At 34.6% G+C, this 254,403-nt stretch overlaps 43 protein-coding genes, 2 long non-coding RNA genes, 1 other non-coding gene and 2 pseudogenes across 67 annotated transcripts; 24 read left to right on the forward strand and 24 right to left on the reverse strand.

Annotated features, from left to right (window-relative positions):
- Nucleotides 1–4,029: 4,029 nt before the first annotated feature.
- Nucleotides 4,030–5,519, reverse strand: LOC106408197 (zinc-finger homeodomain protein 9). Its single transcript, XM_048762162.1, has one exon. It carries the CDS (start codon nt 5,284–5,286, stop codon nt 4,267–4,269), a length of 1,020 nt encoding a protein of 339 aa, XP_048618119.1. The 5' UTR covers nt 5,287–5,519; the 3' UTR covers nt 4,030–4,266.
- A 5,730-nt stretch (nt 5,520–11,249) lies between these two features.
- Nucleotides 11,250–19,205, forward strand: LOC106411334 (structural maintenance of chromosomes protein 4-like). Its single transcript, XM_013852082.3, has 28 exons — nt 11,250–11,561; nt 11,845–11,934; nt 12,045–12,146; nt 12,420–12,596; nt 12,678–12,808; nt 13,040–13,118; nt 13,195–13,352; nt 13,435–13,510; nt 13,601–13,729; nt 13,787–13,931; nt 14,103–14,233; nt 14,478–14,630; nt 14,706–14,895; nt 15,111–15,244; nt 15,568–15,726; nt 15,912–16,220; nt 16,319–16,495; nt 16,700–16,783; nt 16,859–17,068; nt 17,146–17,235; nt 17,326–17,447; nt 17,524–17,679; nt 17,767–17,874; nt 17,971–18,031; nt 18,250–18,384; nt 18,481–18,568; nt 18,657–18,729; nt 18,894–19,205. Exons 1-28 carry the CDS (start codon nt 11,412–11,414, stop codon nt 19,015–19,017), a joined length of 3,741 nt encoding a protein of 1,246 aa, XP_013707536.2. The 5' UTR covers nt 11,250–11,411; the 3' UTR covers nt 19,018–19,205.
- A 576-nt stretch (nt 19,206–19,781) lies between these two features.
- Nucleotides 19,782–21,079, reverse strand: LOC106407191 (protein AIG2 A-like). Its single transcript, XM_013848008.3, has 5 exons — nt 20,814–21,079; nt 20,658–20,730; nt 20,477–20,569; nt 20,308–20,391; nt 19,782–20,191 (listed from the first exon to the last, which is right to left on the reverse strand). The coding sequence occupies exons 1-5, from the start codon at nt 20,936–20,938 to the stop codon at nt 20,060–20,062; spliced, it is 507 nt and encodes a 168-aa protein (XP_013703462.1). The 5' UTR covers nt 20,939–21,079; the 3' UTR covers nt 19,782–20,059.
- Nucleotides 21,080–24,929: 3,850 nt separating this feature from the next.
- LOC106407105 (protein AIG2 A) lies at nt 24,930–26,464 on the reverse strand. 2 transcript variants are annotated; one of them, XM_022705376.2, is made up of 5 exons: nt 26,288–26,464; nt 26,124–26,196; nt 25,497–25,589; nt 25,324–25,422; nt 24,930–25,208 (listed from the first exon to the last, which is right to left on the reverse strand). In XM_022705376.2, the coding sequence occupies exons 1-4, from the start codon at nt 26,410–26,412 to the stop codon at nt 25,333–25,335; spliced, it is 381 nt and encodes a 126-aa protein (XP_022561097.1). In that variant the 5' UTR covers nt 26,413–26,464; the 3' UTR covers nt 24,930–25,208; nt 25,324–25,332. The 2 variants fall into 2 exon arrangements, with proteins under 2 accessions (XP_022561097.1, XP_013703353.1); XM_013847899.3 differs by having other exon boundaries at nt 25,339–25,422; nt 26,288–26,463.
- Nucleotides 26,465–26,670: 206 nt separating this feature from the next.
- LOC106407104 (protein AIG2 B-like) lies at nt 26,671–27,840 on the reverse strand. The gene is made up of 5 exons (XM_013847898.3): nt 27,602–27,840; nt 27,439–27,511; nt 27,268–27,360; nt 27,105–27,188; nt 26,671–26,980 (listed from the first exon to the last, which is right to left on the reverse strand). The coding sequence occupies exons 1-5, from the start codon at nt 27,724–27,726 to the stop codon at nt 26,849–26,851; spliced, it is 507 nt and encodes a 168-aa protein (XP_013703352.1). The 5' UTR covers nt 27,727–27,840; the 3' UTR covers nt 26,671–26,848.
- Nucleotides 27,841–30,430: 2,590 nt separating this feature from the next.
- On the reverse strand, nt 30,431–31,607 carry LOC106408979 (protein AIG2 C). Its single transcript, XM_013849672.3, has 5 exons — nt 31,353–31,607; nt 31,205–31,277; nt 31,044–31,136; nt 30,861–30,944; nt 30,431–30,774 (listed from the first exon to the last, which is right to left on the reverse strand). Exons 1-5 carry the CDS (start codon nt 31,472–31,474, stop codon nt 30,655–30,657), a joined length of 492 nt encoding a protein of 163 aa, XP_013705126.1. The 5' UTR covers nt 31,475–31,607; the 3' UTR covers nt 30,431–30,654.
- A 623-nt stretch (nt 31,608–32,230) lies between these two features.
- LOC106407585 (amino acid transporter AVT1I) lies at nt 32,231–34,377 on the reverse strand. 2 transcript variants are annotated; one of them, XM_013848459.3, is made up of 4 exons: nt 34,200–34,377; nt 33,643–33,742; nt 32,947–33,554; nt 32,231–32,851 (listed from the first exon to the last, which is right to left on the reverse strand). In XM_013848459.3, exons 2-4 carry the CDS (start codon nt 33,731–33,733, stop codon nt 32,333–32,335), a joined length of 1,218 nt encoding a protein of 405 aa, XP_013703913.1. In that variant the 5' UTR covers nt 33,734–33,742; nt 34,200–34,377; the 3' UTR covers nt 32,231–32,332. The 2 variants fall into 2 exon arrangements, with proteins under 2 accessions (XP_013703913.1, XP_022561373.1); XM_022705652.2 differs by lacking the exon at nt 34,200–34,377 and having other exon boundaries at nt 33,643–34,168.
- A 1,480-nt stretch (nt 34,378–35,857) lies between these two features.
- LOC106407001 (defective in cullin neddylation protein AAR3) lies at nt 35,858–38,210 on the reverse strand. 4 transcript variants are annotated; one of them, XM_013847775.3, is made up of 10 exons: nt 37,955–38,179; nt 37,655–37,853; nt 37,444–37,567; nt 37,286–37,337; nt 37,134–37,209; nt 36,956–37,038; nt 36,757–36,853; nt 36,624–36,669; nt 36,455–36,543; nt 35,858–36,358 (listed from the first exon to the last, which is right to left on the reverse strand). In XM_013847775.3, exons 3-10 carry the CDS (start codon nt 37,473–37,475, stop codon nt 36,099–36,101), a joined length of 735 nt encoding a protein of 244 aa, XP_013703229.1. In that variant the 5' UTR covers nt 37,476–37,567; nt 37,655–37,853; nt 37,955–38,179; the 3' UTR covers nt 35,858–36,098. The 4 variants fall into 4 exon arrangements, with proteins under 4 accessions (XP_013703229.1, XP_022563045.1, XP_013703230.1 ...); XM_022707324.2 differs by having other exon boundaries at nt 37,762–37,853; nt 37,955–38,174; XM_013847776.3 differs by having other exon boundaries at nt 37,655–37,761; nt 37,955–38,150.
- Nucleotides 38,211–43,200: 4,990 nt separating this feature from the next.
- LOC106407133 (probable calcium-binding protein CML45) lies at nt 43,201–43,988 on the forward strand. Its single transcript, XM_013847934.3, has one exon. The coding sequence runs from the start codon at nt 43,284–43,286 to the stop codon at nt 43,848–43,850; it is 567 nt and encodes a 188-aa protein (XP_013703388.2). The 5' UTR covers nt 43,201–43,283; the 3' UTR covers nt 43,851–43,988.
- A 137-nt stretch (nt 43,989–44,125) lies between these two features.
- On the forward strand, nt 44,126–45,840 carry LOC106407132 (lipoate-protein ligase LplJ). 4 transcript variants are annotated; one of them, XM_022707075.2, is made up of 5 exons: nt 44,126–44,370; nt 44,527–44,698; nt 44,778–45,016; nt 45,117–45,261; nt 45,351–45,617. In XM_022707075.2, exons 2-5 carry the CDS (start codon nt 44,535–44,537, stop codon nt 45,382–45,384), a joined length of 582 nt encoding a protein of 193 aa, XP_022562796.1. In that variant the 5' UTR covers nt 44,126–44,370; nt 44,527–44,534; the 3' UTR covers nt 45,385–45,617. The 4 variants fall into 4 exon arrangements, with proteins under 4 accessions (XP_022562796.1, XP_013703386.1, XP_048618120.1 ...); XM_013847932.3 differs by having other exon boundaries at nt 44,137–44,370; nt 45,117–45,265; nt 45,351–45,840; XM_013847933.3 differs by having other exon boundaries at nt 44,146–44,370; nt 44,601–44,698; nt 45,117–45,265; nt 45,351–45,840.
- A 3,620-nt stretch (nt 45,841–49,460) lies between these two features.
- LOC106407095 (expansin-A5-like) lies at nt 49,461–51,931 on the reverse strand. The gene is made up of 3 exons (XM_013847888.3): nt 51,669–51,931; nt 50,756–51,047; nt 49,461–50,013 (listed from the first exon to the last, which is right to left on the reverse strand). Exons 1-3 carry the CDS (start codon nt 51,832–51,834, stop codon nt 49,704–49,706), a joined length of 768 nt encoding a protein of 255 aa, XP_013703342.1. The 5' UTR covers nt 51,835–51,931; the 3' UTR covers nt 49,461–49,703.
- A 10,720-nt stretch (nt 51,932–62,651) lies between these two features.
- On the reverse strand, nt 62,652–63,367 carry LOC106409274. Its single transcript, XM_013849930.3, has one exon. The coding sequence runs from the start codon at nt 63,157–63,159 to the stop codon at nt 62,896–62,898; it is 264 nt and encodes an 87-aa protein (XP_013705384.1). The 5' UTR covers nt 63,160–63,367; the 3' UTR covers nt 62,652–62,895.
- An 18,116-nt stretch (nt 63,368–81,483) lies between these two features.
- LOC106407539 (NAC domain-containing protein 59-like) lies at nt 81,484–82,647 on the forward strand. The gene is made up of 3 exons (NM_001315958.1): nt 81,484–81,682; nt 81,777–82,054; nt 82,159–82,647. The coding sequence occupies exons 1-3, from the start codon at nt 81,484–81,486 to the stop codon at nt 82,645–82,647; spliced, it is 966 nt and encodes a 321-aa protein (NP_001302887.1).
- A 3,923-nt stretch (nt 82,648–86,570) lies between these two features.
- LOC106410820 (transmembrane emp24 domain-containing protein p24delta11-like) lies at nt 86,571–89,420 on the forward strand. The gene is made up of 4 exons (XM_013851434.3): nt 86,571–87,359; nt 87,508–87,717; nt 88,961–89,037; nt 89,206–89,420. Exons 1-4 carry the CDS (start codon nt 87,123–87,125, stop codon nt 89,348–89,350), a joined length of 669 nt encoding a protein of 222 aa, XP_013706888.1. The 5' UTR covers nt 86,571–87,122; the 3' UTR covers nt 89,351–89,420.
- Nucleotides 89,421–89,726: 306 nt separating this feature from the next.
- Nucleotides 89,727–91,271, reverse strand: LOC106408199 (uncharacterized protein At5g39570). The gene is made up of 2 exons (XM_013849013.3): nt 90,465–91,271; nt 89,727–90,255 (listed from the first exon to the last, which is right to left on the reverse strand). The coding sequence occupies exons 1-2, from the start codon at nt 90,936–90,938 to the stop codon at nt 89,914–89,916; spliced, it is 816 nt and encodes a 271-aa protein (XP_013704467.3). The 5' UTR covers nt 90,939–91,271; the 3' UTR covers nt 89,727–89,913.
- An 83-nt stretch (nt 91,272–91,354) lies between these two features.
- Nucleotides 91,355–93,380, forward strand: LOC106410819 (pectinesterase 31). The gene is made up of 6 exons (XM_013851433.3): nt 91,355–91,819; nt 91,895–91,999; nt 92,245–92,322; nt 92,551–92,738; nt 92,816–92,989; nt 93,088–93,380. The coding sequence occupies exons 1-6, from the start codon at nt 91,574–91,576 to the stop codon at nt 93,248–93,250; spliced, it is 954 nt and encodes a 317-aa protein (XP_013706887.1). The 5' UTR covers nt 91,355–91,573; the 3' UTR covers nt 93,251–93,380.
- Nucleotides 93,381–93,508: 128 nt separating this feature from the next.
- TRNAP-AGG lies at nt 93,509–93,580 on the forward strand. The gene has a single exon. It is a non-coding gene; the product is annotated as a tRNA-Pro (tRNA).
- Nucleotides 93,581–93,925: 345 nt separating this feature from the next.
- LOC106407342 (kxDL motif-containing protein 1) lies at nt 93,926–95,032 on the reverse strand. Of its 4 annotated transcripts, none has more exons than XM_048762165.1 (5): nt 94,602–94,934; nt 94,370–94,522; nt 94,163–94,292; nt 94,111–94,131; nt 93,926–94,057 (listed from the first exon to the last, which is right to left on the reverse strand). In XM_048762165.1, exons 1-3 carry the CDS (start codon nt 94,703–94,705, stop codon nt 94,190–94,192), a joined length of 360 nt encoding a protein of 119 aa, XP_048618122.1. In that variant the 5' UTR covers nt 94,706–94,934; the 3' UTR covers nt 93,926–94,057; nt 94,111–94,131; nt 94,163–94,189. The 4 variants fall into 4 exon arrangements, with proteins under 4 accessions (XP_048618122.1, XP_048618121.1, XP_013703649.1 ...); XM_048762164.1 differs by having other exon boundaries at nt 93,926–94,061; nt 94,115–94,131; nt 94,602–94,933; XM_013848195.3 differs by having other exon boundaries at nt 93,926–94,292; nt 94,602–94,727; nt 94,878–95,032.
- A 13,901-nt stretch (nt 95,033–108,933) lies between these two features.
- Nucleotides 108,934–110,390, reverse strand: LOC106408200. Its single transcript, XM_048764259.1, has 4 exons — nt 110,215–110,390; nt 109,739–110,099; nt 109,066–109,523; nt 108,934–108,952 (listed from the first exon to the last, which is right to left on the reverse strand). The coding sequence occupies exons 1-4, from the start codon at nt 110,388–110,390 to the stop codon at nt 108,934–108,936; spliced, it is 1,014 nt and encodes a 337-aa protein (XP_048620216.1).
- An 18,144-nt stretch (nt 110,391–128,534) lies between these two features.
- Nucleotides 128,535–131,703, reverse strand: LOC106411296 (SNF1-related protein kinase catalytic subunit alpha KIN11). The gene is made up of 11 exons (XM_013852038.3): nt 131,445–131,703; nt 131,036–131,237; nt 130,752–130,936; nt 130,488–130,670; nt 130,263–130,394; nt 129,986–130,171; nt 129,806–129,895; nt 129,632–129,715; nt 129,416–129,556; nt 129,078–129,308; nt 128,535–128,900 (listed from the first exon to the last, which is right to left on the reverse strand). Exons 2-11 carry the CDS (start codon nt 131,226–131,228, stop codon nt 128,787–128,789), a joined length of 1,539 nt encoding a protein of 512 aa, XP_013707492.2. The 5' UTR covers nt 131,229–131,237; nt 131,445–131,703; the 3' UTR covers nt 128,535–128,786.
- Nucleotides 131,704–136,423: 4,720 nt separating this feature from the next.
- LOC106410470 (transmembrane protein 230) lies at nt 136,424–137,805 on the reverse strand. 2 transcript variants are annotated; one of them, XM_013850971.3, is made up of 3 exons: nt 137,678–137,805; nt 137,101–137,382; nt 136,424–136,705 (listed from the first exon to the last, which is right to left on the reverse strand). In XM_013850971.3, the coding sequence occupies exons 2-3, from the start codon at nt 137,378–137,380 to the stop codon at nt 136,626–136,628; spliced, it is 360 nt and encodes a 119-aa protein (XP_013706425.1). In that variant the 5' UTR covers nt 137,381–137,382; nt 137,678–137,805; the 3' UTR covers nt 136,424–136,625. The 2 variants fall into 2 exon arrangements, with proteins under 2 accessions (XP_013706425.1, XP_048618125.1); XM_048762168.1 differs by having other exon boundaries at nt 137,630–137,741.
- Nucleotides 137,806–137,946: 141 nt separating this feature from the next.
- On the forward strand, nt 137,947–141,481 carry LOC106410469. 5 transcript variants are annotated; one of them, XM_048762166.1, is made up of 10 exons: nt 137,996–138,213; nt 138,295–138,338; nt 138,938–139,116; nt 139,242–139,325; nt 139,426–139,975; nt 140,059–140,221; nt 140,369–140,497; nt 140,577–140,771; nt 140,866–140,988; nt 141,101–141,481. In XM_048762166.1, the coding sequence occupies exons 3-10, from the start codon at nt 138,963–138,965 to the stop codon at nt 141,224–141,226; spliced, it is 1,524 nt and encodes a 507-aa protein (XP_048618123.1). In that variant the 5' UTR covers nt 137,996–138,213; nt 138,295–138,338; nt 138,938–138,962; the 3' UTR covers nt 141,227–141,481. The 5 variants fall into 5 exon arrangements, with proteins under 5 accessions (XP_013706424.1, XP_013706422.1, XP_013706423.1 ...); XM_013850970.3 differs by lacking the exon at nt 138,295–138,338 and having other exon boundaries at nt 137,947–138,213; XM_013850968.3 differs by lacking the exon at nt 138,295–138,338 and having other exon boundaries at nt 137,977–138,213; nt 139,423–139,975.
- Nucleotides 141,482–141,558: 77 nt separating this feature from the next.
- LOC106411222 lies at nt 141,559–143,647 on the reverse strand. Its single transcript, XM_013851936.3, has 7 exons — nt 143,218–143,647; nt 143,038–143,132; nt 142,806–142,926; nt 142,565–142,683; nt 142,308–142,494; nt 142,061–142,204; nt 141,559–141,983 (listed from the first exon to the last, which is right to left on the reverse strand). The coding sequence occupies exons 1-7, from the start codon at nt 143,458–143,460 to the stop codon at nt 141,693–141,695; spliced, it is 1,200 nt and encodes a 399-aa protein (XP_013707390.1). The 5' UTR covers nt 143,461–143,647; the 3' UTR covers nt 141,559–141,692.
- A 30-nt stretch (nt 143,648–143,677) lies between these two features.
- LOC106411235 (chorismate mutase 1, chloroplastic) lies at nt 143,678–145,581 on the reverse strand. The gene is made up of 6 exons (XM_013851950.3): nt 145,189–145,581; nt 144,865–145,090; nt 144,702–144,788; nt 144,465–144,608; nt 144,274–144,366; nt 143,678–144,201 (listed from the first exon to the last, which is right to left on the reverse strand). The coding sequence occupies exons 1-6, from the start codon at nt 145,353–145,355 to the stop codon at nt 143,947–143,949; spliced, it is 972 nt and encodes a 323-aa protein (XP_013707404.1). The 5' UTR covers nt 145,356–145,581; the 3' UTR covers nt 143,678–143,946.
- Nucleotides 145,582–146,031: 450 nt separating this feature from the next.
- On the forward strand, nt 146,032–147,041 carry LOC111207406. Its single transcript, XR_002659611.2, has 2 exons — nt 146,032–146,499; nt 146,594–147,041. It is a non-coding gene; the product is annotated as an uncharacterized LOC111207406 (long non-coding RNA).
- A 5,721-nt stretch (nt 147,042–152,762) lies between these two features.
- Nucleotides 152,763–154,919, forward strand: LOC106411085 (pentatricopeptide repeat-containing protein At3g29230). Its single transcript, XM_013851768.3, has one exon. It carries the CDS (start codon nt 152,951–152,953, stop codon nt 154,742–154,744), a length of 1,794 nt encoding a protein of 597 aa, XP_013707222.2. The 5' UTR covers nt 152,763–152,950; the 3' UTR covers nt 154,745–154,919.
- Nucleotides 154,920–155,902: 983 nt separating this feature from the next.
- Nucleotides 155,903–157,326, forward strand: LOC106410737 (UPF0301 protein TC_0483). The gene is made up of 2 exons (XM_013851322.3): nt 155,903–156,270; nt 156,393–157,326. The coding sequence occupies exons 1-2, from the start codon at nt 156,126–156,128 to the stop codon at nt 157,184–157,186; spliced, it is 939 nt and encodes a 312-aa protein (XP_013706776.2). The 5' UTR covers nt 155,903–156,125; the 3' UTR covers nt 157,187–157,326.
- Nucleotides 157,327–157,524: 198 nt separating this feature from the next.
- LOC106409926 (egg cell-secreted protein 1.4) lies at nt 157,525–158,233 on the forward strand. Its single transcript, XM_013850465.3, has one exon. The coding sequence runs from the start codon at nt 157,760–157,762 to the stop codon at nt 158,099–158,101; it is 342 nt and encodes a 113-aa protein (XP_013705919.1). The 5' UTR covers nt 157,525–157,759; the 3' UTR covers nt 158,102–158,233.
- Nucleotides 158,234–158,366: 133 nt separating this feature from the next.
- BNAC07G25710D lies at nt 158,367–159,874 on the forward strand. The gene is made up of 2 exons (XM_013848007.3): nt 158,367–158,522; nt 158,741–159,874. Exon 2 carries the CDS (start codon nt 158,848–158,850, stop codon nt 159,610–159,612), a length of 765 nt encoding a protein of 254 aa, XP_013703461.1. The 5' UTR covers nt 158,367–158,522; nt 158,741–158,847; the 3' UTR covers nt 159,613–159,874.
- A 692-nt stretch (nt 159,875–160,566) lies between these two features.
- LOC106410956 lies at nt 160,567–161,615 on the forward strand. The gene is made up of 2 exons (XM_022706156.2): nt 160,567–161,014; nt 161,094–161,615. Exons 1-2 carry the CDS (start codon nt 160,667–160,669, stop codon nt 161,349–161,351), a joined length of 606 nt encoding a protein of 201 aa, XP_022561877.1. The 5' UTR covers nt 160,567–160,666; the 3' UTR covers nt 161,352–161,615.
- LOC106408203 lies at nt 161,550–162,900 on the reverse strand (annotated as a pseudogene).
- On the forward strand, nt 162,891–165,559 carry LOC106410954 (pentatricopeptide repeat-containing protein At3g29290). 2 transcript variants are annotated; one of them, XM_013851591.3, is made up of 3 exons: nt 162,891–163,221; nt 163,344–164,877; nt 165,289–165,559. In XM_013851591.3, the coding sequence occupies exons 2-3, from the start codon at nt 163,366–163,368 to the stop codon at nt 165,451–165,453; spliced, it is 1,677 nt and encodes a 558-aa protein (XP_013707045.1). In that variant the 5' UTR covers nt 162,891–163,221; nt 163,344–163,365; the 3' UTR covers nt 165,454–165,559. The 2 variants fall into 2 exon arrangements, with proteins under 2 accessions (XP_013707045.1, XP_013707047.1); XM_013851593.3 differs by having other exon boundaries at nt 165,292–165,559.
- A 314-nt stretch (nt 165,560–165,873) lies between these two features.
- LOC106410955 (putative protein TPRXL) lies at nt 165,874–166,791 on the forward strand. Its single transcript, XM_013851594.3, has one exon. It carries the CDS (start codon nt 165,918–165,920, stop codon nt 166,587–166,589), a length of 672 nt encoding a protein of 223 aa, XP_013707048.1. The 5' UTR covers nt 165,874–165,917; the 3' UTR covers nt 166,590–166,791.
- A 2,512-nt stretch (nt 166,792–169,303) lies between these two features.
- On the forward strand, nt 169,304–171,158 carry LOC106408204 (annotated as a pseudogene).
- Nucleotides 171,159–171,483: 325 nt separating this feature from the next.
- LOC106410260 (alpha-glucan phosphorylase 1) lies at nt 171,484–176,177 on the forward strand. 4 transcript variants are annotated; one of them, XM_013850746.3, is made up of 15 exons: nt 171,484–171,779; nt 171,983–172,221; nt 172,306–172,407; nt 172,564–172,740; nt 172,851–173,126; nt 173,218–173,489; nt 173,575–173,692; nt 173,782–174,141; nt 174,222–174,374; nt 174,462–174,590; nt 174,725–174,961; nt 175,073–175,149; nt 175,327–175,513; nt 175,611–175,808; nt 175,914–176,177. In XM_013850746.3, the coding sequence occupies exons 1-15, from the start codon at nt 171,536–171,538 to the stop codon at nt 176,028–176,030; spliced, it is 2,886 nt and encodes a 961-aa protein (XP_013706200.1). In that variant the 5' UTR covers nt 171,484–171,535; the 3' UTR covers nt 176,031–176,177. The 4 variants fall into 4 exon arrangements, with proteins under 4 accessions (XP_013706200.1, XP_048618126.1, XP_013706202.1 ...); XM_048762169.1 differs by having other exon boundaries at nt 171,986–172,221; XM_013850748.2 differs by having other exon boundaries at nt 171,484–171,773.
- A 32-nt stretch (nt 176,178–176,209) lies between these two features.
- On the reverse strand, nt 176,210–177,873 carry LOC106410261. Its single transcript, XM_013850750.3, has 2 exons — nt 177,741–177,873; nt 176,210–177,583 (listed from the first exon to the last, which is right to left on the reverse strand). Exon 2 carries the CDS (start codon nt 177,484–177,486, stop codon nt 176,425–176,427), a length of 1,062 nt encoding a protein of 353 aa, XP_013706204.1. The 5' UTR covers nt 177,487–177,583; nt 177,741–177,873; the 3' UTR covers nt 176,210–176,424.
- A 96-nt stretch (nt 177,874–177,969) lies between these two features.
- Nucleotides 177,970–179,496, reverse strand: LOC106410262 (histidine-containing phosphotransfer protein 2). Its single transcript, XM_013850751.3, has 6 exons — nt 179,245–179,496; nt 178,889–179,019; nt 178,713–178,784; nt 178,549–178,620; nt 178,389–178,461; nt 177,970–178,284 (listed from the first exon to the last, which is right to left on the reverse strand). Exons 1-6 carry the CDS (start codon nt 179,308–179,310, stop codon nt 178,228–178,230), a joined length of 471 nt encoding a protein of 156 aa, XP_013706205.1. The 5' UTR covers nt 179,311–179,496; the 3' UTR covers nt 177,970–178,227.
- A 4,297-nt stretch (nt 179,497–183,793) lies between these two features.
- Nucleotides 183,794–184,906, reverse strand: LOC106378155. The gene has a single exon (XM_013818330.2). The coding sequence runs from the start codon at nt 184,904–184,906 to the stop codon at nt 183,794–183,796; it is 1,113 nt and encodes a 370-aa protein (XP_013673784.2).
- On the reverse strand, nt 184,587–186,289 carry LOC106409660 (UDP-glucose 6-dehydrogenase 2). The gene is given in 2 exon segments (XM_013850246.3): nt 184,587–185,716; nt 185,719–186,289. Coding segments are annotated over 2 exon segments (462 nt in total). The 5' UTR covers nt 185,785–186,289; the 3' UTR covers nt 184,587–185,320.
- A 3,892-nt stretch (nt 186,290–190,181) lies between these two features.
- LOC106410048 (expansin-A23-like) lies at nt 190,182–192,467 on the forward strand. The gene is made up of 2 exons (XM_013850555.3): nt 190,182–191,182; nt 191,716–192,467. The coding sequence occupies exons 1-2, from the start codon at nt 191,065–191,067 to the stop codon at nt 192,345–192,347; spliced, it is 750 nt and encodes a 249-aa protein (XP_013706009.2). The 5' UTR covers nt 190,182–191,064; the 3' UTR covers nt 192,348–192,467.
- A 477-nt stretch (nt 192,468–192,944) lies between these two features.
- On the reverse strand, nt 192,945–196,431 carry LOC106409862 (plant-specific TFIIB-related protein 2-like). Its single transcript, XM_013850413.3, has 4 exons — nt 196,005–196,431; nt 195,805–195,909; nt 193,537–194,487; nt 192,945–193,398 (listed from the first exon to the last, which is right to left on the reverse strand). The coding sequence occupies exons 3-4, from the start codon at nt 194,375–194,377 to the stop codon at nt 193,229–193,231; spliced, it is 1,011 nt and encodes a 336-aa protein (XP_013705867.2). The 5' UTR covers nt 194,378–194,487; nt 195,805–195,909; nt 196,005–196,431; the 3' UTR covers nt 192,945–193,228.
- Nucleotides 196,432–196,634: 203 nt separating this feature from the next.
- LOC106411381 (exocyst complex component EXO70E2-like) lies at nt 196,635–199,003 on the reverse strand. Its single transcript, XM_013852127.3, has one exon. It carries the CDS (start codon nt 198,620–198,622, stop codon nt 196,772–196,774), a length of 1,851 nt encoding a protein of 616 aa, XP_013707581.2. The 5' UTR covers nt 198,623–199,003; the 3' UTR covers nt 196,635–196,771.
- A 1,818-nt stretch (nt 199,004–200,821) lies between these two features.
- Nucleotides 200,822–202,396, reverse strand: LOC106407326 (ninja-family protein AFP3). Its single transcript, XM_013848167.3, has 2 exons — nt 201,576–202,396; nt 200,822–201,211 (listed from the first exon to the last, which is right to left on the reverse strand). Exons 1-2 carry the CDS (start codon nt 202,090–202,092, stop codon nt 200,931–200,933), a joined length of 798 nt encoding a protein of 265 aa, XP_013703621.2. The 5' UTR covers nt 202,093–202,396; the 3' UTR covers nt 200,822–200,930.
- Nucleotides 202,397–224,881: 22,485 nt separating this feature from the next.
- LOC106407496 (phenolic glucoside malonyltransferase 2-like) lies at nt 224,882–226,572 on the forward strand. Its single transcript, XM_013848368.3, has one exon. The coding sequence runs from the start codon at nt 225,134–225,136 to the stop codon at nt 226,502–226,504; it is 1,371 nt and encodes a 456-aa protein (XP_013703822.2). The 5' UTR covers nt 224,882–225,133; the 3' UTR covers nt 226,505–226,572.
- Nucleotides 226,573–229,918: 3,346 nt separating this feature from the next.
- LOC106409039 (putative methylesterase 11, chloroplastic) lies at nt 229,919–232,287 on the forward strand. Its single transcript, XM_013849728.3, has 4 exons — nt 229,919–230,507; nt 231,106–231,342; nt 231,436–231,579; nt 231,665–232,287. The coding sequence occupies exons 1-4, from the start codon at nt 230,139–230,141 to the stop codon at nt 232,073–232,075; spliced, it is 1,161 nt and encodes a 386-aa protein (XP_013705182.2). The 5' UTR covers nt 229,919–230,138; the 3' UTR covers nt 232,076–232,287.
- A 1,392-nt stretch (nt 232,288–233,679) lies between these two features.
- Nucleotides 233,680–234,365, forward strand: LOC106408995 (protein RALF-like 27). The gene has a single exon (XM_013849686.3). The coding sequence runs from the start codon at nt 233,854–233,856 to the stop codon at nt 234,199–234,201; it is 348 nt and encodes a 115-aa protein (XP_013705140.2). The 5' UTR covers nt 233,680–233,853; the 3' UTR covers nt 234,202–234,365.
- Nucleotides 234,366–244,772: 10,407 nt separating this feature from the next.
- LOC125589771 lies at nt 244,773–247,198 on the forward strand. The gene is made up of 3 exons (XR_007325932.1): nt 244,773–246,734; nt 246,840–246,934; nt 247,005–247,198. It is a non-coding gene; the product is annotated as an uncharacterized LOC125589771 (long non-coding RNA).
- A 195-nt stretch (nt 247,199–247,393) lies between these two features.
- On the forward strand, nt 247,394–248,629 carry LOC106409765. 2 transcript variants are annotated; one of them, XM_022705878.2, is made up of 5 exons: nt 247,394–247,486; nt 247,588–247,699; nt 247,780–247,941; nt 248,010–248,130; nt 248,229–248,629. In XM_022705878.2, exons 1-4 carry the CDS (start codon nt 247,425–247,427, stop codon nt 248,034–248,036), a joined length of 363 nt encoding a protein of 120 aa, XP_022561599.2. In that variant the 5' UTR covers nt 247,394–247,424; the 3' UTR covers nt 248,037–248,130; nt 248,229–248,629. The 2 variants fall into 2 exon arrangements, with proteins under 2 accessions (XP_022561599.2, XP_048618127.1); XM_048762170.1 differs by lacking the exon at nt 247,394–247,486 and having other exon boundaries at nt 247,505–247,699.
- Nucleotides 248,630–254,403: the final 5,774 nt, after the last annotated feature.

Below are 254,403 nucleotides of genomic sequence, written 5' to 3' on the forward strand. Positions count from 1 at the left end.
ATTTACGTGGAAATATAGCGACCTCCTTACGTGGAATATTTACGTGGTCTTTACGACAAAATGATGTACTTCGTCTTTACGACAAAATATTTTCTTCGCTAAGTTACGACGAATTGGCGAGGAAATATGTGTTACGACGGATGAGTAACGAGAAAACGTGTTTCCTCGTTAATTTCTCGTAAAGCCTCTTTTACGACGAACTCACGAGGAAAACCGCCCTCGTTAAGATTATGTTTTCTCGTAGTGTTCGATTTTCATATGCTATTTCTAATGTATCCATGTGACTAGCATCAAGTTTAAATTGTTGTTGTTCATTCATTTGTCCAGCATTATTCTATTTATAATAGGCGTGAACGTCTGAGTTTCAATTTAATTTAATTCGTCGTACGTATTGATCAGACCATGTATTAGTTTCATTGTAATTTTTAGGTAGAATCCATTATTAAATAATAAATAGATAAATGTTACCACAACAAAAAACGCACTTTGTGTTGTGTACCGCACCACAACGCAAGCTTATCTAGAGTAGGTGCGTTTTTATAGTAACTCGTATAAACAAAAAACTATTTTTGTTTTGTTTTTAGCCTGTGCGTTATTCAATCAATAACGCCCGCTTTTAAATTTTTTCATGATTGGTAACTACTCGTGGTTTTCTCCGTAGACCAAAATGTAGATGCAAAGATCAGATGGAAATACAGACGCAAGTATAACAGCAAATGGAACAGAGTCTTCAACAGAGAAATGTATGTGCAGATGAACAAGTAAAGATGAAGATTGCGACTTGAAGAATGGATTGCGGATCAAGGCGAAATTAATACGAAGACATCTTGGAGAGCAAGTTTGATTAAGAGATTCACTTTGGAAAAGGGAGATCTCACTATGGGAAATTTCTAAAAGACTTTGGAGAGGTTTTAGGGAACTTGCCTTATTTGGGTAGATAGTAAATATTGGGTAGATAGGCGTAGATAGCCGACTTGGTTGTATTGTATATATAGTCATACTCGACCTGTGGATTAGGGTTGTCGAGAGAATTGTATTCTTAGCATAAGAGTGGAGTTCGCTAAGCTTGTAAGCGAGTGAATAACACTAAGGGCTAAGGGATAGAGGTTCTAGAGATCTTGTATTCGATCTTATGACATGTGAGGCTAGAGGAGCAAGTCAAAAATGGTCTTGATCTTGTTCGAGTTCTGTTTAAAAAGAGACTTGTAAGTTTAATTTAAAAGAATACTAGTAATAACACATATCTTTGTAGAGATGTTCTTTGGTGTACTATGTGCTTTACTCTGTAAGTTAGTTCTTGCATTTACACAAAATACGCGCACCATTCATAACATAATATTCCTATAGATCGGAAATGTGAAAGATGAAACAGATGGTAATGGAATCTTCGCAGTGTATAAACAAATATTAATACTTAAATGTGTTTCAGCCACTACGATTGTTTTCGATGCTTTTACTTCTAATATGCAATTTTTAATTGTATCATATATATACATAATACACGGATGGAAATTCTCCCGATGATAAAGATAAGTTATGAATGTTAATTTTCACGAAACATAAAACGTGTTTAATTATCGTGTGCTGGATTAAAGTTGAAAAGAAATGAAACGCATTGGAGACAAATCTTGACGATACAAAAATAAGGTATAAGTGGTTTGAGAAAAAGGACCACATAAAAGTGAAATAATCTTTATTCCCAAAGAAATTTCCAAAAAAAACAAAAATCAAAAAAGCTAAATATTTCCTCGTTTAATACTCTTATCAATAATATTATTTATGTTAATGTCAACATATATATTATTATCGTCTAAATAGACCGATAATAAGACTCATTGTTTTTATAACTCTGTAATACAAAATTGTTAGGCTCATTGTAATGGTGCACCGCAATTTTACTGACTTGCATCAATAATTATATTATATTTGTATAATTTTACTTTTAATTTAGTTTATGTACCAGAATCGTTATGTACAATTTTTGATAAAGGAAAAGGCTAAGTACAATTAAGATGACTTTTCTATTTAATAGGTTGTTTTGTTTTTGTGTAATTACGTGGTCCTCTACTTGATGATTTTCAACTTAGAGGATGTTTTCTAGATAATGTTCATAGGTTCCATTGTATTTTTTTCATACACTAATAATTTATTTATAATATAAAGGAGTGGGAAAAGATACAAACGATTTGGTCTTTGATTCCACAAATCTCAACTTTCTCCGAATAAGCATTTTGCCAGTTTATGCTATCCCACTTCGTGCTTATTTTTTCTGCATCTAAAAATTAAAACTCCCGTTATCGAGACTTACGTGAAATTTAAATTTTGGTTCGAGAAAATTTACGTAGCATGTTGTTAAAATCTGAGGAAAAGAACCATTAAAAGAATATGTGTTGCATTTTATTTTATTGTAAGAAAAAAGTTGCGAGGATGGATGATGCTAAAAGAAGTTGATCACAGCTGCACATTTATTTCAAATCTACCACCATGCCAAAACTGTTAAAATATCGTCACACCTAGCACTTATATAAATTTTGATAAAACGAAAAATATAGTGAATAAGTTTATACCAAAAAAAAAGATAACTAATTGAAAATTCTCGTGAGATAAAAAAAATAACTTAAGATAAGAGAATTTTTTTTAATGTTTATCATAAATCGATCGGCAAGAGATTGATTGATTTTTTTACTCAATAGATAAGAGAATTGTTGGTTGTTCAAAAAAAAAAGATAAGAGAATTGTTGATTCTCATACAAGAGAATCTTACTAATTCATGCTTTATACACTTGCCCTTTGTTATTTATTCATTTTTAAAATTAATTATATAAAGAATTACTATAATATTTACAAGAAACTCTCCCATAATGATAATAAGAGAATTGTTGAATGTAAATCGCGTTTCATCAAAATGGTAAAACGTATAAACTATATACCTTATTGCATAGCAGCATCATTTCAGCATGGTTGGCACTTTCCAATCAAAGTCTATATCCCACTAAGATATAATTCTATAAATTAGGTCGACCTAGGTTATTATTGTTGTCATATATACCATGTATAATATACCAGACAGCGAACTTTTCCAAAAAAACTTGTATGATAAAATCAAATACGAAAAGGCACCATTTTATTTGCATTAGTTACGTCAGAAAAATTTAAATTGGAAGTGGTGCACTGTGCACATGGTACATGGCAGTTAGGGCCATAACCTCAGCCTGTGTTTAAAAGTCATGTCCCCACCACGAAAAAGAGATTCGTGACTTCACGAATTGAGTAAAATAATGGCAAAGTATTTTTATTGTTTCATTATTAATATCAACAAACCCCCTTTGGAGATAACACAATATTATAATCTAATTACATAGTTATGCTTGTTTTGTTTGGTAAGCCGACATGTGCTAATCACGACTAGTATCTAAATTGTCTCAAGTCCATCGCATAATCACGGCTGCATCTCTACGTTTCCCAAATGTAAAGTTATTTAAATTATTCGTAAAGTTAATGATTGCCTCCACGCCCTAAACCCCTATATAGAACTTTAATAATAATAGTTAGATCCCAATTATATATTACATGCCTTGTTTATCTTGTACTTTAAGAATAACGAAAACTTGAGCGTATATACCCAAAACGGATAGTGGGAATGTAAGCGACGAGAGGAAAATAGATTAATGAGGAAATTAAGCTTAGATTATCCAATGAATCTTGGGCTTCAATAAACAAAAGATGACTAATCATTGGAAATTAAAATAATATATAATAATTAATATTTAATACATTTAATTAAAAACTGTCTCTTTTCTCAAAGAATAAAGACAGATTTACGAAAAGGACACCTAGATCTTAGTTCGATCGCGTATTAAATTAAGCGACAAAGTACTTTGAAGATAAGAAGCCAAACAATATTACTTAATTTATTAAAAGTTGCATGCAATTATTAATTAGGGTTCATGTGATTTACCAAAAATCGATTTCTAGTATAGTTACTGAATCGGGTGATTAGTTAATATAAACTTCACTTGCATGAAAAGATCAAATGAACTCCTGAACGTGTTATATTATTACCTCCTTGAGACAAGTTCATGGTAATGTCGGAAAACAAACTAATAATAAAAAAAGAAACAAAAGAGCTAAAAAGGAGTTTAATTAATATTAATAAACGTATTAACGATGATAATAGCAGTGCTTCTTACTCTACGATCTAAGCTAAACAGAAGCTTAAGCTTCTTTATTGCTCTTTCCCTGCAAAACAAAAACAGTTTCTCATCTTCACGACGTAGACGACGACCCGTTAGCCGCAGCTCCGCCGCTATCACTCTCGAACCTCCCACCATCGCCGCCGTGCAGGTCGTGTTTTAAACCGTTTCCACCGTGAACGCCAACATCCACCGCGTTGTTATTATTATTATTATTATTATTAATATTCTCGCCGCCAGAAACAGCGACGCCGTTGTCGATCTTCTGGACGGTGGTGTCGCCGGAGAACGGCTGGTCGCGGCGGGTGTTGAAGGTGTTTTTGTTATTGTGCATCCAGACCTTGAGCACGCCTTTATCAACACCGACCTCGCGGCAGAAGTCGCGCACCTCGTCCTCGTCGCGCTTCTGAATCTTCCAGCCGATACGGTCGGCGAACTCGTGCATCTTGTCTTTCTGGGTTTGGCTGAACTTAGTCCTGAACCGCTTCCGGGAGCCTGGAGTATTGTGGTTGTGGTGGTGGTGAGTGGAGAGGTTGTTGGCCGCGAAGTTGAGATCTGAGAACGGTAAGCTGTTTCCGCCGGGTTTATTGTTACCGGAGAGAGCGAGGAGCATGTAAGAAGAGGAGATAGGCGGCGGAGAGGAGGAAGTAGGGCTGCGAGGGAGAGGAGGAGCCGGTGGGGGAGGGTGGTGACGGTGGTGAGGCTGGTACTCGATTGCGGCGGTAGTGGAGGATGGAGGGAGAGACGGTGGAGGCACGGCGGAAATGAGGGAAGAGTCATCGGGGTCACGGCGGTGGAAGTTACGGTGGCAACCGCAGGCGGCACACTTGAGGGAAGTTGGATCGGAAGGCGTGGAGGAAGGAGAAGGCATGAACTCGCCGCAACCGTCTAGCGCGTGACCTCCAATCGCGGCAGCGTGGTTCTTGAGGCATTCTTTGTATGTGACGGTGACTGTGTGGTGGTGGATGTGGTGGTGGCGTTTGATGATTCCGTTGCTGAAGGAGATCGGTTTAGCTGGTTGGATCCGGGTTGGTGTTTCGGATTCGGGTTCAGGAGATTTAGGAGTCATATCCATTGCTCCAACTTCAAGCATCGATGGCTTAATTATTTTCAAAGATAATCTTGAGAGAAAAGAAAACGAAAATTAGGGTTTGGGTTAAAGCTCAAAACAAAAGTTTGGTATTCAGAAACGAAGAGAGAGCTAATCAACTTTTGGAGATCATTTGATGGTTTTTATATTAAAATGTTAAAAATAACTTTTCGAAGAAGAAGAGGAAGATGTTATAAGATGATGGTGTGGTGAATGTTGCTAAGACGGAATAAAATAATTAATAGGATATATAAAAATTAATAAATATGAACAATAAATATTTATTATGTATTTAAAAGAAAAATTCAAAGGACAGGGGTTCGAGATTGATAATTTAACTATGGTTAGTTGAGTATGGTTAATGAGGAACTGGGGCCCAGAATGGAGAGTGGGGAAATATATGAGTAATAAATGTCTTAAACCTAAAGACAGTCCAGTTATTAATTTTTTTCATGCATTGTGACACTTCTTATTTAAACTCTCTTTTTACTCTCTTTTTCTTATTTTCTTACTATTTTTTCCTTCTGTAAAAACCTGTTTTTCTTACATTTCATGGATATTTGATTGATACAGATGTAACTAGCAACTTCGTTTGGAAAGTTTTAATCTTACTAAAATGATTACTGACGGAGATTATTGAAAATTAGTAAAAGCTTTTGTGTGCAGATACTAAAATGGCCATACATTTTTTTTTGTCATTGACTAGTTCTAATATGTTTGAATACAAATTGGTTAGCTTAGCGTATCTAGCTTAGAAATTGGAACGAATTTATAAACCCAAGCTTATGTGTATATATGTGAGGTTGAATTATGAAATCGCATGTTGTTTCTAAAGAAGCGTTTACAGTACCTCTGTTCTGGCTTTCCGATAACCCCTCAATTTAGTTCATTCACTGACCATCAGATTTTGATAAAATTGTGCGTTCATGTGACACTAAACCATACATTACATCCGATTATGTAAATTTATCTCTCTTTCTTCAAAGACTAATAATAAAAAAATGTATGTGTGTGTATACGGTTGCTTAAAATACGTTTGTTATTGACATTTTGCAGCCTTGCAGGAGAATAAAATGTATGTCACTGTTGTTGGGGATCTTAGGGACTGCCTATTATTTATTGTAACCTGTGTATAAAAATTATAGTATACCAAATAATAAATAGTAATACTATTTTCTGATAATATTTGCATAAAAATTATAGCAGAGAATACAACGAGGAATAAGTTTTTGTTATATATAATTAACCTATGAGGAAAACATTAAATAATTATCCTACTGCTTCTGATTTGTCTTTAATCCAAATATGAGGAAAAACTTGCAAGTTATTGTTTATATATTTGGAATATCTTTCGACGTGGAAAGAACAGGAAGATTGAGAGAATCTGATATGCATTTCGTGAGTTATAGTGTGTTTGTTTCCATGTATGTAATTAACTAGCTAGACCGTGATAATCTTTTGTATGCAGTATCTATAAAGTTTATGGGGTTTCAACTTACAATCGATTGGAATAATTTCACATGTCTCTTGTGTATATTATAGTTCACATTAATCACATCTCAGTTCGATGATGGTATGTAGATAACTCGATATTTAGATACGCGTATTAGATATCCTGATTCAACTTGTATCGATTTAGTTTACTGATTAACGTAGTTGATTAGGGCATTCATGTTTAAACATCAATCACATTTACGACACAATTATTCACGTCCTATTATTACAGCTAAACGACACTTGTTCCGGTCGTAACAAAGCAACTTTCCGAAACCGTACCTTGATTCCCACGAAGTCTTATTTCTTGACTAATCTACCCTCGAGAGATCAGCCATATTACGATCAACTCCAGAAACCGTGTTGGTACTGGGTAGGCTTTAACCTTCTCTGCGCTTCTTGTCACTAATCCACCAGACACGACCAAAGTTATTTTTGGGCTTGAAATGATGATGATTAATGGCAATAAATATGGTTAAATATGGCTTTCTTATTTTTAAATGCTTTTCAACAAAACTACGTAATCATAGTTAACACGCAAAGAATTAAGGCTGACACGTACTTGAATACTCCACATGTCAACCCAAGGTATCACTAGCATAGTTTAGAAGCTTGCCACGTTAAGTTAAACGCTCTCGGGAGAATCATCTTTCGAATAGTCAAGACTCGAAATTTCTTCAAGTTTGTCAACATTTTTAGCAAAGACTCGAAAAGTTAATATCTTTTCAATAATCTTTTAAGGAAATATAAGAAATTGCATAATCTTTCCTTCAAAGAAAAATATAAAATAAAACCGGGCTGATAAGCAATCAATTAATGCTATTACAGCTAACAAGTTGACCAACTGATGTATTTTAATTTATCAAAAAATTGTTTTTTTTTTCCACCAAGATTTTATTTGAAAAAAGAGCCAAGCCCGTAATATTACAATAGCCCAAGTTATGACCGGACCAACTTAAAAAACATAACAGGCATAAGCCCAAAAGGGGAGCCCTAGGCCCAATAGAAAGTGATGTCGGTCTTCTTCCTTTGCGAACCGCAACATCACCTCCGCCTCGCTCAACCCCGGAGAACCACCCACCGATTCACCGAAAACCACACCGGAGCTCTTCCACTCCATACCAACTTAACCACGACCGCCAAACTCTCGCATGTTTCTAAATCGGAGAGAATCAATCGAAACTTCGAGATCTCATCCACCATCGATCCACACAGACATCAAGGAGAAGGCTTCGCACAAACATCACCCCTTTCATCAGAGAGCTTCACTCGTCCTCCGACGAGGTCTCATCCACCGCGACCACACCGAGAACACTTAAATAAACCATAACAAGACAGTCTAAAAAAAACTAAATCCTAGAGCGAAACCAAGGAAACCAGAGTCGGCGACGCAAGGCACAAGACGCCTTCACCCCCCCGGAGTCGAAGCCGACAACGATGGAACTGTAGGAGCCTCCACGTTCCGGAAGCTTAGCCGGCGCCGCAAAGCTGAAGAAGCCTTCACAACCCGGAATCTTTGTCGGTGATGCTAGAGCTATGGGAGCCTCAACATCCCGGAGCAAACAGAACCTGAACTGAAGATCGATACTTCAAGCCGACGGCGTAAGACTGTGGTAGTCTTCACACCCCGGAAACTAGATCCGACGAAGGCGAAGTTGTAGAATCTTCCATTTCGTGGAGACAAAGGCCGGCGTCGGTAAAGCTGTCGAAGCCTCCACCTCCCAGAAGAGAAACCTAAATGAAGCGATCTACTTCACCGTACCATCGACACAATACGACCGCGTCTTCCCTCCAGAACCACCACGCATGGGGATTTGCCAGAGCTCGGACAAGGCGGAAGACCAGAGGAGGTGGAGAAGCGACCCAGGGGAGACGAGCTAAAGAGAAACGACGGGCCCCGGCGGCGGCACGCACACACACGCGCCGGCCGCTTGCCGGACCCGAAGTGAGATCTATTATCTCTCTGTTTTTTTTTTTATACAGGCTTTTGTTTAATGGGTACGAAATATCAAAAAAATGTTTAGTTTAAATTTTATGTTGGATAGATGATAAAGACGGAGCATAAAAACTAGTATCCTCTTTTATTTTCTTGGGCACAGAATCATGAATTGCATGGTTGGTCCATAATAAAGATAAAGTTTTGTTGGCTTTTTTATTTTTGCTTGCATAACCATGTGGTCCTAAAAACGCAAGAACTTATAATCAATGGTCTAATAGGAAAAGGAAAACCCTAACTAGCTTTACTGTAGACTTGTTGGTTGTATTCTTACGCTAACTAATGTTATTTTGCATAATCCCTTTCTTCTTTAAATCGAATAAAATCACTTATTTACACTCTAATAAAAGAATATTATAAAACACACAGATACATAAATCCCGTTTAAGTCGATTGTTAGTTTTTTTTCCACGTCAATAAATCATTTCGTCACTCAAATAATAGCTGGTCTGAGAAACCAAACAACCAACAAATAAAAAACTTATAGTAAATTTTTTTGCAGTCCTAGCTAAAGAATTGACAATAACGTTATGTCTAATTTTAAATTGTTAAATTATTGTAGCAGTGACTTAATTTCTTTTAGCTTAATCAAGAAGGTTAGCCACGCTTTGGTTCCCACTGTTGAGTTGATTGTTAGTTCATGGTGTTAGGATCCGTTCATAAAATTTTATGTTCCACTTCTCCTGATATTGCTAGTAAAACATTTCGTTTAATATAAACATTCAAGTTGGACCGGGGGGGGAAAGGTAAATGATGAAAATTTGAGAGATTAGTACAAAGTTTTAATGGGATCATATGTGGCAACTTTCTAAGAGCAAACCTATCACCCAAGAACTGGATTACAAAATCTTTAGTGGGTCCAATAATTGTTCACCACAAATTTCATATCTACTGTCAGTCTGTTACTGATTACAATTTCATATCTACTGTCGGCTGTTACTGATTATATATATGAGGGATTACTTGCATACTATTCTTATCTCAAGTTTATTTGATTTTTTTTTCACGACTGTATATAAAAGAAAGAGAGTCAAAATATGATTTTCTGTAACTCAGATCTGCAATGTTTGGAAAGAAAAACCGTACTAGACCTCAGTTTTTTTTGTTTCTCTTTGAAAATTGCTCTTCATTGAATCTCTAGTCACATCACACAACATTTCAGGATAATTAAACACAGCGAGTATCGGTAGTACTACTCAAAACGTGTTCATTCATTCGTTCGAATTGAGCTTTACCTGAAAATGACTTTTCAAATTGGTAAAGAAAAGAAATGAACTAATGTCAAGAGCCAGTATTCTTGTGTCACGAGCATATAATTAATTTAGGGGTCTGATTAATAATTTTAAGTTGGCAAATGGGTAAAACCTGAAATATGATAAAGTTAAGGGGTGGGATCTGATGAGTTGTTGGGAAGAACACATGCATGAGTTGTTTGGGGCTTTAAAACCACTTCTAATAATGGTCTGTTTTGTAGGGCACATCGTGTCCTCTATTAGGTGTAATCTAAACTCTTCCCATAGACAACTTGATCCACAATAACGATGTCCTAATATTTACTCCCCCATGATTCAAATGCAAATGCAAATGCAAATGTGAACTGCTCTCAGTGTGACTAATAATAGCGCACAAGAGTAATTCAATATGCCATTGATCTTAGACATTGTTCTTAGACGAAGAGTTTAGGACACTTTAAAATCTCAATGGGTCCGAATGTTTTTGGTGACTAGATTTTGCAAATCAGCAAGTCAGAGTGTCAATGATGTGTCTACAAGTATTAGATATCTCACTTTATCTGAATACCTAGACTAGATCTTGCCCCGCCATATTAAAATCCGACTAGTCCAAAGTTCTATGATTCAATATACACTTCCTTTGTTTATGCTGTTGGATGATCCCAAATCGGAACCCAAACTAATCTCAAGATCACATAGAAGATTTTGGGTCTTAATACCATCTAAAAATCCCACTAATCATTTCGAAATGACTGAAATTCTTCTTTTTTAAAATCTCGAGGTCAATCAACTGAATCACAGTGAACTAGTTCAACTGCTTTATTCATTTTTTCCCGACCATATTATGTTAAAAACTGAGGCAATATTGTTCCTTTTTATTCGCGGTTAAATGTTACAGTGATTCAGGTCTTATATTCAAACCTTTGCCTCAATTATTCGTCCACATATATATATATATATTTTTTATCAACAATTATTCGTCCATATATTTTCCAAAAATCCCATTGAATATATAAAAGTAGCTTTCCGCAAGGACGTGTATGTAATTTGCATAAACGTACGTGACGGTGCATCGCTCCTCATAGTGCGTTTAAGTTGGTACAAATAAAATAAGAGAGCCTATCTGGCCCAATATGGGCCCATTTACTTTTCCTTTTTATTGTCTATTCGAATTATTTAGTTTTCCCGCCTAAAATGTATTATACCCTTCTCCAAATCCCTAATAAAGCCTCGAAAACAAAAAATAATCAAATATTTAATTTCGTTTTTCAATTTCTTCGTCTCTCTCTCTCTCTCTCGCGAGTCACCGGAGGAAGCTGACTGAGTAGAGAAGCGAGTCCCGGTAGATTTATTTCCGTCTGGAAACAGGTGTCAACACACCGAGTTGACCGTAGAGTGGTGGGGAGATGGAGGAAGAAGAGCCAACGGGTGAGTTTCGCGGCGAGTCTCAGCCTGAGCAGAGGAAATCTGGAACTCCGAGGCTTTACATCAAAGAGCTTGTCATGAGGAACTTCAAATCATACGCTGGTGAACAACGCGTCGGACCTTTCCACAAGGTTAGCGTTTATTCGTTTTCCAAAATTGAGTGAAAAGTTAGGCTTTAGGGTTTCGATTAGATCGAATTGGAAGCTGATTAGGGTTGGGTTTTATTTGGGTTTCCTTGAATTTGAGTCTAGTCACCTCGTGAATTACATCATAGCCTCCGTTTCGAACTTCTGCCTTCCGGCTACTCTTGATTGCAGTTGCGAAGTACATGAATTTTATTTGAGCTTATATGTTGTGGATTCAAAAATTAGGGTTACTGAATATCATTTGTCTTGGACTGTCGTAAAAATTCAGAGTTTTTCTGCGGTGGTTGGACCTAATGGGAGTGGAAAGAGCAATGTGATAGATGCAATGCTCTTTGTATTTGGGAAACGAGCTAAGCAGGTGTGTACTCATTCCATTTTATTTTGTTGCTAGTGCTTGCTTTCGATGAGTATTTCTCTTTTTAAATCAGCTCTGTTTGAGTAACCTTATGTTTTTTTTTTTGCTATCAGATGCGGCTCAACAAAGTGTCTGAACTAATTCACAACTCAACCAATCACCAGAACTTGGACAGTGCTGGGGTTTCTGTACAGTTCGAAGAGATTATTGATAAGGTAACGTTGTTCACTGCTTTCCTTTCATCGGAGACCTTGTTATGAGCTATACTGGCTGCTGTCAAAACTTTTACTTAAGGCTGCATAATGTGTTAAATAGTTAACTCTTGATTTTTTTTTTTTTGGTTCAGAGCTTTCGTGGACTTTTCGTATTCTGTTTAAATCTAGCTCTTTAGGAGAAGTTCTGGAGTTAGACCGTTTATGTCTACGTATTTTTAATTGACTTTAGGGAAGTTTTCTGTTAACGTGCATTGATATTCTGAACTAACACAGGAAGATGGCTCCTACGAAACTGTTCCTGGAAGTGATTTCATGATTACCCGGGTTGCATTCCGAGATAATTCTTCCAAGTATTATATCAATGAAAGGTCGAGCAATTTCACTGAAGTTACCAAAAAGTTGAAGGGGAAGGGAGTAGATCTTGACAACAACCGTTTCTTGATTCTTCAGGTTATCACTTTTGAGAAACTGCCTATATATTGTTACATTTTCATGTGTCCCCTACTAATTTTTTTTCTTGAATGTTGACAGGGGGAGGTAGAGCAGATATCACTCATGAAGCCGAAAGCACAAGGTCCCCATGATGAAGGTTTTCTTGAATATCTCGAGGATATTATTGGAACGAATAAATACGTGGAGAAGATAGATGAATTAAATAAGGAGTAAGTGATCCATGCAATCTACAATTTATTTTAAATGACCAAATGATGAGTCCCCAAGAATTGCGTTTGGGGCGCAATTGCAAACTTTCCTGCTTTCTTCTTGTGGACTATGCATATTTGTTATTGGTGAATGGGTTCGTAAATCACAATTCACCAGGCGGAATAGATGTAAGTGGTTCCTGACTTGTTGGATGTTAATTTTATAATTAAAATTGCCTCTCTGAAATCTAGGCTTGAAACCCTCAATGAAAAGCGGTCTGGAGTTGTACAAATGGTGAAACTAGCAGAGAAAGAAAGGGACAATTTAGAGGTTCGTAGACGTCTCCCCTTCTTATATGTCACCTGGTTTGTTGTACTTGTTGTTGAAGTCTTTCTTTTTGGAACAGGGTGTGAAGGATGAAGCAGAGACTTACATGCTGAAAGAGCTATCTTATCTTAAATGGCAAGAAAAGGCTACAAAAATGGCACATGAAGATACTTTAGCTAAAATTACCGAACAGAAAGAGAGCTTGCAGAATTTGGAAAACAGTCTAAAGAATGATCGGTAAGTGCTAGTAAATTTTCTTTGAAATAGCAAAAAAAAATTGATGAAGTCATTTTTGACACATCGTATCATGCTGTTTCAGAGAGAAAATGGATGAGAGTAATAAGGAATTGAAGGAACTAGAGTCTGTGCATGAAAAACATAAGAAGACACAAGAGGTTTGTCTGAAATCCGGATGAGTTATGCGCTCATGCTTATGACTGACGTCCCTAAAATCATTTTGTTTTCTCTTCCGCTGCAATGACCAGGGTCTTGATAATGAACTTCGAGAGTGTAAGGAGAAGTTCAAAGAGTTTGAAAGGCAGGACGTAAAGCACAGGGAGGATTTGAAGCATGTGAAGCAAAAAATCAAGAAATTAGAGGATAAACTTCAAAAGGTTGGTTATAAAAGGATTTACTTGTTTATGTGGTACCTTACCTGTGTTTTTATGCAGGATTCATCCAAAATCAATGATTTGACAAAGGAGTGCGAGGACTCGAGAAATCTTATACCTAAACTTCAGGAAAATATACCAAAGCTGCAGGAGGTCCTGGTAGACGAGGAGAAGGCACTGGAGGAAATCAAAGAGAAAGCTAAAGGTGTGTTTTTCTTCTTATGCCCAATAATGATGACCTTTTTACCTAACCCTGGCAGCTTCTTTAACAACATTGCAGTTAAAAGGACTTGGAATTGGCAACCTGTTAAACAAAATAGTACCCATTATAATGATTAGCTAGTTCTGCTGAATATTTCTGTCAATTTTGTTACAGTTGAAACTGAAGGTTACCGGTCTGAGCTTACAAAAATTCGTGCTGAATTAGAACCTTGGGAAAAAGATCTAATTGTCCACAAGGGAAAGCTGGATGTTGCATCATCCGAAAGTGAGCTCTTGAGCAATAAGGTACCATTTAGTAATAACATTTGCTTCAAGTGAAGAACTTTTTCTTTTCTACATAAGTTGGCTCATCTTCAAAAGAATTTCCTGATTCTTTTAATTAGTTAACTCCATCAGGTTCGTTAAAGAATATTTTTACCATATTTAGATCTTTCTATGCTGGCTGGACCTGTTTTCTATCTGAAGATTTCAATATACTGTTGGATAGCAATTTTTGCATCCTTTGAACATCACTACTTTGTTATTCTAGCATGAAGCTGCTCTGAAGGCCTTCACAGATGCTCAGAAACAGCTCACTGATATATCAGGGAGGAAAGAAGAAAAATCTGCAGCAACTACTTCTATTAAAGCTGATATAGAGAAGAAGAAACTTGAAGCAACGGAAGCTCGAAAAGTCGAAGAGGTATGTACTTTCCTTAGGATTGTATTATTTGCAGATTGGGTTTTGAATTGAGATTATGCTTCTTGACTTCAACAGGAATCACATAGAGAACAAGAAACTCTTATTCCACAAGAGCAGGCAGCCAGAGAAAAAGTCGCTGAACTAAAGTCAGCTATGATTTCTGAGAGGAGTCAGGGTGATGTTTTGAAGGCAGTTTTACGAGCCAAGGAGAACAATCAAATTGAAGGAATATATGGAAGGATGGGGGACTTAGGTGCCATTGATGGTAACTATATTGATTTATATTCTAGTATAAACATTCCGCTGTCATTTGCTATTAGAGAATGTTATTTGCTCCCTGTAGGATGAGATGTGGAATTTTAGTTGAACTTTCTTGCATGTTAAATGGTTTTTAGATGTAAAGTCACAGTTCCATGTCTAGATGATATTAAATGTAATATAACAAAAGCTTTTAATCACTGACATTGGTTGTCCTTGCAGCAAAATACGATGTTGCCGTATCAACTGCTTGCGGTGGCCTTGATTACATTGTTGTGGAAACAACGTCTGCCGCTCAGGCATGTGTCGAGCTGCTGCGGAAGGGAAATCTTGGCGTTGCAACGTTTATGATATTGGTATTGCATACTAATTTCTGTATATATGCCTTCAATCTTTACCCAACTGGTGAATTTTATTTAAAATGCTAACTTACATCAGAAGAATAGTTGTAGAGAGATCTTTAGATCTGTAATATGAGTTGGTCTTAGTAAATTATTATATTTAGTTAGGACGTTACAAGTGTGTTATGGTGGATTTGAATCGGCATATCAAATGCAATATGCAGTGCTCTGAGTAAGTTCTTAAGGGGACCAGATCCAAAGCCTCATATTCTTACGCCTAGTAATTCCTCTTGCAAATAAATAATGAATATTCCTTGTAAAATGTTCGTTTTTTGCAGGAGAAACAAACCAATCATTTACAAAGATTGAAGGAGAGAGTGAAGACACCCGAGGATGTTCCACGCCTCTTTGATCTGATTAGAGTTAAGGATGAGAGGATGAAACTTGCATTCTACGCATCCTTGGGAAACACTGTTGTGGCAAAAGATCTTGATCAGGTATATTATGTTTGCTCATTAAGACTGGCTCAACAACAACATTTATTTACTGGCCTTAATACGGATGAATTCAGCTATGCTTAGCTAATTTAATGAAAAGAAGATGACTAATAACCTCAGAAAATACAAAGTTTCTATGGACCCCAACAACTGAACTATTAGATACAATTTGTTTTGGTTATCAGGCAACACGTATTGCATATGGTGGTAACAGAGAATTTCAAAGGGTCGTTACTCTTGACGGTGCTCTCTTTGAAAAATCTGGAACCATGAGTGGAGGTGGAGGCAAGCCACGTGGAGGAAGAATGGGAACCTCTATCCGAGCCACTGGTGTGTCTGGCGAAGTTGTTGCTAATGCTGAAAACGAGCTCTTCAAAATTGTTGACATGTTAAACCACATCCGTGAAAAGATTGGCAATGCGGTGAGACAATATCGGGCTGCAGAAAACGAAGTCTCTCGCCTCGAGATGGAGCTGGCGAAAAGCCAAAGGGAGGTATTGTCTCCTGTGATCTTATCAGTGTAGCCCTCCCTTGAAATATATGATCAGATTGTCTTAACTGCAATAAAACGTTACTTTCTTCCATCTAATAGATCGAAAGTCTCAACTCAGAGCATAATTACCTGGAGAAACAACTAGCTTCCCTGGAAGCTGCATCTCAGCCAAAGACAGATGAGATAGAGAGGCTTAAAGAGCTCAAGAAAATCATCTCCAAAGAAGAAAAAGAGATTGAAAAACTTGAGAAGGGTTCTAAACAGCTGAAGGAAAAAGTACGTAGCATTAGTTATTCTTTTTTATGTTTTGAAATGCGGCTAATCCTCCGTGTTCCTATCTTTTCATGGTCTAACTAGCCATGTTTAGAAAATCTTGAGTGCGTTGGACTTGGATCATTCAAATGCATAATCCATGGATTTGTTCCATCGTATTATTATTATTATCCTGTATCTAGAACTGAGTAGTGTTTCTTGTTTTAGGCTTTGGAGCTGCAAACCAGCATAGAGAACGCTGGTGGGGAAAATCTGAAAGGACAAAAGGCAAAGGTTGAGAAGATTCAAGCCGTAAGTTTTCTGCTCTTAGCTTGCTGTTAGTGAGCTCACTGTTGAGTGTTCCTAACTTATTTTGCACATGTTTAGGACATTGACAAAAGTAATACAGAGATCAATCGATGTAATGTTCAAATAGAAACACACCAGAAAATGATAAAGAAGTTAACAAAGGGGGTTGAAGACGGGACTCGAGAGAAAGAAAGGCTAGAGGGTGAGAAGGAAAAATTGCTGACGGTTTTCAAATCTATAGAACAGAAAGCATTTGCAATCCAAGAGAAGTATAAAGAAACACAGAAGGTTTTAACTGTCCTTCTCTCTTTTTATCTCCATACTATTTGGATAAGCGTCATAGAGCAGTCCTTTTTGTTGTGCAGTTGATTGATGAACATAAAGACGTGCTGACTGAAGCAAAATCCAATTTTGAGAAGCTGAAAAAGTCTGTGGATGAGTTGAAGGCATCTAGGGTAACAACAACCGAATCCTTTTCTTTCTTGCTGGTTGCAGCTGTGTCACTTAGGGTGCTTTTCATCATCTAATACCTAAGTCGTACACAGGTCGATGCAGAATTCAAAGTTCAAGATATGAAAAAGAAGTACAATGAATTAGAATTGAAAGAGAAGGGCTACAAGAAGAAACTCAACGACTTGCAGATTGCACTCACAAAGCATATGGAACAGTACGTATGCTGAACCCCCCTCCATCCATGATGTCTACCTCGTTTGCATCTCAAATTTGTCATTTCTCCATTGCAGAATTCAGAAAGATCTTGTTGATCCGGATAAGCTTCAAGCAACATTGATGGATAATAATTTGAACGAAGCTTGTGATCTAAAAAAGTCTCTTGAAATGGCTGCCGTACTGGAGGCTCAGCTGAAAGAGCTGAATCCAAATCTTGACTCAATCGCGGAGTAAGAATTTAGTTTGTTTTATATTGTGTAATCCAATCGGTAGATGTTTCACTAGCTTTCTTGATGGTTCGCTCTAATTACTTAAAGGTATCGGAGCAAAGTGGAACTTTACAATGGGCGGGTAGATGAACTTAACTCTGTAACCCAAGAACGTGATGACATAAGGAAGCAGCATGATGAATTGAGAAAGAGAAGGTATTCCCACTTCGAATTGTTCTGCGTATTAAATAATTTTTCCCTTTTGTTATTGGTCTCATGAAGCTAACTTGGATGACTATGAGTTGATTTCAGGTTGGATGAGTTTATGGCAGGATTTAACACAATATCGTTAAAACTGAAAGAAATGTATCAGGTTAGCTTCCTTTTGAACATTGTTGACAACTCCATAAGCTTGGCAAATAATATCCAGAAATGATGAGAAAACTTACAAGTCTATGAGTTATGATGTCTTTCTATGAATTCTGACTTGCTTTGCAAAGCTTACAGCTTGAGCTAAATCGTTTTTGCCTTAGCCTATCTTATACATCTTTATCTATATCCCTAATTAATTTTACAAATATGATGCTGCAGATGATCACTCTCGGAGGTGATGCAGAGCTCGAGCTTGTAGACTCGCTGGACCCTTTCTCAGAAGGTGTGGTTTTCAGTGTGAGACCTCCAAAGAAGAGCTGGAAGAACATTGCAAACTTGTCCGGTGGTGAAAAGGTCGTTGAGAAAACAGACATTCATATCTTAACACTTTATCTCACCAATCTGTCTCTCAACTCTTTTAAATGACTTCTCTCTATCCATTACTTACAGACACTGAGCTCACTCGCACTAGTCTTTGCACTCCATCACTACAAGCCTACACCGCTTTACGTCATGGACGAAATCGACGCCGCTCTCGGTAAGACTTCTATTCCTCAGTTGTAATATTATCTGCAAAACTTAGTTAATCCCTGAATAAGAGTTCGACTCCCTTTTTTTCTCACTAGATTTCAAGAACGTATCAATCGTTGGACACTACGTGAAGGACCGTACTAAAGATGCTCAGTTCATTATCATCAGGTCAGTTCAATCTCTTATTTTATTCCAACAGACATTAATGTTATGTATCAACTATTAAAGTGAAATGTTTTTTTTTGTAACTGGCTTTCATATTAAAATGCTGAAAAAAAGAAAATTATACAAACAAAGAGGTTTTTGAGATCTAATATATGAAAATGGTGCAGTCTGAGGAACAACATGTTTGAGCTAGCAGATAGATTGGTGGGAATCTACAAAACAGATAACTGCACAAAGAGCATTACTATCAACCCTGGAAGCTTTGCAGTTTCTCAGAAAACGCCTGCTTAAGTCTACCAAATGAACAACATCTCTACATGAACCACTTTTGTTGATTTTTGGTGTCTGCATGTATAAACAGGCTCATTGTATTGTAATGGTTTTCTACTGTTTAGTGACTTTCGCTTGAATATTTTCTTTTTGAATGATGGGATTAACATTATCCATGCTATTATATAATCTAAAGGATGTGTATATCAGGCCTACTTGTAGACCAATCTAATAATGGTCAAACCATTTGCATAATTATTGTGTTTTCTAAGAGCACAGATTTTTGGGATCGAGACCAGATGAGGATGACAAATACCATTAATCAGACAATTAGATGCGGGGCATACCAAGTACAAATTGTTTATTTTAAAAAGATTCTTAATAATAGCACAAGTGGCATTTTTTTATAACGTTGAAAAAGTTTGATGAATTTATTTTCCCGAATAAAATCAGCATCACCAAATTAAAGATAGGGAATAGAAGAATGCTCTATTTCATTTTTTTTTTTTTGCTTTTGTTGCTGAATTTATTATGCTGTGGTTTGCTTCTGCTTCTTTGAACAGATGGCTAGACTTTTCAAATAAACATGACAACCAAAAAATATACAATAAAGATACGGAGTTACGATATCACTGAAAAATTCGATTTTGATGTTATCAATGTTTTCTGAAACAAATCTTAAAAGCTGAAATAATTAAAACAAGAAAAAAATTATTGGATGGTTGAGTTGAATCTGTCATGTTCACCTCAATATTTTTCTAAAAAGGTTTTTGAATGATTGAATGTTTTTGTTGTCAACTAAATAATATTATTTGAACTTCTTAAAAACCTGCAAGTAAAAATGATACAAGCTGAATACTGGTAAAGATGATAACGACACACTTGCACACAACTCAATATACAAGCTGAATACTGGTAAAGATGATAACGACACACTTGCACACAACTCAATAATGTCAACAAACAGTAAAACCTCTTTGTGTTTATTCCCAAACTCACAAATTTTTTTATTTTATTTTGCAGCTACAGATAGATCAAAGATAGTGATTTCAACACACAGTCTTCAGGCCGCGGTAAGATCTTCTTCTACAAATTTGACAAACTCTTCCCTTGATCTCCCCTCTGGATTCTTCTTCCATTCAATGAACTTCTTGGAGGCCTCTATGAACTTCTCCATGTGAACCTTCTTCCATTCCTACCAAGTCACAATATCCACAATAAATGTTTGCGCCAAAAACCATTATGCAAGACTTAAAAAGACTAAATCAAGAAGTTAGGAGAAAAAACAAGAATAGTGTTAATGAAATGAACCTCGAAATCCCATTCTCCATACAAATGAGGATCATCCTTGTTAGCCCATACAAAGGTTTCCACTTGCATCTTCTCGGATGTTTCCTGTCATATAAAATGGAGTACTAAAGCTTCAATCTCATGATTATCATCAAAGATCATTATTAGTGACGGTGAAAATGAAACTTACAGTTAATACAACTTCAACAGTCTTCCTGACATACTCATCTCCTTCAATCATATCTAAATTCTCTAGCTGAGCATCTGTTAGTCCAGTTAGTATCTGCACCATTCTTCACCTTTTGAGATCAACAAGTTTGAGAAAGTTAATGAATAAAGAAACAAAGAGGACAGAGAGATTAAATCAAAACCTTTCCGTTGATAAGTCCGTTCTCAGAAGGAGAGATACACGGATGCAAACGCCCTTTGAGCCTATACAGATGACTGCCAAAAACAAAACAAAAAATCAAGAAATAAGATTTAATCAATCTCCAAGCAAAGAAGAGAGATGTAAAGAAAGACTTTACTAGCCCTGGAGTTGAGCGGAGATAGTCACAGGATCGCATTCGAGGATCAAGTTGACGACGGATGGTTCTTGGAAACTGCCGTAGACGAAGACATTGTGCGACGGAGACTGATTAGAACTAGTCATCGTTCTTGAATGGAATCTATGTGTGAGAGAGAGAGAGTTCGTGCTATCTTTCTTTATTTATTCCCTCCCTCTCTTTATCATCGTCAACATCACCTTGCGTAGTAGCGTAGAGTCTTTTGTTTCCGAGTATAATAATCAACAGGTGTTTGGCTGCCAATTATCGGCTTTAATAGAAAGGTTATGTAACATTTAATATCATTTGTTGACTTTTTTGTTGCTTTATCCTCTTAACAATGGTGTGGAGTCCTGTGAAATTTCCCGTCGGTGGAGAATTTGTGCAGTGTAATTACTAATGTAACACGTCCTGACGTCAGTGATGTCACTAGTACACAACGTAACACGGTGAGAACTGAGAAGAGTATAGTCAAAAGTTTTTGAAATGAATTGTTTTTTATGTTTATTATAACACAATATGTCACTTTTTTCTATCGACATACTTTTTTCCAACAGCTTTTTTCTTTCGTAACAAATTAGTTTACATGTAATTAACCAGCTGATCAACCAAACTATTATTTAAGCGGGAATTAACCTCTACCACACATCCCTTATCCAAATTGATGACTCAGATTAAATTTGGCTTTCTTGACAAGACTTATATATGTCTCTTTTCCTACCCATTAGATTTACTTTTACACTTAACGGCCTAGATCTACTATATTGGATAAAACCAAATTCATCATCTCAATTTTTTGTGTTTTTGCTCGGTTGTTCTGAAATCGAAACTTTAAGAAACTTTAATCATTCTTAACTTCATCTCTCGGATTACTGCTGCTTAACGTTCCAGATTAAGAAAATTTTATTAATTTTCTTATTCTTTTTAATTTCATCATCTTTTTCTTCTTAGTTGAGTTTTTTTTCGAAATTCAAGAAAATGACAAACCACTGCCTTTGATAATAGAGATGAGGACAGAGACGATGGCGACAAGGATGAAGACATCGAAGATGAGGTATGAATGTATGATTATAAGATAATATGTAACATGCACAAAAATTTGTCTGGCTCTTGAGATATCAACGGAGCCAAATAGAATAACTAGGAACCATACGGCGGTGCAAATGGTGACATGCCCGTGTATTCGTTTAGAGAGGTAGTGGTGGTAGTCTCTGTGGTAGCCTTTGTTCTTTTTTTTTTTTTTTTTTTTGCTTTATTAGCATTGGAGTGAAGATAGTTAGACCAGCTGCTTTCAAACTAATGACATAGCTGGTGATGGAACAATGACTTTGGTTGTTATTGCGCTAGGTCTCATGATGAAAGTGTAAAAATTTGTAATTTTGAATGTAGATATATGTCCTTGTGAATTATACAAATCATTGATTGGTTGGAATGTGATGTGTAAATTGGACGTCTGTTAAAAGTATTCATAAAAATTTCTGTAAGAAGTATTCAAGTAGATGTTTTGCAATCAGTGTACACATTGTTTTTTTTTAAACCGATGTACATGTTGAGCCAAGATCGTGTACACCTGGACATGTCTAACCAAGATCGTGTACATATCCACGTGGTTACTCAATATACTCATGTACACATTAGTGAAGACATTATTAACCGACGATGTTCATTACTTTGTGGAAAAGTTTGAGTGAACGCGGGTACATGGTTGATTAGAAACTGTGTACAATCAGTAGGCAGTGTACGTAAATGTATCCAGTGTACATGACGCATACTAATGAAGAAGTCCATGGGTACATGTACCGTTTAACAAATGACAAGGGGTGTGATGGCTAATGTAATGAACATATAATAGAATCGAAGAGTGGTTTCGTGGGAAATGGTTTACATTTGTTGTGTAGTATACATACTTGTGTACGTATATTTCTGTGTATCGGTGTACATGTATTTCTGTGTATTGGTGTACATGGTTATGTGTTAAACGGTGTACAATATAACCGATGTGTATTTCTGATTATGTGTACATAAATTTTGGGGACATATTAGTGAAGACATTACTAACTTGTTCATTAATTTGTGTACAAGTTTGGGTGTACTAGAGTACATGGTTGGTTAGAAACTGTGTACAATTAGTGTGAGGTGTATTTAAAATGGCAGGTTTTAACAGTGTACATATGGACAATGAACAATGTTTTAACTGTGTACATATAGACTATGTCTTAATAAGTGTACATGGGGACAAATTGGTACATATGGACATTGTTTTAACATTGTACATATGGACTATGGCTTAATGATTGTACATGGGGACATACCATAGAGTGTACATATGGACAACGTCAAACTACTTTTTTTATCCCTTTTTTGTTTCATCAGTCAAATATTAGAGCTTGTTTGCCCATATTCCCCTTCATGTATCAGAAAATTAGAGCTTGTTTGCCAACATTCCTTTTCATCTATCAAATATTAGATCCTTCTCGCTTCTATCTGATACAAAAAGAAGAGAAACCAAAATAAATAGAATCAACGTGCGGAATTTTTTTAAGCAAAAGAAAAGAGTAAGAAAAGAAAAATCTGAATCAAAGCAGATTCTTACAGGAGTTCATCGGGATAATAAAAAATCTATTGAACATCACTGCTTTCTCTGACACCAAGAAGAGAATGCTTACCAATAACCTTTATTCTCTCAATGTTCTTATATCTTATCATCAGCTTTCTCCTTCTCACGACACCTTTGTCTCATCGACATCTGTTCTGGAATAGATTTTTCCACCGTTCTTTCAGTAAAATCATCGTTCGTTCTCTGCTCCTATTGTAACGTCCTAAGAAACATACTCCTTTAAGAATAGAGTTTGCCCCCGTTCGTTCATTTCCCCCGTTTCTACTCTAAAAAGTTAAAAAAAAAAAAACCTAAGAAACATACTCTTTTAAGATCCAGAAAAAAAATACACCGTCAGAACACTCACTGTTGGCCTTTTCTTTCTCACGCCGGCTCCGTCTCCTCGACATCCTTCTCGGAACAACTATCTCACAATTTCTTTCGTCGGAATTCACCAACGTATCTCGTCTTCTTCGTCGACCTTTGAGTTTCTATTTCTTTCCTCGGTAAAAGTTACGAAAAAGTAATAGAAAATATAATTTTTACACGTCCATCTAATTAGATCTTATTTAAATCTTTTTTTGGGTTCACTGCTGATTTCCAAATTTCAAAAGAAGAACCAAATAAAACCCACCTAACTAAAACACAATCAACTGGTTACGTTTTTTAGAGGGTAAATTGATTCTTTTCACCTAAAAACTATCTAAGTAGCATAAACTGCTCTAGAATGTTATATAAACTGTCTCTGCCTCTGGATGTAAATGGTTCTTGTTTTTTCCGCTTCTATATTGTTGTAATAAATGTAGATAAATGAGATAATTACAGATAGAGATTGTGTCAGAGAGTCTTTGGATTTTGTGTTTAATAAAAATGTGGGCCTGCTTGTAGAGTTTCCATTGGCCACGTCAAATCTGTATATGACTTTTGTTCTTTTGGATACGGACCCAATCTGTTCTGAATAGTATGTGGCCCCAGCTAAAAGTAAAAGACAGAAAAAAAAGAAAGAGAAAAGGTGTGGGAAGAGTTGCACAAAAGAAAAAGGTGTGGGATGATAAATGATACTCCCTTGGTTTTTTAAAGATGAATGTTCTAGGATTTTCACACTTATTAAAAAACCATATTAAAACTTAGTTATTGATGCATAATTTTTTATAACTTTATATTTCTTATATTTTTAAACCAATAGTATTAAAAGAAATGTAATTAATATTTTTGAAACACACAATTTTTCATTATTAGTTGACAAAATATGCTTTGAAAACATGAAAAATACATCTTTTGGAAACAAAATATTTTTCTAGAACATCTATCTTAAAAAAATAGAGGGAGTAAATGATAAAGTGAAAACATTCTTATTTTTTTTTTTCTTAAACTGGATTTTCTTTCTTTTTTTTTCTACTACAATTTTAGATAGTTTAAGGGTATTTACCAGACCAGGTTGTTTTTTTTTTTTAGAAACAGACCAGGTTGATTTGCTGACTTCTTTTTTTTGGACAAAATGATTGATGACATATAATGATTAGAAATGATAAGATATTATGCAAGTCAATGTTCATGTAGTAGAACTTATAATCTTATTGCACATGAAGTGAGAGACCTTTTTATTTTGGAGTAAACGATTAGATATCAAGAAAAGGCAGACAAGGTCTTCACGCCACAGGAGGATCCTCGTGTACAAATTTCTCAAACTCTTCCCTTGTTTTGCCATCTGGATTCTTCTTCCATTCGATGAATTTCTTTGACGCCTCTATGAATTTATCCATGTGAAGCCGCTTCCATTCCTTACCAAATCAAGCCCACAAAAATGTTTTGCTAAAACCGTTAAGCAACCATAATACTTAAAAATATGACTATTTAGATTTTGATGATTAGTGGAAACTTGTGAGCTAATATTACATAATGGTTTCAAACCTCGAAATCCCATTCTCCATACATGTCTGGATCATCCTTGTTGGCCCAAATTAAAGCTTCCACTTCCATCTTCTCGGATGTCTCCTGTATTTATAACTGGTTTGAGCAATCTTTGGATCATTAATTATCATAGTAATGGTGATTAGAGAAATACTTACAGTTAATACAACCTCAACAGTCTTCCTCACGTATTCAGCTCCTTGAATCATATCTAAATTCTTCAACTGAGCTTCTGTTAATCCAGTTAGTACCTAAAATCTCAAAAATAACAGATTGGTTATGAGTGTATTTTAAACCGGAGACAAACAAGTGACAATGTTCATTAGTTCAGAAATTAAATACTCCATCAGTTTCATATTAATTATCATTTTGAACTTGTGCACACGGATTAAAGAAACAATTAATTTTGTATATTTTCTATATAAAAACACAATTAACTATACATCTAACCATATTTCAACCAATAGAAAAATAAATTACTGCATAAAATTAATAAATTTTGTATTGAAAATCGAAAACAATACTTATTTTGTAACGAAAAAATTTCTCTACAAAGACACTTGATACGACAGAGGAAGTATAAAACTACTTAAGCTTTTCTATTTATTTATAAAACTTCTTAAACACCAATAAAACAATTCCTTAAATACAAATAAAACAATTCAATGAATTGAATCTCACTATAGAAAAAAAGCAAATTCTTGTCAACTAGTAGAGATTATGAGCACAAGAATTTCGGTATCAAGAAAAAAATTAAAGAAGATAGAAAGAGATGAAATCAAGACCTTGCCGTTGACTAATCCAGACTCAAATGGAGCAATACAAGGATGCAAACGTCCTTTGAGTCGGTAAAGATGACTGCAAAGAAACAAGAAATCGGATCTGATCAGTCTCCACAAGGTCTAAGCAAAAAGAAAAGAGATGGGATAAGAAAAATAAAGAAAGGTACAAGCCATGGAGTTGAGCGGAGACGATGACAGGAGCGAACTCTAGGATCAAACTCACAACGGCTGGCTCCTGGAAACTGCCGTAGACGAAGACGTTGTACGATGGAGATTGTTCAGAAGTAGCCATCTTCTTTCCTCCGAACTTGTTTTGTTTCAGTTTGTAATCAAGTTGAGTTAGTACTCCCTATCTCTTCATATTTTAATAATATTTTAAACCAATCTCTATCAGTCATAGTCAAACCATTCGCATTTTTTCAGTCATAGTCAAACCATTCGCATTTTTTCTATTATTTTTCCAACTCGATATGACTTTTTGGGTTCAGATTAGATTTGTCTGAATGAAGACACAACTAATAAAGAGCACCTCCAAACTACACCAACGACATAATGCTTAAATCTCAAATACATTAAAAATGATCATACCACTCTTGTTTCATAAATGAATACAAATGCAATACAACATCTTATTAGTGTTCCTAACTCACAAAGCCTCTTATATAACTTTATTAGTGATGACACTCATTTATTTGGAATTAAAGATAAGATAAAGGGCGACAAGTTCTTCAAGCCACGGGAGGATCTTCTTCTACAAATTTGGCAAACTCTTCCCTTGATCTTCCATCTGGATTCTTCTTCCATTCGATGAACTTCTCTGACGCCTCTATGAACTTCTCCATGTGAAGCCGCTTCCATTCCTACCACGTCAAAAATATCCACACAAAGAGTTTGCAGCCAAAAACCATTAAACAACATAAACTTCAGACAGAGTTATTAGTTTTTAATGATTATGGAAATTGTGAGCGAGTGAATTGTTCAAACCTCGAAATCCCATTCTCCATACATGTCAGGATCATCCTTGTTAGCCCATATAAAGGCTTCCACTTGCATATTATCGGATGTGTCCTGTCATAAAATGGTGACTAATTAATAAAGACTTAAGCAATATTTCACGATCATTAGAGATGATGGAAGTGAAACTTACAGTTAATAAAACTTCAACAGTCTTCCTCATGTACTCATCTCCTTCAATCATATCTAAACTCTCTAGCTGAGCATCTGTTAATCCAGTTAGCACCTGCACAAAACCGTCAACCCTTTTTGAGATTTTGAGATCAAAAGAAAAAAATAAAAAGTTAATATAAGAAAAACATACCTTGCCGTCGATGACTCCGGTCTCAAGAGGAGCAATACAAGGATGCAAACGCCCTTTGAGTCTATACCTGTGACTGCAAAATCCCCAAAAAAAAATCGTATTTAATTAATCTCCAAAAAATCTAAGCAAAAGGAAGATGGGAGATGTGAAGTATAAGACGTACAAGCCATGGAGTTGAGCAGAGACGATGACAGGAGTGCATTCAAGAATCAAGCCCACGACGGCTGGTTCTTGAAAACTGCCATAAACAAAGACGTTGTGCGACGAGGATTGATCAGAACTACTCATCTTCTTTTTCCTTTGATAGTTATAGTTTGAGAATGTTCTTGAAAATGTGAGAAAGATAGTTTAGTAGTGCTCTGTTTTTATAACCTCGTATCGACGCCAACTTTCTTTGAATTTTTCTTCCTTATATGATATTAATAAATTAATAATGATAGTTGACCCTTTCTTTATGGAGTACTATTTAATTCTACCTCGTCAACAGTCCTCATTTTTTGTTTTTCATAAACAAGTGCATACTTGATACTTCTCTTGAACTTGATTATTTTGGAGTAATATATTGAGCAGACTCAAATTTTAATATGATACTAAATTATGACCCGCCTTTTTTTGCTTTAATTTTTTTTGAAAAATTTAATTTTTATATTTGTTTTTTAATCATATTTGTGTTTAATTTTAATTTAATATGATAAATAATTCTTTAAATAAATAAAATACATAGTTGAACATAACATTTATCAATAGGTCACAATACTGTTTTAATAGAGTAGATGAAAAAATAACATTCAAAATAATATCACTAAACTTCTATAGAATGAAACAAAAGAAAAATAATTTAAAACGCATCATGCTTATACCATAGTGGTTTCAGTTAGAGTTAGACAATTTTCTCAAATCTTTACGGTTAATTAAAAAATAAGAATCCAAAAAACCTGCAAACTCCTTGATTTAAAGAGACGGTTAACTATAACCCTAACTGGCTGTTTTAAACTTCCCCATCTAGATTTAACGTGTGATTTGGACCTCGTTGCTAGAACTCGACGGGTACAGTCCATACTCACAGGTTGTACTCTTGAGTTCCAAGTGCCATTTTCCTAAACTTCTTAATTTCATCATTGTATTGTATTGGCTCGAGTCTAATTAAGTCAATGCTCCCTCCATATGAGATGTATACATTGCTTTGACCCGGTCTCATCCATTAGTGAAGTTCTGATAGTGATATGTTTCCTTCTAAAGCATGCAGAATCTGCTTGTTTTTCACAAAAAAAATATTAAAATATATCCTTCAGACTATATTTTGCAACGTTAAAAAAAAAATTAATGGCTGACTCCTAGGAGAAGAGAAAGGATGAAGTAAGTTATAACTTGGCTCATGTGAGGTCTGTGGCGAGGGGGATGGCGGCGAACACGACATAGAATAACCACAATGTGAGCCATCTCCTCTCTGTCGTAAACTTATTCATATTTGTATTAGTTAAATCCTCAAGCCTTCTTCGTATATTATAATATTATATTAGTTTGATTATTTTTTTATTAAAAAAACAATAGACTATAATTAAAAGATATTGGAATATACTTCAAATATGAAAAATTTAAACATTTTATTTACAAATCTTAATGGTTTCTTTACAAAAATTTTAACATAACAAATTTTCAAATATTTGGCATTTGTTGTTGCGATTTGTACTCAAACAATGCAGTTAAAATTTTCAAATATTTTGCACTAATCTAGGAAGTTCAAACAAACATGGAAATATCCATTTTATATTTATTTTAATTATAATATAAGATTATATATATTGTCAGTGACATTGTCACTTTCTATATTATTAACTTTTTATAAAATGAATTTATTGGACCACTAAAGAGGAAAGGATTAAAGAACAAAATAATAATGGAGGAGAATATTTGAAAGTGCATAGGGTCACTTAAGGTTAGACGTGAAGAGTTTGTTGTCATATGATCGTATATTTTGTAAGAAGTGAAAAGTTTCTCGTCATAGTCACCAAGGTTAGAACATGAGTAAGATCGGGTATTATTTTTTAACAATAACAAAACTATATGGTTGCATATTTTGTAAAGAGGAGTAATTGCTGTAAATTTGATGAGTATTTGGTCATGCAAATTGTTTAGATAATTGATGAGTATAACGTATGGGTTAATTATGGTTAGTGTATTAGAAAAGAATAATGCTCAAACATGTTATATATTGTATTATATTGTATAAACAAATTATAAAGATTGTTATATTTGTTTCTGATGAAAAATGAATAGGTCCAAAACTTAAATGACAACTTTTTAAGTAGATAAAAAATAGAAGCCTAAAATAATAGTTTAGATATTCTATTTTGAACGATTAAAATAGCAAATTGATCTTTGAAGTAACGAAGCAAAATTTGACTAGATATGATTAATATGATGGTTGTCATTGCCGCCACACCTTATATTACTACAAACGTCGGCCCTCAGTTTTTTCTTCTTCTTTTGCAATACACTCATGCAAAATAAATAAATAAACCCTTGGTGTATGATTGTAGATTATTCTGGTACGAATGTACTTGCCTAGTTTGGTGGTGTATTTGATACTGACCATCAAATGTTCAAAATCTCTAAGAAGCAATAAGTACTCTCTTCATATCAAAAATGTAGTTTTAAATTTACCAAAAAAAGTTTTAAAGTTTTTTCGTTTAATAAAATTCAAAATTTTAGTGTATTGATTAGAAACAAAATCTATTAGATATTTTAATAAATGATAAAATAAAATTTTAAATATTTTTTTTTAACATATCTTCCCAACTTTTATGAAATGGACTTTTTATAAAACAGAAGAGTACTAGACAACTTTATTTCATCTCATTCTACTCCTCACCCTCTGCTTTTAATATGTAGTTTGAGATTGCGGGGATAGAGGTTTAATGTAGTTCAATAATCTTCAAACTCAAGCATTATCATTTGCATAAGAAGAAACTAATGCACACAATCCTAGCAATAAACTCTTAACTACAATACTTCATATCATTTGACGTATAAGTAAAACTCTTGGCAGACAAGATTCCATAGTAACACAAACAAATTCAAATAGAAGATCAATTTTAAGTTCTAGCAACACACAAAACACAAACATATTATATATTAGAAAAAAAAACACTCTTTACTTACTCTTCTTCTGCCAAATTGTAAACAACCACTTATGTCATAATTGTTGAAGAATCGTCAATCATCAGACAGTGATTTCACGATATCCTCTCTAGTCTTCCCATTTGGATTCTTGTTCCATTCCAACACTTCCCTAAACATCTCCACGAATTTATCCGCATGAATCATTCTCCATTCCTATACACACACGTACAATCCCAAAGTTAATTAAGTATCTGCCCAAAAACATTTCATTATCCATTAGCAAAAAAAAAAAATCTAACCTCATAATCCCATTCTCCATACATACTAGGATCATCTTTGTTAACCCAAACATAAGTTTCCACTTTCATCTTCTCCGAATTGTCCTGTATCATCACATCCTTCCAAATCTCAGAACAAATTAACACACCAAAATTTGCATTAGATTTGTGATCAGAGACAAAGATCTTGTCCCAAACACTTACCATCCTTACAACTTCAACTGTTACTCTCTCATACTCATTACCTTCAATCACATCGAATTTGTTTAGCTCAGCATCGGATACTCCCGTTATTACCTTCACCAACACAAAAATATTCAAATACAAAATACATATCAAAACAGAACACTGAGATAGATTCAAACCTTGCCGTTGACTTTTGCAGACTCAAAGGGGACAATACATGGATACGGACGTCCTTTGAGTTTATACTTGTGACTACAAAACAAAGCATATCATAGTTTAATCACATATCAGAAAAGAACTAGTCGGAGAGGAAGAAAGTGAACGTACTAGCCGTGGAGAAGGGCGGGAACGGTATCAGCGGGGCGGTCAAGGATCACGGCGGCGGCAGCTGGTTCAAGAATGCTGCCGTAAACGAATAAGTTATGAGACGGAACATCAGAGCCACTCATCTTCTTTCTCTGTTTTGATTGATTAGTGTCTGTTGTCTATTGTCCACTACTCAACTTTAAAAGGCAACTCCGACAGTAGCATCAACACCAAATTTTAGTGTTTTCTGATGTCATACATTATTCCTTTCTCTAACCATAACATTGAATTTTAAACTAAAAACATATACTCATTTAGTTTTAAAAATTTAATAATTTAATTATTTGTAATTCATAAATAATAATTTTGTTACCTTTAATTTTATTTTTTTTGGTTAGAGTTTGTAATTTGATGTGTGTATAATATATTAGTTACAATTAATATTTCATACTCTTAAAGTTTAAAAAAAATATAAAAGTAGATAAGATGTTTTCTTTTGTTACAATATGATTTAAATTATAATATTAATTAAAAAATATATTTAATTTTAGTTTTGTTAAAATAAAATGAAAATTTATAATAAATAATGTATTTATTTTTAATTAAAATATGAACTAAGTATTAAAACTAATTTAATTATATTATTAAATATAATATAATAAATATTATTTTAAAAATATTTGATGTAATGAATAGTAGTACCCGATTTTGGTTAACACCATTCACAAAAACACTAATTTTTGGTGAAATGATTTCATTTTTTTGGTATTTTAATAAAATTAAAATTACCTAAATTTGGTGTTTTGGTATCTCTCTGCAGCAACCTGCTTTCTGGTTAATGTCTTATTGTATTTAACCGACATCATTAGTGTATAGTGCATACTGCATAGATATATTAATACACATACAAAGTAAAGTATGTCATTATAAAACAAGATGTAGAAACATAAACATATAAATTGTTATAACATCTTTATTTGCTTTATAATCAATATAAAGTTTCAGACACTACCAACCATTTCTCGAATTGCAATGTAAGTTCCTAAAACACCAATGGGAACACTCATCACAACCATACCAAACAACATTACAGTCTCAAACCCAAGTTTCTTGAAATTTCCAGAGATCTTCAAGTAACATAGGCAAGGGAGAAGAATGGAAACCGTTACACTCAGTAATGCACCAACCAGAGACATCATATAGCCGAAGAAAGGAAGTGTCTCAGCGATGACCACACTACTTGCTATGAACAATGTACTTATCGAGAGATGCAAGTATGATTTCTTGGCGTACTTCTTAGGAAACCAATCTTTTATTGTGTTCACCGTTGGTGTGATCATCAATGCGTATTTGGCTATGGGGTTCACGAGGGTTGTGTATATAGCCACCTTTGAACTTGTCTTATGAATCGGAAGATTCAATGTGATTTGTGATAAAGTGTTAGATCCATACATTAAGTAGCCCAAAACCGCCATTGATGTGTAGCCAATGGTGCACAGTATAAAAGATATAAGTAGGACCTGCCAAAAAAAGGCGAATATTAACATTATTAGTATTCACTTTTAGAATATACCAAAGAAAAGATAAAGAACGTAACATTTATGTAATGACTTACATTGTTGAATTGATGTTTGCTTTTCATAGAAGAATACAAAGTGGGCAACACGGGATGCGCACCATAACAAAAAGCATACAAGCTCAGAGCAGTAGGGATCCCACTCCAGTTGATCAGCTTTCCACTTTGATGAAAGCCTATTCCATCAAATGCTCCGACCCAAGATATTGATCCAAGAGTCACGGCCGTAGCTAAAACTCCACTCATGGAAACATAAGACAAGACGCTTAAACTGTCCCACCATAGAGTTGGCATGATGACGAGAGCCACTGACGCCATGAACGATTGTTTCCCGTTCAATCTCACCCCCATCAGTTTGATGTTAAACCCCGGGAAAAGATTGTGAAGATTGTCGCCTTCAAGGATCAAGAAACCTGTGGTGACTAGGTAGAGTTCTAGATGCATGAAGACTGACACAATGATTCTTCCTGGTCTACCAAACGCGCGTTCTCCAATGTCTGGATACGTTTTGATGGTGCGATCAGCGTTCATACATTTTGTAATGAGTAAGGATGTGTAGAAGGCGGTTGCGGCGAGGAGTAAGAGAAGTGAAAGACTCAACCATCCTCCACGAGCTAGTGAATATGGTACGGATAGTATTCCAATTCCTAATACAATTCAAACTATCATCATTAGCAATACTAATTACTATGTTATGAGTAAGTATGTAAATGCATGGAAGCTAAAGAAACTAACCTGAAAGAGCATTGAGTGCGTTGAAGCAAGTCTTAAAGAGAGAGGAAGATCCGCCATCGTCAAGTTGTTTTTCGTGGTTATCTTCTTCCATTGCTAATAACTTCTCATAGAAAAGTAGAGAATGTGATTTTATTTTTGCAAACGTATGCAACAAAGTACCGATGATGCAGTGTATATATATGTTGTTAACTTTGTCTTCAACTTGTACAATTTGAACTTCTTTTAGAAATAGTGATAATATCTTTTTCGTGAAAATAATTGAAGATCTTCAAGAAAACAATTATATTAATCAATATGGGTGTGATCACCTAAAGCGAAAGGCATTGTGATGTCTGACTGTGAATGCAAATAGAATAAAGCAATCAATTACTTCAGAAATAATTTGTTGTTACCAAATATTCAAAGAAAATAGTTGTTGCGGCTATACATATGAATATTGTCTGATCATAATATCAAAATTTCAAGGAAGATTGTCATCTCTAACAAAGTATATAATAGAAACCCGTACATAAAATAATGAGAGATCACATAAACCATTCAAAAACCCTAAAACTTACCTGGAAAATAAATGGGAAATTAGACTTTCTCTGAATCTAAGGGGCTTAATCTCCAAAACAAATCTCCGAGCCTGAACAATGACACGAAATCAAGTATCCATATCTAAGCGGTGAGAACACGGAAAAGTAATGACACATGTGAAGGTAGAGGAAACTTGTTTAGGTGTTTAGGTTTATAGCCTTACAAGATAGGCATTCAATGCCAACTAATTAGATTTTAGTATTTTTCTCAAATCTAAAATACATTCTAAATTCTAGACGTTTAAACCGCTAACCTATGAAGTATATCTTTAATACAAGCCTAGAATTTTTCAACATTTTTTCCTCCGGATGAGTCACATCACTTTATGATTTTTATTCGAGTTGATAAATTTACCCACATTATCTAAATATCTAAACCACAATCTAAATTATACACGTTTAAACTTTAAACCTCTAACTAATCTTCAACCCTTGGCGTCTTATTTACATTGGGTGGTTTTTATTTTAATTGTTGTCAAAAAATTAAAATAATATTTAACCCAATTACGTTTTGTCTTTTATTAAACTACAAGAAAAGTTCCTTCTGATGTTATGTTCTTCAGGGAGGAAACACAGTAAAAAAAGTCTTCATGTGGCCGTAGAGCTGGAAATTTTAATCATTGCCCGCGGGTCCCGTCCCGTTTGACCCGCCGCGGGGCGGGTGCGGGTCGAACCATTTGAAATTTTTAAATCGCGGGTGCGGGTGCGGGTCGAGATTATTTTGAGCGGGGCGGGTGCGGGTCAGCCGAATTTGAATCGCGGGTACCCGCCAACCCGCAAATTAAAAAAAAAAAAATTTGAAAAAAAAACATTTTTCGTAAAATATATAAAAAACAATAAATATTTGTATAATTTTAATTATAAATATATTTTTTTAATAGTATTTTTTAAAAATAACTATTATATAAATAAAAAATAATTATTTTTAATTAAAATAATTATTATATAATTAGAAAATAATCATTTTTAATTAAAATAACTATTTTTAATATAATTAATATTACCCGCGGGTTTGGCGGGTTACCCGCGGGTTTGGCGGGTTACCCGCGGATTCTGGCGGGGCGAGTGCGGATATAAAAGTTTTTGTTTGCGGGTTATGCGGGTCGAGTTTTTGAATCGAAAAAATGATTCGACCCGCGGCGGAGCGGGGCGGGTCGGGGCGGGTTGACTCGCGAACCCAGCACTATGTGGCCGTAACTTCCCTTTTTCTCTCTTCTCAACGTGTTATGATTCTTAGGCAGTTTAATTCTTTCATTTATTCCCTAATTAATTATAAGGGTTGAACAAAGCCGTTAATTCATAAATTGAAGCACGAGTTAATATTAAGAAGATTTGACCTCTTTTAACGTGATTTATACGATTAGATTCATTCGGTTAGCTGCATTAAATCAAATGTGGTGTTATTTTACATACTTAACATATTTATATATTTTGATATAAAAAAAACATATTTATATTAACTAATTTGATGTTCATAGCGTGATGAATGCACTTGACAAGAGACTAACAAATGAAAAAAGACAATTAGTGAACTAGAGGTAGTATGATACATTATATGTTTAATCCTCATTTCGGAATTTTAATTAATTTGGGCTTAGTGTTATGCTAACTCTTTCTTTGCTAATAATGGTTTGTAGTAGCTAGTAATACTTATCATTATATTTTCTCAAGAAAATTCAACATTAAATAACACAGGGAACATAATAGTCTTTTTTGCTCTAAAACTCGAAAATGTAAAATGGAAACTCAGTGTATAAATCGATTGGGGAACAAATATGATATAGCTCACAACAAAATAAGAACTCACCGTTAACTTGAGACCTCTTTTTTGTTTTGTATATAATCATCTGTTGCTTATGTAGGATGGTTTCTTGCGTTTCACGGCTTATCACCAGTCGATAAAAGACTGGCAAACCCTTGCGAGAGACTTCGCTCAATCATACACTGCGAGTTGGATGAACATCTTGGGCTGTCCTCGGATCTGAATCGTTTCAAGTATGGAGACGAATAAGAGTATCGACTTTCAGATACTTCTTCATCATCATCTTCATCATCGTAGGCTTGGGATGTTTTTCTCTTTAAGCCTGGAACACTTCTTAAACCCGTGTGGTAGCGACTATCATCTTTATGATGCTTATCTAACAACATAAGCAGAAGAGGAAGAAGATAATAAGACTAATGTCAGGAAAATACAACAAAAACAAAATCTCTCAGGTTATAGAAACCAAACATACCTGAAAGAGGATCTTCATAGAGGCATGATTCAGATTCTGTGTCACCACAGTTACAGGACAAGCTAGTGTTCTTACTCGGTCCTAGAATACTGTGAATGAACAACAAAAAGATTAAGCTTTCATTGTTTACTGTGTAGTGTGTATAATGTGTTAAGTGTTGGTTCCGGACCTGTACATATGCTCAACAAACTCATCGATGAGGACAGGCCAAGCACCTGAGTGTAACAAAAAAAAACCAATAAGTTGAATCAACACACAAACAGATACACTTGTTTTGGTGAGAAATCTTATAAAATTTGTACCTTCGGAGTCATATCCTTCAAGATTCTCATGAACACAACGACTAAACGCCAAGACTTGTTGCCAGGTATCTTCTGAAATATTGTGCCGTTGATTTTTCTACAAGTTAAAACATCGCCTTCGTCTCGTTAGATAGACAAACAAACACAAGAAACTAACGTTTACACTAATAAGAAAAAAAAACAAGAAAGAGATGGGTACCTCGGTGAAGTCACACCAGCGGTTAAGTAATCTAAACCTCCCAGCCAAAACAAGTTTCCACGCGGTAATAGCTTTTGCTACAGCTGCACAATATTCAATCAAGAGGTACCTATCAGTATTGGCTGACATTGAGGGTATAACCAAAACGATTGGGTTGGAAAGGAGAAGAAGCTCTTACTTATACTCTTCTGTCCATTCTCACGGCACATAAAGAAAACAAAATCATAGAAGCGGGTAAACTCGGAGAAGTCCACCTATAAATAAAAGTCCACCAAAAGGTTAGAGATCACAGTGCAGTTAGTCAAGAAATGAGATTGTGAAAAAACTTGCCATTAAGTCCAGCCGTGACATCAACTTGAACAATTCATCAAAAATGGAGTTTCTATCATGGGATTGCAAAGGGAGAAATAAGCGAACGGATCAGCAGATATGTAAAAAGAACTGGTGCACTGAAGAATAGGAAGAACAAAAAGACGTTGAGCAATCACCTTGCCTGAAACTTGTTCTCGACTAGACTCATGAGGTGAGTTAACGCTTCTTTAGAATAACTAGTTCTTTGTGTTTCCTCGTTGTTTTTATTAATATTACATAAGACTTGACTTGATCGAATGTCTGCACAAGAATATCAAAGCCATGAGTCAAAGCTAGAAACTTTACACATCTCAGCTTTCAATAAATAAGCAAAGCTAGAAACTTTACACCATTCTCAACTTCAATAAGCAAAGCAGGAAGCTTCATACATATAATGTGTTATCAGCTTTTCCATCAACCGAAACCCCAAAACCATTGAGCTCAAAAGAATCAACCTTTATCCATAGCAATGTCAGAGGATTTGGGAACAGAACAACAACTCAGGATTCAAAGACAGAACACAGACCTCCAAGCAACCGAGCTAGAACTTAAGAACAATACTATATGTGTAAGATTTAAATATTTTTCAAATTGAAGGACAAACATGAACAGATCGAAGAAGAAGGAAGATAAAGGAAGAGACTTTACCACAAAATCTGCGATATATCTCGAATATATCGAGCCGACCCTGAACCGGCGAGGAACCCATGGATTCTTCTCTCTCGAGCTCGAAGCTTTCTCTGTTGGGAGATGGCGATCGAAACTCGAAAGGATCGTTTGAAACGAAATCGAGGGCAGCCCAGAAGAGTCGATGAGGGAAACCACACACAACCAGAAAATGGAAGAGCCAGAGAGAGGCACAAATCCCAAAAGCAGCATATACTTAAATTTTACAAAATACGAAAAAATGGAAATTTTATTTTATTTTTGAAACTCTTTAAAAGATCCTTCTATGGGTTTTAACCAGACCCAAACTCAGGCCCATTAATAAGTGACAAACTCGTTGTATGGGCTTCTTTATCTCCATCCTCTTTTCATTATTATACTTTAAGAGAAACCCAATCCAGAAAGGACGTATTGTTGACTGCTTTTTCTAGTGATCAACTACTATGCTACAAAAAGAACGTATTGTTGACTGCTTTTTCTAGAAATAGGAACTATAAAACCAATCCTTTACCAAATACTACATCTGTTCCTAAAAGACGCATGTTCTGGAAAAAAAAATTTGTTTCAAAAAGATACATTTTTTACTTTTTCAATGTATGATTTTATGAAAAATTGTAAGTTTCAAAAAAATTAATGGTATTTATTGAATTTCTATTGGCTAAAAATTATGAAAAATTGTTATTCACAAAAAAAACAAGATAAAAAAACAAAAATAGCACTAAATCAAGTTTATGTTCTCAAACTAGCACTCAAGGTCAAAAGTCACAAAAATAGCACTTAATGTTTTATCAAAAGTCACAAACTTAGGGTTTACAGTTAAAGGGTGGAGTTTAGGATTTAGGGTTTAGGGTTTAGGGTTTAGTGTTTGGGGTTTAGGGTTTAGATTTTAGGGTTTAGGGTTTAGGATTTAGGGTTTAGAGTTTAGGGTTTAGGGTTTAGAGTTTAGGGTTTAGGGTTTAGGATTTAGGGTTTAGGGTTTAGAGTTTAGGGTTTAGGGTTTAAAGTTTAGTGTTTAGGGTTTAGAGTTGAGAAATGAGTTTTTGGGGATAAGATTTCAAATTTTGAAAAATAAAAAAATTAAAATTTTCAAAGGATAAACTTAGAAATGTGCTATTTTGGTCATTTTAGTTTTTGAGTGCTATTTTTGTGATATAAACTTAGAAATGTGCTATTTTGGAGATTTGCCCAAAAAACAATGCATATTTAATGAGTTTTCTTAATATATGTGAAAAGTTTAGAATATGCATCTTTTAAAAACAGAGGGAGTATAATATATCACCAACGGCCAGGTCCGGAGTAAACGTGAAGGGTCGTGACCATTTCAATTGTATTTGTCATTATGGAAAAAAATTATACGAAGAAGAACAAAACTTAGGTTTACCCTAGGGATAAACCTGCAAATTCACCAACCCTTTATGAGCAATCAAATTGACATATAGATTATTAATTAAAAAATATTAAATCAAATAAAAAATAGCTACAAAATATAAAAACGTTAATTTTAACGACGCTAACGCTTTCATCTAAACCCTAAACCCTAAATCTTAAATTCTAAACTCTATACCCTAAATTCTAAACCCAAATCCAAACCCCTAAACCCAAACCCTATACCCTAAACCCTAATCTTAGACCCTATACCCAAATTATATACCTTAAACCCAAAAATAGACCATAAACCTAAACCCTATACCCTAAACCCAAGTCTTAGACCATAAACCCAAACCCTATAGCATCTAAGTTTGGGGTTTACCGTTTGGGTTTTAGGTCTAGGATTTGGGTTTACGGTATAGGTTTTGGGTTTAGGATTTACGGTTTGGGTTTAGGATTTACCGTTTGGACTTATGGTTAAGGTTTTGGGTTTAGGGTACATAATTTGGGTTTAAGATTTACGGTTTGGGTTTAGGGTCTAGGACTTGGGTTTAGGGTATAGAGTTTAAGTTTATAGTCTAGTTTTTGGGTTTAGGGTATATAATTTGGGTTTAGGGTCTAGGATTAGGGTTTAGGGTATAGGTTTTGGGTTTAGGGGTTTGGATTTGGGTTTAGAATTTAGGGTATAGGGTTTAGAATTTAAGATTTAGGGTTTAGGGTTTAGATGAAAGCGTTAGCGTCGTTAAAATTAACGTTTTTATTTTTTTGTAGCTATTTTTTATTTGATTTAATATTTTTTAATTAATAATCTATGTATCACTTTGATTAGTTCTAAAGGGTGGGGTGAATTTAATGGTTCACCTCAGGGTAAACCTAAGTTCTGTTCAATTCTAAACTCAATTCCAAACCCCTAAACTCAAACCCTATACCCTAAACCCTAATCTTAGACCCTAAACCCAAATTATATACCTTAAACCCAAAAATAAACTATAAACCTAAACCCAAGTCTTAGACCATAAACCCAAACCGTAAATCTTAACCCAAACCCTATAGCATCTAAGTTTGGGGTTTACCGTTTGGGTTTTAGGTCTAGGATTTGGGTTTACGGTACCGTTTGGACTTATGGTTAAGGTTTTGGGTTTAGGGTATATAATTTGGGTTTAAGATTTACGGTTTGGGTTTAGGGTCTAGGACTTGGGTTTAGGGTATAAAGTTTAGGTTTATAGTCTAGTTTTTGGGTTTAGGGTATATAATTTGGGTTTAGGGTCTAGGATTAGGGTTTCAGGTATAGGTTTTGAGTTTAGGGGTTTGAATTTGGGTTTAGAATTTAGGGTATAGGGATTAGAATTTAAGATTTAGGGTTTAGGGTTTAGCTGAAAACGTTAGCGTTGTTAAAATTAACGTTTTTATTTTTTGTAGCTATTTTTTATTTAATTTAATATTTTTTAATTAATAATCTATGTGTCACTTTCATGGGTCCTAAAGGGTGGAGTGAATTTATAGGTTCACCCAAGAAGGTGAACCTAAGTTATGTCTTATGAAGAATAAGGACACATACTTTCATTTGAACGTAAAACGTTATGTTTTTATTGCTTTATGATGGATGAAAATCTTTATGTATTTTTGTCAAGCTGGTTTCAGTTATGGCTGGCTTTAATGTCAATATTCATAGAAGAAGATCAGACTATGTATGCATCTATTTAGTTCTCTCCCTAGACAGCGTGAATCACTTGGACATACACTAAAGCGTGGAAGTAGATCGTGAATGAGAATAGTAGAGTTTAACATTCTCAAAAGAGAATTTATCTCATTAAGATCTTACTCTCTCTCCTCCTCTCGTTTCTCTCCCGACCTCGAGCAAACCCAAAAGCCATTTTAAGTCTTCTTCGGCGTCCGGCCGGCGCGGTCTCCTTCTCCCTGCATCTGTTTTACCTTTGTTTCTCTGGTCCTCTGCTCCTCTGCCGTCTTGTTCGTGGTTCTGGGCCTCCGTCTTCATCCTGTCTCAGCCTCTCTCAGCCTCTGCTCGCGAAGAGTGTTTGTAGACGGCGGCGGCTTTGGTTGTTTCTGGAGGTATGGTGCGGTGGTGTGTAGTGGAGGCTCTCGGCGGAGTCGGATTTTTGGGTTAGAGCTTAGATCGTGTTTCCTCTTTTTAGATCTATCTCGTTTTGATTTCAAGCCCGAGTTAGGTATCGTCGGGATCTCTCTCCAGTGGGCTTCGTGGTGAAACACGAGATCTCCTATGAGGTGTTCGGCTTCAGCAAGTGGTTTTGCGCGTCTCCTCGGTGTCGTGGGGGCTCGTTTCCTCTGTGCTCGAGTCAGGAGTTGTTTCGAGTGTTCTCGGTTGTGACTTGTGGGCTGTGGTATGCAGCAGTGGTGGTGCCCAGCTCGGTTTCAGGTCGCGGGTGTTCCTCCTTCTGCTCGGATAACGGTCGTCTATGGCCGATTGGTGGGTATTGGAGGACTCTCCTCTTTTCAGGTGGTGCTTAACTTGTCATTGTCTTGGTATCTCCCGTAAGTGGCGACGGCCGTCTTGCGTGGAGGATTTGTCTCTCAGGTTTAATCGAGCTTTCTCTGTGGCACCGGAGAATGGCTATTCTAGAGTCTCAGCCTCCGTCCTTTGGTCCTCAAAGGTGGCAATCGTTTAACGGGTTTCATAGGTGCCCGTTTGGTATCTCGGTTGGTTCAGGTTTCACATCCCAGTGTCGTCGCGAGTCACTTGATTCTCGGTGGCAGTGTGCTTGGACAGTTGCTGTGCAGATTTAGGAGGCTTCATCGGACGATGTGTGGCTTTGAATCAAGCCGGGGTTTCTTGGCAAAGGCAAGATGGTTCGCGGTATGTATCTTGACCCTCCCTAGCTTTTGTTCGTCTAGCGCTTCAGTGACAGTGAAGGTTACAAGCTTTCGTAGCGATCATCGGGAACCAGCTATTCCGGTAGCGACACGGGAAGTCCCGGCATCCGAGGAAATGAGGAGAACCTCACCTTCTCGTGGTCATCGTCGATGGTTGAGAACAGCAACCAATTTCTAAAGATTTCGAAATACAAATTAGCGGAATGTGCCAGGTTGAGTGGGCGGACGAAGCTAGTTTTTATAATAGATTGATTTGGAAACTTTTGTTCAAAGCGGGTTTGTAACCGGATCTGATTTCCCGTGTTTCGGGTTTAATAAATAAATATATATTAAAAAAAAACATTCTCAAAAGAGTTTTGTTTCACTTGAGTTTTTTTTAACCATAAATCCTAAATTGTTAATGAGACATTCACATTGGAAAGTTAATTAGATAATAAACAATATACCTTTGTGTGTTTATTTATTTTTACATGATCGTGCTTAAGAAGTTAATTGCATTCATATACCGAGTCAAATCAGGATGGAAATAACACTAGTTAAAAAAAGAACTTCTTGTGTAAATTCAAAGTCTTGGTCTCTCGAGTTTTGATGTTACAGAAGGATAGTTGAATTCTAACTGTACACAAAGTCTCGAAATTTAACAGATATATATACATATATAACAGACCGATGAAAACATGCATAGTATAATAAAGTTTGAATTCTTCCAAAGATTTTCAGTCCATGTATCTGCATGTTTTCCTTCTTCTTTATTAATAAAAAGAAGAAAATTATACACACACAAATTATTAAATTAAAAAATAAAAATCAAGTCAAGCCGTCCATACTTTCTCCAAATAAGACCAAACAACTCCTAACCATTCCAACAATGTTCCAGGAAATAGAAAGAAACTTACTTATTTCCATTTTCTAATCAAACACGGACTTTGTCTTGTCTCTACCTGCACCACCTTCCTCTCTGTTGCCTTTTTAAAAAACACTATCATATCTATATATATACTTCATCTAAAACACACACATTCTATATCTTCAATATTTCCTCTACGACGCATTACTTAGTTCTTTGTATTCATTCATATCAAAACACACAACCATGGAGAAGAGTTTATTGTCTGAGTGCAAACAATCATCTTCCCTCTTTTTCCTTGCTCTGTTCAACTTGTTCCTCATCAGTTTAGGGAGATGGGTTTCTTCTGCTCGCATCTTTTTGTCCAGATTCTTGCCTCTTCTTCAACACCATCAACGTGTGAGGAACCAAGACCAGACTGTGATCACAAACATAGAAGAGCAAGAAGAAGAAGACGAAGATGATTATCTCTCTAGAGAAGACGCAGAGATGGTTATGAGAAGCTTAGGTCTTTCTGCCGACCAAGAAAGCGACGAGCTTCAAGAACGGTACAGTTCCAAGGAGATGTCAAGTTTGTTCGAGGAGAAAGAGGCGAGCTTGGAGGAAGTGAAGCAAGCTTTTGACGTGTTCGATGAAAACAGAGACGGCTTCATCGACGCTACAGAGCTGCAGAGAGTTCTGACAATCTTGGGTTTCAAAGAAGGATCTTACCTAGAGAACTGCTCGGTTATGATCAGATCGTTAGATGGAAACAAAGACGGAAGAATCGATTTTAACGGATTTGTTAAGTTCATGGAGAGTAGCTTCTGCTAAAATCATATGATTATTATTATTCTTTTTCACCAAACGTATTAATTTTGTTCTTAATTCTTCTACTTGGGATGTGAGATTGTGTATGTTTAAATGCTTAAACATGGTGGAGAATCAGCTCGTTGCCACCACTTGATCTAATTTACACGGGTAGTCGACCAAAAAAAAAAAAAAAAAAAGCTTAATAAACATGGCTGAATCAGCCTTTCATGGTATCTCGAGGACTTTTTAGTAATTTCGTAGCTTTCAACTTAAACACACAACATAGATAATCTCTTTGCGGCATTAAATCGAACACCTTGCGCGCACATAGCTTAAATCTATTCCCTCTCTTGTCAACGCTCTAGTAACAAAGACAAGAACTGATTCCGACTTACCGTCAAGAAGCTGTCTTTGGGTATACAATAGAAGTTGCACAAGCGTCGACAAAGCGCGTTGCTTCGACCCTTGAAGCTTCTAACGACCTATAGAGTCTCTCCGAGATCGCCGAGCAGCGTCCATCGTCGGAGTTTCTCGCTTTAAGGTAAGATTCCTTCTTGTCTGAATTGAGATTTGATACAAATCAATCAAAGTTTCCAGCTTTGTCTGTTTTTCGATCTTCTCCACGTTTTTTGCTTTCTGGGTTTTTTGAAGAACTTATCTTTTACTAGAAGCCCTTGTTTTGATTTGTACTCCAAAGGGTTTAAGATGAGTATAAGTAGAGCTCCGTTGATGAATCTCGTTAGACTTAAAGGAACACCAATTTTGGAACAGCTTCTTTTAGAAGAGAGGCTTCTTAGAGCATCAACTGATAATTGGTGCATCGTTAACGATGGAACCAATGTCCCTACCATTGTCATGGGAATGTCAGGGTAAAAAGACCTTGCCTCTGCCTTTTGTGATGAAATCATTGCCGAGAATGTTGACTTTGAAGCATGTCTCTGTTTACAGGAAGCCTTCTCAGCTTCTTGAGGTTGGACCTGTTATAAAAGATCGAATACCGGTGATCAAAAGATTCACCGGAGGTGGGACGGTGATTGTTGACAAGAGCACTCTCTTTGTGAGTTTGATTTGCAACAAGGATGACGTTCCAAGTGTCCAGCCTTATCCTCGTTCCGTCATGGCATGGAGTGGCTCCTTGTATGGTGAAGTGTTTGAAGGTGTTGATGGTTTCCATCTACGTGAGAACGGTGTGTGAAACTCTTTTTAGATTTTCTTGTTAGTTACTCTGCCTTCTTATTAATCCACAGTGAAAAGGTTTAATGTTTCCTCTTTCTATTTCTTCTTCAGATTATGTTTTTGGTGACCGTAAATTTGGTGGGAATGCTCAGTCAATAATTAGGAATCGATGGATACACCACACGTCATTTCTATGGGACTACAATGTTAGAAACATGGCTTACCTTAAGCTTCCTTCCAAAGTGCCACAGTACCGGTTGGTATGATCCTTATTTTCATCTCTATCTAAAATGTCTCTTCAAAGTGATTACTTGATCAGTTGCAATTGTTTTTGGTACGTTGCAGGAAAGAGATCACACAGAGTTCGTGTGTAGGATGAAGGATTACATTGAAAGATCAGATTTTGTTGAGAAGACAGTCAAGGCGGTGGGAAACCAGTTTGCAATGAAGGAAGTGAACATTGAGGATATAGATTCCTACGCAAAAGGAGAACATGTGAAGAGCACGAGGCTCCTTACAATGGAGGAACTCCAAGAAGCAATGGCAAGCACGGCTCAGAGTGCATGAGCAGTTATGGAATGCAAAACTGCTATAGTTTGCTTGGTCCTTGATTCTTTGCCTCGTTGTAGACCATTCTTAGAATTCAATTCATGGTGTAACTCAGAATCCGTAAGGGAGATATGTGCTGAGTGTTTTATTTTGTAATTTGGTTTCACTTTGGTGGGGAAACTTTGAGCTAAAAAATGATATGCTTCCATAAGCATACTGATCCCAAGGGATACATATGGAAACTATAGCAAGAGATTCAGTAAGAGAGATTTGATTATTGGCAAAAGATAATGGAGACTCACTGGATGTATATCTAAGTACTAGATAGAGTAAGAGGAAGACACAAACCCAAAGAAAGATTGACGCTTATGTGATCTGCAGTAGGTTTATGAGCAGACCCATTCTGATGTGAAAAGTTGATTGCTGCCTCAACTTTCTTGCCATGAGAACATGCCAGTGATTCATTAAGGCATTGCCTGTTCTTCCATTGAAAAGCTTAGCAATCATAGCCCATTAGTTACCAAAATGCTCTGTGAGCTGCAAGTAGCCTCTCTTCTTCCTCAAGATTGAAAGCTCTCATGTTGATCCTTGGATCTAACTGGTTAAACCACCTCAATCTCCGACTCTTGCCTAAAAAAACATATTGTTAAGTTCACTTTTTCCTGAAAGTGGCAGAGGAAAGATTTAAACTAAAATGCTAGTTTTTTTACCTGTTCTTCCTTGCATCTTCTCTGCAATGTGGTTCCAGGTCTGAGGACCGTAAACAGCAACAAGTTCCATGAGCTGAGATTCTCCAATGTCCTCTACTACAAACCCTAGGACCTCTCTGCTTCTTCTTTGATTCATCACTCTCTTTCAGGATCCAACTCCACTGCATTGGTTTCTTGGAAACAAGAGAAATCCATCTAGCTCTTCTCTTGGTCTCTCTCCTACATGTCTCATATATACGCACAGAGACATAATATAGACAGAGATAAAGCATGTGATGTTTGTATTCGGTGATGTTTATGTTATCGTATGTAACCTTTTTGATTGCCAAAAATGGAAACTCCATGCATAAGAACAGTTTCAGTTCTCTGACATCATGTTCTTTTTTAAAACTTGCTTGAATATTTGTCACCTTATATTCTTCTCCCCACGCTTTACCACTAGCTAAAATATACCATTTCCTTATAAGTGTATAAGACCAAACTTATGCATATATAGATGCAATTTGTTATAAAGTACGTGTGTATGCACATGTTCTACGTATTATTATTCAAGGAATAACCAAGAAGTAGTAGTCTCATAGTGGCAAAACATGCACATTCAAGAAGAAGAAATCATATCCTTCAAGGTTTTAATAAGTCCACTAAAATCAAGCCAAGCTTAAACCCATCAAACGTTGTAGTTTAGCTTTGTTTTGGCGCGTAACTGCAAACTAATCGATTAAGCATGCTGAGAACCGTAAATGGATCATAAAAAGTTTCTAAAAAAAATGTATAATACATCTTGAACCATTTTTTTATGTACCCAGTCCTACAATTTTCGTTGTAGTACAATTTAATATATATACTAGGATAAGACCCGCGCCTTGCGCGAAATTAAGTTATTATTTTTATTATATTTTGGAGAATGAAACAATAGTTTGGCTTCATTTGAATTAGGGGTGTTCAATCCAGATATCGGGTTGGTTTCGATTCGGTTCGGTTTTTTTCGGTATTTTGGTTAGTAAAATATAACTACTATTCTAAATCCATATTTACTTTGACTTTAGTCTTTCACATACTTTTGAAAGATTTCAACTGGACAACTAAATTGATCAGCCAATCTTGTTGCTTTAAATCATTAGTATATATATATATATATATATATATATATATTTAGTTTGAATATTTATTAAATAAAAATTCATATGCGTTATATTTTATGATCATTTGTAACTTATTATAATAAAAAAAATAATATATTGATCACAAAATTTTCAGAGTGAGAATCTTCAAATTTCTAATAATATATAGATGTTTTGAAAAATTCAAAATATAAGAAAAAATATAAATGTTTTTATTATATATTTAATATGATTTTTTTAATATCTTTTAATAATATAAAATTAAAAAAAGAACTAAGATACCAAAATTGTTATCAAATATTTATTATTAATAATAATTAATTTTTATATATACGTTAATCATATTAGGTAATTTCGTAGCTTCTAATTAAGGAAAGAGCAAAAACAATATTTGGTAGGTTATTTATCAATTCGAATATTCGATAGTTAGTTTAATAAAAAATATAATGTAAGTTAAGACGGACCAACCTATTTTTTTAAGAATAGTATATTTTATATAGTCATTTATTAAATGAGAATTTATAATCATACACTTCTATGATCATTCATATCGTTTTATAACTGAATATTTAAATCATCGATAACAAAATTTTCAATGTGAAATCTTTAATAAGTTTATAATTTATAAATGTTTTTGAAAATTCATTGAAAGTTTTAATATTAAAATATTTATGTAATCTTATGGTATATAGTTTAATCTATATATATATATATATGTTTTATTATTAAATGATATTTTTTACTCATATGGTTTTAAAATCATGTGTATCTTCTTATAATATTAAATAAAAGTTCATATTAATACAATTTTATGATCATTTGTAACTTATTATGACAAAAAAAATAATCTATTGATCACAAAATTTTAAGAGTGGTGATCTTCAAATTTATAATAATTTATAGACGTTTTGAAAAATTCAAAATATAACATATAAAAAAATATAAATGTTTTTTATTATATATTTAATGTGATTTTTAATATCTTTTAATAATATAAAATTTTTAAAAAGAACTAAGATACAAAAATTGTTATCAAATATTTATTATTCATAATAATTAATTTTCACATATATGTTAATCATATTAGGTAATTTCGTAGCTTTTATTTAAGGAAAGTGCAAAACATTTTTTGGTACGTTATTTATCAATTCGATAGTTAGTTTAATAAAAAGTGTAATATAAGTTAAGATGGACCAACCTATTTTTCTAAGAATAGTATATTTTATATAGTTATTTATTAAATAAGAATTTATAATCATACGGTTCTATGATCATTCATATCATTTTATAACAAAATATTTAAATCATCGATAACAAAATTTTCAATCTGAAATCTTTAATAAGTTTATAATTTATAAATGTTCTTAAAAATTCATTGAAACTTTTAATATTAAAATATTTATGTAATCCTATGGTATATAGTGTTTAATCTATATATATATATATATATATTTATTTTATTATTAAATGATATTTTTTACTCATATGGTTTTAAAATCATGTGTATCTTCTTATAATAAAAATGTTAAACCATTGATCATTAATTTTTAACATAATAATTTTAATAGTTTTAGTCATTTATTGTCGTTTTTAAAAATTCAAAATATAACATATACGAAAAAATCTAAATTTTACTTTTATAGCTAATTTGATTGTTTAATTTATTTTAATAATATAAAATTAAACAAAAAATGATGGAGGATATATAAATTGTTATCAAATCTTTATTATTAAAATCATTAATTGTCATATATATATTAGTCATTTATGGTAATTCCGTAGGTTTGATTTAAGGAAAGAAAATAACATATCATATCATTATATCATATAGTTTGACCAACTTATGTATCTAACAACATATAAAAATCAAATGTGGACCTACTTATTTTTCAATTGAATGTAATTGACTACCTAATTGAGTGCCACCTATGCATTGGGGCCTATTTTAATTAATACAAAATTGAGGTTACATCTTTTCAAATGTTCCTCAATTAATATATAGGGGATTTTTAAAAACTAACATTTCAAGGACGTTAAGTGTCTTCCAACGAATAAACACTTTCATATCACTTACATTTTTTAATAACGATATCATTTTTATTTTTCTTATTACAAACGAGGTTTATCTCTTTCTTTCACTCGTTCACACACATCTACCAGTCCAAATTTCAATTGGTTACCCAAAAAAGAGGCCCCCAACTTGGAAACCGGAAATTACGAAAAGAAAAGAAAAGAAAAGAAAAGAAGAAGCAATTACAATAACCGAAGCAAACCAAACCGGTCTAGCAATATATAGCACTTAATTATTATAGAACTAGTTAGTACCGAAACTGCCCTCCGGTGTAGGTCTGGCCAAAGGACCAACTGGGAGGAGCAACATTGTACGACACGACACTTCGGCGATCACTTGTGGTGACAACAAACGACAGACTTTGACCATTGAGATAAGAGTTGCTCTGCCAATTTTGCCCCCAGTTTCTTGACATTAACTGCCATTTTGACCTTGACCCTCTCATCGACACAGAGTGTACGTCCCCGGCTCCACCCACGTTTGTGACCAGCACCAAGTTAAAGTACGAGTGACCGTTGATCGTGAACCTTATCCCGCCTCTTCTATTGCACCGAACCCTATATATTCATCCGAAACAATTATTTAGTTATAATGCTATTATGAAAGTTCAAATGGCTCTCCCGAAAAGGTACCACAAGTTTGGTGTTGATTTAATTGATACCGATGTACAGTTTTTGGTCTATTAATTATTTAATAACCAATTTCTACGACATTTATCAACTGGTCCAAAGTAGTAAATGCATATTAATAGGTTTAAATTCCATTAAGTGGTATAGTATAAGATGAATCACGCAGATACGTGTCTTTTTGTATTTTCAACATATGTTTGTTGTACATAATGGTCCTAACCAATTTTCTTTTATAGTTACAAAACTGTTCAATATATGGGTTCCATGGCTCTTACTTTTCCTACTCGTCGGTCTATAGAAAAAAAAAACAAAAAGACTTTTGTGCAAATATATAAGAGAAAAATATATTTTGAAAAATTCAGACGAGAGATAACCAGCTAACACTTAAGAAAAAAGCCACACACATATTTGTTAATTCATGCATGTGCATCTATTTCTAAATAAGTCTAGCTTTAATCTTGTTTTCTTACTTAGTTATTTGATACTTTTAAAGTATAATTAGCTTTTGACATGAGAACGGTAGTAAAATTTCCTAGTCATATATTAATAAAATTATAATTGTACGAGTAATATTTCACAACGTACACTTATAATAGTTCAGTACTATGCTACTATGCCACTTCTAGACATTTAATGGGAGGGTCCGTAAACCGGGTTAATAAATTAGTACCTTCTGTACATAACCGGAATGATACCGGACTTGTAGAGAGCGATATGCTCATAGATGGGCTGAGAAAGATCGAAATGGTGGTTGGGAGGATCGCAAGCGCCACCAGGAGGACAAAAGTTAGTGGCAGTGACCACGATGGACCGGCCTTGTATGCACCACTGAGGATCGTTGACACACTTCAGCTCGAAACAGGCACCACAGCTAAGTCCGTTATCAAATAACGCGGTGCTCAACGCAGCCGTCTCTGTTCCGTAACCTTGGCTGTACAGATTCCCGTACCCGCATGCTCCACCTAATTTTGTTCATTAGGCAAATGTTTATAGTCCACAGCAAAAACTAGACTTGTTTTTTCTTTCTTTTTTTGTCTTTGCCTTTATATCTGTCTAGTGTCCATTGTTTTTTCAAAAAAAAAATCACAATCTTGAAAGCAGTTTACAAAAAAAAAATCACAATCTTTACGTTTGAGATAAAACAATTTTATTAATTGTAAACGCAAACGTCAAGTCGCCAAACATACATAAGGTTTTTCTTTTATTTGCTTCCGCGTTTGCGTTTGTGTTTTGTAGTATAGGAAAAGTGAAAATCTTGGGTTAGGAAAATTAGTTTAATGAAGATAAATATAACATACATACATAAAGAAAATGCTAAAAATGGCGTTTGAGACAATTAGTTTTTAAAAACATATGACGTCAATGAGTCGATTTCTTCTTCTTCTGTTTGTATAATATAGTATTCTTAACAATATTTTCATGATTTGCCGTTGCAATTGTTTGCATGTTTCTATGTTACGAGCGAACTGGCTAGCTCTGAAACCGTGAGATGACTACATTTAACACTACACTTTTGTCAGTTAAAAATTACAGTCATGCAAGTGAAAATGAGAAATAAAATTTATTGGAGATAAATAAGGTACCCATGGTGCCGGAAGCATCACCACCGCCGTAGAAAGTAGCATGAGCGTTGATCCACGGTCCTCCATGGCCGCCAGGATGGTGGCCGCCACGACGGTAGAAGCCTTGAACACAGGTTGAAAACACTAGGACATGCAGCAGGAGAGCAGATATTACTAAAAGCCCCATGATGAAGAAGGGATAAAAAAAAAGAAGCTAAGAGAAGCAAATGGGTATCTTTGTCAATGTGGAGAGTGAGAAGGTTTGGTGTGATGAAATTGAGGAAGAAGAAAGTTTGGTATAAATAGAAAGAAGGACTCGGACAGAGTTCTAGCTGTAATGAATCAATCAGGGTCCATGCAACTGCTTCTTGGTCTTCAATATACTCGGTTAATTAATTTTATTTCATTTTATGTGTTTAATGTCCATGGAAAGTCATAAAAAGATAGTAATAGAACACGACGTAAACGATAAAAGGTGATGTGAATGTTAATTTAAGAGGTGAATAAAATAAATTTTGTCAAAATGAATTGGAATCTATCGTAAAGGTCACTCAAGATATGAAATAAATGCGTATCAGATATTAGTAGATGTGATTGTGATACTGCAAAATTATATTTTCCTTTTTCTTATAAAGTATAGACGTAAGTGCTTATTGATTTTAAAGGTGGGAAAGTAATCATACGGAGACATGATTTAAATAGCAGTTAAATTCATAAATATGCGGGTTTGAGTGTTTGAGACAAACAATATAGAGCTCTATAAATAATATTATCCAGGTAATAAATTGAGAATTCAAGTGCAAATTTTTTTGGTCCTCCACGCTTCACTGCAATCTATTTATTAATTTTTGTTGTATGCCTGGGTGTTACTACTTTTCTAAATTTGTTGTTGAAAACCGGAGATGCATTGGATTGGTAGCAGAAGTGATGAAGAACGGTTGGGACTTTTCATGAAACTGTAGATACTTCATTGGACCAAAATGGTTACAGCTGGTTTGAGAAGAAAATAGAAGATAAGAATTTAAAAAGGATGCACACAGAAACCCAACATTTAAAAATGTATACATATTAATAAAAAACTGCAAAATTGGTGATTCTCAAAACTATTTATTTTGTTTCATATAATAAAGCGTCCAATAGAAAATATCTAATTAATAGCCTATAAAATTAATTGTAAAATAAATTGTAAGTCCAAAAGTCAATATAGCTTTTAAAAATATAATATAGATTTTAAAATATTTCGCAACTCACTAAAATTGTTAAAACGATATTTATACTAAAACGTATAGAAGTATCAGGTGAATCTATCTTTTGACAAACAAAATTTTCTTTAATGGTATTCAATATAACTGACATAATTGTTTTTTTTTTATCATTAAAAAGTTGTTAGCGAGAATTGTCTGATTTCAGTTGAGAAAAGAGAGCAACTGTCTCACTTTGATTTTATTCTTACCGTTAGGCGGACAAACATGGTGGTTTAATTAGTCGTTAGAACATTATTGATTTAAATAGTACTCCATGTGAAGTATCTCCATTTGTAATATACACCGGTATGCGACATTGTAATTCGGTGGCGTGTGACATTAGTCTTTCGATTCTGAAGCTTCTTAAGACGATAAATTTGGCAATGCATGCATGTGATCAGTGGATCTGTACTATAACCGACAAAATACTTTAGACAAAAAGAAAGTAATTCTAATAAATAGTGATTTCATACACCTGGAGAGAATACAAATGTTTATCTAACTTGGAATATATTTGTAGGTGCACCACTGTAAAAATGGTACAAGTACAATTACTACAAATCTATATCAATTTCTATTGTAAAAATTGTCATAAAACATACTCCTTCCATATACAAATGTTTTAACATTTTATCCTGTACATACAAAATTAACATTTTAGGATATAATTAATGTATTTGTATTTAAAATAAAACATAAGATAAAAAAAATAAAACTCGTACGAATGGTTGAAACTTTATTGATAAATCAGAAAAATAATAATTAAAATAACGTATTTATTATTTTTTTAATATGTGTAAATTTTTTTTTAAACTTCATATATTTATCGATGTTGATGTTAGTGGTTTTTTCTTTGTTCCCAACAAACTGTTTTAGAAGGTGTTAATTAAAGACGAATATAATTTACTTTCTAAGATACCTTTTAACTACAATAAAAGTGGATTGTTTAAGATTAGTCTTCTCGGAATGGATTGCATTACTTAAAAATAATGGATTGCATTATTTTTTTGGGATTCGCTAAGTATCTAAACCAGTTTTTTGATATTAAGCAAGAGAGAAAAAAGAAAAGGATGAAAAACACTACTTACGAAAAAAATTCTAAGAAACTCCCTTAACAAAAGTTACTCAGAGTATCTGCAGAGGTAAAGGTTCTCCAAAATTTTCTCAGAAAATATTCTACCATTAAATAATGTTGACCACTGAAAATGTGACACTTGGGCTCAAAGTTTCTGATGGAGAGGCTTTCGTCTCTAGATGAAGAATCGGTTTTTGTCTCCTCTCCTCTTTTTCTTCTTTGTTTCTATCTTTTCTTTGTTTTATATTATTTTTCTGACAAAATTTATGAAAATACTCATCCACTGCGCTTGCTATCTTAACATCTGTTTTATTTCTATTGGTTTATTATTTTATTTAAAATTAATTCTTAATTCTTAATTATATTAATATTATATGAAGATATTCAATGTTGAAAAGTTTACCGATGCCAATGCTCTTATATCTATTCAATACTTGTTTTTCTGTACTTAATGCTTTTTAATTTTAGACTAAAATTAGGGATGGGCATTATATACGTACCCGAAGTAATGACCCAAAACCGATCCAAAAATCAGAGTACCCAACCCGATCGGATCTTACCTAAATATCCGAAAGTTTTCAAAACCCAAAAAAACAAAACCGAATCCGACCCGCACCAAGAACTGAATGAATATCTGAATATATCCAAACATATATATATATATATATATATATATATATATACTAATATTAATACCTAAAATTAAAAATTATAAATCAAATTTATTCACTATTTTGGGTATATATAGATTGAAATGGATGTTTTTGATACAAAATATCCAAATAATATTGTATCCATGGTTAATTTAGAAAACAAAATAACCACTTCGAGCAATATATATTGAGTTTTTGTTTTTTTTTTGGTTATTTTTGGATAAGTTTGAGTAGCTTAGATATATTATACTCGAGTCAAATTGAATAGTTTGCTTATTTCGGTTAAAACCCGAACCCACCCGGATCCGGGAAAACCCAATTCGAATCCGACCATTTTTTTGTAATACCCGAATGAAACCATTTTTCAAAACCTGAAAAAATCGACACCAGAATGGGTCATATCTATATTCGAAACCCATGCGTAACTAAGATATAATCCAAACTAAGATATGGCTAAGATAGAGAAATTTAAATCCGAGATGTCAAAAATCATTAACTTTTTATATGTCAGTATTAATTAAGTTGTATAATATATTATGCTCATATAAATACATTTGATGGTCAAATCTATATTATAATAGTTGAGTTTTTGCTCACTCCTCATCGCGCCACGTCAGCGTTTCGTGGACCCTACTTTTAAAAAGTGTGAAAAAATGTCAAGCTCATGGCTCGAATCCGGGTTATTGAAATATAAACACCAACATTTATACCACTAAGATAACTGATACTTTGTACATTGATGACCGAACCTAATATATATTTATGAAGGTCAGAAGCCCTTGCTTCTTCGGCTTCCTCTGAGGGTCGGACCTACAAATGTATTATGGGTTTCATTTTTTAATGGGATTCATCACGTTATTTGAAAAAAAAGCTCAAGTTTGCAACAATTATGGTTTTCCTATATTGTAAACTGTTGTCGTTTAACATGAGTTCAGGTTCTTTTCATCATTGTCTCAAACAAGTCTGAGTTACAGAGTTGCGCCGTGTGTGTTCGTAATCTATTTTTTCACCGGTGAACTCTTCATGTCCCCATCTTAAATCGCTTTATCATAAATGTTCCTGATTTGTAGCCCCTTTGTAAACCCTATATATATGATTCTCATCTTTGATGAACCCAATCTGCATCTTCTAGAAAATGTTTCTCTCTGCCTCTCCAGTTTCTCAAACCGGCGTCCCGCCGTCCGTCACTCAACCTTCGAGTCTCTCCGTCTTGGTCGTAGTAGTCAGAGCATAGCCTTTGGCTTCCTCCGCTTCTGGGATTCCCTGAACTTCAAGAAAGACAAAGAGTTTGTGGGAATCACGGTTCTCTTTCTTGATGAAAATGTAAGTTAATCTTCAATCTATCATACTTATTTAACATAATTATTTTAATTGATTTCCTAATTCTTTGTTGAATAATATTATTTGCAGATTCCGTGATTTATGGGTTTACTCCCGTCTGACGTGCTAATCATTACATGCCATCTTTGAAAGAAGGTTCCATTGTGAAAGTCGATCATTTTGAGGTTGCTAGGTGCTCAAGCATGTACACGATAACTGATCATCCATTCCTCATTCGTTTCATCTCACTAACCATTATTGGTGAAGTCATCACAAGTGCTCCTGAGATCAATCTCCAGTCAAGATTAGAATATTCGACAATTGCCAAGTGATTGCAAACACAAACCTAGAAACTGGTAAACATAGCATATTTGGCAGCTCAAAGCAAGATTATAATCAGAAAAATTTAAGTTGAATGACATACCAACAACTGAAACTGGTAATTAGTCAACAACTTATCTCATATTTTCCTTATTCCTAAAAAATCCACTATGTTTCTGATCTATTTTTTCATCTATGCAATTTTAGCCTCTGTCATGGATAGCTCTCTCGCAAGGATTGCATTGACTATTGTTTCTGGGAAGAAAAAGATCTTGCTCCTGAAGACTGTGACAACCCTGTTGTAAGATTTTAGTTTGTGTAGAACAAAAAACCTTGATTTCTTTTCTATTTAGTATAGTGATAGTTGTTGACAATCATTAGTCATTTGCCAATATGTTTTTTATGCGGCATTTCAGATTTAATTTCTCCATTTCAAGCGGAACAGCAGATGGAAGCTAATTTTTCTGGAAGCTTCTCGACTTCAAGACAAATAAGAAGATATATATTGGTGGGAGGTTGATCAAGGGAATACTTTAGAGAAGTGAGACGGCCTAGCCAGACTTCATCTTTTGTACAGCCTGAGCAAAGAGTGGAACCCACAAAACACAAGAGAAGAAAAAACAAAACACGAAATTAACATATTAAGACCTTCTCTCTTGCATGTCTAACATCTGGCGCCGACGAAACTCAACACCCACGGCAGACGAAGCTGATGCAAGTAAACCTCTCATCAATCATGCTTAAAATCAATCTACGTTTTTCAATCTCACAAACTAAGAAACAATTTTACCTACATGAATCGGGAAATTAGTGCCCACATTCCCAACATAGAGAAAAATAGGAGTTGAAGTCCTAACAGTTTTCTCAGTATCAGACTAAACCACAGATTCAAGACCCAACTATTTTGAAACTCTAACATTTTAAAGTCATGCTTTTAAAAAAAATTATATTTGGTCATATTTCAGACTTTTTTGTCAACCCCAAATCATCTATAACAAAGTTCAGAAAAAATATATAAATAAAATAATTTTCTAAGTATGTAATTCTAAAAATGTTATAAATTTTTTTAAATATATTACAATTCTATTTTTTTCTAAAAACAATTGGTGAAGTAAGAGAAATTTTTTATTTTATTGTTATTTAAATTGTTAAATTTTTAAATCTAAATTTATTATCTTTTTTCATGCCCTATTTGATTTATATACAAACAACTAACTAAGTAAACACTAACAAGTTCCATCACCCTCAACTTTGAACATATAAGATATAAAAATATCAACATATGATTTCGTCATTCATTCTTATATCAAACTCATCAACCTATGTAATTTCTAAAGTTTCATCCATCACATTATAGAAAAAAAAAACAAACAAACAATAAAATTCCGTAAACAAAACTATACAATGCACCTATAATGTAGCGCGGAGACTATGCAACATCTACGTATTACGCAGCAGACTCAGCGGACCAACTCAAGTTGTCTCCTGCGAAGTGGGTTTATGGGTCCAATGTGAAACCTACCACTTCAAATTTTTTATCCAAACTATTGTTACTTCTTCCCTTAAAATAAATACGTATTATTATTTTTCCTTTTATATTTAGGCAAAAAAATAGTAATTTCTAGGTTTTATTCTACATTTAAAATTGCCATTCTAGAAAAATATATTAAAGCAAACTTTATTACTACTATAAAGATTTTCTATTTAAAAACAAAATATATCAAAATTCGTCGGAGATGGTTTTGATCCAAGACGACCAAGTAAACCGTTTCTAAAGGTATCAATTTTTAAAGCTAAAACAAACATATAAACTACAACCCAAAATACCAACAAAATAAAACCCAATAACAGTAAATAAATCCAAACTCAAAAGAAAACATACACACGGTAAGTGACCATCTTTTACAAAGCGTCCTCGAGTTATTCAACAACACAACTTACAACTCGCTGCTAACGCCCCTTTCCAGTCTGCATATCCAAAAAACTGCAAAGCACCAACTCAAGTTTATATACAATATTACTGTGATGTTTTTCTCCTTCACGAATAATGCAACAGCTACGTAGATAGGTCCGCGCTTGCGCGGGGTTGCCCCTAGTAACTTAAATTTGTCGGTTAGCTTTGATGCGCATTAGATATAATCACTGTTTTGGTAGGCCCACGTTCAAATAAAACCACAATAAATCGGAAGGAAAACGAAGACGACATACGCGTAATATTGTAATAAATTGGTGATAATATTTTTCTAGACAATTTGAAGTCTACGAAGTCATCGACTTGGCTGGGCAATTCTAACTATATTTATCGTTACATGTATTTGAAATGATAAACAAATCTCATTTTAATATAATTATGACAAAAAAGAAATATATATATATAATTATGAGGTTTCATTTTTTGGGTTTAATATTTTTTATTTTAGGTTTAATATATATGCTGAACCAGACATCGAGATTTAATACTATAACTAGAATAATACATGCACATGTTGAGTTTATTTGTATATATTATCGATATTATCGATATTTTTTATATATTTAATTATTTTATTTATACATATACAATATTTTTTGTTGTTATTATATAATTTCTTTCTGATAGACCAGATCAATTTTTATTAAAAATTGTGGAACTAAACTATAATTAATATATCATGGGTTGATCGGATTGGACATTAAACAAATTAAAATACAAAAAGCTTATTTTTTCCACCGAACACATTCTTGAAAAAAAATGAACAAAAATGAACAATATTGTTTCTACAGTTGAATTATTTTGACATTTGTCTTTCATATGGTTTTGAAAGGTTTTAGATCAAACATCGAATTAATACATGTCATTTTAATACTTTTAGTCGTATGCTTAAGGGAAACTTACATTTTTGTAATTTAAAGTCGTTTTAAAAAATTCAAAATATAACATATAAGAAAAAATCTAACATATAAAAAAATATAACATATAAGGTTTCCTCATTTTTCTAATTTAAAATCATTTTTAAAAAATTAAAATAAAACATATAAGGTTTCATCTTTTTTTTAATTTAAAGTCATTTAAAAAAAATTAAAATATAACATAAAAGAACAAATCTAATTTTTTTTATTATATGGTTAATATGATTGTTTAATTGTTTTTAATAATATAAAATTAAAAAAAATGAAGAATGATGCAAAAATTGTTATCAAATCTTTATTATTCATAGTCATTAATTGATGTATATATAAGTTAATCATATTAGGTAATTATGTAATTTTTATTTAAGGAAAAAATACACTTTTTTATATTTTGGATTAATATAATGTTCTCTAATAATTATATTTGGACCAACATTTTTTAATTGATTCTTAAGCTACCACGTAAGCTAAATTATCATCTTAATTAAGTGACATCTAAGCAATGTCTCTTCTTAATTAGTACAAATTTAAAATTACAACTTTTTAAATGATCCTCAATTAATATATAGGGGATAATCAAATAGTAGTAAGATTATGTTGTAAACAGTAAATAAAACACAATATTTTCTCTTCAAACTGGCCATACGACTATGCAGTTTCATGTGGAAGGAAAAATATGTCTCGACAACAACTGCCCTACAGGCTACAGCTTACATTCCTAAAAGATGTATGATTCATTCGAAAGTTCTAAAATCTAACTGATACCACTAGTTTGTTCATCACCTTTCCATGAACATTAACAAATAAAACATGTAAATAGTGCTAAATTCAAGTCCAGGGGAGTCGCACGCATGCACTTAATTCTTAAGACCAAAGCTTCCCTTGGTAAATTTTCTCAGTGAAGGTTAGTTATCTCCAAAAGTGACTGATCAATAGCATTAAAAGTTTATCATTTGGTCTTTTTATGTGAACCACATGATATCTAGGTCCTAGGGTTAGACAAAAAAAGTTTACCCAAAACAATTTTATGCCGGTCCTAAATTTGATTCCCAATAAAAACTAAAATTATAGTTGTTTCGTAGTCGTTTGAGCTTGAGATTTGGTTCAGGTGGTTAATATGATGGATCGTAACGATCGGTTTACCCTTGACATCGGTCGAAAAGCATTCCAAACTTTGGGTTAAATTGTATGGTAGCTAGTCTACTATGTAACAGTATAAATGTGTTTTTCCCAGAGCAACCCGGTTCAATCGATATAAATAAAAAAACTCAGCTCATTGTGGTTGTTTCCACGTAGTACCAAATAAGATAATCATGGTTTATCAAAATATTGAAAAACAGAAAAAAAAATCTTTCTGATTTTCATAAAATGCGCAATTGTTTCTTCACCACCAAAAGAGAAATTCACAACTCTTGTATTCAAACCTGTCGAAAATGATAAACATAAAAGACGGAAAGGTCAAAGGATTTAAATTAAAGTGAAATAAAAAAGTTTTTATAGTCGCTGAAGCAATTAATTTAACGAATAGTCTCGAATATGTTGAGCTAATATTAGTAGCAGAAAACTCTTTTAGTTAACAGTATAAATAACTTTAAAATACTTTAAGAATGTAAGTAAAGATTACAAACCAATAAAGTGATTTCCATTTCGACCGAAGATCCAAATCGGGAAAAGACGTCCGATTATCAAACATGTGCATATCGAGGAAGTAAATATACAGCGGATGAAAATAACCCTTTGAACATTGCTAAAGAAACTTTCTGAATTATTCTGCGTGTGGACCGTCCATCGACGAAACGCGTAACTTGTTTTCTCTATATAGTGAGACCACCTCAAAGTTAATATAAACGTGTCTAGTATATAACGAGTAAAAGATGATAAATGGTCAATTTTGGACCCATTTAATTAAGAAGATGTCGTCTTGAGCCTCGTTTGGTTAAGTAATGACTTTTTAGGAAAAAGTTTATATATTTGATCGGTGGAGTTAATAGCTGGGGAAGAAATTGCTTGAAAGAGTTATATAATTACAATATTTAGCGGTAATGATACAAAAAACTTAAAGATATAAAATCTATAACTCTAGGATTAGGAAAATGTAATAGATCAATCTAGATACGTATCACAATCCCTAGCTATAACTTGATTACAAATATAGTTGGCATAAAATCGATGCTGTTATTTTAATTTGGCTCTTAGATGATAAACTTTGTTAATTTCAAGTATTTGTTTAACAAGTTATATCACTAAAGAAATACATAAAGTAATAATCTATATTAACTGCAAGTATATATGATGTTAAACGAATCATAGACTTAAAGTACTCATAGCAACATGAGAATGAATTAGCGAACAAGTTACTCGTAAAGACATTTCATGTGCAATAGACCGAATGATTTTTGCTGTAATAAGAAATTATACTTATGAGTATATCATAAACGTATTGACAATGATCACAGATGATCAAGATATACGTTCGCAATGATTTATGAAACTGTGGTGTAAGAAAAAATGGATGGACATGGACAGGCTGAACGAATAGTAAACACATGTCAGATTTTCATTTATAAAATTAGTATGTTAGTAGTCTTCGTATGAAAATCTGAATATTTGTTTGTATGAATCATATGCTATTAGCAGGAGAAGTGTCATAAATCTAAAGCATATTACATCATATATCTGTAACTAAAAATTGGTAAGATAATAAAATATATGACTAATACTCAGATATTTTAAAAACAAAATAAAGTGAAATAATAAAAATAGTAGCATGTAATATCCGAAACGCATATACTTTTGCACGTTTTACCCTTATGCGACTGAAGTCTTCATCCATACTCAAATTTGGTAGAACACTAGTACCCGAACTCACATGGATGAAAGCATGGTGGTTGAAAATATATTGACTTTGACATGATGCTAGTTCAACTATTATGTTGGTGACGGTGACAAACGAATGGCTCAGTTTATCATCATACCTTATTTAGATTCAGCTTCTAATAAAATGGTTTTGTATCATAGTTAACACCATTTTAGTTGGATTAGATTATGTATCCAAATCCATATTGATTCCTGAAACATGTAAACAGTTAGATAATTTTCTCAACTACAACGTATATGGTGGCGTCAATCATGGGTTGAAGTTCAAACACAGCTTATGAAATTGGTGTGTTCAAAGCCCTGCTGCTATGAGACTATAAGGACATATATGATAGTATTATATTTATGGGGACAAGGTTCTGATGGAAGATTAAAAGAAACATAGGTTCATGTGAAAACTATTTCATATTTAAGTGGCCAAACAACGAATATAATTAACGCCTATTGATATATGGCCGGAACAATTTTTCACGATCGCTCCTGTGTTGTCGTGTACAACTTGATTACAAGAACAGGTACCAAGTAAGTCAACTTTAGCTCAACATGTCAAATGATTTTTGCTGCATCATTTGCTTCTCAAATTATTTTATGAGGCTGTGTATTAGTATATAAGAAGATGCATGTATAGATCAAAACATATCCTTGCAATACGTATTTTTTGCTGACTCTGTATACAAATTATAACAATCCGTAGGGATTGTATCACATTAAGTTGAGAGTCCAAACTATTTTTGAAATGAAATAAAAATGAAACGAGATGCTCATATAGGTGACTTTTTTTTTTGTGCAACGCTCATATAGGTGACTATTTAAGTAAAATACATAAGACAAAAGCATAGGTTTAATTTACTTATGTAGTCTTCTTTTCCTTAAAGAGATATGAAACCTTCGCTGACAAGCAATCCAAAGAAGAGGACAAAGAGACCGGCGCCGATCGATTGTCCCGGAGAAACAAACGTCTGAGAATAAGCACCGAGAGTCAACGCACCTCCAACGAGTCCGATCACCAGAGATTGCATGTTTCTTTTGCTCACGCTTCTTTGCCTCGGCTGCACCTTCGGATCCTCATGTTCTCCATCTTCTTGTTCTCGCTTCTCCTCTTCTTTCTCTGTCTTTCTTCTTTGTCTCACCATTTTTTAGGATTTTTCTGATGAGATTGTGAGATTCTGATTTTGTTTCTATGATGTGGGTTTGATTGTGTGTTGTGATTTGTAATTATAAGTTTAATGATGGAGACAAATGTGGTCTTTTGAGGATTGCTTTGAGGCCTTTTGTTCGATAGAAAAAGTCAACTCTTAATGGAAGAGACATAAAAGATCCAAGATTCTTTTATTAACTACTGTTGTGTTATAAAACAACTAGTGGCTGGTGATAGCTGAACGTTCAGCTATAATATAATGTATACAATTTAATATTGACACATAAACAAACAGTTAATGTGATCGTCTTCCTGTCTGATTTTAACCCTTGCTACAAAAGTTTAACTTTTAGTGTCTCATTTAGTCATTTTCATATGTGGATTTTACTCTCATACAAAAGATAGTTTCAAATTTCAACTCATGTTAGTATTCAAAACCCAGTAATTGAACTATTGTCTTGGGTGAGTCATGGAACTCTTTCTTATATGCAAATCGAATGAAACTGGAACTCTTTCTAAATCGTGGGTTTGCATATCTAAGCGGGTCAAGGCCCATTAAATATGGTTCATCTGTGGCGAATCCATATTTGACCCTAATGACATGTAGCCAACTCCATTTTATAATATAAGTAGAAATTCTTGAATAAAAGTTTACTGGGTGATTTTCCCGTGCTTATGCACAGATATAAATATTTATAAAATAAATATATTATTATAATTTATTAATATTTTGTTTTTAATTTTTAATTATTATGTTATTTATATTGTAATCAAAATGCATGGCTTATTTTAAATAAAATTATGTTATTTTAGTTAGTCAATTAGACGTATAATTTTGGATATATAATATCTCGACTGTTTAGTTATTATTTGGATATATTAGATAACATTTAATTTTCCGATTCAACTAAAATATTCTTGTTACACAGATTAAAATTTTAATTAATTTTGTTATTTCATGTAGTTTGATTCCTCTCTTAGATTTGTAAATACATTTTAGTAAGATTATGTATAATTTAATATATGTTGTTTGGAGAATCAAATAGTAAAAGTACACTAAAGTGTTGATTGATTCAAAGTCACATAAATAAATATAACAATAATACTCTTTGACACTTAATGCATATATATATATATATATATATATCTATCTATCTATACAATACTAAAAGACAAATATAAGTCATGGGGAAGGTGTCCACGTCTGCAAAGAAAATCATCCAATCAGAAGACTCGATTTTGATATGTCAAACAAATGCTTACTCTACGTATAATTAACTCGAGCCACTTCGACTCAGCTTAAAAACAATTTCAAGTTGCCCATTTTATGGAAAGCCCACAACCCTTTCAACACTAGATTGTTCGTCGCAGTCGAGCTACGACTCTTGCACGCACCCTCAACGTTCCAAACTGTAAGTTCATCCGTCTGCAACTCGCCTTTACGGTGAATTAATATCTACCCCCTCTAAATCATTCATTCCTGTTCTTTACCCATTTCTTTGTGAAATATGTTATCGTTCCACCTCCCTTTCTTTCTCTTCCTATAAAGTTCCCTTTGTAAATCTTACTTTCAACCAAAATCTAAAACTTCTGTGGATGGTTCTATAAATTCAGGTTATATATGATGAACAAATGGAGTCCCGATGGAAATTCCAATGATTTTCGACGTTTGAATCATCACAATCATCACAAACATGAGATTTTATGAGAATTAAGAAAGAAAATAAAAATTAAATGAAGAACATGAAGACTAATGAGAGACTTTCTTGAAAGATAATGAGAAAGAAGGAATTGAATTGCTTGATTGTTTCATGTATCAAGAGTACCTATATATACATCAAATGGGGAGCCAAAACAAAGAGGCTCTCATGCACTAAGTGAGGCTCCCTTGCACTAAGTGAGGCTCCCTTGCACTAAGGAGAGGCTCTCATACACTAACTAAATAAAGAAATGATAGTGCATGATATGTGGGCATAATACTCCACTCACCAAGCAACCTCATTTTACATTTACAACAATTTACATTCATAAGTTTACTTATCTTTGCTTTATGATCAACACTCCCCCTCAAGCTTGACACATGTAGGTATCAAGCTTGGAAACCATGAAGCATTTCCTCATTAAAACTTTAGCTTGGAAAAATCACATGGGATAAAAACCAAGCTAAGGAAAAAGAGTAGAACACTTCATGGCTAAGGATCAGTGTGATGGGAGATCCACGAGTCCCAACTTAGAATGTATGAATTCACAAACCTTAGTGCTTGCAGCATTGGTAAAGATGTCAGCCAGCTGATCTTCACTTCTTGTGTAACAAGGGAGGATGATTTTCTGTTCCACAGCTTGCCTCACCTTGTGACAATCTACTTCAATGTGTTTAGTCCTCTCATGAAAGACTGAGTTGCTAGCGATGTGTATGGCAGCCTGATTATCACAATGCATAGTGATTGGTGTTGTAGTCTCAATCCCCAAGTCTTTAAGCAGCCCCTTGATCCATATCAGTTCACTTGTGAGTTTTCTCATAGCTCTATATTCTGCTTCAGCACTTGAGCATGACACTACTTTCTGCTTCTTGCTCTTCCAAGTCACAAGGTTGCCACCAATAAATGTGCAATATCCAGTGGTTGATCTTTTATCAACTCTATCTCCTGCCCAATCAGCATCACAATATCCCACTATTTCAGTGCTCTTGTTGCATCTCATCCAAACTTCTTGGCCTGGTGCCTCTCTTAGGTACCTTAATATCCTTTCCACCATGTTCCAATGGTGAATTTTTGGCGCCTGCATCTGCTGGCTTACTTGGTTCACAGCAAAGCAAATATCAGGTCTTGTAATTGTGAGGTAGATGCTTCTTCTCATCTCCAAAAGGCTTATTTTCAAACTCCCCCTGTCGCAGCACTTTGTAACCATCTTCCAGTGGGGTCTTTGCTTTCTTTTCTCCAAGATCACCTGCCTCACTCAACAAATCAAGTATGTACTTTCTTTGAGATATGAATAGCCTCTCTTTAGATCGGCATATCTCAATCCCTAGAAAGTACTTTAGCTTACCCAAGTCTTTAATATCAAAAGAGGATTTAAGAAAGGCTTTGGTTAAGATGATACCTTCCTTATCACTTCCGGTAATGATAATGTCATCCACATAGATCAATATGACTACAATCCCACGCTGAGATGTGTGGGTGAATAGGGTGTGATCAGCTTCAGACTTGCTGAATCCTCTTCCATTAAGAGTTGTACTCAGCTTGTGGTACCATGCTCTTGGTGATTGTTTTAACCCATAGATTGCTTTCTTTAGCCTCAGCACATTCCCTGGTTTGACAAGGTTTTCAAGCCCTAGTGGTGGTCTCATGTAGACTTCATCATCCAATTCTCCTTGAAGAAAGGCATTCTTCACGTCCATCTGCCATAAGTCCCACTCTAGGTTGACAGCCAATGAGAGAATGATCCTTATAGTGTGAAGCTTGGCTATTGGTGCAAAAGTATCCAAATAATCCTCTCCATACACCTGAGTATATCCCCTTGCTACTAGCTTTGTCTTCTTTCTTTCTGGCTTTCCATTTGCTAAGTACTTGATAGTGTGTATCATGCGGCTTGTCACTGCTCTCTTGCCTTTAGGGAGTTCAGTTTCATACCAAGTGTCATTTCTGATCATGGCATTGACCTCATCCTCGACGGATGCTCTCCATTCATCATCTACCATTGCTTCTTCATAAGACCTTGGAATGTACTCTTGATCTAAGTTGGTGATGAAAGCTTGATGCTCTGTGGGATAGTGAGCAAGAGAACATACTGCTTGTATAGGATGAGCTACTGCTTGGCTGTTGAAGTAAAATTTTTTTGTTGATCCAGTTTGAGGCAGGCTTTCTCTCCCTTGTACTTCTCCTAAGTGGTTGGACTTCTTCAGTAACATGCTGCTCATGTTCATCTCCACCTGAATGTACCTCAGTGACCTCAGTGTGCGGCTCCTCCACTGTCTCTTCTTGTTGTCTCACATCCTGATCATGATCCTGACCAGTATGTGTATCATCTTGTCTCCCCTCTTCAGGATCAGGATAGGGATAGGGATTGTCTCCAGCGTGATCAACCACTTCAATCACAGTCCTTGGAACCTGTGTATCCTCTTGATCAGTTCCAGTCTCTGATGGTTGAGCCATATTGATGCCAAGACTCTCCATTATACGCTTCAGATTGTTTGCCCTATCAGAAGATGATTGAGAGATGTCCTTGAGTTTATCCCAACTCTTCTCTTCATAATATCCCCTTGATTCCACAAACTTTACATCTCTCGAGACCAGTACCTTTCTCATGTCTGGGTCATAGCACTTGTAGCCTTTTTGGGTTGAAGAATAACCAAGGAACACAGCCTTAGTACTTCTAGCCTCAAGCTTATTTCTTTGCTCCATTGGCTGCAAAACATAACACAAGCAACCAAACACACGAAAGTGATCAATAGATGGTTTTCTATTGTTTAGTACCTCATATGGCGTGAGATCATCTAGCACCCTTGTTGGTGTTCTGTTGATGAGGTAGCATGCTGTCATGACCGCATCACTCCAGAACTGCTTAGGTACATTACTCTGGAACATCATAGATCTTGCCACTTCCATGAGGTGTCTGTTCTTCCTCTCTGCTACACCATTTTGTTGTGGTGTGTATGGACAACTGGTTTGGTGTATGATCCCATTCTTGGCTAAGTAATTTTTGAACGCATTGCTTGTATACTCCCCTCCATTATCTGACCTGAATACTTTGATCTTAACATTAAATTGGTTAGTTATGTGGTTCTGGAAATTAATAAAGGCATCTAGCACTCTATCTTTAGTTTGAATCATAGTTAGCCAAGTATATTTTGATTTTTGATCAATAAAAGTGACAAAATATCTATGATTCTCCCTAGATATGCATGGTGCAGTCCAAACATCAGAATGTATAAGATCAAAGCAATTTTCATAGATAGTAGATGACTTAGGAAACACAGTCTTGCAATGTTTGCCTAGGATACACGCTTCACAGCCATCATTTTTAAAGGAAATATCAGGAAGCAGCAGGTTTAGTGCACGAGAATGGGGATGACCTAGTCTAGCATGCCATAAAACACTTTTATCTAAAACATGAATTGAACTGAAAGCTGAAGATAAATTTGAAACAGTCTTGGTGTCTTCAAGTAGGTACAAGTCATCCTTTGTAACACCTTTTCCAATCAACTTAAGAGTCTCAATATCCTGAAAAACAACCTCATTAGGACTGAAAATCACATTACAATTTAAATCAGTGGTAGCTCTTTTGACAGATAATAAATTTGATGCAAAAGATGGCATGTAAAATGCTTTTGTATCTTTTTCAAATAGCTTAAGAGTTCCTACACCTTTAATTGGTATTTTATCTCCATTTGCAATCACTACATTACCTAATACGGGTTCTACATTACTAATCAACTTAGCATCACTAATCATGTGGTGAGAGGCTCCTGAGTCTATGACTAAAGGTTTAATACCACTAGATGAATGAGATGCATGTAGAGAAGTAACCATAACTCTAGGCGGTTTATATGATGCACTAAGGGAAATACCAAGTGTGTTACCAGACTCTTTTAGAGCTTTGATGAGAGCCTCAAGGTCTGACTTCTTGATAGATTCATCTCGTGTAGTTCTCACAGCTGAGCAGCCACTGAAAGACAGTGTCTTTCCTTCACTAGCACCATTAGTGAGCTTAGGAGTAGATGGCTCTCCTACTTCACCAGAGAAGTTTGCCCTTGCATCTGCATATGGAGTCCGAAATTTTTGAGGTTTGAGGTGTGGATGGAGGATCCAACATTTGTCTTTGCCATGACCCTTCTTCTTACAGTGATCACACACCCAAATCTTCTTATCTTCTGGTTTGTAGTACCCCTTGTTAGCTACGCCTTCTGGTTTGGTCTCTGCCCCTTCAGCTTGATTTACCATGATGAGCTCTCCCTTTCTCCCAAAGAGTCCAACTGATCCTTGCTCCTTTTGGATCTGAGAGCACACTTCATCTAGAGATGGGAGCTCATGTCCTCTTAGGATGAACAAATGGAGTCCCGATGGAAATTCCAATGATTTTCGACGTTTGAATCATCACAATCATCACAAACAGACTACGTACTAATCTGTTGTGTTTGTTTCTTGGTGTCATTTGTTGGGTTATGTTTGGCCGCGAGAAAAAACGGGTTTCTTGGGTAAATAATGGAGCGGTCCAGTCGCACCAGTGAAGAAGTTTGCCTTCGGACCCATCACTTGAATGGATCACTCTTGGAATCGTATCGAAGGAAACGTTGAATGATGGGTTCCTGCACTTCTCTCTTTCCCCTGTCAATATTAATTTTGTTGGTGCGATTAGCGTTTTGTGAGAATTATTTACCAAAATTTGGTATTTGTAGTTTGATTATGGCTGTTAGGGTTGCGGGGCAGAGGAAGTGAATCGTACCTGGAGCGACCCGATTAGCCCTTCGTCTTTTCATTATCGGCAAAACAACCTAAAGTGATCAAGGATTTCCAGAAGCAGTCTGCACATTGGATATGATGGTACACAATATATTTTTTCATCTCTATGAGTGTAATACTTAAGTCATAGTGTAAAGGTAAAGATTGGTCTTTGTCATGTTTGTTTTGTGTTTTGTAAGTTTACAGATAGATATGATGTCAGAGGCAATTGATGAAACAGTTGGCAAAGGCAAATCTGAAGAAGAAACTGAAAATCCCACTGACCAGATTAGTTATTGCAATTTCAATCACAAGAACACCTTTCGTTTACACACCTTCTGACTTCTATCAAAAGTCTTCTTGCTACTATGTTAAACGTCTCTTCTTTTAGTAATACCAATATAAATAATATTTTTTTATTTTGTTGTTTCTCTGTGAATGTAACATTGTAAATGTCTCAACTTGGTGTCAAGGTCGGAGAGAGAGTGCTTATACGGGAATCTTGGGGCAAGTGATAACTCTCAACATAGCTGACTACATAACCTTACCAAGTGAGTTTGGCAGGGGAGATTCCGGTATCATTCTGTCAGTGTGTACGGATTTTTTGCATACAAAATGTTAGAGTCTCTACACAATGAAAGAATAATATTGGAGTCTCCACTGACACCTTTGTGTATGCCATATTGTTCCCCTTTTCGCTTGAATCAAATTAGCTAGCTATCAAATTGATCTCAGCCAAAAAAAAATAAAACAGGGTCCACAGTCGGGTGAAAGGCAAGTGGAGTAAAGGATCAATGGAATTGGCGAAAGAGGATGGAAACCCTTCATTACGAGTCGGAGAGGTTAGATCCGAAGAATTTTTAAACTGAGATTAAGATTCAATCCTTGAGATATATTTAAGAAACAATGTATGCAAACATAGACACAGACAACAGTGGAACAATCACATATGAAGAACTGAAGTAAGGACTATCCAAATTTGGATCTAGACTCACAGAGGCAGAATTGAAGGAGCTCATGAATGCTGAATGCTGTAAGTTTTTTTTTTTTGTAACTAGGCTTATCATATACACCCTATTTTTCCATTCCCTTATTTTTCTATAAAAAACTCATGTGTCTAGGGAATTCTGATTTTGGCTTATATTGATAGGGACGGGCTAATCTGTCTGCATCGAGTTCATTACTGAAACATTGCTTGAAAGTATTGAGAATCTTCACAAAACTGTCCAGAATTTGACAAAGACAGTAACGGGTAAACAACACATTTCTTCTCGGCTCTTTCCTTCTTTACCGTCATATAGATAAGTACGAGTCTGAAACCTTTGCTTTTGATCAAAAAGATTGTGCAGATGCATTTCAATAGACGAATAAGAAGCTGTGCTGGAGGACTATGGAATGGGAAATGATGCAACAATCAAAGAGGTTCCCTCAGATGACAATTCATCTAACGTGAGCTTAAAAAAATTTCATCATCATCTCTGGGTGCCGTTTTTGATCAATGTCTTTCTCCAGTTAAGAGTGCTTCTCACGGCAGAGCTTCACTTTGATTGAAGAGGTATTATCCTTCACTTTTTTATTTCTATGCTCTGTTAATGTATCACATACTTCTCATGTTATGCCTTTAATATATCATCTGCAATCTCTATAACATTATGATCAATATAGCATCTACAATGTCTATAACATTATGGACGACCAGCATGCTCATTTTGAACTATGCATGACAGCTCTTACATGGGCTGTTAACAGAAGGTTACTGATATGCTGAGAGAATAGAATGACTCAATGAATCCAAGACGGAAATTGAACTCCTCACTAGAATACCAAACACTTGGTGTATTTGATAAAAAAATGTAATTAATTTTTCTGTGTGTGTTGTCGTATTATTTACAGAAAATGAAAAGTTATATAAGTAGGAAAACAATTATTTTTAAATGTTAATCTCTGATTCAGAAACTATTGATTGATTGCTTAGGAGTTAGGAAAAAAAGGACAAAGTATTAAAAGATATTTACGTTTTCGTTTTTGGGTTTATATATTATGCAAATTGTTATTGAACACGGAGGATGGAACTTTTTTAAAAATTCAACTAAAACAAAAAAACAAACATAAACAAATAAATTTCTAACATTGCTTCGTAAGGATAATGCATAAACAAAAAATAGTTGGTAATACTACATACATATAATATAATATTAAAATATGTATATAATTTGTTTTATTGGTCTGTAGCATCACTCCGTAAAGAGAAAGATGTTGAAAATACAAAGTAGTTGATTTATTATAAAATTTGATCAAAAATTTGGAATAGAAAGTGGTTATTAACCTTATAAACATTTTCGAGCTGTGACCAATGGCGGATCTGCTTAGGTTTTGGGAGGAGCAGCTGCCACCTATGATTTTGTGAAAGTTGTTTAAAGACTTTTTATGTTTGCTCTTTTTAAATGTTATTTTATCGGGTGAATAGTGAAATAACAAAAAGAAATTGTAAAAAGGGGACATAAAGAGATAGATAGGGAAAGGAAGAAAGATTGCTCGAAAAAAAAGAGAAAGGAAGAAAGAGAGAGATTTTGGTTGGTTACTTAACAAATTTGAGTTACTTTTGTGGTTATAAAGTGTAGTTTATATATTTTATACTCTGATGTCCCAAATGAAAATAAATTCTAGATTTGTCACTGGTTGTAACTTTTTAAAATTTTAAAGAAAGTCACTATTGTATACGTAAATTCTTTAAAAGTATTGTGTGGTATGTAAAAAAATATTGTAGTAAAAATTAAGATTATCGAATATTATTACAGATAGAAAAAAAATTAAGTAAACATATCTGATATTTTACCTTCCAGTTTATCAATTAAAAAAATATTATGGCTTTAAGATAATTATAGTGAAAAAGCATCTCATATTTGAAGTTGGAGAAATTTTCGAAAGCCATGTTACGTTTTTTTCTTTTCATATAATCTTCTGATATAGTGATTAACTTCATGACTTGATAGAAATATGAGCCATCATCATACTGTGATATAATTTTTTTAAAAAAATAATAAAAATTATGAACAATTAACTAAGTAAAATAACAGAAACAAATTTTCAAAGCTTCTGTTTAAAAAGCTGAATTTCCCTATCAAAATTTAAAAATTATTGTTATCTTAAATTTTATTTAAACTCTCACATATATTTAAGAAAAATATCCAAATGAAATATACGAAGTTTTTAACTCAATGTGACACAAATAAATTGATGATCTAAAAAAAAATTGAATTAAACAAAAAATACAAAGAAACTTGCAAAATATATTAACGTTTTTAAAGTTATTGATCATAAATTATCCAAATGATCACTTGAAATATGTCATGATAAAATAAAAAAAATTCCTATAAGTTTTAAATGAACAATTTCTAGATTTTAAATTAGCTAATAAAGTAAAATAATTAACATATTGGTGGATCTATAAGAATTAACACATAATTTTAATTTGATTTTTTCATACAATACAATTAAATTTATAAGAAGTTTAAAATAGAAATTAAATATTAGAATATAAAAAAAACATTTACATCATCCCACATGAGAAACAGGCAGAATTCTGCGAAAGAGAAGAAAAAATATTTTTCTCTACCTTCATGATCCTTATTGTCGTGGGTTTTTTTTGGTTTCATAAAATATAATCCTATTTTAAAACTAAAATTTTGATATATTGAACAAATAGCATTAAAATAATATAATATTATATATTTATAAAAAATAAAGTACAAAAAATATTGAACTATTAAATTAAAAATAATTAAGCAACTAAGACAAAATAAAAAAAAAATCAAACAAAGTTAAAAAATGTAATCTCTAGTAATAATAAAACATACTTATCTCTCATTCTCATGCTGCCACATCATGAGTGAGCATGGGACATATTTGGACACGTGTCCACCTTTCTTTGCCATGAAATAATGTTCTGTCGTGATGGGCTTCTGGTGTTAAGTGTGACAATTTGGACCAACAATTACATTCTCAAACTGGCCCATGATTATTTAAGGGTTTTTCTCATCGTTGAAGATGACTGTGGACACTTTTCTGCGTAACCTATTCCGTTCCGTTTCCGCTCCTCTTTGATGCTTCTAAGAAACTTTTACTCTATAATGACTTTCAAAGAACAATGCCCACTACATGCTTTTTCAATGTCTCTTTACTACTTATCAAGCTCTCTCTAGATTGTATATATATATATATATATAAGATGTGAGATTTTTCACTGAATATCTTTTTACTCCTTACAGATTATTAAAACCACAAACGCTGTTAGAATCCGAAACAACAGCTTGATTTATCCTACCTCAAAGCTGGTCGCTGCAGGAAGAGTGTTGTTACCCAGATCCTTTGTTCCTGCGAAGATCAGAAGTTCAAGAAACGAGGCGACATGATGGGTGTTGATCTTTTTTTTTTTTTTTGATAAGTATGATGGGTGTTTGATCTTCTTCTGGTTGATGGAAAGGTAACAATGGTTACATGGTTTAGTTTTATTTACACTTACACCTGCTAAAAATTCACGCTAACTGATTATTTTTTTTGTTTTTGATAGTCAATTATGATTCAAGCGTCAATCAAGCTTTATGAGCTTAGCCTCACTGATGTGAGTAGAAACAATCAAAGCTTCCGCTTTGCCTGTTCGAGCATGAACTTAATACTGATGGAGCTATTTTGGTTCTGCAGTTACAATCAGTTGAGGCTAATATATACAAACACCGACTTACCTGGTATGTTTCATTGAACACATTTGATAACCCTTTACTTCAACCGTCCTATAATTTCCTTAACCGAGACCAGATATCGTATTCGTAGGTAAAGTCATGGGAATAAGTACAACTTACAATAAAGACCACTCAACGTGTTATGGCAAGCATCCGCATTCACAGGTCAGTTCTTTGTGTCCCCTTTATGTTGTTATACTCTCAAAAGTAAATTATTGCTCCCGGCCATATAACTTGGTTGGTTTTATACACTTCTACCACGCTGTTGCAAAACGGTTTATGTTTGTGTGTTTCAATGGCTCGACTCGACTGGTTTTGAGCCAAAGGTCATTGTTGTGACAAACATTAATCCAAAAGTGGTTGGAGGTATAGAGTGATTTACATAAGCGTTTAACAAGAACCATTTATTTGCAGGTCGACTCTTCCTAAATTCAACTTCTTGAACACATTTCTACTTTGACAAGGAGAGTAGCGCAGGCATCAGTTACTTTAAAGTGTAAGGATATAGGCATTGTCTCTGACTTCTGGATTTGTCAATTTTTTTTTTTTCACTCACCTTTATCTTTCTTTTACTCAGGCTGATGCAAGATGGAGGTGTCAAGAAGATCGAGTCAATAACACTATCGGAGCTGAATGCTTATGTTCTGAGTTCACACCCCCGAGGTTAGCCTCTATCTTACCACTCTCCTCTAACTCTATTTTAAGTTTCATGTTACTAACTGATAAATTTGCAGACTGCATAGTTTCAATGCCCTGGGAAGCTTACTGAACTAAATGGTCTCCGTTCAACCACCGAGATGCCTACATGGTTGAACTTTAGATGATGATGTTGGACACTCTGCAAAGAAGGCCCTCCATGGTTGAACTTTAGAGTCCGAGTGTCCATGACACCATTTTAGACTTTCACAAATCACAGTTACTCTACTCTCCTATTTTTTTATTAAAAAAAAAATTGTTGCATCACTAAAATCGAGTTCAAATCTATTGTGTGGTGTTTTGACTGGTTTTGGCTGTTAAAAAAAATTTCGAACCCATCAAAAACTATGTTTATTACTCGAAAAATTGTGTGAATGGAAATTATGGAATATCTTTAAACACAAGCTTACAAATTCCACCGCATCATTGTACCAATATTTCATATGTTGACTTGGAAATTAAATTATACAATTTTTCGGCCCACTTAAGAACAATTAAAGCCTGTAAACAATATTTTAAAAATATACAAACCAGTATCATACACTTCACAGTGCACAAAAGGACACTGGGGAATGCTTTTGCTTATTTCTGAATTTTTTATATTCATGCGTTTTCTCATCTCGAGACACAAGTCATGGCACCACGTAGCAAGGATTTTGGTAGACCTAGATGAAGATTCTAATGTTTAAGCCACAAGCCATGGCACACAGGATCCAAGATAGTTCTGTCTGCATATTTAACATGGTAATGGCTTCTATCATCCCAATATTGTGTGGTCTATTTTTGAGTATGGCTGAATAGATTTAACCGAATTTGGAATCATAATGTAAAGCACCAAGTTTACCTGTAAGAGACATCAAATTGGCCTCTGCATTACCCGACGCTTATAAGATGATATGAAAAATTTTGGGGAGAGGTGAGACGCCAATCATGAGCAATAAAAGGGTTCGAAGCAAATATTTATTCTACTGAGCATCTATATCTACACATACACATGTTTGGTCTCCATAAGTTAATATGTAAAATATGGAGAAGAAGATGATGGATGATATAAACACAAGTTAGAATCATCAGATAAGGTTTTTAAAGTGAAAAAACATGGTCTGTTTATGTTGTTGTAATAACAAGTAACTTTTTCTACTTTAACCCTTTTGAATATGTCCAATTAAGTACTAATATATACAGATTTCACAGTGTGATTTTTGCTATATTTTTTTTGTCATCAGCATTTTTGCTATACTTTTTAAAGAAAATACCATTGTCCTACCATCATAATTGTAGGATTTCTAATGAAAGTAAAATCATTATGCTATCATCATAGCCACTTCACAACTTTTTATACTATGTGTACATAATAAACATCCTATCTTTAATGCTACTCAAACATTTAATGCCTAAAAATCTGATCTTTTTTTTTAATATCTGAATTTATCTAAACTTATGGTTTAGAGTTGAAGGATAAAGTAAGATTTTGAAATATGAAATTTAAGATTCTAATTAATATATAAATAAATAATTAACAAAAACTAAAAAAATAGTTTCAAAAAAAAATTTTGAATTTCAAAAAGAAATTATGAAAACAAATTCAAAAAAAAAATTATAAAAGTTTGATTTTGAAAAAGTATAATTCGAAAACATAAAAAAATATATTTTATTATTGTTATTTAAACAATCATTTATTATATATATAGAGAAAAGTATAAGAGTCTTTTACTTCTTAATAAAGAAGATATTTTTGAATATGTCTCTTGAGTAATGGTAATCATAAATAAATGATATCAACAAAGTGGTAAACATAAAGATTATCCAAAAAATGTTATAAAAAAAATGCAGAAGAACAGAAAAGAAGAAGAGAGATTTGTTCGCGATATTTTGTACATACAATCAACGACAACAATGACAGTAAAAAATAAATTTACAGATTTTCTTCTTCTTTTTTTTGCTCACAAAACTCAAGCTTAAAAAAATAGTAAGAATCAAAATCATGGAACTCCAACCAATGGATCACAGTAATACAACATCAAATTTTTCAAAACTACCACAAATTCTTCAAACCAAATTACACATAATGTTGCACATATATCAAATAACCGCGCGAAGCGCGGACATACCACTAGTATATACATATATAAGTTATACAAAATACTTAATTGTAATAGTTGGTTAATATATTTATAATATTATTTGAGAATTTCACATCTATTTAGTAAAATGTTGAGTTGTTCCATAATATATATGTACAAAATATTTTATAAATAAAATATACTCCCTCTGTTTTTAAAAGATGCATATTCTAGACTTTTCATATATATTAAGAAAACTCATTAAATATGCATTGTTTTTTGTGAATAACAATTTTTCATAATTTTTAGCCAATAGAAATTCAATAAACACCATTAATTTTTTTGAAACTTACAATTTTTCATAAAATCATACATTGAAAAAGTAAAAAATGTATCTTTTTGAAACAAATTTTTTTTTCCAGAACATACATCTTTTAGGAACGGAGGGAGTATGATTTTTTATTTAATGTTTGACTTTGTATAAAATTTTTGGATTGGTCTAGTTACTCATTTTATGGGTATATTGTGTTACATGTATTCCTTCAAATTCAAGTATAACTATTTCTAATCTAATTCAACCAAATTGTATTAACAGTATTCATTGTATTAGTTTAGTTTTTAATATTAGATGTGTAAATATATATTTCATTTCTTAGTAACTTTGTATATGTTAATTTGCAAAAATAAAAATTTAAAAATAAAGTGATGATAGGTACAAAGTTGTATAAAAATATAACCGATAAATTTTAAAAGGGAAGATTAATTATGGGGTTTACTTTAATATCAAGTTTATTTTTCTAAGCTTTCCTTTTATGACATCACATTATATATATTAAATATTTTCGTTTTAAGTTTTATAAATATTTTATTTATCATATATGTTATTTGAAAAATATTAAAAGGAAATTAAATAAAAAAGAAAGATTAAATTAATTTATATTCATTAAATATGTATTAGTTTATGTTATTTAAATTATTTTGTAATAAATGAGAAATAGATTGATTTAAATAAAATGCTTAAATTTTAAAATATGTATTATGTTTTTTAGGATTATCTTTTTAAAGCGAAGATTATTTCTTTACTTTAAAATCATGATTATTTTGTGAACTTTCCTTATTATGAATTACACTATATATAAAAGATATTTTCGTTTTTAAAATTTATATAAAAAAAATTATTGTATAGGTTATTTGAAAAAATAAAGGAAAAAAAAACATAAAGAAAAAAGAAAAAAAAAATAATATAAAATAAATATTTAATAGTATTAATTAGATATATTTAATTCATTAAGGGTATCAACATAATCAACCACTGTGAGAATTAACGTGAGTGCGACACGTAAGAAACTGACTTGTCAAATAATATTATAGACATCAGATATTTGAAAAGTACCAATAATTCAGCACTTTAATGAAAAAGGTTGAAACCTTTGTACTAGTTAAGACAAATCTTGATTAATTTTTTTTTGAGTGTCCACATCAATTTAAAAATATATTTTCTGATTCAGTTAATCTAGACTGGTTCACTAAAGTGATAACTCAATTAAAGCCAAACAAAGCTTGGAACACAACACAAAAAACTATCTTTATTTGGTTAAGCATATTTGAAAGCATTTTCTTGTGTATTATATATTTATTTAGATATTTATAAGTTATATATTATATATTTATTGCCTATAGTACGAGTTTAAGCATGGCTAGTTACACTTCTGCTGCATAATTAAAACAAATCATAATAGTCAATCCAATGATCAACTGGACAAAATAGACCAATATTTTGATCAACCGTTTCTCAAAAAAAAAAAAAAAATTTGATCGACCATTGGTACAAATGATTGAAAGATCTTCGATTATATAAAGAGACCAAACTAAGTGGTCTTGGCATATTGGTAAATGACTCACACCTGTGAGTACCGTTATATTCTCCTTGGTCATACGAAGCATCTTAAGTGGTAAGAAAACGTGGATCATGCGGAACTCATGTTGATTAGTCTTTGGATCTAGAAATTTTTTGAGATGACGTCACGGTTAAAAAATAAAGAGAGTAGACCTGATCCGTATATAACATACTAGGGCTTCAAACGTTGTAGATCATATATCAGCAGTCTCTTTTGCCCTTGGTTATTATTGAGACGTTAGAAAAGTAAAAAAAGTTAAACTGATCATTAGTTCATTACTTTAACATATCCACAAAGTGGGTCGCCTAACACAAACAGGACCACGTCTTTACATGGCATAATAATCAATTAGCAAATAGACACACGTATTGTTCCGAATCGTTAACTGATGTTTCTCGCAAGGAAGCTGGTCAAAACCCACTTTAAGTAGTTAATTAGAATAATTAAGAACAAAGCTTAGTTGCTTGCATTTTGAAGACCATTGACATCTAACCACGTCTCTTCTCTGGCTTTCATCTTCTAGCTATGACGTTGACTATTTACAGTAAATACCAAATCTGCATTCGTTAAGAAGACGATTATACGTTTGAAACTCTTTTCTTTTCTTTTTTTTTTTTTGAAATAGTACTACGTTTGAAACTCTTGCAGGGATACTGCTCAATACAATTGTTTCCCCCTCCCATTATATTTGCTCTAACAAAAAATTTAAACCATTAATCGCAAAATTTTTAATATGAGGTTTTTTCAATGCAAATTTTAAAATTAAAATATTAAGGTCTTAATACATTTTCAATGAAAATTTCGAAATTACATATTTATGCATTTTTATATGGTATATAGTTTAATTTAAATGATATTAATATATATATATATATATTTATTTAATATGAATATCTATTAAATGAGACTTCATATTTATATGATTTATGATCATTTGTATCTTGTTATAACAAAACAATTAAACCATTGATCAAAAAAAATTCAATGTGGGATTTTAAATATTTTTAGTAATTTAAAATTTAAAATAAAAAAATATAAGAAAAATCTATTTTATTATATGTTCAATGTGATTATTTAATTTTATTTAATAATATAAAGTTAAACAAAAAAGAGGAATGATACAAAAATTGTTATCATTATTATTCATAATATTAATTGTCATATATGTTAATAATATTAGGTAATTCTGCACTTTTATTTAAGGAAATAATGAATACTCCCTCTGTTCCATAATAAGTGTCATTATAGTTTTTTTTTGTTACATAAAAAGTGTCAATTTACAATTTCAATGCAAATTATACTTACTTTCAGCTGAAAATTAATTGCAAATTGCATTGGTTTTATAAATAATTTTATTTATCTTAAATATTATTGATCAGAAAATGTAATTAATAGCAACTTACATATATTTTCGCTACTTTCTTAGTCTGTGTGAAAAGTGTCAAAATGACACTTATTCAGAAACGGAAGAAGTATATTCTTTTGTACACTATTAATCAATTTGATAATAAGTTTAATAAAAAGTATATACAGGTATGAATTTCATTATATATGGAGCAGTGATAGAAGCCACGCCACAAGGGGTTACTCTAGTTAAAGCATTTTTCTCAAGTGAAAGCATAATTATTGCTCGGAAACCCGAATTCTTGCCAAATATAGAAACTAACAATGTTATTTGAATTTAAGCAAAAAAAAAACACTGTTATTTGAAAGATGATCATATTAAAACATTGCTTCGTTTTTCTAAATAATAATATAGTTATTTTAAAGAATGGACAAAAGCGTCATCAGTGATGTGATAAAATTGTTCTTATCGCATCAACAGAATTGTATGGGTAGCCACCGGTGAGATGTTCCTGGTCAAATTGAAGCTTTGAGATGTTAAAGTTTCTGAAATAGAGAGATCTAATTATTTATTAATACTACAAAAATATCTTTTAAAATTAACATCTTAAGTTTCCTATCGCTCTACGCATCTGTCTCCTTCTTTATCTTACTGTTAAGAACTAAATATAGTTGTTACAAAAAAAAGAGAACTAAATATAGCATAAAACCAAAACCAAATTTAATTTTTTTTTAAGAACTAAATACAGCATAAAACCAAAATCAAATTTAATAGATTTTATGGAGCTATAGGTTTATGGTTGAGTCGATCGGGTCTACATTGACTTGTATAATAACAGAAATAGATTTATTAATATATAACTGAGATATTATTGGTGTATACAAACAATAATAATTCTCACAACTCTGGATAATCATATTAAATAATTATAGAAAAATATAATTTGATACCAAACAGTGACCAATTATTGGTGGATAAAAACTATAATAATTTATTGTTCTTCATCTGTTGATTCAAACTTGTATAAGAGCTTGGCTGCTCAGACCAACTTCTCTTCTCTCCTACAAAAAAAAAAAATTCTTCTCTTTGACATAAAAAAAAATAACTCATTTTGAGTCTCCTCTCTTCATCTTCAACACCAATGGATTACGAGGTATCAAGAACTGGTGAGATCGTAGAAGATTCAGAGCAGATTGATTTGCTACCTGGCTTCAGATTTCACCCAACCGATGAAGAACTCATAAGCCACTACCTTAGACCGAAGGTTCTAAACACCCTCTTCTCCACTTTAGCCATTGGTGAAGTTGATCTCAACAAGGTTGAGCCTTGGGACTTGCCATGTGAGTTATAGTTCTGTTCTTTAAATTAAATGTCTCTGTTTTATTTCTCTGTATTATCTCTACTCACTCTGTTTCTTTTCTTTTGGCGGAACAGGGAAGGCTAAGATTGGTGAAAAGGAGTGGTACTTCTTCTGTGTAAGAGATCGGAAATACCCGACCGGTTTAAGGACGAACCGGGCTACTAAGGCCGGGTATTGGAAAGCTACAGGGAAAGACAAAGAGATCTTCAAAGAAAAATCTCTTGTTGGTATGAAGAAAACATTGGTTTTCTACGAAGGAAGAGCTCCTAGAGGAGTAAAAACCAATTGGGTCATGCATGAGTATCGCTTAGAAGGCATATATGCAAACGACAATCTCCCTGTAACCGCTAAGGTAATATATTTAAACATAACTTAATGAGTACTTGTGTAAGTGTGTGTGTGTAAGAGTTCTCTGTTTTTTTGGTTTTTGAGTTTGGTGTTGTTTGTTGAATGCAGAACGAGTGGGTTATTAGTAGAGTTTTTCAGAAAGGAGCAGACGGTAAGAAAATGCATCTCTACGGCTTAACGATGCTCGGTTCAGGGATTAACCAAGTCGAACCGGCTGGTTTACCTCCCCTGATGGACTCTTCTCCGTACCCTAAGAGCGAATCGTTGTCTCGCGTAACCTGCTTCTCCGACCAAACAACCGTTGAGGACAAGAGTCACATCTCCGAGTTAAAAGACGAGTGTAACGTTACCATGCTCGGTTCTTCATCGACTCGGCTGATACCGAACATTGGTTCTCTGCTACACTCTGATCCTCTGTTTATGCAAGATAATTCTTCAATATTGAATATGTTGCTTGACAGTGAAGAAACCCAGTTTAAGAATATCATCCAGGGTTTGGGCACAGGTGAAAACGAATTAACCACGAGTTCTTGGCACGGCCACGGTCTTGCTGGTTCGACCGGTTCGGTTGAGGTCGATTGCTATTGGAATTTCTGAACGTGGAGACCGGAACTGGTCGAAAATTGGGGTGTATATGGGGAAAACAAACAATTAGGAGGTATTTTATTTTAGGGTTTATAAGTGTTATGTGTTTGCTCTAGAATCTAGACTCTAGGACTATAGGATATACAAAGATATTGAAAGACTCTTGTAACATTTTGTAAAAAAGGATCAGCTTGTGAAAATCGATTCTCTTACCATTTGTAATCCATTTATAATTAATTTTGTCGTAATAATAACTTTAGGGTATGGAGTATTGATTAATCATCTGGCAAGACATTCAAAAACTCATTTTGTTGGAGCGATTTGAAATGTGTGTGAATCAAGTTCAGCCTATGACTCATATTGAATGAAGATAATTAAGCTTGAATCGGTTTAATATGAGTAAATATTCTGTAAAAAACGTCAGGATATACCTCAAATGTGAAAATTCTTTTACCAGAGATTAGTTTCTGTTTAGTTTATCCTGATTTAGTTTTTATCTTTTGTTTCAAACTTTTAGATAAACAAAAGACCATTTCAGTATCCATTTGGTTTTAAACTATTGACTTTGTTTTCTTCTTTTTCGGTTTGGATTGTATCAATTCAGATGATCCAAAATTAGACACTAAAACCAAACAATCATCAATTGATAACACAAAGTTATTGTTTTGGAGATTAGATTAGTTATAAACCAAAATTTTGTTCAATGTTTCTCTCAGTGACCGAAATTTACATGTCATTTCATGTGTCTTCTTAGGCCACCAACCAAAAATATATTATATTGTAAAATACCTACCAAGTGTGAATTTTTTTTCAACTCATCGCGGGTGTGATTTATATCGTACAGCTACGGTAAGAGATGTTTGGTGTATCTTTACTATTGCAAGCAGTCGTTAGGACAACAGCAAAGCGGTGCAGAACATTTAGCTTTTTTTTGAATAAATGATACATGTAAAAAATATTATTATTGATTTCAATATCTTCACATCACACCTCATATAATTCAGTTCTTACATTTCAAATATCTGAGAAATCAAGTTCATCATCACTTCTGATTACTTAAGAGATTTGGCACACACTAGCTCCGTTTCAAGGAATCTCAAACTGCCGAAAACATTACCAATCCAAAGATTCAGACATTTTCCTGGTCACAGTTCTCAAGTCAGGTACCAATTGGTTTAAACTTTAAACCACTAGTCTTTGCTCTCCTTCTGGTAATCATTCAATACCCACTTCCTTCTGGTAAGCATCCTCGTCTTCTCACCCTCACTTCTTGGAGGGTTTTTACTTAAAAAGAAATTGACTTCCCCTATGACTTGCCTTCTCCAAGACTCCTGAACACGCACAGTGCGCATCTCTTACCACACAAGTCCGTAAAGAGACCACTAGTCTTTGCTCTCCTTCTGGTAATCATTCAATACCCACTTCCTTCTGGTAAGCATCCTCGTCTTCTCACCCTCACTTCTTGGAGGGTTTTTACTTAAAAAGAAATTGACTTCCCCTATGACTTGCCTTCTCCAAGACTCCTGAACACGCACAGTGCGCATCTCTTACCACACAAGTCCGTAAAGAGTTCGTCTAGTAAAGATTGTGTAAAATTGCCCCAGGGCATTTTGGGAAGAAACTTGCGATACAAGAAACATTCGGCTTCGTTTTTGGGCCTTGAACAGAAAGATATAGCGAGGCCGTGTAGTTTCGAGAGTTAATTCGGAAGCTGGTGGGAGGATGTTGAGAGATTCTTTGTCCGAGTCATTAGCAAAGAACATGGATGTATTATTTGCTCTTCAAGTTCCATCAGTGAAAGATATATTATTTTGAAAGTTTACTGTTCTTATGCCTTATTCTTCAATAATCATGTTCTCTTCAAGTCTTTACTGTTCTTATATGTTTTGTTCGTGTTATTTATGATTTGTTCTTATGTTCCTTGAGTGAAAGACAAGAGCGGCCAAAGTGACCATTTTAGTTGTGTTTCAATTTACAAACCAATTCCGCTCGGTTTTAATTGGCTAATCCAGATTCAATCTCTAGTTAACTCTAATTAGATTCCAAACTGAAAAAAATAACAGTTTGGCCATGTTTCAACAACAAGCTCATGCCCTCTATAATCAACAAAGAAATTAAAAAGGTATAAAATTTTAATTTTGAAAACAAAAGAAGGCGGCTTTATTTGAGAAAGGAGAATTTCAGGAGAATACTGGCAGCAGAGACAAGAGAACGCGAACAAAATCGGGTCGGGTCATAAGCTGCAAAGCGGATCCCTAATTTTATTATATGCACATAAAATTAATTAGACAGATTCCCCAATTGTTTTTGGGGATGTCCCAGTACTTGTGCAATCTTATACATGATAAGCCTTACGATAATCAAATATCAAACATGACAAAAATAAGAACAGCAGCAGCAAAGAAGAGTAAAGAAACGGCTGAAGACGATAAGGACTTAAGAGTGTTTCACTGAAGATTTATATTCAATGTGTTTCTGCTCACCGAGACAGACCAAAGCTTATATATAAACCCATAGTAAAACCCTAGTTACGTTCGTGTATCTTTGGGCCTTGATTAGATATTTGGGCTTCTTATATTTTTTTGGGTTCTTCTTATGTCACCCTGATATTACGAGAGATATAGCCCATGAATTTGTTCGTTTCATTTGTTATGTTTTTTTGTAGAGAGAATAAATGTTTTTGCTCTTTAAGCTTTACTTAGTTTTGTCAAGCTTCTCTCTCTCTTCTTCGTTCTCTCTCAAAAATCTTCCACGAAGAAGATGATGAGATGAAGCTTGTTCCTGTCGCCGATTTCTTTTGGTGACTTTCGCCTCTGGTATACTGTGGTCTACTCGACGGATATAGCCGGCTTTTGACTCTGGCGGCTCGCGATCTCTTTGACGGGGCTGTTTGGCTTTTGCCTCCGCGTCGTGCTCCATGGCGACTGCGGCTTTCACCGAGTCTTTCTCGGTTTGTCGATCGACGCTTCCTGCTGTTCCACCGCTCAATCCTCTCTCCTTCCTCACCTCCGAAGTCTTCTTCCTCCTTTCCCTTAAAGGTTTTTTCATCTTCGGGCTATTTCTCCTCTATAAAGATGACTGATTTCCATGCAAGAAGATCAGAGGTTGTAGGATGGATCGATGAAGATTGTCTTCATAAGCGTAGATCCGATGAGCGACTTGTTTGATTTGAAGATTGCTTAGTTTGACCGGGTTTCTTCTTCAACTTGCCTCCGCTGATGGCGGAGTTCCGTTGCATCTCCAGTTTGGCACCGGTGGAAGAAAGCCATCTCCTGTCTTGACGCGTGGACTCAGATTGCAGGGCAACTGACCACGTGGTGGATAGAGTCGACTTACTTCCTCGACGGATTTTCCCTTTTGGGCTGATTGCCCAAAATTGTTTCTGTAAAGTTTGGCCCGTTATTTAGGTCCTTTGTCTTTTCTGTTGTTGGGTTTTAGCCCGTTTTGGGCTTTTCTCTCTTAATAAAACTTAGAGAATAAGCTTTACTTTTTTCAATACTATTTTTAGCATTTAAGAATAATATTTGTTCAAGACTTAATTATAATACTTTTTTTTACTTTGTCTGTATAAAATATTATAATTAATCATATACTATTTTATATCATGCCTTATAAAAACCTACAGTGAGCTTAGGTTAAATTATCTTTTTGATATACTGTTTAGTGAAAATTACAATAAAATTATACTTGATAACTGCCTTGAATACCATTTTAAAATATTAACGTGGGAAAGATATATTTTCATTACGATTGATTTTTTATTTGACCCAGAAAAATAAAGCGAAAATTATGTACCAAGTTAGATATTAAAACCTTATTGAAAATAGAAGGAGGATTTTTACCAAGAAAATAGAAGGAGAAGAAAAATATGGTCACCGGCCGTTATCATGAAGTATATTGTTGTATAGTTGGTTGACAAGTGAAGGTGGGTTAACTATAAAACATTGATCATTTCCTTAGGGCATCTCCAACCCAACACTAAAATAAGTATGGAGTAATCTATTTTTTGCATGTTCATCACTTCATTACGAAGTGAAAAATAAAGTATGAATTAAAGTATTTACTCCATACTTAGTTTTACTTTAATAGAGTTTTACATTGGAAATGCTCTTAAATTAATCGTCTCAAATTAGGCTTTCATAAAAATTCGATTCAGTTATGGTAGAATCAAGAATGAAATTTTAATTCAGTACATGCCCGAAAATGAATTAGTAGTTGCATCCAATCTCCAAAAAGTTTACTCAAAACTCGTGGATGAGGTTTGGGGAGGTGTTGTCCTATTCTTGGGTTGCATGACTTTTTTGTGTTTGTAACCACATGTGCATGTGTTTGCTAGTCCCCAAACCAAACATAAACTCATCAGTTCCTTGTTACACGGAAACTAATCTCAAAAGCTATTTGACATAACCAAAACTAGACATCAACATTATTTTCTTCTCTTTCTTAATTGTAACCATTTCCTTTTTAATTGCTGTTGCGTAACGGGAATGGTTTTGCTCTCATCAAGATGTAAGATTCATATGACAACGTCAAGATGGATCATAATAACGATGACACTGATGCTGATGAGAATAGGAGAATCGATGAGATTGGATCTGGAATCAGGCATGACCAAATGCATCTCCGACGACATCAAATTAAATTACATGACTGTAGGAACTTACACCGTCGTCAATCCCAACGAAGCTCACCATCTTCCTGCTTCCCACAAAATCCATGTCACTGTAAGCTTTAGTTATAAACTGATAACCTATAATTCGTTTGAGGTATAACTAATTAATCACATTTTACGTGTGAATCTCGCGGCTCATAATTAACACCTTGAAAAGAGAACCTCATCATTGTTTTATACGTAAAAAAATGTATATGTAGGTGACGTCACATAAAGGGCACACTCAGCATCATGCAGAGAATGTGGAGTCTGGGAAATTCGTGTTCACGGCGATGGAAGATGGAGATTACACAACATGTTTTGTGGCTCCCGAATTTAGACCTCCGGCGAAGTTCGCCGTTGATTTCGAGTGGAAAAGTGGCGTCGAGGCTAAAGATTGGGCCAACATCGCCAAGAGAGACCATATCAACGTAACAAAACTATTATACATAACAAAAAAAAGATATTATACATATATAGTTAAACCTAGCTAACGATATATCCCCTATATATTATTTGTGAAACATTACAACTTCTTTTTGTAGCCACATGTCATCACTAGGACGATTCTTAGAATTACTAGAGAAATAGGTTGATCCATCTAATTATATAATAAACTTTTTATTAAACTAACCATAAATTCATTATTAATGTCAATTATTATTTCCTTAAATAAAGATTACGGAATTGCCTAATGTGGGTAAAATATATATGACAATTAATGATTTTGAATAAAAAAGATCTGATAAAAAAAATGTATCTTCTATCAAATTTGTTTAATTTAAAACTATTAAAATAACTTAAAAAAAACAAAATAACCATATTATAAAAATTTAGATTTTTCTGTATATTTTATATTTTGAATTTTAAAAAATGACTATAAATTACTAAAATTGTTAAAAGTCTCACATTCAAATTTTGCGATCCATGGTTTAAAATTTTTGTTATGACAAAATACAAATGATTACAAAATCATATAAGTAAAAGTCTAATTTAATTAATCATTAAGATTTAAAATATATATGTATATATATATCATTCTAAATTAAACTATAAACCATATTGAATAAATAAATATTTTAGTTTCAAAATTTACTTTGAATAATTTTTTTGATAAAAGTTTTGAACTAACATTGATAAATTTTTTTAAATTATCAATTACTAAAATTATTAGTCCCACAATGAAAATTTTGTTATCAATAATTTAAAGTTTTTGCTATTAAAGATACACATGATAAAAAAAAACATATGAGTAGAAAACACCATTAAAAAAAAATAGACATTAATATTAAAAATATACTATGTATGTTAATATCATTTAAATTTAATTACATATCCTATCAAATTTTTTTAAAAAAATTGTTTGTATTAATAAAATTGATTTATACGTTCGCACCAATTTTATTATATATGTAATAGTTACTGACTTTTAATTATTTAATATATATTTATTATTTCATAATATGTAAAAACATATAATACATAAAATAATTTATATATATAATTTTTATTCCGCGCAAGGTGCGGATCTTAATCTAGTATATATATATATTTTAAACCTAGCTATATATGTAGTAGGCTCTTCTTTGATATTAAGCGTATACTGATCTGCACCATATCTCCTAATTATATATGTGTAACTTAGTAAAGTGATAAATATGTTTATGCGTATAGATGCTGGAGGTGGAGGTAAGGAAACTACTGGATACGACGGAATCTATACACGACGAAATGTTTGAACTCCGGGAGAGGTACAAAAATATAAGATTCATGATCATTTTAAATATATATATATATTATAAGAAGTGTTTCCATCATCTGATCTTTGAGTGATAAGAGTCAATGAGATTTAGACGATCCAATTAGGAAAAATTATAACAGCATGATGCGTTCGTAATGGGGAAATGTGATTGTGACAGGGAAAGGGAAATGCAGGAGCTAAACCGATCGACAAACTCAAGAATGGCAGCTCTAAGTTTAATTTCGTTGGTGTTTACATTGTCGGTAGCTGGTTTACAACTATGGCATCTCAAGTCATTCTTGGAGAGGAAAAAACTTCTCTAAATTAGCAACAAGTTGTTTCTTTCACTATGATCACATTTTGGTGTTCTCTCGGTTTGAACTTCTTTGTTTACTAAGAGAATCACTATTTAATCTTGGATTTTGAACAATTTAACATTACATCCTCTCTGCTTATCCCAAAATCAGATCATTCGTTCGTACTGATTAAAATTGAAGTTTTTTTTTTTGTTTCTTCGGCTGGTTGCATTAGGGTCGGACACCATCACCATAATTTTACTTCTTCATCTTCATAATAATTTCTATCAAACTCTGCTTGTGAGCGACTACTATCAGACTTTCTTAATCTAGACGGAGACCAAAGGAATAAGATCCTCTTGTAGGCCATTGGTGTTGGGAATGTAATAGCCAGAGACTCTCGTACACCAAAATATATCACTAGAAAACTCATAATGCATAATTTCATGTCTTATAGAAGATAGCACAAATGGGAAACCACAAACAAAACAACAATTGAAATGAACTTAGAGAAAAGTGTGCGTGGGGTTACTTAATTAGTGACTAAAAAGCTTGAGAGATGCAATCCTTATATAGGAAGAAGGGGGTTTCTAGTCATCGTATTCACGATGTCCCTTGTGATGCTTATCCTTCTTATTCTTCTTCTTGTCATCATCACTACCATAATGGTCCTTCTTCTTCTTGTCATCATAATGGTCCTTTTTCTTCTTCTTGTCATCATCACTACCATGATGATAGTCCTTTTTCTTTTTCTTCTCATCATCACTACCATGATAGTCCTTCTTCTTCTTTTTATCATCATAATCATCATGATGGTCCTTGTTCTTGTTCTTCTTCTTCTTCTCATCATCGCCAGAGTTATAGCCATCTTTCTTCTTATCCTTCTTCTTCTCCTTCATCTTGTTCTTCTCATCATCACAGTCCTTGCCACTCTGCAACATATAAATAAAAATTGGAGCCAAAGTTGGTTCAAATTTACAACATTAGTTAACCAACCATAATTCAGAAATGTTGTTGCAAGAAAAGTAACTCAATCCAAAGACAGAAACTTTCAAAAGGATGTTCTTAATTTGAGACCAAGATCCAATCAATGAAACACTAAAAGGGAAGCACTTTATTAAATGAAATTGATCAAACTTACGTCTTTTTTGTGGCTCTCTTTCTTATCACCATCTTCATCCTTGCGATGGCCATACCCAGATCCGTGCTCCGGTTCAGGTTTCCGGCCATACTCAACCTCCGTTCTTCCGCCATAACCACCAGACTCAGGCCTCCGTCCGTACTCGACCTCCGTCCTCCCGGAATCAGGTTTCCGGCCAAAGTCAGATCCAGATCCTCCTTGACCTCCGGGTCGGGTCTTGGGTCGGGCGTAGCTGCTGTACTCGGTGTTGAGAGCCTGGTCGCCGTAAGCAGCGGGCTCTTTGCTGGAAGAAAACACGGGTCGCTGGTACTCGAAAGCTTCGCCGGAGCGAGAGGAGAGAGGGTAGCAAGTCTCGTCGGAAGGAGGGACTGAGCGGCCGTACGTCACGGTGATGTCATAGCCTCCGCTATACGGCGTCGGATCGTAGTCGTTGAAGTCGTCCACGTCATCTTCGTTGTTGGTGTAGTACGGCATCTCGTCTCAGATTTGATCTCTCTCTCTCTCTCTCTCTCTCTCTCTCTCTCTCTCTCTCTCTCTCTCTATTACACGAAACCTAACTAACTTGTAAAACAGATCTCTCACATTGGTTGCTCAGTTTGTTATCCCCCTGTTTACTTGGCGACCACTACGCGCGGGAAAAGTCAATGCTGCCACGTAGCTTTTATCTTTGTTGTCTTAGTCAACGTATCGATGTGGCAGGACCGGTCAGGTCGGTCCGCAAACCATACTGTATACTCTTTCTTACCGACAATCTTGAACCTCTTATTACAAGAACCTTTTTGGCTAAAGATTCCCCTTTCAAACTACGGAGTGAATTTACAAATAATTGTAAGTACAGGGATGTTTTAGTAATAAAAAATAATTAACCTCATTAATAGATGAAAAAGAAGACGAAAGGACGAAGAACTAAAAAAAAAAAAAGAAACAGGACACAGATGGTGATCGAACAATACGACACCTTTAAGCCGAGTTAAAAGCATCTCCCTTTTCACCAATCGAACAAAAACCCACCAAGATTCTGCCGCAAATCGACGCAACTAGATTATTTTTAGACACCATTACTAGGTTTTGGTCACTAGATAGAGAGAGAGAGATAAGAAAGGGAGAGGATGGCGACGGCTCGAGTGGTGTTGGTTGCGCAGGATGGTACGGGCGATTACCGCTCCGTTCAGGACGCAATTGACTCGGTTCCTCTAGGAAACACTTGTCGTACTGTCATCCGCATCTCGCCGGGGATCTACCGGCAGCCGGTGTACGTGCCCAAGAGGAAAAACTTCATCACTTTTGCCGGTATCTCCCCGGAAATCACCGTTCTCACTTGGAACAATACGGCTTCCAAGATTGAGCATCACCAGGTTTATCTGAAAAACCTTGCTATTCTTAGCCGCACGTGAATCACTCTGATGGTTTGTTTGTTTGTTTGTCTCAAGGCATCTAGGGTCATAGGGACGGGAACGTTTGGATGCGGGAGTGTTATTGTTGAAGGTGAAGACTTTATTGCTGAGAACGTTACTTTTGAGAACTCTTCTCCTGAGGTAAATGTTTAAAGTCTGTTACTTTTTCATATATATTTTATAATTAGAGAATCTCTCAGGTTTAGACAAAGGTTACAACTTGTTTCATCAGTTCTGTCTAGTAGGACTGTCTTGTTAACACTCTTCTGCTATTAGATTTGAACTAGGCTTATCTTTCTCATATCGATTACATTTGATAATGCTTACTGTGTAAATGAAGTTATACTAGTTAGTGTTTTTTTGACCTTCGTACTTTTTATGTATAGGGATCAGGGCAAGCTGTGGCGATAAGAGTCACTGCAGACCGCTGTGCCTTCTATAATTGCCGGTTTCTCGGCTGGCAGGTTTGTTTAAGCTGTCTTTTTATGAAGTTGTGTGTTGGTTGTTCATAGTTCTTCAGGTCTCTTCAATGTATTGTTGTGGTTTTTTCTTTTTTTTTGACAAGTTAATCGACTTGCTGCAAATAGAATTATATATTGGAATTGATGTTCTTGTTAAGTTTAGATAGATTAAAATGAAAGTATGTTTATCCAATCCTCTTTTAGCTTATGGAAAACATTTTATTTATGCAGGATACATTGTATTTGCATCATGGGAAACAGTATCTGAAAGACTGCTACGTCGAGGGCAGCGTGGACTTCATATTTGGAAACAGCACAGCACTCTTGGAACACTGCCATATCCACTGCAAGTCTCAGGGTTTCATAACAGCACAAAGCCGCAAAACGTCTCAGGAATCTACTGGTTACGTTTTCCTAAGGTCTGCTTTTGTTGCACATATCTCCTAAACGGTTAGTTTTTTCCAATGAAAACTCAGCTTCCACATACTTGTTGCAGATGTGTGATCACAGGGAATGGTCAGTGCGGGTATATGTATCTCGGAAGGCCATGGGGACCATTTGGGAGGGTGGTCCTTGCATACACTTATATGGATGCATGCATCAGAAACGTTGGTTGGCATAACTGGGGAAACGCAGAGAATGAGAGAAGTGCTTGCTTTTATGAGTACAGGTACCTCATCTTGAGATCTCTTTACTATAGCAAGTGGTTAATCAAGAAACAAAGGGTTGATGATATTTGATACTATTTTCTGGATGTGAAAACCTCAGGTGCTTTGGTCCGGGCAGCTGCTCGTCTGGACGTGTTACGTGGTCCAGAGAACTGATGGATGAAGAAGCTGGACACTTTCTGCACCATAGTTTTGTGGATCCAAATCAGGACCGGCCATGGTTGTGTCTGAGAATGGGAGTGAAGACACCATATTCTGCGTAGAGTACTTGAATAAATGTTGTCACTGAGGCGTTGAATAACAAAGGATTATGAAGAACCACCTACTTGTAAACCAATTGCTCAACTTGGTATTATCTTTGTCCTATTAATAAGATGCCAAAGTCTCAGTTGATTTGTACTGTGCCCCTTATTTCTTCTCGTTAAGCGTTGTTGCCTGTGCAATAGCCCATAGATTAAACGTTCTCAGTTTTGTATAGTTTAATTCAGTTTATTTGATATACGGTATAAATTCTGCCAAATGGGCGTTTGGTCTAGTGGTATGATTCTCGCTTAGGGTGCGAGAGGTCCCGAGTTCAATTCTCGGAACGCCCCAACTTTTTTTTTTTTTCTGTTTTTTTTTTGTAGAATATTTGTTACTCTCTGTTTTTTCTTCTCACAAATCAACTTTTTGTTTTTTTTTCTGTCTAACTCTTACCCACTGTGATTCAGATTCTTAATTATCACTTAACGGATTTTGATGAATTTGGTGGAGAACACGAAGCAAAAGGTTAACATGAGCTTCATCTGACAAAATCTAAACTATAGCACTGCCATTGACCAGAGTAACTGTGTTTAGAAGAGTCGCAAGAAAATAAGCAGTGAAATACACTCGCGAGAAGGAGACGAAAACGTACAAGATAACACAACACACATGAGTTGTTGAGCAACATGGATAGATGTAGAAGCAGAGGCTTTATTCATCTGGTGATTTTGAAATACAAGATAAAGATAATGGCGAGGAAATAATAATACTTCACTTAACAAGACCAGTTTTGAATTAGTTTTGCTGTTAGGTTCTTAATATCTAAGGAGTCAGGACACGCATCGGGGTACTTTACATGATAAAGGTAATGAAAAACGAGGAGTTCTCTGTCAAGAAGCAACAAAGAGAAAAAGGTGATTCTTTCGTCATACCCAATCTGAGTACTGTGAATGCTTTAGTTACTGAGGCAGCTCGAGATCGGGTCTTCGATCAAAAGCATCACTGGTGGACTCATCAGGAAATGCGTCTGGATACGTAGCCATAATCTTACTTTTGATGCTCCTGAAACATGGGAGAGGACTTGTGAGCGAGAGCCTTTGTAAGAAATTAAAAAAAAAAGTCCTTGGAGGAGTCATAACCTTAGTTTCAAGAAGATGTAATCAAGATCAGCTTTCATGGATTTCAAAAGACGAGTGTTTCTAGAGAACTCCAAGGACACATCAGCGAAGCAATTCTCAGCAAAGTCGTTGTAATGGGAGAGAACTGCATTGCTATCCTGTAGCCTCCCCAATCTACCCAAGCAAGCAATGAAAAATCAAATAATCATCATTTCCAAAAAAAAAAAAAAAAAAAACTATTATAATAACATACATGAGGTGCTGCAAGTGTCTGAGAGAGTTGAGATCATGTGCATTAACAAGAGTTTTGAATTCTTCAGAGACTTGTTGCGAAGCTTCTCTTATTGGTTCTTCCATCGTCTCGTCTCTCTCGCGACTCCTGAATCAGAGTTTTGATATTCAAAGTCTCCCAGGAATCAAAACGTTCGAGAACTTTCTTTCAAATAGATTAAACGATGATATCTAAATCGAAACTCTGAATTGCAATCGAGTACAGTATCAAACGAACTCGAATACGGAATCGGCTCACCTTGTTCTACCCAGCGATCGAAGCAAGTGCGAGATTTGTTGTACAACTCTTGTTTTCTGCTAGGGATTTGATTTGATTCGGTTTCTATCGAAAAGGTTTACAACTCGGTTCTATCCGGTTCGGTTTTGATTATTCAAATTTCCGGTTCGAAATCTCCCTTATGGCAACATCTATCTATTATATTAAAACAGAAAGATGACCTATGGTCCAAATATTTTAATATAATTATTAAAACTTCTTATTAATCACTTTTGAAAAATATTATACAAAAAAACGCAAATATGACTAAAAACACAAATATTTATTCTTTTAAAACAACAGTGTGATCAATTGATAAAAGTAGGATCCAACTATTATTTCAAGAATCTATATATATTCTATTATAACAGGAACATGTCCTATTGATATAGTTATGGTCCAACTATTTTAATACAATTATTAAAACTTTTTATTAATCACTTAAGAGAAATATTATAAAAAAACACAAATATGACTAAAAACACAAATATCTATTCTATTAAAACACCAGTATGACCAATTGATAAACGTAGGGTCCAACTATTATTTCAACAATCTATTTTATTAAAACAGGAACATGACCTATTGATATAAGTATGATCTAACTATTTTAATACAATTATTAAAACCTCTTATTAATCATTTAAAAGAAATATTATACAAAAAATACAAATATGACTAAAAACACAAATATAAAAATTAAATTAAAAAAAAAATATATAAAACAAAAAATACCCTCCCTTTTAAGAGCGGGTCAAAATCTAGTCCATTATATTAAAACAACAATGACCAATTGATAAAGGTAGAGTCTAACTTATTTTTTTAATTATATCTAAATAGTTATTTAAATATCATATAACCTCCTTCTAAATGTAACTGCCTCTACATAATTTTAGTTTTGGATTAATTAGTAATTACCCATTATGTGGACCATCTTATATATTAAAACAGAAATCACAACTTTGATTCATGTGTGATTTTTTTTAAAAATGGACCTAATGGATATATTCCTAGAAAGTCATATAATGACGAGTCAAAATCTATTCCATATTATTAAAACAACAGTGACCAATTGATAAAAGTAGGATATAACTTATTTTTTAATTATATCTAAATAGTTATCTAAATATCATATAACCGCCTTCTAAATATAACTGCCTCTACATAATTTTAGTTTTGGATTTATTAGTAACTACCCATTATGTGGGCCATCATTACTTGCGTTAATAAAACTTACATTCTATACTGCTAGAATCTTATTGTAACTTTCTCCCTCTTTAGTTCCAATATTTTCCCACCCACTTCCATCAAATCTCTAAGAACATTTGAAAAGATGTAACCTCAATTTTGTAATAATTAAAAAAACTCATAGGCTATTGGTCAAATCAATTAGGTAGTTAATTAGTCATACGTGTCAGTCTCACACTGAAATTGAAAAACATGTTGGTCTAATTCGATTTTTATATCTCACTAGAAACATTTAATATCAGCTATATGATATCATATGATATTAACAAAAGCAAGGTGGCTACTTATTATATATTATTTCATTAAATAAAACCTATGGAATTAACTAATGTGATTATGATATATATAGTAATTAATGATTTTAAATAATGAAGATTTGCTAATAATCTGTATGCTTTCAATCATTTTTATTTAATTTTTTACTATTAAAATAAATTACACAATTACATTAATCATATATTAAAATTTTAGATTTTTTTTGTAAATGTTGTATTTTGAATTTTTCAAAACGAGTATAAATTACTAAAACTGTTAAAAGTCTCACATACACTTTTGTGATCAATGTTTAAATTTTTTTTCTATAATAAAATACAATGATAATAAAATCATATATATAAATAATTTTATTTTAATAGGTATTTATGTTAATATATATATACTTCATATCGTTTAAATTTAATTATATATCATATACGATAGATAAGATTGATTGATTGTTTTGATTTATTTATTTTAAAATGATTGTGAATAAACAAGAGCGGTCATTTGATTTATATGTGCAATCCAATTTATTACATAATACTAACTGATTTCTTAGTTATTTAATATATAATTATTATTTTATTATTTCATAATATGCAGAAAAATATAAAATAAATATTTATTATGCACAAGACGCATATATTAACCTAAGTATGTATCTCTTTAATAATTTTGAATCTTAAACATTTTCTAAATTTCATACGATATTTCTTAAATAATTTTTATATAAATTTACCCTGCGCAAGGTGCAGGTTTTATAAGAGTTTTTACTCTTATCAGTCTGTAAGAACGGACGATTCTATCTTTTCTAAGGCTATCCACTTCAGCATAGTGGTTCCCAGGAGAAAAAATATATTTATATAATAGAAAAAAAGGAAGAATCGATCTTCTTTGCATCCTCTCTTCCACGGTTATCTCCATCACCGCCGCAGTTACTATCGCCGTCCTTGCTAACGTTTAAGGAATCGTACGGTTGTGGGAGATCTCGCTAAACACTTGGATCTCGACAAAACCTTGAGTGCCTCAAAGCAGATCGGAGATCTATTCAGCCCGGATAAATGGAGAGAAAAGGAAGAAGGAGATGATGATTGTTGAGAAAGATATTGAACTGTTGTGTTTTATTCATATTGTTCTCAACCATATATATACAACGAGGAAACCTTGGCTCCTATCACAATTAGGAAACAACACCGTACTTATCTGATCTAAGATTGAGACAAATCAATCATTATCTATAAGCACAATATTAAAACAATACACATGTTTATCTCCAATACTCCCCTCAAGTTGGAGTGTGGAGGTTCCGAACGCCCAACTTGGACAACAAGGTACTAAACTGAGCACGTCCCAGCGCCTTTGTCAAAATGTCTGCAATCTGTTCAGTAGTGCGAACATGATGAAGATCGATGAGACCAGCTTTTACTGCATCACGTACAGAATGACAATCATTTTTCGATATGTTTTGTACGCTCATGAAATACATGATTAGTAGCTATATGAATCGCAGCCTTGCTATCACAAAAGAAACGTGTGGGCTTCTTCTGTTCAACATCCAACCCTTTTAACAACTTGCGAAGCCACTTAGCTTCACGTAGACCAACTGCCATGCACCGATACTCTGCTTCAGCTGAAGAGTGTGAAACAGTTTTCTGCTTCTTAGTCTTCCAAGAGATAGGAGAGTCACCCAACATTACAACAAACGCACTAAGAGATCGTCTTGTTAAAGGACATGAAGACCAGTCAGAGTCGCAAAACACAGTAAGAGACAGGTCTGAGCTCGAACTGAGAAAGATTCCCTGACCCAATGTTCCTTTGAGAAAGCGAACCACCCGGAGAGCTGCTTGCCAATGAGCCTCTTTGGGCTTCTTCATGAACTGCGCTAGCACATGAACAGAGTAACTTAACTTCGGTCTAGTGTGTGTAAGATAAATAAGACGGCCCATCAAGCGACGATAGGGTTTTGGATCAGACATAAGCGGACTATTAACTAACGCCAGACCATGATTCTGTTCAAGTGGAGTAGCAGCAGGTTTAGAACCGAGATTTCCTGTGTCAGTCACGATATCCATTGCATATTTTCGTTGCGACAGAAACATTCCTTCAGGCCCTCTACTTACTTCAATGCCAAGAAAGTACTTCAACTTGCCCAAGTCTTTCATCGAAAAACACTTACTCAAATACTCTTTAAACTTCACAATCATGTGACTATGATTACCACAGATGATCAAGTCATCTACATAGATGAGCACACGGATCTCAACTCCCTTTCGGGTGTAGGAGAAGAGTGAATAATCATCATACGACTGAATGAAGCCAAATTTGACCAATGCATCCGACAATTTTTTAAACCAACAGTGCGGAGCCTGCTTGAGTCCATACAACGACTTGCGAAGCCGACACACCTTGTTAGGGTGAGTATGACGAAATCCTGGTGGAAACAACATATAAACCTCCTCCTCGAGATCTCCATGGAGAAAGGCATTGTTAACGTCCATTTGATAGACTTCCCATTGCTTTGAAGCCGCAATCTTTAGCAGTGTTCGACCAGTTGTGAGCTTAACGACAGGAGCAAACGTCTCACTGTAATCTTCTCCAGCGATTTGTTTATTACCACATCCAACAACACGTGCTTTGTATCTCCGTATACTCCCATCGGCATTATATTTAATCTTGTACACCCAAAGACTACCAATAGCGACCTTTCCTGGTGGTAAGTCGACGATATCCCATGTGTGCTGATCTTCCAGCGCAACAACTTCAACAGTCATAGCATCATCCCACACTTTGATGCCCACAGCTTCTTTAAAGTGCTTAGGTTCTTTGGCTGCTGTTACATTAGCCAAAACGCACGATGGTCTGGAGAAAAGTTAGAGTCAGAGATATAGTTGGTCAAGGGGTAAAGTGAGTTACCTTGGACCGAGACTGAGGACTGAAGAGTGAGAACGTGGGGGGTTTTTGACGGCATACTGACCAGTGCCTTTGCCTCTGCATTGTAGGTGATATAGTCCTTCAATTTTACTGACGGTACATGAGGTCGAAGACCACGACCAAGAGGCGCACTGGATGACTGTGGAGATGGTTCTAAAACAGTACCTATTCCCTGCAACTCTGCAGTTTGTTGTGGAGGAACATCAGGTTCAGTGTTAACCACAGTTTCAGCTACACTTTGAGGAGTTTCTTGTACAACACGATTCTCATTAAATTCCACTATTTCCTCTGTTTCATCAGACGGATCGGATTCAGTCACTTTTATACTCCCCCTTACGGCAACAGGCATAGCTGAGTCCCAATCTTCGTCAACTCCCTCAACTGGTAGAGTAGGCGATGATACAGAAGTCCCACCACATGCGTAAGGAAACACGTCCTCACGAAAGACCACATCTCGCAACACTAGGAACTCCTCACGATCCATATCATAGACTTTATATCCCTTTTTACCAAAAGGATAGCCAACGAACACACATACACGACTTCTCTCGCCAAATTTGTCTTTGTCACGAGATACCCGATGAGTATAGCAAGCCGAACCAAACACTCGCAACTGAGACAAATCAGGTTTACTTCCATGAAGAACCTCATACGGGGAACGCCCTTTTAGAACTGATGTTGGAGTTCGGTTTATGAGGTAAGCCGCAGTTAAAACTGCTTCTCCCCAAAATTTCACCGACATACTTGCCTGAAACAACAGGGCTCGTGAGACATTTAGTATATGTCTATGTTTCCGCTCAACGCGACCGTTTTGTTGCGGTGTACCAACACATGAGTTTTGATGAATCATTCCATGCTCACGAAAGTAGGAGGATAGACACATAAACTCTGTCCCATTGTCGCTCCTAACAGTCCTGGCAGTGTTTCCAAACTGCTTATCAGTATAAGCGAAAAAATTTATCAAAACACCACGAACTTCTGACTTTTCAAGCAACAAGTACGTCCAGACTGCTCGTGAGAAGTCGTCTACAATTGTTAGGAAATAAACAGCACCACAAGATGATGGAGCACGATAGGGTCCCCATACATCAACATGAATTAATGAAAAACAACCGTCTGTTTTCTTAATACTGTCTGGAAAAACCTCTCTAGTCTGTTTAGCTCGAAAACAAATGTCACAAGAACTAGAGCTAACAGAAGTAGAAGAAAACATAGGTAAAGCTGAAACAACTGAAAAACTAGGATGTCCCAAGCGTTGATGCCACAAAGTCTGATCCATTGCAGCACTGACCGTGTGAATCTTCGCAGTAGCAACATCCGTCAAATAATAAACCCCACCACGTTCTTCACCGGTTCTAATCAGAGTCCTCGAGAAACGGTCCTGTAAAACACAAATTGTATCAGTAAAGGTAGCCAAACAACTCGTCTGTTTCAAGATTTTGGAAACCGAAATAAGAGTGCAATTCAGTGAAGGCACATAGAGGACATTCGTTAACGAAATTTTCTCTGAGAGTGGAAACCTCCCCATACTCAAAGCAAACGTTCTGCTACCATCAGCAAAACCCACCGAACTCGGTGGTATAGACACAATGTCTGTTAACAAGGAAAGTTGTCCTGTCATATGATGAGACGCTCATGTGTCTAGTATTACATCACCAAATTTATTCTTACCAGACAATTTATCTGAACTCGACTTTTCTTGAATCATCTGAGACAAAGCCTTCCACTGATCTTGAGTGAATTCTCGTAGCATGTGCTGCAGTAGCCTGACTTCTTCCACGTCCAAAACCATTATTTGCACCTCTACCACCTCGGCCTCTACCTCTGCCTGATCCACCACGTTCTGCTTGTTCATTCCACCACTCTGGAAAGCCATTCAGAGACCAACAATCCTTCTTTTCATGACCAGAACGGCCACAGTGAGAACAGTTTACACCACGATCCCTACCACGAAGTATAGAATCGTTTTTCATGCTGACCTGACTTTCAATTTGAGAAGACATCTCACCTTGTCGAGCAACAAACCCAACTGCATCCTGTTGTTGTTCACGCCCACGAGAAGCCAAAAGCCTCTGTTCTTCTCTGATTACTTTGGAGTATACTTCACCAATGGTTGGCAGCGGATCCATCCCAATAAGTGTAGTACACAACCCACCATACTGTGAATCATCAAGACCCATCAAAAACTGATGCACCTTGTCATCTTCTCTTTCTTTCGAAATCTCTAACGCGACACCACAAGTACACATTGGCAGTGGTCTGTAAATCGCATACTCTTCCCATAACGTACACAAACGACCATAATATTCAAGCACGCTTTGCCCATCTTGACGACACGAAGCTAGATGAGACTTGAGTTGATGAATTCTCACTTTGTTACCGACAGAAAACCTTTGCTTCAATTCAGACCAGAGCTGACTCGCATCTGAGATGAACGACACCGAAGCCTTGACTTTGGTCTCAATTGACGAACGTATCCAACCTATAATCATTGAGTTCACTGCAACCCAACTCTCGTAGTCAGAACTTTCCAATGACGGTTTCTTCAGAGTTCCATTAATGAAACCTGTTTTTCGTTTGGCTTGAAGTGCGTTCAGCATCTCGTTCGCCCACTGATTATAATTATCTCCATTCAACATGACTGAAGTAATCACGGACCCTGGATTATCGGATCCATACAACTTATATGGTGACAAAGAGGCTGACTCAGACAGAGTTTTTACGACCACACCAGTCGTATCTTCCTTAGTTTTGGAATTCTCGTCTGCCATTGATACCGACCAACTTTGTTCAAACTATGAACAAATAAGAAAACTGATAACTTTATTTGTGATTTTTAGAAAGATCTAAGCTCTGATACCATGTAGAGAAAGATATTGAACTGTTGTGTTTTATTCATATTGTTCTCAACCATATATATACAACGAGGAAACCTTGACTCCTATCACAATTAGAAAACAACACCGTACTTATCTGATCTAAGATTGAGACAAATCAATCATTATCTATAAGCACAATATTAAAAAAATACACATGTTTATCTCCAATAATGATCCTTGAGAAAGAAGAAAATGAAGAGAGGGAGACGGAGAGGAAAGATGATCGGAGATATTTACTAGAGAAGTGAGTGTTAGGGGAGTTGGAGTTAACGCCATTGTTGTTGTTGCTGGAAGGAAGCTTTGGTCACAGTGATTTGATCTTCCAGCGGAAACATCTATGAGAGAAGAATTGAGTTGCCCATAAACGATGGATTCCACTCATGCCATGATTGCCCAAGTTTGGAAAGACCAGACGCCACATGTTCGGTTAGATCTGATTTCTAAGTTTGGACTTTGTAGTTTCGGGAATACGTCTGCTAATCATTTTTAGCTAGCCGTGGTCTGTGTGATGGGGATTAGTCATTAGTTAGTCAAAGTTCAAGCATCTGACATTTTTAATATAATACTACTATATATTAATCCTGTTGTACAGATTATTCTTAAATTGGTCAAACGTACTTGAACCAACCACTTATCACATCTCAGAAGAGCATAGGGTATAGTAGTTTTTTAACAGTGAGAAAAACATGTATTGTTTGAGAGTAAAGATTCTGTAATTTTCTGTTGATTTTTATTTATCTTTGTTCTTCTGTATGTCAAAGTTCAAGCATCAAAATTTTAGTTTATTTTGAAATTATTATTTGTTATTTCCTAGGAGAATAGCTACAGAAGCCTACAAAGCAATGATGCTTTAAAGGTTCTTGGTTCAGAGAGTCAAAATCTGTCTTGAAGTCTACTGAAAAAGCTGTGATAGTTATGAATCTTTGAATTGATTTGCAGGAAAGGAGCTTAGATGCTAACGTGGCTGTGGAGGTTCCTTTGATTCCGTTGGTGAATCAGGTTGGACAGATGGTTCTCAACGACATGCATAACTCAATTCAAGCAGCAAAAAAGGGCATCAAAGATCAAACATATACTGTCAGCTGAATCATACTTCAGTCAGCCATTACAGCTTCTCTTGATGTATCAGTAAGAAAGATTCTTTACTTTCGAATATGTTTGCTGCTGTTACATCCGAGAAGCTGATTCTAGGAGCAATTGATAGTCATGTACTATTAAACCAACTAATTAATCTTTTCTCTTCAATTTCTTTCTAACACGGTGATGCACAATGAGTAAAATAGGAAAAGCCTAAAACGGAGAAGAGAGAGAAAGAGAAAGAGCCAAAATTACTTTCGCTGTAGGTGGCATCAGGGCCGGCTCAAAAGAATTTAGGGCTCTTAGGCAAAAAACATAATAATAAAGGGCTTATGGGAAAAACTTTTTAATGAATTAAAAATTATTTTTAATAATATAATTATTGAAGCTATTTGATTATTTCATATGAAAATTTTCTTTTAAAAAATGAAATTATGAAAGTATATAAACCAAAATTTAGTAACAAATATATTTATATCTATTTTTAAACTAAAAATTTCAAATAAGTTCTTAAAAAAAGAATTTTGGACCCTTGAACCTCGGGGCGGTCGCACTCTCAGTGGCATAATGTTAGCAAGTCAAAGACTGTGGATAGATATATCCCGGAGCAGCATAATGTTTACTAAGTCTACTCATTTTGTCCACTAAAGAAAAATCATAGGATGCTTGGATAGTATTTTCAAATAAGATATCTACATTTTACTAGAAAACCATTCCCATGTAAAAAGATTCCGGCGGTCCCGTCCACGGATTGGTGAAATTCATATAAGCTGAAACCAGACCTCATATGTTTTTCATTCTACACTAGCAGAAAACATTAACCTAATTCCTTCATTTTCCGCATCTCTGAAATGTACTTAAAATATTCCTATCATATTGACACTAAAATAAAATAAAATAAGACACAAAAAAATGGGAAAAAAACTCAAAGAATGCGCTCAAATGAATGGCAATGTAAATTGGACTGAAGTAAAAAGAAAAAAAAAAACATTATACGAAGTCAAATAAGGTGACACTGCAAATAAGTAATGATAGGAAGAGTAACAATAATTTGTAGAGAACATGAATATACAAAAATCAAAATACATAACCTGAAAACACAAGAAATTCAGATAACAAAAAAAATATAAATGTAAATCATTAATAAAACAAAAAAATTCAAGAATGGTAAAAGGCTTAAAACAACACTATGAACCCGCACACAAGTGTGTACTCATTTGCACACATTGAGATAGAATTATTATCCCACATAGAGCAACAACTCCGTCAATGACCCCGCGCTTGTGCGGGGGTTCCGCCTCTAGTACATATAATAACTAGGGTCGGTCCGCCCTACGGGCGGGATATACCTTACTTGTGATTTATGTTATTATTTTTTATATAATTTTGCAATTTGTGTTTTAGATTCACATTTGCAAAAGATGCGTATGAGATATATTATTTTATTAATTTAAGTTATTGGTTAGTTAATTTGTAAATAATTTTTGTTTGACTTTTTGCTTCTATGATATTACCATGATTGAGTTATTATATCATTCTCAGTTGAATTTGTTTTTATTAAAGTATTTTAAAAATCACATTTAGTTAATGTCAGTGATTTATTATATATTAACATCTAAATAATTGATTTGTTATATCTCAATTTTAGTGTTTGGCCCTTTTAAAGTAGGAAGCTTGAATCCGTGAACTGATCCTTATATTTTGTCTTTTAAATATTGTTTGAGTTAATGGTTTTCGTATGTGGCCCTGCAAAATTAATAGTGAGTTTTTAGTGGTGGTGTGATAGGTAGACGATTTTGAACTTTTTTGGAATGTTTTTAGTACTGTAAGTATTAACTCGGAGGCTAAATTAACATGAAATTTTTAACTTTATTTGGAAAACCATTTGAGTTCAAAATTAACATGCAATTTAAGTCTCAGCCCTAAGTTTCATATTTTTCCAGTGATATTTATAAGAAATATTTAACAGCCCTACTTGGAAGCTCACATAAAGATTGCCAGAGACCGTTTGTTCTCTTATTCTTAAAGGGCAACAACCTGTTTAGGACCATATAAACTCATAAGTTTGGCGCTAATAGTTTTTTTTGTTTGGAACACAAAAAAAATAGTTTACTTACTAAAGTTGTGTTTAAAAAAAAAATAATGTTTGTGTTTTCTTGGAAGAGGTAAGAAAAAAGTAAGAGACGGAAACTATCGCACTTGCACATGAAAGTCTGGTGCTATTTGAATTGAAACCCAAGTGGCATGTTTTTGTTATTTTCTCTTATTTTTAGGGTTTTAAGGATTTACTAAAAGTTAAATGAATACTGATGTTTTTTAAGACAAATTAATGGATCAAAATTAAGTTTTTTTTTGTCACGAAGATTTTCAAAACATTTACAGACAGTATGCAGAGTATGCAGTGTATAGATTAAATGAAAATGCATTATTTAATTTGTCTTCCGTAATAAATACATAACTTAATAGGAAACTATTGTTCGCTTAGTAAAAAAAACACTATTGTTCAAAAGAAATAATGTTTATTAATAAAAAAAATTGCAAATTACAAAACTGGCATTTACTACTTTGTATTTGTATTTCTTTGAATCGGGCTTTGATTTAACATTACTAAATAACTATATTCAATAAAGTTAACAAAAATATATGATCGGACAGTCGTAAAGAAGCTATTTACTCTATTTTTTTAATATATATTTTTGTCACCATCATCTTAAAAGAAAGGCCTTGAGAAAAATCAAATGCGTCTTTATCTCTTCAGTTTTATTTATTTATTTGAGAGCTGGTATTCAATTAAAATAAAGAACTGTAAAATATTACATCCCCAATGAGGCAGATTCGATTGAGACTTCAAATAAAAATTCTAGTATTATAATAGCCCAGAGTTTTATATCAACGAAACCAGTTGCCCATGTTAGTAGCCCATTGGATAGAATCACGAAGAGGCCCATCAAAACCCAATCAAGTAGAGGAAAAGTCAATTCTGGAAAATACATGCATACTTTGGTTTTGTCGAAGATTGACGAAGATCCGAGAGATGGAGTGCACGGAAGAAATCATCTGCTAAATTGGCAAACCAGGAAGCATCAGGAGGTAAAGTACCAAACTTGCATCAACTAAGAGGAGAGATTAGGATTTGAATCCCGAAGACCTGAGATTTTATTCCTGATAGTAGAGTCTATCAATCGCAAGACATGAGAGAATTAAGAAAAAAGTCTAGATATGGCATTGCCAGCTAAGGAGGAGTAAACATCTACGAATTGAAGAACCTCGCCAATTAATGAGAGAGTTAAGAACAGAGTCCCAGTTTCTCCAGTTTTCTTAAAGTTATCTAAACTTTCTTTCTTCTCGCCTTTTGAGAGATAATAAAAATGGCTTCAGGATTCTCCGGCGACGGTGGTGGGATGGAGTTTTAGGCGGTGTTGGTAGATCTATCCTTGGCGATACCGGAACTATCATAAAATCCGATAACAAAATCTTCAACCGACGTATAAGAACCAAATTCCCAAATTCTCAAAAAATTCCTCGATTAGATGAGAGACTGTTATCTGGTGGGAATATATCACTGGAAAACGGACTCTAGCTGATTATCAAGCAAATCTACAGCAACATTTGTTTCATAATCAAGTAGCTATCAACACAGAATAATCTGTTGCCGACAATCGAAAATAGACTGTAGAAATCTACAGAATGATTTAGAAGGAAAAAGTGATGATCTTCACTGAATTGAACTCACTTATTTATAGGTGTAAATCCACAACAATTTGAGATAGGAGATGTATGGAATGAGACGTCTTGGATGAGTGGGTCGGTGATATTAATGAAAACATTAATTGTATTTAATAAATCTAACAGAGAACAGTAACGCCGCAGTTTTTTCTCAGCGGGAGGAAGAAGAAACATATCATAATCTAAGTCAAATAATGTTTTTCGTACTGACCAACTTTAAAAATAATAGTCTTGTTGTATGGTCCAGTCAAACTTTTTGGTTTTTTAGCAAGTCCAAATTAAACTTATCCCATTAATTGAAACGCAGCACTTTGGAGTTGACTGACACGTGTCGAGATCAGAATACTCGATTTAATGACGTGGCGCTGAGGTGTCTTCACAGGAGAGAGACCAACATTTTCTTATATATACGGATAGATACTTTACATAATGCATTTGAGCGTGTGATGACAAAATACTATTATATGGTCGACTAATATTTACATAACAAACGCTACTTAATCATCCTTCTTAATGTTTGATGCGACAATATGCCACTTTCATTCATATTAATGATTGATACATTCTTATTCATATTTTTTATATATACTAAACAAAAAGATATTTAAATCCAGTTCACACTCTGGGTTTTAAAAGGTAACAATTTCAATATACTAAACAAAAAAAATAGAAATCGGTCCATTAGAATTTTCAATAAATGTGTAATTATTTGTTGGTTCCTTGATGTAAAAACAAATCAGTTCACGGTTTTCAGAAAAACTAACCAGTTCATTATAATTATTTTATCAATATATATAGATTTTGAGTTGATAGCGGGTTTTATCATATCAACTAGTATCAAATTGCGGGTTGGTAGCAGGTTTTTAGATTTTTTTGTCTGTTTTTATCTGATTAACGGATCTATTCTATTAAATCAGGATCATGACCAATTTATAAACGATTGGTCCAATTTTTTTTTTCCTACGTGACCTACTTAAAAAATAACCAAATATAATCCAAATATCGTTATATTAAAACATCAATATGCCTATTGATATAGGTTGTGGTTTAACTTTTTAATACAATTATTAAAATTTCTTATTAATCATTTAAAATAAATATTATACAAAAAACACAAATATAAAAAATAAATTTCTAAAAAAATGTAAAATAAAAAATGTAAGGACGGATCAGAATCTAGTACATGCTTAAAAAAATATTAATTGCATCAAAATATATATTACGTAACCACCACTTCAAAGGCATAATAATCGGGATCCACTTTTTCTAACTGCATCAAAATTTAATCAAACACAAACAGATGAGAAAAATTGGGGGATAACAACTTCGAGCTAGCCGGTGAGAAAATTGAAGACGAGATTGATCGGTTTCGGAGATGGAGAAAATTGGATAGAAGAGCAGTGGGCAGAGGTAGACGAGGCGAGGGAAATCTCGTCGGATATTCCTTTAGATTTTAGGAAGTTCACGGCGGAGAGGATGTGCGGGAGGTTGTCCACCGGCGGAGCAAGTCTTGGATTCTAAGAGATTACTCCAAGGGAAGAGAGGTATTAGATTTTCGCGTTGTGAAGTATGAAACTTGAGATAGATAGGTCTAGAGCTTGGAGGAGTAAAGGAAGACGAGGAGAGTGAGGATATAGACAGTGGCAGATCTAGAAAATAAATATAATGGGGGCAAAATATGAAATACAATTAAATAAAATTAAATAATAATATCTTATAAAAAATCTAGCAAATAAAAAAACAACTCTTACAAAACAACTCTACGTTCATTCATCATTTGGAATTTTTTAATCACTTTCTCATTTGAAATCGAGTCACATAACTCTTTTTCAATAAAGCAAACCATACAATCACTTAGAAACGCTCCAATTCGGTTACGTGCAGCTGTCTTCACTAGTTTCATTGCTGAAAAACATCTTTCAACACTTGCGGTGGCAACTAGAAAAGTTAGAACTAACTTTAAAAGTCTGTAAACCAAGGGATGTGCTACATGCTTTTGAGTTTTCACCATCAAACATAAAAAATCTCCAAGATTTTCTACACTCTTAAACCTTTCGTCTCTACGTATATTGTCGATGTAGATATCAAGTTGTTGCTCTAGAGATAAAATCTCACCATAGCTAAAATCATCTGGATATAACTTAGCTAATCGCACCAGCTTCTCTTTGTCAAACCCATGGAATGAATCAATCGGGCTTAAAGCAGCCATACAGATAAGTAGATCAGTGGTTACCTCCGTAAAACAATCGTTGAACTCTTGAATCTGCAAATCTAGAACCGTGCAAAAGCAGTTGACCTTATAATGATGCATATTGCTTATGTTGGTTCTCTTTCTTGGATTCCTAAGATCAACAAAATCTTCTTCCATGATAAGCATCTCAACATTATGTTTCTTACAGAAAGAAGCAACTTTAGCCATAAGCGAATCCCAGCCATCATCTCTAAGCTTCTGCAACTCTCGTTTAGTGGATTCTACCAGTGACATAGCATTCAAAATATCTTGATCTTTCTGTTGCAAAGTTAATGACAAATTCGCAATGAGCCCCAAAATGTGTAACATAAGATGCAAATAGAACACACAATCAAATGTGTGAAAGTATTTTAGAAGACCACATGCTTGACGTTTCTGTAAGTCTTCCAAACCCTCATCTTGGATATACTCAAGAACTTTAATGGTAGTAGAAAACAATTCTTCCAACCTCAACAATGTTTTGTGATGCATACCCCAGCGAGTAGTTGCAGGTCTTGATAAAGAATGTTTCTGATTTGTCTTGTCCTAGTCTTAACTTCACCATTCTTAATTCCTTTTTCCAATTCTTCACGCTGAGTTTCTCGAAACATATCTTGTCGTTTACAAGAAGCCCCAACAACATTCAACAATGTAGAAATCATATCAAAAAAATCGGCAATGTCAAAGTGCTTTTTTGCAACAGCCACCACAACTAGCTGAAGCTGATGAGCGAAACAATGAACATAATACGCTGAACTGCTTTCTCTAGCAACCAATGATCTCAACCCATTAAATTCACCCCTCATATTACTAGCTCCATCATAACCTTGCCCTCGCACATTTGTAATGCTCATCCTATATCTAGCAAACAATTCATCTATAGGAGACTTCAGAGTTAATGAAGATGTTTCTTTTACATGAACAACTCCAATAAACCGTTCTTTGATTGCTCCCTTTTTTATCAACAAACCAAAAAACAACACCCATCTGCTCTTTATGAGAAACATCAGCAGACTCATCAACCAGCAAACCAAACACACCACGACCGATTTCTTTTGTCTTTCCTTTCAGTATCGGTATCAAGTACTGGAGGAGATTTTCTTTTGTCTTTCCTTTCAGTGGATTTAGGTGGCAAATCATCGACATTAGTTTCAGGTACTGAAGTAGATACTTTTTTGTAGTATTTTTCCATTGACGTTTTCTGGAGAAAAAAGATGTGTTAAACAACACAATCGAAAGATATGAACTTTAAAAATTCACTTTGACAATGTTGATGGAGAATTTTATAGTACTTTATAATCGTCATTACATCAGACTCAGGGCAACCAAACCAAGTCAGCTACTCCACTTTTAAATTATTCAAGGGCACAGTCAAAAAAAAATCAGTAGAATTGTAGAAAAGTTTAGATATAATTACAAGATGTAGCTTTTCTTTACATGATTAGAATAAATAAACTATCAACTATGAAACATTAATGAAAGAACAAATTAACAAAGAAAAAAAATTACCACTTGTCGAACTTCAAAGACGACGACGAACACACACACGAGAAAGATATTTGATTAGGGTTTTCTAATTTAAAAATTATTTAAGTAACTTTAGTATAATTATGTCAATTTGGTAAAAAAAATAAATATGTTTCTAAAATGAGATTTGAATTACTTGATTGAATGGGCTGTGGCCTGTGGGGACAAAAAAAAACTCACCATGGTTATAACTTTTTTTAACCAAAGAAAATTTTGTGGGGGCAGCTACCCCCTCCTCAGCCTACGTAGGTTCGCCCTTGGAGATAGGTTGAAGACGAAGTGAAGCAGTTATAGTAGCCATTGATTCCGTTGTCGCTCCTCTATCCTCATCCCGGTTCGATTTTATATCTACAATAAACCAGAAATTAGGTTTGAACCGGCTCAGATCTATGGGCGATAACTAGCCCTGAGACGGATCTGGATATCCGGAAAATTTAGGGTATCCGGATCCGTGGATTTAATATCCGGATCCGGATTCGTGGTTTCCGGATATCCGAGTTTCGGATATCCGTCTCTATATTCTATTATCCGCGGATATCCGGATCCGGATCCGGATCCGTCAAAATAATTAAAAATAATTTTTTTAACAAAAAATACTAATTTTTTTAACAAAAAATACTAATTTTTTTAATATAATACATAAATTAAATATTTATAAATATATTTATATATGTTTATAATATTATATTTAAAAACTAAAATATAAGATTATAAGATTAATTCATGTAGAAATATTAATATATCAAATATAAATATTAATAAAATTTTAAAATTTAATGTATTTTAAAAATACGGATCCGGATCCGGATATCCAGACCTAAAAATTAAGATATCCGGATCCGGACTCGGTTTACACGGATCCAAGATTTTACTATCCAGATTTGGATCCGGGCACTCCGGATATCCTATTTTCGGAGTGGATCCGGAGCGGATCTCGGATCGAATCCGGATCTCGGATAATAAGTCCCAGACCTAGCGATAACTATATTGGGCTTATTTGAAAGCCCATCATTATAAAACCTTAGACGATCGTCTTGAGTGTTTTGTCGGGAGATGAAAAAAAAATTGGGCCATGGGTCTTGATTTACAATATCCATTTTAAATTATAATGCATAATATTTTTTGTTAAGACATATTATAATGTCTAATATTTTTTGTTTGCTGTAATATTATGTGTACTATTATGTATAATAATAACATTATTATGATTATATATGAAATCAAATTAGGAAACTTTAATGAGAAGCGTACAATTTTATATATTTATTATTTGATTAATAAACAAAATTGTAAATATATTTTGTTATCATATCTATTTACGGTTAAAGTACAAAATTTATGTGTTAAATCGATATGACACAAGTGTATAGTTATGCAATATCACTAATTCAAGACAATTATCAAAATTCTTAGTAATAATTTTTTAAAAAAAATTTTACACAAAAATGATTACAAAAAAACACAAATATGCTTTAAAAAAACACATATATGGTTACAAAGAAAGACACAGATAAAAAAATTAAGTTTCTAAAAAAATATATCCGCACTCTGAGAGGGGTGGATCAAAATCTAGTTTTTTTTTATTTTCTTCTAAAATACTAGCAACATTTTCTTTGTCATGTTTTTGTTGTTATATTATATACAACCTCACAGAATTCTTTGTGTTGGTACGCAACTATTCTTCCTTAATTGATATAATTGATATAATTTTAGGGATTAAAAATTAAATTTTTTTGCGGTAATCAATGCGAGATTTTGCGACATGCAATTTGCGATAGCAGATCACAACGACATTGAAATGAACAAGGTACAATAGATCCACCCAATGTTCTAAAAATCGCTAGACGGTAACTAGGCGCTTTATAAAAGACTAACGACTAGGCGGATTATTCGGGGCCTAGGCGAGGCCTAGGCGTTAGCAAATTATTGATTTATTTTATATATTTTATATATTTATATGACATATTTTAGTTTTAAAGTTTAATTATAAAATTATTGTGATGATGAATTATCAATATTAGATATACAAAACAGACAAAAGTAGACAAATTTGTATATTTGTAATAATATTATTGCTTAATTTAACATATATAGATAATTTTAGATCGATTTTAACCAATTTTAACCGATTTAGAACCGTTTAAACCAATTTAAATCATATAAATCAGTATAAATCGGATTTTAAGAAAATCGTTACGGATAGGACCGAGTTGCTGCCTAGGCGGGGGCCTAGGCGCCGCCTAGACCGATTTTTAGAACCTGGGATCCACCTTTTAATTATGCAAACAATAATTTTTTGTAAACATGTTTTATTAATGAAGCGCTCGGTTCCAACTGTTATGAACCAGTTTGTGGATGACTTATAACCAAGAGATTATGATTTGTAATCTTTCCATTTATCTATGACGGTGTAATCTGCTATATAAGAAACATCTATGTTATGAATAAATATAGACTTTTCCATTACTTTTATAACACATTATCAGCACGAAATTCTAAATCCCTAAGCTAATATCCAAATCGAAAAACCCTAAAATCCTAACTCTAGCCAGCGATCCGACGAACCCTAAACCCCGACCGTGTCTCTTGTTCCCGCATCAGTTCCAGCTCGCGTACCCGATTAGCTTCAGCCCAAGGCGTTCCTGATCCTAACTCAAACGTTCGCGACCCGAGAGCAGCTCCATCACGCGACATCTTCCTCGTTCGCGACAGCATCAGACAGCTCGCGTCCGACGATCAAGGCGTTCCCGATCAAGCAACAAAGGACGTCCGCGACCCGATAGAAGCGACTCGATCCATTCCAGCTCGCGTCCCGTTCGTGTCCAGCTCGCGGCTCAACTCTTTTGGTGGTCCGATTCAACAATCATCTAAGGTTAAAAGGTAATTCAAAACCTAAGAACCCATAATCAAACATAGATTGATTGATAAAGAATGAAACCCTAAAACCTTAATCTATATGAATCAAAACCATAGGGTAATAGATCAAAAATTCTAATTGAGTAAATCGAAGCTCTAAAAGTTCGATACCCAAAACCCTAAATCATGTTCCTACATGATTAAAACCCCAAATCGGTTTTTACAAGTTAAAATCCGATAAACCCTAACCCTATATCTATAAACCCTAAATAATATAAGTATCAGAATTAATTATACTATAATTATCAAATCACATATTAAAACCCTAATCGAATATTTTGAAATCAAAACTGTTTTCGGTTTTGATCATTGAGGTTTTAAATCTGATTGAATTTGATGCTATGTTGTTAGAATTGTTTGACCGTTAAATTGATAGATTTATTTTCTCATCCTCCTTGGTTAATTTTTCATCTGATTTAAAATTGTTTAAACCGACCAGCCTGTTAAAACATTGATTGAATCCGATAGGTTGCTAGCTTGCTTTGCTTATATAATCCGATAGGTTGATAGATTGATTGAGGTTTACTTGTTTAAAATCTGAATGATATGATTGCATGATTCTTGAGGTTTAATATCATCTGCTAGGATTGATTGTTTTGTAATCTGGTCTGTTTTAAATAGAAACCCTAAATAATCTGTATGATAGGTTATATTGATCTGATTTGGATGTCTTTAAGAATTGAGAATCCGTATGCTAGGTTGATAGATTCATGATAAAATCTATTGTCTTGAGGTTTAAGATTGTATGCTAAGTTTGATTAAATTGATTGATCTGATTATATGTTTTTGAGGTTTGATAAATTCGGATACTAGATAAATTATTTGCTCATGGTTTATGCTAAATACCAATCAGCCTTGAAACTGATTCATTGAAATTCATGCTTGGAATCTATATTCTAGTATTGCTAAAATCAGCCTTGAAACTAATTCATTGAAACTCATTGTTGAAATCTATATTCTAGTATTGCTAAAATCAGCCTTGAAACTGATTGAGTGATTAATAAATCTTTTTACTAGTCTTGCTAAAATTCATTGATTGTTAAACCCTAATTACATGATTAATTGAATCTAGTTTTGCTAGTCTTGATAAACCATAATATTATGAGCACATAGAAATAGTATTGCTGAGACTTGCCAGAAATTGACTGATTGATTAAATGCCTTTAAGATTGATAGTCTCATTGTCCTCACAAGACTGAAATCCGGATTGATTGTTTTTAAGAGTAAGGCCGCATGAAAATTATACCTAAATATTGAGTGATATATGATTTGACATGTCGAAAATCAACCTGGATTTTGCTGCCATAAATCTCTCTGGAGATAATTATTTACGGTGGGCATTGGATACAAAGATTATCCTAAAGTCAAAAAGACTTGGTGAATGTATCATAGAAGGCAATAATGCCAATGAGAAAGATTGATACATGGCAATATTAATTATTAGCCATCATCTTATTAAGAGTCTCAAAGATCAGTATCTGACTATAGAGAATCCTCTAGACCTTTGGACATGTTAAAAATCGAGATATGATCACCAAAGAACGGTATTATTACCAAAGGCCCTATTTGATTGGAGGAATCTCAGAATCCAGGACTATAAGTTCGTGGATGAGTCTATTGCTAGCTGAACAAAATAATGGATTACTGATGAGAAACAGTGAATTGAGACCTCCTGGATTAATCCCATTACCTGATACCAATAAGGTCGCAGAAGAAAAAAGAAAAAAGGTAACCACATCCAGAATGATAGACCACACGACCATGGCCGTGGAGGGTGAAAAAGACGTGGCCATGGCCACTATAACACATTTAGCCGTGGGAATCACTATGGCAAAGGCCGTGGGTATCAACCCAATTTGAGCCATGGTCAAGGCAGTGGATGTGGTATATCCTTTAAACCACAAAGCTCGACCAAATCAGTGTGCCATAGATGTGGAATGGGGAACCATTGAGCTAAAATATGAAGGACTCTTAAACATTTTTGTGACATCTATCAAAGTGAGTCTGAAATGGAAGAATCCTGAAACCCACTTGGTATATAAAGATGGTGAAAATAATTTCGGACATGATCAAAATGATCTTATGGAATATGAGACTTATGATTGCCTAAAAGAATCAAGTTGATAATCTGATTTCGACATCAAACTTGTGTGATTGCTTTGCTTGTATGCTTTCTCTGATTTTTATCTCATTGAATTTATTTCTATTACATTGTCTGCTTAGATTAATTGAATGAATGATCTTTCTATATGAGTACACTGAAAAACGCCAATATAAGTACTAAAGCAGGTATCGCCAGTCTGAAAGAAGACTATGGCTAGGCTAATATATTATTGCCTAAGGGTATGCATCTAGAAATCAGTGATGCCTTATATTCACCCAGCTCTAAGAGTAAGAGCAGTCTATTTTCTTTTAAAGATATAAGAATGAATGGTTTCCATATTGAAACAATGGACGAAGGAAACAAAGAGTTCCTTCAGATATATGTATAAAATCGCCCAAGGCCATAATAAGTCCTAAAGACTGTACCTGCATTCTCTACTGACCTAGACCATGCATAGATCAGTATGATAGAGACTAAAAGCCTGCGAAAATATACACTTTATGGCACGACCGGATTGGCCATCCTGGTCCAAACATGATGCAAAAATTGATATTCAAAAGACACACATTAAAAGATAAGAAGAGTTATCCCAAAGAATCTCACGTGTGTAGCATGTACACAAAGGAAACTCATTAGGCCATCACCAGTAAAATGGCTACGAGCCCCTTTTTCATAAATAAAGACTATATGTCTAGATAATACTGGTGAATACATGTCCCAAGCGTTTAAATGATTATGGTACGTCCATGGGGGTAAGTGTGGACAATTCTGTGATACATGTCCATACCAAGAACGGCTTGGCCGAAATCTTTTAAAACGCAAATAGCTGATTGATAGACCATAACTTATGAGGTCAAAACTCCCATTCATAGTTTGGGTCACACGAAATTTACATGCACCTAAGTTAATACGCATCAGGCCATTTAGTGAGCATAGATATCCCCTATCACAATTATTAACGGGTCAAGAGCCAGACATACCCCATCATAAGACATTTAGATGTGCTGTCTATGTACTAATTGGTCCACCACATAGAACTAAGATGGGACCTCAAAAGGAGGATGGAGATATATGTTGGATATGATTCTCCCACAATAGTAAAGTATTTTGAGCCAACTATGGGTGATTATATTTGAGGCCATGTACGCAGATTATTTTAAGACCAAGAGGAGAAAAAAATAATAAAGTTTGTAAAAGAATGGAAAAAGAAATATAATGGAATCAACCATCAATGTCTTGGCAAGATCCTCGGACCAAAGAATGTGAAATAGACGTCCAAAGATTATACATTTACAAAGCTAGCTAATCAAATGCCAAACACATTTGCTGATCCGAAAAATAATGACTAAGTCATGTATAAACCAGCTTGTAAAGCACCAACGAATTTGATGTCCAAGAAGAGACACAGTCAAGTTGCTACAGAGTCTGGACAACGTATGAAACGTGGTAGACCAATAGGTTCCAAAAGATAAGAATCCTCAGAAACAAAAGAAAGGTGCAGAGAATGATAATCAAAATCCAAATCCGAGGTTACTAAAGAAACCATCCCAGACATGGAGATAAGGCCGGCCGGCTCTAAGGTACAAGTACCAAACAATGTAGCTTGAGACACCAAGCTGCAAAGTATTAAAGGTCCTGATAATAATGATCTCAATCGATTATATCATGTCTGGAACATAATGAAACCAATAAGGAATGTCGACATAAGATGATTTACTTACATACAAGGTAGCACTTGAATTTATGAATATAAGCGAGGATCATGAACCCACATCAATATAAGAGTGCGCACTCGTATAACAGATTAGATTGAATGGAAACGTGACGTTAAATAGTTTAAAGAAGAAATGCGTATTTAGCCATATGATTAAGACGCCATATGAAGTTAAAACCAGTGGATATAAATGGGTCTTGTGAGGAATCAAAATCGTGAGATATAAAGTTGATGTTGCACAAGGATTCTCACAAAGACCAGTAATAGATTATGAGGAGACATACTCCCATGTGGTGGATGCAACTACTTTTAGATTTCTCATAAGTCTGGCTATATAAGAGAGAAAATTAGACTTGCAGCAAGTTGATGTAGTGACTGCATATTTATATGGTCCACTGGATAATGAAAGTACTAGAGGGTATTGAGCTGAAAGTACAGCAAGTTCTCGAGAACAATATTGATAATCATCAAAGTATATGATCTGAATATCTTAGGAACCTCTGGATACAATTTCTCAAACAGTTGAATATCTCAAGAAAGAGTTTGAGATGAAAGATCTTTGAAAACAAAGTTTTGTTTGGGATTACAGCTTGAGTACATTAACAATGAAATCTTTGTGCATCAAATAATATATACAGAAAAAGGTACTCAAGAGATTTAATATGGACCAGTCTCACCCATTATCTAGTACATGGGCGTGAGATCACTTGTTTTGGATACTGATCCATTCAGTCCAAAGGTGGACGATAAAGAAGTTCATTTAGTCTTGAGATAGACGATGCAGAAGTCTTGTTTTAGACACTGATCTGATTGGTCCATAAGAAGGACGATGAAAAAGCCTTTGATTTTGGTTTATTTTATACTAACCAACCCAAAGAGGGGTTATTTGGTTTTGTTGATTTGTTTTCAGACAGATTATGTTTTACACATGGTGGTACACACATATCACAGCAACATCATCCAAGATTTCGTGTGTGTGTATTTGAGGTCGATGACTCAATATGTTCCATCAGATTGTGGCATGGCCGATGGTAAAGAAGAACCAACTATCATGTTCGAGGACGAAACATATTATGCCCAAGATTTTCATCACCCACGGATTGCAGAAAATTGGAGAGGTCCAAGGGACCTTCAGTAATGTCCAAATCAGGGGAAGTAATGTGTGTTGTATTCTTTTTCCTTCACCATGGTTTTGTCCCAATTGGGTTTTCATGGTAAGGTTTTAATGAGGCAACATTAAAGCACATTATAAGCTCTAAATGGTTATGGCATCCTAGGGAAAGTGTTATGAACCAGATTGTGGATGACTTATAACCAAGAGATTATGATTTGTAATATTTCCATTTATCTATGACGGTGTAATCTGCTATATAAAGAACATCTATGTTATGAATAAAAATAGATTTTTCCATTACTTTTATAACACCAACAACTTTCTTTTTTGTTATGCAACTGATCCTTCAATAATTGATATAATTTTAGCTAAAAATTTAAAATTTTCCGTGTTAATCAATGCTAAGATTTTGCGACATGCAATTTGGAATAGCAGATCACAACTACTTTGAAATAAACAAAGTACAATAGATCCAAACTTTTAATTATACAAACAATATTTTATTTGTAAACATATTTTAATAAAGACAATTTTTCTCAAATAGTCATTTTTAAATTTTTGTCACAAAAATAGTCCTAAAAAAATAAAATGATCAAAATAACTCTTTTTTATTTTGAAATTTTTAATATTAATTTTTTCTTTTATTAACGGAGGGGGGTGGGGGTTCAGTTTCAACAACTAGGATAGGGAACATTACAATCCGCGAAAAGTTTGTGACCATTTGGAGCTTGGATAGTAGGCCCAATCCAGGTATTTTTGATGAAATAACACATACAAGGCCCCTGATCTCTCAGTGCTTGGCAACAGCTTGCAGTCGGAGGCTCTGGAGGATTGATTATCGGTAGCAAGCACGGTTGCAAATCTATAACATCGCACGCCATTGTCGGAGACAATTGCATCACTATTGTCACCATCGCAACGAGTCCTATTGCTGTTAACTTCATCTCTGAATATTTTGAGATTCTTTTCTTTTTTTTTTTTTAATTTATGATTGATGACAAGAGTTAGCATGGTACCTTGGTATTTATATAGTTGTATCGTGGTATTTATTTTTACCTTAAATTAAAGTTCCATAAAACAAATCTTAACTTCAATGCATATCTATAATAACTAGATTAAGAACATTATATATATAAATTATTTTAAGTATTATATGTTCTTATATATTATGAAATAATAAATATATATTGAATAATTAAAAGTCAGTAACTATTACATATATAATTAAATTGGTGCGAACGTATAAATCGATTTTATTAATCCAAACAATTTTTTAAAAAAATTTGATAGGATATGTAATTAAATTTAAATGATATTAACATACATATTATATTTTTAATATTAATTTCTATTAAATGATGTTTTTTACTCATATGTTTTTTTTATCATGTGTATCTTTAATGGCAAAAACTTTAAATTATTGATAACAAAATTTTCGTTGTAGGATTAATAATTTTAGTAATTTATAATTTTAAAAAATTTATCAATGTTAGTTCAAAATTTTTATCAAAAAAAATTATTCAAAGTAAATTTTGAAATTAAAATATTTATTTATTCAATATGGTTAATAGTTTAATTTAGAATGATATATATACATATATATTTTAAATCTTAATGATTAATTAAATTAGACTTTTATTTATATGATTTTGTAATCATTTGTATTTTGTCATAACAAAAATTTTAAACCATGGATCGCAAAATTTGAATTTGAGACTTTTAACAGTTTTAGTAATTTATAGTCGTTTTTTAAAATTCAAAATATAACATATACAGAAAAATCTAATTTTTTATAATATGGTTATTGTGATTTTTTTAAATTATTTTAATAGTTTAAAATTAAACAAATTTGATAGAAGATACATTTTTTTATCAGATCTTTATTATTAAAAATCATTAATTGTCATATATACTTTAGCCACATTAGGCAATTCCGTAATCTTTATTTAAGGAAATAATAAATGACATTAATAATAAATTTATGGTTAGTTTAATAAAAAGCTTATTATATAATTAGATGAACCAACATATTTTTATAATAATTCTAAGAATCATCCTAGTGATGACACGTGACTATAAAAAGAAGTTGTAATGTTTCACAAATAATATATAGGGGATTTATTGACTTTGACATGTACCATATGTGCATGGTTTTAGTCATCAGTCATAGATTTGGTTTTATCTCATCCCTTATATATATATATCCCTTACATCCTTTATATATTAAAAGATAATTTTTTAAAAAAAATTAACCTTGTTTTAGTTTATATTCACAACTTGTTTTAGTTATTATTCACAAGTTTGCTATTTTGGTTGATATGTCATCACCACAACATCCAATCTTAAAAAAAAACTAATAAGATGTTGGGGATATATTTCAACTTTTAGGAATAGGCGGATCAAAGTATTGACATGTGACAACCAACAAGTTTGTACTTTACTAGTAGCATCATGCAGTTCTAATGCACGCAAGTTACGAAGACTCGTCTGAGTATAATGCTTGTCTTACTGTAATCCTAACATGCACTATTTGAGTCCGTGGAAAATGCCAAAGTTGAGAGATTATATGATGTTGGGTAAGGCTAAGAAGATATGGGTAGTTACAAAAAAAATCAAATCAACCAGAATTAGCGAAATAAGACCTAACCTCTCTGGACCTTCAACATTTACACCAAAAAAAACCTCTCTCTTAATATTTACACCAAAAAAAAAAAGACCTAACCTCTCTCAACAAAGAACATCAAGACATGATTGATAATCAAATAGATAAACTGAGTTTGTAACCAAGATCGAAGAAACTTAAGTGTATCCTGGAAACAGCCAAGTTATATGTACACATGACCAAACCTTATTAACCATCAAAAAGGCGGGAAACGATAGTAGCTATTACAGTAGAGAGTTTAACTTGAAATCCAGGCAATAGATAAAAGTAACCCGGCGAAATAAAAACACTGCACCCCCACATACTATGTTGTCTTCTCTACTATTACAAACCGTGAAACATGTATGAAAATGTCTTAACAAATGGTTAAAAGCTTCAGATCACACGGAGCTCGGTAAGAAAGGCGGCGCATAGATCCAAGAAGAGAAACTGAGGACCGTTATATAACTCTCTGTATGTCCAGCAAGTACTTCTCTTCTCGAGCTTTGTATAGCTGTTTCGAAAACTCACTTACAAGCAACATGTTCTTTGTCCATGACTTTTGTTGTTATTTATTTATTTATTTTTTTATTTTTTTTTTGTAACTGGACTTTTGTTGTTATCCATGATTAAAAGCATGGACTCGGTTCTTATCGCACCTCGAAGTCAGATCATTGTTTATTGTTAGTTTTGTTGTTTTTTTTTTTTCAGCTGTTACTTTTGTTGTTAAGCAACTACTCACTCTTACATTGATATAATTTTAGCGATTAAATATTAAAATTTTCTGGAAATGAACAATAGATCCAAACAATAATTTGTTTGTAAACATTATGTTTTTATTTAACGAGGGGGGTTCAGTTCAGTTTCCACAACTAGGAAAGGGAACTTGACAAGCTGCGAAAAGTTTGTGACCATTTGGAGATGTCAGAGTAGGCCCAATCCAAAGCCATGAATTATTGATGAAAACACACAGACAAGGCCCCTGATCTCTCAATGTTTGGCAACACGCTGCAGTCGGAGGCTCTGGAAGATTGGTTATCGGTAGCAAGCACGGGAACAAATCTTTTACATCGCACGCCATTGTCGGTGACAATTGCACCACTATTGTCATCATCGCAACGAGTCCTATTGCTGTTAACTTCATCTCCGAATGTTTTGAGATTTTTTTTTTTTAAATTTGTTTTTTGTTGATGACAAGAGTTAGTAGGGTACACCTTGGTATTTATATAGTTGTATCGTGCATTTTGTTTTAGAGTTGCAAAAAAAAAAATCTTAGCTTCAATACATATCTATAATAATTTTATTGACATGTACCATATGTGTATGGTTTTAGTCATCAGTCATAGATTTGGTCTTATCTAATCTCTTGTATATTAATTGGGAAACATTACAATTTTTTTTGTAACCATATGTCATTAATAGGATGATTCTTAGAATCATTAGAGAAATATGTTGGTCTATTTAATTATATAATAATATTTTTATTAAACTAACTATAAATTTATTATTAATGTTTTTTATTATTTTTTTTTTAAAATAAAACTTACGAAATTACCTAATGTGGCTAAAGTATATATGGATATCAATTAATGATTTTGAATGATAAAGATTTGATAAAAATTAGTGTATGTTATATCATATTTGTTTAATTTTAAACTATTAAAATAAATTAAAAACAACAATAACCATATAAGAAATTTTTTTAGATTTTTATGCATATGTTATATTTTTAATTTTTAAAAATGATTATAAATAACTAAAACTGTTAAAAATCTCATATTCAAATTTGTCATCCATGGTTTAATTTTTTTGTTATGACAAATTACAAATGATTACAAAATCATATAAGTAAAAAGTATAGTTTAATTAAATATTAAGATTAATATATATAATTTTAAATTAAACTATTAGCCATATAAAATACAGAAATATTTTAGTTTTGAAGTTTACTTTGAACAATTTTTTTGATAAAAGCTTTGAACGAACATTGACAAATTAATTATTTTTTTAAATTAAAATTACTAAAACTATTAATATCACAATGAAAATTTTGTTATCACTAATTTAAAGTTTTTTCTCTTAAAGGTGCAAATGATAAAAAAAATATATATATGAGTAGAAAACATCATTTAATAGACATTAATATTAAAAATATACTATGTATGTTAATATCATTTAAATTTAATTACGTATCATATCAAATAGAAAACAAATATTTTTTGGATTAATAAAATTGATTTATATGTTTGCACCAATTTAATTATATATGTAATAGTTACTGACTTTTAATTAATCAATATATATTTATTATTTCATATTATGTAAAAACATATAATACATAAAATTATATATATATATATATATATATATATATATATATATATATAATGTTCATTCCGTGCAGGATGCAGATCTTTAACCTAGTTCCTTGTAAATGCTTTACGTCCCTCTTATATATTAAAAGATTTTTTTTAAAGAAAAGTAATCTTGTTTTAATTGTTTATTCACAAGTTTACCATTTTAACTAATATGACATCACCATAGCCTTCTTCAACTTCCAATATTAAGAAAACTAATAAGATGTTGGGGATAGATTTCAACTTTTAGGCAGAGGCGGATACATTGACTTTGGGTGGGGCACTTGCCCACCATGAACTTTTCAAGTTAAGTGTAAATTTGTGAAGATTTCTTTGTAATGCTTCTGTTGAAATTCAAGCTTATAAAGATATTTTGTAGAATTTTGATAAAAGTAATTTCTAGCTCCTCCCCTGCTTTTAGGAATAGGCCGATCAAAGTATTGACATGTGACAACCAACAAGTTTGTATTTTACTAGTAGCATCATGCAAATTCTAATGAACACAAGTTAAGATGACATCGGCAGAGTATAATGCTTGTCTTACTGCAACATCCTAACATCCACTATTTGAGTGTGTAGAAAATGCCACAGTTGAGAGATTATATGATGTTGGGTACAGTGGCGGAGGCAGGAAATAATTTTATTGGGGGCACAAATAGTAAATGTTCTTATCTATTTTATTGTTATGTGTATTTTTAGGGGGTTTAAGCAAATCTATGGGGGCAAACGTTATTTTAGAATGGGAGCATATAGACTGGGATTTAGTAACTTACACTAATTTTTGAAATTTTGTTGGGTTCAGTGGCCCCTGTCTTACTACATGTGGCTCCGCCACTGGTTGGGTATAAGGCTAAGAAGATAATGGGTAGCTACAAAAATGAAATCAACCAGAACTAGCGAAATAAGACTTAACTTCTCTTAACAAAGAACATCAAGACATGATGATCAAATAGATAAACTGAGTTTGTAACCAAGATTGAAGAAACTTAAGTGTATCCTGGAAACAGCCAAGTTATATGTACACATGACCAAACCTTATTAACCATCGAAAAGGCGGGAAACGATAGTAGCTACTCCCTCCGTTTCAATATAGATGATGTTTTAGAAGGTTTGTTTTGTTTCAATTTACATGAAGTTTTGAGATTTTAAGGAAGTTTTGAGATTTTAAGGTTAATTTTAACTTTATTGGAAACTGTTCAACCAATTAGATTTTAAGTTTTTTTTATAATTGGTTAACTGATTTTAAAATTATATCTTTAAAATATTTTTCTAGGGAAATGTAATTTTCTTAATTTTGTGCACTATTAGAAAACATTAAGTATTATGAAATGGAATGAGTATTACAGTAGAGAGTTTAACTTGAAATCCAGGCAATAGATAAAAGTAACCCGGCGAAATAAAAACACTGCACCCCACATACTATGTTGTCTTCTCTACTATTACAAACCGTGAAACATGTATGAAAATGTCTTAACAAATGGTTCAAAGCTTCAGATCACACGGAGCTCGGTAAGAAAGGCGGCGCATAGATCCAAGAAGAGAAACTGAGGATCGTTAACTCTCTGTATGTCCAGCAAGTACTTCTCTTCTCGAGCTCTGTATAGCTGTTTCGAAAACTCACTTACAAGCAACATGTTCTTTGTCCATGACTTTTGTTGTTATCCATGAGTAAAAGCATGGACTCGGTTCTTATCGCACCTCGAAGTCAGATCATTGTTTATTGTAAGTTTTGTTGTTTTTTTTTTGTCAGCTGTTACTTTTGTTGTTAAGCAACTACTCTTACCTTGTTCAAAAAAAAAAAAGCAACTACTCTTACATTGATATAATTTTAGCGATTAATTATTAAAATTTTCTGGAAATGAACAATAGATCCAAACTTTTTGATTATACAAACAATAATTTGTTTGTAAACATTATTTTTTAATTTAATGAGGGGGATTCAGTTCAGTTTCCACAACTAGGAAAGGGAACTTGACAAGCTGCGAAAAGTTTGTGACCATTTGGAGATGTCAGAGTATGCCCAATCCAAAGCCGTGAATCATTGATCAAAACACACAGACAAGGCCACTGATCTCTCAATATTTGGCAACACGCTGCAGTCGGAGGCTCTGGAAGCTTGGCTATCGGTATCAAGCACGGGGACAAATCTTTTACATCGCACGCCATTGTCGGTGACAATTGCACCACTATTGTCACCATCGCAACAAGTCCTATTGCTGTTAACTTCATCTCCGAATGTTTTGAGATTTTTTTTTTTTTTTTTTTTTTTTGATTGATGACAAGAGTTAGTATGGTACACCTTGGTATTTATATAGTTGTATCGTGCGGTTTGTTTTAAAGTTCCAAAAAAAAAACAAATCTTAACTTCACTACATATGTATAATAATTTTATTAATTCACTTTGACATGTACCATAGGTGCATGGTTTTAATCATCAGTCATAGATTTGGTCTTATTTAATCCTTATATATTAATTGAGAAGCATTAAAACATTTTTTTGTAGTCACATGTCATCACTAAAATGATTCTTAGAATCTTTAGAAAAATAGGTTGGTCCATCTAAATATATAATAAGTTTTTTATTAAACTAACCATAAATTTATTATTAATGTTTTTTATTATTTCTTTAAATTAAAATTACAGAATTGTCTAATGTGGCTAAAGTATATATGACAATTACTGATTTTTAATAATAGAGATTTGATATAAAAAATCATGTATCTTCTATCATATTTTTTAATTTTAAACTATTAAAATAAATTAAAAAAATCACATTAACCATATAATAAAAATTTTGATTTTTCAGTATACGTTATATTTTGAATTTTTATAAACGACTATAAATTATTAAAATTGTTAAATGTCTCATATTCAAATTTTGTGATCAATGGTTTAATTTTTTTGTTATGACAAAATACAAATGATTATAAAATTATATAAGTAGAAAGTATTATTTAATAATTATTAATATATATATGTCGTTTTAAATTAAACTATATACCGTATAAAATACATAAATATTTTAATTTCAAAATTTACTTTAAACAATTTTATTTTGATAAAAAATTTGAGCAATTTGTTTTGATAAATTGACGACTTAATTTTTTTTTAAATATTATAAATTACTAAAACTATTAATCCCACAATAAATTTTTTGTTATCAATAATTTAAAGTTTTTGCTATAAAAGATACAAATGATAAAAAGAAAACATATGAGTAGAAAGCATCATTTAATAGACATTAGTATTAAAAATATGTTATATTTGTTAATATTATTTAAATTTAATTATGTATTCTATCAAATATAAAAAAATATTGTTTGGATTAATAAAATTTATTTATATGTTCACACCAATTTAATTATATATGTAATAGTTACTGACTTTTTAATTATTTAATTTTTTTTATTTCATAATATGTAAAAAATATATAATACATAAAATAATTTATATATATAATATTCATCCCGCGCAAAGCGCGAGTCTTAACCTAATCCATTATATATGCTTTACATCCCTCTTATATATTAAAAGATTTTTTTAAAGAAAAATAATCTTGTTTTAATTGTTTGTTCACAAGTTTGCCATTTTAACTAATATGACATCACCATAGCCTTCTTCAACTTCCAATATTAAGAAAACTAATAAGATGTTGGGGATAGATTTCAACTTTTAGGCACTGGCGGATGTACATTGACTTTGGGTGGGGCACTTGCCCACCATAAACTTTTTAAGTTAGTGTAAATTTGTGAAGATTTCTTTGTAATGCTTATGTTGAAAGCTTGTAAATATATATTGTAGAATTTTGATAAAAATAATTTCTAGCTCCGCCCCTGCTTTTAGGAATATGCCGATCAAAATATTGACATGTGACAACCAACAAGTTTGTATTTTACTAGTAGCATCATGCAAATTCTAATGGACACAAGTTAAGATGACATCGACAGAGTATAATGCTTGTCTTACTGCAACATCCTAACATGCACTATTTGAGTGTGCAGAAAATGTATGGGTATCAAAATGAGCTATAGCTCTTGATCTGGCTCAGCTCAACTCGTTTTTTCATGAACATGATCTCTATATTTTAAGCTCATTTAATAAATGAGTTTAATGATCGAGTTTAAATTAGATCACGACTTATATGAACGATCTTTAATGAACATGAGTTGACTCATGAGCTTGTTCATTTTATACTTACAATAATATATAATATATTATATTTGGATAATTTCTTTTTTTTATGTAAAAAAGTGATAATTTCTATATTTATCTTCTAAAATTAAATTGTCAAACCAAATCTTTTTAAAAGATAATATCTATATTAATCATATTTATCTTCTAAAATTAAAATGTAAAACATACATATAAGACATTGAAGATGAATTGGCTCAAGACTCTCACGAAGAATAGGGATTTGGATCATTGGTTTTACTTTAATTTAATTTATATTAGGTGTTTTTTTTTTGTCATGTGTTGGTTTTTATTTAGTATTTAATATTTATGTTTTGAATTTTTTAATATTTAAATTTTGAACAATATTATAGAAGTTATTCTACCACTATTTTATTTTATAATTATTATTTTTTATTTTTATTTAGATCACGAGTTAGTTCATTTAACTCATGATCTAGATGATCTTAATTCGAATTTACATATGAGCTTATATTGAAGCTCATATAATAAATAAGCCGAGTTGTGCTGACTGCTGAGTTGAATTGAGCGAGCTCGCTTATTTTGAAACCCTTACTGAAAATTCCGCAGTTGAAAGATTATATGATGTTGGGTATAAGGCTAAGAAGATAATGGGTAGCTACAAAAATCAAATCAGCCAGAACTAGCGAAATAAGACTTAACCTCTCTTAACAAAGAACATCAAGACATGATGATCAAATAGATAAACTGAGTTTGTAACCAAGATTGAAGAAACTTTAAGTGTATCCTGGAAACAGCCAAGTTATATGTACACATGATCAAACCTTAAAAACCATCAAAAAGGGGGGAAACGAACGATAGTAACTATTACAGTAGAGTTTAACTTGGAATCCAGGTAATATATAAAAGTAACCTGGCAAAATAAAAACACTGCACGCCCCACATACCATGTTGCCTTCTCTGCTATTACAAACCGTGAAACATGGATTAAAATGTCTTAACAGATGGTTAAAAGCTTCAGATCACACGGAGCTCGGTAAGAAAGGCGGCGCATAGATCCAAGAAGAGAAACTGAGGACCGTTAACTCTCTGTATGTCCAGCAAGTACTTCTCTTCTCGAGCTTTGTATAGCTGTTTCAAAATCAAAAGTTTAATTCAGTAAAAATTGATGCAAGTGTGTGCAATGATATAGGTAAACATTGTTGTTCTGCAATAGTTGATTCAAGTTTTGCAGAAGGGTTTAGTCTGTGTCCTAGCCAGTTTGGTTTTGCATAACAAATTCCTAAAGATTAGTGAGTTCGCAGTTACCTGAAGTTCAAATTTGATGACGGTCAGTGAGGTCATGGCGCAGTCATCCTCAATGATGCTCGATTCATCTCTAAAGTGCAGCTGATCGTTGCCCATAGTATTCTGACCATCAGAAAAACCAGGAACCCATCGGCATTTCATGTTGTAGTGACCAATCTTCTTCCAACACACATTGAGCTCTTGAAGAGCTTTCAGTACTTCATTCATAATTTCACGAGGATGTGCATGGGACTGTTTCACAACACCACAGTAACAGATTGATTATAAGATTATAATATGCCTAAATTTCCAAATAATATGATGATCCTGGCAAGACGAAGTAGCAATCAGAAACAAACCTGAAGTCCAAGAGCCCATTTCCGGTCAGCTGGGACTTGTGATCTTGCTCCCAATCCGTACTGATCCATGTGTGTAGGAACCCAGTGGCCAACAGGTGAAGCAGCTGCTTCAGCTGGGCGCATAGGACTGGAACCATTGTCCTAAATTTGAAAAACAAATTATACTTTTAGATGTTGGAAAGCTATATACTAGTAGGAGAAAAGAAAAACGCATACTGTTGTCTCCTGAAACTCGGATTCAAGATAGCCACTTGGAACACGGAACCGGTTGTCCAACAACAGATAGTATGTAACAGTAGCCTGAAACAAAGGAGCAATTGGCATTTTAAGTAACTATTGGAAACTCAGTATTTTTTAAAAAGCATTACAGACAGAAAAAAGACTACATACATCGTTTTGTACTCTGTTCCGAAGAGATTCCATAACCTGGTTTCTGTCGAATCCCATGTTAACCACTTCTTGAACTATCTCCTCATTGATCTGCACAAAATATGAGGGAAGTTGTTACTCTCACTCACCGCAAGTGAAGTGATTCTTTTGATTTTTCCAAAATTGGCTCTGAAACAAAACCTTTTTGGCCTGCTCTACTGTATCTGGTGGAGAAACAGCAAGGTAACGAGGAAGATGAGTCTGGAACCAACGGTGTTGACGGATCTCAGGAATGGTGATTCTTTTCACCGGGTCAACTACGAGCATCCTTGGGATCAGGTCTCTAGCATCAGATGATAAATGACTTGGAAGAGTGTAAATCCCACCCTAGCGAGAACGTAACACCACCACCTTGGTTAGTTACTTGACTTAAACAGAAGAACTATGATGAATCTATCTAAGCTCAAATGTACATTACCTTAATTTTCTTGAAAAGGTTGGGAATGTTTTCATCATCAAAAGGAAGGGTACCACAGAGAAGAGCATACAATATAACTCCGCAACTCCATACATCTACTTCAGGTCCAGCGTATAATTTTCCTGATATAACCTACAACATGTAGGAATAGATGATTCACTTAAAGGAGACACGAGACATAAATAAATGAGAATAATGAAACTTCACTATAACTGAATGAAATACCTCGGGGGCAGCGTAGTTGGGGCTACCACAGCTGGTCTTAAGAAAATGACCGTCGCGCATGACATTACTGAGCCCAAAGTCAGCAATCTTAATATTGCACCTCGAGTCCAGTAGCAAATTCTCAGGCTTCAAGTCTCTGTGGACAACCATATTGCGGTGGCAATACTCCACACCAGATATAATCTGCTCGGATCAGAGAAGGACATCACGATAAGGTAGAAAAGACAGTGGTCAGTGGGTTGTGGTAGTAAGAGAAAACAAAACCTGCTGGAAGAAGTTACGACCCTCGTCCTCTTGTAATCTACCTTTCTCAACAATATAATCAAAGAGCTCACCGGACTTGACATACTCCATCACGACATAAATGTCACTAGGGGTCTCTATGACTTCATACTGGCGAATGATATGAGGATGCATGAACAACCTCAGAATCTTAATCTCCCTCCTCACTGAACAGAAGAATAGGAACAACATACATTCATTCAGATAATCATAATCAAAAGGCAGGTCATTTATTTCCAGAAACCTACAAAGCAAGAGAGGTTAACCTTTGTCTTCCATTTGCATGTTCTTGATCTTACGGCGATTGAGGATTTTGATAGCAACCTTGTGGCCGGTGAGAAGATGCTCAGCAATTTTGACCTTGCCGAAAGATCCAATGCCTAGAGTTTTGCCAAGCTTGTAGTTTGGCAAAATCGATTCAACTCCACTACTCCCAAATCTATTTGATGAAGGATCCATTTTTAGTATCTGTCCCAAAATGCAAAAAAAAAAATAGAAAGTCATTAGCAAAAGTTATCTCTTTTGGGAACAAAGACCATGATCGAGACTCCATGGAACTAAATCTCAAATCCAGAAACTGATCAATTAGGTATTAGCAGAAGAAGAAGAAGAAGAAGAAGAAGAAGAAGAAGAAAGCGATGAACTTTTACAAAACAAAAAGGTCAAAATTTACACCTTTGTTTCCGAGCAGATCGCGGAATCGAAATCGTAATAGAAAATGATTCAAGCAAGGAGGAGAGTGATAAATCTACTACAGAGAGAGAGAGCGAGGAGAAGAAGCTTTAAATTGATAAAGAGAGAGAGAGAGAGAGAGAGAGAGAGATAGATGAAAAGAAGTTACTATCTCTCTCTCTTACGGGTGTAATCTTTTAAAAGGTCCTCACGGGAACTCAGATTCCAACTCTGACGCTGAGCTGAGTCAGTCCTTTTTGAGTCTCTCTACATGTTAATCTTCTTTACTAATCACCCCATTTAATGGAGGATTACCGAATCATATTCTCTTAACACTTATTCTTTACTTTAGTAGGTTTTACGAATCAAGTTATTAAGTTAATAATTGTTGGTTTATATCAAAATAAATTAATATTTTAATTAATACAGTATTTTCTTAAAACAATAGACAAGGTAAATGTATTTTAAGATCGATAGTAGTAAATAAGTTGTAAAATATAAAATTATAAGTATATAGTAAATCACGTGAATATAAAGAGATGACCTGCATAAATTTTTTGGTCGTGTTCTTTGCTTTGTACTTTCGATTACCAAATATTTGATGGGCTATAAAAACATCTGGTACATTAGTGCCAAAGATTTTTAATATTAATATGTAGATATAGATACTAAGTGTAGGACAATACTAAATATTTACATAATTAAATTATGCGATTATTTTTAGCCAAGTCTCACACATAAGTTTGATGCTCTCATATATTTTGTAACATAAATGTAAAATTTGTCTGATTTATGTCAGAGATTTGCCGTGCACACCAATATTCTTTTTAATCTATTGCCATATTTTATCTATGTATATTTCAGAAAATGATAGCACCTTAATTATAGAATTCCAAGATGCAAACAAGAATGACTCTCTTATTATAACTTCAGAAAATATCTCTCAAATCTTATTATAACTTGAGAAAATATCTCAAAACTCAAGTTTTCAATCTCTAAACTCTTGTAAGTTATGTCACAACTTGACATCTCCTTATATAGAGTTTATTATTTCCCAATCCTATTAAACAATACATTTAGATAACTCCTAAATATATTCTAAGTCCATATCACAATAAGATTAGGTCTCATGTTTATTTCTAAACTTCTTTTGTCTTCAAGTTTAATCCAACATTAATGGTATGAATCTCACATATATCAAAGAAATATTAGTACATACACAATTTAATCTTTCCATAATATTTAGTATCATTTAAACCTAGATTCACTGTATGTTACGAAAAATTGTATATACAACTATGCATAGCACCGGTTGTCTTATATCACAAACTATGCATGATTTTGTGCTAACTAATAATCAAACTAAAATCCTTATATTTAAATTCACACCAAAGTTTTATGTATCAAAACTCGTACATAGTAAGCATCAGCATGGTTTAGTTTAGCTCATAAAGAGTTCATTATTAGTTCTTACATCAACTAAAGTTTGTATGACTTATTTTTGGTTTATCGTCCAAAAGACGTTCAATGAAAATGAAAAAAAAAAATGTGTGCATTTTATTTAATAGAATTTCATATTAATTTGTTTGCAAGTTATAATTTGTTCAAAACATTCAATTGGCGGACGGGCTAGACGATGTCTATTATAACATCCAATCATTTAGAAAAGTACATTAGTAATGCCAAACATAGCATGGTATTTTGGACGATGTACGTAGTAATGCCAAACGTAACATAATGTAATATTTTTTCCGCAAGGTTCAGTTTGAATCTTAAAAAGAAAATTTTCCTTCTAGTTTAAAAATATTCACATATGAACATCTAGAAAACGGTTTGCATATAATGTTTTATACGTTTGATCCATGTATGAAGCACAAAAAATGGCTTGCATATAATGTTTCACGGCAATCCATTATAACAGCCCATCGAAATGATGAGTGTCTATGTTATCATATATCAAAGTCCTTATTGTATGTTGTATGACGTACTATAATGTTTCCTAGAGAAATTAAGTTGGACTGTCTATGTTATCATATAACTAAGTCCTTGTTGTATGTGGTACTATAATGTTTACTAGAGAAATTAAGTTGGACTAACATATTTTGAAATCAATTCTAATGTTGCTACCTCAACAAAATTGAGACGTAACTAAACGATACATCAGCAAGATTGCTGATTCAATTGTAAATATTATAAAATATAAGGTTACTAGGATTACTTGCGATTTGCGCATGATGAATTTATATGAAAATTATTTTCGAAATATTGTATGGAAAAATAAAATTTATATTCTTGATCGAATTAATATTTTTGGCCCTTAACTAATTTTTTTTTAAAAACGGTTTTGTTAATTATATAGTTTGGTTACTTATGAGCTGATCTCATTTTTAAAAATACTTTAGGTCAAAAAATCACTTATCGCATAAGAACCTAACGTTTATGCCGAAGAATCTCAGGCCTAACTATTTGGTTACAATGAATCTATGCCAGCTCGGTTTATTATCATGATTTAGCAATTTAAAAGTTAATTATGGTTATGAGAAGTTTACGTTCACGTGACAATCCTATCTATCTTCAATATTTTTCTCATTTTTTGTCATTTTTCATTTTGGTTATTACTCGATATAAATATTGATTTTTGAGTTTATTCTCATTTCGTTATTTTGTTTTGGTCTGAGATTTAAAAACCGTTTAAGATTTAAAATTATTAAAGAGATACATACTTAGGTTAAGATCTGCGCCTTGTGCAGAATAAATATTTTATATTTATTACATAGCTTATGTTTTTCTGCATATTATGAAATAATAAAATAATAAATATATTTTAAATAACTAAAAAATCAGTTACTATTATGTAATAAATTGGCATGCACATATAAATTAAACGACCGCTCTTGTTTATTCGCAATCATTTTAGAGAAAATAAATCAAAACAATCAATTTTATCTATCGTATATAATATATAATTAAATTTCAATGATATTAACATATATATATATATATATATATATATATATATATGATTTTATGATTATTTGCATATTTGTGTAACTAAATTTTACACCAACAATTTTTTTTTAATGTTGAATGTTTAGTGGTTTCAATAATTTATAATCATTTAAAAAAAACAATGAAGATTTCAAAATTAAAATATTAACTTTCCAATATATGTTCAACGCAGATATCAAAATATAAGTATGTATTTTCATATGATGTATAGTTTAATTTAAACGATATGAAATATATATATATATATATATATACATTAACATAAATACCTATTAAAATAAAATTATTTATTCATATGATTTTATAATCATTGTATCTTATTATAGAAAAACAATTAAACATTGATCACAAATGTTTATGTGAGATTTTTAACAGTTTTAATAATTTATACTCGTTTTGAAAAAATCAAAATACAACATATATAAACAAAATCTAATTTTTTTATTATATGACTATGTAATTGTGTAATTTATTTTAATAATAAATAATTAAACAAAAATGATAGAATGTATATAGATTGTTAGCAAATTTTTATTAATTAAAATCATTAATTGTCATATATATCTTAATCACATTAGGTAATTTCGTAGGTTTTATTTAAGGAAATAATATATAATAATTTCATTTTGATAAATGAATGGTCCATAATGGACATAATATATAATATAACATTCCCTAGCAATTTAATTTTGGACTAACAAAATCCTCAATTGATTTTCAAGCCGCCACGTAAGCAAAATTAGCATTCTAATTACGTAACAACTCAGCATGACATTTTTTTAATTAGTACAAACTACATGTTCTAACTTTTTAAATGTTTCTCTATTAATATATAGGAGATTATTTTTCAAATGATTCTTAATTAATATATATACTAGATCTAGACCCGCAAAACCGCGCAGATTTTTGTTTTCATTTATTTTTATATAAATATTTTGTTTTCAATTTTAAATTGGTATATATTATAATATATGTGTCTATCAATTTTTAAAACATAACAAGTTTAAGGTATATTTTTTTCATTGAATATATTGTTTCAAACTTTCACATGTATTTGTATCTTCTTCTATATATATATTTTTGAATTATTATTTCATTATTAAAATCGTAACTATATATGTAAAGATTAGTAAAATATGGTTTTATTGTAATATTCAAAGATATTATAACATTTCACAAATTTAGAAAGTTTTTTAAAAATTAATTTTTTTGCTTCATAGATTTATATTATCGAGTAAATAATTAAACATTTAGTTTTTGTTTAATTTTTAAAATAAACAATATAGTTTAAAATTTATTTTCATTGGTTTAAGGTAACAAAAATTAATCATTGTTAGATAATATGATTTTTTTATTTTAAAAAAATCTTTATAATTTTAAAAGTTAACATGGACAAATATTTAAATAATTAACATATGGAGGTATATTATTACAACATTAAATTATATCTATTTAATTTATACTATTTTTAAACCAATGAATCATTTATTGTTTAAATCCAATTATTGATAGTCCAATAAAATTTTCTAGTCGACCCAAAATTTAAATGATAAGATTAGAGATTAAATGTAACATGACTTTATAGAAATATGTACAATAGGTTCAATTTTTTAAAAATCACACATGAATCAAAGTTGTGACTTCTGTTTTAATATATAAGATAAAAAATCACAGATGAATCAAAGTTGTGAATTCTGTTTTAATATATAAGATATATATATATATATATATATATGGGATGGTTTAATGTCGTCACTCGTCAAACAAAAAAGATTTACACAAATAAAACTGAAAATAACATTAAAAAAGATGTGAAAAATTAACGTCTTTCAGGACGCTATTGTTTAATTTGTTATACTAATACAGGAGAAAGCCATTCATTTAGTTAAATAACACACCACCAAACACCACACATGTCTATCAGTCTATGTTATGAAGTTTTCGTTTGGTCTTCTTTGTCGAACAACCAAAACTACTAAAAGACGCATACAAATTTTGATAACAAACGAGATTCAATAAGATTCACAAACTGGATCAACAATCTATGTAGTATCTCTCTGATATTCATGAAACAGCTCAAAGTCTATATTGGATTACATATTCTATAATATGACTTGCTCATAAAGAAAAAAAACTACAACTTTTCTATGCACAGATGATAAGCTACTTGGGAAGTCAGTAGGAGGGAATGGCTGCGAAACGGTAACCTTCAGCTCCTCTCCATGAATAGTAAGCTATCCGTGTCTCGTAGAACCCTGTAAGATAGCCACACAGTTGTGATATGTGTCAAATACAAGTCAAAGCCACATCCAGTTTTACTCATATAACATAAACAAAGAGAAGATCATTTTCAACAGTTCTTTTCAATTTTCAATCTCCATATCAACCAACGGAATCCACGCGGGTTTTTAAATCAAAGCACCATGCACTCATAACAAACTACAATGACATTCACTGCTCTTTCCACAGTACTAAAGAAGTATAAATGGCTAAAGAGAACATAGTTTCAACAGAAAATAAGCATAGTTTATCTAAATCACCCAATCTCCACATCAAACAACAGGTTTCAAATCAAACATCATGCAAAGAGTATCCAGCAAGATTAGTAACTCAATAAGCAAAACAAAAAATAATTCTATCCAATTCTTACCAGGTAGGAAAGTAAGGAAGCCAAGGACAAGAAGAGCATAGCCTTGAGAGCTATCCCCTTCCATGTGACCGGTGAAGATGAAAACCGCCAAAAGGAGAAGCAAGCAGCCAAGAAACAGAAGAAACACAGCTAGTGCTATCGATTTCCACGGCACTCTATCAAACGCCTTCGGAGTATAATCAAAACGAGGATCGAAATCTCCCCTTCCACCACCATCTGCATAGTCCTCATCATCATCTCCTGGAAGCTGAGCATACCGTACAATTCTCCTTGACGCCATTCCTAATCCAGTATCACAACACATTAGCATCATTAAAGCAGTCAAAATCACGATTTACAAAACAAAGTAAATGTATATTAGCTTGCTTTTAAGCAACGATGGATCACAGATTCAACAACATCACATTAGAGTAAGCACACAACAACATCCTTAATCAAAAACAGAGTCTAAACAAGCTTAATCAAGATCAGATCTACCACACGAAAAATCAACCGGTTCCGAAATTGAGAAGCTTAACGGCTCAAAAACCTGATAACTACAACTAGTGTGAAGAGAACGGCGTTCCGGAAAACTCACCGGAGCTTAACAATTCCGATGGGTGGAAGTAGGATCCGGATCTACTTTTTGACGAAGCAAAGGTTCTTCGTCTCTACTCCATCGTGCGACGACGCGTTTTGTGAGTTTAAGTATTTACAAGTTAAATCCCTTAACTTTTGCTAAATTACATACGGCACCCTAAATTTATCTTCGTTTTAATCTATTTACTGCGAGGCGGGAAATTTGTAATTAACGGAGATCTGATCCCTAAATAGTTTTTTTAACAATCAATAATAGCTTTTTAGTAATTGCAATTTAAGCCAAAAAGATGATCTCTCTCTGAGTCCTCTCTGAGGCCAAAAGGGAAGAAGATTTTTTTTTAAAGGAAAACTTATTAGCTTCCCTTTTGCGTCATTGCTATCCGTGCCCGGATCCGAAATCTTCGGGTTTCAAAACTATCTTCTTTTCATCGGAGATTAACGACGGGAAGATTCTTCCCCTTTTCTCCTCAGATTAAAAAAAAAAACAACAACAAAGGGAAGATTCTTCCCCTTTATCATGTTTCCTTTTTCCAGGTATAATCTCTCTAATTAGATTCATCAGTTTCGAATCTTGTTTTTGTCGTACATTCTCGTTTGGATCTGTTCTTATTGTAGAGCTACGGATCGATCATGATCTTTACCAGATTCAGCACTTTCATGTTTGTTCCTTCCTAACTTTTGCATGCGATGACAAAAAAAATTGTAAATTATAGTATTTGCTATTGTCTCCTGATCGATGTTGACGTTTATAGTTATATGTTCAAACTATAAGAGCTTGTTAACATCAAAGTTTGTTTCTTTGAGACATCTCTGATTAGGTTTTAATGTAATCGTGTGTGCTTTGTTGTAAAACAACCTGGTGAATCGATCGATGATTACAAATATGTTTTTTACGTTTTTTTAGATTTAGTATAATAATCCAATAATGAGATTTGTTGATGCATGTTGTTGTTCCCCACTTCCTCTTATAATTGTTTTTAATCATCTACACTTTTTTGAGCTGGCTACTACTACTAATATTTTATTAGTTGAAGGATCTTGTATTGACTTGGTATTTGATTTTTTTTCAAAACTTGCTTGGTCCCAATGTTGTTAATAAAGACAGAAAGTGACAACCAGTTTCTGTATGTGAGGAGGGATGTATCTGCTTAGCTCTCTCTCTCTCTTTCCAAAACCTGTGTTTGTTTTTTTTATTGATGCATATATGTTATTAGAAGCATTGGCCTTTTCATGAGTTTTTCTTTCTTTCTTGAAGCAGGATCTAAAGTAAAATTATATAAATAATGGGTGGGTGTGTGTCAACCCATTCAAGAGGGATTAGGCGGCCTCGGCGTAAAGGCCGTCGCAGGTCTTCCAAACATTTTTCTAAAGTATCTGACATTGTTCCTCATGCAAATACTAGAAGGTCTAGTGACGTTGTGAGCCGAGTTTCTTTCGGTGAGTCTTTCTTTTTATCTAGCATTGGTTAGATCATATTGTTTCTCATTTTGTTGATCGCTCGAAATGATCATAGCTGGACAGTAGTAGATTTTTTTTACCTGTAGAATTTCGTTTTGTTGCAGCTACCTCGCAGGATGATGCATGGTTTGACTCTGTCAGTGTTCTAGATTCTGATGACGATGAGGACTTCGTCAGCCTACCTGAAGGTAAATGTCAATCTATATTAATACAGAGAACCAATTTTGCTTATGTAGATATAGATCTAAATCTTTTTGTCTCTCTTTTTTGCCATCTCTCGCCCAGCAGATAACGTATCATCACCGGGTGGTGCGGCCGGCAATATCCCAAATGGTCAAGTAGTTCAATTTGAATCTTCTTCCTGTATTGTGGATGGGAAAGGAAAGTACGAAGAATACCATGAGAGTTACTTGAAGATAGACAAGAGTAAAACCCTGGGCAAAGGTGTTCACAAGGATCCTAGTGGTCTCTCTGTTCTCACCGGAAACAGCAAGAAGAACCTAATGAACCATGCGAGCTTCAAAGGCTTGAAGGAACAGAAACGGAACTCTCAGGAGAAAACCTTGAAATCCAGCCTGAGCAGATTGATGCCAACGGTTAGTTTCAACGACAAGACTCTAAACTCACCCACATCTCAGAAGCGAAAATCTGCTGTTTATCGGCTTTCTTTCAAGAGGAGATCATGCGACGGTGAGGAAGTTACAGAGCAGCGTAAGCTGTTGTACCGTCCGAAGGCGGGTTTCACCATCCCTTGCTCTTCCAGAGAGAAGCAGTCCAGTGGAAGCTGGTGTGAGATACCACCTTCAACTTTTAAACTCCGTGGAGAAACCTATTTCAAGTACACCCTTTCACCACTCTGTTATATGTATCTTTTCTATAGAAACTGTTTGGTCTGTAACTGTTGAGGAATGGTGTTTGCAGAGACAAAAAGAAATCTCCAGCTCCGAATCAGTGTGCATACACTCCTATTGGCGTTGACTTGTTTGTCTGTCCAAAGAAGATTGATCATATCGCCCAACACATCGAGCTTCCAAACATTAAAGCTGAGGCAAAGCTCCCTGCGCTTCTCGTTGTCAACATTCAGGTAACCACCACTGAGATACTAATGCCTACTTCGTTATTGGTTTGTCGCAAACTTTTTGATTGTATCATGTTCATAAGAAGCGTGTAAATGGCTGTTTTGATATGCATATATGTGTAAATGATCCTGACCTTTGCGTTTTGTTGGCAGTTACCAACCTATCCTGCTGCAATGTTCCTTGGAGATAGTGATGGAGAAGGCATGAGCATTGTACTTTACTTTAAATTACAAGAAAATTTCGAAAGGGAAACCTCTCAGCAGTATCAGGACAACATCAAGGTAGCCTTCACAATTATCACATCTCGTGATTGATCGCTTACTTCTTGTTTGTTTGTTCGTCTCCCCTGAAACGAAACAGAAACTTGTGGATGATGAGGTGGAGAAGGTGAAGGGGTTTGCGAAAGACAGCACTGTAGCTTTCCGTGAGAGGCTTAAGATCGTGGCTGGACTTGTTAACCCCGAAGATCTAACTCTAGGCTCGACTGAGAAGAAACTTGTACAGGCTTACAATGAAAAGCCCGTCCTCTCTCGTCCTCAACACAACTTCTTTAAGGTTTTATCACCACACTAACCTCTTAAACACAAAAGAAAAAGTCAGTCTTATCGGCAGTTAATCAAGATTTGCTTTTTTTTTTATTTCTCCACAGGGTCCAAACTACTTTGAGATTGATTTGGATGTCCATCGATTCAGCTACATATCAAGGAAAGGACTTGAAGCATTCAGAGATCGGCTGAAGAATGGAATTCTTGATCTCGGTTTAGCCATCCAGGTAATGATCAAAGCTTCATACAATGTATATGTAAACCGGACTAGGACTAGAGGATCTTTTGTTCTTTGTTATAATACATGATAAACATTTGTTTTCTTTTCATGAAAAACAGGCTCAAAAACCAGAAGAGCTGCCGGAACAAGTCTTGTGTTGTCTGAGGCTGAGCCAGATTGACTTCGTTGACCGTGGTCAAATCCCAATGCTACTAATCCCTGAGGAAGGAGAAACTCTGGTGTAAGCTTTATGATCATCTTGTATACCCTCAACTCCTTTGGATGAAGAAACCAAATAATAAAAGTGTGTTAATTCATCAAAATACTGTATATTTCCAAAATTATGTGAACATCTATATTTCTTTTTTATTTATTTATGCTTTATAACTTATATATAAAAACGTTCATAATCCAAAACTCTTGAAGTCATCTTCTCGAGTTTGGCCTTTCTGTTGTAACTTTGTGTACTCTGTTACCTCAATGATATTATTATGAAATTATCTCTTATGTATCACCTTCTCATAACTTCGAACTTTTAAGAGTTGATATGCCTAAGGGTAAGAGAAGTTAGGTAATATGACAATGAGTCAATGACAATAATCACTTTTTGATGTTTATACACAGAGTCTCAGACAGTACAAGAACATGGTCAACATAGGTTTATACAGACAGTCTCAGACAGTACAAGAACATGGTCAACATAGGAGGAACTCACACTTTGGTCTCAGAAAAATAAGTTGACGAGACAGCCAAACCTTCATGGTCATATGTACGTACGAGTCTCTGTCTTGACACTGACGATTCAAGCCAGCAGAACTCTAGATGGAAAGACTTCAACTCAGAAACACTCTTTGCTACGTTGCAGGGACATCCCATGTACATACCACCTGGTAACAGTGTCATTTGGTATCCTTCCGCGAATGTAACCAAGTTCTTGGACATTTCACCCACCCAGTGCACATTTGTCGTCACGTTTTTCACATCAGATGTCGAGGAAATATCCTGATTGGACATCAAAACCTCTTATGGTAAGAGACATAAGCAAAAAGGCTAGAAAAATGTTGTTGAATATCATATACCTGGACTACTTGACCTTGGTCATTAATGTCAAGAACAGCAACAGTATCGGCTTCGGATAGTGTTGATCCATAGACACCGCTTCGTTTTGTTATTGAACGACCTTTCCAAGTACCAAGAAATGGGGTGATTCTTTCTCCATCATACTGCATCAAAAGAAACAAACATAATTTGAATATAATGCAATCATATAAGGACACTATTGATGCTTTGGTGTGATTACAACTGTTTGTTGAGACAACACATAACCTGAGAGTCGTCGAGAACTGGATGAACGAGATTCTCTAGCCCTCTTTCCTCAAGGAACACAATAAGCATTTCGAGAACACCTTTGGGATCCATGATGTGAAAGGCTCTAGCTCTTCTATCCGTCTGATTAGAATACAAGCAGTTCTCACATACTAAAGCAGGACGCCGAGATGGAAGCTTAAGAAACCTGAAAACAACTTCTTATTTAGTCTACTTACTCATGCCATATGTTTCATAAAGAATACAATAAACCAAACCTTGGTGATTCTTCTTCAGTGTCATCCTCTCCGAGAACGCCTTGCCTTAACGTAGTATCCAACATTCCAGCGGTTTGATACCTCAGTGAAAAGGCTCTCTCCTTGGGGAAGAATCCAATCTGCAGACTACTAATGATGAGAAGAGTCAACAAAGTCAAAATAACTAAATGAAAATCCCTAAGAGACAAAACAAACTCAAAACTTTTTAGCATTATGATTGAGACAACTTAACAACTCTCACCTGCTGATACTTGTCGACAGTGAACATGTTGGTTTCTTTGATTTTGTATTCTACCCACTCAGCTTCCTCTTCCTCTTCATCAGCAACTGAAGTGGCTGATGTTGCCTGCTTTATATATAACCTATGAAGGATACAAGGTGAACAATCATGTAACATCAACATACACTTTCTGAGCTCCAACATCATTTAAAGTTCAGAACTTTGTATAGTTCCCATCAAAGCATAAACATACGATTGGTTAAGGCTGATGAGCTCGTCTTCTCCATATGAACTAGCAGAGAGACGAGTATCAATCTTATGCAACAGGTTCCCATCTCCATCGAATTGCTGCCCAAGCACATAAAAAAAGGAAGAAGCTTTTGTCACACAATCTAGCTAAAACCCAGAATCAAAGTTAGGATTTTGATCATACGTGAAAGGAGCCAGTCCATTTTCCGACGTTGAGGTCGACGAATCCGCGTAAGTTGTCAATGCTCATTGACTCATCGCTCGTTCTTTTGTCGTCTTCTTGGACCGCCATGGACTTGATAGCAATGCTTCTGGTTCCATAGGACGAGCGCAGAGGCGTGTTTGGATTCAGGAGTTTCAACCGTGTGGATGATTTGTTTAGTGGGGAGAAGAGGAGTGAGCAAGTGACCCAAGAAGCAGTAGCCATGGAAACAAAACAGAGAAGAAACAGAGGATCTCGTGGGTCAGTGATTTTATCTTATCAACATTCACACTGCGTGGCGTTTCTAGTCTCTAAAGACAGCGTGTAGTGCTATCACGTTGTCTCGAGACAGCATGGTGTTTGATTGTAGAGCTAAATCTTCTGCAATTAAATTTGCAGTACGTCTCCTATGTGTTTGGTTGCCGTAAAGGAATGCCACAGGTAAACTTAATATCCACTCGTCATTATAAATGTAGGACAACTTAGTACATACACTATAAGCATCCCTTTGATTTTTCACAATTGAGAGAGAATGTACATAAACCACACAGTTTTGTTTTGCAAGTAACCTTGAAAACCAAACATGGAACTATAGTTTAGTTGTGAATTAACCTTTGAGAGATTTGTAAAGCTAAAAAAAAAAAAAAACCAAAAAACACTCCATAAAAAAAAACATACTAGTATACTACTACTACCAAAGCCATTTATTTATCAGTCTAGCCTTCTGAGCAAGTACTCCACTTGAACCTCTTTTGTCAAGGGCATGATCCAATCTCCATACAAGTGGCCGACTAAGATAGGACTGATTTTGTAAACTTGAGATTCATTATTCAGCTCTTCTTCTTCTTTCTCCTTAACGCCCACTTTCACTTCTTGCCCGTATGTTCGTGTTTTCATCTCAACTCTCTTCTTTACCGCTTCCTCAACCGTCGGGAATGTCAGCATATTCATCAACGCATCCTTATCCTGCACAACGACTTAAAAAGTGAGATATGCACATATAGACAAGCAAAAAAAGAGTTGAATGGATATATATACTTGTGCTTTGATGGCAGGCTCATATGCCTCGGGCGAGGCTTGGAACTTGGCCTCTGCAACAAATTTACCGTAATGGATCCTCTTTGAAAGAGACTGCAATGAACATCACCAAAACTACATGAGTACACTTACTTACACAAGAGGCAAGAACATTTATAAAGATCGAACCTTGTTTCTAACAGAAAACGAACCTGAAGGCAGATAGCGTCACAAACAGCTGTTGATCCGTAGTTACCATCATCGCCTTTCTTCACAAGTCTTGGGACAAGGTCTCTGAAGTACATGTTCCATATCTTGTTGTTTATGTTGATCGAATCAGCAGCAAAGTGCAATACCTATCTCAAAAGAAACAAACTTTCAAGTTCTTAGCACCTTTGCTTTGCTGATAAGCCAAGGAAAAAACAAGTAAAGACTCCATCTTTAAGCACCTTTGGGTACTGCAGAGGAGGCAACATAGGCTCTGGTAAATCTTCAGGGAAGAAGGGATGTTCATCAGGGCTCTTGAACCTACCAACCTAATCATCAAGTTTCAATCTTTTTTATCAATAACAATCCACCATGATACCCTTTAAGGATTAGTATTATGTTAACCTTAGCGTGAAGCTTCTCAGTGCCTTTGAGCATGTACTCAACCAACGACCCGTTGAAACCATCCATGTCGAAAGCAGTAGGATCATAAGTATCCGCATTGTAACAGTACTTGGCTCTCTCCAACAGACCAAATATAATGCTGTCCTCTTGTCTGATCAAAGAGTTCCGGATACCTTCCAGAGTTAAGCTCTCGCTTTCATCCACTCGTTTCTTTCCTATCAACGATCTGTCTCATCAACAACACATAAAGGTTTCTACTTTAAGCTAAGTCGAACAATGGGGTTTCGTTAATTTCATCAAAGAAAGAGCCTTTTGAGTTCATACCCAGCGAGAGTCATAACGGCGTGAACAGAGCAGGCTCCGGAGCGTGGCGGTGGCTTCGAGGGAGGAAGAGAACAGCGAACAGAGAAGGGAGCTTTGGGTCTATGGGCGAGGAACACAGTCGCAGGGGAAGAGACAGACGATTTCATCATCGACAATGACGCTTCCATTGATGAGGAGGAAAAAAACAGAGTAGGCGGAGAAAACAGAGGATCTAAATATCAGAGGAAGAGACAGAGAATAATCTGCAGATGATGAAAGAGAGATGTTTTAAGAGCGTTAGGCATTTGGGGGTAGGTTTGTGGTGGGTAAAGGAGAGAGACACTTGCGAAGGAGGAGAGGGTGGAGGAAGTTAGGTTTGTCTTCTGCGAGACTGTGTGCACGTCTTTAGCCCACGCAAAGCCAGCCAACACACACAACTGTTTTTAATACTTTTTTTTTTTGTTATCCATTTTTTATGGTATAGTTTAAATTAGAATTATTTATTTTCTAGTATATCACAAGTTGAAAAAAAATTATAAATAGTCAACTGAATTTAATTCATATGATTATTACTTTATTAGCTAGTAGCTACCCAATAAATAACAATTCTAGTTGGAGAGTTAATCAGGAATTAGTTTTTTTTTTTGTATTTTCTTATTTATTTTATGAAGAAAAATAATATAATGTTATTTATAACTTATTATATGGTACACAAATTATCATAAATTTCAACTTACAGAACCTATAAACTTTAAAGTGAATAAAGCAAATATCTTGTATGTGTATAAGCTAGTTATTTTAGGATATGCAACTTTTATCATCTGAACCAAACTGTCGACTATAAAACGATCTCACATTGACATTTTCTATAAAAATAACTAAGGGAAAATTGTTTTCTAGACCAAAAAAATGATAATTATGTCTCATTAGACTAATCTCATATATTTTATGTCTTATTAGACTAATTATATTTAAAATGACAATAATGCCCTTAAAATTTTAATTTTAAATTCTTAACTACAATTAATAAATAATTATAATATATTTAGAAATATTTAATATTATAATAAAATATATTATTATAATTAAAATAACTAATACCATAAAAAAAAATCACAATCTAAACCTAATCCCCCATACATCGTTGTCTCTGCCTCTTTCTCCCTTCTCTAGTCACACAATATCTTCAAGGCCTGCTTGAAATCACTTATCGCTAAAGATGATGTAGACATCAACGCTCTCGCTAAGTACACACAGGTATTCAGTGGTGCTGATATCACCGAGATTTGCCAGAGGGCTTGCAAATACGCCATCAGAGAAAACATCGAGAAGGTTAGAGATCATTTATCATGCTTGCTAAATCTCTAACCGGAAGTGCAAAAGAGTCTCCTATGGCTAAATTTTAGCTCTTTGGTTTTTGTTTTAGGACATTGAAAAGGAGAAAATATGGATGAAGTATCAGAGATAACAGCTGCACACTTTGAGGAGTCGATGAAGTATGCACACAGAAGTGTGAGTGATGCATACATCAGGAAGTACCAAGCCTTTGCTCAGACGCTGCAGCAGTCTAGAGGGTTTGTTTCCGAGTTCAGGTTCGAGACTTATATTGGTTCAGGTGCAACCACTGGAGTCGCTGATTCTTTTTCCATGTCTGCAGCTTCTGCTGCGGACGATGATGATCTCTACAAATAAGTGATCAAGTTTATCATACTTTGTTATTTAAGTTTTCAGTTGGATTCTCTCTGCTACTTCTAAATACCTTGTGTTTCTTTAAGTTATCAGAATTATGCTGGTGCTTTCAATCAATGTTCTCAGTTGACTCCTCTTGTTCATTCGTACTGACTACTAAGGGAAATCTACAAACTTGAGATCTATGCTAATGTGAAGACTTACAAAAGCATTGGCAGTATCCAGAAGTTAACAAATAGTTTACTTTCGTTGCTATCAATGGTCATTTCACAACAAGCCTTAAGTAAAAAAGATTTGATTATTAAGCCATAGTTTAGAGTAGTAATCATTATGAAAGAGAACATAAACTTTTTAAAGTAACACTATCTTGAACAAAACATAAAAAGTTCAATCTTTAGCATTCAGCGCCTAGTCCACGTGCTCTAGGACGTTTCCAAGCGAACAACGGATTGACTATGCCTTGCGACTCTCTTCCCGGACCCGAGCCATCCACAAAACCCACTCTCGCCATCATCCTCGAACCAAAACCTGTTGTGTGCTGCTCAAAGCTCCCAATCTTTTATCTCTGATCCTTGCTGAGCCAGAGCCACCACCAAATATGGAAAATGAATATTTCCAAATATTTTCTTCCCATATTTTCGGAACTGATTATCCTTATCCGTAGAATATGCATTCTACTATATGTAGAATACATTAACCATGTTTGAACTCGATTTCTACATGTTTTAGATTTATAATAATGTGTAGATTCTGATTTCTACAGATTTTAGATTTATAGTAATGTGTAGATTCCGATATCTACCGATTTTAGAACAGTAGGTTAAGCGCGGAATGTGTATTCCAAATATTTTTAGATTACTATTATTTACGTAGATCATGTATTCTAAACATATTAGATTCAATGAAAAAAAGTAGATTTCATTTTCCACTTCATAAAACGCCATTTCCACTTTCTGTAGAACAAAATCTGAAATTATGATTTAAACATTTTTAGAGCCTGAAAAAAATATCACTAAATCAATATATGTATTTCATCATTAGTTACTATTTTTTCAATTTTTTTTGTTTGTAAAACTATTTATTTTATTTATTTTCAAAAATACTAAAGGGCATTAAAGACAAAAATGGTACAAAATAAGAATCTATATTATAATAGTTGAGTTTTTGCTCACTCCTCAGCGCGTCATGTCAGCATTTTGTGGGCCCCACTTTTAAAAAGTGTGAAAAAATGTCAAAACCATGGCTCGAACCCGGGTTATTGAGATATAAACACCAACATTTATACCACTAAGCTAAATGATACTTTGTACATTGATGGCCGAACCTAATATATATTTATGAAGGTCGAAAACCCTTGCTTCTTCGGCTTCCTCTGAGGGTCGGACCTACAAGTGTATTATGGGTTTTCATTTTTAAATGAGATTCATCACGTTATATGGAAAAAGCTCAAGTTTGCAACAATTATAGTTTTCTCATATTGTAAATTGTTGTCGTTTAACATGAGTTTGAGTTTTTTTCATCACTGTCTCAAACAAGTCTGAGTTACAGAATTGCGCTGTGTGTCTGTTCGTAATCTATTTTTTCACCGGTGAACTCTTCATGTCCCCATCTTAAATCGCTTGATCTTAAATATTCCTGATTTGTAGCCCCTCTGTAAACCATATATGTATGATTCTCATCTTTTATGAACTCAATATGCATCTCCACAAAACTCATTGATTCATCTTAGCTTTAACCATCTTCTAGAAAATGTTTCTCTCTGCCTCTCCAGTTCCTTAAACTGGCGTCTGTCACTCAACTTCCTCCGTTTTTTCAGAGCATAGCCTCTGGCTTCCTCCGTTTTTTGGATTCCCTGAACTTCAAGAAAGACAGGGAGTTTGTGGGAATCACGGTTCTCTTCCTTGATGAAAAGGTAAGTTAATCTTCGATCTATCACACTTATTTAACATAATTATTTTAATTGATTTCCTGATTCTTTATTGAATAATATTATTTGCAGATTCTGTGATTCATGGGTTTACTCCCGTCGGACGGGCTAATCATTACATGCCATCTTTGAAAGCAGATTCTATTGTGAAAGTTGATCGTTTTGAGGTTGTTAGGTGCTCAAGCATGTACAAGATAACTGATCATCAATTCCTCATTCGTTTCATCTCACTAACCATTATTGATGAAGTCATCACGGGTGCTCCTGAGATCAATTTCCAGTCAAGATTATACTGCTCGACAATCTCCAAGTGATTACGAACACAAACCTAGAACTCCCAGGTATTGTATCTGGGTTTATATTATGTTTCGAGATCATAACTGATATTTAAACTCGCAGATGTGGTTGGACAAATCCGTTATGTCCAGGGCTCTGACCTCACCAAAGAAACAACCCGAGTCGTTATTTGTCTCTTCATTGATCTGTAAGAAATAATCAACACATAATTTCCTTTATATTACTATTTATACTGTGCTAACATCAATTATAAAAAATATTTCCTATCCAAGATTTGTGGTCGTCTATTTATCTCCTTAATTATCAATCTAATTATACATAAATCCTTATGTTACAACTTAAAAGAAACCACAATAACTCAAACAATCAAAACACCAAAACACCAAAAACTAGAATCCCAAAAAAGACGAATCATTAATGATCACCTCTCTTTTTGTCTAATCTTACAAATAAACTTCAAAACAAATATACCAAACCAATCAACTCAACTAAAATTCAACGACACATACATTGGTCAGCTAAACAAATACAAACTACACATCCAGCTATTTAACAATTTACAAACTTACTTTCGCAGATGCTTACGAAGAAGACGAAGATGATAACCAAGATCAGTGAAATTACCTAAACAAAAAAAGCAGAGTAAGTTACAAACTCTGATAAATACAACTAACAATGATTTTTGTTTACATATTACCCATCAAATAAAAAAGAAACAAACACAACCACACCAGGAGATACAAGAGACAATCCCAACAGACACAAATGCGATAACAACATCTCCACCTGCTCACTCCTCTTGTCTTATGAAAATAGCTTACATGCTCAATGTCAACAGACCAATATTATTGTCTTCTTATGAAAAATACATATATTCGTTTAAAATCCATTAAAGCTCAATTATTAATTGTCACTCATTTTATAGTTATTTCTACAAGTCTTCATGTATTTGTTTTAAAAGTCCAGTAAAAGCAACAAGTTTAAAAATAAAAAAAAACATATAACCAACATAATAATAATAAAAAAATTATTATTTAATACACACAACTTACACAACTAAACTGGAGAAAAAAATATCCAGAAACAAAAGGTACTCTCAACAACCTTAATATAATTTATGTAATCTCAACAATACAAGTAACAAATTAAAAAGACAAACAAACAATAAGTCTCAGTGACACATCAAGCAACACCACAAACTATATCAATCACATTACTAACACAGTTTAGTTCTTCATGAGTGGAGAACAGTGCATACACAGTTCATCATCACAACTATAATCTTATAACAATAAAAAAATTTGAAAAATAATGATCAACCCACAGCGCAAAATTCACATCTACAATAACCCTAAAAAATATTGAAATGAAACAAGAACTATATCCACAACTCCGTGCTTGCGCGGGGGCATTGCCCCTAGTTAGTCTAATGGGACATAATTAACAATTTTTTTAGCCTAAAAAACAATTTCCCCAATAACTAATAACTTATTGCAAAACAGCACATTCGGGCATAAATCAAAGGTGGATAATCTACTTGATTGATGTACCTTTATTAAAAAACCTTATCCTCTCATGAATTTCCATCTTCAACGGCAAGTTTTGCCGTCTAAAACTCTCCTTCGTTTGGTTTCATACATGTGCATGGCATATTCTATGGCTTAACTTTAACTTAGTTGGATATCTAAAAAAGTATAAAATGTCGGCGTCCTATATTGCGGAGCTTTATTTTATAACTCTCTTTTTTTTGCCTTATTGCTTTAGATTAAGTGGGGATGACAAGTAGGGGATTCGTAGACGTAGAAATGTTGCAAGGGGGGTTAATGGTGAAGGAGCTAAAAATGTTTATGAATCTATAGAAAGAATTGTGAAATACCTCTTTTAAATGCCTCAATGAAAAACTAGCCAAACACAAACCTCAGTCAACCTTTCACCTTTGCCATTTGGCCAACAAGCTCTTGTTGAACTTCATCGTGTGCCCCAACTCAATGGTTACTAGGGTACACAAATAGTTAAGCCATCAGCTTTCCCTGAAGGAGAACAAAACAACATGCACGTATGCTTAGAAGATGCCTACAATGCAATGCTATGCTATACAAGTCAAAAGAAAACTGCAATGGTTTTGAAAAGTTTCATGAACTCCGATAATCTTTAACATTTCAACCAAAAAATAAAACTCCGAAAATCCATTAATATCCTTTTAATGGTCCTTAATTATAGACAAGTTCCCACTGGAGCAAAGGCGTGTAGATGGAGACTCCGTCATGGAGTCTCTCAGCACTTCATATAGAGATGGATAGACTCATTTGAGCTATGTCTTGCCTACGAAATATGCATATTACATCTACTCAATTCGAGATAGAGTACTCCGTTTTGTTCAAGATGATTGAGTATCCTCTCAATTGACTTCCTTTTAGTTCAAAATCAGATTATTATTGTAACTTTAGATTTGTTTTTTTTTCTTTTTGAGAATTTTGGTTTGCATTTAATTTCTTGTACTTATAATATTCATGTGGAGTTGCTTGCTAAAAGCAGTATTCAAGAAAGCGTTACACAATAAACGGATGGTCAATCAAATATCTAACGGCTAAAATGCTTAATCAGATGTTTAGATTTTTTTTTTTTTTTTTTTGCCATCTGAATTAATTTATTGATCACAAATTACAAACTGTTTTATGAAAGAAGGACAAGAATGAAACAGACTCCAATCTTTGACTACGTAAAAGAATAGTTTTAGCTAGTTTATCAGCAACAATATTTCCTTTACGTCCAATATGGTGAAAGATCGTTGATGTAAATTGTTACTTCCATGCTTCTATTGTCGTAAGGAAAAGACGTATTTTAGGAGCACTTGTCTTCTTCAATAATTGTTGACACATATTAAGATTATCACCTTAGAAAATGACGCGACTGTATCCCAGAGACCAAGCACATTGCATTGACCATAAATAATGTTAAATATCATAATTTACAAATATAATTTATCTCATAAGATTATATACTATAATTAATAAACCATAAAATATATATTTATTGTATTTTTATAAATATGTAGCCGGTTTAGAAAATAATCAGTACGAATCTAGACTATCTAGCCTCTAAAGGCATCTCCAATGGTATACAATAATTTTTTCTATATTTTTCACTAAAATAAAATAACTCTATTATAGAGTTGGATTCACTCTACTCACTTTTATTTTTTTTTATAGTAAAATATATAAAAAAAATTATTGTGTACCATTAGAGATGGTCTAAGCAAAATTTATGCTAGTTAAAATTACTGAAGACATATATTATATTTTTACATGTAAGTTACAACTAAATTACTTATTTGAATACTCTTTCTATTATCTACTAAATATATTTTTTTTACATGTATGCTACAACTAAATTAGTTATTCCAGTGACTTTCTATCTACCAAATTTGATTTAGTTTATGAAGGTTGTTGGAAAAAGAAAAAAGTTCCCACTGAATTGTCATTTACATTTGGTTCATCCTAGGTATGATGGTGGTAGGTTAGTGATGATGAAGAACCAACCCCTTTGGGGTCCCTGGCGAGAGACTATAGTCTTAAGAAACTAATCCACCACCGTCACCTTAATGGTAGAGTTTTAATTAAGATTTGTACAAAAATACAAAGATAATATTTTTGTTCAGAACCAAACCTAACGGTTTCATCCATACCTATACACATTGTCATATACATACATACATACATACACACGCACATATTACAGATAAGTAGTATTGGAGAGACAAAGACATATCCAGTTTCTGTAAGAATCATCTTCCCCAAAGCCACCATTGCGCCTCTAAACACAATCAGACCACCATCCCCTCCCCCACGGCCGCTCCTGCAGCCGACATCCATGACGTCGTTACCGGTCCGAGCGCCGTCGCTGGTTTCTTCCCGGAGAATCTTCCAAGAGAAACTCCACGAACTTCCCAGGTGCGCCAATTTAGCCCAAGTGAAGCAGCTTCACGCCCAGATCATTCGGCGGAACCTTCACCAAGACCTAAGCATCGCGCCGAAGCTAATCTCCGCTCTTACTCTCTGCCGTCAATTAACGTTAGCCGTTAGGGTTTTCAATCAAATCGAACAACCAAACGTCCATCTCTGCAATTCAATGATTAGGGCTCACGCTCTCAACTCTCAGCCTTACCAAGCTTTCTCCTTTTTCTTCGATATGCAAAGATTCGGCCTTTACGCTGATAATTTCACGTACCCTTTCCTCCTCAAAGCCTGTTCGGGCCAATCTTGGTTCCCTGTGGTGAAGATGATACACACCCACATCGAAAAATTGGGGCTTTGGTCTGATATCTATGTGCCCAATGCGCTCATCGATTGCTATTCGAGGTGCGGCGGGTTGGGTGTTAAAGCGGCGATGAAGCTGTTTGTGAAGATGGGGGAGAGGGACACTGTGACTTGGAACTCGATGCTTAGTGGGCTTGTGAAGGCAGGGGAGTTGAGGGATGCACGGAAGCTGTTCGATGAAATTCCTCAGAGGGATTTGATTAGCTGGAACACGATGTTGGATGGGTACGCGAGGTGTAGAGATATGAGTGAAGCGTTTGAGCTGTTTAAGGTGATGCCTGAGAGGAGTACTGTATCTTGGTCGACGTTGGTGATGGGGTATAGCAAAGCTGGGGACATGGAAATGGCGAGGATTATGTTTGATAACATGCCGGTTAAGAATGTGGTCACGTGGACTATTATCATTGCTGGATATGCGGAGAAGGGGCTTGTAAAGGAAGCTGATGAATTAGTCGACGAGATGGTGAATGCAGGACTGAGATTTGATGCTGCAGCTGCTATTAGTATCTTGGCTGCTTGCGCTGAGTCTGGTTTGATCAGTTTAGGGATGAGGGTTCACTCCATGATAAGAATGTCTAACCTCAGTTCTAATGCTCATGTGCTAAATGCGCTACTTGATATGTATGCGAAATGTGGGAGCATAGAAAAAGCGTTTGATGTGTTTAACAACATGCCCAAGAAGGACCTTGTCTCTTGGAACACTATGCTTCAGGGTCTAGGCGTTCATGGCCACGGAAAGGAAGCGCTTGAGATTTTTTCGAGAATGGGAAAGGAAGGAGTTCGGCCGGATAAAGTCACATTCATTGCTGTTTTGTGTTCCTGTAATCACGCAGGTCTCGTCGATGAAGGCATAGATTACTTCTACTCGATGGAGAAAGGGTATGGACTCGTCCCAGAAATTGAACACTACGGTTGTCTTGTTGACCTGTTAGGTCGAGGTGGGAGGTTAAAGGAAGCCATCAAGGTCGTCCAAACAATGCCTATGGAACCAAACGTTGTGATTTTCGGTGCTCTTCTTGGAGCGTGCAGGATGCATAACGAGGTGGACATTGCTAAAGAAGTCCTGGATCGTCTGGTTAGATTAGACCCTTCTGATCCGGGGAACTACTCGCTGCTGTCAAATATTTACGCAGCAGCAGAAGATTGGAAAGGGGTTGCTAACATAAGGTCAAAGATGAAGAGTATGGGAGTAGAGAAACCATCTGGAGCTAGCTCGGTTCGTTTGGAAGATGGGATACACGAATTCACAGTGTTTGACAAATCACACCCAGATTCTGATCAAATATACCAGGTGCTTGGTAGTCTAATCGAACCTCCAGATACCGGCGAGCTGGTTGCTGCTGGATAACCTCTGCTTAGTTTATTGTTTGTGATACAACAATTTGGTCAAAGTTAAGGCCATATATTTTGTAGTTCATTTTCCAAAGGAACACAAAGATGGTTTTAATCCTTGTAATCCACAAAACTAGATGAGTTGGGGGTGATGTATATACAGCATGATTTATTAATAATCTTGAGATGGATTTGATTTTGCAATACTAACTCTTAACTCCAGAGATGGAGGTTCTGCGTCTTAGTCCCACAACAGGTTCTTGTCGTCAACCAAGAAGATGGTTATAACCAAGAGAATATCAAACAATAGACGTTCAACTCCCATGGAACCTCGCTGTGAGTATTAGTAATAGTCGCAATAAAACTTATGGTTAGGTGCTGCGTAGAACTTGAATTGTAAAAGGCTAATGACAATTCCATTGATGATCAGTATAGACGTCAGTAACGATGACGTATTTTGGTGATGTTGTTACCTTAGCACGAAACTAAGTAGTTGATTGATCCTTTGCAACTTTCTGGAAAAAAAGATTAAACAAAACTTATGGTTAGGTGGTTCCCTAGAACTTGAACAGGTAACAGCTAATGACAATTCAAACTGATGATCGCTGTTGTATGACGTTCATACGATGACGTGTTGCCGGTGATGTGTTTTCCTTAGACAAGCTATGTAGTTGTTGGACTTGATGTTTAAATAGTCATATTTGAACAAGCCCGTGAGGTTTTTTTTTATCACAACAATCAATGTCTAAATGATTTTGAGTTGATCTTAAATCTTCTTTTTTTAATGATTTCTATCGAAAATAGTAATGCAATAATGGAGAAAACAGGACCACTGATAGTGCCCTTTATTGATTTGTACTCAAATCCGCTATTGTTTATGTGGTTGTAGCTTGACTTTTGGATGTACAAACAAAAGTCTTTAGACTCGTAAGTTTATTAACTTTTCACTTCTGCAAACACATTTTATGATTGATCCAAGATTTTGACATATGAAAAATCACCTTTCTAGGTGTTTTAGATCATTAATCTTCTAGTAGGTTCGGTATAATAATTGTATGTTTTTTTTTTATCTTTTCCACAGTAGTGGGTAAGTAACTGCAATGATGATGAGTGGCCACTAGCCCTCTACACATCATATTTAAATAAAAAAGTTTGATAAAAAGATTTTGTTTCTTATCCAATATCCAAAGGCATATGCAAATGTAGACCTTTAAATACAAGCAACACCTTATAAGGTTAAAGCATATCCATTTGCCCATACCTCTCTGACTAGGATCCTCAGAACCAAACACTTCAGCTTTGGCTCTCATCTGTTCACTATCTTATATTGTCGACGTTACTTTATGCTCTGTCTAAAGTGAATTGAGTCAGAGAACAAAGAGAAAGAGAGAGTAAACATGGATGCTTGTTTTCTTACCTCAAGATCAATCTCTGGTGTCAAAGAGCTTGTCCCGTTCATCAAACCCAGAATCTTTTCTTGCCCCAAGAGAAGTTCTTGCCAGTTTCTCACCAGGAAGTTTGCTTCTCCGTTCTTTGTAAATTGTAAGTAATATACTTTTCATGGCCATGTTCATCTACGAGGATTGTATTATTCATAAGCATGGCCTTGGTATATTACTTGTAGCTGTTTCAAGTCTGACGAAAGCCTTTTTTTGGTTGAATAGGTTCTCTTTCGGATTCATGGAAGCCACTGGACGATGATTGCGTCAACAACTCGACAGCAGATGCTGACTGGAGAGAGTTCAGGGCAAGGCTGGTAGCTGGAGAGCAAGCTGCAACCTCTGAGAAGGACTCGTCCTCCTCGTGGTCTAACCCTGACATGGTGGTTGACTATACGTCATCATCGTCCACACTGATCACAGTTGGAAACAAATGGGCACACAAGATCCACGAGCCAGAGCCAGGGTGTCTCCTAATCGCCACAGAGAAGCTAGATGGAGTCCACATCTTCGAAAAGACGGTGATCCTCATCCTCTCCGTTGGACCCTCAGGTCCTATAGGAGTCATCCTCAACCGTCCATCGCTTATGTCCATCAAGGAGACTAAATCAACGGTATTAGACGTGGCGGGAACGTTTTCAGACAAGAGGCTCTTCTTTGGTGGACCTTTAGAAGAAGGGCTGTTCCTGGTGAGTCCGAGGAGCGGCGGGGACAACGAGGTTGCGAAGAGCGGAGTGTTCAGACAAGTGACGAGAGGATTGTACTACGGGACGAGAGAGAGTGTGGGATTGGCTGCAGAGATGGTGAAGAGGAAGCTGGTGGGAAGAAGTGAGCTAAGATTCTTTGATGGGTATTGTGGTTGGGAGAAGGAGCAGCTGAAAGCAGAGATCTTGGGAGGGTACTGGACTGTGGCTGCTTGTAGCTCGAGTGTTGTTGAGCTTGGTTCTGCTGTTCAGACTCATGGTCTTTGGGATGAGGTTTTGGGGCTTATTGGTCCTCAAACTGGCTCTGTCATCTAAACTCTAGTTTCTGTAATGGTTTGTGTTTACTAATGGTTTATATCAGCGAGTCATGACTATTGTGTAATCAATGTATGTATGTATGTGTTCAGGATTCATCACTAATTTATGAATATGAGTGTTTCTAATGTTTTTAAAAATCGGTGATAGCCTAAACGATTTTTTTTAAATCTGATTTAAGCAGCTCGAATCGGTCTATAAGCTGTTTTAAAATTTTTAAAATATCTTATATAACATATAATAAATAAATAAATAATTCCTTAACGTATAGTTTTCGCATAGATTTTGTAATAATTCGCCTAGTTGTTAGACTTTTACAAAGCACATAATTTTACCGCTTTGAACATTATAGCCTGAGTTACTTTTGAAAAACTTAATAGAGAATGACGTTAATACATAGCATGAGTTACTTTTGAACAACTTAATTGTTTTCTTCCGTTTGTTACTTCTTGTTTCTCAGCCTATAAATTATAACCTTGTGATCATATCATATACAAACCATTCAAGAATCTTAAAAGAGAAAAAAAAAAGGAAAGATATAAACTTTATATAATCAAAGAGAGAGAGAGAGAGATGGAACACACATCAAGAGCATTAGTCCTAGCTTTAGCTCTATGCCTTGCCGTTCTGATCACTCCAGGAGCGGCTCATGACCAACCACCACGATCAGAATCTCCACCTAGCTTTCCCATCGACTTAGAGAAGTGCTGGTCATCTCTCTTCAACGTCCATGGATGTGTACTGGAACTCTTCCAGTCGGTTTTCTCAGGCAAGTTTGGACACGTTGGAACCGCGTGCTGCAAGGCGTTTTCGACCATAGATGCTAACTGCTGGCCTCACATGTTCCCATTGAACCCCTTCTTCCCACCTCTTCTTAAAGACAATTGTGCTAACCTTGTTCCAAACTTACCCTAATCATAAGTGAGAGTGAAGTGGACCATTTGTTTGTTTATTTTTAGAAAAGTTATGGAATCACTGTTCTATTAATTGTTCCCCACAAGTCTTATTAAATATCATATCTAATAAAAATGAATTTCTTACCAAGTTCATAGACATTGTTGCCTTTGGTTACACGCAAAAGGTTTGGCAATCTAATATTGTTGAGTAGTCTTTGATTAATCTAATTCTAATCTATCATACCACACCATTGGTCTGTATGAAAAATCATTCAAATTATCTTTGGATGGAAACGGCGTCGTTTTTCAAAAAAAAAAAGCATCGAGCATCTTCTTCTTCTTCTTCAACGTGCGAAACAAAAAGCTCACTTTGCGAAATCCCATAGAGAGAGAAAGCTTGAATCTTTCGCGGCGCAGAATCATCCCCTGGAAGAGAATCGGTACGATCTTTATCTCCTTTTCAATTTATATTATCTTGATATTGGGTTCTTGCCTGTTGAATGTTGAATCTGAATAGAGTTTAGATTTAGCTCAAAAGATGAAGAAAGGATCGAGCTTTTAAGATCTAATACAAAACAGCTTCAAATGCTATCGATTCTAACCATAAAAATCGATTCTTTCTTTTTTCACAAATGTTTATGCATTAATATTGTTTCAGTATGCATTTTCGGAGGCCTACTCTCTTCCTCCACCATGGGAGCTTCATGAAGGTCGAAGTTGAGTATCAGTAGAATCAGTTTCCTGGCTTTTATCTGATACTAGAAAATGTGGAATCTAGCGTCGAGTTATCTCACAGGACCGAGAAACGAAGCAAGAAGACCACCACCAGTCCATGCTACTCATGTAGACTGTTCAGATGACGATGCCTCATCAGTAGGCAGCAAAGAAGAAGGTCTCGAGTGTCCTATCTGCTGGGAATCATTCAACATTGTCGAAAACGTTCCTTACGTCCTATGGTGCGGCCACACGATGTGCAAAAACTGCATTTTGGGACTTCAGTGGGCTATTGTGAAACTACCTACACACCCTGTTCAGCTCCCTCTCTTCATTTCGTGTCCTTGGTGCAACCTTCTGTCCTTCCGTCTCGTCTTCAGAGGAACCCTTAGGTTCCCTCGTAAGAACTACTTTGTGCTGTGGATGGTCGAAAGGATGAATGGCGAGAGACGCAGTTCGCGGGGGAGAGATCAAACCGATACAAGGGAGCAGCCACCACCTGCTTGTCTCCACCATCGCGGCGGCCATCACCGCGCTCAACCTGAACCATCAGGCTCAGTTAATAATGATCATCGTGTTCCGAGGGACAACATACAAACTTCGCTGAGGAAGTCTCTGGTGTTCTTTGTCCAGTTGACAGCAAAGTTTCCCTTGGTTGTTATCTTTCTGCTGATTATACTCTATGCGATACCAACAAGTGCAGCCATATTGGCTATGTACATTCTAGTCACTCTCTTGCTGGCTCTACCGTCGTTTCTCATCCTCTACTTCGCTTATCCTTGTCTTGACTGGCTTGTCAGGGAGATTGTTACATGAAGTAAGTGTTTCTATTTATTCGACGACTTTTCTTCAACGAGTTAGTCCTAAAGACCAGCCTCTATGTAAGTATATGATGATTTGGTGATTGGTAATTACCAGTCTTTCTTTATCTATATATGTAGATGTAGTTTTTGGTTTGCATTGTTGCTCTATGGGAGTTGGAAACAACAGAACATGTCCATCCATGTGTTGTAAGGGCTGTTCTTGTAGGATTTTAATAGTATTTGTAATATTTGAGTATCTGCCTTCTGGCTGATAAGATTTGTGTGTGAAATGCTCGTCACTACACGAGCTAATGCGAATGTCAAAACCCAAAACTACTTCTTAGGCATTAGATGAGAGCAAGATTCTTCTTCTCTTCAGAAGCTTCAGCCATCACTTCATCTGAAAGAAGCCAATTAGTATTGAGTACACACACATTGAACTAACAAAACTCGCAAGCAGAGTTCCCAAAGAGACCAAGAACACTGTGTATACAATGTATATGTAGTAACTTTCTTCTCAAGACTTTCATCCGATCAACATTGTTACCTGGTGGGGCAGCTCATTTCTCATAAAAGTGAAGCCTTTACTTGTCTATGCTATGAGATCTTAACACTAGAACTCCTTTGTTCACAAAGTGATCTGACACTATAGTCTATTTTAGATAGAAAATAGACTATTTATGAGTTTAGTATTAGTGAGACGTATATGTCGAAGACCGTGCACATCGAAGATACATAACATACAAAAACAGATGATACGTTTGAAGACCGTGCACATCGAAGGTACATAACATACAAAAACAGATGATAGGTTTGAAAAGTTCTCACTTCTCAGAGTCCATTATTAAGAGCCACGAAACTGTTTACTATTATTTGGAGCTTGATCCACTAAACTCTCAATGGTCATTGGACAAATGATTCTAAAAATAGAACACTAAACATAACTATAAAAACACACAAAAGAACTCTATTACCAATCCATTCATTCTTCAAACTTACTCCTTCATTTTAAACCAAAACAAAACAAAAAAGAATACAAAATATAAAACCATAAACAACATAAAACAATGGCAAGAGTTCAGTTATTATTATTATGTTTCACCATTCTCTTTGCATCAGTGACCTTTATGGAACATGTTTCAAGTGCCACCACCGCCACCACCACCTCTAGCACAACAGTGGCAGAACTGGAGGCTGAGACATCCAAAGAAGTCATGGAGTTCATAATGAAACTCGAGAAGAAGTGTCCGCCAAAAGAGGAATACAAGTCTTTCTTCGAGAAACTAAAGGCTACAATGGTAGCCTCCGCAAAGGTCACTCAAGAAAAGAAGAAAGGTTTCTTCTCTGCTGCAGCTGGAAAAATATCCGACGCAGTGTCTTTCATTGGTTCAAAGTTTACTGGCAAGTCAGCTGAGGTAAAACTCTCTTTGAAAACTCTTTTATGTAACCAAAGTCTATCATCTTCTTATTCATGTTCTTGTGGCATGTCTATAGGTGAAGAAATCGATGGAGACCTACCAACAAGAGGTGGCCAAGTCACTGCAAGAGTTAGAAGCCATCCACAAGAAAATCATTGAAGCAAACCAAGGCAAGGTAGAGGGGTCAGTGGCGGTGACAGCAGAACAAAAAACTGAGATTAAACAAACGATCACCAGATGGGAGACAGTCACCACTCAATTCGTGGAGACTGCTATCCAGACCGAGGCGGCTTCAAATACTACAGTTGGTGTAGACAAAGTCAAGCTACCTTGAGCTCTTTCAGAGACTTATCCACTACATTCGTTTTGCCACTATACATATATATTATTATAATCAAAGGCTAGCTAATAATTTAGAGATTTTTGTGTTGGTTGAAATAAAACCAAGATTGGTATAGGCCAATCATATAGATCTATGGATCTACCTATTTAAGTAAGTTAAGATAGACTGTAACCGCTCTGTATAAGTGAGTGATTCCTAAGTAAAAATAATTTTAAAATAAAGTTCTAATAGCATAACATGAGAAGAATGTCTAAAGATTTTGTTTTCTTTCACTCTTAAAATAAGTTCTAATAGATCCTTGACTGACACTGCACTAGCAAAATCTAGTTGTGTTCTGTCTTAGTTTGCGTGTTCCTCTTCAACCACAGCAAAGTCAAGCCCAGAGATCTTCATTGGTCCAATGTTAACTGCAAGAATCACACAATCATTCAGATTGTGTTGATCCAACAAAGCAAAGAAACTATAATGTAATGAGATGGTAACAAGGAGAAGAATGTTGGTTATACGTACTGACAGCATCAAGTCCAGATAATTTGGGCATGAACTGTCTGATGTGGTCCTCTGCTGCTTTATCTGCCTTCAGTGTCTCACACTCGAAAGAAACAGATACTTTCTTCTTCCTGTGTTTTTGTTCGACTAGTCCTATCACATCTTCCTCCCAGCTTTTTAAAGACAAAAGTGATAAACATAGAGCTCAGTTATATTTTATTTAGCAGAGGACAGTAACAGAATCACAGAGAAAGGCGTTTTATATTCAACTTAATTTTGACTTTACCCGTGAGCATGCTCGACATTATTAATTCGAGCAGCATCGTGACCTTTGCACTCAACTACAACTGTTTGTTCCTTTTTACTCTTTTATTTCATGAAATATCACAAGAAGCTCAATACAAACTGTGTTAAAGGGTTTAGAAGTAGTGATAAAGTCATACGTTGTAGTCAATGATGGTGAGCTTGATCAACCGATAATCCTAACCGCGGCTGCACTCAGTCTCACAAGCCAGTTCTTTGGAAATAGAAAGAAGACATCAATCATACAAACATAACGCAGAAACGTGCAATAGTAAGAAGATTCCAAGGCATATTTTAGATCACCTCCTTTGACGCTCCTAAGCTAATTTATATCATGTTCAACCAATCCTAGTATCAAATGATCTTAACAGTACATGATTAAGTCTTAGTTTGCTAAGCGGCTTAATTGTTAACAAACTCATTTAGTCATTTACATGCTTCAGGACCAAACCATTTTGATCAAACCGAAGCTAAATGGATAACTGGATATACGAGAACACATTTTGTAATTGCAAAAAAAAGACCCACCAAACAAAAAGACCATTTTGTGCACACTAAAAAAGAAAGACCATTAAAAGAGAGAAAGTGAGAGAGTACCAGTGCCATGGAGGCCATAGCAGACGGAGAGAGGCGTGTGAATGAAATGGCCAGAGATGGAACCACATGGCAATAAAGCTATTGATGCTACTCCTTCCTTCTTCTCTATCTCTCCTTCTCTTTCCTCATCTGCAACCACACCTTCACAAATTCAATCAAACAACACACGGAACACAATTGCGAAAATTAAAGTCAGAAGCTTTTGGGATGTTTTAACTTTTAAGCTTCAGCTACTTTATACGGCTGCGTTTTTGAGGTCTTCACACGACGTCGTTTTGGCGTGGATCGTTTTGTCTTTTCAAAAGGCTTCTCTGTTGGTATCTTCTCCCTCATCCTAGTCTCAACACTCCTCCGCAGAGGGGTGAAAACAGGCTTATTTGATTCATCAATTCGACTGAAAAAAATCGGGTTTTGATTTGGTGTCATGCTTATGGTACTACAGATCATTACGCAGCTGAGCTTCTTTGGTTAAGTAAGTACTTAAAGTCTGAATCTTTCACTAAACTTCTCAGCTTGTTCGTATGTTACGCCTTAGATTTACTTTATAAGAGTATGCTCTCTATGTGTTAAAACTGGAGGTTTTGGTGTTCGTAGTTATCTCCGGTCCGGTAAAATCATGGGTGATGTCTGGCTGAGTCCTGTCTCCATCACTTGTACATCGAATCAATTAGACTATGGTTGTTATCCCGTCAAGAAGAGCTGTTGTCATTGGTCTTTGTGTCACTCGTTGGACTTGGCATTGACCATGAAGCTGAAACGGAGGCGTCTAGCTTATGGTAATGTAAAAATGGAGTCTTTTTCATCAGGAACAAAGAGAATATGTTTCAGTAAGGTGAGTAGTGCGCTAGAAAGATCTTCCAACGGTGAAACCATGGCTTTGGATTTTGAATCTGGATTGAAAGAAAATCTTTCCGGTTTGTTTGTAGAAGATGAGGTAGAAGAGAAGCCTGAAGTAGATAAGAGTAGGATACATTTCTTAGAAGAGAGGGACGAGGAGATGTTATCAAAGAGACTTCTGAAACTCAGCAGGTTAGACAAAGTCAGAAGCGCATCAGAGCTGTTTGATTCCATGAGGCTTTCAGGTTTACAACCCAACCCCCGCGCTTGCAACTCTCTTCTCTCGTGCCTCTTGAGGAGTGGAAACCTTCCTAAACTCTTCACCGTCTTTGACTTCATGAGAACAAAGGACAACCTCACAGGCCACACGTACAGCTTGCTGTTGAAAGCTGTCTCAGAGCTCAAGGGTTGCGACTCTGCGCTAAGAACGTTTAGAGAGCTAGAAAAGGACCCCAAACACAAGAGCCACTTCGACGTTGTCCTATACAACACCGTGGTTTCTCTATCTGGACGGGTGAACAACGTGCAAGAGACAGAGAGGGTATGGAGAGCTATGCAAAGCGATGGTCTAATTGGAACCGAGGTTACATACTCTCTGCTCGTTAGCATCTTTGTCCGGTGCGGGAGAACCGAGCTGGCTCTCGATGCGTACGACGAGATGATCAGCAACAACGTATCTCCTAGAGAGGACGCAATGCAAGCGATGATAAGCGCGTGTACAAAGGAAGAGAGATGGAGCTTGGCGTTGAAGATCTTTCGGAGCATGTTAAAGAAAGGGATGAAGCCTAATCTAGTAGCGTGCAACGCACTGATCAACTCGTTAGCAAAGGCTGGGAAAGTGGGATTGGTGTTTAAGGTTTACAGCGTTGTTGTAAAGTCTTTAGGGCATAAACCTGATGAGTACACTTGGAACGCGTTGCTCACGGGTTTGTACAAAGCGAACCGGTACGATGATGTTCTCCAGCTGTTTGATATGGTGAGAAGCGAGAGGCTGTGTTGTGTGAATGAGTATTTGTACAACACGGCTTTGGTGTCTTGTCAGAAGCTTGGTTCTTGGGAGAAAGCTGTGAAGCTTTTGTATGAGATGGAAGGTTCCGGGGTAACAGTTTCGACTTCGTCTTATAATCTGGTGATAAGCGCTTGCGAGAAGTCAAGACAGTCGAAAGTCGCGTTGCGAGTGTATGAGCACATGGTGATAAGGGGTTGTGAGCCGGACACGTTTACGTATCTGTCGCTTATAAGGAGTTGCGTTTGGGGTTCACTGTGGGGAGAGGTTAAAGATATACTAAAGGTAATAAGTTTTGTGACTCAAATGTGCATTATTAGAAGTAGTCATGGGCATTTGGTGTATCGGTTTGGTTTGGGTTCTTCAAATATTGGGTGATTAGGGAGGGGCTAAAGGATCCAATTACGACTTTGACCTGTTTGGGTAGTTCTGATAGTAAAATTAGGAACCGGAAAATACTAGGAAAAAAATTTGGTTACCATTTGGTTTTTGTTTCGGTTCAGTTATTTCGGGAATTCGAATACGTAAATTACCTTGGTTCTGGTTTGGTTCGAATATAGAAATATAGGAACCGTTTAAATATTTGAAGGTTTCGGTCTGTTTCAGTTTTATGTATTTCGGTTCGGTTCCGGTTTTTTTTTGGTCATGCCTAGTTAGAATAGATTTTGATTTAATGTTTGTTTGTTTCTTGAACAGAAGGTGGAACCAGATGTGTCGCTTTACAACGCTGCTATACATGGAATGTGTTTAAGACGTGAGTTCAAGTTAGCAAAGGAGCTGTATGTGGAAATGAGAGAGGTGGGTCTAGAACCGGATGGTAAGACTCGAGCTATGATGCTACAGAACTTGAAGAGACATTAAAAAGTTTAATGTGTAAAAAAAAAAGGGTTTAATGTGAGATACTGTTTTTTGTCTACTCAATTGTTGACCAGTATCATAATCTAAGACAAAGATACTTGTTATTACTTTCGTGAATGATCCAAACTCATTTATTACAAGCGCTCTTGAGATTCTTTAACTCAACTCTTGTCCTTTTCTCCTCTCTCATCTTCTGAAATTCACATGGTGACTGAATCCGAAGTTACAGTAATACCCTCATCCCTCGATGTGCAAAAGTTAAATGTTATGAAGCTCGTAAAACAGAGAGCCTCGTGTTCCTCGTACCCAATCCTCACCACCACAGGCCCACAGACTCTCTGATAAAGCAGAATTTCCCGCCAAAAAACAAAACATGCTTCTTACCACTCACCTCTCTTCACCTCCTCTGTGTTCTGTATACACTCAGCCCCACAAAAGAGAAGAGAGAAAGAAAAAAGAGACCAAAGATGAATAGCTCGTCGAAGGTGATAATGGCGGCCACTATGGTTATGGTAGTGAGCTTGGTAATGGTTCTAAGCTTAGTGTTAGTACTACTAGCCGAACTCTACTGCTCTCTCTTACTCGGCCGCCGCCGCCGCCGTAATCACTCCCTCACCCTCCCCACCACCACAATCACCGCCGCTGCAAACACCACAAGTCTCGCTCAAGCCATTTCAACATGCAACGACCCTTCACCATCTAACACCAATCCTCTAACCACAGGCGGCCTTCAAACTCCAAACCCTTTTCTCACAACCAACAAAACCTACCTTCATCATGAGTCTTCATCCTTACCAGCTTCCCCTGCACCCGTTGATAACTTCATCTACATATCCAACCCAATGTACTCGAACGACGCTACAAGTAAACCAACCACGCCTTTCGAGACCCCTGAGTCTTCACCGTCCAGGCTCGAGACCGGAGACTCCTCTTCTTCTTCTTCCGGCGAGGAAGAAAACGATGTAACGCCGACGTTGACTCCAATGAAGGATCTTCCTGAAAAGGCATGCTCTGTTTCTCTACAAGACAATGCGAGGTCGTTGGAGAGTTCAGCTAGTGAATCCAACAACGAGAAGGACAAAGACGGTGGCTTGTCTACGTCGTCTGGTTCGCCGTCGTATACTTCTCCGTCGTGGTAGTGTGTTTGTTTATTAGTTTAATTAATGAGATAATTCATGTTTGTTTTTTTTTATAATTGAAATTTTTGGACTTTGTCTTGGAATGTGTATGACATATTATGGCGCGACGACCCAAGCCACGCTTGTTTTTACCAGAGTTTCTTTCTTATGTCGTTTTCTGTGTTCTGTAAGACAACCAAAAAGAAAAACAGTTTTTAATCAATAACTCGAAAGCAAGATAAAGCTGTAAACTTTATCTTATTTTAAGCTTTATTCTATGGTGACAATTCTTGGTGAAACAATATATGCTGAGGTGTATTCGGATTTAGATTAATGGAAAGTTGTTTGTTGAATCAAGAACAAAAGAAACAAAGAGAAAAGTCAAAATTGAATTTGAGTGATTCACTTATTCTTTTTATTGACTGCTCATTGGTCCTATACATTGCACATAACCTTCATATTATTGATGGATGTTGATGATTCTCTATGGTTCAGTGACTAAAAGCATCTCTAAATGTATATTTCTATATTTTCTTCCTGCATATAAATTTCTGTTATAGAATTGAATTTACTCTATTGTATGATTCTAAGGTAGATTTTTTCTATTTTAGAAGAAAATACTAATGATTACTACTTTTTGTTTCTATGTAAAGAGATTAGCATTTTTTCAATATTTTCATTTGACAATACATCAACTATATTATAAAAGCATACATTAGAATAAATCCACTTATATAATAGATTTTTCCTATTTTTTTAAAAAAATATAGTGATGAAAATATGAGAAAACGACCATTTCATATCCAATATATCGCAATATGTATCAATTCATACCCGACTTATACCACCGTACGAAAACATACTTGAACTTTCAAAACTTTAAATAACATACATGTTGTTTATTTTTTTGGCGAAATCATACACCAGTCGACACATCAGCTACTACGTCATTTAATTTTGCCAACGAGAATGCCACATGTACAATTTTTTTATAAAAAATAATTTTTTTAGAAAATGTAAAATTATATAAATTTATATTATTTAGTTAAATTAACAAAAATTAATTAAATAATAAAATATTAATCTTATACAAGCAATATATTTGTAAATTTTTATGATCCTATCACAATACCATCCTTATAAGATTTATATATGTGTTGTAATGATTTAAATGCAATGCTATTGGTTCTTCATAAGTATATATTCTTATATGATTTTCTTAGAAATTTTATATTTTACTTCGGGTTATCCGAACTGATCCGATATAACCCAAATCTGAATGATAGATATATGGTTAATTTATGGTTTCTAAGATGTGATAGAAAATCAATCCAAGCCCGATGTGTTATATCCGATCCCGATCAAAACTTACAAAAAATACGAGTATGGGTCGTAAGACGTGTTACAAAATATAACCAAAATCCGAAAACTCGATATGAACCTAACGGGTACCCGAACGCTACATTTAAAGAATTTATGATGTAAATTGATTATATAAGATTTACGAATATATCTCTCATATAAGATTAAAATTTATTATTTAATTAATTTGTTAATTTTACTAAATATACAAATTTATAAAGGGAAATTTTCAAAATTAGCACATTAATAGTACTACTTTTCATGTTTACACTAACCACTTTTTTTTTAATTGAGGGTAAAAAGACATTTATAACTCTAGGGTTAACTAATCTAGACTTAGGGTTTAGAGTTGAGGGTATCGGGTTTTTGGAATGTGAAATTTAGGATTCTAATAAATATATAAATAAAATTATAAAAAAAATCTAGAAAATAGTTTCAAACATAATTTTTGATTTTCAAAATTAAATTTTCAAATTAAAAAATTCAAAAAAAAATTATAAAAAAGTTTGAATTTGAAAAAGTATAATTCGAAAACATAAATTTTGTTTTTATTTAAATATTTATATATTATATATATAGAAACCAAGGGTATAAGAGTCTTTTGTCATTCAATGAAGAATGTATATTTGAAAATATTCATTTAATGGTGGTAAAGATGAATAATGGCACCTTGAAAGTGGTAAACATATAATTTCCCCATTTATAAATTTTTCATTTTCTAAAAAAATATTTTTATCAAACGACTATTTTGGTTATTTTTTTGGAAAAAATTTTTATATGTGGCATCCTCGTTAGTAAAATTAAATGACTTAGCATCTACGTTAGCAAAATTAGATGACATGAGGACGACCGGTGTATGATTTCTCCAAAAGATAAATAACATGTATGTTATTTGAAAATTTGGAATGTTTAGGTATGTTTTTGCACGTTGGTATAAATCGGATATGAACTGAACATATTTCGATATATTGGATATGAAATGACCGTTTTAGAAGTGGATTGAAGATGATCTAATACCAAAAAATGGTTTGTGGAACATTCTATAGTTTAGTAGTTTGATTAGAAATTTTTATTTACAACAGAAAATCTTAAGTTCCAAGTGGTAGAAAATTTGATCTATTCATAGATTAATTAAAAAAATATAAATATAACAAGTAGAACCATCAAATTAAATTATCAATTTTAGATAATATAATATAAATAAATAAATAAATAAATATTAACTTCACAAAAAAAAGTTAGTAAAAAGAATCAAAGTGGCCATATGTTCAGCGTCCGGTTTGGTTCGACCGGTCAACAAGGTGAAATGCGTACCGGGTTGTAATACATGATACGGACCGCGTGACGTTTGTCAAGCTCTTTGTCTTATTCTGTCTCTCTCAGTTTCACGGGATCGCTAATTGGTCAAATCCACCATAGTCCCTAGTAAACTCCGCCGTCGATTCCATGGCATCCTGCCGCCACCACCACGGCTGCTCACAGCGCCAAAACCACCACGTCATCATCACTCCAGTCGCCACGTCATCACGCTGCTGCACCTACGGAGATTCCTACCCACCTTTCTCCTGATAATCTTCTTCATCTCATCGCTTCTTACCTCCAAACTCATCAACAAGAAACGCAATCTCCCGACCAAACCTGCCCCTGCGAAACTCCATGTCGGAGATCCAACGGTGGTTTCCACCAGCATCAGAAGAGTAATGTTCCGCGAGAACACGACGACCATGTTATCTTGTCTTGTCTCCTACGCAAAATCGACGATCTCGAGTCGTCTCTCAACGAGTTTGCAGGTCGCTATGACCAACGTCGAGATCGGTACTCTACACTGAGAGACTCCGCGGCGCGTGTCATTCAAACGCGTTTCCGGTCTTACCTTGTTCGAAGGTCCGTATCCTTTAGGCATCTAAAGGAACTAGCTTTGATCAAATCCAGCTTCGTGTCTCTCAAATCTTCGGTTGTTTTTCGGAAAGCTACAGACTTGCTTCTGCAGCTTGACTCGATTCAGGGTAGGGTTGATCCAATGATACGAAGTAGTAAGAGAACATTGAGCAGAGATTTGGTGAGGTTTCTGCACTACATTGATGATTGTGCTGTTAGGAGGTATGGCTTTGTTGTGGGTAGCCAGTTTAAATTTAGAGAGAAGCCTCAGGCTGTTGGGGTAGCAGAAGAGAGAATAATGGAGAAATTGAGGAACCGAATGGGGAAAGTGTTTGTTAGCAATGGGGAGCTAGAAGAGTTGGACTCCATGAGTGATGAGAGTGAAGAACTGCCAATGAAGAGTAGCTACAAGTTTGCGAGAGGCAATGTAGTCAAGGCAAAACCCAAAACCCAAAACCCATGGTGGTGTCTGGTAAGGACAGGAATGTGTATGACCTAACTTCGAGTGAAGAGAATGATTCGGTTGTAGTGATGTCCAGAGACAATGAAAGGAAGCATGGTTCGAAAACAAGGAACATGGTTTTGGTGGAAGGAAGTGGAGGGAAAACTGTGAGCTTTGATGAGAATGGGAACGTTTATAAGGTTTATGGGGATACGTCAGAGTCAAGCATAAGCGAGGAAGATGATCCTGTAAGTGGATCAAAAGATGGAAATGGGGAGAAGAAAGGGAACGTGAATGAAGTTACAAGGAAGAAGAAGAAACTGGTTGTGAAAATGAGGTCTCTTCTTCGGAGGGTAGTGAAGGGGATGCCATAGTTACAAGAAATTGTAATGAACATGAGAAGAAGATCCAGCTTCAAAAAGGCACAAGAAATTGTAATGAACATGAGAAGAAGATCCAGCTTCAAAAAGGCAGCTTAATGTTCTCTCCTCCATTGCCTCCAAAAATGGAACCTTGACCAGTGGGGGGGGGGGGAGGGCGGTCATGAAAGAATCAGAGCCCTCCAAAGCGAATGAGCTGTGAGAGTCTGTTCCCTGAACCCAATAAGGAAACTTTCTTTATTGTTGTAGAAACTGTAACATAACCAGATGGTTTAGACTAGTTTTCAACTTCCTCTGGAAAAATCTGTGAGAGTTTTCTTTTTGTTTGCTCATTTTTGTGTGTTTCATTGATCAATCTTATTCTATGGGTGATGGATTTATTCAGTTGGCCGTGAAGATCTGCTTGCTTAGTTAGATCAACTGGAATGTAATCTTGTTTTCTGAACTCAACAAGAAGGTTCTGTTTGTTGCATTACTCTTGAATGTGTATAATGTATGATTCTTGCTCTTATAAACAGATGGATCAAATCCACATTCCATAAAATTGTATAAGCTCTATCAATATCAATTGGCTGATTTGGCTCGAAAGTTGTTGGATTTTGACGACAAAATGTAGTTATGCACAAATTCTATAAATCACTCGTTCACTAAACTAACGGTTCACAACTATTTTAGATTTTTCTTCTTCTTGTCGCTTTCTCCCACAAATATCTCTCAGCAGAACGCACTGAAAAAACGTGACCTGTCACGGGGTAAGTACAGTTCCAAACATCCAATCAAACAATGACACGTAGATACATTTCACCACGTGTCGTGGTCAATCTCAGATCACTCATAAGTGGATCACTGAGACTGATAAGATTCAGCCAACTCCACTGTACACTCTTCAGAGAGAGAGATCAGAGATGGATACGATGCGAATCCCCGGCGTATCGAGCGGAGCTGAGAGTTTGATTCAATGCAATGCCTTGTCGAGCCTCGTTGGCCGTCGTAGCGACAACGGAAGATGGAGAACGAGGATGTTCCCGGCGAGGAGCAGAACCTGGCGACTGTCACCGAAGAGAAGACTCTTCCCGTCGGTGAAAGCTGTCTCTAGCGAGCCTAAGGAGAAGGTCGCCGACGTGGTTATCGATTCCGAACAAGGTCCAGGTTCATCTTTTTTCTTTTCTCACTCAAGAAGTTACTTTATTTAAGCGTTATGGTTCGAGTATAAGAATAAAGTTTATAACTTTAGAGTTTATAGTGAATGTTGGAATTAAAGTTTGTAACTTTAAGAGTTTATAGTGAATGTTGGGGATGTGAAGTTAATCATTTTAAGTGTTGCTGAATGAATTTTGTGTGATTGAATGCAGAAGGGTTTAGCTCTTTGAGTCCGTTTGGTCCAGATGCTGCTTCTGTGGCATCGAGCATCAAGTACCACTCGGAGTTCACGCCTTTGTTTTCTCCGGAGAAGTTTGAGTTGCCTAAGGCTTTCTTTGCTACTGCACAGAGTGTTAGGGACGCTCTGATCATTAACTGGAACGCCACTTATGAGTATTACAACAGGGTGAATCCCAAACAGGCTTACTATTTGTCAATGGAGTTCTTACAGGTTTTCTTTTGAGTTGACTCTCTACTTGTGTTTTCTTTTGACTGTCAGCAATCTTTGTTATCTGACCATCTTCTCCCATTGTAGGGTAGAGCCCTATCGAATGCAGTGGGTAACCTTGGGCTTACCGGCGCTTATGCTGACGCTTTGAAGAGTCTAGGCTTTGATTTGGAAAGCGTAGCTACTCAGGTGAGCTGTTAAGCATGAATTATTGGAGATTGATTTATGATTTACTACAAAAGTTGAAGAGCTGCTTGTCTTTGCGATTCAATTTCTTGCTATTACAGAGACTTTATCTTTCTTTATATGTGCTGAGATGTTAAAATCTCCACTTGCAATCTGTAGGAGCCTGATCCTGCACTTGGGAATGGTGGACTCGGGAGACTTGCCTCTTGCTTTTTGGATTCCATGGCAACTTTGAATTATCCGGCATGGGGTTATGGACTTAGATACAAGTACGGCTTGTTCAAACAAAGAATCACAAAAGATGGACAGGAGGAAGTTGCAGAAGATTGGCTTGAGGTCTTCTTCTCTTATTCTTTCTCCCATACAGCGTTTTGCAACTGAACACTATATCCTAATTTGTACTCCTCGAAGCAGTGCTAATTAGTAGACTTGCCTCTTTCTTTCAGCTAAGCAATCCTTGGGAAATAGTCAGAAATGATGTCTCATATCCTGTAAAGTTCTACGGAAAAGTTGTTTCTGGATCAGATGGTAAGAAACAATGGATAGGTGGAGAAGACATTGTGGCCGTTGCTTATGATGTTCCAATACCTGGCTATAAAACTAAGACTACTATCAATCTACGTCTCTGGTCAACAAAAGCACCTGCAGCAGATTTTGATTTATCTTCATATAACTCCGGGAAGCATACTGAGGCAGCACAAGCTCTATTTAACGCTGAAAAGGTCTGTCTCTTTCGTACTCTTCTCTTCGCCTGCAAACATCAACGCTAAAAAACGCTGAAAAGTTTCTTCCGTTCCCACGTAATGGAATTAGATTTGCTACGTGCTTTATCCCGGAGACGAGTCTAATAAAGGAAAGGCTCTTCGTCTGAAGCAACAGTACACTCTGTGCTCAGCCTCGCTCCAAGATATCATAGCGCGTTTTGAGACAAGGTCTGGAGGAAGCATCAACTGGGAAGAATTTCCAGAGAAGGTTGCAGTGCAGATGAATGACACTCACCCTACCTTATGCATTCCTGAGCTAATGAGGATTCTAATGGATTTGAAAGGATTAAGCTGGGAGGACGCTTGGAAAATCACACAGAGGTACAGCTTAAAATGACCATGTCTCTTGTTCTTATTTGTTTTTAAACCTGCAACGTGTTTCTGAATGGTTTAATAATGTTTCTAGGACTGTGGCATACACAAACCATACAGTTTTGCCTGAGGCACTGGAGAAGTGGAGTTTAGACCTTATGGGGAAATTGCTACCTCGTCATGTGGAGATTATAGAAATGATTGATGAGGAGGTGATCCTTGAACAACATCAAATATCTCTTCTATTTGTTTTTTTGTTTCTTTCGTATCTGGTCTAATTTTGCACTTTCATGTATTGCAGCTAGTTAGCACAATTGTTTCTGAGTATGGCACCGAGGATCCTGACTTTCTCAAGGAGAAACTGAAGGCAATGAGGATCTTAGAAAACGTCGAGTTGCCTTCTGCCTTTGCAGATGTGATTGTGAAGCCAAAGAACACCAAAGATTCTAAAGAAGCTGCTCAAACTGTGGTGGTGAAAAAGGAACAAGAAGAGGAAGAAACTGCTGGCGAGGAAGTGGAAGTTATCCCAGAACCGACAGTTAAACCACCAAAGATGGTCCGTATGGCCAACCTAGCTGTTGTGGGTGGTCATGCTGTAAATGGAGTTGCAGAGATACACAGTGAAATAGTGAAGAAGGATGTTTTTAATGAATTCGTTAAGGTAAACACTCTAACCAGTGAAGCATAATGCTTGATAAATTATAATGTGCCTCGTTGTTGAACATTCTATATCTGTTGCAGTTGTGGCCGGACAAATTTCAGAATAAAACCAACGGAGTAACACCAAGACGATGGATTAGTTTTTGCAACACGTACCTAAGTGATATTATAACTAGCTGGATAGGCACAGAAGACTGGGTCTTAAACACTGAAAAGCTTGCGGAACTAAGGAAGGTATGTGCTTTATCAGATTCAGTGTTGTTTCACATGGTGTTATCTTTATAGTAAGACACTGGTAGCTCTTGTTCTGTCTTTATTCAGTTTGCAGATGATGAAGATCTTCAATCCGAGTGGAGGGCAGCAAAGAAGAAGAACAAGTTAAAAGTTGTATCACTAATCAAGGAAAGAACCGGATATACTGTCAATCCGGATGCAATGTTCGACATTCAGGTCAGTTCCAGAGGTCCCTTGTTTACTTTTTGTCTGTAACGCAGTGAATCCTTTTAAGCCGCTAATCTGATGAGCTCTCTTAACATCTCATCGAACACTAAAATTATTACATTTGGCATTGAATACTATTGCAGATCAAACGTATCCACGAGTACAAGAGACAACTGCTTAATATCTTGGGAATTGTTTACCGATACAAAAAGATGAAGGAAATGAGTGCAAGTGAGAGGGAGAAGGCATTTGTTCCAAGAGTTTGCATATTTGGGGGAAAAGCATTTGCCACATATGTGCAAGCCAAGAGGATTGTGAAATTCATCACTGATGTTGGTTCTACAATTAACAATGATCCAGAAATAGGTGACCTGCTTAAGGTAATTGATCTTTTAGTATATGTACCTTTACGTTCTATTTTAATCGGTCAACCTGCATAATCCTCCATCAATTGGTACCTATATTATAACTGATAATCAGATACCTTGTAGGTTATCTTTGTTCCTGATTACAATGTCAGTGTTTCTGAATTGCTCATTCCAGCAAGTGAGCTTTCTCAGCACATCAGGTATCAACTTCTTTGGCTAAGTCATCTTTTGAGTTTTTTTTTTTGTCACAATTCCATGAGGCTGAAACACTTAAATTGAAAACGTTGGTAAACTAGGAACTGGACTAGTATTATCATGGGAACCTTCGCAACAAATCCTGACATGAGTTTATAATCAATCAATGGTTGTCTCTGCAGTACCGCTGGGATGGAAGCGAGTGGGACAAGCAACATGAAGTTTTCTATGAACGGTTGCATTTTGATTGGAACATTGGATGGGGCTAATGTCGAGATTAGAGAAGAAGTTGGCGAAGAAAACTTCTTCCTCTTTGGTGCCAAAGCTGATGAGATTGTGAACCTTAGGAAAGAGAGAGCAGAGGGAAAGGTATATGATTTAAAAGAGTCAAACCTTGCTATTCTTACTTCTTCTTCTCACTGTCAAACAGAGCTTCATTTTGAACTGTTACATCTTTTGATTCCAGTTTGTTCCGGATCCTATTTTTGAAGAAGTCAAGCAATACGTTAGAAGCGGTGTCTTTGGCTCAAACTATGATGAACTGATTGGCTCTTTGGAAGGAAACGAAGGCTTTGGACGAGCTGATTACTTCCTCGTTGGGAAAGACTTTCCTAGTTACGTTGAATGCCAAGAAAAAGTTGACGAGGCATACCGAGACCAGAAAGTAAGTAGTGATGCTTCTTCTTTGATCATCAAAGCTTTTACATGTTGACTCTGTTTTAAACTTCCTCAAATATTCAACCTTGAACTTACTATTTAATGATTACAGAGATGGACGAGAATGTCAATCTTGAACACGGCAGGTTCATTCAAGTTTAGCAGTGACCGGACCATCCACGAATATGCCAAAGACATTTGGAACATTAAGCAAGTTGAACTTCCATGAACTTTTTCACCATTAAAGAACTTTTTTGAATATGTCTCTTCTACTTTCCCAAGTTTGCAGTGTATCCAAGTAAAATAAGGAATCATTTGCGATTACAATGAATGTACGAAATAAGATTCAGACAATCAAGCTGGTTACTTTCTTCTATATCATGTCTGTAATACTGTAAAAGTAGCAAACAGTACAAAATGTCAACTATATATCATCTGCACACACCTTTAACGAAGAGGGAAAAAAAGAGCAACAAATGTTTCCAACACATCCTTTCTGTTCAACTAATCTGAAGATTCTATGTAGACAAACCTCTATGTTCAAACAATTTCTCCGGAGAGACCTCAAAGCTTTGGTGGTTTTGGAACAATCTTCTTAGCTTCTGATGAGTCATACGGTGAAACTACAACATTTTCAAACCCCTCTCATAGCTGGAGTTACTCTGTGATCCTTTCTGCATATTACATCTCCGAGGAGAAGGTGATGGTTGAGCAAGAACATCACTGCAACTACTAAACTTTTCGAAACCTTCTTTCAACTCCACAGAATGTTCCTCCTGAGAGACCTCGAAGCTTTTTGATGGTTGTGGAACAATCTTCTTAGCTTCTGATGAGGCAGACGGTGAACTACCATCTTCAAATCTCTTCCTTTTACCCCCTCTGTGAAGATTTTGGTGGCCTCCTAGAGATTGAAAACACCCAAAACTCTTGCCGCATACTTTGCATCTATAGCTACAGTTACTCTCTGGTTCTTCCTGCAACCTACTTCCCAATGGAATAAGCAACGCTTCTTGAGCAACAACATCACCGTAACTGCTAGGCTTTTCGACACCTGAGTGAGAAGACACTTTACTGAAACCTTGCCTCGCCTCAACAGAATGTTCTTCCACATTAGCATCTCCACGTTCAACCAACTCCTCCTGAGAGACTCCAAAGCATGATGGTTCTGGAACAACCTTCTTAGCTCCTGAGTCCGCCAACACAGGCAGTGAATGACCACCTAGAGAACGCTCAAAACTCTTGCCGCATATTTTGATTCTATAGCTAAAGTTACTCTCCCCTTTCGCCAGAGACTTACTCCTCAGAGGAGAAGGCAATGCCTGAGCAACAACAACATCACTGCAAGTAGCAGACACTTCACTGAAGAACTCTTGTTTCGGCTGATCAATACCCGGAGGCAAGTTTCTGATATGAGAAACTCCTTGAGATAACATAACCAAGCTCATGGCAGCTTCATCCATCTCTTGTTTCTCAATCTCACTCATAAAAGAATAAGAAGAAGATTCTTTGAGCGACAACGAAGGATCAAGGGCTTTAGATTCGATGGAGGTCGAAACAGAGCAAAAAACCCTAACCCTAGGCTTCCGTTTCAACTCGGAGTGAACCCTCTGGTGACCGTACACAGCTTTCGCAGTCGCGAACCATTTTCCGCAAGTTTTGCAAACGTGAAGAAGGCTCTGAGACATGTCGGCTTCTTCCTCGTACACTGCAAAGCTTTGGTCTTTTTTAGGGTTTCGCTGCCGAAAAAGACACTAAAGGATGAAACTTTCTCTGCTTCTGAACCTGTTTCATCACAAGTAACCCGACACTAATCAAACCCACGAAAATTTACTCGGAAAATTCGAGAAAGGTTTTTGCTTTTCCGTTCAACTTTTCTCGAGAAAATGAGGAAGAAGATGGAAGAGCCCTAAAAAAACAAAAGTTGACTTGGACAGCTTACCAGAGAAAAGTTGTCGTCTTTTTATTTTACTGAGTCTCTGAGCTTAGAACCCTAAACAAAAGATTTGGTCTTTCGGGGGAGCTTGGATCAGTCTCGCTGACGATCAAGCTTACTCACAGAGAAGGAGGAGAAAAGTTACTTGTTGTGGAAGGTAGTAAGGCTTTTTCTGAGAGGGTAGTAATCTCCTACACTCGCGCCTACAGTTAACTTCGTTAGTCTCTTTACAACATCTCACACAAAACCGAACCGGTTTTTAAAAAGGAACTAGGAGCAAACCAGATATCATACACATGACTTGGTCCAGAAATGTTAATGCATGCATACTAATGATTATTATCAACAAGAATCATCTCTCTTTTTTTTCCACACAGTCTATTGAGTTCCTTCTGAGCAAACAAAATAAATTAAAATAGAAATTGAAGACTGCAAATTTGAGTCATCATCATCTTGTTCTTCTCTTCTAACCACAAGAGCATTGCGAGTCTTTTTAGTTAATGTCCACTTGAGGAACTTTACCACCAGCTTGAATGATTTGTTTCTCAAGCTGCAGCAACAAACACAAATGTCATGAAAGTTTCAAATCATCCAAGTGATTCACTAGAAGAAGCATCTGGACAGAGACTGGATGTATTCACAATCATCACTCACATTGAACATATCTTGAAGCTTTGTCTGTAACGCCTTGTACTCGATATCCACCTGCTGCAGACATCTCACACACCTGTAATTAATTTAACATCAGAGACTTATTATTATTATTATTATTTCACCAATCTCAACCAAAAGAAACTCGAGTTAAAAGCCTCACCCTTCGTAGTTATTAGCCTCACAGTACTCCTTGAAGGTAACACACAAACCTTTCACCCTCTTGGCACCAACACTGCATATTATACACAAAGACAGAGCTCTTCATCTTTCCACCAAAAGCAAGACAACTAAGGATTTGGAGAAAAAGCTCGAAGCAAAACATACCTGGAGCTACTACCCTTCAACTGATGCACACTCGCACCGACCTGACTAAAATCCACAGTTCCTGTCTGGTCCCTGAAATAGATTGAGTCGTGTAAGAGAAGACAGGCAGAGTTAAATGATGAAAAATGGTATACTTGTTAGTGACAATAAATAAATAAATAAATAAAAAAACTCACAAAGCTCTGGCCATGTTGCCGATAAGCTTGACACAATCTTCAAAGAAGAGAGAGAGAACCTCGGCCACAAAATCAGGACTTGCATCATCTTGAAGCTTTTTTAGCTCAGTAAACTGATCATCCAGAAAGCCCTTCACACAACCCAAAAACACACAAAACAAAGCAATGATCTAACATCAAAGTTCCAAACTTTTTTTCACTAAGACGCCTTGAAAACTACTTTTGAGAATTCGAATCCCTAACAACACACAGAATCACCAAAGATTCAGGCTTTCGATAGAATGATCTATATATATATATATCCAATTCTGCTCGAATGAAATGGGGGGTTTGAGGGGGAAGTGATGAAAACAAACCTGTTGGTAGAGAGAAACTGTGTAATTACGATATTGCATCTGCAGCTGAGCAACGAGAGCGTCCATGGCTAGAGAGAGAGAGAGAGAGAGAGTGAAGCAGAGATCGAGAGGAAGAGGAATGGAGTTCGTCGTTGGGACTTATTTTGACTTTGAATTTCTGCAAATAGCCCAATCCCAAGACAATCAATCCTCTTTTGTCTTTTCACCAATTATATAACGCTCTTCTTTCACATTGATAGGAAGGAAAATTAAAAGAAAAAAAAAACACCAATATTTGGACATTTATTTATTAAGAAAATAATATCCAAATATTTAATTACAAAAGCTGTATCTCCATTTTAAAATCACAATTTGATTAAACCATTTACATGAAAGTTCTTTGTCTAAGTTTTTTAACGTTTTCAAATGGAAACATATATTTAAGTTCATTTTTATAAATTGATTAACAAAAAGAAATGGTTGTCAAAAAAAGACAAGGTTGAGGACCAATGATTGGGAATGAAATCAAAGACATGAAGGCATATAATCTCTTACGTGTAGCTTTCACAACGTGCAAGTGTTAGTTGTCAAATCCGATACTCATAGAATCTCCTAGCTGGTAGACATTTTAACACACGCAATTTTACAAGCTGGTAGACATTTTGTCAACTCTCTTAACAGACAAAAACTCAATTAGTGTTTACCTAAAAATAAAACACACGCATTTTACAACACCTTAACTGGCCTAATATTATAAACCACCATCACAAAATCACCTAATCAACAGATTGAGTTTATTTTTATTTTTCTTTTTTTCCAATAAAGCAACATCTATGGGAACCAACCGAAAAATAAATTACACACCAAATAATCAAACAATAAAGAGAGCTTACATAACAAAAACACACATTGTAAGAAAAGCAGTGGTAACAAGTCTCAAAGGCTTGACAATGATCACAAGTGAAAACCAAAATATGACAAACTGATGATGGATATTAAATGTTTTCAATTAAAGCTTTCTTACCAAAAGTTTGTTACATTAGTTTGGTATATATAGTGTCTTGGTTCAGTAAACGGAAGCTAAACCAAAGCTAACCAATCGGTTTAATACTTAGCCAACATATATATGATAGAATACGCCCCCCTCAAGCCGATGAAGTGGAAGGTATGGACTCTGATGATGGAGTGAAGAGGCTTGAAGTGGACATACGATTGAGGATAGACGTAAAAGGCCCTGGTTGAAGTGGTTTTGTGAGGATGTCAGCATGTTGATTAGAGCTTGAAACATGCATCAACCGGAGAAAGCCGTTCTTGACTTGATCACGGACGGTATGACAGTCGATCTCCACGTGCTTGGTACGTTCGTGGAACACCGGATTTGTAGCAATGTAGATCGCAGACTTGCTGTCACAGAAGAGCTTCGCCTTAGTTGTGACCATGATGCCAAGAAACGTGAGAAGTTTCTGAAACCATAACAGCTTGCAAGTCGCATGAGCCATGCTTCGGTACTCTGCTTCTGTACTGCTTCGACTAACAACATCATGTTTCTTCGACTTCCAAGTGATTAAGGAGCTACCAAGATAAATGCAATAGCCAGTGATAGAACGGCGACTATCTGGGCAAGCTCCCCAGTCACAATCAGCGAAAGCATTAAGACAAAGTTCAGATGAAGCAGAGTAGAAAAGACCTTGACCCGGGTTGTTTTTGATATAGCGAAGGATCCTGTGAGCTGCCTGAAGATGAACGTTTGTAGGAGCAGACATAAACTGGCTCAGACTATGAACAAAATAGGTGATGTCAGACCTAGTTATCGTTAGGTACAACAAACGCCCTATCAAGGCACGGTAAGGAGTAGGATCATCCAAGAGAGTGCATGATTTGATACTGAGTTTGGCGACAAGATCCATTGGAACCGAAGACGGTTTGCAAGCTAACAAGCCAGCATCAGAGAGAAGATTCGGAGCATACTTGCGCTGAGATACAGAGATTCCTGCAGCAGAACGAGCAATCTCAAGACCCAAGAAGAAGCGCAAATCTCCCAAATCCTTGATCTTGAAATGCTGATGAAGTGTGTCTTTAAGAATCTTTACTGCAGAATCATCATTACTAGCAATCATTATGTCATCGACATATATGAGAATTCTTGTGAAAGAGCCACCAGATCGACGAACAAACAGAGTGTTGTCAGATGGAGATTGAACATAACCAGCAGCAAAGAGCACATCAGTAAGGCAGTGGTACCATTGCCGGGAAGCCTGCTTAAGACCATAAATAGATTTTTTCAATCGACAAACAGGGTTAGGTGGCAAGTGTGTACCAGGAGGAGGAGTATATCCTTGAGGTAAGCTCATATATATCTCTTTATCTAGATCACTGTGAAGAAACGCATTCGAGACGTCCATTTGAGATAGCTTCAAGCATTTGACAGCAGCAAGACCCAAGAGAAGCTTGACAGAAGCAAGTTTGGCGACATGTGAGAAAGTATCAGTGTAATCAACACCCTCTTGCTGTGTGTATCCTTTTGCCACTAAGCGAGACTTCTTTCTCTCAACAGTCCCATCAGCTCGGTATTTTGTTGTAAAAACCCACTTGCACCCAACAACATTCTTCCCTGGAGGAAGAGACACAACATCCCAAGTTCTATTGTCTTCCATAGCCTGCAGTTCATCATCAGTAGCTTTCCGAAACTCTGGTGACAACATGGCTTGTTTGAAAGTTGTAGGTTCAGGGTCAATAGAATAAGAAAGGAGAAATTGTTGATAAAGTGGTTTCAAGGAAGAACATGTATCAACCGAGGCAAGAGGATATAGAGAAGATGAAGAAGGAAGAGGAGTATGATGAATAAAAGAGAAATGGTACTCAGAAAGATAACCTGGAGTACGAGCAGTCCGTTGTGGTCTTGTGCGTAGAAGTTGACTTTGTCCTGTCACGGATGGCCCAGTCTCTCGAGAAATAGTCACATGGGGCAATGCAGAAGATGATGAAAATGCAGATGATGATGATGGTAAAGTAACAGGATGAACTTGAAGAACATAATCCAATGCAACAGGAGTAGACATTGGTAAAATTGTTTTGGAAAACAGTTCATCAGACGGAATGGAATCATTAAGCGTATGAAATGGGAAAATATGTTCTTTAAAAATAACATTTCGAGAGACAAAGACTTGATGTGTTTCTATATTCAAAACCTTGTAACCTTTATAACCAGATGAGTAACCGAGAAAAACACAAAAATCAGCTCTAGGTGTGAACTTATGACGATCTTTATCTAAAGTAGACACGTAACATAGACAACCAAAAGAACGTAGAAATGAATAGTCAGGTTGTTTATGCATCAGTTTCTCATATGGAGTTTTCTTATCAAGAAGAAGAGAAGGTGTTCTATTGATAAGAAACACGGCTGTAGAAACACAATTTGTCCAATAGATCAACAGTAGTTTAGATTGAAACAGTAATGATCTAGCTACATTCAAGATGTGTTGATGCTTACGCTCAACAACAGAGTTCTGTTGAGGAGTATAAGCACAAGAGAATTGATGAATCGTACCATGTGTGCGAACAATATCAGAAAATGCTAGTTCAGGTGCGTTATCAGTTCGAATGGATTTAATACGGGCATTATATTGCAAATGAACATGTTGAATGAAAGCAGGAAAAACAGTGGAAACATCACTTTTATTCTTTAGAAAGTAGATCCATGTTACACGGGTACAATCATCGACCAATGTTAGAAAATATCTATAACCCTCTGTAGACTCTACTGAGAAAGGACCCATACATCCATGTGTACTAAATCAAAAGGAAATGAAGAAATGTGATTATGTGAAACAAATGGTAAACGTTTTTGCTTAGCTAAAGGACAGACATGACAATTTTCTACAGTAGACAGAGATGATTTATGCAATGATTTAATACCCGGAACATGAAGCAATTTTGCTAGTGAACGATACCCAAGACGTTGATGCCAAAGATGACCATCATCCAACACAGAAGCACATATAGGAGGAGATGCAGAAACATGTGTAGCTAGGACGTAAAGATTGTTGAAAATAGACCATCTACCAATCATCAATCCCTGAGTAGATTCATGAATCAAACAATGATCAACATAAAAGTGAGCAGAGGAATTATTATCAACAAGTAAGCAACGCACACTGATGAGGTTGAAACGAAAAGATGGCACATAAAGCACATTATGCAATGTAATAGTTGGTGAAACAATGATGCTTCCTATATGACTAATTGGCTCTTTGTGACCATTGGGGAGAGACACTTTGACACCAGTGACAGTAGAAAGCCCACTGAAACGCGCAAGATCAGAACAGACATGCATCGTAGCCCCACTGTCAATAATCCAAGAACCATTAGGCAGAGCATTATAAAGGGAGGAAAGGCATTGATGGTTGAAGGTAAGAGTACTGTTTTGAAAACGAAGGTTAGAGGATAAAGAAAGAAGTATACCAGAAGATGATTGAGCAGCCATGTGACCATGTTCCGTGATAGTAGCATGCTGATTTTGAACTGAAGACTCAGGAGGACGAACAAAAGCTTGAAGTTGGTGAAGAATGTACTAGACTTGGTCTTGACTCATACGATTAACATCCAAACTCTGAGATGATGGAATGGAAGAACCCATCATTGGCGCATTGGTGACATTAGCAACTGTGTTAGACGGGGGATACTGAGGAGTTTGGTTCTGACTGTGAGAACGAGGGAAGCCACTCTGACTTTGCTGTCCTCGTGGAGTCAATGATTGGGAAGAATATCCTCTTGGAGCTTGACCATGAAAGCGATGCCCCGGAGGATATCCATGAATCTTGAAACACTTCTGAAGAATATGACCATACTGGCCACAGTAAGTGCACAAAGGTCGCTGCTTAGGGCGATAACCATGTTGAGCAGCAGGAAGAACCGGAGTGTTGATAGAGACAGACTCAGAAGCAGAACCCATTGTTTGAAAAATCACAGCATCACTCTTCACAGCTGGTTTGATACTCTTCTGCCTCTCATCTTGAGTGATCATATTAGAAACATCTTCAAGAGACGGGATGGGTTTGATCATCAAGATCTGACGTCGGCTAGCATCATAAGACTCATTAAGCCCCATCAAGAACTTCATCACGCGACTACGTTCCTGCAATTTCTCCCATAAAGCAGCAGCATTACACTCAGATCTGCCACATGTACAAACAGGAAGATCTATGAAGTTCTTGTACTCTTCCCACAGTGTGACGAGCTCAGTATAGTAGGTTGTTACATCCATAGAACCTTGCTGGATAGTCCCTAAACGTTGTTCAATCTCGTACACACGTGGAGCATCATCCTGCTTGAATCGTACCAATAAATTCTTCCAAATCGATTCAGCAGTAGACATATAAAGAAGACTCTGAGCTATCTTCTTAGAAACAGAATTCATAATCCAAGTCGCAACCATATCATTGCACCGAGACCAAGATCCAGCATCACGATGGCTATCAGGAGGTTTAGGAATCGTACCATCGATGAAACCAAGCTTATTGCGAACATTCAAGGCCATACGAATCGAGCGCTTCCAAGAATGAAACTCCGCACCGGAAGAGAGGCGATCGGAGATGAGAACCAGTCCAGCATGATCGGAACTGTGGAGATAGTAGGGATTTTCGTAATGGTCCAAGAATTGAGGATTCGCAGCAGCAGAACTCATGATTGAAGAATAATCGAAGACGAATCAGACGAAATCACAAGCTCAAGAAGCGGAACGAAAGCAAGATTCGCGATAAGACGGAAACGAGATGAATCACCAGAAAAGCAATGACATCGACGAAGAGAGATAGTTGTTGTAACACCGAGAAGCTCACCGCCATGAAAAACGAAAGGAATCAGCTCGAGAAATCGCAAATCGACGAAGAAGAAGCCATAGATGGCTCTGATACCATATTAAACGTTTTCAATTAAAGCTTTCTTAGCAAAAGTTTGTTACATTGGTTTGGTATAGTGCCTTTGTTCAGTAAAAAGAAGCTAAACCAAAACTAACCAATCGGTTTAATACTTAACCAACATATATATGATCTAATAATGGAGGAAAAAATATATGTAAAGGTTCAAAAAGAATCATCATTTAGGCAACGGCCGGCATGTCCTTGAGCCATGCATCTAGTGGCTCACCAATGGAGTACACAATGAAACCAATCTCCCTAAGCTTCTCAAAATCCATAATGTTGCTTCCAGCAAACACAAAAGCCGGTTTCTCCAAGTTCTTGAACTCATCCCACTCTGTCGAGATACATATACCATGCGCGTCCTTGGATGCTTCATATGCGTCCCAACTCACACTCTCTTGTTTCACCGTCGTTGGGCTCATTGGCTGCAAATGAAGCGGATGGTCCCATTCAAACTTGTTCATCGACAAATCCCTCTGAATCTGATCCTCTGTCACCTGAGGATCGTAAATGCATAACCTCGCTTTGTCTCCTAAAAGACCCTTAAACACGTCGATGGCTGGAGTCTGCCTAGTGTACCAGTGTCTTTCTTGAATGCAAAACCTAGAACCTCAATCTTCTTGTTTGACACGGTGTTGAACATTGAAGAGACAAATCGGTTCTTCTAGTAGTCATTGATCTTGATGACTTGCTTCCAGTACTCAGCCACTTCAGGGAGTCCATTGCATTCACAAATGTACACGAGGTTCAGAATATCCTTCTGGAAAAAGAACCACCGAATTCAACACTCGAGTTCAAGAACTTGGAACCGATTCTTGAGTCGGTACCAACCGCGTAAGCCACTTGCGTGACATCAGCGTCAGTGGCTTCACACAGAGCTGACATTGCATTAACAGATGAAAGAAATCCTCTGAGCCAAGAAAGCGTCTGCCGCAAGCTTCGAAAGCTCTGACGTGTTTATCAACATCGGTGCTGGAGAAAAGGTTCTTGCCACGGCACTGCTTGATGACTTCGTCGAGACTAGGCTCGTAGATTGGAAGCTGGTCGCTGTTCCAAGCGTTGATACGTGGTACAGAGATGTCAACGACAGCTACTTCAATGTCGGGACATTTAAGAGCAACGACTGCCATGGTTGGTCCACTGACATAACCGGCTCTTATGCAACATATATCTTCACATATATCTTCACCAAAAAAAAACATATATCTTCACCATTTTTCTGCATATAATTTTAAAATATTACAAAGTCATAATCAGACCCAAAAAAACCACAAGAATAAATTTCATTTACTTTCTCATGCATTAGAGAAAAAACAATAAATTTAAAAGTGAATTTATTTACAATGACTGGAGAAATTTTTGTGCCAATTTTAGATTATTTAAGAACAAGTTGAAAAAGAGTTAGATCATTAAAGGTGGTATGGATATGAAATACTCTCTCCGTTCCACAAAGATAAACTTTTTAATATTTTCACATATATTAAGAAAACATATTAAAATACCATAATAAATGTATTGTTTTCTGTAATTTTCAATTTTCAATAACTTTTAACCAATAGTAATTCAATAAAGTCAATTAATTTTCTTGAAGTTTACAATTTTTCATAGAAAACACAAAAATACATCTTTGTGAAACAATTTTCTTTTCTAAAAAGTCTATCACTAAAGAACGTAGGGAGTACTAAACACGTAGTATCTACTAAACACTGACATGGAACACTTAATTAGTATGCAAGCAAGACCCATTTAATCACACGGACGGTTCCAGTCAGAAATCTAGCTCCATTTTAGGGGATAATCAGCCATAAACCATTGATAATTTCCAAAACTAGAACCCAAAAGAAAGAAAAACAAAAGTATCCATTGGATTCGATAAATACATAACATAATTATGATATCCCACCGATCGAACAGACAATATAAATTCAAAATCGTGTAGAAAAGAGAGTGAAGGAGATAGAGATTTAAATACCTCTAGAAATTTACCGAGTGAAATGGCGATGACATTGGTCAGACTCAGACCAAAGACGAAGTATTTAAAGATGTCTTTTGTTAGACGTAGATAGAAGATGTATTTGATATAAAGAGTAATGAAAAAACTACAGTTTGAGTTTGTATGTTTAGTGGAATATACGGGTACCAACAATCTAATTATGGACAACAAACAGTAATAGTCTTATTAATACATTTAATTTGTTATAGTTTTATTAAATTTTAACTGTTTCCCGAGTACATAAAAATTGTGGACGAATAAATGTAATTTCAAGTAAATAATATAAATTTCCAAATTAAGTGGGTCGATTAGTACATAGGATCAAAATATGGGCCATTATCGCATACACAAATCTGCTAACAAACATACTTGAAGTTGTGATATTGTAGATATTAGTTCACGTCATGTATATAGTGATAACCAATAGGGTTAATTCCACCATGATTTGAAAGAAAATGAATATTCTATCGGCACAATTTTAGTCCAAATAATCCCTAATTTTTGGGTTATAATTTAAAATTTTGGAAAGTATTATAATTAAGGAATCAACAAATAGGAAACAATATTAACTATGAGATTTGAGCATAGGAAACAATATTAAGGAATCCAGTAATTTTTATGGTCAAAATTATTTGTCTCTCACTATTTATGTTGATTGCTTAGTTAAAATTCTTGGTGCTTAATTAAGTTAAGGAATTACAAGGACTAAATTTAATATCATGCAATCTGTCGAGAGATCGTACCAATTATATCTGTTTATTCAAGTTCTAAATATATTTGCAAATCGTCGTCGACTAAATGATATATGTAGAGACGATAACTTGGAATATGGTTTTACCTTATAGCTAATTAGATTTAACTTTGAACAGTAAGAAACCTAAACTAACGTTTAACAATTCACATATGAAGAAGTTGACCAGTTACTAAAAAACCTTCCAATTAGATTTACTATATAATAAAACCATTGAAAAATATTTTTTGATCATTAAAAAATAATAAGCCTAAAGAAAATTTATTTGTTTCAATAGTGATTCATCAAAACCATTGAAAATATATTCGAAACAAATCGAATTAATTTACTTAATAAACAGTCTGGTTCCCCCTCATCGAGTATCAATTATATTAACCGGATCAGTTTTACTGGTCAAATTAATAATGCATATATTTAGACTTGGAATTATCTACATGTGAACCTGTAAATGACTTAATGAGACTTCACTTTCATATAGGGCTGTTAAATATGGTAAAACCGAACCGTTCCGAACCGAAATAGATAATATGGTTTGGTTTTGCTATATACCTTATAAACCGAATGGATATAATTTTATAAAAACCGTAGGATTTGGATATGGTTTGGTATATAACCGATTAAACCGAATAAACCGAACAAAACCGATTAAAAATAGAAACATGTAAATATGTATCTATTTTATAACAATACATGAAAATCTATTTGTTACATAAGTTAAATTTGTGTTAATAATTATTACCATAATTTTATAATAATAAAGAACCTTAATTTGTAAAACATTTGAACTATAATTAAATAACAGTACATCGCAATTCAGACATCTTATTTTCTAAGTTTTCTTTTGATTTTTTTGCTTTATTTTAGTCTTCACTAAATTAATATGAAGATTATAAATTTGATGGACAATAATTAATGAAAAAATTTCACAACTTTTTTCTTATCTGTAAACAAACAGAGTTTCGTGTTCGATTGAAAAAGCATGACTTTAATGAACACTAAATATGGAAGAGTGGAAAAACTTTTCTTTCATGTTTCTGTTTTGTTTCATATTTTTATTTTCAAAATTTGAAGCTTTGATTTTAGTTATAGATTTGATTATTTTATTTGATGGTAGAAGCATTTTTACTTTGTTTGTTCATTTATTTGAACATGTAATATATTTTTAATAAATGACTGTGTTGACAATATGACTTTAAAATTCATATAATATGATCTCAAACTAAATAATTATGCTTTTTGGTATAAAACCGAATAAACCGAAAACCGGAGGTATATAAACCAAACCGAACCGAAGTAAATATGAATTTAGAATGGTAGTTATATTTTACTAACCGAAATACCGAAAACCGAAAAAAACCGAACCGATATCCGGATTGAATACCCCTACTTTCATATATAATACGTTTGGTATATTGTATGGTTAATTTAGATATATAGAAGTGGATATATATAACACATATATTATGTCGGTATTTAACGCCGTATATATTAGAAGTTATGAATCAGATAAAAGTCATATATAACTTAATGATACTTTTAATCATATTTAAAGAGTATATAAGCGATATATAACAGCCAAACAAATAACGTAACAGACCGGTTTATATTTAAATTTTGTTTGGTATGCCAAAATTAACCGATTTATATTTCTTTGTTTACATGTAACAATCCATGAGGTAACAAATATATCCAATGACATTCCATTGTAAATACTCTAGTAAGTTATATTTATTTTAATAAGTGGGCTAAGAAGAACTATGAAGCTGTCACATCAACAATGTCATTTATGTTAATCATACATTAAGGTAAGTTAATTATTAAAAGTGTTCCTCAAATAATAAAAAGGAGATATTTCTTTTTATTAGTTGTAGAAAATAAAAACTAAAAAAGAACTCAATTTCTTAAACCTTATAAGTTATGCCGCAACTTTACATCTTTTGATCTATAGTAAAAATTCTATAAATTAATAATGTTGAAACTTTAAGAATATATTAATTTATAGAGTTATTAATTTAAAAGTAATTTCTTTTTATATATATATTTTAAAAAAAATTAGTGTAGAAAACTGAAAATAATATTTCATTTATGATATTATATATTGGTTACAGTTTATAGACATATATATTTTAACCATTTTATTAGATTATTGATGTACTTTATGTATGATGATTACATATTGTAGAATACAAATTCACTTTATATGTAGTTGGATACAATTATAAATAAAAATAGAGATGAAATTTATTTTAAAGAAAGATAAAAACAAAAACTTTTGTGTACGTTTAATATATGATAATAATTAATTTATGATTTTATTGGGACCATTTATTTACCTAAGAATTTTAAAATATTATTATCTTATTTAATTATGTCATATTTTACTCCGGCTTAACTTGTGACTAGAGAAATTTATTGATTTATCTTGTTTATTAATTTATCAAATATTAATTTATAAAGTTTCCACTGTAAATAGTTTCATAAACTTATTAAGTAATACTCCCTCCATTTTTTAATATAAGTCGTTTTAGAACTGTGCACATAGATTAAAAAAAATCATTAATTTTTTTTATTTTATAAACAAAAACATCATTAACTATTTACCTAACCACAAATCAACCAATAATAAAATAGAAGGTATATTATCATTGGTCATATAACATTAAGTGTTAATAAATTTTACATAAAAAGCCGAAAACGTTATATAATTTGGAACATAAAAATTTCTCTAAAACAATTTATATTAAAAAAACGGAGGGAGTATATATTTAGATAACTTTTAAATACTGTATCAATCATAATCTCCATAATTAGGTGAGATTAGAGTTAACTTGTAACTGATCAATCTTAAGTCAACAACTTTCACATCTACCAATATCCTTTTTTTTGGTATCTTATCTAGCAATATCTAGAGTTGACACCAATATCTCGAACTCAGCAAGGATGGATGTAAATATCTAAATACCTTGACTTTGCAGATCTGATGACAAACGTCCTAATTTGGACACTAAGATAATGGAATCAATCCCAAGGCTAATAAGGCATTATATCGCGCGCGGATTCTCATAGTTCCCTTAAATTTTCGAGACCAACGTTTCATATTCGTTTATAAATACTCATCCTTCTTTTTCAGTAGATTGTAAATTAAGTCTGAGAAAACAAACAAACAAACAAACAAAAACATGAATCTAGCATTGGCCTTTGCGGTGTTACTCGCAATTCTTGTGTCGGTGGCTGACGCTGAGTGGGACGACGCTCACGCTACGTTTTACGGCGACATTAACGGCGGGGAAACCATGCGTTAGTATTTTATATAATTTCCAATGAGTTTATATCATTTTGTGTTCAAATTAAATAGGTGTTGAATTAGTAAAATGTTTATGCGAAGTCGCATGTGACATGTCCAAGCATATTCTTCTTCTCCTAAAACACGTTTAGATCTATTCATCCCCTGATTACATAAGATTTATGATAAACTACAAAAAACATTCAGTTATTTGCTAAACTACATTTGTCTCGTTTGATTTGATTTTAAAATATGAATGTGTGTATATATATTCCGAAATTTTCAATTTGTGTCTTAATTTTTCTTTTAAAACATTTGTGTCTTAATTAGTTTAAATTTTTTATTCGATAGAGAAATTAGTACGAATCATGAAATTTGTGTAGATATAGTGATATATGAAAGTTTCCATGGAAAAGTAGATGGTTATCTATTTATTAATACATGTTGACAAAAATATGTAATCATTTGCATTCATAATCGAATCTTGTAACTCAATGGAGTTTTATAGTGAAAACTATCTAATGTATTTCATTTTTTGATGTGACAGAAGGAGCATGTGGTTACGGAAATCTATTCCAAGAAGGTTATGGGTTAGAAACGGCCGCGCTAAGCACGGCGCTCTTCAACAACGGCAAGACATGCGGCGCTTGTTTCGAGCTCGTATGTGCAAACTCACGATGGTGCAAACCAAACGCCGGCTCCATCACAGTCACAGCAACTAATTTCTGCCCACCCAATTACTCCCCACCGCTTAATACACGTTGGTGCAACCCTCCAAACAAGCACTTCGATCTATCGATGAAAATGTTCATTTCCATCGCCGAGTACAGCGGAGGGATAGTTCCTGTGAAGTTCCGGCGAGTGAAGTGTCAGACGAGAGGCGGTGTGAGGTTTGAGATCAAGGGGAATCCTTATTTCATCATGGTTTTGGTGTATAACGTTGGAGGTGCAGGAGATGTAACTAGTGTGGCCATTAGAGGGAATAATAGTCCATGGATCCCTATGCAGAGGAACTGGGGACAAAACTGGAATACTGGTGTGCGTTTGGTGGGACAAAGACTCTCGTTTTTGGTCCAAACCAGTGATGGTATGAGCATGACGTTCGTTGATGTGGCGTCAGAGAATTGGGGGTTCGGTCAAACTTTTGAAGCAAGTCGAGCAACATTAAACTTTCATTAGACTTCAGATGATTTTAGTTTCTAGAGCTTTTAGTTGGAAGCTACTATTTCATCATTGAATAAAAACTGTAACATTCGGTGTTGTGGTATATATATTCAAAACTGGGATTTTTGAAACCATTAATTTGGTTAATTTTTGATTATTTATTTTTTCTCTTCATTATTTCATAAATGAATTATCGTGCTAATGAAACCAAAATACAGAAGAAAAAAATTGTGGTGATTGTATAACCAATAAATTTTTAAGTTTTTGGAGAACTAACAAACATATATTTGACCCACTGACGGTAATGGCGTTACAAAAACAGATTTTGTTTTAAGGAACACTATATTTTGGCCAGCATTTTTAAAGCGCGAGACTATTTTTTGTTGACAAATTTATTAACCCATTTGTTTGTTTACTAATATGTTTAGACCTAAGCGTTCGGTTTGATTCCATTTTTTTATTTTCAGTAATTCCAATTCAATTTTTGATTTTCATATTTTTGGTTCAAGAGATATACGAACTGTTTGGTTATTTATAAATTTAAATATGGTTTCGGTTTGATTATTTTGGTTTTCAGTTTGTAAGGGTTTGATTATTTATTTTGGTAAAATCAGGGGCGGTTTCTTCTTCAAGCTATGTAAATAAAAAGTGATTTTTACTTAAATTATTTGAGATTAATATATATGAGATTTTTTTATTCTAATGCGTGGGAGTTCACTGATGGGAACGGACGTTTCAACATTTTTTTTTGTATTCAACAATTTATTTCAACATAGATATTAAGATTTTATTTTATCTTCAGGTAGATAGTACATTTTAGAAAATAGTTTAAGACTTTAACAACCTTCTTCTTCAACATAAATCCCAAAGACTTCTTGCGCAAGTAGAGGTTTCGCCTATGCGGTAAGTCTTGCAGCATCCCAAGAACCTATGGTACCTCCTAACCTCTTGTTGATGTCTTCTTCAGAAGCATACCAAGATGGTATAATCTTCGAGGCGTAAGGGTACATATCATTAGCGGCGTTCTTGATGGTACTCTCCGCTACTTCAGCAGCCACCGCAATTTCTTCAAAGAAACCAACACAATGAGTTAAGTTAGATTTAACAACTAAAGACACACAGAATCGAATGTCTTACCTTGCAGTGGAAGTCACCTAATTAATTAATCAATTTTTTATTTGAAGTAAAGAATTATTTTGGTCACCTCGAATAGGTCTCTTTCTGGTCTGAGATAGCTGACAAATCATGAATATAACAGCAGCAAGAACCGTCTTAGGGTTTCTCCGGATATCGAAATTCTCAGCTTTTTCAACCGCTTCTCGAATAGCCTTTGTCTCTCTTACACTTATGTCAAGTTTGGAACAGAACCGGCTAACAAGTTCTCCAGTATTGATAATCACCTGAGGAGCAGCAGAAGAAGGAGCCAACTCGTCTTGATCCGAACCAACAAGACGCCTTATTATCCTACACGCTTTGTTTATATCCTTCAAATCCACACCACCAGCCACCAGGGAGATCTCTTTCAGCGTCCTCGAGAGTTTCAGCTCACGACAAGCCGTTGAAACAGCCGCCGCACAGAGAGCGTTCAAGTGTTTCTCTCTGCGTAATCTCTTGCTGTTGTCACCATCGAATTTAGACACGATCTCGCAAGCCCTAAATTTGACACTGCTTATTAGACCTAGACCTTCTGATATCCTTTTGATTTCTCTGCACGCTTTCTCGATCAGTTCGTCTTCCGTGTTCCTGACGAGATTCTGTGTCCGGCACAGTTCGTATAGGTTGGTCTTGGAGACAGAGGAAGTGTTTTCTCTGCCTTTATCGATGATGGTGCCGATACCTCCGGATTTGAGAAGAGTATTGGTCGGACCACCGACACGATTAGGGTCTCGGTCACTGTTGTCGTCGTTGGTGAATGTTCTCCATTCCTGGCTGTCATCGATGTAGTGATCAGAGATGACGAGGCTACACTCTGTGCAGATTGTGTCGCCCGTACATTTGTCAATCACCGTTTCAGTAGGTTTCTTGCACTCCAAGCAAGTCTCCATTCTCAGACTTTTAGGGTTTCTTTGTTCTTTTTCTTATATGTCTCTTTTGTTGTTGTTGTTGGATGTATTAACTTTGGGGATGACTTTGTTTTTTTTGTAATAGAGCAGCACTGAGACGAGAAAGTAGTAAAGGTGAATTTCTTTGCTTTTACAGGTTTACAATTAGGAGAAGATAATTTTCCTTTTTCTTGTTCATTTTTTAGTTTTCTCTATTTTTAATTGCCACTATTCCAAACAATACATATATAATAATTGTTTATTGGTATAAATTTGCAAACAAATCTGTTTATTTACTATGAATCTATACAAATCTATATTAAATAACTCATATGATTTTATACTATAGCAAAATATTTTACTATAAATGCACAACAAAAATAAATGAATAAAAAAGATGAATAAATGAATAAACGAAAATAGACGATATTGAGATTTAACATAGTTCATCAATTATCTACGTCTACAAAAGTATTTTTATGAAAGTTTAAAATTTTGAATATAATATAGCATAAGACAGAGTATTCCAGTTCGAAACGCTAAAAATAATACATTTGCGGATCTGGGTCCAATAAAAATTAACAAACTGCAGCATGTAAAGAAAAAAATCTTCAGCTAACTGTTGCAACGAGTTATACCACAGTTTTATTCAAGGCATATCAACATATTTACTACATAAACATAGAGGCTCTGTTCTAAAAATCGGCCGTCTATGCGACTAGGCGGCCGCCTAGACGCTACACGTCACTTTTTCGCCCTGATTTATGCCAAGTTTTAAAAAATCGGATATCCGTTTTTTTCCGCCTAGACCGCCTAAATGACTGCCTAGCCGCCTAATCCATTTTTTTATTATTTTATTATTTTTTTAATTTTATTTTTAATAATATTTTTATTTGTTTATTTATAAATATCATTTATATTCATAATTTTGATAAAAATTACACTATATTAAGTTTATATATTATATTTGTGTGTTTTATGCAATTTTAAACATGAAAATGTATTAATGTTATACACAATTAAATATTAACATGTTTTATAACATAGTAAACAATCTGGAAATTCCGCTCCGCATAATTTCCGATTAATCCCCGATTTTCTCTTTAGGCGCTAGGCCCAACCCAACCGCCCGACTAGCGCTTAGCGCGTTCCCGAACAGGGCATAGAGGTAACTTAAAGATAATCCGTTGACAAAAAAAAACTTAAAGATAATCCAATTCATGCGACTATGTGAGCCTGTGACGAAGATTTATACACTGAATAACTTAGGTGCTAAGGTTATCTTTCTGATTCCTCTAAGAATCTCGATGGAATATACACATCATCAAATCAAACCTATATTTACTTCCCCAAATAAACTGATTACTACAGAAGAAGACAGTTTAGTGGCTCGGCATTTGTATTTCAATACGTATCTCTGAGGGGCTGACCTTGTAATGGTGTTTGGGCGGCTATGAAACTTGGCGAGACGTTTTATCACGGAGAAGTTTTTGAAGTTCTTGGATTTCTAAGATGATGTCTAAGTCCTCTCCAAGCTGCATAGACAATTTGAGAAAATGTTTACTCAAGAAACATAATCTTTTCAAAAGAACAAACTAACACTCGACCATTACCAGCTTCATCCTCTTACCTTTGGAAGTCACTCTCAAGCTTCTGCGTTTTCTCAGTGAAAGCTTTGATGATTAAAGAATACTGTTGATTCTGATCACCAGATGTCTTGGAACTTAGACAACTGGAGATCAAAGAAATCTCTTCAGAGAGTTGAGCATATAGCATAAGAAAATGAGACTAATTGAAATGTCAAATTTTCATGTCAGTGCTTACCATTATTAAAACAGTAACTTGTGAATATAAAATTTGCATTTTTGTAAATATTTTTATATACAAATGGGTCAAAATCTTATCCATATGTGAGTAAGTTCATAGCCTAAATTTCGAAATAGTTTTATTACAGTTGGCTATATAAATTTTTAAAAATAAAAGATTCTGGACCGACCAATTTAAACTTCGCAATAAAGTTCCAAATTAATTTATATTTTGACAACGATGTATTGGTTAAAATATGATCAACTTGTATGGTGTGATTCCATGATCCGTCGTGGAGTTGACCACAGAGACCTCTGCAAACTGCGACATGGTCAAGTCAAGAACTCACCAAACTCTTATCATCTCTTTTATTTATTTCGTTGACCGACCAACAACAACAACAGAAACAAAAACACTTCTCAAACTTTCACTTCACTAACAGCAATTCTAAAACTAAACAACAAGAAAACTTTTATTGCATTACACATATTCATGAAATGATGAATATAAAGATTACAAAGGTCAAAATAAATTTAATACAAACATACATGTCTATATTCTAGTAACACACCAAAACTATTAGACAAGTGATCACCTTCTGTAAGAATTGCTCAAGGATTTAGGAGAACCAGCAAAGAGATCCAACAAGAGCTTCTCAAGATCATCAGTGATATACTTAATATACCTCTCACTCACACTGTTCTTGTGTCTACTGTAAAACGTCCAGTACGCTTGAATCACCCACATGGACGCCTTCGTCCTCACGTCTTCTCTCAGCCTCTCGTCCGATATCAACCAACCTGTTTGCGCCTTGTACACTTCCTCAAACGCAGAATTAAACCCTTGAAACCGCTCCCTAGGACGCAAGTTTCTCGAACCCGAACCAGATCCTGAACCAGAACCAGAACCAGAACCGTCTTCTTTGAGGAAAGAAAGGACAGGGAGCCAGGTGGCACGTTCGTACTCCGTTGCTTGCTGCTGAAACTTCCACGTATGTTTTCGATTCCATCTATCGCCAAAGATATGTTTCAGCTCGGAGTTCAGCACTTTCCTGGTCATGTAGTGTAGGTTGTTGAGGAGAAAGATGTGTCTCAGAGAGACGTCTCTGTACAGCTTCGACTTCACTTGAAGGTTAGCTTCAAGAACCGAAGCTATAGAGTAGAAATGTCGCTTCATCGCCACAAACTTCTCCGGCGAATCGTAGGGAAACTCTTCTTCCACTTGGTTGATAACATCAGGCGGCGAAGGAGGTATTGCGAGATCCTCTCCATCCTCGTGCTCCATGAGAAGCGAGTCCAGCGTTTGGCTAAAGTCCGTTAACGCCATGAGGTAGTTCATAACATAGTTGGTAAGCGGGTGAACCGCTCCTCCAGGGAAAGGATGAGAGGAAACATCAGAAGCAATGGCACTCTTGAACTCAAGAAACGTCGCTCTCGCGCAGTCGCCTAGCCTCCTCATCACTTCTCTGTACTCCGTTCTAACCGATAAACCAAGATGATGATCAGAGAAGAGAGAATCTATCTCAGGTAAAAGCTCGGACACCAGCTCGTACATCTCGAGAATCCTAAGCAGCTTCTCGGGCTGCCGCGGACCGATAGACACAGCTTGGCCGAAGTTGAGCAACTGCATCACCGGAGCCTTCACCGTATCGACAAAGATCTCGTTTAGCTCCCCGAAGATCCGACTGTTGAGAGACTTCTCGCTAACGAGATACATCTGGACGACGCTTCTGATAACCCTAACCCATTTCTTGATGTTTGTATTCAACGTAGCCCAATCCATCTTCAAAACATCTTCAATACTCAACTTCTCGACCTCATGGTCATAGAGAAACTCGTCTAGAGCCTCTTTTCTAACCGTTGTACATACCTGGATACACTCGCGGTCGTACCCTGAAGCAATCATAGCGTCTGCAATGTTCTTGAGATCCGATATAACCTCAGGTCTAATCAAATCAACCACTATATGGTCCTCTGAGTTTCTTCCAGGAACCAAATCCTCAGTGGAAGCGGCGCCGAAAGAAGCTTCCACGGCGTGTTCAACAAGAAGATGCTTAAACTCATCCTCGAGCCTCGCCATTGCCGTTTGAAGAACGTCGTGAGCTTTTCTTAAAGAGACCTCCTCCTCTGTTGTTCCGTCTAAACGATCGATCAAACCTCTCAGCTCTTTCACAGCTCCCAGAAACTCGTTGCCTGCGTCCGAACCCAAGTCCCATATCATGGTTTCGTCGACCTCACGAGCCGTGATCTTCTCGCAAACGAGACTAAGCCTCTGCTCAATCTCTTCGGAGATTACCACCACACGAGATAGCTCTGACAAGAGACTCCCCAGAACCTTCTTAGCGTTTCTGGTGAGGCTCTTGTTGTTGGATCTAAGCTCCTGAACGAGATACTCTGCAGCAACAATCAGCTTCTCTTCTCCATCTACCTCAAACTCTCCCATCTTCCACAAACAAGCTCTAAAACCCTGATTCTTAGAAACCCAGATAATGGAAACTTAAGCTCGGCGTGAAAGTTTGAGACTTTGATCGTTTTCACTTGGGAAGATTCGTAAAGGAGAAAACTTTAAGAAAAAATCTGGAGATGGGAAGAAACGTACGGAGGATTAGGTGATAACGGAAACCCTCTTTGGAGATTTTTCGCTGCCTAACATAGATTTTCTTGGTGAATAATTTTGCGGGAAAATATATTTTCTTTTTCTTTCTTGTGGACTGATTAGTTTTGGTCCTCTGAATAAGGAAGACGACCTTCCACAACACAGGAAGAAGAAGAAGAAGAAGAAGAAGAAGATTCAACGGAAGATATGTCGACCGCTCTATTTTATTTCTATTGTTATTATTATTGTATTTATCCTTTAGTTAATTAAAAGAGTTTTGGATTGTTAAAATTTTAATTACTATCCAAAAAATATTACTGTTATATTCTGGTTATTATGTTTTGATTAGAGTTATTAATCTAAATGAATACGGACACTCACCCTTCTAGACCTCAAGAAAATAGAAAAAGAAATTAACAAGTTCTTACTCAATGCAATTGCCAGGTTCTTACTCACTCACTGAAAATGAATGGAAAACCAATATAGATAAGCACATGAGCTCTGATAGGCATATTACTCACTGCATATTAGTATATTCAAATAAACTTACTCGGAAAAAAAAAAAAGAATGGACACAATCTTATGATAAGGGTGTTTTTTTTTTGCGGGAAGAAACAAAGTATACTAGAAAGTAATCATTCTAGTAGTATATTTGACCTTAACACTGAGTGGTTGTGCAATATTGTGGTGTAATTATGCTAGATGTTTAAATTATATTAAATGGAAAACAACCAATAGTTTTGACGGTTAATTAGCCTGATATCTAAACTATACATGAAAATTTTGTTTCTGATAATAATAAATAACTAGTTCATTGTTATTTGGTCAAAATCTCGTTCTATTTACATCATATGGCAAATAACAGAAAGATAAGAAATAGTACTCATCATCCTTTTCTTATAAATTGTATACTATACTTTTATGCCAATGGCTTTTATGCTGCATAGAAATAATGCTCAATAAAATATCACATTGTATAATTTATTATGATACTTGTATAAATCAATTTTAAATCAGACCCACTAAAAAATCACCTCAAACCTAAAAGCATAAATCCAAGTCTAGATAAATAATTTTTGAACCATCAAAATAAACTAAGAGCTTGAAGATGATGTATATTATATAGTTTCATAAAAATATAGAATAGCTGATGAAATGTAATAGAAAAATATTGTGTTCTATATCTACTTGTATAAGTTGTACGAGTATGTTTAGTGTGTGATAAGATTGGTTTGGTATATGTTGTAATTTATATAGAGCATGTTATATTGTGTATGAATGTGTCTAGTATGTGATAATATGTTGAATAATTAGGAGAAAAAATGTCTATTGAAACTTTCAGTTCAGTTTATTAATAGGTACATAAAAATTAAAGCATTTTAGTCAAAAGCAGAAATGCTAATTTTGTTGAAATTTCGGTTGAAAGAGAGTCTCTTTGAAGTTTGAACAACAAAACCAAAGGGAAACAATAATTCGAGTCTGAATATAACTTAGTTGAATACATACGGATGAAATAATTCTTAGGTATAAATTTCCACAAGCAGCCACATGAATTCTGTCTGTTTGTAATGATTTATTACATGTTTCATTTGGTTATAACGGCACAATGATTTTATTTCTCGACTGGTTGTAGAACCTCATGGAAAACGAAGATGCATGCACCAACATATTTTGCATATATAATTACGAAGACAATTTGTATCCTAATAAGCTATAATAGCCCAATCTAAACTTGACTGGACATTCTCTACTAATGCAAGTAAGAATTTGGAACATTGTCGGTACTCGTATCTCACTCAATGCATGAATGAATACACACCAATGAACCATTGGTGATGCTCTTAGTTCTGGTGTTCGAGTCGGGTACATCCTTGGTCCAATTGACAGTTGGTTCAACCCCATATGCTTGGGTTGGAATTATCCATTGAACCAGTCGGTACGTTAACATACCCCAAAGGGACTCGACAACCATTAGAACTTCTAGCAACTAAACAATAACGACTTTAGATGACTTCTTCTATGTATAAAAAAACTTGAAATCGCCAGTACGATAAATTTCTGTTTTATACACCTCAAGATATGACAATTTGTAACACTGTTCCGAATGGATACAACAAATTAGTAAAGAGAAACTGTCCCAAATAGACCATAATGGTCACAAGAAGGGAGATGGATTTACAACGATGTGCTTTAAGGGATGAGTCACGTCGCTACCACCGGCATGCTTAATGAATTCTGCCGGTGAGAGGAAGCTTCCATGGCACACACACACGATCCTCACCTCCTGTCCTTTCCTGTACCGATACAGAAACCCATCGATCTTTTTCCCATTCGGTCCATCTCCTGTCGTCGACACGCATGGCATGTCTTCTATGATGTTTCTGGCCACCGGAGCAGCACTTGATGGGCTTGTTTCTATCGTCTTGTTCGTTTTTGCTTCAAACACAAGCAAATATCTCAACAAAACTCTCTAAATGAAAAGACCAATACACAAGACATAATAGATAGCAAAGCCTAGAAGATATACTCGTTTAGAATCCCATACTCATAATAAGATACACTTGATCATATACCTAATAATCTAACATTGTGCATATTGAGAAGGTCATGGGACGAAACACAAACAAGGATGTGGTTTTGACAATAATGTGGTAATGCCTAAGTTGCACTTAGGTGCTAGACAATTGATCCATCCTAAAAGAATAAGAATCTAATCAAGATTTGGCAACCCTAATCAATCAAGAATCAAGAACTAAACAAAACTCAACCCTAGAGACTATAGAATTAAATATTGTGGTACCTTGAACACAAGGAAGAGGAGGAGTGTTGTCGAGTTCTGACAAACCAGAGGAACCACTTCCAGAAGATCCGATCGATCCTTCTTCAACAATCTTCTCTTCTCCTTCTCCAGCACCAGTTTTATGTTTCTCCCTAAGCACTCTCACGTTTCTCTGCTTCTCAGACCTCTTTCTCTTGGCCTCGAGCCTCCTCAAGCTCTGCAACTCTTTCCTCTTCCTCCACTCCTCCGTCTCGACAGGCAACGAGAAAGTCCTACTCAGCAGCTCCGATCTACCATCGTTGACCACGAAATCAGGAATGGAAGATGAACGCGTGAGCAGCCTGGTCTTCGCTAGTGGGTCAACACCAAACCTACCGTTGAGAGAAAGCCCTAAATCTAGCTCAATCTCTACCTCTCCGTCTTCAACAGACATGTTCTTGTTTTTCTTGGACACGAAACTCTGCAACAGATCTCTGGAGATTGGTCGGGGAATATTCCGGTAAATCTTCCCGTCTTCCCTTTTCACAGCTTCCGACATAATGAAAAATTACAAGGAAGGATTATGAAAATTCAACAGATTCTTGATAACTCAAATCCCAAGGAAAAAAGCACATATCAATTTTTTTTTTTTGAAGATTCTATTTCTTCAAATGTCCAAAAAAAAAGTTTACAACCTCTCTTTTTATTTAAAAAGTTCCCACAAATTTCAACATTATTACCGAAATTTTCTCCGACAAATCTCGAACGAACACTTATTAGTTATGTAAAGTAAACAAATCCAAAAAAAATAAGAGCCTGAGAGAATTTAGATAGAGAGAGAGATAATAAGATGATACGAAGACACAATCAGGGCCGGCTTAGGGCATGGGGCAAGGGGGCGTGGGCCCCAGGGCCCAAACAGTTTTTAACAAAAATAGTATGAAAGAGGGGTCCAATTTTTTAAAAAATAACTAGGGACAGGGGCCCAAAATTTTTAAATTATTCATATATACATGTAAAAAAAAAATTTTGCCCAAGGGCCCACTATTATCTTGAGCCGGCCCTGGACACAATTAAAGAGAGAAAGGTGAGAAAATCAGTCAGAAAAAGCTGTCTGAATATTTCGTAATACCGAAAGTACCCTTAGTTAGGTACATTGAAGCCACGTGGAAACATGGAAGACTCTGCCCCCCAGGACTTTTAGCGCACCCACGTGGTTTTCCGGAAATCAAACATTAGCAGAAGCGTAAACGTGTCGTATGTATAGTGGAACTTACGTTGCAAGATGGGATGTTGCAGCGTCAGGTCGTCACGTGTCGGGTTTTATATCTAATCACATTATCTTCTGCTGTCCACTACACTCTCTCTCTCCTCTCTTTTGGAGATAAGTTGACACGTTGGTAAATGTGGGCTGTTTCCTCTCTGTCGCTTTCTATTCATTTTGCTTTAATAGAAGACTTGACGCTGTTTAACTTAGGTAATATTAGGGTTGGGCAAAATACTCGGATCCGAAAAACCGAACCGAATCCGATCCGAAAAATTAGTATCAAATCCAATCCGAAATTGATAAAATATCCGAACGGGTTCAAAATTTTGGTATGTAAAGAACCGAAACCAAATTCAACCTGAACCGAAATATCTCGGATACCCGAATATAACCGAAATAAATTTATATACCTAAATATATTACTTACTTTTAGATTTAATATATATCAAAAACATCCAAAAAATATAAGATACTTTTAAGTTGTCTAAAATACATGAAAATATACATAAATAGTCAAAAGTAAATGTTTAAAATAACTAAAATATATTCAAAACAGCAAAATACTTGAAATATCTATTGATTTTCTATCTAAATATTCAAATCAAACCAATTTATACGTTAATTTTAGGTATTTTGACATATATTATACAAATTCATATGTAATATTTTATTTTGTTTTATAGATTTTGAGAAATTTTAAGCATATAATGAATATTAAAATTTTAAAAATAATTTAAAAGGGTTATCCGAATCCGAACCGAACACGCAAAGATCTGAACTGAATCCGAACCGAAATTTAGAAATACTTGAATGGGGCTGAAATCTTTAAACCCGAAAACCCGAAATCTGAATAGATCCGAACCGAATCCGAATGAGTACCAGAATACTCATCCCTAGGTAAAATTTTGCTCTATAAACAAAAAATTCATACAGAAGTAACACACGGACCAAAATGATTTTTTAGTATGAAAGGAAATTTCCTTCCTGAATTGATATTTAACTACTAATTGATTTCCATCTATGCAAATCACCTTCCACATTAACAAAAAAGAAAGTCATTTTGACCAAGAAGATCAATTAACTTGGAAATATATGTCGTGCACCTATATTGAATTGAATGAATCAGTAAAATACTAATCAATAATAAAGATTACCATAAAACACTTCATACTGTTGTAATTAGAGAGTTTAGGAACTGAATATTTCTGTGTATTTATTAATGAACAATAGAGGTTCCTTATATAAGGATTACAAAGTATAGGAAAAATGAAATTATCCAAAACCTAATACAACATGAAATAAGAAAAGATTTAAAACAGAAAAGGAAAACGTTTTAAGACTAAGACGGTCTAAACCGACCGTCTCTCTCTCCTCGGACGACCGCCTCTCTCTCTCCTCCTTTGGCCACGGTTTGGGCCTTGTCTTGGTCATTGGTTATGGGTCATCCACTTAATGATTTATAACACTCCCCCTTGTATGCCATAACCATACAAGATTCGTAGTACACTTCATGTTGCCTCATTAAAACCTTATCAGGAAAACCCAGTGGAACAAAACCATGATGAAGGAAAAAGAGTACAACACGCACTACTCCCCCTGATGTGAACCTCACTGTAGGTTCTACATTCTACGCATCTTAGTGCGTGATATTTCCTGTATGTATAGGATGGGAGTAATCGGCCAGTTTCATTACTGAACAGTAATTAGACCATTTCGATTTCTTAGGTCGTTTCTCATGTCCTTTGACATTGAGTGTCCCGGTAAAGCATGTGTGCTAAACAATATGAACCATATTGTCCTCGGAGATCACTATTTGGTCTTTGCAAATCATGTTTGCATATGTCCATAGTCTAGACGTGATCGTCTACTCTTAACTCTTTACTTCGGAAATTTATGGTTACCATTCGACCATGTTTCAATCTGGCCGATCCATATCCGGGTCATAGACCTCGTCTATACATGTCTATTGTTTGTCTTATGAGTGTTCAAGATCAATGATCATTGCTGTGAGTTTTATAATCTCTCATTATGGCTCTATGGCCGAACACTCTCATGTATCTCACACGTGGACATCGATATTTCTCGTTTTAGGCAGTACCATATCTTTCTCGGACATTGTAGTCCTTTATCCATCTCTTGATGGTGTCTCATGACCTCTGTTGCTGTGGATTATATCACACACTGAAAATATATTAGGTCATGGACTTCAACGGGCTTTATGGACTACAATACTTTGGTATCCGACAGATTAGATATCTCCTCTTAATCTCACTACAAAGCCTTGTGAAGTTTATACAGCAGCAGACCGTTCTGTTATGCCGGATCCTTACTTAGGGGATCTGATGTCGGATTGTAACATGATGGTTGATCTTTTGTACTACTAGTCTGTGTTCAAGAGATAAGGGCCGGACGCCTTTTAGCCGATGGGCCGGACGTTTTAAGCCGGAGTACTGGACGCCTTTAGCCAGAAGGTCGAACGCATTTAGCCGGACACCCATATAGATTTATTCTATGCCTCTTTTAGGTTTAGTATAATCACTAGGAATTTCAAGTATATGGACTGTATTGGATTGTCTTTTATACAACTCCAAGATCAATGATCATGCGTGATCAATTTCTTTTATATACTATATGCAGCTTCTTTAGGTTTCAGTCCATGAATCAGCTTAGGAACGAAGCTGTTCTTTCATCTTATCCAGTGATCCATATGCTGCTTACCACATCATTTGTATCTAATTTCATTCTTATGACCAGACCATTTTCAATTTCGAAAATCTGTAGCAGCATCCACCACATAGAAGTTTATCTCCTTATAATCTATTCCTTTGATCTCTTTGAGTACCTTGTGTAACAAGCTATGATCTAATGTTGTTAAGTAGGAAGACATGAACACTCTTAGACCTCGTGATCATGTGCCTTCTCGCACGGTTTCTTTACCTCACAAGATCCATCTATTTCACTGGTTTATCAGATGGCATTTCTGTATATGGCCAATACGTCCATCTCTCTTTTAGATACTTTGAACCTCCACGTTTTATCTTTTCTAATCTTTATGATCTTTTATGATTGTATGAGTACTCATTCGTGGGTTCATGATCCTCGCTTATCTCTTTATGTTCAAGTGCTATAACTTTATGTATCTTTATACAAATGTGTGTGTGTCGACACTTTCATGTGGTTCCATTATGTTCCAGACATGATCTATAGATTTGAGATCTTATTATCCAGGACCTTTATTACCTAGTAGCTTGGCGTCCCAAGACTACATGGTTTGGTACCTTAGATGTGTAGCTGCGCAGCCTTTTCTCAATGTCTGGTATGGTTTCTCTTATAATCTCGGATCTGTATTCTTTGCACCATTCTATCCGAGATTCCTTTATCTTATGGAACACTTGGTCTATCTTGTATAGACTCTATAGAAACTTGATTATGTCTCTTCTAGGACATTCATTTGGTGCTAAGCTGGTTAGTCATTTCTCGGGTCAGTGTCTGTCATTTCGATTAGCTTCTCAATTAGCTAGCTTTATATAATCTTTCTTTGGACGTCTTAAATTATAATCTCTAGTCCGAGGATCTTTGCCAATACAATGATGGTTAAAACCAATCGTAATTTTAACATTCTTTATCCAGCTTATAATCTTTCTCCTTTAATATTCGGATTCATTTGTTTCATGCAATCCGTACCTGGCCACTATTTGATCACCCATGTTTTGGCTCTCGGTCCTTTTGATTTCATGGAGAAGATCTTATTCTTATATATTTCCAATCCTCTTCTGAGGTTCCATCTTAGACGGCACATATATGTATGTGGTGGTTTATTCAAAATCTCTTAAGATGGTGTATATCTGGTTTTATGACCCGTATTCAATCTGAGATGGGAATATCTATGCTCACTTTATATGGCCTGATGCATATGACAATTCTATACATGTAAATTCATAATGTTCCAAGCTTATAGACTTTAAAATCTTAGTCTTATAGATAATGGCTTACATGGCCGAACTTTTTATAGGAAATGGCATCTCTGGCCGGTTATGGCCCTTGCGGCCGACCTGTTCATAACATGGTCTTCTTTGGCCGAGTAATGGCCTTATGGTTTGGCCGTTTTTTAAAACATGTCCTTTTATGGCTGAGCCATTTATAACATGGTCTTTAGACCATAATGGTACACGAACTTGTAGTATTGATCATGGGTTTATCCTCTCTCCCCCTCATGACCATAATATAAGGTCGTGGTGCTTGGGACAATTAAGCCTAATGAGTTTCCCTTTGTGTACATGTTTCACAACGTGAGATCTTTTACGGGATAACTCTGTGCCTTTTCAATCTTTGCATCGAGTTTAGACTTTAGGATGGCTAATCCTATCATGCCATATAGTGTAAAATTTCGTGGTGTATCTCAATATGGTCACCACGGTTCTTGCCTCTCATCATACTGATCTTATAGCATAGTTTAAATCAGTAGAGATCATTAGGTATAGCCTCGACCACTTTCTTATAAGGTCTTAGGCAATTTTTCTTTCAAAATCTGAAGGAACTTGTTTCCTTTTGTTTGTCCATTGTTTCTATTTAGAAACCATCATAACTCAATGGGTCACATATTATTGGGTGTATCTAATGTCCTTTAGACAATGCCTTAGTCATAGTTTCTTTACTAGGCTCACTATACTACTTTCACGATTTCTTACTTGGATATTATGCCCTTTAGGCAATTCTTTATCAGTAAAAATATTCATATGTTCAAGTAAGATCAGGCAAGATATAATGAAATCAAAGCAAACTCTTTTATATATATATAAAAATCGTGAATCATCAAGTAGGTTAAAAGCAAATCATAAAGCAATAAGATAAGTCGTATCGAAAATTTAGTCCTTGAGACAATCAGAAGTCTCAAAGTCCATCTGGTCATTTTTAGCAATGTCGGAATCATTATCGGCCTCATATCCGGAATCGTGAACCATGAGAGCCTCAGGGTTCTTGTTCTTAAGACTTTCTTGGTAGAGCTCACATAAGTGCTTAGGGGTTCTACAGTTCTTGGCCCAATGGTTTCCCATTCCACATCTGTGACAAACGGATTTGGTCGAGTAAGACGGTTTGGATATGCCGCCTCGACCACGACCATAACTACCTCGGCCACAGCCATAATTGGAACCACGACCACGGTTATTGTGGTTTCCTTTCCGGTCGGTCGAGTAGTTGTCTCGGCTGTTCGAGTAATTGTCACGGCCATGCCCCTTGTATCCACCTCGGTCTTTGCCGTGTGATCTCTTGTCATTTTGGACATAATTGCACTCGTTGGGATCTTTCCTTTCAACCTCATTAGCCTCCGGTAATGGTGCTGTTTCAACAGGTCTAGCTTCATTGTTCTTCATCAGGAGCTCATTGTTTGCCTCGGCCAGAAGCAGGCACGAGATCAGATCAGTATATGTGGCAAAGCATTTCATTATGTACTGCTGTTGCACTATCACATTCGATGAATGGAATGTAGAGTAAGTCTTCTCAAGTAACTCTTCTTCGGTTACTACTTCACCAAGAATCTGAGATTCTTCCAGTCGTTTCTAGCCTTTGGAAGTAACACCGTTTTCTGGTGATCATATCTATGCTGTAAAGCATCCCAAAGTTCTAGTGGATTTTCCATCGTGATGTACTGATCTTTTAGACCTTCAATGAGGTGATGGCGTATAATACTTATAGCCATGTACCGATTCTTATCGGTCTCATTGTTGCCCTTGATGATAGTATCACCAAGTTCCTTTGACCTTAGACTGATCTTTGTATCTAGCGCCCACAGCAAGTAGTTATCTCCAGAGAGATTAAGGGCCGCATAGTCTCTGTTTGAGATTTTCGACATCTGAATCACATCATCATTTAAAATTGAGTTTCACAATGTGATCATGCGGCCGCAAGATATATTAACAAGCTCGGCCACAAACATGTCTTACGCATTTATGAAAAACAATCAATCTAGAAATGACCATGGTGCGATCAATTCATCAAGCCACTCGGCCATGCAGTTATATCTAATGCAACCGGTTTCAAGATTGTATAAACTACATGTTGGTCGATTCTTATTTAAACAGTATGAATGCAATCCATATTCAGATCCATATGTATGCAAGAAATCCTTAATCAATCCTAGGGTTTCTGATTTAAACACTAGTAGGATTCAGTTTTAAGATTAAGGTTTCAAGGCCTTTTAAGATTTAAAACGAGATTTAGAGTTTTAAACATTTAAACTTTCAAACAATGCCTCACGGCCAAGGTATATGCCTTACGGCCAAGTAGGAGCCACACGGCTATTTAGTTCAATTCAATGTCATCCTTAGAGTAATATCTAGGTTCAATTGCAATCAATCAGGTATGATCAAATTCGATTATGAAAGCAATAAGGCCACACGGCCATGAGATGATATAATCAAGATCTTTATCAAGTTTAATTAGGATTTTTAGTTTAAACATGTCAAGCAATACAGATTCGAGTTTAAACAATCCTATCAATATCTCTAGGTGATCAAACAAACAATCAAATTTCAAATCAAATAATTTTAAAATCGTTTTTCCAAATTAGGGTTTCAGGGGATTTCGAAAACTTTGATCTTTGATCAAGGGAGTTTGATTTGAGATTCAAAATCATTAAGACTTTGATTTTAATTGATCAATGGATCAATCTCGAATTATGGTTTAGGGGACCGAACTTATTCGAGCTCCGATTTACTCTTTTAGGGTTTGATCTATCTGTCTTAAGGCTTTCATCTTAGAGATTAGTTTTTAGGGTTTCAATCTTTACAAACAATCAGGTTCGATTCATGTTCTCAGAATTTAGGATTATCTTTGTTTTGTAGATTGTAGAACCCGGACCACCAAGAGAACCTCGAACGGACACGAGATGGGATGAGCTGGAACGGTCGCGTGCTGAGGCGAGACGCGTCTTCTTCTTGAGTTCGCGAGCGGGTTGATTGGGAACTCTAGCTGGTTGTGATTTGAACTGGAAACTGAGGTCGTCTAGGATCAGGAACACCTTAGGGCTGGAGCTGATCGGGTGTTTGTAAGCCGGAACGCAAGCAAGAACAATTTAGGGTTCTTCGGAGTTAGGGTTCCAAAAGACCAAGGCGGTGCCGTGTATTGTTTCTGCGAGTGTGGGCGCGTCTGAGATCGGATTGACAAACGGTTTATGCTGATAGATTCGTCTCGTAAAGAGCTTCAATTTGATATGTGGCTCGTCGTCTGGTTCCTCAGGGTTTGAGAGATAGATCGATCTTAAGTTGCGTCTGGATTAGGGTTTATGTGTGACGGATTTTAGGTTAAGTTTTGTCTCAGGGTTTTGGAGTCTATCGTGCTGATAACGTGTTGTAATTAGAGAGTTAGGGACTGAATATTTCTGTGTATTTATTAATGAACAATAGAGGTTCCTTATATAAGGATTACAAAGTATAGGAAAAAGGAAATTATCCAAAACCTAATACAACATGAAATAGGAAAAGATCTAAAACAGAAAAGGAAAACGTCCTAAGACTAAGACGGTCTAAACCGACCGTCTCTCTCTGCTCGGACGACCGCCTCTCTCTCTCCTCCTTTGGCCACGGCTTGGGCATTGTCTTGGTCATTGGTTATGGGCCATCCACTTAATGATTTATAACACATACATCATATTCACCTTCATTTTTTATGTTATTTTATTCCTGTTAATATTGGGCTCACCCACAACCCATTTGTCCCGCCCGCTGTGGTACCATGCCCTGAACCCTATGACCAATCCCGACCCGCACTATAGCAGCGGGTATGCGGGTCGGTCTGCTATAGTGCGGGTCGGTCCGCGGACCCATATCTTCAAAGCTTGACCAATCATGTGAAGACATCAATAAGTTATCAGGTTGATCAAATCCATTAAGTTACAAATATTGTCTCGACTCTCATTTGTAGCATAAGGCACTGTACCCATTGATGTTCTCCAGAAACAACAACTTGTCCTACTACAATCTTGTTGATATATATATACAAGTTAAAAAAAGATTAGTCTTCGCATCACTAAGTAAATTCAAGTTTTGTGTATATAAAAAGAATGTTTAGATAACTCACATTCGAGAACGATGATTAAGTTTCCAGAAAAATAACAATAAAAAACAAGTTTTGTGTACAATTTCTTGTCTCCACTCACACTCAATTCAAAAAAAAAAAGATACTATTTTTCCCTTCGATGAGTTACAAAGAAAGTAAACGAGTTTTGGTCATCATTGCAAAGCTTGAAAAGAAAAGATGATTCCTTGATTGAAAGCAAACTGGAAGAGGCACAACTGAAGTAAATGAGTTTAGGTCACCGGTTGGAGGAAATGAGAATCGCCATCATCATCTCCGGTTTGCTTTAAGCTCTTGTCGATGTTACCAAAGAGACGAAATGAGAAAATTCAAGCGGGCCACCCAATTGTCCCGCATCCTGCTTTGGCCCAACCCGCTTTGGCCCAATACCATTGCGGGCATAACCTGCGAGGTCCGCTAACAAACGGACAGTAAAATATGTGTCCAATTCTCCCGCCCCACATTGGGTTTTTATGGGCCAGACCCGCGGGGAAATCTCCATTTTGCCATCTCTACCTGTTATCGTGTTTTATATCCCTAAATAAGAATTTTAAGACGACAATGCAACATGATGATAATATCGAACAACAAAATTGCATTCTTTCTAATCGTTCTATTTTGCGGATTGCACGGAAGTTATCAAAGTATCTTCTCATACATCCAAACTCATATAAACCAACTTATGTGGATAATAATAGTCAAAATACAATTAGAAACTAAATTCTAAAAAGATAGGAAGACATGTGAGAGATACTTATGGATGGATTTTGACAACAACAATAGAAAAGATACACTTGTCAATTTACCGAGTAATAGATTCTCCAGAGAACACGCAAGAGATCAGATGGTAGACCCCACTTCCATTTACTCTCGATGTCATTCCCCTAGGCATCAGACACGTTTACACTCACTACAATCACACACCTGTCTTTCTCTCACTTCATCACACCAGCTAAGCAAACCAATCAAAACAAATTATAAAGTCCAAAAGGCAAAAAGAATTGGAAAGCGATTTTATTCAGTGAAAAAGGTACTCAACTAATCATTTACAAATGTCATTTTAATTGCACATTATAAAATGGAGATTTAGGTAGTGTAAGTAGTTAAATGTAATTACCAATTGAAATTATGGCCGTCAAATTTACTTTAAAAGAATCCAAAAGCTAGAAAAGTTATTAAACAAGACTTATTTGCGAACTAGCTATATTTTCAATACAAATTAGGTAAATATCATTGATTTTGGAATAATGTAGTTTCTAACATTTATGCCATAAAGTATCCGGTTTTGTCCCTTTTCTTTACAGGTATTAGGTAAGTGTGTGGAAGAAATAACGTGGCTAATAGAATATAAGATCAACAACACTTAAAAACTATTCCAAATAAAAAAAAAGTGGAACCATCCACATAGACATTTATTGATCACATGCATATGCACCGAGTGTTCTATACCATATTATTAATGTAGTCCTACAACCTCTAAATACTAAACATAACTAAACCTCAATCTTTAGATACTAAACCGTCTCTCAATCACACCACAACTCTTAAATACTAAATCCTAAACCCAAATCAGTAAACCCTAAACTCAAATATAAAACTCTAAACCCAAATAGAATGGAACAAAAGAAATAACATAGTACATATTGATAAAATTATGAAATGTCTATTATTGCATGGAAGAAGTTAATACTGAGCCCAACCATACTCTCTCACTTTCTAAATACTAAACCGTAAACCCAAATCACTAAACTCTAACCCAAATATAAAACTCTAAACCCACGTATCAAAATCTATAAAGTACATAATATTATGTAATATTAAATTCTAACCCTACACACAACTCCTAAATACTAAACTCACCCCCAACTTTTAAATATTAAACCCTAAACCATTATTAATTAACCCAAACACAAATGTAAACTACTACATATTTATAATTTTTAAGTAGTATAGGAAATCAACTCTATCTCAACCCCTATAATCTAGATATTAAACTTTATCCCAAACCCATTCAACTCCTAAATACTAAATCCTAAAACCTAATCAGTAAACCTTAAACTCAAATACAAACAATAAACCCAAATATAAATCCTAAACCCAAATAGAATAGAACAAAATAAATAGCATAGTACATACTGGTGACATTATGAAATGTCTATAATTGTATGAAAAAAGTTAATGATGACAACTAAACCCTAAACCGTAATCACTAAATCCTAAACCCAAATATAAAAATATAAAAACGTACACAATATTATGTAATATTAAATTAAATTATATAATATTAAACTATGCAATATAGATCATAATACGAATTTTACAGATTCAAAAACAAGTAACGATAGTTAGATATTAAGAAAATTACAAACTATTTCCTCCGTTTCATTTTAATTGTCGTTTTAGCTTTATGCACACAAATTAAGAAAACATATGATTTTGTATATTTTCAAAACAAAAACACAATTACCTATACACCTAACCATATTTTAACCAATAGAAAAATAAAATGGAGAATCTTATTAATAAATTTTGCATTGAAACTATAAAACGATACTTATTTTGAAATGATTTTTTTCCCTACAACGACAATTAAATCGAAACGGATGAAGTATATTTCTAAACAAAATAGAACACTCTTTATTAATCGTCAAAATGAATGGAACATGATAAAATAATATGGTAACAAAGAGGTAGAAAACAACAAGACACGTCTGGGAAGAAGAATTGGCCGATGTTACTTCACGTTTCCGCCTCTCCTCTTCCGTCAGACAAGACACCATCGATTTCACAATCAGAGAAACCTTCCCTTCAGTCACCCACCGAGAATGCGAAAACTCTATACTGCTGCAAAAATCAACTATGATAATCATATCTGTCTCATTGCGCTCTCCCAAATACGAGAATCAAACGATTCAACTTCTCGAGAAAGAAGAAAAATAAAAATTACGGAGACGATGACGGAGAGAATACGGTGGTGACAATGAAACAAATGATGATGATGGATGTGCCGGTTGTACATGTAGAGGTGATTGAAGCTATGTGATGGAGATTTATGTGTTCGTCGTATCAAAAAGAACCATAAATTTAAGAGAGAGACAGAGACAACTTGTCATGTTCTTATTTTTAAATAATTTAGATGTTAATTTTAATTTTGGTTACTTGTCATGTTCTCCATGATTTTATGTTATTTTGCTTATTTGCATTTTTTATTATTTTTAGAAACTTATTTGTCATATTTCATAATTTAGGTTGAGTCATTAGTTTTAATAAACAACTTTTTGAATTGTTAGTTTTTAAACACTTTTAATGATTATATAATAAATATTTTTATTATATTCAGGGATAATTATTATTAACAAGTATTATCAAATTATAGCAATAATTTTATAGTTTTGTTCATCTTATGTTTATTTTAGTAATATTAAATAGTTTAATGTTTTTATTTATCATTTTAAAAAGAAAGTTTTTTTCTCTTTTGTATCCCCGAGTTATCTTACCAATCAAAAAATATGAGTCAGGTTTTCCATAATATTAGGTGATTTTGCTTATTTGTCATTATTTATTGCTTATTTGGCATATTTTCCATAAATTTAGGTAATTTTTTTATTTGTATATTTTAATGTTTTTGGTTTTGTTTATTTGTCATATTCTCCATAATATAGGTTATTTATTTATTTTTCACGTTCTTCGTAATTTTAATTGGTAATTTTATTTATTTTTCTTATTTTTAAATAATTTGGATGGTAATTTTAATTTTGGTTACTTGTCATGTTCTCCATGATTTTATGTTATTTTGCTTATTTGCATTTTTTATTATTTTTAGAAGCTTATTTGTCATATTTCATAATTTAGGTTGAGTCATTAGTTTTAATAAACAACTTTTTGAATTGTTAGTTTTTAAACACTTTTAATGATTACATAATAAATATTTTCATTATATTCAGGGATAATTATTATTAACTAGTATTATCAAATTATAGCAATAGTTTTATAGTTTTTTTCATCTTATGTTTACTTTAGTAATATTAAATAATTTAATGTTTTTATTTATCATTTAAAAAAAGAATTTTTTCTCTCTTTCGTATCACCGAATTATCTTACCAATCAAAAAATATGACTCCAAAGAATACAATCTTTCGCCATTATAAGTAAAAAAAGTCAATTTTTACTAGACATATATAATCTATCACTTTTAGTTTATAAAATTTTAGTAAAAGTATTTATTTAATTATTATAGATAATAGGTGTCATTATAAACTCCGAAAAAAGAAATTCATAAATACAATTAAGACTTTGACGAAGAGAGGTTTGATTTCATAGGCTTCTCTGATAATTGGTAATTGTGGTTTCTTTTGTAGATTTATCTTTTAAGTTATTTTAAAATATTAATAAAACTTTATGAGGTTATTATGATAATATTCTTTTACATGTGTGGTTTACTGATATAATAAATAAAAGATTTTGCAAGTAGCAAATTATTATCTATGATGTGTTGTACTAAAAAGGATAAATTATATCTTCTGTTTAATTTAATATTTGAACTTAATTAAATAATTTAGATTGAAATTAAACATTATTTTAAAATTTGAATTAGTTTGATGTATATTAGTCCGCACAAGTGTGCGGACCATCATCTAGTATATTTTTATATAAAATGAAAAGATATCAAAAGATATTATGATTAAGTATTTTAAAGATTCTATGTATTATTAGTCTTAATAAAATACGTTTAATAAGATTTCTAAGTGATGGTCTAAATTAAAAAAATCACACATGAAAAAGTCATGACTTCTATTTTAATATATAAGATATTATAAAACTATAAAAAAATATAGATAAATGTGATTTTTTATGAATACAAATATAAAAGTAGTGAATTTCGGATGCATTTGTCCCAACTTGCAATAGACCACCAGTAATAAATCCAGCAGTTAAGATATTGTAAATCCATAAAAATTCTGAACTTTTATGTAATCTCTTTAAATGGGTGACAAATATAAATGTACATTTTTTAGTTTTATGTAATTTATTAAATATGTTAGGAAGAACAAAAAAAGTTAATAGCTTAGCGATTGACCAGTTTCAATCACATATATTTGCTTATTCTTGTTTTTTATATGGCATGAAATATAACTAAATACTCATACTTCATTTTAATTGCTCTCTTTGTACCTACTATAACTTATTTTTGATAAAATATTATTGAACTTGTAAACCTCTTTATCCATACATTGATAAACTATAGGGTGAATTTGCTAAATATACATAATAGGCAAAAAAATGAAGAATATGTTCATGCTACAGTAATGTGGGACGGATGAGACAATTTGCACACAAACTTGACTGAAATCTCCTTCCAGACGCGTGCGCGTGATGTTGACATTCCAAAGCGAAAGTTGTCATACTATACTACATACCATATAATATAGTCACACAAATGATCGAATCACTTACGAGGTTGAGTTTCACCCATTACTAAACTATACTATATATGGTTACGACAAAGTATAGAATACTCCACACAAACACATAATTTTTTTTATTTTTTTATATGCTGACAATGCTTTACCAATTTGGAGAAGAGGGTTAAAGTTAATATGAAAGCTTAGAAATGTTAATGTATATAACAACCGTGTTAGGAATCAAGTTTACTTTTGTCCCAAAGGTGCAGTCACGAAACAAAGTTTACAGGATAGAGAGAAGCATTATGTCAGAAAAAATAAAAGAAACATCATTGGTTAATACATAAGACTAATGTAAGATGAAAGCAAATGGTATAAAATAGTTCATTGCATGAGTAGGTCCGAATTGACGTTGGAAAAAGCTGCAACCGCACATGTCTATGATGCGACGCCAGGGGAGGCTTCTGTGAGGGTGTCTCATCGATTAAGTTGTACTATCGCATTGACTTCCAGAAAAACAACCATCACAACACACACTAAACCTGAAAAAGCTCACAAGTAACACATGTAAGTGAAAGAGAAATACTATACTACATACTTTATAGTATAGTCATACGGAGGAGTTAACTAGATATAAGGTTGGATTTCATCTATTGGGTGACTATGCCACTGTACGGTTATAAATTACAAAGAATTGTGCTATCTATTACATGCTAAGCATAGAGACAATACTTCAGTAGCATGCAAATATGCACAAATGAATATACCATCGCTATATTTCAATTGAAAAAACTAGTAAATATATTTGGTTCTATACTATATATGTATACCTTATAGTCTAGTCTTATCATGTATAACATAGAGTTGTTCTTCCAACCAGAAACTTCGCTGGCCAAAACTGCGGCAAACACAGATGCAAATATGCGAAATTTGGTTATTTAGGATCCAAATAGAACCCCATAACATTAATTTCGACTAACTAACAATTGTTTGAACGCACCATTTTCGCGACTCGTCGAAGACTGTTCCAACCGGATCTTCAAAAGAAACGTTGTTTTGGATTAATTTCCTAATAATAAATGGCGGCGAAACATAGTCGATGGATTCTTATGCTATACAATCAAACATAACATACCTTGATTTTTTGCTTGGAGGAGGAGGAAGAGGGGTGGAGACGATGTAACAATACATGTTGTGTTGTACTATTCTGTGTTATCGATCAAATGGAATTGTACAACACAATGTGTATTGTTCGTCTTCTCCAATAGTTTTACGCGTCCTCTGCTTTTTAATCCACGTATATCGAAAAGTAGTAAAATTGTAAACCCAAAAGATATGAAGAAACGTGATCAGAAACATTGTTGGATCAGATGATTATACGATATGCAAAATATCACTTCCAAGAATTTCGTAAAACTTTTAAATGATCATAGAATAGAAAATGATCGCATTATTAATATAAATTTTGGAAAAAAAATAGTTTCAGAAGAATAAGATTAACAATAGAAATGAAAGTGAGATGAAATAGTGGAATGAATGACAGTTTTTGTCTTTATACATATTATACAAAGAATATCATAGCCAAAAAATCGTTATGGCTATAAAATTAATTTTTTGTGTTACTATATATATGCAATCCAATTTCCCTAAACTATACTCATAATCACACAAAAGTTTTGAATTTTTTTCGATTAACATGTTGGTTCTTTTCAAAAAGAAAAATCAAAGAATGAAATAAAGTAAATATACAAAGAATCTCGGATACCAAAAACTGCTTGAAATGTATTAAAGATAAAGAAATATTACATAAGAAACCTAGTTTAAGAACAAATATTTCGATTAACATGTTGTAACCGTTTTTTTCCGGGAAGTGTAACAAAAAAAAATTACCTTTAACTCTTCGCTTTGTTTAAGTTCTATGTCGGTAAAAGATTTAAAAAAATCTCTCTATCTTTTTCAATGTTCAATTTGAAGCTCATTATGCGAAAATCATACGCAAATATAGGCAATTGGTTGGAATCTCTATATCTTTATATTCTTATAAATTTTAATTTATTGTTTTCTCTTCTGCAAGCAAATCAATTACCGAAGTAATAGATCAATTGGTTGGAATCAAATCTATTCTTATAATTAGTGTAATTATGGTTATAGTTTCTATATTTAATAAGTACATTAAAGATACGACTTTGAAGATATTATGTTTTGATTAATAGAAGATATTGGATTTTGAGTTTGTATTTATTGATTTGTTTTTTTATAAAGCTTAGAAAATCAGCGGGATGATTGGTTGGTTGATACATCCTATAAAGAAAACGAAAACTATAGGTGGTTTGACTATTGTACATTGATCGATGCATGATGTAAGTTGACTATATAAAACTTGAGCATGATCATTTCAAACTAAAGTATAGGTAGGTTATATGCATTTGTTATATTGTAGTTAATATATTTTAAATATTACATAAGTCAAGTGATTCACGTTTTCGTAAAAATAAAATTCAAGTTCATTATTGGGCCGTACTCGTCCGTAATAAGCTACGTTAAATATGATGTATTTTTAGGTTCATTTAATGACGTTAAGTTTAAATTTCATTAAGGAAAACTCATTAATTTAACTGGAAAAGACAAGCATTAAAATAGGTAGGTTCATTTAATAACATTAAATTTAAACTTGATTAAGGAAAACTCATTAATTTAACTGGAAAAAACAAGCATTAAAATAGGTAGTTTAATTTAATTCTCAATGGTATGGAAATGTAAATAAATTAGAAAACTTATGGATACTTCTCTTTTAATAATATAGATGTCTAGGCTCAGAAAGTTATTGATGGATAGTCGTCGTAATCCTCATAAATTTTGTCAGCAGATTTTGGAAGAAAATATATTCAATAGAAGATAATAATCTTATTATATAAAGTAGACATTCACTCTCTTCTCAGCCTGCCTTGTCACTAAATAGAAGGAGGAAAACACGACACGTATCTCCTATGTTTTCGATTGGGCTTCAATATTTTACATGGCTGGGAATCATTTGGTTTAATGGGCTTCCACAAATGAATAATATTATGATTTGGGCTGAAAACCAACAAAAAGTTGGTCCACAAAGCCGCCGTACGTTCTAGGGTTGATACTCATCTCAAATTCTGATTATGTCTTCGATCAATGGAGTCAGAAAGGGCATCTGAGATGAATCTTCGTGAATAGGCTATACGTCGCTCTACAAGGGTAATTGGCAGATAAAGAGCAATTCACGGCGGAAAAAGCGAAGAGAGAGACAAGATAGTATGAATAGAGATCAAAAGAGACAAGATGGCAGCAACCGAAGGGTTCATAAGAGATTTGAAAATAGAAATAATAAGAGAAATAGGGGAACATAGAAGGAAGTGAAGGTAACAGAAGAAGCGGTAGCTAGAGCTCTCTCACTGTGATTTGAAAATGACAAGGGTTAGTGACAAATTTGAAATTGGAGATAAAAGACGAACTTGGATTAATATTTATCACAAAATGAAACTCTGTTCTTTTTTTTCGTCAATGAAACTCCGTTCATTTTTTTAATTTTTCATGTAAGCCATAACATTATAATATTTATTTTAGTATATTAATTTATATCTACATATTAAATCTTTTTTTTAAGAAATAAATAAAAACAGTTTTCTTCATTTTTAACAACTAATAAATTCAATTCTACTAATATAATTATAATTTAAATATTAAAAACGAAAATTATATTCAGTAAAAATATATTTTAAAATAGGTTTATGGACCTACCAAAAATAGACAAGCTGAAACGTTTCTGCAGCTTCTTTGCCATTTCTGCTACTCTTCATTTACATGTACAACCTTGTCGGAGTTGGAGAACAGAGTTAGCAGCTGCAAATACTGGAGGAAGCTGAGAGCTTGACTTCATGAATTACATCGACCTTGATTTTCAAGTTATGATTTCTATGCCTTTTGTTCAAAATAAAATATAACTAAATAGTGTGATCTTTTCTATTTTTTTACTACTTAGTGGCCACGATCAAGGATTTCCAAAGAGTTTTTCCTTTTTATCTTAAGAATTTCAATGGAATGTAATATTTTTATCCATTACTCTATTCAAACTTTCTTTACCTTTGTTTTTTAATCTCAGGAGCTCCATTTATAACATTTCAAGACATTGTCACTCACTTCTCTATAATTTGACTTAGCTTATGAATTTGGGCTTGGCCCCATTTAAAAAAAATATTAGTTTATTGATTCTTGGTTATCATTACTGGACCAATACACAAAACTAACCTTAAACATTTTTTTCTTATAATAAGTCTTAATCTTCTTTGCTACAAAGAGATAGACATTACAAAAAGATAGAATCACCGAAGGCCTAACACAAAGCTTTGGTTTAGTTTTAAAGAAAATGGCAAGTACAATAACAATTTGCAACTTAACTACAGTCATAAAATTTTCAAACATAATTTTGTAATGTGTCACGTTGTACTTAATTCTGTATTAGACATTGCCATTCACTTCTCTATAATTGCCGAAATTAGGATTTGGCTTTCTAGGCAAAGAAGATTTCCTTCTTGTGTTTGGTCTGAGAGTAAACGCTATAGAAAGAATGCACTCAACTCCTCGAGTGATACTTTGAAGATAGAAGAAATATAACATCTAATTGTCTATTTGAAGATCATAATACTCTGGAGATATACTATTTCTTATGTTTATATTTAATTTTTGGATATTCTATGTTACACGACGAATTCTTTAGATCAATCTATTGAATTGATTTATACAGTGATAAAATAATTCAATTACACGCTCACAAAACAAAAGGTTCAATTAAACAAAACTTTGTAGATAAATTCTAATTATTATTCTCATATCAAATATCAAAAAGATACTATTAAAAATTATCTAATTCATTAATAATATATAAAATTAAAAATACTATTTAAATAATTTGTATGTAATCACTCTTTTGGAAAATAGTCTTTTATGCACTTTTATGGTATATTTGAATTATGAAAATTGCAAATTTAGAAAAGCTATTTACCAAAAGCTAAAAGGAATATGAACACTGATTATTTTCATGAAAATTTATAGATATCAGCCTAATGACATTCTAAAAACAGACTACATTCTCACCGAAGAGAAAGGTTATGAGAACACATCAAAAAAGACTATAAATCTACAAATTTACTACTTATGTATCTATTTTACTACTTTCACAAAAACTAAAGAATGATATTTAATAAAAAAAGCATATAATAGTAATGAGTATCACTAAACAACTTGACAGAAACATATAAACAGAAACAAAAGTAGATAACCTAAAATTAAAAAAATATATGAAAAGTATACACCGTCAATTTAAATTAGAACATAGCCTAGTTAAAATCATATCAAAAATTGGTTCATATAACAATCGCAATGAAATTTAGGTTGGATATCATAATCTCAAAATATTTAACCGTAAAAATAAAAAAAGATTACCAAGAATAATCACGAAAATAATGATTCATAGATAATATATAACTAATTATTTTAGATAAAATATAATAAATGTTAAATAAAATATATGCATTTTCTGCGCGAAGTGCGGTACTAATAATAAATCATATTATAGTTAAGGTTCAATCTCATAATAGTAAAAATCAATAGAAATTTAAAAAAAAATATTAACAGTAAATTCAAAAACAAAATGTATAAGAAAGAAATAATCCATATTTTATGTGCTGAATTTCAACCATAATTCTGAATAATTTTGTTTATTATTATTATAATATAACAAGTATTAAATGTGAAATAATTACATGATTAAAAGTAAAATTTCTTTTTAGATGATTAGATAAGTCTATAATTTCTTAAAATGTAACCAAAAATAAAAGATGAATGTAAACATTATAAATTTAAGATTAAACTAAATATTTTAAATGTGTATTAAAATTTAAAATATTTTTATATTATTTTTCATTTGTGTATCCGTCCGTAGGGCGGGTTTTCCGCAAGTAAACAAATAAACAATACTTAAACGAGAGTTCTGTTCTCTTTTATTATTAACCTTGACATCTCTATGAAAGTTAACACGATAATCTGTGTGAAAAAAATCCAGAATATATTGGAAATTTTTTAAGTGGTCTGTTTGCGAAGTACAAAAGAGTAACGTGATCATTGCTGGTAGGTCTGGGCATTTTACCCGGACCCGAAGATCCGAACTGGAACCGACCCGAAAATACAGGTTCAGATCCGGGTCCGGATCCATGCTAAGTACCTATTGAGTCTTTTTTTTGATCCGCAGGTCTCGGTTCGGGTCCGGGTCTTACCCGAGACCCGTTCAGGTACCGGAAGTACCCGCAAATAATTGTATATACTAGGTATATTTGGGTGATTGAGTATATTTTTGGTATTTTGGATTTTTTTTAAAGTTTCGGGTTTGGATTTTCAGGTATAATTGTAGGTTTTTGGTGAAATTTTAGATTTTTAAAAAATATAATTTGGGTATTCAAGTAAAATTCGGGTATGTTTTGGGTTTTCGGATCTGATTTTGGATAAATTTTTGGGTATTTTTGCGGTTCTTCGGGTATTTTTAGATTTTCGGGTCCAGTTCGGGTATTTCGGATCTATTTCGGGTCCTAAATACCCGAACCGACCCGGATCCGAAATATATCCAAAAATTTTGGGTATTTTACGGGTATTGAAATTATAGATCCGAACCGACCCGGATCCGATAAGACCCGACCCGGAACCGATCCGAAAATTTATAGGTATCTATATGGGTCTAAATTGCTAGGACCCGAAAGATCCGGACCCGACAATACCTGATCCGAATCCGATTCGAAGACCCGGATGCCCAGGCCTAATTGCTGGTGATTTGTAAAAAAAAAGTTATGGTTATTTATATTTAAAAAAAAAACTGTTAGAGATAGTGGACAGAAGAAAACTGTTTGAGATGGTGGAAATAAAATGCGTTGTGAGTTGTGATAACTCATTTTTCTAACGTTTGCTTTTTAAAATTACTACATAAAAAAGTTTTTTAAAAAATTTAGGTGACACATGTCACTCCCAAAATTGTTAAGTGACTTCTGTTTTATAGTATTAATTAAGGATAGAGATGCTTTGGTTAGTATCAATCTAGATCCTAACCTAACGTTCCACAATTTGAAGTTTAAAACCTCTATGTATAGTAATAAGAACTTTTCATCGCATATATTTACATGAAACAAAGGTGTTGTTATCACCAGCCTTATTTAAACAAGAAAGAAACTTGAAACCCAACAGAAAATAGCCCATGAATCAAAGATAGAAATCTGAAAATTTTAGTCCAATTAATCATCCCCCCCACAAACACTCCTGATGCCCAGTTAGCCCATATTTGATAAACTGGAATGTAAACTCGTCACATCCCACTGTAACTTGAAACTAGTCCTCGGCATTTTACCCAGACCGAACATCTAGAATCGACCAGAAAATACCCAATCCAAAACCGAATCAAAAATTTAATTTGCTATACCCGAAAGAACCGTAACCGAAAAGTACGTTATGAGATTGATAGTTTGATCGCGGGGGCGGAACCGAAAAGAACCGACTCGAATAGATTCAGACCGATCCGAATAGACCCGACCCGATAAGAACCGATTCATACTCCGCCAAAATTATGATTTCATGTGTTCTATTTCTATATTTTAGTTTATGATTTAATTGAATTTTTTTTGTTAACAATCTTTATTATTATTTTTATAAGAAGCTCAAGTAATATGAAATTTTAATGTTAAATTTAGAGTTTAAAAAATTTTAGTTTCAATATTATTTGTTTGTTTTTGGTTATTTTATAAAATTGTAGATAAATAATTAAATATGATGGATTTTGGCTAAATTTTGATGGAATTTGAGTATTTCAAGTCTTTTTCTTATTGTAAATATCCGAACCTGAGCCGGATCCGTTATAGACCCAAAACCTACAAATATTTTAATTATAGACCCGAACTAACTCAGACCCGAGAAGAACCGACCCGAATCCGGACCAAAAAATTTGAAGTATCTAGTTGGATCCAAATTTCTAGGACCCAAATGATTTGGACCCGAAAGAAACCGTCCACAGCCTGATCCGAAGATCGGAATGCCCAAACCTACTTGAAACCTTAAAAACTCGAGAAGAAAAAATGTAACTGTTAAGTTTAAATCAGTTGGCGGTAAATTGTACCAAATCGCTTAAATGTTAATTATGTCAGGTTGGACATTTGGGTAGAATTTGTTGACAAATGACAATGTTGAATTTGTTGAATTGTGGCAAATTATTTTTGCAACACTTGCCATTTCTGTGATTTAAAGTTTACTTTTTGCCTTACTTAATTAGACATTTGGTTAGAATTTGTTGAGATGTTGATTTGATGATTCGATGATTTAATGGCCAATTTTTATTCTTTTTGTAACACTTGCCATTTCTGTGATTTACAGTTTACAACTTTAATAAAGTCTCTTTACTTTTGCCTTACTTAATTAGACCTCTGGGTAGAATTTGTTGAAAATGTTGATTTGATGACTTAATGCCCAATATAACTAATTTATATATCTAATAAATAGAGTTGAATACAATGTGAATCTTCGAGAAGTCAGTTATTTCATAACACGTGGACATATGGGTGGTTTGGTCGTAAATGTACAAAGATCAAAAGATTCTAGACCCATTGGTATTTTCTCAATGAAACTTCTAAATGTTAGCGATCCGATCAGTCGTCACTAATGACGCAGCTTATAGTTGAGATTGCCCGAGTCATCCTCCTCTCAGAAACTCGAAAGTAGTTTTGGTCGTTCAAGTACTCTTTTGCTATATATAATGACTAGTATTGGTTTATTATTGAAACATCATACAATACTCGTCACGAATGACTACACACATCATTGAGGTTGCCCGCGTCACCCCTGCCGCCGGCTCAGACTCGGTCCCCCACTCGCTCAAGATTCCCTTGACGTTCTTCGACCTACCGTGGCTACTATTCAGCCCAGTGAAGCGAGTCTTCTTCTTCAGACACACCGAGTCGACACGTGAGCATTTCCACTCCTTCATCCTCCCTAAACTCAAACTCTCCTTGTCCCTCGTCCTCCGCAACTATCATCCTCTCGCCGGCCGCATAACATGGGACCCAAACGAGCCCAAGCCCAGCATCGTCGTCTCTCCAAACGACGCCGTTTTAGTAACAATCGCCGAGACCAAAGCTGATTTTTTTCTTCTCTCCGGCTACGGACAACGTCCTCTCTCTGAGCTATACAACCTGCTCCCTGAGTTACCGGTTTCTGATGACTCAGCAACCGTTCTCTCTCTTCAAATCACGTTGTTTCCGAACAACGGATTCTCCATCGGCGTCGTAACACACCACGCCGTTTTAGACGGAAAAACGTCAAGCACTTTCATCAAAGCCTGGGCTCACGTCTGCAAACAACACCTCGAGAACAACGGCACCTCTTCTCTACCGGAGATTCTATCTCCGTCTTACGACCGGTCCTTGATCAACCGCGTGACCGGAGTAGACGAAGAGATGATCGCGATGCTTAGATCTCTCAAAGGAGACGCAACCAACAGCAGCAGAAGCCTCACTCCGTTTCCCGCCAAAAAACTCGGAGACGACGTCGTCCTCGCGACGCTAGTTCTCTCCCGCGACGACGTCGAGAAACTCAGGGAGCGAGCCCAGCGCGAGTCAACCACTCCGAGTCACCTCCACCTGTCGACTTTCGTCGTCTCCTTCGCGTACGCGTGGACCTGCTTCGTGAAGGCGCGCGGAGGAAGCGACGAGAGATCGGTGAGTCTCCTCTTCGTCGGAGATTTCAGACACCGGTTGGATCCTCCGCTTCCGGCGACGTACTTCGGGAACTGCGTGTTTCCGGCGGGTAGTTACGACCACGAGGCGGCGGAGTTGTCGAGATTCGTTGCGGCGGTGGAGATCCTAAGCGGTTTGGTGAAGGGGCTGAGTTCGCGGGAGATAGAGACGGTCGCGGAGGCGTACGCGGAAGCGTTCCGTTTCGTGGAAGGGAGCACGCAGTTCGGGACTGTAGCCGGGTCGACCCGGTTAAAGGTTTACGAGTCGGATTTCGGGTGGGGGAGACCCGTTAAGGTTGATATTGTTTCTATTGACCAAGGAGAAGCGATCGCGATGGCAGAGAGGCGCGAGCAGTCAGGTGGCGTCGAGATTGGATTGTGTCTGAAAAAGACTGAAATGGACATCGTCCTTTCCATTTTCAACAATGGTTTACAAAATTAAAACCTTTTTCAACCAGAAATATACGAAGTTTTTGAAAAATATTATCTGAATAAAAATATTAATTATAGTAATGTTTATTCCTCATAAAGAAAACAGATATTAATTACACAAGGGAGTGAAACCAAGGGGAATTATCAAACACCTAGAGACTACAACTAGGAGTAAACAACAACTTACTCTGAAGACATTAGCCGGCAGATTTGAACAAAATGTCCGGAAGGTAAAGCAGAATATAATATACAGAAGTCAAAAGTAAAACTCAATCATAGAAACCAGATCAATTCTATAAAACACCCACGTAACTGGATCAAACTTATTCAACATGATTTGTAGTTCCTTGTACTTTACTTTTGTTATAATCACATTCCTCGATCCAAAATATTGATCTCACATGCTATCAGCACAAGGGCAAAGCAGATTTAATGGCCTTGCAATGCATGTCAAATTGTCAACATCTCATCAAGTTGTTTAATCCTCTCTAATTCTTCACTAATCAGATACCCGATCTTTTGCTTGTCGTTGCATTCACTGTTGTTTTCCATCTCTTGTCCAATACTTTGGTTTAATTCCCTAACCAAGCTTACTATCATCTTAAGAACTTTGATCAGATGACTACTACAACAGATTGTCGCAAAACGAGTCCGACTCCAAAGGATAAATATTTGTTTCAGAGAAATGAAAACACTAACCCCACTAGCAACAGGAGAAACAAAAAAGGAAAACAAAACGCCAAAAGGGGGGGGGGGGGGGGGGGGGGGGGGGGGGGGGGGGGGGGGGGCGGGGCGGGGGCGAAGCTAGGATATGGGAAGGGGGTGTCTGTGCACCCATAATTTTTTTTGAAAATTAATGTATTTTTGTACAAATTTTTGTATGTACACCCATAATAATTTATAACATGCACCCACTAAAATAGATAAACTCTAGAAAGAAACAAAACATATCAAATATATTTAACAATTTAAACATAATTCACTCGATTTAAGAAATCAATAAATCTTGGATTTAAAAGATATTTTTGTTTTAAAATCTTTATCTATTAAAAGTTTCTAACAATAAAAAAACTTAGCCTATTTAACTAAATAAAAATAATTTAAACTCCAAAACTACATACGTAAGTTTTGAATTGTATATTTTTAATTACTAGTTTACCATTAAATTCTAAAATAACAAAATATCTTACTTTTAAACAAACTTCTTATTTTGTAGTAAAACATTGCAGAAAAAAACATTTTTATATGAACAGATATATTTTTTGTAAATATACAAAAATTTAATGACTATCTATTCTATTTTTATTAAAATAAATTTAAATATTATAAATACAATAGTGGAAAACTGATGAAAAGTAATATTGAAAATATTTTATGGTATTAAATTTAATAAATATTTACTTTATATTTCAATTAATATAATATTTTAATATATTATTTAATATTTATTAAATTAATATTAGTGCACCCACTAAATTAATAGTCTGGATTCGCCCGGGGGGGGGGGGGGGGGGTATTTGACTATTTGTCGTTCCTTATGATATTCCAAAACACTACCTCCATTATCAACCATTTTAGACTTTCTTAATCGTGGATTCTATCACCGTATGCATATCAAAATTATAAAACAGCAATATGGTTTGACTAATAATATTTTGTTTATTCTGTGAGTTTAACTAATAATATTAAACTGTTCATATATAAGATCTACTTCAAAAAAATCAACTTTGTGTGACAAGTAGAATAATTTGGAGGTATATATCATGGAATTAACACTTTTTACGCTTTGTTATATCAACTCCAGTTTCCAAACAGAATTTGACTTTGTATAAAATACACAAAGCTAGTCAATATTTGTTTTGACATTGAAGATAAATATTATCTAAGATTCTTATACAAATGTAGTTACATTGTTCAATTTCATTAAAAAAAAAGTTTCACTAATATTCACATTCTTGAGAACTTCACCTATTGAATTGAAATACTCTAAGATAACAAATGTTTATGGTATAGATGTCATTTGTCAAGAAAAGTTCATGATATAGTGTGCATTTGCCGACAAAAAAAGTTCATGATATAAATACAATCATGCATCAACATGAAAATAGCCAATATATTTTAGAGATGTATTTTCTTGTATTAAATTTCAAATAATTCTAAACTAATAAGCGTAGAGACTAAAGACTAATTAAGAGGCACAACAAAGCATAATTTCAACATAGGAGATCACTGATCATTTTGTAAAAAATCCATCGTTGTGTGAGAATAAATGAGATATATACACCTAGTAATACAATGAGCCAATGACCATTGATACACCTTTACCTAAACTAACAAATCAAAAGTAGATAACCAAATGTGTTAGAAAATGATCACATTTGGTTATATATTGTCTTCAACACATTTTGGTTATATGTCTGATCATTTTTAGTGTTTCAGATCGAAGTATAGTATGTGCCTCACTGTGACAACTGAAAATGTGATGGATGACCAGTAAAGTTAGTTATTTCTCAGGCGGAGAGAAAAAAAGTGGCAATGGTCAATATTTTCTACTAAAATTTTAAAACACTTGTACTTATCATATGATTGCATACATATTGCAAGGCGAGCGAATTCACGTGCAATGTGATGATGATAGCTTAGCATCTACATATCTTTTGTCATGTATTTTACTCGGGATCTGATTCTCCTAACTTAACATTACTTTAGTATGTTATATAATGGTGGTCCAAACAAAATTTTGATCTTGTGATGATCACATTTTGAGTAAAAGCGTGACTTATTAGTCCTTTTCTATATCTTATCGAACGCTCAATGTGGAGGAGTGCTTTTTCTCTGTAAGTGGATAGCCACGAGAAAGCTACACTCTCTGCAATATAAAAGTTTTGTTAGTTTGATCTTCCATAAACTGTTAATTTTTTCTTTTAAAAACACTCTATTGTGATTTGCATATTTTAATTGGTGCAGCATAACCAAAATGTGTTAATCAATCAAAAAATTCTCCAATAGTTTTTTTGAAACTGAAAATTCTCCACTAATGAAAATAAAAAATGTGAAAGTATATTCAATTAATGTTAAAAAGGTAAAGGCTGCAACTGGAATGCAGTTTTTTGGAATAAAAACTTCCAGAATGCTTGATTCATGTGCATTCCAAAAAAAATTCACCAGTTACAACTAAAAAATGGAATGTGTATTCCATATCATTCCATAACATTCCAGAAAAAAAAATAACTATCATTTGAAAAATCATTCCAAATCAAAAACGTTTTGGAATAAGTGGAATGCTGATTCCATTCCATTAAATTCCAGAACTTATAATTCCTATCATTCCATATATTCCTTTTAGTTGTTACCCGTTACGCCCAAAAACTACGAAGTTGAATAATGAAAATAAAAGAGTGTAATTATTATAAAATTATAGGAACTTTCTCCTGTAGCATTGGTCCCTCTCTGGCCTCACGATTACCGTTTACAAGTAGAGACGTTGAGAAGCCATTAGAAAGTTGCCAGCTTCTCCATTCCACTTTCTCTCCACCACTTTCACCTGAACCTCACGTCACGTTCTCTCTCTAAAACTCCATAAATCCCAAACCTTTCTTAATCTCTCTCTCTGTCACAAGCTCTGAGCCTTTTTCATTCTCTTCATGGGAAACCTCTGTTCTCTGTTTGCTCCGCCGAAGCCCGTGAAGAAGAGACGACCCATCAAGAAGCGGCAACCATCTTTAGCCGGGTCGGGTTCTGGTCCTAATACCAACCGGTTGAACCGGTTCAGGTCGTCTTCCTCTAGGAGAGACAACAAGTTCGACGATGCCGTGACTACGGAACAAGCGCTTGCCGCTGCTGCCATTTTGTCCAGACAGCAAAAAACCGGAGGATCGCTGCCGTTTGAACGGTCCGCGTCGCAACGTCATCCCGTTTCTGGCACGAAGAAGAATCAGTTGCCTCGGAGCTCCAGCACTAGGTCAAGATCCTCCACGGATCCTCTGTTACAGCCTCATCAGTTCCTTAACCAGGTTCTGTCTTTGTATTGAATGAAGTCAACCCTCTTAAGGATGCTAACAGACATTCCTCTAACTGAGGTCTTAATTCGAAACCAAACATGGGAAGTTACATATAAAGTGGACAATGAGCTCAATGCTATTTTGCAATGTTTAAAAAGTCTTTAGGCCGTAGCTAGGCATTTTATATAAGATTATTGATCAAGCGGACACAGATTTTTTTAGTGCCTAAACTTCTTCTTTTTTTGAAAAAAAACGTTATGGAATAATCATTTTGTTTAGGTATGATTTGCCGATTAGGCGAACACATAGGTGCAGTTTACATTGATTTTTAGAACACTGATATTTTGAATAAAGACATGCTTTGGAACATATGTAATAAGCTGTGATTGGTTTCCTTTCTTGACATTTAATGATAAACTTTGAATTCACATATTGTGGGATTGTAGTGACAATGAGATTATAGTCTGAAAAAAGAGGAAGAGAATCTTGATGTTGAAAGTACTTATCTTCAAGTGTTGTTCCTCTCTTCCATGTAGGACTGTTTAATACATTTTCTTCGTGGTACATTCTTTATACTGAAGTTAGATTCTTTGTTCTGGTCTTTGAATAGGGTGTTAAGCTAGATAACTTGGAAACAAACCATTTTATCCTCATCCATGGAGGAGGTTTCGGTGCTTGGTGTTGGTACAAAACCATTGCGCTCCTGGAGGAAGATGGTTTCAAAGTTACCGCCATAGACTTAGCTGGTTGTGGTATCAACTCGTTCAATATAAATGGCATCTCCAGTTTGTCACAATACGTGAAGCCACTTACTGATATTCTTGAAAAGCTTCCCATAGGAGAAAAGGTTTTTTTTTTCTGTTTGCCTTCTACATTTGAAAATTTTGAAAATATTATTATATTAAAAATTTGAAAATGTTATTATGTTTAAAATTTGCAGGTGATCTTGGTCGGTCATGATTTTGGTGGAGCATGTATGTCTTATGTTATGGAACTGTTTCCTTCAAAGATTTCAAAAGCTGTTTTCCTCGCTGCAGCGATGTTAACTAATGGACAAAGTACACTCGATATGTTCTCGCTTCAGGTTTGTTATCTCGCCGATCTCTCCTTGTGTTTCAAGCTTGTTCCGCGCAATAGATTAATGACAACTATATGACACATTTTTTCAGGCAGGTCAGAATGATCTAATGCGAAAAGCTCAGATTTTTATCTACACAAATGGTAATGAACACCCTCCAACGGCCATTGACTTAGACAAGTCTCTTATCAGAGACCTTTTGTTCAACCAAAGCCCTTCAAAGGATATTGCATTGGCTTCTGTATCAATGAAGTCAATACCATTCGCTCCGGTTCTTGAGAAACTCTCTCTCTCAGATGGTAACTATGGTTCAGTGAGACGGTACTACATAGAGACGCTAGAAGACAACGCTATACCAGTGACTCTCCAGGAAAACTTGATCAGTAGTAGTCCACCTGAAAAAGTTTACCGGTTAAAAGGCGCTGACCATGCTCCTTTCTTCTCCAAGCCACAAGCTTTGCATAAACTTCTGCTTGAGATCGCCAGGATTAGACCTACTTAACGTCTCCTCTCTTGCAGGGTGTCTTCATCATTATATTCACTAACTGGTATTTTAAAGTGGCTCACCATAAGATTTCTCTTCATTTGTATTTTGTTGTTCTTGTTTTATTTGTGTTTCTTTTCTTGTCTGTTTAAGGTTTATCTATGTGACTTTTTCTTCTTCTTGTTTTGTTTTTACGTGAAATAAAATGTTTACAGAAATTGTGTAGCGAATTGTGATTATCCATTTTAGACATCCTATAAAGCTTCCGTGTTACCTAAACAAAAGGTAGACATCTGATGAAATTTGTGAAATAGGAAACGGATATCCGACAAAGCTTCCCTGCTAATTAGTTTGGTTGCGACTATCATTTTGGGTATAGATCGGTTACGGGAAAACCAGATTCCCTAACCACACTCCACCGGTACGAAGCTACGAGTAGGAATGTCAAAATGAGTTAGCTCGCTCAACTCAACTCAGCTCATAGTGAGTTCGGATTTTTCACGAGGTAGTTCAATTCAGCTCATTTATTATATAACTTCAATATGTAAACTTGAATTTTTTTTTTTTAACAACAGTAAACTTGAATTCGTATCATCTAGATAATGAGTTAAACGAGGTAGCTCGCAATCTAATATAAAAATTAATTATCATAAAATAAAGGGCAATTTTCTCAAATAGCCATTTTTAAATTTTTGTCACAAAAATAGCTTCCAAAAAAGAAAATGACCAAAATAGCCCTTTTTTATTTTGAAATTTTTAATTATTATTAATTTTCTAAAATTTGAAACTCTATCCCCAAAACTCCACTCCTTAACTCTAAACCCTAAGTTTAGATTAGTTAACCCTAGGGTAAAAATACATTTTTACTCTTTAATAAAACTTATTTTGGTCATTTTGTTCATTGAGAGCTATTTTTATGACAAAAACTTAAAAATAACTTATCCTAGGGAATTTCTCTAAAATAAAATAAGTTTTATTAAGTTTTATAATATTAAAAGTATGATTTATATATTACTTATCTATGTTTTATAAAATTTAAATGTAAAACAAAATATTAAGTAAGATAATTACGAGTAATTTCTAAATTATTTTTAGGAATATTTTGTTTTACATCTAAATTTAAAGATATATATGAGATGATGAGTATATAAAAATTTCTTTCACATTATATATATATATATATATATATATATATATTTAATTTTTTTTTTAGTTTTACATTTTAATTTTAGAAAATAAATATGATAATATAGAAATTATGTTTTTACATAATATATATTATTTTAAGTATAAAAATGACTAAGCTTATGCGTTGACTCATGTTCATTAAAGATCGTTCATATAATTCGTGATCTAATTTAAACTCGCTCATTAAACTCATTTATTAAATGAACCTAAAAAATAGAACTCATGCTAATGAAAAATCGAACTGAGATAACTCATGAGTTGTAACTCATTTTGACACCCCTAGCTACAGAGTGTATAAAAATAATGCCATGGTATAGTGTACCAGAAAGATTAACGTTAAAATACAATCATTTGCTGCTATATTGAATAGTGCAAGTGTTGGTTCTATAGTCTCTATGTACCTAACTGAAATCAGTGCCAACCGCAGTTATTAGACCAGCAAGAGTGACTTGCCGACAAAAATAATATATAAAAATAAACAAAAGCCAAATAATTCATGGAATTTACAGTAAAGCAAATTAAAGTGTGCATAAAGATAAGATGAGATGGTATTGCCATCTTCTTCTTCTCATACCACATCCCACATCTCATAGCTTTTCTTTTTAGACATGGCTAAATCAGTTTTCTTTTTCTTCTTACTCGTCTCACTTCTGCTTCTTCTTGCGGCGGCTTCGACAACTGCAGCTGCAGTGAACGCCACAAGTGGTTTGAGATATGGCGGATGTGCTCCCGGAGACACCGTTGGAGAATGCATAACGGCGGAGATTGAGGAGGATGGAGTTGAGGCTGTGGTGCGGCGGATTCTGCGACAACAGGGGAGGAAACTAAGCTACGCAGGCCTGCAGAAGCAGAAGCCAGTTTCTAACTGTAAGATCGTAGGTAATTGCATCGGAAAAGCTAATCAGAAAAACGCACCTTGCACTTACTACAACAGATGCAAACGTGCCACTAGCTAATATGTTGTGTTATCTTCTCTCTTAATTATGTATGTTTTGTGATCTTCTATTGTTTTTTTATGAATCTAATGCAACATTAAGAACGTCTGTCGGTTGAATTAAATGTCTATGTTGGATTTGATGCAAAAACATTATTTATAAACTGAATCAGTGAAACTTCAATCTACTCCGGTTTAATTGTAATACTAGATTTTGACCAGGATTTTTTCAGCTCGAAAATATTTGTTTATAAATAACCTATTGTTGTAAATATTAAGGTTTCGTATTTATATTTTCTTGGATTAACAATTATTTGACTTTTTAATTGTACAATAAGTTATTTTTGTTATAAGATAAACTTTGAAATGATCCTCCACTCTTTTACCAACTCAAGCACTATGATCATCTACTCACCAAGCACTATGATCACTCACTCATTTACCAAATCAAGCACAATCTTTGTTATTTTATGTATTGTTGCTCACTATAAATACCATCACTCATCTCACTCTTTTGTACACCAAAAACAAGAAGAAGAGTTTATAAACAAAGAATCATTACATCTCATCTCTATTCTCTCTCTTCATAGTAAATATTCTCTCTTGCATATTTATCGTATATCTTCTTTCTGCGGGGAAAATATTTCGCCCTTATTTAAATTTTTCGATACTATAAATTATAAGTTATTTCATAACACGTTATCAGCACGATCGTTCTGCAATTCGGTAAAATTTATTGTATCATATATACCCTGCTATAATGGTCGGTATACCGCCTGTATTATTATTTATATTATGTTATAATGACCGGAATACCGCCTATATTATTTATTAATATTTTAATTAATTGGTCGGCCGAGCCGCCTTATATTCTATTTATTGTTAACTGCACGGCCAAGCCGCCTTTATTTTCTGTTTGTTGTTAACTGGAGGGCCGAGCCGCCTTTATTTTCTGTTTGTTGTTAACTGGTCGGCTGAGCCGCCTTATATTTTGTTTATTGCTAATTGGTCGGCCGAGCCGCCGTATAATTTATTATTATGCATTGACCGGCTGAGCCGTCGCATAATTTATTTTCATAACAAAAAATGTTTATTCACCATATCTTTTTTATTTTATCAAAATTTTATGAAATTTAATAGATTTGATTGATCGTTTAATACGATATTTTCAGACTGATTTTTGGTGCACTCGATTTAACACCAACGGTCACAAAGAAATTTTTTCAAAAATTTCCCCTTTCTCCAACGGTCATGAACAGTGATTTTCATCTATAAATACAACTCATTTTCACTTCATTTCATCATCCAAAACATTTCATCTTCTCTCAAAATTTCAAATCGCTCTCCTCCGATTTTTCATTTCAAGAAAGATGATTCGCGCACTTTTGTTTTTATGTGCCATTTTTATTTGTGTTTCTATTTATGGTTTATTCGTTGGAGAATTTACTCCGAGTGAATTTAAGATGAATATCGGTTTAATTTTATTTACATCGCTTCTCCTTGTAATTGCTTGTATGATTAATGTAAACGGTTTTTAAATTATGAAGTTTTAATAAAATTATTATTTTGTGTTTTAGAAATACAAATGGCAAACGTCGAGAAACTCCAGTTCCCGGCTCTGAAAATAACCGGCGAAAATTATGTCAGATGGGTCACAAATGTGAAACCTTATCTTGTAATAAAAAAATAACCGAATCGATAAAAGTCGGTAACAAATCGCCACCCGAGCATATAGCCGAAGCGATAATCTTCCTGAAGAAGCATTTAGATGAGAATCTAACTCACGACTATGGAGACGTTGAGGACCCAGCCGTACTATGGCAAGCCTTGAAAGACAGATTCGATAATCAGAAGGAAATCAATCTCCCTCACGCTCTTGAAGAGTGGAAAACCCTGAGGTTTCAGGATTTTCAAAGGGTTAGAGATTACAATTCCACTATCTTGAGGATAGTTGCACAATTAAAATATTGTGGTAACCCTGTCACCGAAGCAGAAATGCTTGACAAGACATACAATACTTTCCACAAAGAACACAACGTCTTATCCCGAATTTACAGAAAATGTGGGTACACCAAATTTTCTGAATTGATGGTAACACTCATGTTGGCTGAAAAGAACGATGAGTTACTAATTAAAAACCATAATTCCCGACCTACGGGAGCCAAGGCATTTCCCGAAGTGAATGCTACGGCGGTAGAATATTCGGGAAGGAGAAACCATACCAACCGAGGTCGTGGTCGGCGTTTCAACAACAAACGTGAAAAGCCTTACTATCCTAAAAGTATTAGATCTAACAAATGGGTTAGATCTGAACAACCTCATAAAGGCAAAGAAACCGAAGAGGATACCACAAAGAAAAGTGAGACTGTATGTTACAGATGTGGATGTAAAGGACATTGGTCGCGTACCTGTCGTACTCCCCCACATTTGTGCAAGTTATATCAAGAATCCATAAAAGGAAAGGCTAAAGAGGTGAACCTCACGGAAAACGTTGAAGGGACCTCATACCTTGAATCCTCTGATTTCGCAAATGAGCTGGACTAGAATACTCTTGAAGAGTACGAAAATGTTTCTAATAAGACTGCTGAATAGTCCTCATTTGTAATGTATAATAATTATGTTTTCAAAGAATAATGTTGTTTTAACAACAATATATGTATAATTATTGTGTGTTTTCTTTATATAATAAATGAATAAATTTCACGTTTCACTTTTATTTAATGTTTATGATAATTTCAGAAATGGATCAAAATACTAATGGAGCAAAATCCAAGAAACGGATTCGTGAAATATGCATACCAGATAGTGGAACAACGCACACTATTCTGAGACAAAAGAGATATTTCTCTGATATAAAACCGACAAGAATTGTCGTCAATACAATATCAGGTCCTGCAGACGTGATTGAAGGAACTGATAAAGCAAACTTTACTTTGCCGAATGGAACAAAATTTTCCATAAATAATGCTTTATACTCTCCGAGTTCTAAAAGGAATTTGTTGAGTTTTAAAGACATATATCTTCACGGATATGATACTCAGTCTGCAACTGAGGATGGAAAGAAATACATGTATGTAATTTCTGAAAAATGTGGCAGAAAACACATATTGGAAAAGTTTCCAGAACTTCCTTTGGGATTACATCATACTTATATCGATGAGATCGAATCAAATCTTGTAGTAAAACAGAACTCAGAAGAGTTCACGTTATGGCATGATCGCCTTGGCCACCCAGGCACTACAATGATTCGTAAAATCATAGAAATTTCACATGGTCATCCATTGAAAATCCAGGAGATTTCTCAAGGGAATAAAATAACATGTGTTGCATGTTCTCTAGGAAAATTGATCGTAAGGCCATCGCCAACCAAAATCGATAAAGAATCACCAAAGTTCCTTGAAAGAATTCAAGGTGATATATGTGGACCGATACATCCACCATGTGGACCATTCCACTATTTTATGGTATTAATTGACGCATCCAGTAGATGGTCACACGTTTGTCTATTATCATCTCGAAATGTGGCATTTGCGAGATTTCTAACTCAGATAATCAAACTGCGAGCACAGTTTCCTGATTATACTATTAAAAGAGTTAGACTAGACAACGCTGGTGAATTCACATCCCAAGCATTCAATGACTATTGTATGGTAATTGAAGTTGAACATTCGGTTGCTCATGTTCATACGCAAAATGGTTTGGCTGAATCTTTAATTAAGCGTCTGCAATTGATTGCAAGACCATTGATCATGAGATCAAAACTTCCAACCTCTGTATGGGGACATGCTATTTTGCATGCAGAAGCACTCATTCGGATCAGACCGAGTGCATACCATAAGTATTCCCCACTACAGTTAGCGTTTGGTCGAGAACCAAACATTTCCCACTTTAGAATCTTTGGTTGTGCGGTATATGTGCCTGTAGCACCACCACAACGAACAAAGATGGGACCACAAAGAAGGTTGGAAATATATGTTGGTTGTGATTCTCCATCAATTATAAGATACCTAGAACCACAGACTGGTGACGTCTTTACAGCACGTTTTGCTGATTGTCATTTTGACGAAAATGTATTCCCAGTTCTAGGGGGAGAAAACAAAAATGTTGGAAGTGATATAAAATGGAGTGTACCATCATTGTTATATCTTGATCCTCCTACTAAAGAGTCAGAACTAGAAGTTCGACGAATTATGCATTTACAGAGTATAGCTAACCAGCTACCTGATGCATTTGCAGATACCAAGACGGTAACTAAATCTCATATACCAGCTGCAAATGCTCCTGCTCGTATCAAAATGCCAAATGAACAAGAAAAGGAGGATGACACACGAGAGCCAAAAACACGCCTGAAGCGTGGTAGACCTGCTGGTTCTAAGGATAAGAATCCTAGGAAACAGAAGAAAGCTGAAATATATGATGCACCCAAAATAGCAGAAAATATTTTGGAAGAAATAAATGATAAGGACTCTGATGAATCAGAGCATCATGAATCGAAAGATAATCATGAGATTTCTATTAATTACATCCATAATAAAAGGATATGGAATAGAAATGAACAAAATGACCTTGATGATGTTTTCTCATATATCGTGTCAAGTGAGGTAAATGAAGATACCGATGATCCAGAACCGAAATCCATATATGAATGTCAAAAGAGACATGATTGGAATAAATGGAAAGAAGCAATACAAATCGAACTTGATTCGCTTAACAAACGAAAAGTGTTTGGATCTATTGTACTCACACCTGAAGATGTGAGACCAGTTGGGTACAGATGGATTTTCGTTCGAAAACGAAATGAGAAAAATGAGATTACAAGGTATAAAGCTCGCCTTGTAGCCCAAGGATTTTCTCAAAGACCTGGTATTGATTATGAGGAAACATATTCTCCTGTAATGGATGCGATCACATTTAGATTCCTGATGAGTCTAGCCGCTGATAAAAATCTTGAGATGCGTCTCATGGATGTTGTTACAGCTTATCTATACGGATCATTAGATACTAATATCTACATGAAAATCCCTGATGGATTTAAAATGCCAGAAGCATTAAGTTCCAAACCTAAAGAGTTATGTGCAATAAAATTGCAAAGATCATTATATGGGTTAAAACAATCTGGACGTATGTGGTACAATCGTCTCAGTGAACATTTAACAAAAGAAGGATATGTGAATGATCCTATATGCCCATGTGTTTTCATCAAGAAAACAACATCCGGATTTGTGATAATCGCGGTATATGTTGATGATCTAAATATTATTGGAACTCAAAAAGAAATACAAAAGGCATCAGACTATCTCAAAGGAGAATTTGAGATGAAAGATCTTGGACAAACACAGTATTGTCTTGGCCTACAAATAGAACATTCACAAAATGGTATATTTGTGCATCAATCCACATACACTAAAAGAGTGTTGAAACGATTTAACATGGATAAATCAACTCCTCTTAGCACCCCGATGGTCGTTAGATCACTTAACATTGAAAGTGATCCATTTCGACCACCTGAGGAAAAAGAAGAGATACTTGGTCCGGAAGTACCATATCTAAGTGCAATTGGAGCGTTGATGTACCTTGCAAATTGTACACGGCCTGATATATCATTCACTGTTAATCTTCTAGCAAGATTTAGCTCATCTCCAACACGAAGACATTGGAATGGAATTAAACATGTCTTTCGTTACCTACAAGGGACTATTGATTTAGGCTTATTTTACCCTAAAGATTCAAATGGTCAAATGGTTGGTTTTGCAGATGCAGGATATCTTTCAGATCCACACAAAGCCCGATCGCAAACAGGATATGTTTTTACGATCGGAGGCACTGCTATATCTTGGCGTTCTCAGAAACAAACGCTTGTGGCTACCTCTTCAAATCATGCTGAGATCATCGCACTCCATGAAGCAAGTAAAGAATGTGTATGGCTAAGATCTATAAGCCAACACATTTGTTCAAGTAGTGGGATTGACAAAAGTACGGGGCCAACTATTCTATATGAAGATAACGCGGCATGTGTTGCTCAAACGAAGGAAGGATATATCAAAAGCGATAGAACCAAACATATACCTCCGAAGTTCTTCTCATATACTCAAGAGCTCGAGAAGAATAAAGAGATTGAAGTAAGATATGTTCGATCATGCGACAATGCAGCCGACTTCTTCACAAAATCACTCCCTACTTCGGTATTCAGAAAACATGTCCATAACATTGGAATGCGTCATCAGAAGGATCTATGACTGCTCAATCGAGGGGGAGCTTACGTAGTTGTACTCTTTTTACCTAATTATGGTTTTTCCCATTGGGTTTTCCTAGAAAGGTTTTTAACGAGGCAACAAAGACGTTAAGCGAGAGCGGAGAGTGACACCGGTCTCCAAAGGGGAGTGTTATGAAACTTAATTTAATACAAGATGGATGATCAAGGGGGAGTGTTATAAGATAAACTTTGAAATGATCCTCCACTCCTTTACCAACTCAAGCACTATGATCATCTACTCACCAAGCACTATGATCATCTACTCACCAAGCACTATGATCACCCACTCATTTACCAAATCAAACACCATCTTTGTTATTTTATGTATTGTTGCTCACTATAAAAACCATCACTCATCTCACTCTTTTGTACACCAAAAACAAGAAGAAGAGTTTATAAACAAAGAATCATTACATCTCATCTCTATTCTCCCTCTTCATAGTAAATATTCTCTCTTGCATATTTATCGTATATCTTCTTTCTGCGGGGAAAATATTTCGTCCTTATTTAAATTTTTCGATACTATAAATTATAAGTTTCATAACAATTTTAATTATATTTGGGTTTGTGAAGTAATTTTAAATTAGTGGAATCCAATTTTGATTAGTTAATTAAATGGGCTAAGGACCTTCAACTTTTTCAATCCAATATAGTTAACCAAAAAAACCATTATCATTTTGGGTTAGAATCATGATTGGACTGACCCGTGTGTGTTATCATTTTGATTAGTTAATTATATTTGGGTCTGTGAAATTTTAAATTAGTGGAATCCAATTTTGATTAGTTAATTAAATGAGCTGACGACCTTCAACATTTTTAATCCAATATAGTTAACCAGAAAAACCATTATCATTTTGGGTTAGAATCATGATTGAACTGACCCGTGTGTTATCATTTTTTAAATAATGGTAATAATCGTTAAATTATAGATTTACTAGGGTCGGCCCGCCCTACGGGCGAGATGTGTTACATTTATATTTTTACTACGAATATATGATTGTTAATATGCAAATCCAATGGCAGAGGTTGGTTTGCAATTTGATGTTGTAGTTGGTTTGTTTGTGTAAAGTTAAATCGATGGATAGACGATTGAAAATGAAAATCATGTTCTTTGTATTATTTTGAGTTTTTATAGTTGGGCTTTATTATTTAATTAAATGTGGTTCTGCTGCATATAATAGAGTGCAATTTTGGTTGAGCGAGTGCATTGGTGGAAATAACATGAGTTTTATAAGTTGGCTATCGCTGTGAACCTCTGATTTATATTATTGAGTCTGGTAGTAGTATTTCTTTGTGGGGGCTAGTGCAATTTTTATTGTTTTAGCAAAAATATAAGCCAATATAAATTGTTTTCTCAATCCATTGAAGTAGAAGTGGACCGCAAGGTAAGAACAACTTAAGTATTTTGAGTTTGATTTGTGTTGGTTGCCGTAGTAATTTACTACCGTAGAGTCATGACAACAATTGCATCTCATGGAGATTTTGTATTGTGTGTAAGGTGAGTGTTAGGATTTTAGTCCTACTTGTGCTTTCGAATTTAGAATAAATTAGATATCAATGACTTGTATTTTATTCATTTTCATAAGAGTTTTAACACAACCAAGCTCTCTAGACAAAGGTTAAAGAGAAAAAAAAATACTTTTTTTTTGTCTCAATTAGCTCTCATGCTTTTCTGAATCGGATGCTCACCCTACAAAGACATTACGCTTTATTTTCAGTCATATCGGACTTTCCTAATACTCTAAGAGATTACATTATTATTTCCTATTCTTATTGGTATTTAACCAACTTCACCAACATTAGAGACAAACGTATTGAGCTGTCAATTTGTAAACAAGTAAGTTGAGCCATAGATACCACACATTCTCCATAGTATGGCCTAGCTTCATTCCATAATGTGGTTATCTACTTTGGCACAGTTCCAGTCATAAGCAAGGTGGATTCAACAGCTGCATTGAGAAATTCTTCAGTCAATATCATTAAAGGGAATCAGAATAAACAATTTATTTTAGTGTTACTTTTGGAGAGAATACTTAGCCTTTCTCATATCCATGATTCATACACATTAGCTATTTAACATGAACTAAAGATTGGTGATTAGAGTTAAGTACATTACAAAAATTTTTAAAAGAAAATCATGATGCCTGTCCTTGTCTTCAATGGTGATGTCAAAAATATTAGCAAAGTTTCGTCCCAAACAATGTGAGGTTACAGCTTGTAAATTACAACCAATTGTTGAAAGGAATTGGAAAGCCTGCAAATGGGCCAATCAAAGTGGATAAGATTCAGATCATTGACAATGTTTGAGATCATTTTCTGCTAAATTATTTTAAATTTCTATACATGTTTGAAAATATTTAGTTAATTTTCAATAAAAATGACTATTTGTTTCTGGTGGTCTATTCACGCTAGCTAGGCTGGCATTATTTTATTGTTATTTGAGTTTAGTTATTTTGGTTAATGTGTTTCACTGTTTAAAAAATATTGATTGATAAGATGATCGAGCGAAGGTAAAGTTTATGAGGAATTAGATGTTTTGCAGTGAGTATGCAAGATTGTGAAGTTGATTTATGGTATAAAATTATCCAACTTAACGTATGAATACTTAGAGAAGTTCTTTGATTGAGATAGGATATTCATAAATAATTTGTTTGTTGTTGGTTATTATACAAAAGAACTGACTACATCTTCATTACTAACTTTTGCCCAGAAATAAAACAAATAATTGTACATATAAAAGAATGCATAGAATTTATGATGATAAAACAGAAGGAAAAACACCAGAATCAATCATATATCAAGAGATAATACATACTTCAATCATCATTGAGTTTCTCTTGCAAGATCTCAACTAAAAGGAGATAATACATACTTCAATCATCATTGAGTTTCTCTGGCAAGATCTAAACTGAAAGGATAGTAATTGACCTCAAAAGCTTCACATATCTTAAGAAATTTACTTTTTAATCTTACCCCAAAATAGAAGATAACAAATACATGTATCCTCGCCAGGAGCATTTTTTTAGATCAAAAGCAAAACTCTAGTAGAAGAAAATAGTATAAATATATTTTTTTCCTTCAAAGAATTCCATGTAAAACAATTCTTAGCTAGGTAGATCAACAAAACAAAATATAGTAACAATAGAGGCAGTACCAACATCAAATATAAACATATGCAGATGGGAACGTATAAACTACATATAGAATTTAGATTTGCATGAGCCTATGGGGAGAAAAAAATATACATTAAGAAAGCAGTAAAACTCCTGCAAATAGAAAAAGGCTGCACTTTTAATGTCTAAAAAGCTAAGAGTAGAAAATAAGAAGTTAACCTTCTTCCCAGAGTTGGGATCAACAACAAACTCCTCAATGAAAAACTGTTGTATTAAGATGTTGCCCTAGTTGCGCAAAATATGATCCTCTTGAACACCATAGACTTTTCGCGAGGCTCCAGCCTAGTACCGAATCCAAGCTTTACTTGCTTTGTTGGATCAATAGACTTCTCATGTTAGGAAGGACAGCTTGTACGGCATTTGCGGAAAACACAACTTAAAAAGGTAAAAAGGTCGCAAGTCTCGTACTTCCTACAGAAAGAGCTTCGAGGTCGTCTTCACCCACTTATTATGATTCTATCTACCTCTGTTGAGTGGTAACACTTTTATAGGCTGAAGAAAAAAGATCACCAGCCTAGAAAACTCACAACAGACACATGAATGTATGAGATACATATCCAATGCTTTAAGATAACAGTTTAAATATGCAATTAGCATAATGAAGTCATGTACAGTCATTAAAATTATACTGAGCAAAGATCATCTATAACAGTATATTTTACATAACCACAAAGCTGACAAATTAGTAATGAGGACTCTGTGTCATATTACCTTGTCAAGAAGGAGCTTGTACTCCATAAGTTACATTGTAAGAGCGATGCAGCTTGTCATTTATAGCATTGATTTGAAAATCTTCTAGCTCTCCAAGTTTGACCTGAAAAGGTGAAAGAAGTAAATCAAATATTCGAATGAAGAAATGGGAAGCAATGGTTGTCCCAGAAACAAAAAAAAAACAAAGCAATCACATATGGGTTCACCTCAACATCATCAAAATCCAAATGTTTATAATGAAAGTAATGGTTTATAACTGAGCCTTCCTGTTTGAAGGCGTTAAGCCACTGTGTGTTAACAGGACCTTGAATCATTGTCTAAGGTGATAGGTCAAAAACAAAAGGAATTTAACTTTCCAGTCTGAATTAAAAAAAGCAGTTAAAGGAGGAACAAAGAGTTATATGAAATTTTTCTCAAAAAAAGAGTTAAATGACACTGGAATTACCTGAGGAGCATGTCGACACCCATGAGACACTTAGGCTATGAGTTTGCCGCATTTCTTAAAGTTTCAGACTTCCTAGAATCTAAACAATCGGACTCTGGCGGTGTTGGAATGGCTTCTAGCTTTGAAGTTGGCGAGTAAAATCGTTGGGACAGCCATTCCTGGTGCGGGAGTTTCTAAGGATTCTAATGATGCCAGAAGGAGAATCTGGTGAATCTAGCAGACCGAGAACCCTTATTTATAGGTCTGGATTCATAGTCTTTGAGGAAGGAAATGGACCATTGAATGAGGGATAGTGGGAGGCGTGGGTCGGTGGTGTTAAAAGCTAGCCTAAATGAGTATTTTTTAATGCAACAAACGACAGTTACGCCTTGGCGTCATCGGAGCGAGAGGATGGAACATCGATCGACAATGCAGAGTCAGATTTGTCGAGAAACATACTTCTTGTTCTTCAGAAGGGACGGCTTCGGTTTAGTAGAATAGAATAGTACACGACGCGAGTGGAGATAAACAAAGAGATTCTTCATCTCGATTTCATTCAGCAAAATCCCTCAAAACACCATTGAAGGTGTGTGAGAACGCTTCAGATTTTTCTTAGAGATGCTTATTCGAAGAACACGAACCCTAGCGGCGTAAAGAGATGAAGACAAAAGGCCTGATTGATTTTGGGCTGTAATTATAAAAATCATCAGAAAGTCCAAAGTTTTTTCGCCTAAAGTTAAATGAAACGCAGAGTTTCGGTAAAAGGAACAGGTGTCGCACTGTGGACATCCGACTTAATGACGTGGCTTCACGTGAGAGAAGCAAACATTACTTTATATAATTAGATATTGATTATTATGATAAAAATTGCTATTTCAAAAACATACATATTGAAAGTTTAAATATTGATTTACTAAAACATACATGGGAATAGTAAAATTAAGCTCATCAATGATCAAAACCATTTTTAGTTATCGAATCTAACTCTATTAAAAGCCAAATATGAAACCTTCTTAGGTGTGCCACATGGGATCAGAAATTCGACCAGTAATATTGCAGCAATGAGACATGTTATATGTCTTGATTTGGGCTTTTAAATTGATTTTGGGCTTCTTATTGAACCCAACTTTAATTGAGTTAAGTTGCTTAGGGCTTCTTTTATCTTTCTCGATCCTCCTCTCCTCCAGACACGGGAAACGCCAATCTCTTCTTACCTTTCGACTTCCAGATCTTCTCTTCCTCTCCTCTCTGAATCCGTTTCAACTCTTACTTTCACCTTTAACTCCTCTAACCAAACCTTGCTTGATCCCATTCAATGGCTTCTTTTCATCTTCCTCTCCATTCTCCTGACTATAAATTTATTCTCTTCGTTTATGGGTCGATTAAAATCTCAGACAGACTTCACGATGGAACCCAAAAACTCTTCGATTTCCAGCGACGGCGAGCCCAACAAGACGACTGCCGCCTCCCCGCGCATGCAAGGCCAAACCGGAAGTCCACCGCTTCCTCTGCCATGGTGATGAAACCTAACGGGAAATCTGCTGTTTCATCTGCCATTTTGAAGAAACCAAACGCTTATACCGCTCTCTCCTCCGCGCATGGCGGTCAAGTGATGTTCTTCAGAGATGTTTCACTCGGCCCAACTGAAGCCGATTTGAGGTTTCGACTGATTCATTTATGGGAGGCGCGAAATCCAAACACGAAAACCCTCATTGGACAGGAGATGATCCGTATCGACGAAGAGGTTCGTCTACGAATCTTCTACTACTCTTTCTCCTTCTTTAATATTGCTCGATAAGGATCCAAGAATTTTTTCGGCTCCAGGAAGAAAGCTCAGTATCGGGTTACGGATCATAGCGCCACCGTTACATTCGCTTGGAATTTTGACTTATCGGTTCTTGATAACCCTCCGGTTCCAATTCACGAAGAAAGGTTCAGATTCCATAGCTACGAGGAGTTTCAGGCCAACTGTGACTGCAAAGTTGATCTTTATGGTGAGCACTGTTGATCTTTATACTTAAATCTTTAAGTTATTTCCACATCCAATTAATATTATTCCTTTGAATTGTTTTATCTTAGACTATGTTGGCCATATGAAGTTGGTGAATGGGCAGACTATCACTGAGCATATGGTCCTCGACGAAGTTGACATAGCAGAGAGGCGACATCTATGTGTTCATGTTCAGACACATGAGTAAGTTTATCTAAAAATTATACGCCTTCTTTGTGTGTTATGCTTAACATATGATTTAAACCTTATGCAGCGGACCGGTGATGAAGCTTTATCTATGGGACAAGGCCGCATCTGACTTCTGCGAGAAATTCAAATCTTATGGAAGCACTCCAAGCGTTCTGTTGGTCACCACAATAAACCCTAAACATCTTGGAGGTTAGCATTTCACTAAACAACCGGATTAAGTCACTGTATTATTGAGATTAGATGAGACATTAGTGTATCGTGTAAGGCCATTTAAATTCTATTGTCTCTCATCGTTTATCGTAATTGGTTGTGTCCTCATCTAGAACGTAGCTGTGGTAGGTTTAACTGAACTGTATGAAGTCATATGTATTGTTAAGTGAGATGGTTCATGTGTTCATTTTGAATCCTATTATTGCATCGCTTACACATTTGGTTGGTAATAAGAATTCATGTGTTCTGAACAGGAACCCTTACTCTTACTTCGATGGCATCATCTCGAGTGTTTATGGATAACGATGTCCAGCCTAGCAGGGATTATCTTGGATGGTATGCATTTTTGTATTGAGTTATATTTTTCATTAACTTCTGCCTTGGCATTTCCCGTGACTTCAGTTCTGACATTCTTTTGGTTTCCACATTTTTCATAGGCTGAGCTCAAACTCAGATCTTGCTAATAAGATTAATGCAGAGGTTGTTACTAAGCCTGAGACAGCGACTCTAGAGGAACTTTTCGCCTACATCAAACATGAGACTGCTAAGGTATAGTAGTTGTTCTGTTTTCACGTTCATTGTGTTATGATTGTGAATTGATAGAGTTTGTATTATTTTCACAATGATAGGTTGCTTGGTTTGAATGCACAACGATTATAGATGATGTTCTTCGGGGTTCTGCTTGGTATTATATCTCATGCGGTGGGTGTAATAGTAAGCCAGTCAAAGGGTCTACCTCTCTGATTTGTAACAACAAGAAATGTGGGAAACGTGATGTTACGCGTTGCTCAGTAAGTGTCGTATACAGTTTCATTTAGTTTTTTTTCCACCGCTAGAAGCTAATCCCCTTTCATTGCAGATACCTCACGAGGATTTCTGTTTATGATAAGAGTGAACATGCAGTTTTTGTCATTCTTGGTGATGCTGGCAAAGAGTTGACTGGGAAGCATGCATCAGAATTAGTTGCCAGTTACTTTGAGGTAATTTCAAACCTGTGTTATTTGAACTTACGCATATTTTCTAGCCCTGTAAATAGCCCCAAGTTATTTGAACTTGCATATATTTTCTTGAACGTTAGGCTAATGAGGGCGTAGAAGCTGATCATTGTGTGCCGGTACCGCAAGCTCTACTTGATACAATAAGGCATACTTATAGATTCATTGTGAAAGTCTCAGATCATAATTTGTCAGGTAAGACTCAAACCATAACTGTCACAAAGATATTCCCACCAGCAGCTCCACAGACTATAGCTCCCTTGGAAGAGCACGCTGTTCCACCAACGTCTGATGATATCCTGAAGACTGGAGGTGACAGGGTTAGACAAGCATCTGAGAGTCTTGAATCAGCTGAAGCAAAGCGTTGCAAAAGTGGCTGATACAGCTTCGACAATCCTCTTACGCAGTGATTGCTTTTGCTGCAGTTTAAGTTTCGTTTTTATGTTTACCTAATTACTTTGCCTTCACTCCATTTCTATCTTCAGACTTTGGATGCTTTTCTGTTTCTTTGAATACAGTTCCCGTTGTATGATTTTCCTTATGCCATTTTGCTTATTCTATTTACTAATACGCATATTAATAATACGCGTGATTTTGTTTACTAATCCGCATTGGAACGAATATAGGATTTGTGATTATCATTAGAACAAACATCTTTGAAAGTTGAATATTTATTCAATCTTTGACAAGCGTGATTTTGGGGCATGATTTTAGCACCTGATTATCAAGTCAAATTGGAGAAATTAATTACTCAGATCCTAAACATCTTCATTCCATTGATATTAAGAAACAATATACACCTTTCGTAACCCATATCAGTTTATTCTTCTCTCAAATATTCTCTCAAAAAAACACCTAAATTTATTCTTCTCTCATATGTTCCAAATCAGTTTACAAATAATCATTGGAATTGACATCTAAGTTCATATCAATTCAATTCTCCAAAAGCAGTGTAAGTGTGAGAATTTTTAATAAGTCTACAAATTGTTATACCTATTACAAATTTCTAATTTACAATCGGATTGAATCTAAGGTTCTCAATATCAACGGAATGGAGAACCCAGCTCCTACCCCACTGTCCAAATTGCAGGTAACAAAAATCTTATTCCAGTTTATGTTCACGTACTGTTCTATGAATATTTCTCTAATATTTTTTTAATTATATAATTATGTGTTTTTACACATGATAAATATATACATTTAAAATTTATTGATTGTTTACATTATAAACATAGATGTTAGATGTGCTAAAAAAAATATATTTTTATTTTAATATTCCAACTATATGGAAATCGGAATAATAGAGAAATATACACTTTCCATATCACGAAACATAATCAATACACGGGTCACCAATTACATATACACTTTCCTTATAACTACAATAACAATATACACATTTAAAATGTATATAGAATAATATGGCAAAATATGGCAAATCGTTATTCTACTATAAGAACTATAATTTATCTTTACGGTGCAAAAGAGTATATTTTCTTGAAAAAATTTCAATAATATTCTACAATCCAGGATAATATCGCCTCAGTTGCTCTCGGATATGTATAACCGGATATTTCGTTTGTTTCGTAGGAGAATGTCAGTTGTCTGAGTAATTAATTTCTCCAGTTTGTTTCTTAATATCAATGGAATGAAGATGTTTAGGATCTTAACCGGAACCGAAGAACCGAACCGGAACCGAACCAAAATACCCGAAATCGGAACCGAACTAATACCCTCAAATACCCGAACGGTTCCTATATTTTTATATCCGAAATAACCGAACCGGAACCGAACCGAGAACCGAACGGGTACCCGAATATATAAAAATATTAATTATATATACATATAACATCACTAAATATATATTTTTAATTTAAAATTCTATTAAAAGTATATAAAAATAGTTGAGGATAACTAAATTATTATAAAGTATCCAAACTACCCGAAAGTATCCGAAACTATCCAGATAGTTTTATCCAAAATATCCAAAGTAATACGAAATATCCAATTTTTTAATCTAAATCATCCTAATTATTTGATATTTTACCCTAAATAACCGATATTTTATCCAAATTATCCGAACTACCCAAACTATCCGAATCCGAACCCGAACCGGATCCAAATGAGAACCGAAATTTTTCCGGATATTTTCCGGTTCCGACATTTACTATCCAAACCAAACCGAACCCGAAACTATCCGAACCGAACCGAACCGAAAATAGGTCAAGTACTAAATGGATCATCTAGCTCCTATCCGAACTATCCAAAACCCGAAATACCCGAACCGAACCGAACCGATACCCGAAATGCCCAGGCCTAGTGTATGTATAGAGTACTAAATTAGATCAAAATTGAATCGATCGATATCATAACCGGGTATAACAATATCTTAAATTATACATAATTTTCATCAAATATATTTACATATCTAAAATCATAAATATACTATTTTCAAGTTTTGGTCACAAAAATAGACTATTTTCAAGTTTTGGTCACAAAAATAGACCACATCAATGGAAATGACCAAAATGTTTCATTTAATAGGTAAAAGGATCTTAATACCCTAGATATGTAAAAAAATAAAATAAAAATAAAAAAAATAAAAAAATGAAAATGAATAAAAATAAAATATAAATAAATAATCTTTTATATTTTTAGATTATATGTTTTCTAATTCGAACTTTTTTAAATTTTTTTTTCATTTTTTTTTCTAAATTTTTTTATTTTTCCAAATTTTCTATACGTAATTCGAAAAACATTTTGTAACTATTTTTAAATTTTTTATTTTCAATTTTTAATATTATTTTTATATAATAAAATTTTAAACTTCAATCCCAATTCTCCACTCCTTATCTCTTTTTTTTTTTTTTTTTTTTTTTTTGACAGCAAGACATTCACAGACTCAAATTGACTCTGTAAACCAAATCGGCAACTCCGCATCCATATGAACGACGATAGGCAGTTGTTTCCTAGCACTACGTGCCAAACTATCCACCCCTTATCTCTAAACCCTAAGGTTTGGATTAGTTAGTCATAGAGGTATAAATGTATATTTACCTCTTTAATGAAACATTTTGGTCATCATTTTACCTCTTTAATGTTCTTGAAATATATTTACATATCTAAGACAACAACCAACGTAAATGCAAATAAAAAAATTAATAATAATTTTAATATATTTAAAATAAAAAATATTATTGTTGAATTCAGAGAAATATATGATAAAAAATGAATAAAAATAAAAAAAATTATATTTTTAGATTATATGTTTTCTAATTCAAACTTTTAGAACCAAATTTTCTATTTGTAATTCGAAAATACTTTTTGAAACTATTTTTAATTTTTTAATTTTCAATTTATTAATATTATTTTTATTTAATAACATTTTAAACTTCAATCCCAATATTATAACATATCTAAAATCATATGTCTAATTAAAGTAAGGGTAATTCTCCTAAATAGATCATTCTCAAGTTTTGGTCATAAAAATAAACCACTAAATGACCAAAATGTTTTATTTAATAGGTAAAAAGATTCTAATACCCTAGATATATAAAAATAAAATAAAATAAATAGATAAAAATAAATAATTTTTTATTTATTGTTTCAGATTATATGTTTTTTAATTTGAATATATTTTTTCTTGAATTTTTCCGAAATTGTTTTTTTCCTTTTTCTAATTTTCTATTTGTAATTCGAAAATACTTTTTGAAACTATTTTAACAATTTATATTTTCAAATTTTTAATATTTATTTTTTATTTAATAATATTTTAAACTTCAATCCCAAATACCATCATTCTCTACGGTATTGTTAAAATTGATTTTTGGTGAATTATGCGATGGTGAACCTATGGCACATAGATTCCACAGGCCATGTATGTTACAAATCGAAACAAAACCAAACACCGGTCATATTGGTTTTAAGTAAACCATAAAATACAATAGTACACTATACAATTATATTAAAATGGTTATTGATCAAACAAAACGCATCATAATAAAACTTTAACCGATGACACAAAAATCTTTACCAAAATTCAAATGGCTGAAATAGATGGTGTATGTATAACTACAACATTGTATTAATTTTAATAATTCTAAATTGTTATATCTATTTTCAAATGAATTTTTATCCATTGCATATTTTAATACTATTTTCTACACATTCTATTTATCAATGACAATATTTTTATTTACTTACTTAAAATCATATTTTTGTTCCAACTATATAAAAACACTACTAATATTATTTCCCAGGATTAGGAAAATACACTACAAAAATACATCACTTAATTTGTATCACATAAATAAATGATATTGATTTAAATTATTCATTACCCACAAATTTAAGTATAATTCATATTATTAAGAATACCTAATTATTCAAAACAAAGAAAGACATCCAATCGGATCTGCCATTTCACTCAAAGAAAATAACATTTACGTATTTGTTTTGGTTAGTAAAGAAAATTTATTTGATACCATAGAAGAAGAATTTGAATAAATTGACTCGAAATAACAGCTCTCTGAATACAATTGTTTTGTATAAAATTTTTGTAAGTTTTCCATTTAATAATATAAATTATATTCTAAAAAAAATGAAACTCTTTTTTTACATAATTAAGATTACACTAACTCCGATACAAATAAGTACATATCTATTTTTTTGGAAATGCAGAGGCTTCGTCTGGCATAACGCATAAAAGAATACGAGGACGTCCGCTCGGATCACGTACGAAATCAAAAGGTGTGTCTTTATTATAAGTTATACACTATTTCCAACTAATAATGTTGTATTGATTATTACTCTAATCATGAATATTTCCCAGTTCATCTAATAAACGATCGACCAACATAAGTTATTTGACTGTAAGTTTATATGGATTATGATAACATACTTTTATCAATATATCTACATAAAACTAATTGGGTTTCAAATATAAACAAACAGGTGGCTGTGATAAATGCAACTCCTATGGTACAAAACGATAATACACTATTTATATATTACATAATATTCTCTTACTAATTATTATAAAACATATTAGTCAAACAAAAAAATGCACGTAACATGAGAAAGACCATCTTGCTATCAAAACGGACTTCAGCACCGTCATAGGGTAAACATCATAACTAACCAAATCCATTTAGCATTAATAAATATATAACTTTTATATTCATTGTTTATGCATATATTCAGATGCTACATCCCGACCACATGGCTTGCGACACCCTCCAACGGAAAAAAAAGGGTACATACTATCAAAAACCCTTCAACGAATGAAAAGTATAAAAATATGTAGAAACCAATAATTCTTAACAAATTTTAAAATCCGTCAAACTCTAAATATTCAACACATTATGTGTTAAACGTTTCAAACAAATTTTAATTCAGATAAAGGCTCCACATCTAAAGCCGAAGAGAGCATAATCGTACCATGCGCAAAATGTGGTGCATTAATGTGGACTTCGGAGAGCACTTGTACGGACTCCAGAACCGGCGAACTAACATTCACGATTTGTTGTAACCATGGCCAAATAAAGCTATCCCCGATCAAGCAACCCCCAGCCCTGTTAGAAGACTTATTCATTCTAGGAGGTTTCGAGATACTATCCGAGTCTATCATTCTGTACTGGCTTTCACATCCGTTGGAATGAAAATGGATTATAGTGTGGTGCATGCGCCTGGTCCTTACACTATACGAATCCAAGATCAAACCCACCACAGAATTGGCTCGCTTATACCACAACAAGGCCTTCCCCCAGAATATCTCCTGCTTTATATATTTGATACGGGCAACGAAGTCAGAAACCGGTTAAATGCGATGGGGCAAACCTCAGCGGAAGGCAATCTTGATGTGACAACCTTAGAGCGCCTCATCGAGATGATTGACGGGAATAATTATTTGGCTAAGATTTTTCGACGGGCACGTGATCACTACGAAAGTGTTGGGCAAGAGTTTACTATTAGGTTGCTGCAAGATAAAGGGAAGGGAAAAGAATACGATCTTCCGAGTACGAGTGAAGTCGCATGCCTTATCGTAGGGGATATGTCATCAACAATTGAAGTGCGAGATATAGTAGTTCAGTTCCAATCTGACACTTTGCAGCAGATACATGATGATCACCCTCTATACATGAGCCTCCAATATCCTCTTCTGTTTCCATATGGTGAGTATGGTTTTCACCCCGAGATCTCATTACATCTTGAGACAGGCACTTCAAGAACAAGGCAATTCCTAACCATACGCCAGTT

This window comes from Brassica napus, chromosome C7 (assembly GCF_020379485.1).
Source record: "Brassica napus cultivar Da-Ae chromosome C7, Da-Ae, whole genome shotgun sequence".
Taxonomy (NCBI): Eukaryota; Viridiplantae; Streptophyta; class Magnoliopsida; order Brassicales; family Brassicaceae; genus Brassica; species Brassica napus.

Excerpts from the sequence above, each read along its gene's own strand:
- LOC106408197 (XM_048762162.1), bottom strand. The coding sequence starts at position 5,286 with ATGCTTGAAGTTGGAGCAATGGATATGACTCCTAAATCTCCTGAACCC.
- LOC106411334 (XM_013852082.3), top strand. The coding sequence starts at position 11,412 with ATGGAGGAAGAAGAGCCAACGGGTGAGTTTCGCGGCGAGTCTCAGCCT. Across the intron at positions 12,147-12,419 it reads TCGAAGAGATTATTGATAAG|GAAGATGGCTCCTACGAAAC; the intron begins GTAACGTTGTTC and ends GAACTAACACAG. Across the intron at positions 12,597-12,677 it reads ACCGTTTCTTGATTCTTCAG|GGGGAGGTAGAGCAGATATC; the intron begins GTTATCACTTTT and ends GAATGTTGACAG.
- LOC106407191 (XM_013848008.3), bottom strand. The coding sequence starts at position 20,938 with ATGACTAGTTCTAATCAGTCTCCGTCGCACAATGTCTTCGTCTACGGC. Across the intron at positions 20,570-20,657 it reads ACGGACTTATCAACGGAAAG|ATACTAACTGGACTAACAGA; the intron begins GTTTTGATTTAA and ends AGAATGGTGCAG. Across the intron at positions 20,392-20,476 it reads CTGTTGAAGTTGTATTAACT|GAAACATCCGAGAAGATGCA; the intron begins GTAAGTTTCATT and ends TTTATATGACAG.
- LOC106407105 (XM_013847899.3), bottom strand. The coding sequence starts at position 26,412 with ATGGCTACTTCTGAACAATCTCCATCGTACAACGTCTTCGTCTACGGC. Across the intron at positions 25,423-25,496 it reads CTGTTGAGGTTGTATTAACT|GAGACATCCGAGAAGATGGA; the intron begins GTAAGTATTTCT and ends TTATAAATACAG. Across the intron at positions 25,209-25,338 it reads ATGGAGAATGGGATTTCGAG|GAATGGAAGCGGCTTCACAT; the intron begins GTTTGAAACCAT and ends TGATTTGGTAAG.
- LOC106407104 (XM_013847898.3), bottom strand. The coding sequence starts at position 27,726 with ATGAGTAGTTCTGATCAATCCTCGTCGCACAACGTCTTTGTTTATGGC. Across the intron at positions 27,361-27,438 it reads CCGGAGTCATCGACGGCAAG|GTGCTAACTGGATTAACAGA; the intron begins GTATGTTTTTCT and ends GGTTTTGTGCAG. Across the intron at positions 26,981-27,104 it reads ATGGAGAATGGGATTTCGAG|GAATGGAAGCGGCTTCACAT; the intron begins GTTTGAACAATT and ends TTGACGTGGTAG.
- LOC106408979 (XM_013849672.3), bottom strand. The coding sequence starts at position 31,474 with ATGAGTGGCTCTGATGTTCCGTCTCATAACTTATTCGTTTACGGCAGC. Across the intron at positions 31,278-31,352 it reads CCCGCCCTTCTCCACGGCTA|TCACAAGTATAAACTCAAAG; the intron begins GTACGTTCACTT and ends TTTGTTTTGTAG. Across the intron at positions 30,945-31,043 it reads CAGTTGAAGTTGTAAGGATG|GACAATTCGGAGAAGATGAA; the intron begins GTAAGTGTTTGG and ends GTGATGATACAG.
- LOC106407585 (XM_013848459.3), bottom strand. The coding sequence starts at position 33,733 with ATGGAAGAAGATAACCACGAAAAACAACTTGACGATGGCGGATCTTCC. Across the intron at positions 33,555-33,642 it reads CGCACTCAATGCTCTTTCAG|GAATTGGAATACTATCCGTA; the intron begins GTTAGTTTCTTT and ends GAATTGTATTAG. Across the intron at positions 32,852-32,946 it reads GCAAACATCAATTCAACAAT|GTCCTACTTATATCTTTTAT; the intron begins GTAAGTCATTAC and ends TTTTTTTGGCAG.
- LOC106407001 (XM_013847774.3), bottom strand. The coding sequence starts at position 38,015 with ATGGGTTCCTCGCCGGTTCAGGGTCGGCTCGATATATTCGAGATATAT. Across the intron at positions 37,568-37,954 it reads GATATATCGCAGATTTTGTG|ACATTCGATCAAGTCAAGTC; the intron begins GTAAAGTCTCTT and ends ATTCTTGTGCAG. Across the intron at positions 37,039-37,133 it reads GAATGGACAGAAGAGTATAA|CTGTAGCAAAAGCTATTACC; the intron begins GTAAGAGCTTCT and ends AATATTGTGCAG.
- LOC106407133 (XM_013847934.3), top strand. The coding sequence starts at position 43,284 with ATGGAGAAGAGTTTATTGTCTGAGTGCAAACAATCATCTTCCCTCTTT.
- LOC106407132 (XM_013847932.3), top strand. The coding sequence starts at position 44,535 with ATGAGTATAAGTAGAGCTCCGTTGATGAATCTCGTTAGACTTAAAGGA. Across the intron at positions 44,699-44,777 it reads ATTGTCATGGGAATGTCAGG|GAAGCCTTCTCAGCTTCTTG; the intron begins GTAAAAAGACCT and ends CTCTGTTTACAG. Across the intron at positions 45,017-45,116 it reads TTTCCATCTACGTGAGAACG|ATTATGTTTTTGGTGACCGT; the intron begins GTGTGTGAAACT and ends TTTCTTCTTCAG.
- LOC106407095 (XM_013847888.3), bottom strand. The coding sequence starts at position 51,834 with ATGGGGCTTTTAGTAATATCTGCTCTCCTGCTGCATGTCCTAGTGTTT. Across the intron at positions 51,048-51,668 it reads TGATGCTTCCGGCACCATGG|GTGGAGCATGCGGGTACGGG; the intron begins GTACCTTATTTA and ends GAACAAAATTAG. Across the intron at positions 50,014-50,755 it reads ATTCCGGTTATGTACAGAAG|GGTTCGGTGCAATAGAAGAG; the intron begins GTACTAATTTAT and ends ATGAATATATAG.
- LOC106409274 (XM_013849930.3), bottom strand. The coding sequence starts at position 63,159 with ATGGTGAGACAAAGAAGAAAGACAGAGAAAGAAGAGGAGAAGCGAGAA.
- LOC106407539 (NM_001315958.1), top strand. The coding sequence starts at position 81,484 with ATGGATTACGAGGTATCAAGAACTGGTGAGATCGTAGAAGATTCAGAG. Across the intron at positions 81,683-81,776 it reads TGAGCCTTGGGACTTGCCAT|GGAAGGCTAAGATTGGTGAA; the intron begins GTGAGTTATAGT and ends TTGGCGGAACAG. Across the intron at positions 82,055-82,158 it reads ATCTCCCTGTAACCGCTAAG|AACGAGTGGGTTATTAGTAG; the intron begins GTAATATATTTA and ends TGTTGAATGCAG.
- LOC106410820 (XM_013851434.3), top strand. The coding sequence starts at position 87,123 with ATGGTTTTGCTCTCATCAAGATGTAAGATTCATATGACAACGTCAAGA. Across the intron at positions 87,718-88,960 it reads CCAAGAGAGACCATATCAAC|ATGCTGGAGGTGGAGGTAAG; the intron begins GTAACAAAACTA and ends TTATGCGTATAG. Across the intron at positions 89,038-89,205 it reads ATGTTTGAACTCCGGGAGAG|GGAAAGGGAAATGCAGGAGC; the intron begins GTACAAAAATAT and ends TGATTGTGACAG.
- LOC106408199 (XM_013849013.3), bottom strand. The coding sequence starts at position 90,938 with ATGCCGTACTACACCAACAACGAAGATGACGTGGACGACTTCAACGAC. Across the intron at positions 90,256-90,464 it reads AAGAGAGCCACAAAAAAGAC|AGTGGCAAGGACTGTGATGA; the intron begins GTAAGTTTGATC and ends TATATGTTGCAG.
- LOC106410819 (XM_013851433.3), top strand. The coding sequence starts at position 91,574 with ATGGCGACGGCTCGAGTGGTGTTGGTTGCGCAGGATGGTACGGGCGAT. Across the intron at positions 92,000-92,244 it reads TTGAGAACTCTTCTCCTGAG|GGATCAGGGCAAGCTGTGGC; the intron begins GTAAATGTTTAA and ends TTTTATGTATAG. Across the intron at positions 92,323-92,550 it reads GCCGGTTTCTCGGCTGGCAG|GATACATTGTATTTGCATCA; the intron begins GTTTGTTTAAGC and ends TTATTTATGCAG.
- LOC106407342 (XM_013848195.3), bottom strand. The coding sequence starts at position 94,705 with ATGGAAGAACCAATAAGAGAAGCTTCGCAACAAGTCTCTGAAGAATTC. Across the intron at positions 94,523-94,601 it reads AGACACTTGCAGCACCTCAT|ATTGGGGAGGCTACAGGATA; the intron begins GTATGTTATTAT and ends TTGCTTGGGTAG. Across the intron at positions 94,293-94,369 it reads TACATCTTCTTGAAACTAAG|GAGCATCAAAAGTAAGATTA; the intron begins GTTATGACTCCT and ends CCCATGTTTCAG.
- LOC106408200 (XM_048764259.1), bottom strand. The coding sequence starts at position 110,390 with ATGTCGATGATTTGCCACCTAAATCCACTGAAAGGAAAGACAAAAGAA. Across the intron at positions 110,100-110,214 it reads CAGATGGGTGTTGTTTTTTG|GATGAGCATTACAAATGTGC; the intron begins GTTTGTTGATAA and ends TGCTAGATATAG. Across the intron at positions 109,524-109,738 it reads ACCTGCAACTACTCGCTGGG|AAAGATCAAGATATTTTGAA; the intron begins GTATGCATCACA and ends ACTTTGCAACAG.
- LOC106411296 (XM_013852038.3), bottom strand. The coding sequence starts at position 131,228 with ATGGATCCTTCATCAAATAGATTTGGGAGTAGTGGAGTTGAATCGATT. Across the intron at positions 129,309-129,415 it reads AATGGGCTCTTGGACTTCAG|TCCCATGCACATCCTCGTGA; the intron begins GTTTGTTTCTGA and ends GTTGTGAAACAG. Across the intron at positions 128,901-129,077 it reads TCATCAAATTTGAACTTCAG|CTATACAAAGCTCGAGAAGA; the intron begins GTAACTGCGAAC and ends ATTTTGAAACAG.
- LOC106410470 (XM_013850971.3), bottom strand. The coding sequence starts at position 137,380 with ATGGCGTCAAGGAGAATTGTACGGTATGCTCAGCTTCCAGGAGATGAT. Across the intron at positions 136,706-137,100 it reads CTTCCTTACTTTCCTACCTG|GGTTCTACGAGACACGGATA; the intron begins GTAAGAATTGGA and ends GCTATCTTACAG.
- LOC106410469 (XM_013850968.3), top strand. The coding sequence starts at position 138,963 with ATGGGTGGGTGTGTGTCAACCCATTCAAGAGGGATTAGGCGGCCTCGG. Across the intron at positions 140,772-140,865 it reads CTCAACACAACTTCTTTAAG|GGTCCAAACTACTTTGAGAT; the intron begins GTTTTATCACCA and ends ATTTCTCCACAG. Across the intron at positions 140,989-141,100 it reads ATCTCGGTTTAGCCATCCAG|GCTCAAAAACCAGAAGAGCT; the intron begins GTAATGATCAAA and ends CATGAAAAACAG.
- LOC106411222 (XM_013851936.3), bottom strand. The coding sequence starts at position 143,460 with ATGGCTACTGCTTCTTGGGTCACTTGCTCACTCCTCTTCTCCCCACTA. Across the intron at positions 143,133-143,217 it reads AATGGACTGGCTCCTTTCAC|CAATTCGATGGAGATGGGAA; the intron begins GTATGATCAAAA and ends GTGCTTGGGCAG. Across the intron at positions 142,205-142,307 it reads CAGTTCTCGACGACTCTCAG|TATGATGGAGAAAGAATCAC; the intron begins GTTATGTGTTGT and ends CTTTTGATGCAG.
- LOC106411235 (XM_013851950.3), bottom strand. The coding sequence starts at position 145,355 with ATGGAAGCGTCATTGTCGATGATGAAATCGTCTGTCTCTTCCCCTGCG. Across the intron at positions 145,091-145,188 it reads GCCGTTATGACTCTCGCTGG|ATCGTTGATAGGAAAGAAAC; the intron begins GTATGAACTCAA and ends TTGATGAGACAG. Across the intron at positions 144,789-144,864 it reads CTGAGAAGCTTCACGCTAAG|GTTGGTAGGTTCAAGAGCCC; the intron begins GTTAACATAATA and ends CTTGATGATTAG.
- LOC106411085 (XM_013851768.3), top strand. The coding sequence starts at position 152,951 with ATGACGTCGTTACCGGTCCGAGCGCCGTCGCTGGTTTCTTCCCGGAGA.
- LOC106410737 (XM_013851322.3), top strand. The coding sequence starts at position 156,126 with ATGGATGCTTGTTTTCTTACCTCAAGATCAATCTCTGGTGTCAAAGAG. Across the intron at positions 156,271-156,392 it reads TTCTCCGTTCTTTGTAAATT|GTTCTCTTTCGGATTCATGG; the intron begins GTAAGTAATATA and ends TTGGTTGAATAG.
- LOC106409926 (XM_013850465.3), top strand. The coding sequence starts at position 157,760 with ATGGAACACACATCAAGAGCATTAGTCCTAGCTTTAGCTCTATGCCTT.
- BNAC07G25710D (XM_013848007.3), top strand. The coding sequence starts at position 158,848 with ATGTGGAATCTAGCGTCGAGTTATCTCACAGGACCGAGAAACGAAGCA.
- LOC106410956 (XM_022706156.2), top strand. The coding sequence starts at position 160,667 with ATGGCAAGAGTTCAGTTATTATTATTATGTTTCACCATTCTCTTTGCA. Across the intron at positions 161,015-161,093 it reads TTACTGGCAAGTCAGCTGAG|GTGAAGAAATCGATGGAGAC; the intron begins GTAAAACTCTCT and ends GCATGTCTATAG.
- LOC106410954 (XM_013851591.3), top strand. The coding sequence starts at position 163,366 with ATGGGTGATGTCTGGCTGAGTCCTGTCTCCATCACTTGTACATCGAAT. Across the intron at positions 164,878-165,288 it reads AGGTTAAAGATATACTAAAG|AAGGTGGAACCAGATGTGTC; the intron begins GTAATAAGTTTT and ends TTTCTTGAACAG.
- LOC106410955 (XM_013851594.3), top strand. The coding sequence starts at position 165,918 with ATGAATAGCTCGTCGAAGGTGATAATGGCGGCCACTATGGTTATGGTA.
- LOC106410260 (XM_013850746.3), top strand. The coding sequence starts at position 171,536 with ATGGATACGATGCGAATCCCCGGCGTATCGAGCGGAGCTGAGAGTTTG. Across the intron at positions 174,591-174,724 it reads ATGCAATGTTCGACATTCAG|ATCAAACGTATCCACGAGTA; the intron begins GTCAGTTCCAGA and ends ATACTATTGCAG. Across the intron at positions 175,514-175,610 it reads AAGAGAGAGCAGAGGGAAAG|TTTGTTCCGGATCCTATTTT; the intron begins GTATATGATTTA and ends TTTTGATTCCAG.
- LOC106410261 (XM_013850750.3), bottom strand. The coding sequence starts at position 177,486 with ATGTCTCAGAGCCTTCTTCACGTTTGCAAAACTTGCGGAAAATGGTTC.
- LOC106410262 (XM_013850751.3), bottom strand. The coding sequence starts at position 179,310 with ATGGACGCTCTCGTTGCTCAGCTGCAGATGCAATATCGTAATTACACA. Across the intron at positions 178,621-178,712 it reads TTGAAGGGTAGTAGCTCCAG|TGTTGGTGCCAAGAGGGTGA; the intron begins GTATGTTTTGCT and ends TATAATATGCAG. Across the intron at positions 178,462-178,548 it reads GAGGCTAATAACTACGAAGG|GTGTGTGAGATGTCTGCAGC; the intron begins GTGAGGCTTTTA and ends AATTAATTACAG.
- LOC106378155 (XM_013818330.2), bottom strand. The coding sequence starts at position 184,906 with ATGAGTTCTGCTGCTGCGAATCCTCAATTCTTGGACCATTACGAAAAT.
- LOC106410048 (XM_013850555.3), top strand. The coding sequence starts at position 191,065 with ATGAATCTAGCATTGGCCTTTGCGGTGTTACTCGCAATTCTTGTGTCG. Across the intron at positions 191,183-191,715 it reads TAACGGCGGGGAAACCATGC|AAGGAGCATGTGGTTACGGA; the intron begins GTTAGTATTTTA and ends TTGATGTGACAG.
- LOC106409862 (XM_013850413.3), bottom strand. The coding sequence starts at position 194,377 with ATGGAGACTTGCTTGGAGTGCAAGAAACCTACTGAAACGGTGATTGAC. Across the intron at positions 193,399-193,536 it reads CAGAAAGAGACCTATTCGAG|AAATTGCGGTGGCTGCTGAA; the intron begins GTGACCAAAATA and ends GTTTCTTTGAAG.
- LOC106411381 (XM_013852127.3), bottom strand. The coding sequence starts at position 198,622 with ATGGGAGAGTTTGAGGTAGATGGAGAAGAGAAGCTGATTGTTGCTGCA.
- LOC106407326 (XM_013848167.3), bottom strand. The coding sequence starts at position 202,092 with ATGTCGGAAGCTGTGAAAAGGGAAGACGGGAAGATTTACCGGAATATT. Across the intron at positions 201,212-201,575 it reads TCCTCTTCCTTGTGTTCAAG|CAAAAACGAACAAGACGATA; the intron begins GTACCACAATAT and ends TTGTGTTTGAAG.
- LOC106407496 (XM_013848368.3), top strand. The coding sequence starts at position 225,134 with ATGACTACACACATCATTGAGGTTGCCCGCGTCACCCCTGCCGCCGGC.
- LOC106409039 (XM_013849728.3), top strand. The coding sequence starts at position 230,139 with ATGGGAAACCTCTGTTCTCTGTTTGCTCCGCCGAAGCCCGTGAAGAAG. Across the intron at positions 230,508-231,105 it reads CTCATCAGTTCCTTAACCAG|GGTGTTAAGCTAGATAACTT; the intron begins GTTCTGTCTTTG and ends GTCTTTGAATAG. Across the intron at positions 231,343-231,435 it reads AGCTTCCCATAGGAGAAAAG|GTGATCTTGGTCGGTCATGA; the intron begins GTTTTTTTTTTC and ends TAAAATTTGCAG.
- LOC106408995 (XM_013849686.3), top strand. The coding sequence starts at position 233,854 with ATGGCTAAATCAGTTTTCTTTTTCTTCTTACTCGTCTCACTTCTGCTT.
- LOC106409765 (XM_048762170.1), top strand. Across the intron at positions 248,131-248,228 it reads TAGTTGCCAGTTACTTTGAG|GCTAATGAGGGCGTAGAAGC; the intron begins GTAATTTCAAAC and ends CTTGAACGTTAG.